Consider the following 239306-nt stretch of genomic DNA (forward strand, 5'->3'; position numbering starts at 1 on the left):
CTCTGCACCATTGTATCACCAACACGGTGTTATTGTCTGTGTCATGTTGCTGTTGTATGTACTGTCTGTTTGTCTATTCTGTTTATACTGAGAGCGAAGAAAGAACTGAGCCCAGCTCTTTGTATGTGTACACGTCCAATAAAGCCAAATCTGATTCTAATCTTAAGGAAATGTTGCGTGACCTTCTTGTTTTCAGACAAACTCAATAACACTGCTGATTCCTTAAAAGCATCACAGATATGTCTGACGTTGTTTGAATGTGCACAAAGGTTGGAATATGGGGGGGAAGATATCTGTGTGAGCTATTATAAACAGGGGTTTATAAACTAAAACAAAGGAATTTATCACTTGTGCCACCTTTAATCAGATTAAAGACAGAGGATAGATGTGTGTAATGTCAGGAAGGATAATTTTAAATGATAAAAGTTACGTTATTTGAAAGCAGCACAGAATGCATCTGAGTCTTGTTGCGTTTTGTTGCATTATATGTTGAACAACTACCAGAAACACCTCCACCAGAAACTGATGCAAAAATGTGTACAAATTAGTGCCACAAAATTCACCAGAATCCAGGAAATAAGGTTTCTGATACTCAAGATTTCCTGAGAGAGGAACCAAACACCCCTTAATGTGTCTACCTATGCACATGCTGGTAGCTAGCTGCCCGAGGAAGTGAAAAAGGCAAAAAAAGGAGAGCCATAGAAACTATTTAAGCTAAAGAACAGCTTAAAAACAACAATAATTTGGCATTAACTCTACTACTTTAGCAAGTAAAAAAAAACTACTCATTGCCAGAATTTAAAATGAAAAAAAAAACCCCAAATCCCCCAAACTGTCTTGTCCCAACTTTAGTTTTTCAAAGTGGGGTGCAGACGAGTGCGATGGGTTTTTATTGCCACATTCTCCCGCATGTTTACATTTGCTTCTGCAGTACATTTTTTTTCCACACTCATCCTGGTTTCCACATAAAAGAGGAGTAACAGAGATAATGAGGAATCAAAGTGTTTAAGCCCAAAGCAAACTCAGAGGCAATAAATCACTTTCAAGGACATGTAAGGGTTGCAGTTTTAAATTTGGCCCTCTTGTGTAGCTTGACATCCTGCAGTGTTGTACAGTACAGAGGCTTTATCTTCTTCTTCGGCTGTGCGGTTAACCAAACTGTAACAAGACCTCTCAGTAACCTCAACAAAGTGTGACCGGCATTTTAATGGATGCCTGAAGAAGCTCATTCAGCCTCCTTTTCTGCTTCTCTTGTGTTCAGGGTACGGTCCTTGCGCAATGACAACAAATCAAGCATTATTATTCAGTGGGATGCACAACCTAACATCCTTGCTTATAGCATTTATTCTGATCGTGGCTCAAGAGTTGGGAGTTCGCCTTGTAATCGGAAGGTTGCCGGTTCAAGCCCCGGCTCCAACAGTCTCGGTCGTTGTGTCCTTGGGCAAGACACTTCACCCGCTGCCTACTGGTGGTGGTCAGAGGGCCTGGTGGCGCCAGTGTCCGGCAGCCTCGCCTCTGTCAGTGCGCCCCAGGGTGGCTGTGGCTACAATGTAGCTTGCCATCACCAGTGTGTGAATGGGTGGATGACTGGATGTGTAAAGCGCTTTGGGGTCCTTAGGGACTAGTAAAGCGCTATATAAATACAGGCCATTTTTACCATTTACCATAGCATTTAAATAGGTGCTCCTTGGCTGTACTACTTAATATTAGTGATTTATGACTAATATAGATTAAGAGCAATGTATATACCTTTAGTTTGTCTCTTGGAAATAAATCAGTAAATGTAAGTTTTTTACTAAAGCTACAAAACTCTTAAAGCATTTTTAAAAGCTAAACAGCACTTTTTTAACCATAATGGGAACAAAAACAGCCCCTCGCTGTTTATGGTTTATCGGCTGTTAAATAAATCAGAAGTGAAATGAGCAAAACATGCCAGGATTAAAAGGTCTACGGGGGTTGAGCTCAGATACACCTCAGATAAGCTCTAAAAATCTCTGCACATCTAAAAACACATCCAAGCTCCAAACTGGAGGATTACTACGCATAACAGGCTGTCAGCGTCTGCTCAGCGGTGAAAAATCACAGCTCGCTGTTTCTGCTCAAGGACGGCTGAAGGGGGGAGGCTGATATCGCAGATCACACCGCACTGTATGACTTGTAAAGCTGTCTCTGCACGGCATGCTAAACATCTTCACACATAGTCTGACACAAACTTTACACGTGGGAAGTCCTTTTGATCAGGCTGGTTTCATGTAAAACTTTTAAAAGGTGCAACATCAGAGGCTTGTTTAAGTAATCAGTCACGTTCGCTACCACTCTTAAATCCTTTTTGGTAGTATAGGGTGAAATTTACAGTATAAGTCTATATTTTTAAATCCCACTACTGTTTAAGTCTGATTTGGTTATTTATTTGATTTGTGTTTCTGTTTTTTGTCTGTAATTCACTGATTACGCTCCTCTTGAAAACAGAGTTTTTAAATATTAGTCTTTTTAGGCAAGGCAGATGTCAATGTGTGTAACTTAAAAAAGAAAAATGTTGCTTTAAATTTTTATTCCTGGTACTTTGTTGGGTGCACATGTTAACACGTCTTTTTTGTGGAGGGTTTTTAAACATATTTTTAAAATGAGTTTAGATTTAAATAAACTAGAAGTCACTAAAAATTAGCCTGAACAGAAACTGAAACATTGCTTCACCCTCAACACTTTATGTTAGGTAAAATATACAACTGTAATACTCAGAAAAACAGACATTTTTCTTCTTTCATACTCCAAAATATTGAATTTTCCTTCCCCCTCAGGATTCAGGGGTGCTGCAGGGCGGTCACAGAGAGTGTGCTGATGTCTGGTCTGTTATTAGAGAGCTAAGCCAGACATTTAGGAGAGGATTTGTTCTGTTGTCAGTCACTGACTCTGGGTGAGTTTCAGACCCAATGGGGTGATTGCAGGGGCACGCAACAGGGTCTTACCCTGCTCCAAACATGTGGATATCACACCTCAGTGGCAAAAGGTCATGTATGAGAGTTAACAGCTCAGAGGTGTAGCGTCTCGCTGCTCCCCGTTCTCCTCCCTCCATCTCATGTCACACATCTCTGTAAGTTAAACACTGCTTTCATATTCAATTCGTGCCCCCTCTCTTGCTTGCCCCTCTGATATACCACCTCCCTTATTCCTCACTGCATTTAGAGGCAGATGAGCAAATGGCCCCTCAAACTTAAAAGAGCAATTCGGGAGCACCAGCCTGATCCCGAATCCTTCAAACGTCAGGAGGCCAAACAGCTCCGTAACTGGATCTGTGTTTGCTTTTTCTCATGGGGTCGCCCCCCTTCCTACGCACACACACAGACACACACACACTTTTTGTTTTATTAGAGGTTGCCAGCTCATCAGCTCGGAAGCTCTCTGTTATTTTGATGTTTCTCACTTCATCCTGTTTATCTGTCTGCCTGTCTGGATGACCAACTGAGAACCTAAACCCTAATTGACTTGGCAGGAATTTGGGGGCCGGAGTTCCACAAGCAGCAGGTAGTAATTACTTCACAGCAAGTTAATACCAACAGCGTGGCGGCCTGGTTTGGAGGGGTTGTCGTCAAGCTAGGGTGAAGGGATGAGGGCACACAGTGGGAGAAGGGGGGGGGGGGGGAGTTTCTTGTGGGGTGAAAGAGGGTGTTATGTTACCGACTTTCTTTCATGCTCCTCAATAGAGATATCGGAGCGCCGCTCTGCGGGCTCCTTGTCTGAATGACTTCTTGACTCCTCTGGCAGTTTTCTGGAGGGAGGTTAGAGGGAGTTTGTAGCCTAGCCACAGGACTGGTAGTCCTTCCTGACCTTTTGCCATTCGGTTACCCCTTCCAACCATCACCAGCCCCCTCCTTTCTTTGTGGAAGAAGCCTCCAGTCCTTTAGCCTTTTGGCCTTGAGGCTTCTGCCGTCCAGATTTTCAATAGCTAACAAATTAAGGAAGGTTCTTTTTTGTTAATGTGTTCCAGACCAGTGAAATTATTCTCAACGTTGCTGACCAGATTCAGGCGGGAAATGAAAAAAGAAAAAGTAGATGAGGGACACAAGGGGTCAGCAGAAATACAAAGGTAATCACTTTGACCCTTAATTATTGCTTCCTTTGCCAAACACAAATGGCCCCCTCGAGCTCTGAGCGTTAGCGCTTTCCTCTCTCTGAGTGGATTGTGTTGTTTTAAAGTCAGCCCGCTCACTCAGGAAAGCCTAGAAGGATATTAACACCATACCTCACACATACCTCACACATCAGCAGTGTATTACATTTATTTCTGTTTCCTCTTGTTAAAGAAGACTATTGGCTTAGATAGACCCCCAAAAATAGCCTACGCTTCAAACACAGCCCTTTTGTAGTTTGTACTCACTGATATGAACTGGTCTTGAATGATATGTGTGCGCTGTTATTACTGGCATTACACTAATACAGTCATAAATGAATCTGTAGTGTTCATTAAACAGAGAAGGTAATGCATGCCAGTGTCATTTTACATTTTTATTGTGTTCCTATATTGTTTTTTTGTTTTCCCACATCTGGTTATTGTGACTGTATGTCTGGGAGTTTGAGGAGAACAGTTCACTTGCAAAAGCTCAGCACAGATATCAAGTACAATCTAATCTATCACAAAATGGTTACTTTACACGATTCTGCTTTTTTAAAACCTAAAAAATGAACCTTGACACACTGAAAAGAATCCACTTAAACAGGCCACACGAGTGACAGACTCATTCAAACAGTCATCAGATAATTACACCAGGAAACACATTTCTTGAAGTTAATCACCCCCTGCAACATGAGACTCATCTACTTACATGACTTGGAAGGGGCAGTTGGGCGTGTGGAGAAACTTGAGCTCTTTGATGGAGCGCTGGGGAACCGTGTTGAGAGTGGATCGACACCAGCAGCGCTCAACCAGACTGATGGGCTTTGCTACAAACAGTGGACAAGGAAGATTACAAATTAGCATGAAGCTTAGAAAATGCAACAAAATCTCAAGAGACCAGGCTGTTAAAAAGCTTAACAAGTACTGACAGTTCCAATTCTGCAACACTGCACTCTTAAGCTCTGGCATTCACACAGCTATATATTTAGGAAGGAGTTAGGAAGAGGAATTTGAAAACTGAAAAATTTGCTTTGGGATCCAAAGATAAATCCACAGACAAAGCTGCACCTGCCTTATTTCAATATGTAAGAGCAAGAAAAGCCTAACAAGCTTTTTGTGAACAAAGGAGAAATCAGCCAACACAGAGACACATTCAGCATTACTTATGTGGAGCTCTGCAGGGCAGTAAAATGTGGCAGACGTTGGACTTTAAAATAAATGATTCCGTTAACTTGCCAAAGAAAACTTATTCAGATCACAGTGGATGAAATGAGCAGCGGTGTCTAATATTTCGTTTCATTGCCCGTTAACAAAAGAAAGGGTCATTTTGGTTCAAGTGAGGATTTAAATACCTACATCAACTCAAATCAAATCCAAGCACAGCAGTTTCTGATTCATTTGGATTGCGATTAAACGTACCTTTCACCTCGTTGGACAAATTAAAGGCATGTTTAATCTACTGTAACAAATCTTAACAAAGCATGGGAATGTATAAGTTTACCTGCTATGTCTGTGAACAACATCCTCATTAAAAAGAGATTAGCCCTTTCTGACCACCCGCTCGTTCACACTCTCACACACACACACATGCAGAAGTTTAGCTTTTCACTCCTGGAGCATTCAGCCAAGCCACTCTAAAGGAGAAGGGTCCTCAACATTCAATTTCCAATATTCACCTCTTTTATGAAAGCACTCTGCAGCTCAGACGGCCTCAGCAGCCTCTATGAGGTACATTCTTAAAATGATTACAATGTGAGTTTGTGTAGGCTTGTCGGTGCCCCCGAGGACTACAGATGCACAGTAATAAGACTAAATGCTTCCTTAAAAGTTTTCAAATGAAAGAAACGATGAGGGTTGTTAAAAAAATGAGGGAAAGGATGAAGGAAAACCTGGCTGGCAATAAAAGTTAAAAAGAAACCAGCCGAATAGCCTTTAATTGCATCATTATAGAGGGCTTTGAATGGGAATAAAATGCATTGAAAACTGAAGCTTAAAGTGTGCTTTAAGAAATTACAAAATTTCACAGAGCTGATTCTGTACATCAGCCATGCCCTGCCTGTACAAATGTAAATGTCCAGATTACTCAAACCATACAATATAAAGCAAATGCTGTTGTGATTTGGCAACATATAATTAAATGTAATTGAAATCTTAAAATCAGGTGCATCAATAATAAAGCTCTCTCTTTTTTTTTTTACAAGGTTCAATGTATTCTTTTTTTTCATAAAGAAACAGCAAATGTCCTGTCACAAATGCCCAAATCCTCAGTAATATCGCTCTAATGATTCGCACCCATTCAGGGTCTTTTCTCATGCAAACTAAGGGATCATTATGCAGCATGCAGCACTGGAGCCAGAAGCATGTGTCCACCACTGATTTATCCCTAATTAGAAACTAATTATAAGGATGCAGTGAGAAAAGGCAAATACACATGTCTAGGTCTAACTCTTGAATATTCAATCTGAGCTCTTAGTGGAGCAGAAACAATACGCTTAGGATAAATCCTGCTAGGAAACTCAACACCCCGTCTTGTTCCTACCAAGGTTAAACGTGGGAGGTAAATGTGGGGTCAATGCGGTGGCAGGAATCCACCTATATAAGATAAGATATTTGCCCAAAATCTGAAACAAATGCTTATAAACATTTTGTTTAAAAAGGCTTTTTCTGTTTTTTAGATTTTGATTAATATCAGTATATTCTCTACTTATTCTCTTCTAGCGCCCCACATAAGAACTTGCAGTGGGGAAATATTTTCATTCAAGTTTAATTTTCTAATTATGTATAAAAATATATGTTTGTTTCCACAAACCCAAATACAAACTGCAAAATAATAATAATTTTAAAAAACTAGCAAAGCAAAACGCAATAATTCGACACCTGTCCGAAAAAACAATAACCGAGAAGCTTCTATTTTGTACTTCATTTACTCTCCATGAGTTTAAGTTATACTGTAGCTATTTAATTAATGTATTTAAAAAAATTCTAATAACATTTCAATCTGTTACCCAATTTTCTGTCTAGAAATTTATCGATGTAGAAGGAAAGCAGGTGATCGAAGAACTGGAATTTCACAGTCTTGTAATAAGGGATTTACCACGACGGCAACCGATCAATCATAAACAATTAAAATTAATGCTGACATAACCTAACAAACATAAACTTAATCCAGAAAAATGCTGTTCTAAATAGCCAATAAGAAAAATATAAATGTCGGAAGCTCCAGAATCTTAAACGTTTAAATTAGCCAAAACCTGTCTAAATGATGTTGTCAGTAATGTTCCTGAAGCGTTTAAATTAAAGGGGCTGCTGTCCCTCTGGACTCACCGTTGGAGGTCGGAACATGTGTGGCCACGGCCAGCAGAGCCAGCAGTGCCATCAGTTTGACGTCCATGGTGGTGGGCTTGCAGGCTGCAGGAGGGCTTGCGCTCTTTCTCTGTTACAATCCAGGGCACGACTGTGGCCGCCAGCTTCGCTCTGCGCTGTGTTAAATCTTCAGACGGGCGAGAGAAAGTGAGCAGGGAGACGGAGTCCCACTTTCTATAGAGGGAGGGGGGGGGGGGGGGGGGGTCCCAGCGTGAGAGGAGAGGGAGGGGAAGCCAGGGCAGGAGAAGGAGGGAGCGGCAGCCAGTCAGTAGAAACTTCCTCGATTGTAAATGCGTTTGGCTGCGAGTCAAGGAGAAAGTCTGAGGGCTATTCTCTTCGCCTCTTCACTAATTTTGCCTATTTTTTTCCGCCTTTCTCGCTTTCATTGCTTCATTGTGTCTATTTAATCTTCTTTGTTGTACTTTTCCTTCCCCCTCTTCCATTTTTCAGTGTATTCTCTTCACCTTTACTTGCCATCTGCCACACACATGCATACAGAGTTCAAGCATTTCTCACCAGTCACTGCATATTATTGCTGGAAGCAGCTCTCTCTGCATTTGGACTAATATTGTTTTATATGTCAGCTGCCTGTTGTGTATTTGTTTGCTGGTATACAGGCTGCACCCTCTCCGCCTTTTTTTTCTCCATGCATCACTTTGGCTGTCGTTCTTTCTCCTTTTCCCTCTTGCTGACTCCCTGTCATCTGGCTGGGCTCCTGTCCATGACGTCTGCTTCATGTCTTTATTGGGACTTTCATTGTTTTCTCCATGAAGAAACCATTAGCTGACTTCATGTTTGTACAGTTGTTAGGACAGAGGAAAACCTGGTTTAAGAAAAATTGTAGATCCATTAAGTGATGAACTTCTGTGAGTCTTTTGCTGTTTTTAATTAAAATGTAGTCAAGGATAGGAAATTCTATTGTAAGTAGATTATCATCATCAACTACAAAAAAACGACCACATATATCGCCAAGAAACAAATGTTCTTTTGGTTGTTTTATTCACTAAATCATTGGGTGATAAATTATGACTGCAGTGTGCACGAGTGGGTCAAGATCTGCTCCTTCTCACCGAGGAGTTTCTTGAACGCTTTCTCAGAATTTACAGATGTTGATCAAAGATTTGGGTTTGATTCTGGGAACGAACTGCAATCAGCATGTTGTTTATGGAAATGCTAAACCAACACAGTCATCAGTAACTGGAATGAGTTTCATCTTACAATAATACAAAGCACTAGATCAATATCATAGATAAGAAGCTTTCAGTAGATTTGAATATTTTTCATTTTTTGATGATCAAAGTTAACCGTGCCAGTTTCTTTCTTCACGTGAATTTTTCTCCTCTTCATTTATTTATTTTTAAACTTTTGGGGTAAAAATATAATCCATATCATTTTTTTCAGAATAGCTTACTTTTTTAATTACATACTCATAGGTGAAACACATTAACAACCCTAGTGGCAGGAATCCTGCAACAAAGTGAGCAAATAAAGCTCAGACACATGTTTCTGAAAAACTTTGATGATCTGATGGAGGGTTTCCAGCTTCATCTGGAGGAAATCGGCTACGAGTGTAGCATGTATGTAGCATGTAATAGGGGTGCAGATGCTATGAAGTTAGTCTGTGCGTTACGTGTGTCTGTATGTGTGTAAACATCCATGTGATTATACATGTTTTTGTCTCCTTTCCTGTATTGAATCCAGGAGCAGGTAAACTGAAACTGGCCTTCATGCCAGAACGTAACACCTTTTCTGTCAGACGAGTTGGACATGGTTCAAAAACTCCCACCCGCCCTCATGTGCAGTCTTCGACCACCATTAGCGGTAATAAAACCATGCACAGCTACAGACTGCCTGTCAATTCATACCCTGAAATCTCTCCCCCGCAGTTTACAGGCCTTTACCACTGCGGCCGGCTGAGAAAGTGCTCGCAGGACTGCGGCCTGCTGGAAGCTATAAACCTGAGAGAGTGTTTACAGAGTCACTCTATACAACTGCCGTTACCAGCAGGGAGATGAAACCGAGCTGTGAAGAGACAAACATATAATTACCTCAGAGGAATTTACTTATCTTTGAAAGCACAAACAACACATTTCTTTTATTGTTTTATGACCCAAGTGACACAAAATTCAGTTACAAGCTTTCAGTCATAGAGAGAGAGATGCCTGTTTTATTATTTATATGGATGCTCTGCCTTAATCACACAATTACTAAAGCTATTTTATAATTAGGCTATAAAAGTTTTTCTAAGATGAATAGTTTTTTATTTTTGTTCCAACAGCATTAAAAACATCCTGATCATTAGCAAAAATCCTTCAGAAACAGTGACACGGTCGCTTATTTTAACTCATTTACAAACCACATAATATTAACAAGTATAATATAATGCATACGAATCTTCCACCTGTTAATCTTGATATGGAACAAAACAGAGCGTTGAGTTGCCTGGTTGGAGTTAACATAGGAGAGTTAGCTCTAACTATGTCTGTTTGGTTTTTGTGCCTTCTTGCTAATAAATAGTTTCTATTCAGGGATAAAGCAGCAGTGGATACGTGGGCTGTTATATATTAAGGAGAAAAATGAGACTTGCTTTTATTATCACATTTTGCAAAAAGGCTGCAAAGTTGTAACGTCTGGGGAAAAACAACTGACCAAGAGCAATGTTGATAGATTTTTTAATGCATTTAGAGAATGTATGATTTTTGTGAGAATAAAACATGAACAAATATAGGAAAATATAGACAAAGAAGAGATTAGTGGCCACTAATACTTTTACATTACATGTGTAAAAACTTGCACAGTGTGAAAAAAAAATTATATGTTTACAAAAACTTATGAGTAACACATTATTTGCTGAATTTGTTTATTTATTTGTTCTGTCTCAACCCAAATCGTTTGATTTGATCAATCTTTGAAGCTCAGTGTTGTTATGTGCTCCACCTCTTTAACTATCTTAAATTTCTAAAACTGCCGATTTGAGGATGCAGTAGCATTTTTTTTGTAGCATAGTATTAAGAATAATAAATATATTATGTTTCTGGCTATCATTAACATTTACAAGTTAGCTTAGTTACACCCCGCCCCCCCACAAACTAAATCCTGTTAATACTTTCATCACAACACAGAGACTTGTATTTAGTGAGTCACAAAAACAAATGACAGAAGTGTTTTAGCCGCTCGAGTGCTAACATGCCACAGGAGTGCTGCTGCAGAGGAGACTGGGAATGCGATTGGCACGTTTACTGCTGACCTGTGGGACAACACTGTCACTTGTATCACACGTGGGATCAAAGGTCAACGTTTCATGTCCCTGTATAGGGTTACAAGAGGTAGAGCTGCAAGGTCTTTGTTCTGATAGACGAGCTTGCCTGAATGGCTGCCACGATGAGGGATGTGACGGGGAGCAGATGAGTATTTGGTCTTGGTGGATGGTCTCCATCAGGCCCACACATGCCATACATGCGAGCCCGTCCTATTTGAACAGGTCCAAATAAAGATTATTAGGTGCAATAAACTTTTCCTTTTGCACTGTAAATGCGATTGTAAAACTCTGCCAGGATGGGAGGATGTGGTTATTTAAGAGCCAATGGGGTTTTTAGCAAGAGCAGAAAAACATCAAAATATCTTTTTGCTCTCTGTCAAAGCTTACTGGTTTCCTGCCGTACTTCCATTTGTGGTTTGTAGTGGATTTGCAGGATAACACAGTCTTAGAAGAAAAAAATAAACAGTAATTAAAATCTTATTAGGAATAAAAGTAGAACCACAGAGAATAATATACATATATCGTCCTATTTTAGCACCAGACTTTAAAGTGGTTCAGAGGGAAAAATTAATCATCTATCATCACCAGGTGTGTCATAGCACTTAAAGCAGACTCATGCAAATATGTTATTAATGTCTTTCATGCCTTTCCATGTAAAAATGAAGCTAAATAAACACAGACTAATCTTTGCACTAATCTCCAGTGTGACGGCAGATCCCGACTTTCCTGTTAGGATCTATGTTAGGAGATTCCTTTGTGGTCGAGAGTTTATTGTGTTTGTCCAGCAGTTTGAGTCTAGTGCTGAGTTTGATTTTATTGTGGCAGCGCAGATGAAAGGTTTTCCTCCAATAGACTTAGATAAACAGTAGATCACAATCACAGCTGCGGCGCTATGAGCGCTCAAAATGTGCCACGTAAACACACATTCATCAACATGGGGAAAGATTCTCAAGAGCATAAATATAATATCAGCTGCTGGATAAAAAGGGAGCGTTGAGTAAAGACTATTTGTAGTTAGCTTACAGTATATTCTGATTTACAGGATCGTGACTTTGGATCAGATTTGTATTTTTTTAAAAACTTTTATGTATACTGGATTTGTACGTGTGTGTCCCGTGTGCGTGTTTATGGTGGTGGCGTGAAACTGTGGGCTCTGTAAACAGGATAAAATGGAGGTTTAAGGTGTTTGGGGGCTAGAGGCGGGAAGGGGGGGGGATGGGTGTGATTTTTTTGGGGAGGGGGTTCTTGGATCAGTTAGCACATTTCTGCCTTGAGCTTCAGCAGCTGGCTCCTTAGGAGGAACAAACACGCACATACACACACAGACACAGGCACACACACACCTCTTGCTGAGGACTGATTAAACAAGATGACGTTTTCATTAATCAGTGATACAAATATTCTTACAAGCGGCTGAAATAATCCTTTAATAAAACAGCGGATTAGCGCACAACATTGCAGACAGCTGAACTATGGGACTTATGACAGCACAGAAATGAAGTGGAACTATGTATATGGGTGGAAAACTACTCAAACCTAAAGCATGTCACTTGCTAGATAAAAGTAAAATTTGTAATAATTTGTATTAAAATAATCTAAACACGTGGAAATAAAAGCATAAATGATAGTGTTAGGGATAGTGATAATGATAGCAAGCCTGGCTGACTGTGTTTATGCATTTTATCACAAAGCTCTTGTCTTTCCATAAAGCAAAAAGATTAAAAGCAATTAGACTATGCAATTTCTGAAGAAACTGTGGCGGGATTATTGTAGGTGTAGCTAAAAGTTGCTAAAAGGTAGAAGGTAAAGAGGTTGGCTGATATAGTTGAAGGGAGATGGCTCAAAAACACACGGGAAGGTATCTTAATAGGCCACAAGTGTACCTGAGATAACAGCTACCTGGTGCAAAATAGAATTGCTCTGAGTGGTTGTAATAATTTCTGTCATACAAATGTTTGGGGACATTCAGAGACATTTACCTTGTTGTTGTAAAGTTGTCCCCTCACTTAGACGACATAAAAATAGAAATTTATTGCACTTAAATGGCTCAGATAGGATTGATTTTGAATTTAAACCAAGATAAAGACTAATAACATCCCTGTCAGCCTCAGATGTACAATATTTTATTAATGATCATGTTTAGTGTTGTATATTGACGAGAGAAATTCATTTATCTAGATAGCAAGGTATTGCTAAGAAACTCAGAAACCATTTACATACATGTACTCTGGGCATCATCAGATGAATCAGGATGGGACAGCGTCCAAAGTTAAACTTTCCCACACATAGTGCAGAACAGGAGCTGGTCAGCTTCAGATGAATTTCATTTCTGGAAATTCCACATTTGGTTACAGAGAAGGAGCTGTATGGTTAGAGTGGGCCAGAGACTGGGAAGAGAAAACGGGTGCTGAGTTAACTGGACAGTTACTTGACATATTCTCACATGTGCACAATCAGACACCACACAGACTTTGTGCAAAGGAAGTCGAAGGGTAAAAAATTGTGTAATGTACAGGTTAAATGCATTGTTACATGCTACGCCATTGGGGAATATATGAAAACATTTCTCGGCTGACGTATATGTATAAAACTTAAGCACAGATTTTGATTTAGAGATTTAAATTTTGGATTTATTATTAAGTACTTGCAAAAAGCAGAGACTAGAACTAAAATCACTCTGAAAACGAAGCACAGTTAAGTTTTTGATCATACGAAACGGTATTTTCTCAGGGATACATAAGAAAAATTAGATATTTGAAATGTAAGTTTGAGTTTTAAGCATTTCAAGGTTATAACATGATTTTCTCATTGTGTAATAGTCACTACTCTTATTTACAAATCAGACAGATTGTTGCAGCTAAGACTGAACAACAGTTTAAAGCAGCATGCTAAAGTAGCGCAGCACTTTCTGCGCTCTCAGACAGCGCAAGTCTAGAAGATCAAGTAAAACAATGATTAAGGACCAAGAAGGACTTGGCTGAACAAAAGATCGAGAAATCTCCCTGTTCACTTCCCCTCTTGACCATTTTAATCCTTCATCTATTCAGATGTACAACATACAGCACATACAGTCAGAAAGCTATGGATGCCTGCAGAGAGTGATGATAAAGGCATTTCCATTTGAATAAACGACTGGTTTTTAGGTAGACACGTCCTGAATGCGTTTGAAGTTTTCAGCTCTCCTTGGTTGTCATTTATGGGAGAAAGCCCTCTCAATGACTAATCCAGTTTACTTTGTGCCCATCTGTGGAGGAGAGAATCTGGCATGACACCAAATGCCACTCAATAGATGCTTTCCCAAACAAAGGCAAAAAATGGCTGCCCCTCCTGTGTCCTCCTCCTTCTCACTCCCCGTTTCCTGCTTGACAAACACATTCAATCCATCTCCTCTTTCATATATTTGTCAAGAGCATGGTTTGTATGTGACCCTGTTGCTATAGTTTCAGCTCCCGTATGGGGCCGGACATGTGTTTACTGTATATATTATGGGATGCAGAGAAAAGAGAGGGCGGGCTGGAGTGCTTGTGCCCTTTGGTGCCACATTCAAGTGTGTGAGACTGTGTGTTTTTTTAACACTATGCAATTGTCTGCTCCTTTTCTCAGAGAAATGCCAAGAGCAGGAGGCCATATAAGGGACGGCCATCACGACTCGTACCCTAATTGGGTGGGATGTGCCGTGAACGCTTGGTGACCACAGACGTGTGGTCAAACCACATAAGTGGAGTTCTGTTCTGAGTGAGTATGCCTTTTGAATGGTCAGACGTCTCCTTGTAGAACAGGATAGAAAAAGAACAAAACACATTTTGAATAAATATCAGTGAATTCATAAAGACACAAAATGATTGTTTAAAAATGTTGTTAAAAAGGTACTTAATACTTAAAAGAGAATGTAAAGTACATCATGTTATGTCAAAGACATGCTTTGGAGAAGTTAGCATGCAAACCAGCTACTGTTGACATGTAAGTTACCCTCACATAATGCTGCTTTGTAGCTCAAGATAGTGAGCTAGAGAGGCTATTTCTTGACTGTGTTACATTTTGTGCAATACGTAAGTGCTGATCTGGTCCTGATCTGACTCTCCTGAGCTTGTCCAGAGTTCATGTGTGAAAATGGCTACCAAAAGAAATAATGAAACCTAGAGTCTTGGCCATCGATCAGGATTAAGGCGAAAGCAGAGGCCTGTGCTTCGAAGCAGGATATGGGCTTATCCACATACCTTCAGCGTTATCGTTGGGCTTTTACTAAGGTGATTCACATCTTACTGAGGTTCAACACCATGGTGGTTTATGCTGGAGACCTAAATTGTTCCAGGGCAGGTTACATTTGAAATTAGAGATCAACAGGTGCAAAATCATCACCTATGGACCTATAAGTTCTCAATAAACTAGTACCAGTGTTCCTGGAAGATCCTTTGGACAGTGGTGCGCACATTTTAATAGCATCCTTTAAATCATCCCTTTAAATGTTTTTCCTGTTGGCTGAAAGCAGTTTTAAAACAATTTAAAACTGCTTGTCCTATACACGTTAACGCTTGATCCTAAAAGAGGAAAGCTATATATGTACTTCTAAGTCTAATATCAATTTTCCAGGCTTGTAGCCTATGGTTGAATTCTGCTATGCTAAAACTATATCATGCACATCCATTATTACTTCATTGTAACCTGTCAGATTCTCCAATAATAACTCTTAGAAATAAGCTTTATTAATATAGTAATACTTTTCAGCAATATTTCCCATACTGTATAAAGTGCACACACATTTATACTGTATTTTGAAAATTTTACTTTAATCTGTCTGTAACAGCTGCAGATCCATTATTAGTTTACTAGCTTTCAGAACATATTATGTATTCAACATCCTCCAATTATGTATAGTGTTTTTTGCTTGTTTTAATCATCATTTGATGATAGCCGTCTTCATGTGACTGCTCAGCGTGAGTGCCGATGTTAGGGTAAGTGAAGGTGGATAAGATATCCTGGGTAGGCTGACTTTGTACAACATAAGGGGTGTACTAAAAAGGAAGTTCAACATAGCCAGGCTATGTTTCTTTGGTGTGAGTTCTAGCAGCTGCACTTCCAGCAGAAAATTTTATGCATTTTCTGCTTCATCAAATGAATACATGCACATTCCTGGGACAATGTGATGAAGGGTTTGTTGTGCTGTAACTTCACAGCCAGGCTAAGCATCCAGAGCAGCCAAGAAACAAAAGTTATTATATTTGTCGATCATATTTGTCATTTAGGACAATTTGGTTTTGGACAAAACAACAGAGAAAGAAAAAAGTTTCAGTTTAAGAAACTTTTGGCGAGTAGTATGAGAAGGCATTGACCTCTGACAAACAGCTCTTCACGAGAAAAACAGTCAGAAAGTCAACAAATGAAGATTTGAATGCCAATGACTTGGCCATTCTCTCTCTTTTTTTTTACTGACCTTTAACTGGTAGTTATGGTGTTTTTATGACATCCCCTCTGAGTCTTGCTCGAAAAAGACTAATAGGAGCAGCTGTTTGTCCGTCCTTTCTCAACAATCCCTTGATGTTTTTTGATTGAGGGGACAGTTTCAGAATGACAAGTTTATTTTCCTTCAGTTTGTCTCAAGCTAATGCTGAAGGAGGCCAAAAGGACTTGGGCAAAATAAGGGGGATAAATTGAAAACATCAGACATGGCAGAGTCTTAAAGAGCATTTTCCTCTGCTGAGCTTTTTAGACTTGGCAAATTAAAGCTGAATTGGCTTGCACATGTCTCCCAGCCCCAGCTTTGATAGTAACAACTCAGCACACAGCAGCATTTTGTTGAGTCTGCTCAATCTGCAGTTTGTTCTTCTCTGAAACATTTCAAATCCAGCACCGTCAAATTGGAAAGGATGCTGTCTTTGTGATGTAAATTACATATGGGCTGCGGAGGCTTAATGGGATGTGTGCCTGGCACGTCAGGAACAAATGTGTTGGCTTTGGCACACACACACACACACAAACACACACACACACTTGAATTTAAATACCCCACACACAGACACTGCACAGACACTTTTTTTAGCGCTGGCTTCTCAGCATCCTTTATTCGTCACACATACGAGCAGAGCAATGATGTGGAACGAGGGCAGAGCCAAGTCCAGGCAGGGATGAGATCTTCGTTGGGACTGGAACAAGGCTGAGGTCATGACCTTAGCAGATTGGTCAGAGCTCCTGGTTTGGCAAGACCTCGCGCTCTCACAGGTGGGAGACAGGCAGTACTCTTTCCTTTTACAATCATTAAAGCTACAATAGCTGACAGTGTTTGTGCTACCACAGCCAAACAAATCCTGTGTTTAACAGAGGGAGCTTGTTTCTGGACAGGTGTTTTATTCCAAACCGCTTGCCAAACAAATGGTTGATATGGTTACATTGCTATGTTTGTTTGACTGGGTAAAATTAGGTTAAGACTGTTGCCATGGGTGAATATTAACAAACCCCCACATGACTTCTGTACACACTAAATCCCATTGACTTTCCTGTGGTCCATGTGGTTGTATTTCACTCATCTGTGTAACATCAGACTATTCCTTGTACTGGCACTTAAAAGATGACCTCTGATTCTGCCTGATGCACTGTATGGACAAAAGTACTGGGCCAACTACAAGTTACACCTGCGGGAACTGGTTTGCCATGGAAACCCATGGCATGAAGGTCCTGGCTAGGGATGGGTATTGATAAGATTTTAACGATTCCGATTCCATTTTCGATTCTGTTTAACGATTCGATTCTTTATCGATTCTCTTATCGATTCTTTTTTTTTTTTTTAAAAAGGAGAACACTAAGGTCGATTAGCTCAGAGCTTTGTTTTATATCTTCTCTTTGAACAAGATAGAAATTTAGGAGTAACATGGCCTTACAAACCCAACAGTGAGATCTTGAGAGATCCAGCCTACGGCTCTTCAATGGGGTGTCACAGGGTCCCCAGGAAAAAAAATTGTAAATGTAAAATAATAAAATAAATATTCTTGTGAGACATATCACATATTGACGGGGTCGGGTTATGTTAAAAAGTATAAATTGTTATACTTTGTTCATTGGTTCAAAGGTACCCCACACTTCTTTTTTTGTTTGCTTGTTTGTTCTGGTGTATTTTTCATTTGAACTGTTACTCTGCCAGAGTACTCATATTTACAAGATGGCATTGAACGCCCCATTGGTGTATCAGGAAAACTATTTTGTACGTATGTTCCTTGAAGGGGATTGAAGTCGTTCTTTTTTCCACCGCAGCGAAGGGCTAGGAGTAGGAGAGGAGCTGCTGTATGTTTTTGTTATCGAATCGATCTGATTGTGAAATAAAGCATATGCAGTGAGAAAGCAACTCCAGGAGTCATCCCTGCCTTAAAGCTGCAACATTCTTCTGTAGCAATAACAAAGTATAACATAAATTGTTCTGTGGCAATTACACAAGAATATCCAGTAATGTCCCTGCCCACAATTAAACACATTCACTTATCAAAAATCGGGGGCATCTGCTGTGGCAAATGGGTGCAAGCCTTTGACCACAAACTTAGACACTGCTCGGTGACATTAGTCTATCCTGGCCTGAAAGGAGACGCTACCGGTAGACTGCAGCGAGAACTACCAGCGAGCGCCAGCCAGACTCTGTCTGTCTCTCTCATCATGGTCACCTACATGTACAGTAATGGCAGGTTTTGGAATAAGGCAGATTGCGCTAACATAATATGCACTGTTAGTTGATTATTTACCTGCCGCATTAACGGGAGAGGACGTGCAAACGTTAGCGCTGCTGCTGGGTTGAGAGTCACGAGTCCGGAGCGGAATTAAAAACGCGTGTCATCGCGTGTTTTGTGAGCAAATGCTTTTGCATATTCGTAGTGTTTCCTCCCTTAAATGAAATATCTACTTTGCAAGTTGCCCTGTTGTCATCGGTTCTCATAAAGTATAATCAAACTTTTGAGCGTTTGAGCCGCTTAGGCGCCGTGTTTCCTGCCAGGTAAATGACGCTCCGCAATGTGGTGACGTCATTCGGGGCGACTGGAATCGATAAGGGAATCGTTTGCAAAAATGGCAAACGATTCCAAGGAATTGAAACAGTGGGAACCGGTTCTCAGCAAGAACCGGTTTTCGATACCCATCCCTAGTCCTGGCTGAAGTCAGGGAGGTCTTTGTGTTCTTTCACAAACATATGTAAAGGCAGTCCACATGGCTCAGTTCTTGATCATATACACCTGTGGCAATGGGACTAAAAACAACTAAACAAACAGGTCTGGAGACCAGTCAGCGACTCCTTGGGACCCTCTGGTCACTCTGTTTAATCCCGACCAGATGTGGATGACTCTCATTAGATAAAACTGGATGCAAAAAGAGTGTTGTGATCACTTTGGTCTCTAGCAGATTGCTGTGGTTGTCTGGACTTTCCATGGAAAACACTTATTTGTATAAAAAATGCCATTTACTGCCTTCAAAGTAAAAGTTGTGCCTTAATGCTGCTATCAATTTGTTTGAACATCTACCAGTGAGCTCGCCAGCGTGCTAGAGATCAAAGTAATCTCAAGATTGTTAGTGCAGGACTGTATACCACTTTGTGGCACATGTGCCAGCAACCTCCAGCTACCAATGACCAACCGGTCATGGAATGCACACTGCAGACTGGTTATTGCCGGCGGTCACTGACTGATCTCTGTGGCTGTGTGAATGGGGGCTTTAGCAATCAGTTTCACAGTAACTACCTGCAACCTCCAGGAACCACTCAAAAGCTCAATTCTCCATCATGTTTGGTTAGAGACCATCTGGCAACCAATCTCCAGGCTTGTGTTACTGAGGCCTATGAGGTCTGGTTCAGTATTCTTGTACACAAAACATAAATAACACATCTAAACAAACATTTTCCCCACCCAGTCAAATACTGGCATGTTTTCAGAAATAATTCCATCTACAGTAACAAGACTGTAAATCCTGGATTGTATACAGAAGACGAACTTAACTATTGTGACATTTGTGTTGTTGCAGTTTAGTTTTTTGTTTCTTTTAAGCAGGACATTACTAACTGAATAAAATTATTTGAACTGAAAAAATGTACAATTTTAAGTATTAGCTTGTTATAAAAACTTGGGTTTTGGGGCATGTGTTAGATTCCATTTAACACATGCTGGTGTTAAATGGATCTTAGGTTTAGATGCAGGAGGAATTACACATTTGTATAAAAGCTGTACAAATGTAAAAGTTAAACGAGGTATAAAAGGTATATGTAAATTGAATAGGCACACCCATACACTTTTATATTTTAATTCAAGCCTGTACCAAACAGGTTTAATGGCAATTTAAGTGACTGATTTAATATGCCAGGGGTATCAGCTGTCGTAAGGTGTGTAAAAACTTTTAGCTGTAATTTGTTTCAAACATCACACTTCCAGATGAAACAGATAATACGACATGAAATATTCTGGGCACCGAGTCATTTGTTCTTATTGTTGCCTGTTTGATCCAAAGCTGTTTCACTTCTCAGTTTTCCTCTTTCCCCCATTTTGGCAATTTTCCTTGTCCGCACTCTCCACCTCTCCATAGCTTCAAGTGTTTTTTGTCACCTTCTTTACCTCTTCTAATGTTACTAGTCATTTTTTCTGTCTGTCTTCAGACCATACAGGCTTGTTTTCAAGGCATTAGAGCTGGTCCTTCACACCAGCATTGAAAAGCCAGACACTGATAGGATCTAAGAGAACTCAGCAGCTGTCCCTTCAACATTTTCAAGAGCGAGAAAGATTAAAGTCAGCACAGTCAGGTCTGCCAAACTGGTTATCCACATACACTTACACACTGAAGGATTCAGAGAAATACCCACAGTGGGTTCAGCACTAAACCAAAAATATTCATGTGACCAAAAATAGGAAGATCATTTATCAGCATTTAAAATAATTCATTATTTTACAACAAATGTCAAGAAGATAATCTGGATACAGTTTAGCCGTAATAATAGCTTCAGACAGAGCATTGAACTAATTATTGGAGATATGGCTTTTAGCTGTATTAGCAACTCCATGAACTACTTTAATGAGTGTTTCTGTAGCTGTATGTTGAACATGATTTGTACCTAACTAATTGCTTTTTGTTGTATTTTGCTCTTATCAGTACAAATTCTTTAACTTCTGCCAAGGGTATAAAAAAACAGGGTTGGGTGTAACTAGTCATTGTTTTAAAATAAAAAATATATTTTTCACACTGATTGGGTGTTTCAAAAATAACACGTTATGTCACTACTGCTTTTGTCTTCATGCACACTTGCACTACAGTCAACTAATTTCAGTTCATATGCTTGGTGGAGTATAACAGTGGAGTGTTTTTCAGTAGAAAAGGAGAAGAGCGTGATGGTGAAATGCAAACTGCATCAAGGACAGATTATACTGCTAACACGAGTCTGGCTCTTTGCAAGCATCTTTACAGACAGCATGCTAACACAAAACTAGCCAAAAATCCTTTACAAAAAGTTTTGATATGGAAATTGAGAAGGAAATCCATAGAGGGAGACGAAGAGAGAAGGAAAAAAAAAAATCATGTTTTTAGTTGCATGTAGGCTGTGTGGAGAACAGAAGCCTTTTCATTAGTTTCAAATTTGAAATAAAAATATTGCTGACTTTTTGGCTTCTTTTTGCTGCTACTGTTAAGTTGTCACCACACCAGAAGATCTTTTTCCACATCATTGTGTTCTCGATCACCCTTTGCATGTCTTTTCTCACCACATCCACAAACTTCTTGTTTGTCCTTCCTTTCTTCTTTCTGCATCTTCAGCATCTTTCTTTCAGAATAGATAATACCGCTCCACCACAAATATCTGAAGCAACTAATTTTCATCCCACTTAATAAGTTGCCAAAGTGTCCAACTAAAGCGGTCTCTCTGAAATGCTCATTGCTAGTCCTGTCAATCCTTGACACTCACAAATCTTAGCATCTTGAACTCGGACCCCTCCAGTAGCTTTATTCCCAACTTAAGTTTAAAGGGCGGACTAAATTTCATGCAATAAATTTTATGCACTTGAGAAGTGTCTACTCCTAATTGGACATCAACCTAATCTCAACACCTAAATCACCAATTTCCTGCTTTATTACCTCATAAAGCATAAATGTATGTGTTGAGCCATTTTACATGCATGCTTTTTTAATTGCATGTGAGCTGTGTAAGAGTGAAATTAGACTGAATACAGTTTTGTAGAACTGAGGAACAAACAAATATTTCCCAGTTCACTGCTCAGTCTAGGAATTGTGTGGGTTTCTTCTATGAGCTGCGTGTCATGGATGTTCCATTTGATTTCCATTATTCCGTTCTATTAACAAGTGAGCTAAAAGAGACGGACAAGCTGCTATCACCATGTAAAGAAAGTAAACAACAAAACTCAGGCATTGGTCAGTAAACTGAAAAATAGTAAAAAAGGATAAGTCACCAAACACACTCCTCTCCAGGAGTAAACAATCACCAACCACACAGCTCACTAGCTGCACACCAACAAGGCTCTCTAACACTAGAGCTCAGCTTTCTCTGGCTTTAAGTAGTCAGCTGTAACAAAAAGATGGCACCTAAGGCAGGAGAGCTGGCAGGCCACACCCACACAACAGCAACTTCAGGAGGAGGCCCTGCTAAGGCCATAACAATGATGGGTTTCTTCTTTTTTGTTTTTTTTGCCATAAAATACAGATACGATGGAATTTCTTTTCAGTAAAATAATCATCTGATGTTTTGACCAGAGGCCACATGTGTTGAATTTGGCATAACTGGTTACATAATAACAGGTTTTAAAATTTAACTTCAAAGTAGCCTTCTGTAATAAAGGCTTCTGACTTTTTATCATTTACATTTTATACTGACATTATATCTGCTACAATAAAGATTTTATTCAATATAGCGCTGAATTTCAGTTGAGACCAAAAGAACACTCTGATCATTTCAGCCACTCAGCTTTTTACTGCAGACCCATTAACTAGTATTATGAGTTCCCTCCTCTCAGTATTGCCAATTTATGACCCGTCTGTGAAGACATGACAGGACTCTCCTCCTCCTCCTTCTTTCTGGACAAAAGGATAACAAGAAGAGTGCTTTACTTGGCCGTTGAAGTCTAAAGAAGATGGTTCCCAGATGGAAGAGAGCTATAAATCCTTACACTAAATGTGACGTGACAGATCAAAGTCCCCACGTCGCTTTTCTCTAAAACCATGGCACAGGTTGGTAAAAGGTTTCATCTTGATCCCTGTGCTACATAAAAGCAATTCCATCCTAACCTCTGGAGCTATAATATGATGCACATTACAATATTTTTTATTATATAGATGTGGACATATTCAAGGGAAATGATGTCCACATATTTAACACAAAGTGACAACTTATGTGCGAGTTTACCATTTTATCAAATTATTCGCTAAAATTCACAGAGCATCCTGTGGAGGTTTAAAATTTAATATCCATCTTTAAGCTGATGCTCCATTCAAGCGTTCCCACACTAATGTGCCAGATAATTTTAATAAAAGTCTGTTATAAATCTTGTTATGCTTTCAGCAGGAATAGTATAATGTAAACTATGTGGATGATTTATCTAATGCATCACAGGACAAATGAATACATGCACTTTAACAAGTAATCAATTCAGAAATCCAGCCGTCATGTCAGTATATTCAGGGCTGCATGAAAAGAAAGGGAGATAATGAGAATCCTAACATTTGTCTGAGACAAAAAAAAACCCATTAAATTTGTATACACTAAAACGGCAGCCACATATAATGTGCTCACTGTGTAGTTGATAGCTTGTGGCTGACATTCCAAGTTGTAACAGAGCTGACTTTGTTGCATCGTATATAAAAGTCTAGTCAGACCATCTCTTACAAAGTGAGAAATATTCATCACATTATTGCAGTGATGGAATTCAATGCATCTGTCTTTCAGGTCATAGGTTTGAATCATCCTTGCCATATATGGAGTGAGTGTACAGCATACATCTTTAATTCATTTTAAAATAAAATCGAATTTATCCATTCCAAAACCTGTTTTGATGTGTGTTTGGGATCACTCTCTTTCCTGAGGACCCAGTTGTGTCTAAAATTCAGCCATCTAGCTGTTGATCTGAGGCGAAGATGAAGAATTTGGAGGTAGTTCTCACATCTTTAATAGTCCATCAACTTTGTACAACATACCAGCCCCAGAGGATGATGCTACCACTACAATGCTTGAGTGCATGTGCTGGGACAGTGCATGTGCTTTTCTTAGTCTAGCACATCTGACAAGCACATCCAGGTGACATTAAGTAAGTAGCATGAGCTAAGGTAAATGTTGCGTCTAAATACATACTGACAGTGATTGCAATTGAAACCTTCATATCAAATTGATTTTTTTAACAATTTTTCAGTCATGATCAGATGGTGGTAAAAAGACGTCAGTTATTTCATGTCAAAGTAAGTGCTGAGTAATCTTTCATAGTTACATCATATCCAGTGTCTAATCTCTAGATGTACTGTATGCCCTTGCAAATTCCCTGCTGTTTTGTCCACAATGGTCACTCAGTGTATCATCAAAAAAGCTCTCCGTAGAGCCAAAAACAAGCAAGACATTCATAAAAACACTGTTGACACCTCCAAATGCAAACCCAATCATTTCAATCATCAATAATCATGAAAGACGTTAAACTTGTAAAACATTGCGAGAACACAAAGAGGAGGGTTTTATTTGTGCGGCGTCACCCAACTCCAAAGTCTTCGGGTCAAATGAAAAGAATGGATCTAGATGCTGGGGGAAACACAGATGTGCATACTAAGTGTGCTACTCGATACCAAATGAGATAAGAAAAAAAATATTTGATTCAGGCTTCTGAAGAAAACTTGACAACATACATCCGACAGCATTTCATGTGCAATGAATATGAGTTTTGAAAAGAATTTCCTGCCTCTCCCTTTGTACTGACAATACAGACACAATTCGGTTGATGTGTCGCAGATGACGCATGTCAAAAGATTTTGTTGTGTTTAGTCTTTAAGACCTTTATCTCTGGTAACGGTACAATTGTCCATTACTGAGCCATGAAAGAATGCACGCATGCACGGATGCACACGTACATGCACACAGAAAATCTTAAGTGTTTTAAGCTGAGCCACCCATAGTGATTTTTCTTCTACAAATCAATGCCAATAAAGACTACAATTACTCGAGGGAGATGAGCAGCTGTGAACAGCCCTAGCGTAGGACTGTTTATATTGATCTGGTGCTCGTCTCTCCTGCGTTTAAGTACTTAATCCTCCTGTGTAAAAAAAAATGTGATCAATAGATATTTGAATAGCCCCACAAAAGCTACAAACTTATATATACTAACTCACATATACGCACAAATCCCAACCTCTTCTCTCACCTTTATGTGCACTTAACACCCATCTTGAAAGATACTGATGGTCTGTTTGAGGTGTAAGGTCACAACAAACTGGGTTTGAAGTGTGTTTGGGGGTTATCCAGCTGGATCATTGTCTACCCACACACATGCACACACTGTGACCTTCGGTGCCGAGCCCATGGTTGAACACCCTACTGAATAGAAGAGCAGATGGTCCAGGGGGGTCTTCAAGGGAAACTGAGAAACTCTGTGTGCCTTTGTGTGTATAAGTGTGTGTGTGTGTGTCTCATTCCAAGTTTTTCTACCTTGGCTGTTTCTGCTTTTATGTGTTTCTGGACCTCAGGCTACCCAGTAGTACTGGTATAACTCAATATCTCTCTGAGTTGTTGTATCCAGAAACAGGCAATTAAATTGTTGCAATGAAATCCAATACTACAGCTATAATGCAGAATGCATGAACTCCCACAGCAACTACTGTTGGCCACACACGCACGTCTGAGCTGAATCTGATTGTGCATTAGTCAGTGAACCCCCAACTGTGAAAGTTTTCCACATTCACATACGGTCAACATTTCTTGTCAGATTCAGGCTTAATGGATTGTCCACCCACAGACCACACTTAAAGCTAGATTACTTATTGATTATCTTCAGCATGCCACAAAAATGTGTTATCCACTTTCATGACAGAAACAACAATCAGTTTCCCCTGTTATATAGTCATTCTCAAACTGAGCTGCCAGTATCCTGTCCAGTAGGCGGATGTGGAAGAGAAGCACATCTTTAACAATTAAGCAAAAAGTGAAGTAATAGTTGAAAAGTTTTCTAAAAATATGACTAACAGTTGAAATTATGTGATAAGAGTAGATAAACAAACAAAAACACCAGATAAACATACTTTATCCACTATGTTTATTTTAGATAGCTATTGTCTTTATCTAGACTAAGTGTCATGGTTCTGGGTCGGTTCGACCCAGCATTTTGAGTTCCTTATGTTTTGGTTTATTTTTGAATGATGGATTGTTCTTTATGTCTCTCTGGTGCTTTGATTTTTATTATTATGAATCTGTGTTTCTGTTATTCTGGTGTGTTTCTGTATTAGGATTAATGTTCGGGTTGTATTTCGTTGTTATTGCAGGTTTAGTTCAGTGTCTTGTCTGTCTCACTCTGTGGAGTCCGTGTCCTTGTAAAGCGTGTCTTGTTTCCTGCTTTACTTTGGAGGTTCATGTTCCTGTCTTATGTCTGTGTGTCTAGCTTTGCTCCCCTTGTCTCGTTAAGTGTAATTTCTCCCGGCTGTGTTCCTACCTGTTCCTCGTTCCCTCTTGTTCCTGCCTCAGTATTTATAGTGCGTGTCCTCCAGTGTTCAGCGGCGCGTCGTTAATGTCTTCTGCCCTCACTCCCTCTGTGTGTTTTGTTTGCCAGCCTGCCAACCTGTCTAGTTATTCGGTACTCCCAGTTTAGTTAGTGTTTTTCTGTTCTGCTTCATCCCAGCAATAAAGCTGTGTATTTTGAATTTCTTCCGCCTCTTTGAGTCCTGCATTTTGGGCCTTCTCTTTCTGCCTGACACTAAGATAAGGAACTAACAGTGAAATCATTAGTTAACAATAAAATGGAGTTGGAAGCCAAGCATGATGGATAGCTGTTAAAAGTACAGCTGAAAGTGACAGCTAAAGACTTTGGGATGGCTGAAATAGAGACTGTGGTAAGCTGAATGCAGTCTAGAGCCAATCTTTAAACGAGTTCAAATAAACACATAAGAATATAAAAGGTGTTGTAGAAAAATGTTTTTTGTTACTCTGACAGGCCTGTGGCGTTATGCCTGATAAAAAAGTGTTGAACCTCCGCAGTAATAGGCAGATAACATATTAGCAGATCGTATGAAAGATCCAAGCAGGCCAAAGGAGATGCATTTTCAAACCCACTGAATCACTCACTAATGTTTCATGTCAAAAAGGACACATGGACCATTCCCTTGCCCCTTCTTAGTTCCTGTACTCAGTATCTTCTATAAACAGATCCACCAAACCAGTTTCCATTAGATCTGGGTCCCTTAAACCCCAGAGTGCATAGCAATGCCTCAGATGATAAATTGTGCCTAAAATAGTGGCCAGCACTGACCTTGAATCCTCCTATTGGTACGCAGTTTCCATGGCTTTGGCAATCCCCAGAGGAAATCTGAGTTCCCAGCTAATTAAGTTAAATGCATGGCTGCAGCGGGTCAGTGTAAACAAATCATAACTGTTTGCCACGTGCTTAATAGCAGCGGCATGAAGACTGAAAAAGGGTGGCTGCAAACTTGAATAATGTGTTGTTTGGTTTCTTTAGTCATATAAAGACAGCAGTACCATTACAAATGTCCAAAGCAACACTCACATTCAGATTGAAACCAAACCAGGCTATGAATGTGAGATCTAAAGAAGGGGAACTGTGGGAGTTGAGGTAGCCGACTTCCAGGTATCTGAGATCTAGTTTATGATGATTTTTTTTTTGTCTCATTACAATTCCCCTTCTGCTGCTCTCTGCAACCTGATATCTACTCCAACATGCAGTGACCTTGTTAGAAATTGAAAACTTGCTTGTGAAACTTGCTAAAGAAAAAAAAACAACAAAATCTAAGACCAGTTCAAGTCTCTTCAAATAACATCAGTGCATTAGTGACATTGATCATATATACAAAATGCATTAAAAAGGATTCAGCTGACCAGATCTGTTTTTTACTGAGAGTCACGACAATAAAAAACAAAACACAAGAAAATCTAAAAATCAGTTATTGTGAGGGGAAAGTAAAGAGAAGGAAAAAAGCACCAAGAGTGATCATCATGAGGATGATGGAAAAAGAACAACATGTTCGTTTTCTATTTGATTGTGTTAGTATTCACCTCAAAAGTCACAAACAACACCAAGTATGCCCCCAACCATCTCTGTCAGCTATTAAGGCTTTGTGGAAACATTTCCCCTCGTAGATTATTACCATTATTTGCAGCATATCTGTTTCTGACAGTGTTTTCCACATCAACAGCTTCTTTCTGTATTTGGTGTTTCTGTATTGGTGTTTTGCAGACTGTTTTCTCTTCCCCTCTTTCTTTCAAGCTGTCCAGAAGACCAAAGCAAGAAACTCAGTCAACTGCACACCCCAATTTTTGACCACAATTCATCAGTCACAACCAGCAACAAAACATCATTTAGCATCACAGATAAACATGCTAGAAATGAATCAAATACATTTTAAATATGGGTTATTTGAGAGAGCACACATGAGCTTTATGACTAAGATGCGCCACAGTAGGCTTTCATGACCTTGTCTCCCCTGTTTTAGATTCATAAGTAGTTTTAGATAAACTTCAAAAGATATTAGACGTGAGAGAATAGAAGAGGAGAGGGGAAACTGGGTTTGTTTTCACATCTTTGACTAAATCAACACTCACCATGTGGGATCGGCCATCTGTTGACAGCTTAAGTCACTATGGAGACTGAGGTTACAGGGGTGAGAGAAGGGAGAAGGGTGAAGGAGCTGATGTATGTGAGTGTGTTAAGGCATCTGTCTGTAGGTTTTATTTTGCTGCCACACAAAGACTCATACTCGAATAATCTAAAAAATAAACATAAATGCAGGTGTGCAATATTTAGAACTTGGAATTAGTGTGTGGGGGCGGGGAGAGTAAGGCAAAGCGAAGATTCAGGTCAGTAACTTAACATTTAAATAAAATTCAAGCACACTGAAGAATGAGTTTCCTTTGTGCAGCCTGAAAAATAAACACACCAGAAAACACTTGACGTGTTTCAACATCACTGCCATGGCTTCCTCCGCCATCAGGAAGCATTCTCAAGCATCGACGAATCTAAACTGTTTACTGTTAGGACAGAGAGCACAGAGTAGTTTGTGCGTTGGCTTTGCTTGTGTGTTTGTGTTAAAGTGCGTGCTCACGTGCGCCTGCGTGTACGCGCAGCCTGTTACGCGGGAGGTGAATCTGGCAGACGTTATCAACACTCACCTCTGCCCACAATCAGGAGGCACTTAACCGTGTGAGACAATCACTGCAGGGTTCACGGGGTCACCGCATCAACCATGCAGAAGCAAACAAAAGCAGAGCATGTCGGAGGTTAACACGGGAGCCAGTAGCCTTGAAGACACCATTTACACAGATGCTGGCTTAATGGAAAAGGAAAATAGCTCCCTGGATTACACGGTCCAGAGGAAAATGCGTTTGAACAGTGGGCGTCAAACTCCTTCTTGTTGTTTTAGCATCCCTAAGTGCACACTATTTGCTTGCCATTTTATTTACACGAGTTAAAACTGACAGCTAAGAATTTCTGCATTTAGCTATCAAATACCATCAGCCCAAGCCACCATCCATTGATTTAGACAATAACTTATCAGGAAAAGCTATGTAAAGGAATCAGCTGGAGTCTTCCACATCTATCTTCCTTTTCATTTTTCAAATTTTGGGGAAACTGCAGTCAGGATTATGACCAGAATGACCTTTTGTTAACAGGGAAAAAGCAGAAGTCCATCATCTTTCCATAAGTTTAACGGAGTCCTTTGAGTTTCCCAAGCATAACCACGAAAGATTAAGTCTTTTAGTAATTACACAATGGTCACTATCACTACTAAATCAATATGCATGCATTATGTTGATAGTGTTAAACCAGTGAACTGCAAGGAGCTGTTCAGGAGCTGGTTCAAACCTCTGGGTTAACTGGACCCTTTCTTTGTGAGTGTTGCATCTTCACCCTCTGCCTGCATGTGTTTCATTAACTGGCTGTTCTAAATTAAGTGTTAGTTCAGGTGTGACTATAAAATGATACTGAATTACTAGAGTGGATTTGTCAGAATGATGAGCAAACAACAAACGAGCCCATATCCTCCATAGTCGGCGCTCCACTGTTGACCCTGTGGACTGACCTCCCTCAGCGGGAGCAAGGAAAATGATTTTTCCATGAGGGATCTATAAAGCAACATCTTTTTATTGATAGTAGGAAAGTGACTGACACTGACAAATGAGAACAACAGAACAATCATGATTTATCTCACTACACTTATTTTTCCTCCTTTAATTGTATTAATTCAACTGGGATGACTTACTGTAAATAAATCTGTTCCCTTCCATTCTAAATAGCCAGGAAAGCAAAAAGAGGCCAAAGTCTCTTTGCCCAGACAACAACTGTAACAAAATATTCCTGTGACTTTCTCCGTGATCACTTAAAGAAGGAAAATGCTTTGAAAAGGTAGCTGAGAAAGAAGATCTGATGAGAGGACTGCAAAGTTGTGTTTTGTTAAGACAAAGCACATGTAGACAGAAAGATATGGGAGAGTGGAGTGCGACTCAGGAAGCTCCAAAATTTCTAACTGAAACATAAATCACTTCAGTATTTATTTTTCAGAACACCTTCTCAGTGAAGGAATGACAAATAGCTAAGATCACAGTGTTGAAGATCTTTGTAGGTATTTCTTGTGTTCAGGCTGAATATGGGTTCCAGTGTTGGTCTCAGTGGTGATATCATGATCCCTACTTCAACCCCCAGTTTATCATAGTCAGAGTTTGTGCTGTATCTGCGCAGATGTTCAGTTTGATAAATGTAGCTCCACACAGATGTTTTTCCTTCAGATGCTCTTCAGACTCTGCAGGAAGATCACATTTTCCTCTGTTGTGGAAATAAGGATGAAAATGTAAACCATTAGACATGTTGTGGATTTGGATTGATCAATGATGCTGTCTTTTGGTGAGAAAAACACGAATTCTCCATTTTCAAAGAAGAGGTGAGATTTAATTAGCAGTGGATAATTGTTCATCTAATACTGAGCAGATAGTTCCAGTCATTGTAGTCCATGCTCTGGGGAGCAGCTCCAAGACAGTCACAGTTTTGGATATTTAACACATTATTATCTAATCAAAACCTATTTCTTGTGTCAATTTAAGCAACTTACCAACAAGACCAATCGGTGCAGTTTTTCTAGTGTGATTGCAAGTCAAGGATAGGAGTTCTATACTCAACATTTTTACAAGTTGTCAAAAAACTTCATTTAAAAAAAAAGAAGTAAAAAGGAAAAAAACTGAGTAGCTAGCAGGCAACTTGTTCTGTTATTGCTAAAGCTAGTTAAAAACAATTTGTAGCCAGTGGGAGAAAAGCTTGTTTTGCCCTTTAGGAGGTTGTTTGTCTTGTGAAGAAACATTGTGAGAAAATAATGAATGCTGGATGACAGGTTAATGTGACAAACCTCTGTACAATACCCCATGCATTTTGTTATCTTGAATTATGTTGGCTGTGAAAATGAAATGAAAGTTGAGTGAAAATGTGATCTTGAGACATTTCTCGTCTGTAAGATAATTTCTTTTAAAATAATTTTACATAAAAAATTTGAGGAACATTATTGAATTTATTAAAATAGACATGGAGTAAAAGATAATTTTTTTTTTTTACTAAATGAAAATCCTCCTCTCTCTCTCACACACACCATTCACGCCCTCTCTCTCTCTCTCTCTCTCTCTCTCTCTCTCTCTCTCTCTCTCCATGCATCATAAACTTTGACTCCGTCCTAACGACCAAAGCCAGAATCACCTCTTAAAAAACCAAATGTCAGAAGGATTTTCCCAAACAAATCCAGAGCATTAGCTTCCAATGGGCTGTTAGACAAGTTTATGCCCCGGGTACAACCTTCAGCTAATTTACTGTTTTTTGTCCAATTCAGGAAAGCCGAGCAGGTTAGAAAGCCAAACAGCAGGACCTGTCGTCCAGGTAAAGAGCTGAATTAATCCGTCCACAACAGTCGGAGCCCAGACTGAATTATGGAAGGAAAGGCAGCTCGGCAGGGCGCCAGGACTCGCTTTACTGTTTATTTACACTCCCGTTTAATGAGCTTTATGATTCATAAGCCAGCGCTAACAGCCTTTATGGAACCAAATATTTATGTAAGTTAGACCTCTGGTCACTTGTGAGGAAACTTACAAACATACACACACGGTGACAGACAGACAGACAGACAGACAGGCACACAGAGACATAGTGGTCTGTTATTCACTGCCTAGGAGCCATTTCTCATTATGAGCACGTGGCTCCAAAACATCTCAAAGCAACAGAGATCTGTGGCTGATTAATTACTAAAACACAAACCTGTATGTTCTGTGTTTGAGCAAGAGTGGTAAAGTGACAAAAGAGAACAAAAAAGTGAGGGCGTGAGGTTTAAACATAACTTTCACAAAGAAAATGTAGAACAAAATAATAACACTGTAAATGCATAATAAGGATAAATAGAGGGGGCAGCAGAGGCCAGCTGAGACTAGATCCAGGTCTCATCCTTCAAGGTAAGGAAAGAGAGTGTGGTGGAGTGATGGAGTGATGCAGTGAGCGATCTGCGGTGCTGCTGTCTTTAGTGGTGGCTCAGGTAGCTCAGGAAGCTCTGGTTCCCATTATCACAGTCCTCTGGACCAGCCTGGTGCACTGGATGATGACGTAGGCAGAGATGGACTTAAGGATTTAGGGGCCCAAGGCGAACCAAGCATGGGCCCTTCAACAATGGCACTTGATTTTTTTTATTAATTTGGCTTTTTATTCATTTATAAGGTAAAATATCCGCATTAGAAAGTTTGTAAATAACAACTTGTTTATCTATGATAATCATAATAATCACATTTTTTATTTCCAAGAGTTCTTTTATTTCAGATAATTAACATAATTATTATTATATTCATGTTAACTATTAGTAACAAATAGAAACCTACAATCCTTTTTTTTAAAACAAAATGTGGAAAAAAAATGTCAGTGAAAAACAATAACAGCATTGTGGGTATTGTGAATAATATGATCATGAACAATATGAACAGTAGTTTTTTTCTGTATTTTCAAATTACGAATGCACATTCTTATTCACAAAATTAAATGTTATTCTTTGCAAGCGATTTTTTTAAAGTAAAAATTAAAAAATTTTCAGCAATTTGCATGTGACTCAATATCTTTTTGGTATGGATCCTCAATCAGGGCAAGCAAGGCAGGCAGTGCTTGCCTGGTAAAATCTCAAAATATACATCATTTAAAATGACGTCAAAGTGAAAAGTATCTCTCTCTCTCCTCGTAGCCTGTTTGAGGCGACTTTATATACACATACAAAACACAATTTCTGGGGTGGAGATAGCTGGGAAAACAAGCAACAGCTAAACTATTCAAATGAAGAAACAACAGGAAGTAAAACTAAAAGCTAAAAAAAACTAAAAAAAGACAAATAACTATCAAAATAAACCAGGAAATGGTGTGATAACTAAACAAAGAACACACACACACACACACACACACACACACACACACACACACACACACACACACACACACACAAGGAACTAAGAACTAGACACTAAATGCACTATAGAAAATACATAGAGGAAGTATTAACATTAAGCATCAGAAACATCTGAAGATATTTAAGAAGAACACCATCTCAGAAACACCAGCTCAAACAACACCATGGGTGCAGTAACACCCATGCAACTGTGTTATTGTTCACTGCATGTCCTTGATTATACACGTGTGATATGCTTGAAAAAAATAGACTGTCTGGATAATATTTGGTGAAAAAAAACAAACAAACTTGGCAATCTCATTACTTCCTGTGTCCACTTCTTCCAGTGCTGAGGTTTTGCTGAGTTGGGAAAAGAAGTTCAGGAGAAGAAAACAACAAATCCCCGTCCTCATAACATCTGATATAATGACCATAAACTAAGCTTCATTGTGGGCATTGTGGATAATCCTTTAGTCTTTGAAGCTAGACTGATAGGAGACTGGCGTGCGAGTCTAGCTACCACTGGCTCTGCTTTCTGTGCAAAGCTGATTTGCACAGTAACAGCGTTAGCAACTAAACAAGCAAATTACTCAGTGATTTAGCATCTCAACTGGTACATTTCTTCCCTATCATCTTGGCAAATGTACCATTTAGGTGAGTTTAAAGCTCTCTGTGCTTGTCTTTCTATACAAGACACTGCTAAACTGGTAGGGTGGAATGCTTGCCAGTGTTGATTTGAATTACAGCGTTTGTTAATATTCTCCAGACTTGTTCTTTATAACCCTTTAGAGCTCTTTATGATCCTTTAATAACCATGGAGCACAGCCCTCTTTATGACCCTAATCATTACCTCTGGGGTCAGTCCACTTAGCACCACTCTCTCCCCCATCACTTCCTCCTTCATCCAAACATCATGAGGGGTTAAAAGATACCTCACGGGGGTTTCCCTGCGTGGTATCTAGTCAAGTTTTCAAGTTTTTTTTCTTATAAATTGCAAAGGCTTTAATCAAGGAAATTTTAAGATAATGTGTTTAAAAATCAAATAAAGGTTTTACAGTAAACACCTGGCTTCTGAAAAATCTAAAATGTTATTGAAATTGATCCAAAACACTGAAAAGCACAAAGAAATGTCAATACACAAATACGCTGTCAGATGTCTGTTTGATTTAGGTCCTTTTACTGATTAATTTCAAGACAAACGTGCCGATTTCCACAGCATGTAGTAGATTCCTTCACTTTTCACTAATGTTTGCTTTAATCAGCAGAGGTGCTCAGTGATTAGCATTCAAATGGTGCTTTGGGATTATTACATTTAAGCACCAGCTGCATTGCAGAAGGATCCAGTATACTGTGAGAGAAATGTATGGCCACTGTGGATTTTCATGTGTCCAGAATGATTTATTTACTCTACTTGCAGTGCCAAAGCCATTTGTCTCTGATTAGCTTTAACTAAAAACACTCAGTTGCCTCTTTAAGGGTTCCAAGTTAGTTTAAGGATCATTTAAACATCAACAAATTCATGTTATTTTAAGCTGTGCTGCAAGAGAAACAAATAATATATGCACAATACAAATACTTACTGGTACCACTTTGGGGCTTAATGAATAAATGCAACCACACTATATCACAACTGAGCATAGCATCACTTTAGGCAAGCCACACAGTCAAGTTCAGGCACATTCTGAATGCCAGTCCACAACAGCTGAAGGCTCATACTCTTTGTCCTTGGCAATAGGCAAACTATATAAGTGGCCCTATTGAAGCTCCTTGGCTTGTCTACAGTAGATTAGCATCTATAAGCTGCTTTGCAATCCATTTCCACCCTTTTTTATCATGCTTTTGATGACTACTACTTAATGAGTTTTCCATGCACTTAAATCACAAATAAACAGTTATGACATGTGCATCACACAGTCATTAAGCTTTTTAATGATCATCAAAAATCAAAAAGCATCAATCATCTTAACCTAATGCATGAACAAAAATCACAGTGATGTCTACGGCTATTCAAAAGTGAACTATATACATTACATGATCATTTTTGCGCAAAAGGACAATCCGGTTGGAAAGTGATGACGTTTGAACCCTGCTTCTGGGTCCAAGTTACTCTGTGTTTATTAAGGTTGTTGTGTTTTTAACATGCTTTAATGCTTTGTATCCTCTATTTAATCTGAACAAGCCCCTTTTTTAGGGGCTTGTTGAGAATTAATTAAATATGACTAACCTCATATTTTGGATGGATTGTATCAGTTGTTCTCCCGACTGACGTTTCGTCCTTTCACAGCATCCTGCCATGCAATTACATTTGTTCCTAACCATCAAAAACCCTTGCATTAACTTTTATTTAGTGGAAAAAAGTTAGTGTTCATCCCTCAGCTTCACTGTGCTAATGTGTTTATATTATGCTAACCATAGCTGTAGCTAGCCACCACGTACCAGCTAGTCCAAATTCAGTAACCCTAAAAAAGTCACCACTGTTTAGTTTTCTGTCTTCATTTATGTCAGAAGTGATAGCAGAGCTGTACATTTTAATTTTTCAGAAATCTCTCAGTCAGAACATGGTATGTCATCTTTAGATAGAAACTAGCGAGCTAACTTCCTGCTAACTTCTAACTCCCGCTAAACTTTGTAAATTCTGTTTTGGTGGATGTCTGGATTTGATTGTAACTTAATTGTTACACCTGGTAGAGCAGTCACATTGATCATTTTATTAAAGATGAAAGAATTTCGACAGCTCCTAACTCTCAGTGATGCCACGGTGTTTGTTTGACTTTGGGACCGGAAGTAGAGTCTGGACCCGGAAATGGCTAATGGCATCAGACTTAAAGACCAGATTCTTAGCTCATAAGACAATGAATATTGTTGTATCTCAGCTGATGTAGTGCAAAACAATAAAACAGGTGAAGAAAGGCATTTCTATATTTATTTTGAATACTAATAAGTACCACAACACTGTTGCAAGGTAAGAAATGTACTTTTTAAGAACTAACATATCCCTGGTGGACAGAAATGGTAGTAGCCGACAGAATAAAAAAAAAAAAAATTTGTATCCATTGTTCAACATTCAGAAATGCCTTTGGTGAAAGGCAAATGAAAGCTTACATTTAAACACATAATTCACAGCGAAGTAAGTAAGCTCCACCCTGACGAAAATCCAAAAACAACCAATCTTAACATCTCAATTACTCTGTCACTGTATTTGAGTTTAGACTCAGCGTGTTGGGAGTCTTGTCATGTCTCCGTGTCTAAGGATTAAGAGGTGGTGGTCTGTGTTTATACAGTCTTCTATACGCTCCTTTTTTCTTTTCTTTTCTTACACCTCAATAAAACCCAGCTTGCCAAGAGCTGAAATCCCAACATCGTGAGCCTCCCCTGCTCTCCAATATCCACTCTTACTGCTTCGATGACAGACGTATTTCCTGACGAGTGAACATAACTGCCAAGAAAAACTGTTAATGTCCTTCCGGTAAAGGTGATTGAAATTTTAGGGAAGAAAAACATTACACAGGTCCATTTGCAAAAGTAATATTTGAAAAAGAAAGTAGAAGATGAAGCTGTGGGAATAGAGGAAAAGAAGCAGACATAGTACAAGACAATGATACGCAGTTCAGATTTCATGAAACGAGCCAAATGGAAACTGGACCAGGATGTTACCCATCACAGAGCTATCACCATCCTCTTGCACTAACAAGTATTAGAATTTTACTCACTAATATCGGCGCACAAACTTCTTCGGATGGGATGAACCGCACAGAAGTGTAAATCTAAATTATTTATAGGGAATTTCTTTGTAATAAGCTGTAAAGCTGTTTAACTGCAAGTTCATGAACATTACTAAATTCACACAGCTTTACTTCACTGATTCTAATGATTCCACCAAAATAAACTACCTTCACAAGGATTTCTTTTATTAGAAGTTGTTGGTGTGAGACCCTTAAACTCCCCTCTTGCTCTCCCTTTTTATTCTTCATTTCATTCTGTCATTACAGGACAACAAAGCAAACGGTTTCACTTCACAGACTTCAGAGACTTTTAATTATTAGAGATTAGGTTTCCTAAATTTGGCCTGCACACAAACATGTGCACAGAATCTAATTGTGTGTGTTAATTCTTCACCACCCAGAGCAACCAACTCGAGCCCAGGTTCAGAACAAATCGACCTCATGGCTTCCAGGGACAAAAACACTGGCTTCCATAGAAACCACACTATAGGATGTTAGTTTTGCGAAGTCTCCAAGCAAATCGCAAACAGGAGCCCTCTTTAACCCTCCTTTTTATCCAACTTTTTCACTTCACACAAGCGGACAGCCATCTTTCAAAACCCATGTCGTTCCAGTGTCCGACCCACAAAGCCTGAGAAGCTGCTGCTAAAGAAGAAAAAATGGCAAAGAAGGAGTTTTCATTCGTCTGAGTCTATGGTCAACCTTTGAGCACCAGCCTCTTAATGAGCCTTTGGTGGTGTTCAGGCTTTTTGTGGATGTAATTAAGAACGTCTTGAGCTTCAGCAAAGTAGAAAGGCCACTGAGGGGCTACCCCTATTCAGTCTTTAAAGATACTTCTTTTAGGTTACCATCACTTGTTTCTGCATTGCAAACCTTGCTCTTTGCGCCTTTGAAATTGAAATTGGAATCAAAGTTTTTCATTTACAGTCCATCCACGTGCATAGCATTGTTTGACGTTGGAGTAAAATTTAAAGAAATGTGACTTCAAAGCACAGATGTCATTTCGTGACGGCTTTCTTATAAAACGGTAAATATGAAAGACTAACGGTGCACTTTGCACTACAGTAAAAAAATCTGCGAAGTGTGGATTATTTTAAAGAAATAAGCTCTGTATCACATCTGCTGTAGCATTTTAGGACATTTTCTCCAACATACCCTTAGAGCCAGGCAAGAACAAGGCAAAGAGCATCTAAGTGAAAACCTCAACAGGGATAAAAACACTGCTAAAGTATTTTACTGAAAGCATTACCCCTTCTAGTTTTTCATTCACTGAGTGGAAAAGAAAAATTGTGTTTGGATGTATTCATACAGATATGAGAAGGCTTTGCACTCCAGGAGCGTTTTGTGTATTCACTGGGAGTACCTGGAGTTTGAAAAAGACCACACATTAAGCGGTTTTCCAGTCATATGAAAGAAAATGTCTTTGGAAAAATTCAGTTGGTACCAGTTATTGTGCAGAGCTTGCAAAAACATTTTTACACGAAAGGTCTGGCACAGATCAAATAATCATAATATAATATAGGTGCTCAGGGGGAGCTTGTGAAGTTTTTTTTAAACATTTTATTACAGTTTCCTTTCTCTAAAAGTTAAGACACTTTGGGACTTTTTAATTTCTGGGCAGACATTATCAGAAAGCAAATTAGTGTGACATGCAAACTATTGGACTATTTCCTGCTTTTTATTTTTATTTTTTTAATGTTTTTTTGTTTTTCTGTAGCCATCTACCAGCATTTACAAATGCAATTAGCGATGCTCATACTTATTTCTATGATATATAATATTTGAGCCTAATATATTCACTTGAGAAAACCACCAGATGTTTAACATAAACATCTATATCAACATTTATTTATTACCCAAATCCTACATTGTGAGTTACAATAATATAGTGAGTCTGAGACTAGACTGTGTTTTGATCTTGAATTAGACTTGCTCCACTTTTTCAAAAAACTGGTCTGCTCGGGACAAAGCTCTGCAATGTAATTCAATTCATTCTCATGTGTAGGCATTTTAAACAAACCGTCACCTCAACTCACCACTTCATGCACCAAAACCATTTGTCTGAAGCAGCGACTGTTTCACAGTCCGTCTTTCAGTATCTTTATTTTCTCTTCCTGAGCTTGTCATCTCTCTCAATCAGCTTTTCACAGGTACAGAGATCAGTCTAACAAGCCTGTCTCATTCAATCAGTGAGTCCTTCTGAGTGCTGCTGTTACACACTGATCTGTGCGTTCACTTTGGAGAAAGGCACTACCTGCCTGCATCTCCGTCCATGTGTCTTCCTAAAAATAACATTGTTCCTGAGGTTGAAATTATGCCAGAAACCACATCTGAACGCAGGTCCATTGCTGTCTGACACATATGAACCCTGCAGCCAATTCCTTTTTGTGCCATTTGAGTTTAATTACAATTGAGTGAAGGTTTAACAAACATTTACAGTTTCTATTCCCCTGTGGCTTCCCTGTTCCTGTCTTCTCTGCTGTTTATTTTTCTGCCTTACTTCTCTCTTTGTCGCTCATCTTGTCACAAATGGACATAATAATAATAATAATAATAATGATAATAACAATAATAATAATAATAATATAGAGTTTTATAGACATGCTCTTGATGGTTTTGGTGGTGGTCGAGAAAAGCAGCTGCATCTTCTGACCTCCTGGAGGCTGTAAAACCACAGCACATGACTTTTACATGAGAGTTATGGTCCACTTAGAAGGAGCAAAGGGTGAGGCTCTAGGAGACTAACAAGTATTTAGAGAAAGTGTTATTATGGGTTTGGCATGTGTTTATCATGGATTTACCAAATGGATGACTGGATTACGTTCTGACAGCTGAGGTGCTGTGGTACAGGCAGTTGTGTTTCCTGGCCTCCGTATGTGGGATGAAGTGTCATTTTCCCCCCATCAACAGAACAGTATGCACTAGTGTATTTTTCTTTACGGAAAAATGTGCATTGTGTTGGATAGTGTATCAGTTATTTCAAACGAGAAATGTGAAAGTGTTGAAACTGCCAGGTGGTTTTAAAGACAGATGTCCTCTTCAGCTTAACCTGCTGTGGTCACAGAGCCAGATGTTTTACTAATTCTCCACTTCTGGAATATAAATTAGAAGCAAGCGAAGTTATTGTAGAAGTTTCAGTCAGATCTTCAGCAGAGATTGAAACAACTTTGAAAAAAATCTGAATTCCTTCAAAAGCAATTTTTCCATATTCTTCTTAGAATTTGTATTAATACACTTTTTAAATGACATATTTCTCATGTGTTTATTTACCCTAAACATTTTATTTTAACCTTTTGAACAAAAAGACTATAACATGCAGACATTCACAGTGTGTTTTCTTTGATAGCTTAACCGTTTGACTACTGTCTTTTACATATTTATCTATGGATTTACTTTGTAGTAGGGGTACATCGTGGTTGCACAGTAGATATGAATGTCTATCAGGTCTTTCTTTAGAGGAAGGGCATGATACTTGAGATATAAAGATGTTTAGATAAAGACAACATCAGGAGGCTCAGCTGTTGCAAACAATTTCACATAAATTCACTTCATCCAGACTTTAATCACCCACAGAGGGACTAATAGGAGGAACATCTTGGAGTCCAGAATGAAACATGAAGGATAATTTTCTTTACTTTGGACTTGGGCATTCATGTGAAACAAATCTATTACACAACATGTGTATTATAAGGCATAAATTTCACCATATGTCTTAAATACACACTAAATTGCATAAATATATGCCTTGTATCAACAGACACGGTTGCATCTTTCCACACGGAAGATCGATCTCACCTCTGTTTCAGAGGGAGAATGAATATTCTTTTAAATGAGCAGTCCCTCAGTGAAGGCCAATACATATTTTTACAGCTGTGCAGAGAGTAAAGGAACATGCATGAGAGCAAGAACTTCATTAAAACATTAAATCACAGCTCTGCTGAAAAACCGGAAGAGGGTCTTTTACCATTTAGAGTCTAGAGAATTAAGTAGTCCTGTAATGCAAAGAAAACAGGTGAAGTGACTTCCTATTTCAACACCAGCTGAAGATCGTTCAATCTTTTCAGGCCTCACACCGAGTCGGTGTACTTGCATTTACAGTATGCATGTTTCTTTTAGCTTGTGAACTGGGCGGTATCACAACATCTGAACCCTGCTTAAAACCCCAGCTGTGTTTTTAACAGACGCATCTGTGGGACTGTTTGTTTGAGTACTACTTTGACTTCAGAAATGGTGTTTAAATAGTGTTTACATTCATATCTGTTCTTCTGTTTCAAGCTCTCCTTTTTTAAATGTCTCCATTCAGAGATTTTTGTTGGTTCTGAAATGCAAAAATGAATTTATTGAAGAACTGCCACACCTCTTTTGCACCTGAAGGCCGGCTGCAAACCAGCCTAAATGGTCCAATATGATTCACTGGTGTAAGGTTTAAATGTTAACATTTAAAACCTAAAATGTTACCAGAAATAATTTTTAATAGCTAAATTTATTTTAGAATTAAAACATCATTCTGCTTTTCATTTTTTAACTTCAGTGTCTACAGATGTGTGGTTAGACAACTGTTTTCTAACACTCACCTTTATTCACAGATAATATGCCTCCTGCTAATAGTTTTTAGAGTAGGTTCAGGGAGTAAAAAAATATCTTTTTAAGTAATAAGTGTAGCAATAAGTCTTTTATATAGCATATAAAACTATTAAACTATATACAAAACTCTTAAACTGTGTATTAAACTATATACAAATTACTGTAGTTTCTTTTATTACTACTAATAGGTTAATATTTCACTATAACCTTTTAATAAACAAATTTATTGTTACTGGGGCTGAGAATTCTTTCTTCAGTTTTTCACAATAAAATGCCTTTACACTAAGAACCAAAACTAAAACAAAAAATATACAAAACTCAATTTAAAAAATAATGAGAATAAATTTTAAAAAAAACTTGTATGTGACTACAAAGCCTGCCTTGATATTTAGAGCATGTTGTTATAGCTGAAACTCCACCATTTGTCAGGAAAACCATAATCAGAGTGAACCCTCTGGGACTGACACCAGCCGCCTATTTTATGGGCAGCCCCGACCACGTGTAGCTGTCCCATCTAAAACTGTCACATCCTATTTGTGGGCGTGCAGGTAAGAAAACAGCAAAGCATGTTCGCGATGAACATGGTGAACATTACGAGCTAGAAGAGGTCAGATGCAATAAAGTTGTCATGTGAAAAGATGCTGTTAGTGAATGTGTATGTGTTTAGAAAAGAAAACAAGCAGGGAAAGGCGAAAATATGAAATCCAGTCAAATTCGTGGATGTTGATGCATTTGATGGATTTTGAGGATTCTAAAACACAAATATACAGATACACATTATTTAGTTAGTATAGAGTAATTGAGCAATAAATAGCTATAGGTTTTTTGGGTTTTACTTTGGGGTTTTGTTGCATTTTTATGTAATTTGCAGAATGTCTGTGTAAGTTCTCAGTGATCTAGGTCATGGTAGTCTGTACATGCAGCTTTCACCAGCTATCTTGGGGTATTCATGCCATATGGTGATCTTTTGCATTTGAGCCTGCTGCACAGTCAGCCTTGACAAGGGAAACATTGGACCTTTACTAGTCTAACTAAGCCTCCTGGCTCAGGCTTCATATTTGCCACACTAACAAAACTCTCCTCATCAAGACAAACATACTGCTTGTCCTATACTGTAAAATCTAAGTTAGGGTTAGATAAGTGTGGGAGATAGTGGTGAGAAAAGAGCGGGGAGTTTATTGGGGTTTCCTCTAATCTTTGGAGACAGGAAGAAAAAACTGGGGGTTTATCTGAAAGCGCGACGATGAGTTAGGGATCTTCTGAATCACAGCAGTGTTTTATTGGTCAACCATAAACCTCTGATGATCCCTGGGCTGACAGGTCGCCTATAAACCGCCATTTAAGAGTGTCCTGGAATTCTCTAAGCTAAAACTGAAGCTAGGTAGGTAAAAGGACACCGTCGGGTCTGACAAGTTTATGAGACCCCCAACCCTCTTTAAAACAGACGGGCTTTTAGCTGTCTCGGAGGACCAAGAAGATTCCTTTCCTGTTGATCTAAACAGGAGATTCCAGGCTTTAGTGAACCAGAACAAGTGGCGATCAGCGCTTCTCCACGTCGAACCAATGAACTGGAGAGGAGAAGGTGAGGTGGGGGTAACTGGATGGAGTCAGGAAGACAGAGGCAAAGATGCTCTGTGTGTTTACCAGCACACATGGCTGCACAACATTGTCAGCTTGTCAGCCACAGTCAAAAGGGGTTAAAACATCCTGCCAATTAGATGCTGTCTGCTTTCCCACAGTGTTTAGTTTCTGAGAAATAAACATGGCTTTATTTATACAACAAAATGATTTTCTTCATTTCTGTGGAAAAGCAGAGCTTAAAATCTCTCTCATATTAATTTGAGATCCATCTGAGTATTTGAGCATTTAGCAAGCAAAAAAGCTGCAATCATGCAGGGTTTACATTTACTAATCACCATGTCTCAGCTTCATTCTGTTTTTCTTCACTTGCTTTTGGGTTGACTCCTCCCAGCTCTCTCATTAGTATAAATGAAAGGAGGACTTCTTGTAATATCAAAGTGGCCTTAATGGATCTGTTATCTAGATGATCCATGTGTGATACCATGTGTGGGAGGTTGGCCATGATGAATGTTTTTTAAACTTTCAACTCAGGGTCATTTGGCAAATTAATCTACATTTATCAATCTCTCACTCAGGCCAGTGACAAACACACAGAGGTCAGAGTTAAGTTTAGAGAGACAACGCTTTGCATGAACTCTAAAATAAAATAAACTAAGTGGTGATTCCTAATCTGATCAGGTTAAAAGCTGAGACTGAAAGTGTGTTATGAAAAAAAAGTTTTCTTAAATAACATTTATTGTTTGAAGTAAAATATAGCAGACCACCTCTGAAGTGAATTTAGGTAAGACAATATTTGCTTGGCTGTAAGCTTAAAGTCATCATAATACAAACACAGTACTTCTACATTATGAGAGTGATTTATTTCCCTGTGCTAAACCTCTCTGCTACTGAAATAAATATGGTCTGTACAGGCAGACGGTATTGTGGGGAAACTCGATATACCTGAATCAAACAATGCTGCTACTTACAGCCACTGCATTCCTGGCTCATCGATAAAAATCAGAGTTTGCTCTTGAAAATGGCCGAGTACAGATGATTACTGAAAAATGCGTTTCCACAATCTTTACTGCATCTTACAAAAATGTCAGAGTTTTTCAGTCAAAGCTCTTTTAAGCAAGGCTAAACAAAGACTTTATTAAAAGCAATCTCAGATCCAGGGGGGAAGAAGCCAGAAGAGTCGCGCTTAAGTTCTTGATATGAGATGACTGAGCAACGTGATAGTTGCTGACCGGGGGGTGATGTGCGTGCCAGGCTCATGCTAGCAAATGCATGCTTCCACATACATCCATATGTACTTAGAAAATGTCATTTATGGGCTCTGTTTGTTTTTTAAAGAATGCAGTCATGTTAATTTAAAACCTGTAATCTATACAAATATACATGTTAATAAAATTGTTTATTTTACATATTATTACTGGAATAATTTCTTTGACTGCTTATTGTGTTAATTTTAAGTTTTTTGACTAAAAGATAATTTAGTTTTTATCATAACTCAGGTGTTAAAATTCACTTAGTTATAGTTGAGTTTTAGATTATGGTAGACTTTGAGAACTATGATGAAAATTATTTGTCAGTGAAATTAACACTGGTCCGCATACTGCCTTCTCATGCAAGCAACACACAAATAATCCAAAGTAAACAATATATAACCAAAAAGTTTTTGCATGCACTTTTAGCATATAAACTTTAAATCAATACATTCAGCAGAAATTTGGCGCCTACAGAAAATCCTCTTTCTTCAACGGCTTATTTCCAGGCACACAGGTAGAACCAGACATCAAAAAATCCCCTAAAGTTTATACTCACTTTCATTTTTTTCTTTATCAGCAAAATATATGTTTTAATTATGCTAAATTAAACAACAGAAACTGAAAAGTTCTCAAACTTATCACTAAATAGGCACAGTGAGGAGGAAGCAGTGAACGTTGAAGCAGCCACTTGCTTTACATTTTCTTCAGGCCTTTCAGGTCCAAGATTTCAAGTTGAGCTTTACCCACTTCCATTAACAATAGAGTAAGTTTAGATTATTTAAGAGGTTGTTGTTCCTAATAGCAATCAAATTATTAGTCATTAAGGGAAATGCATCTCTTCGCCCATCCAGGAGTTACACAAGTGGAGTGAATGGGTCTTATACAGTTGTGGCGCTCGTTATAAACATGAGGCTTTATGCCATGCTAACAATTAAGCTGTCCTCCTGCAAAATAAGTCACAGTTCATGCAAAAGTCGGATGTTTTATCACTTTTTGTGTTGTGTTAATGTTAGATCACGGAGTGTCCTCAATGGTAACTGAGCCGCAGGATGTTTATTGTCCTGTTAAATCCACATGAGAAAGTCAGCAGACACAGGCGGGCAGCAGCTGTGGAAACATAAATCTCAGCCTGCTCGTGGTAACTATTAACAGCTAACAATTACTATTAGCACTAACTCACACATCTGTTATATAAAGTGGTACCAGTGTTTTAGAAGCTGTGGGCAGTCCATGGAAAAGGTACTAAACAAAAAGATTAACCAGCACAGCCTGAGCTCTTTATCTTTAAATAACATCTTGTGCATTGGTATACTTTAAATGTCTTGTGAAGGGTATATCGCTCAAAGTAATGTGGATTGTAAAGTAAAGCACGTTGAGTGGTTAATAAGAGAAAAGCTAGTCCATTTATTATTTGCCATCTTAAACTAAGAAGAAAACTACAGCTGTACGTGCATATTTTAAAATATGAATACTTTTGATGGTGACATGATGAATAGAACATGTGAAACGCCCCGGCGCATCTGGCGGATTTGAACCCAGGACCATAATACTGGAGATAATGAAGATTATTATAGAGTCAACGCTTTTCAAATGCACCAGGCCCCAGAGTTTGAATTATTGCACAACACAGAGAAGAAACAATATCTATGTTTAATAACACATTTCCTCTTTACCTCTGATCTCTGACCTCCCACAGTGTGACCCTCGTGACTATTTACTGACCAAGCTTTTAGCCCCACGGATAGTTGGGCCGACTGGGATATATGTTGTTCCTGTGGGGTCAGAGGTGAAGTTTCGGCCACTTAATGGAAAGCTCTCTCGTGAGCTGCCAATCATAGCTACACATATCTGAGCCAATGATAATGTCCTACTCCCTCTCACGGGAACTCAAATTAATTTCAACCTAAAGTGTGTTTGGGAGAAGCAAATGGAACGAAGCTGCTCTGGATGATGATGTAATGATTGAAGTGCTATCGCTATAGATTGAAGAGGTGCTCATGGGAATGTGTAGGATGTACTAGTAAGTTGTTGTAATAAAGAAATACCACCCAGAGCACTTTGAGGCACATACTCGACACACTAAATTCAATTAAATTATCTTTATGATTTTTATCCCATCCATTTACTATAAACCTCTTTAATTTTGCTCCACAGACCAAGATGGAGGTCTAGCTTGTCGTTACATACCTCGGCTTCTTATACAGAAAACAATAACCTGTGGAACCTCCAACGGGGTTTTCCTTATGAAAAAAAAAAAGGAAGAAAGTAGCTCACACGAGTTCAGTGCCAGCCTGAGGCACAGTATTTAATTTCAATATAGTCAGAAAAAGAGGACACAGTCCAGCATCTGTGTGAATGTGCGTACCTGCATTTCAGGACAAATCTATCATCACTTTAAAGAGGCAGATTTCCTGTCATCCTCTGAGGATACAGATAAGAATGCATTCATTCCTGAGTTGATCAAGAAGGCTGCCAGAATATAATCTAATATGATTCCAGGCCAAGCTTTTCCCCCGTAAGCTACAAGCTGTAGGGTCAAACCTAAAGCGGAACATGATTTAAACGTAGCAGGGTAGCATGCCAAAACCCAGTATTTTGATGATTTAGAAAACATTTCATATAGGAGTAATTCAATCCTAAACGGTTTCCTGGACAGAAATCATTAGATGTTTGACTAATTTTTAATGACATAAGCAACGCAGTGAGAACTCTAATGAGTGAGATGTCAGAGAATCAACAGATGTTAGATTACAGCGTGGCTACGAGCTGATAAATGGGTAATAAATGAAAAGCAGCTATGGCTTATTTAAACAAAGCTGCAGGGAGTTTGATGAAGCGTGGTTGTCCGATGATGAGCGATCCATCCTCCGACAAAATCAAACACGCTGAGCGTGTGTGTGGCTGGATGAACGTGTGTGTATAAGGTTATGGCTGAAGCAGAAGGGTTGAACATTGTGCACCTATTCATGCATGCACTTCACATGTGTCTGAATTGCATACAGTATCTCATATGGAAGCGATTGTCTCAGCCAGGACAGCTTTTCTTTTCTCTTTAGGAGGCAACAATTCCATTTATCATGATTTATGGCCTCTGATGGATGTCAGATAGTGTTTCTGGGGTCTTTTCAAAGCATCCTAGATGGAAAAAAAAAATGTAGAACTGTATAAATTAGGTTTAATGGCTACTAACTCGCCATAATGTTGCCATTAAGTATTCAGAGCTTGGATTATAGCAAATGTTTGAATGTTTGACAACTCTGAAACGCCCTGACACTTGTTTACATTTTAAATCTTTTGTGACGTTTGACCGCACCACAATGTATTAGAGACATTATAAAATACCTAAAATAATAGTGTACATCGCATTCTTTCGAAGGATCTTTGGACGCCAAACACTAAAATGAAACAAAAACCAGTCTGAATGACTCACATGTGGAGATGTGAGGTACAGTTTTATTTTGTTTCCTCAGGTTTTTAACCATTATGTAGTCATGTCATCACTCCTCCAGGAAAAAATGCAACTATAAAGTGTAGTGCACTTCTCTTCTCTCAATTGGGTGCAAGAACGATCATGTGTTATAGATACACAAAATTTATACAGCAAGAGAAGATAACAACAACAGTGAGCCAAGTAATCTAGAGATGTAAAACCTCCTCTAAGGTTCAGATATGTCTATTTATTCTGGATGGATAGAGATCTCCACCTCTCCGACTGCCATCTGTTTTGCTTGATTTATGATTAGATCTCATCATGTCTGCCAAAGTGCCGCATTGTGGCGAAGGTTGTTTCGATCTCCGAGGCTTGTGGCCGGGAGTTTATGGTTCTTTCAGTCAGCTCACTCTCACTGCAGATTTCATTCTTTAATCAAAGATTCGCCACATGTTTTTTTTCAGCAGGTGCAGTCTGAATCCTACGTGTGAGGCTCAGCTTTCTCACACTATATTGTTTACTGATGTGTCTACAACCATCTCCTCCTCCATGGTCATAGTCTCCAAATAGATTTACGACATATTTTGTCATTCACAGTTTATAAACTTTCTCAACAAAGAGGGTTTGGGTTTTTTTCCTCTCCTTTGAACAGAAATAGTTGTTATTTATCGAAATAAATTAGACTTGAATATACAAAGACGTGAAAACGATGACAAAGATTTAAAAAGGCAGAGATTCAGACAAACAAACAATGAGAAAAAAAAGTGAATAAAACGCCACTCAAAATATAATGGAATGAAACAAACGATCAGCAGCACCGGTGCCAATTATTTCTGATCGTACACATTTACATTAGTCTATTTTTCCCTTTTTCTCTTAAAGGTTTTCTCACTGCCCAAGATGTTGTGCTTTTACTAATGTTTCTGTCTTTTAAAATGATGCTAAAATGCTATTTGGTTCAGTAGATGACACTGTTTCACAAAATAAGCCATTTTTAAAAACATTATTATTTCAAAAGTTTTAGCAGCAGCACAAGGCACAATGTTGTTCTTACTTTCAGCACATTTATTCATGTCTAACATAAGTGGTTCTTCAGCAGATGTTTATTAAGAAATTATCTGATGACAAAGATTTATGCCAAGTCTCTTCTTCAGACTGTGAAGGAGCCAAGTTTGATATCAAAAGTATTAGCATTTGGATTTTTTAAAAGTCACTTAAAACTAGATATATACACAGGGCTACACTGCAAACCAGATAGCCAGCTGCTGATGGGTGGTAATCAAGAAGACAGACTGCAGAGAGGTAACCTGCTCCAGACAGTCATTCATCAAAAGGGTAGAAACATCACGACACTGTATCCCATGTTGAAGAGGTGGGCTCTGGTTTATGTTGCACACATAGAAGGACTGGTATTTGAAAGGAGCAACAAAAGAAACTGGAGCCACCTCCAGTTTTAGTCTTTACTCACTTGGATCTGCAACACGGTGTAGTAAATTTACATCACACCCCAAAAAGGAAAAAGACAGAAACCAACTGGCCCTAACAAGCAACTATCCTCCAGTGTGAGGTCCACAGGGTCCTCATTTAGAGCTTAAAAATGTTTATCAACTCAATCAAATTAATATTTTTGGACAACTGTGATTAGGTGGATGTTTTATTTTCTTACTACAGTCATGCAGATTGTTCGGGTGTGTTTGCACGGAATGCACGAGGGTCTATACGTAAGGGTGTTGATTTAAGCGATCCTATCTGAGTCTGCATGTTAGCTTGATTGGATTTGTGTGCGTGCGTGCGTGTTTGTGAATGTGTGTTTAAGTATGTGCTCTCGTGGGGATTGTTTTTAGTAGAATGAGAGAGGTAGGACAAACACTGGGTCTAGTTTATCTAGTATAATTAACGCTGCAGGAAATTTAAGCATGGCAACGAGAGAAGCCCAGTGGCTCATTTCAGTGTCTCCGCTAATTTTCTCACTTTCATTTCAGCATTATTTTCATAATGTGTAATCCTGTGATGTGGATTACAGAAGACTAAATGTGTGAAACTGAAGCCCTATAGATGTTAAATGTAAGTGGATTTAATTAGTATAAATCAGTAAACAAAGAGTAAGAAAAGCTATAGAGAGACAGAATGCAGAGAAAACCTAAATTTCCCCTGGGGTCTTCAGTCTATCAATGCATCTATTGTCTGTCTGTAGCACTGGTATGATGGATTTGACATGCTTATGATCTACAGATAAGTGGAATTTAATCTGCCCTCATGTTCCTGTCCTGCATGTCCAGCCGTTATCTGTCACACCACTATTGCCTCAGATTAAGGTCAGTTCAATGTCAGATTTGTTATGACTGCCAGGGCAGTGACCAGCTTAGGTTTACACTATGGAACAAGTGATGTTAAGTGAGCTATACAAACTTATCTTTTTTTCTGTTTGTCTGTGTTTGGTTTAATTTAGACTTAGTAATGCCTAAATGATGGCATTCTGTGAATCTGGAAAGACTGAGTAGCTCAGTCTGTAGCTCAGCTAGTGAGATGTAGCATGTGAGCACCATGTTACGTCAAACTAAGTTAGCTAGTGAGAACCCCCAAATCCCTGTCCTGCCCAACTTGATTTCACCTGATGACCAACACTAAGAATATCCTGAAAGGTTTTCATTTGCACAGATCGTGCATCCGACTCATTCACCAATAGAAATAATGAGAATGGAGCAAAATATTTTAATCTTGACAGTCAACGAAGACACAAAGACCCACTGGAGAGAGAAAGAAAATTGAAGAGATGTTTGAGGAGGGAGGAAATCCCCTTTGTCCCACCTCATCATTCGAAAATGCACCTGCAAATAATGATAAAATTCTGCCTGGTGCAAAAGAAACAGCTGCAACAGACAGCTTCTGAGTTACCTCTGACCACCTGTGAGTGTCTGTTATAGATGTTACCTAGAATGTGCGATGAGACAGGGCTAATATGTCTTGCAACAGCTACAGCATGAGAGCTCCTGGCATGCCAAACTACTGTCTGATGCGGGACTCAGGGCAGGGGAGATGCTAGCAGTGAGTGGCCACTCACTGAACTCACTGAACATAAAACAGATTTTTTTTCAGCTCTTGCTAAAAAGTTAAGGAGACCATCCATGGAGAACAGAATTTGAAAATGCTTCCAACAACTGTCTGTTGACAGCTATAATTTTATTATAACTGTATAAATAATCTTATTACTGCTAACAAGCAGGTGCACATAGAACTGTAGCGCTTCTCATACCTGAGGCTGTTGTGCTGAACATTAACATGGCCCTGATTATCTTCAGCTTCCTGTCTGCTGCCAATTCAATCACAGATGCTGATTTTCATTACAGGGGCTATTCCTCTTATACTGCAGCTTAAATATAATATTATAAAGTAAACATTCATTTTAAAATCCCTTAAGATGAATATGTTTGGAACAGCTTTGGTGGAAGCAGTATAACAGGAACATTTGGAAACATCACCTCATTCATCCTCCTCAAGAAAGAACCTACAAAAGTAACCGTTAGTACTCTTTAACTTATTCCAGGTTTCAAGGCTGAAGCCATAGTACCACAACCAGCTGTTTTTTAAAAGCCTGTTAACCATCACTAGTGGGCTTGAGCTGAATTTGAAAATACCTCGCAATTTCATCCGGATAAGTGCAGCTTTAATTTGCTTTTATCAAGGCCTCGCCTCGATTAATTGTTTTCTCTGACAGCGTACCGATCACAATTATACCTCTATAATAATCCTGTCCGTTCAGTTTTATTAGCAGTGCCAAAAGGGTTGTGTAAGATTTACAGTACCAACCTTGCCAAAAGTCCAGCTGGTTTTTATTTCTCTGTCATGTCGGTTGTGTTTTGAAACTCAAAATACTGCAGAGAATAGCGAAATCAATACCTTATGGCCAAATACCGTCGTAATTAATGGTCGTGTTGTGTTCCTCCAGTGACAAAAACAAGATGTTAGAGGCAAACTGGGGTCTTGCACTTCTGGAAGACTTCAAGACACATTGGGGGTTACTTTTGGCGTAAGGAGACAGCATGAATCCGCAGCAGCCCATCTATGGTCTCAAATGAGAACTGCTAATAGAATCGCTCCAGCCAACTGTCCCTCTAATGGCATCTTCAATTACTCTGATAAGGAAATAATTAATGAGCCACTTTTCCTCGCCCTGAATTGACCACATGCCTGTATTTAGGTGTGGAACTAGAAATGGGACCCGCTGGAGTACCAGGTTTCACTGTAATTGAGCAGAAACAATAAACCCTCCTCAGGTTTGCAACTCCAGCCAAGATGCGGAGGTGGGTGGTGCTGCTGGTGGAGGGGTAATAGACTCTGCGCTGCATGGGTCTCCGCACTGACAAGCTGATCACGACATTCAGTACAAACGATTAGGGCAGTGCTTTGCACTTCTGAGGCATGCCGTGACCAAACCCTCAAATTACCTGCTACAAGCTTTCTTGTTTTTCTAGCGCTAGCGCACTTTGAGCGATGCGCTTGTGTCTGAAAGATGTGGTGGGAGTTAGGCCCTCAAAGGCCCAGGGTCAGTTCTGTTTTATGTTTGCCCAGAAGTGCTTGTGTAGGCCCCACTGTATTCAGGAGAGGTGAGGATCCATCTGTCTGGCTACTTATCCAGGGTTCATCGTGTTTTATTATCCCTCCCCTTGTAGCTACAGCCATTTGTATTTGTATATCCCGGAGACACATTTTATAGGTGCTTTCCTCTTCTTCTCTGACAATACAGTGACACAGATTCATGACCAATCTTTATTTTCAAAAATGACTTTTGCCCTGTCTGGCTATGAACTCGTGGTGGAATTTTCCTTCTGCAACGCCGTCTTTGACCTCGGCTTTTTAAAATAAACTCTCTTAGTGCAGTTAGTCATTATTTAGGCCTGCAGCAGCTCCGCACTTGTTGTTTCAGGTAAGTGTGAAAGGAGAGCAGTTGAGGCCAAAATATTCTCCTTTCACACAAATGCAACCGAGGTTGCATATTTATGATCATATCAGCCAGATATAAATCTGTTTAATGTGCGTAAGCCATTTAGTAAAAACACCGGGCAGGTGATCTGACACACTGTATACTCAGCATTTCTTCCACTTAAACAGTTTCTGCCATAAAACATTACTGTAACTAAAATAAGTTGGAAAAATAAGGAACGCTGTGTTGCTATAATACATTATTAATGGTTTACTATTATTCAACATTTGTCAGGGGCGTGTCACCAGTGTGCTTCTTTCATCTTTAAGCAAAGAAGACATTAGAGAGCTGAAGAAACCAATTAATGTAGTTTTAAAAGCCAAATCTTTTCCAGTCCTTGTTTTTATTTTGCTTTTCAGCTGTTCAACAGTTGAGGTCATTGTATTTATTTATTTATTTCTGGTTATCTAATCTTTAAATCTTGCAGACAGGCAAGTTGAGCACTTGGACTGTGTTACTACCTGACCCATGCTGGCAGGCCTAATGAAGATGGCAGCATTGTATCCATTTTTCTATGCATGGTGGAGTATTAAGTTGCATTTGTGGATACAGTGGAATGTGTTTGCAAACAATAGCTTCTGAAGTATTTGTGTTCTTCACTACACAATCGTGTCTGAGATTTCATCTAGGGTCATGCACAATAGATGTTGAAATACCCAAAATCTTATATTATAAAACACTGTGTTCAAAATGTTGAAGATTTGCAACTTCTCCTCATCGTCACCCACTTTGTGTCTTTCAGACGATCATTTTACTGATTGAACTAATTTGGAAATGTTTCCAACAGGTGTTTTCTTTAAGCTTACACACAGTTTATATTGTCTTCTTGCACGTATCCCAGTGTTGTTGGATTTAAAATGTTTTCAATTAAAGAAAGGGTTTAAAGAATTTGTAAATTGGGGCAGTACTGCGGTGCGTTAGTTAGTAGACCTCACAGCAAGAAGGTTCTGGCTTCTAATCTGCTGACTAGCTGGAGCTTTGCTGTTGCATGTTGCACATTCTCCCTGTGCCTGTGTTGGTTTTCTCTGGGTACTCTGACTTCCTATCACAGTACTCAGCCATACATGGTTAGCACTCCAACACAAATATGCAGTATTTACCCCACCTCTCGCCATATCACACCTGGAATAGGTTCCAGCCACAGTTCTAAATTGGATGACTGGAAGAAAATGGATGGATGGTAGACTCCCAGCTATCTAAGGAACTATCTAAGAGTTAATCCAAACAGTCACAGACATCAGTAACAGTTATGTTATGAGTTGTAGTAAATTGATCCTATTTGTTAAAGGTTTTCTGTCGATGTGTACTTAAGTACAAAGTCAGTGGCATACCTTTTATACCATTTTTCTAGCTATTGTTAGAGTTAGATTGTACATATAAATACAAGGCCAGTTTGGCAATCATAATGGTTTATTAAAGGTATCTAAAATAGGGATAGGTTGCATGCCTAATATATCTATTACTGCTGTTTTAGTCCACTAAAGCACCAGTAATATATGTGTAATATATGTGTAATACACCAACACTGGCATTAGTTTACCTTTCTTGATTTTTTTTCCCACTGATGTGTCATCCCTGCAGCAAAAAGCATTTACTGGCACTCTGGAAACACAGATTCATGTTTCAGCAGCTGTCATCACAGTGATGATTCATATCAGCGGTAAATTTTCCATGAAGACAAATATGTGTTTGAGCTGCAGCAATTCATCATCACCGATTGTGATCTGATGAAGCACTTATAAAATAGGATGACAACAGTGACTGTGATGTAATGGGAGATTTAAAAGGCTTATCAGAAGTGCCTCGCTAGATCTCTGAGGTATTCTTTTGCTAAAAATGTTGCCCTTTTAAATGACCTTGATGAATTAAATAGTTAATAATAACTATGTGAATGAATGTGCATGGAAGTGATATTCACATCCCATGTGTGTTCTGTTTTTCTACTGAGAAAAATTTCCATAAATCAATAGGAGACATCTTCTCTTTGCTGTTGACAGTCTAATTCGTCATCACTGGCCAGATGTGAGAGTGTGATAATGTCCACCTGGGCCTGGAGAAAGGATAATATAATTTGCTATTCGGACAAGTCAACCATCAAGTTAAATGTGGGTGTTCCCGTGTTAGATATGTTGCAAGCGGACATGAACTATGGCATCTACCACTTATACAAAAGGCGGACAAACATTATACACCTAGAAGCCTAGATCATACCCCTCTGTGGGCATGGACGCAAACAGCCAGAGACCCAGCAGCTGAGAATCTTATCCACTTGAACTTCGCATGACACAAGTCAAAAGAAACACTGGCAGGCAAGTGAACTTCCATACGAACAATCCCACTCACTGGGATGATGGTGAAATTTACATTAATTGGACCCAAGTAATCCCATGTTAATCAAGGCAAATAAAATAATATAATACCACTCAAGACAGCACAAGCTTGGTAACAGCTTATTAAGCAAACTCAGCCAACATTCCCCTAATGGGAAGTCTATTGCTTGTTAATTATAATACTTTTTAAAGATCTACCTCTGCCTTCCCATTTGGATATATTAGTTTTTGTATTCCATGTAAAAACTTTTAATATTTATACATTAAATAGGAAATAATTACAAACACACAAAGTAAAATTTATGTAAATATTCCTGAAAAACAAAAACAATCAAAAGCAATGTGTTCAAAACAGCAAATTCATTATAAATAAATTATAAAATATACTTTGGTTGGTTTTATCTATCTATCTATGTATGTGTGTATATATATATATATATATATATATATATATATATATATATATATATATACAGACAGACAGACAGACAGACAGACAGATAGATAGATAGATAGATAGATAGATAGATAGATAGATAGATAGATAGATAGATAGATAGATAGATAGATAGATAGATAGATAGATAGATAGATAGATAGATAGATAGATAGATAGATAGATAGATAATAGGTGACACAATTATAGTGCAGCATATTGTTACACTTATCTAAGTTCTGTGCTGGTCAAAAGATGGATGTTGTGGCTATTTCAATTTGTGATTGAATTAATTAAATAACTTAATGAACATAGTTAATCATCTCAGCAAAGCCTGATTTGAAAGAGGCCCCCTCAGTTTCTCAGTTAGCAGCCGGATCTCCCGGAGCTGGAGCTGGGGAGCTTCATCACAGATCCCAGTACAGCTGGCAGAGACCTCACAGCCAAAGCGCCTCCAGTGTGTCTGATCTCTGGGGACGAGAACCTAATACCTCCCTCCCTCAGCTCTCTCCACGCTTGGGCGAATGCACATACTGTACCATGAGCCGCAAAGTATGCGATTTCACTGTTTGAGTTGGCTGCCGACACCAAAGCTGTCTGCGCCTTAAGGAGGAACCTGCTGGCCCCTGTTAGAGAAGACAGGCATCACAGAGCAACTATTTTAAAAACCTTGTTTCTTTTGATGGAGCTACACATTGTGTATTCTGGTACAATGGAAGCATAGTTCACAACAATCACTTTTGTGCTGAGGCATTTCATATATGTTATGTCATGTGGTGCCGATGTTTATTTTAAGTTCACAGCTGTATTCAATGAATGCGGCACTGAGGTCAATGTGTAAACAGGGTCATAGACAGTCTTTGTTTATGAGGTGTTAGGCCAAACACTTAAAGCGACATGCTTGTGGTTTTGCATGTTTACTGCACTGTTCAGAGAAAAGTGCAGTAACTACACTCCACTTTGGAGAACTACACTCCAAAGTGATCCAGCGTGTTACGTTCATTTATAATTGAAAGATAGAAATCATGTAAAGGCATGGAGAAAACCCTGTATGTGCTGCTATAACATTTTGTTTTCATCTGTATTTGCACATTTTAGTTTTTGTCAGCTCATGAAAAATAAAACATACTTTACATCTAGTGTTCCACAGTGGCCCCCAAAACTGCAAACTCTAAATAAATGTAATAAACAAACCAATGAATCTATCAATTTGCCTTTTAGCACAATTTCTTTTGTTTTCCTTGATCTCCAACAACATACTCTGCAATGCAACTGCCACATGTCTGAGCCTCCACGATGCTCAGACTTCCAGTGATCAGCTCGTGCAATGCAGAGCTCGCAATTTTACCAATAAATTAAGGTTAAAAAATGTTTTCCTATTATTACGCATTTTATTTACCTTACATCTCTTTTATATTTGATTTTCACAAGAAATCTCAATAAGTCATCTGTGTAGCATGCTTCTTTGCCAAATGTCTGGCTTTGTTATTTGCTGTTATATTTTATATATTCAGAATTTTTGTTCACAATTAACTGCTTCTTTACAAACTGTTTATTTTTATCTCCTAAGGTCAAGAGTCACAATGTAACTGGTGCCCAAAAATCTAAAAAGAAGGCCTGAAAAAAAAATCCAGGATTTCCCAAACTTCGTGTGAATGATAAGCTTGGATGTGCGCTGGATTCTTGCTGTTTTCCCGTGTCCATCCTCCGAAAACAGTTGACAGGGGGAAAGCTAAATTCTTCTGACCGTGTCCATACAAGAGATCTGTATCTATTTTTGGCCACAGCTTCTACATCCCACACATGTATGATTCCCCCCAGAGTGTCTGGTGACATCTTTTTCCCAGCGAACTCTGTATACATGCGTCCTGGGTCATCTTTATTTGTCATGTGGGTACTCCAGGATCAAGCATGTGGTTCCCAGAGAAAAAGTTTGCCAAGGCTTAGCGAGAAAACCAACAGCATAGTGTTTGCCAAAACACAAATCAGTAGGATTTAGCCTAAGACATCATGAATTTCCTTACCAGGATAGTTCACAACAAGAATTATTGAGCAAATTAACAACAAGTCTTAATTGCGGAAATAGCATAAATTCTTGGCCCATTTTAAATTTCCACTGTAGTTCCACATCATGTCATATCGAATCATTTTGATTTGATGCTTGCTCGAAATTGTCTCTAGAGGATAATAGTGGAAAGTTTCCCAGAAAAAAGCCTGGCTCTTCTCTAATAACATCTTTTGTTCTTCTCCAAAAATAATCATGAACTGTCAGGCTGTGTTCGGCGTTGCAAAACACCACAGAAGTGTCAGTAGCGACCACGTTTTATGAGCTGTGTGAGTGCTTTCTATTAACTTTTTGAACAAATCAATATTAGCTTGTGATGTGGGCCAATATAGTAGAAAACAGTATTCTGAGTTTGAACCCGCTTTGTGGAGTTTGTGTATTCATTCAGTCATGTAGGTCATGCTGACTATTAATATAAGAATTAGCTTGGCCTTCATCGGTGTAGTCACTAGTATAGTTTTATTTCAGAGTGGTTCTCTCAGTTTTGTAAGGTCACAATGATTCAGTTGCTTAAAGCATCTGATTCAAATCTCTCTTTATTTGCACCTGAGAAACATTTGTCTTATTCAGCTGCTTGAAATACTTTAAAGCATGTACAAAAACATAAATGCATCATGCTTGGAATAGCTTTCAGAACTGGGTAGCAATACCTCACATTAGCACATCATCTTTGTTCTCCTTAGTCTCTAGTTTGCTACAATGGTGTTTCTGCATAAGATATTTGACTAAATTTTCTTTCTTCATGAGGTATACTCTGGTTTCACAAGATATCCTCAACAGCCAGCATGACCTTTGACTCCTAGAGTTAAAACTGACATTTTGTTTTAGGAGTATTTCATACAGTCACAGATGAAATATCTGATAAAATGCAATGCTTACATTTTAGTTTGGGCTTAGAGCCACCTGCATACGATGATGTGAAGCTCCCCGCTGCACTGAAAAACATCCTTCTGACGTCTTTCATTATGATAGATCGCCTATATTTTTTAGTACTGCTGCCAAAATCTGTTTTCTTGTCTGAATAACAGACGACAACTTAAATTTAAGCACTTGAAGACAAACATGTAGGTTTTTTTTATTCTCTTTTTTTTTTTTATAGATTTACAGATAATGATTGAAACAGAATAAGTGACTGACCCACATAAACAGTTTGAGACTGACCAAACATACTTTCCACTTTTTTCCCATTAAAATATAGCATTTCAAGTTAAAGGTCATGAAAGTTTCTACATTTTCTTCAGCACTCAGTTGACATATCAATACATCATCTGTATAGTTCTGAGGTAGTCAGTGAGGCAGCAATAGATATATCTTGGAATAATCTTGATGAATGGATGTTGAATTTAAGCTGTAGCCAAATGAATCTGACGCCAAGTTGCTCTAAGAAAACCTTTTGTATGAGACGAAAAAAGAAATCACGTGTAGTTTATAAGGAGCAAAAAGATGCCCAGGCATTGATCTATTCATGGTCTTTATAGTGATGAAAGAGGTCAAAATTAATTTATTGTTCTTTAATTGTAAATAGGAATCAACCATAGATTTTTTTTTTTACTGATTATTATTATTAAAGTTAACCTCCTATGGGCAGAGTTGAGGCTTTTATTCAGAAATATCATGCATTACACATTACTTATTCCTTTTTATTAAGAAGTAACGCATTATCTTAATTACTTATTTACCTGGAAAAAGAATTTTGTTACATTACTTGTCTGTTACTCAATAATATGCCCTGAAATGCATCGTAACATAATTATTAACGTTAACAGTCTATCTGTGCAAATGCCAAAGAACTGAGGTTGTGTTAGCGTTATAATGCAGTCGCCTGTGTCCTGGTTACCATCATGCTGTTGGTCTTTCGTGCAATAAAAATAAAAGTTATTTTCATAATATTCATATCTCTACTCCTCAAAGGTTTAAGACCACTCCACCATTTTTATTCTTACTGCACTGGAACTGAAATCATCTGATTGTAACACAAGTGTGGAAAGAAAACGTAGGCTTGATGTTTTTGTTTTTGTTTTTGCGTTACATTACTGCGCTAGTTGGTAGCTGTATAGAAACTGTTTTCAAATGTACGCCTGTATTATTCACACTCAGCTTTAATTCCTTTAAATCATTAAATCTGACTGGGATCGCTTTTAGAGTGTTTGAGTCTTTAGGCCAGACGAGCTGGAGGTCCTGGTCATGAATACACCCACTGGTTGATAACAACAGGTAGAAAAGCTAAGAGACGCCCTTTATCCTGTATCATATTTTGTGTGTAGTTCTTTTTTCTATAAATTAATATGATATTAAATGTATTATTATCTTAATCTCATCTGCTCTGGTGTTTGTCCCTTTCTTTTTAATCTCCCTCTAAAACTTTCCAGTCACGGTTTTGTATGCAGGCATGGTGATATCCACAATTTCAAATTTGACAAACCTAAGATGATGTGACGTTACAATTTAAACATGCTACACATTTTTTCTTTCTTGCAAGCATTCATTGGTTTCCCATTCACGTCCACTTTTCTTTTTCACTACCTCGAGTTGCAATATCCCCATCCAGACAACAAGTTAGAACCTGCATGGGGATTAGTTGGGTCAAGTGGTATTGACCTCTGCTGAGTGTGAAACCTCGCAGAGCTGTCAGTCTTGCTGAACACAAAATAATGACACTGATTTACTCTGTATTTCTAAGGAGACGTCTGTGGCTTTCCAGTCAGGATTTATTTCTTGTCTCTAGCACCTATTGAAGTAATTGCATCCACTGGTGTAAATTCAGCTGCTGTGGAAGGTATTTGAAACACAGAGGCAGTTACAGACATGTAGGGAAGTACATTTGTCATGAATGCTCATTTAATGATTTTGTTCAAAAGTAGGAAAAATAGCAAGCACTAAGTATTGTGGGGGCAGAATTGTACATTTTCCTTCAATCTCAGACAGTAGTGGTTTTAGCTGAAGCCCTTGCCACTGGGTCACCAAACATAGTTTTACATTATGTTCACACACACTGACGGAGGTGGGTGAGATGCTCTTTTAACGCACTAGCGAGACGACTCTGAACATAAGCTATGCTTCAAGTTAAAAATTGGCAGTGTGAAGCCATTCAGAATTAAAGTTGCATATTTGAAAGATGTAACATTCCATCAAATTATATGGATTTTGTAACCATGAAAGTTAAAATGATTAAAATTAGGAATTGTATGTCTATAGTTAGTGGGGATAGGTTCATTGATTAATCTAAATTGCCCATAGGTGTGAATGTGAGAGTGAATGGATGTCTGTCTCTCTATGTGTTAGCCCTGCGGTAGATCCTATAACAATAAATACAAAGAAAACCCCCACAATCATATGACCCCCTATGAGCAAGTACTTTGGTCACAGTGGGAAGGAAAAACTCCCTTTTAACAGGAAGAAACCTCCGGCAGAAACAGGCTCAGGGAGGGGCGGGGCCATCTGCTGCTACCGGTTGGGGTATGAGAAGGAAAACGGGATGAAAGACATGCTGTGGAAGAGAATCAGTAATTAATAACATGTAGCATATTAATAGAAAACTTGGAGGACTGTGGGTTACAATCAAGGTTAAGAAAAGTAACAACTACAAGGCAACCAGTAACATACAACTAATATGCCTGCTCCAACTTTAGTCTAACTCCTCTCACTTTGGTCCATGTTTTATTTAACTTCACATGGTCGTTGTTTCTTTAGACGTTAAACAGGTTGCTGAAAGGTCAGCTGCGAGATTCAGCCGACAGCATATTCTCTCTTGGAGTGCACCGCTCATTCATCTTTCTCCGCATTCATAATAAATGTTTTGTTAACTTAAATGTACGATGTTATTTAGATTGTTACTTCATCGGGTGACAAGAACACCACACATTTTCCAATATGTTTCCAAAAGTTATCTCATCGAGAAATCATTCAGAACAGATAACACCGACATTAGATGTGCCACGCCCAAGAAGATGTTTAAGTCTGAGACAAACATTTTGGGAAACCTCGGAAAAATGTAAAGAGAAATATCACAAGCAGGAAAAAGTAGTATCCTTTGTCACGCTTGCCACATCTCCTTTTGTGAAGTGCTTACATATTACTCTAACATGTTAGAATCTAAAGTTGTTAAATATTTGTCTACTGTTGTTGCCTTCCCATTCTCTGCTCCATGGGATGGGCTCTCTGGCCTCTGCAGCCACTCTAGATCAGGCTGCTTTAGGCCAACAGCGGCTTTGGGAGTAGCAGTTAAACTACACTCCCTCACTGCTTTGTCACACATACAAAGATAAATAGATGTCTGATGGGTTTTTTCAGATAAGAGGATTGACTCAGTGAGACCCTGCAGAGCCTACACACAAGTGAGTGACTGGATGCTCGGATCGCTAATAGACATACCCACATTAAGGATGAAACTACACTGCACACTGGGTAAGCTGTAAAAGACCCCACAAGCACTTTGGTCATCAAGGTAAACTCATTATAATGACAAGTCTTTTGCTTCAAATATGATATTTTATTTAGAGTAGAACTTAGATGTAGGCTGAATAAGGGTTTCCGATACTGATATTTAGCTCATCTGGATCAAATGCAGAACTTCCTCAGCCAACATGGGCAGTAAATGAAATAATACCTTTTTCTAGTTTTAACAAGCCAACTAAACTAAATCATTCACACACAAACTGTAACTGTGGTACATATTCTTCTTCTTCTTTTTTATGTTCACTTTTTTAAAAATGCATTTTCCCCCATTTTTTAAAAAGATTTTGAATAACTTTATATTTGCCACTCAGTTAAAAATGATGATTTAGTAAATGACGAACTCCCCCTCGTCATGTTTTACCTCAGTCTGTTAAACTTGACAGGATATTTATATTGCAAACTCATGTGCAGTTTTGCAATCCCTTTTTTATCCCACTGTGCGATACAGGCAGAGGGAGAACAAGAGTTCATGGGAACTTTTTCCTTTCTCTAAACTTAATATGTGACTAAATTAACACAAATGGCACAATATGGTGGCAGACCATATGACTAAAATATACTAAAAATAAATCCCCGCCCTGCTTTTCAGTTATGATTGATTAGACAGATATTACAGTAAATAGAAACGATGGGTTTGATGGATCTGTGTCACTTATTCTCATGTTACACGAATCAGTAAATCTCTATAATTCAGTTGTGATTTGCTCTTCTACGACCTTGAAACAAACGCCTGCTTTTATTATCTATCCTCTCCTCTTGCCGTACCTCCCAGAAGCAGTGCTTTACAAACATTAGCAGACCTTTCCTTCCCCTTTGTGACAAATACTTAAATTCATTCAATCTTTGAACTAAATTGAAACAAATTTCTTCTCATATTTACACACTAAATTCCATCCTGTTGCTGGATATCCAGGCTTTTTGCTGATCCGTAATAGATCCGTTCAGAGAATTCAAAAAACAACACAAAAAGTGTCTGGCAGTTTCCAAACAGTCTCCAAAGTCCATTTGCCAAACTGTATTTACTCCTGGCAAGCAAATGATTAGCGCTGGATATTCTCAGAGATACAACAGGCTCCTGGTGTCCAGCCAACAGTGTATTGAAGTGGGATGAGACTAAGTAATGAGCCGTGGGAGATGGACTGTCCATCTCAGTAATGCTGAATTATGAGCTTGGCTTGGTGATAGTTCCTGATTTGAGTGATAGAAGTGAAATGCAAATGGTTGTTTGGTGGTACTCCCATTGGATTTTTTTTTTCAAAGACCTCGTATAAAACTACAGAAACTATTCTCAGTTACTTGGTTGCATCAGTCCAATATCTGCGATATCTGATATTAGCCTGATAGAGCCATAAAAAGTTAGACTGGCGTTCATATTGAAACATTGTTGTCAATGTGCCAGCTGACACCAGGAGAAGTAACACAGCATGGAGGAAACTGCATGATGACAGCAGGTTTTCTTTGTATGTTTGCAGAAGTTTTTAGTTCTTATAGTAAAACGTGGTCAAGTGAGTTGATGTAACCAAAAAGCTCTGATGATTATGCATTTTCTGGACTCTCTCTCAATTGCCTGCTGTGAACCTACATGATAAAAACTCACCGTGTTCTAAAGTGTAAATGGACTGATTCTCATATAGCGCTTTTCTACTCTCCCGGAGTACTCAAAGTGCTGTATACAACATGCCTCACTCACCCGTTCATGAAAGCACTTCTAAACAAGTGCAAACTAATCTACATTCACAGTCCGATGAACGCATCGGAGGGCAATTTAGGGTTAGCATCTTGCCCAAGGCAAGATATGACACGCAGACTGGGGAAGCCTAGGATCGAACCACCAACCTTCCGATCAGAAGCTGATCTGCTCTACCACCTGAGCCACAGCCACCCTGTGTGTAGGTCTTCTCCACATATAATCTTACTTTATTTCAGGAGGTGGGTGCACAGAGCAAGGAAGGAGACACTAGCCCAACCTTAAATAGCTGCAAATGGAATAAGTGCAAATGAACAAGGTCACTAATATACAGTTCATACGTCTTTTTATTTTTCATGTTTTTAGGTTGTTTTTTTTAATATTTGTCGTGTGCACATGTATTATTTTAATAACATATGCCAGTTCAGTAAATTTATATTCTTGGATGTTTTAATTTGTTACATTTTGTTTTACAACGTTTAAAAAGCAGTGTTTAAGTGAAGCCTGATGCTGCCTTAAAAATAAAAGAATGTTTCTTAGTGTCTTCCCCACAGTGAGGAAATCAGAATACTAAATCAAAACTGGTACTGGCCTTGCACTTGGACACAGCAGGTACATGAAGCCAAGGTATTAGTATCATAAGTCATAAGTATAAGAATGTTGTAATCCAACAAACAATGCCGAATAAGCAATTTTTGCAAGATGTGTAACATTTTGTAAGAAATCAGACGGCTTACAGTGAGTTGATCGAAGCTTGTTTTCTGAACAAGAGATTAATGAGCGGCTGCTGTGTGCTAATTTTGTATAAAGCTAAAACACATGGTGCGCACAGGTGTTTTCATTTGTCTTCTGGATTACAACACTTTGGACAGAATGGGAAACATATTTTCCCCTCACATTCTTTGCAAATCTGACCACAGGAGTCTTTATTTACTTAAGCCAGCCAACATATCAAGAAACTATTTCTGTACTTTCCCCGAGTTCTCACTCGTTTCTCTTCTCTTTGTCTTGTGTTTCTGAGAAGCAAAACTATGAAGCTGCAGAAATTTACCGTAGAGGAATTTATTTCTCTCTTTTGAAATGGTAAGAATCTGTACCACAAAACCTGCATCTCTACACCTGGCTTATATCTCATTAGACAAAGTAAGTAAAGACACCTGTGTGCACAGGAACACCTTAAGACTCGTATAAAAAACTGTCTTTATAGTCAAATATAAAACCTGTTACAGAAAAACATTAAAAAAAACTTGTATGTAAACTAATTATTTCTTCACTGTTGATTTTGTTTGATTACATTTTGATTGAAAACACACTTTTACATAATGAGAAATGTGCAGACACATATCATTTCTTATCTGGTGACAGGTTCTTTTGCTCATTCTCATGCTCTTGCTGGCACAAGCTGTAGCCTCGCCTGAGTTACTGCGTGATCATCAAACCTTTGACCGCACCAGGAGCCATGCAGACTTGAGAGCAACAGATCCCTGAATTAAAGTGGAGATTTGTGGAGCCCTTGCATGATATTGTTAGATATTAAGAGATTACATACGGTTTTATGGCCAAATCTTGTTTTATATAAAAGAGAAAATAAATGATGGCGAGTAAATCTCTGTTGTAAATCTTGAGGTCTTTAAGCATGGAGATTGTGAAACTTAGAGATTATTAATACTTTCTATTACATATGTTTTTCTTTTTGGTATTCATCATTACAAAAAGCCTGTGCTTCTTATTCTTCAGTCCACTACTGTCTTTGTTAGCTATTTGCAAACAAACGGAACTTTGTTGAACTCAAAGCACATTTCCTGCGCAGTGCAGTAGGGGGTCAAAGGGCAGACAAGGTCAAGGAAATAGTGTGTATGTAGTTTTATGACTCATGCACAATTCATGAGCCTCTCTGTGACACTACTTGGTCACTTTCACAGACATCCACTGAGGGCCACGATATCCTGTATTCAGCTTTAATTGGACAAAACAGTGATGACAGCAGGCATCTTTAAATCACACATTTAAAATTCAGTCTCCAGTCTTTTACATTAGTATGAATCTAACATGTGTTGTAAGATTAGGTTTGATTGGGTCAGGTTGTCTTTATTTTCCTCACAGTCAAAACAGGTTATTGCTTCATGCCCCAAGCGGCTATCACAATAACAAATTTGGGCTCAAATTCAACTTTCAACCCTCTTCACAGAACAGTAAAAACATCTGACAGCATTGCTGTTGTGGGTTTTTTTTTGGGAATTATCAAAAATGAGCGTCAGTATTAGGCAGCAGATTATTTCAGTTCATTCTTTCATCGTAGACACTAAAGTATGACCCAGGACTTCATGGGAAACAGTTCTGATGCTAATTGACTGGATTCATAAATTGTAAATCAAATCGACCTGAACAAAAACAGCTCAGACTGAAATAATAAACACACATACATGTCTTCATTAAAACATCTAAAAAATGTATGCTCTTGTAAAACTTACATTAGGTCAGTATTTAAAGTTATTAACTACTAACCACTGTATCGATCATATTTGACACTAAATCACTTATAATTTTAAGATTTTCCAAAACCGTGTGATTCTTTTTTGGCTGCTTATTCTATAAAACCAAAAGAATTAAATATAAAAATATTAGCTAAAAAATATATACATGAATGAATTATTGCATTTTCAACAGTTTTTGAATTATTGCAGATTCAGCTCTACTTAGATTTCCATCACAGGGACGATTCTTTTCTGCTTGTTAGCGTATAAATAAAGACATTTCATAAACCAATGTATGCTTTTGACGCTATGAGCCATATATTTTTAATGCAATTTTACTGTATGCATATGGTGCACTTTAGCCAAAACTACACGACACAGAACGTTTCCTCTCCTAAATGATGATCCATTTTACAAAGAATTTTAAGCGGTGAGTCTTTCACCATGTACAGAAGTCATCATACACAGTGGCATGACCACTGATTATTATCAGAGATATCAAAACACAACCAGCATACATTATTCAGCCTCTGTGCATTAAAGTGCACCTCCAGAAATTTAACTGACAAGTGTAATAAATCAAGTCAGGACCTTCCCGCTGAACCACATCCAAAAAATGGATCAGGCTAGAACGGTAATTCCCCACCAACCTCTGTATAAATACTGAGGGGGAGGAGGCAGAGGAGCACAGTGGGTGAGCACGGGTGAGGAGGGGTGAGGAGGAGTGAGGCTGGGTGATGAGGGATGATCAGGAATTCACCAAAAAGAGCGGGGAGAGTTTGACAAAGATTATAGGAGAGATGATTGATTGACTTGGATGAATTTAATGAGTCAAAGAAAAATATGAAACTCTGTCCCTCTGTTTAAAATGTTAACCTCAATGGTTCCACAACATAAAAGCATTTTTACAGTCATCCTGGGCCTTAATAACATACGTTCAGCCAAAATATAATATAATTTTTGGCAATCAATAAGTTTAAAAAGGAACTCTCATTCTGGAGCAAACAGAAGATAACCAGTGCACAGGGGGGAGAAAAAGAAATGGAGGAGAGGAAATGAGTAAAGGGAATAAGCAACTTGATGAGGATGTTGGGTACAAGCCAGCGAGCCTAATAACTACAAGACATTCAGCAGGAAGGTCAAAATCTCACCTGCTCCGTCTCTGTAAGCTGCCGGGGTTAGAAATGCCAAAAAGTCAGCTAATGATAAGGGAACTTTAAGCGTGGGGGAGTAAACTTTCTGATGTAGAAACTGAACAGTGTGCTGCAGTGATAAATGAGGTGGTGGTTGTGGATCGACTGTGAACTTGGGAGAAAGCATTAACAGTGACATTACGTTTTTTATCCACTCATCCTTTCAGACATATGCCCTCTATCGCGCTTAATGTCTGTCTAGTCTAAAGGCCATCACTTACCGTTGATCCAGCTGATGTGGCAAAGGCCATGAGTGTCAAGGCAGCATATTAACACGAGTGCCTTATAAAATGAAATGGGTGGAATAATGCATTCAGGAAACACAACTCCGTGCATGCTTGTAAAACAGTTTTTGCTGAATGAGACGTGGGCGTTTATTTGTATCAGAATCTTTTTTTCTTTCTTTCTTTTTTTGCATTTATTTGAATGATTTTAATCACCTTTGCTTTACGTTATATTCATGATTAGGTTACTGTCTTGTGATTCATGTTTAATCAAGCTAACTGTGTTTTTGTTGTGCGTTTTCAAAGGTAATGTCCTAGTTAAAAATGTTATATATAGGCAATATAAAATATTTTTGAGTTGTTTTAAAGAAACATTACATGTAAAGAGTAACTCTGGGATAGAGTTGAGTGCTATTAAGTTTGTCTTTCTCGCTGTCCGTCTGATTATGCAAAAACTTACCAGAGGTGAAGCATGAACGAGGGGAGAACCCATGAAAATTTTATGTAGATCTGGATCACTTTCCTCAAAGTACAAAATAGGGCAGTGGCCTTGACAGAGGATGTACTTTCTGAGTACCCTGTAAGTGATTTTTTTTTTCCCTCACACATCTCTAAGGACAACAAGCCAAGAGTTTAAATGAGACTATTTTAATCGGAAATCAGTTTAATAAAGTGCAAAACAAAACCAGATGATTCACGTCTCTCTTTGTTGACTGAGCATTAATCTTTAATAACTCAGGAGGCTTTTCCAGCACTCCAAGTCAAACCAAGCACACAAACTCATCAGGATCATGCTATCATCAAAGTGCCTGGATTTTGCTCGACTGTGATACACAGATTATTTCATTAGTAATGTTAGCCCTTTTTTGCAAATGCTAACAAAAGATGAATTTGTTGAAACGTCTCCTGTTTATAAGAGCAAGAAAGCATGAAGAAAGTATGAAAGCATCCTTTAACAAATGGAAATGTATTTTTCACATAGCTACCCAAAGGTTAGCAATAGATACATACATACATAAACACACATAACGTTACACAGACATTTGGCGATATCCAATTTCCGAATTTGCTTTAGTTAGTCAAAATTAATGTAATGCATATAAACATTTCTCGTGAAAGGCTTTAAACAACATGAACAGCACCCATTAGATCTAAAAATAAATTATATATTAAGTTTTTGGGGGGTCATACATTGCTACCAAATAGAAATCTACACGTAAGAGGTATATGATATAATTACAAGACAAATACATATCTTTAATACAACCTTAGTACAATGAAAGAAAAGCATTAAAGTTATTTTGGTACCGGTAGTTATTCCTAAGAGTTTCCTCCACAGTGTTAATATGGTTGTTCTGGGTAAAAGTGGGAAATATTTAGTTGGTGTATTCGGGCCTTATTCCCATGATAGTCACCACAAACAGAGTTAGCTGAAAACTGCCTTGCTCAAATAAACCTTACCAACTAAATGCCACCCACATGCCCCTTAAATCAAAACAGTTTAACCCTGGAAAATGAAAAAAATGGATGTGAACATTAAACAGACTTAAAAAGGAGTTTAGGAGGCTAGTAAACACATATTTGAGCCTCTGTGTCATGGCATACTTCCTAATCAGTTAAACGAAGTCTGGCTTTGTTTTTCTTTACTGTGCACTGACTTGGAATATAAAGACCCCAGCTGTCACTCAACCCTCAACTGCCAGGGCCAGTCTCAATAAGTAATGTGACTGCAGGCTGAAGTACAAACAGACAGGCGAGGTCTGACACCTGCTGGAGAAGACGATCACTGCGAGAGTTCGTGTTTAGCCAGTCGTGGAAGCAGTTTTTTGTTTTTTGTTTTTTAAGAACTACCAAACGCTACAAGTGAGATCTCATGCTGCCCTGGACCCTAAAACACAACTATCTAATGAATTTGTTAGGACAGCAGTGTTTTCATGAAGTCCTTATTTGACAGTGCAAGCTATCCACTATTTTTCCAATAATTTCTTGTTTAATTCGATATAGCAAGTTATTATATTTTCTAAGAACTAATATGCATAAAGATTTCTAGAAAGATCATTCAAATTCTCAAAAAGTTCACTTCGTGTGGCAGATCGTCTCATCAAAGAGAAACAAAACCCCTTTTAATTGGATCCTCAGCTAATTGCATGATGTCTCCCATGGCACTGCACGGTGAAGTGAAGCATAAGAAGAAAGAAGAATGCTGTCTTTGTTGCGTTTTTGCTGGCTTTGGCTCTGAAAACACTTTGGAAGCACTCTGCCGTGGATCCTGACAGTTTGTGGAAACTGATTTTAGTCTAATTGGAGTGTTGTGTTGTACTGTACTACCGTCCTCGAAACACGCAAAGCCAGGAGTGAAAATATAACAGACAAAAGGTAAGGAAATCAGTGTCCTGAATTTTGGATTTTGTCTGAAATGTCGCCTAATTTCACTTCTCATTTATGATCCACTTTAGGTCACTCGGGTCCTTTTGCCACTCCTAGTGCTGCTCTGTCATACTCTTTGCTTGACTGCAGGACTGGAGCCCTGAGCCTGATCAAAAGTACCACAGCAGCACAGGATCACAGTCATCAAGCCTCTAAAAATACCCAACTCTGTGCCGACCACCTTTCCAAGCTATATTCACCTCTGTGCTCCCCTCTTTGCAGTTCCACTCCTCCTTTGACCTTCCTCACTCCACTGCATGGGGCATCCTTGACTATTACCATCCCATCGCAGCCTGAGCTTCTCACCCCCATCCGCATTCAGATAAAATACCTATCTAATTTGCCACCTCTTGATTGTCTACTTTTGGGTTAACCATTTCTGTGTAACACTAGAACTCATTAGAGTTTGTACCTATACCTCAGAAGCACTAAATGTTCTTTAACCATTGAATGTGCAACGCTCCTCCGTTTCTGCCCCATGCTTATGGTGCCTGCTTTCAAAAAGCAGACATGGTAACAGGAAAAACACTTGTTTAACTTTTAACAACCAGTGGGTGGCGCCATGCATCTTTTACGTACAGTCTATGATGTGAACATATCTTTACAGATTTAATTAAAAGTAAGATGGAATTTCTAATTTGCTAATTATTGAGAGAGAGCGATAGAGAGAGGAAAAAGTCAGCTATTTCCTCTCTTTATATTAGAAAAAAGGATTATCTTTGACTTTTGAAGGTAAGGAAGGACTCTCAGAACTTTGCCACTATTTCTTTGACTTTTTATGTCTAAATGCTTACAAATTCAAGCTAAATAGATAACAAAATGCAATTTGAAACACTTGCAATTTTATTTAGTAAAAACTGTAAAGCACCTTTTGTATAATAATCATCCTTCCACAAAAGAGCTATATATATATATATATATTCTGCTATAAATGACCATGCTTTCACTGCACTGCACAATAAAAAATTACTTCATTTGCTTAATTGCGTTGCTTCCTCTTTCAGTGGTGGAAGCTTGAATCAAGCTCACTGGTTCTGGGTCATCACCCAGAGCTTATTACAAACAGTATAAAGGGATCAGCATCTCCCTCCCCTCAGTGTCCCCCAGAAACCTGAACAGAATAATGAGCAGTAAACAGGGAGAGTAGCAGAGAGGCAGAAGAGGGGGGTCTCCAGCTCAAGGGCTGACAAAGAAGGGGGGGTCTCCACAAAGACTCACTCAAGCTGTTGCAGTCACATGGGCAGAGTTTTTTTTCAATAAACCAATGAAAAGAGTTTTACAGCCCAGCCTCGAGTCCTTGTTTTGGATGTCAGTGGCAGCAACATGAGTGAATCCGCACAAGACAGAGTGCCGACGGCAGTGAACCTCCACCTGAACGGGACCGCAGCTTTGGAGCAGCAAGACGAGAACATGAGCTCCGGGCTGTTTGGTACGTAATGTTCTTCTGTTAATTTCTCAGAACTCTTATCATAAAGTTTAACCGTTTTTCCCTTTGCTTTCTGCCACCCAGATATCAAAGTGTTTAACTTTGTGATGATCACTTTGGCCTTTTGTATACTTTCCATCACTGGCTTGTACTGCATTACCGTCTGCTACAACCGTTCCAGGTGAGCCTAATGGACTAAAGCATGTTTATAGATATGTGCAACTCCTAGTTTAATTGAGGTAACAGCTGAATGAAATTGTGTATTTGTTTAAATTAAAACTGATAATCTTAAAGAGTGACCAGGTAATCCAAAGTAAAGTTACATGTCAGTGTAATTACTACTGCTTTGTTCAACAGGCAGTCAAAAAGAGCACAATTATACGAGAGCGCAGTGACCCGAGGCGAGCTGGAGGATCCCGTGGCAGTCAAAGCAGTGAAGAGATCGACGAGTTTCATCAACCCTCTCACCTTCTTCAGGAAACCAGAGGCACCAAAGGATAACTCCCGGATCTATTACATCTACAGTAACCCGCTGCCCGTAGGAGGGAAGGATGAAGATGAGGAGGGAGCCAATAAAGCCATTGGCGTACCAGAGGAGCAACAGGTGCTCTCATTGTCTCACTCGTTTCAAGAGTTCGCCAGTGATCCTAAAAGTGGTGTCGTCCTGGACACTCCAATATTTTACATGCAGCTTTAGAGGGTGGGAAACAGTTCTAACAAGATTAGCTAGAGGCACTTGACTCAGTCTGAAAGGTTTGAAGTTTGACACCTCCAGCTATGTGTATGAAAACTTCTCACCAAGATGTGAAGGGCACTAACATCAGTTGTACAACCTAGATTCAGTAGTCTGTGATACACTACTCAGAACTACTACTACTGTAGATTTCTTTTGCTCTAAAAGAGTCTGAATAATGTATTCCATGTTTCATGAACACTCAATATATGCTAATAGTTCATCAGAAGTTATTTCCCCTCACAAAACAGTAAGGATATAAAAGTGCTTCTTGCTTTTGACAGATCTTTAATAAAACTGCTGATGTAATGTGCTTTACAAAAGAAGCTGGGTGCGAGACATGGAGAAACATGAGAAAATACAAACGTTTATCACTGCAGAGCAATCAACAGTAATCCTGGGCAAAATGATCATGGTCCTCAGATGATCAGCTGGGTCTCTCTGATCAGCCACTCTAATGCCTCCTGCCTACCCTGCCTCTCCAACTCTGCTCCAACCACCTCCCGACACTTCCTGTGGTACTCATTCACCCAGTCCCGCTGCAGGAGAGGAGAGCCAAGAGTCAAACCACATATACACGGCATAATGTAATACAGGATTTCAATAACATTGCAAGCTGAGAATGTTCATATTCACTGCACAGAATAAAAAGCTGATAATACTGGATGTGCAGAATTTGAAGTTTTTACCACATATATAACTGTGATAAACTCCAAGTTAGGGCTGTGCGATATGACCAAAATCTCATATCCCGATATTAAGACATCTATCGTCTGATAACGATATAAATCACAAAAATGTAACATTTTCTGTAAATTCTGTGAATCTCGGGCAGCTCGACTTGCGTTAAGTGTTTCCAGCTGGACGTCGTGTATCTGGAGTCGAGTGTTTTAACCGATGCATGAAACGATACATTTTTAGACATAAGTTGTAACAGCCGCCATTTTTTTTTTGTGAGTATTTATTACATGGCGTGCTGCGGGGAAAAGCCTGTTCTAACGCTTGAGTCTAAGGTTTATTTTTTAGCACCTGGCGGCTCTTTTTTGCTTCCCATCAGTAAACACTCTGCATCTTTCACGTGATTCAGTTTATTTTGAAAAGTCTCAACAGGATCTTGAGCTTTATTGTGAAAGGTTTATGTGGAACAAGCGGACACACGGTGGTTTTACCGTCGTTGTTGCTAACGACAACGCATAAAAACAAACGCTTGTCTGTCTGTAGTGTGGTTATATTCAATGTAAGAGAAAGAGTAAACAGTTCATTTTGCGACACCACGAAACAAACGATTGCGTAAAAAATATATCGTTATATCGAACAACCCTACTCCGAGTATACATATACAGATTTTTCTTTTTATCCGAGTACCAAAACCTTACCTCCTTCTGAGTGAGAAGCTCTGTATTCATCATTTTCACTTGGATGGGAACCAGAGTGAGAGGCTCAAATGTCAGACTACCCCTGTTTCTGTAGTTGTACTGCACATACAGACAGAAAAACAAAAACATCATTAATTAATCTCATTATTTTGATACAAATAATTAAAAGTAAAGAACATCTTAATGGTTATAACGACTCATAGATATTTAGAGAATGTGTAAAAAAAGAAAGTCGTATGTTTGATCTACTGCATTTCTGAACATTCATTTGACCCGTTTTAACACGTACTTTGGGCTTAGCTGGTACAACGAGGACCACATTTTCCAGACGAATGCCAAAAGATCCATCTTCATAGTATCCAGGTTCTACAAAGAAATAACACACACAAACACACAAATTATAGCCAGCTGAGCTTTGGTAGCCTTATCCTCCTAGGACGTGGCGTCCACACATGTGGACATCACATTTTGGGTTTTCTAGACTAAAATACTACATTTTGCTCTACAAGTGCCTGATATCCACTTACGAGGACATTAGACTTCCACTAATCTATCAAAAAGTGAATGTCCTGATATGTGGATCCGTTTTTTCTCAGAAACAAAAGTCAGTTTTTTTTTTTAAAAACAAACAAACAAACACGTAATTCTTTGTTTTTACATTCATCCCAATCAGCCCAAATAGCAAAGAGAAAGAAAAAAAATGCATGCCATGAAAGAGTTCGGGTACTTAGGAGGTTAAATTTGGATATTTTTATAAGATTTTCTTTCAATCTCTGGAAAAACTACAGGTTCCTCTTTTGACTTGTACACTACTTGGATAAGCAGATATCTCCAGAGGAGATACAATGATGTAGCAGTTTTTGACTGTATTATATCACAGAAAAAAATAGAAGGTTAATGGAAAAAGTCAATTAATTATTGACTTTGTTTCATTTCCAGTGTACTCACGGTATTTATTGTTTTAGCTCTTTCCTGAATTTGCTGCTGGGGTTTCTCTGAATAACTGGACATTTATTAATCGAACAGCTGCTCTGTAAACACTGCAAATGCAACAGATTCTTCATTTTATGATCCATTATACAGTAGATCATACCATCGCTGACAATCATGCCGGCCTCCAGCGGTTCATCTGCGAAGGTTTTGTAGCTGATGCCGCAAGGCCCCTCGTGAACGTTGAGGAAACAGCCCACCCCGTGACCTGTACCATGGAGGTAGTCCAGCCCAGACTCCCACAGGGCTGCACGGGCAAACGAATCCAAGAGGTGGCCTGGTAAAGGAATAGAGGTTTAGATCAAAATGTCAAAGGTCTTTTACTTCTCTGCTTGTGCATGTTAAAATACTGAGTGTATGATCATAAAATACTGGTGGCAGCCAGTGGTAACTCTTAGCCTACTAGTAGATGCACCTATGGTAATAATTTCAAACTTCCATGTCCCCTGGCAGGGTGACAGCTTCCGGCTTTTTACGCGATATAATCATAACACGATTGTTCTTCCTTTGGCGTAAGACACAGTTCAAGATTGTAAGTAAACAAGCTTGATTGGCCAAAAAGATGCCCGTGTTATGAGCGACAAAATGTTTATCTTGTAGAAATAAAACATTTGTATTCCTGAATAGACAGAACAAGTACTAATCACCGTGAGTCATCTGGAACTTTGTTAGCTATTTTGGTGTAAAATCGTCATTTTTAACATCCGTGTACTGAAAACAACATCAGCATAGTCTTAACGACAGAGCCGAGTGCTGCACCTTTTGTTCCATTGGGGAAAATGGCAGCGCTGACAGCTATGTGTCCCTTCAGTACGTAGGTAAAGCATTCCTATGAGGAAAATAGCACACATATTACAAAGATACATATAATAGTCTTTGTAAATAAACAGTACTGAGTCAACCTAAGTGTAATTCAATTAAATTAACCGGTGGCAGGAAATATTCTGAGCAATCGCACAAACTTACCTTCTCAAAAGCAGATGGTGTCCCGAAGTGCATGGTACGTGTGACGTCTGTTGTTCCATCACTGCAAAAGACGTAAAGAGGTAACTGATTATCCTAAAGACATCTGCTCTGCAGCATTTAAAAACAACCTTACTTACACGTATTGAGCTCCAGAGTCGATGAGATAAACTTCATTTACGGTGAGGGTCCTGTTGGTCTCAGGCAGTGGTCTACAAGCAAAAACATGAAATCACAGATACAAGCTAAAACTATGAATTAACAAAAATGACACAAATACAGTTTTTATTTGCAAACTAACCTGTAATGTATGATCGCTCCATGTGGACCAACACTGGAAATTGTTGGGAAGCTGAGACCCACAAAATCTTTCTGCTGACTGAAAAAAGTGCAAGAAAATGGTAAGCATTAATGACAGCCATAATTATACCATGAGAAATATTTTAAATATTTACATTGGAGAGACCAAACAGCCACTTCACAAGCGCATGGCACAACACAGAAGAGCCACCTCCACAGGACAAGACTCAGCAGTCCATCTGCATCTTAAGGATAAAGGACACTCTTTCGAGGATGCCAGTGTTCACATTTTGGACAGAGAGGACAGATGGTTTGAAAGAGGAGTGAAAGAAGCCATCTATGTCCACTGTGAGCGACCATCTTTGAACAGAGGCGGGGGTTTACGACACCAACTCTCTGCCATCTATAATCCAGTTTTGAGATCCCTCCCCAGACGCCTTAACGCCCACTCACATCCTGGGCCATCTGACCTCAGGAATTCGCATGATAAGGTGGGGCCAGGTTTCACAATGAACACACCCGAAACTCTGGCTGATTGGGACCCACGCCCAGTTTCACACCTTGGCTCAGGTGATTAGAGGATCATCAGGGGGTCCTTTTGTCCCTCTGTGGGGGGATACTCCCACTAGGTTTATATCTGGGACTCTCCACCATTTGACCTTAGAACTGAAGAAGCTTCTCGGATGAGAGGTGAAACGTCTTCAAGCAACTTAAAGAAGTCCAGACGCTTTTCTGTGCAAGCTCCTTTGACTACGATGACCTGGATGACTGAGAACCTTCACAGACATTTTAAATTAAAAAAGAAAACCAATTATTATTTTTTTCTGTTATTTTTCCAAGATGCAACTGTTTCTTGATGACAGCTTTGGTTTCAAAAGGTAGCCACATGCAATAGTTCTTAATTACCAGTTAAGTGGTAACAGACAAATTTCTTCTTTTTAATGTGATTGAGATGATCGGGGTTTGTTGTTATACAGCAAACAGCTATATTTTAATCAATAACAACTTCTCCGCCTGCTTCCAGCACTTCCTGCTAGCACCTGGTGGGAGTTTGTTTCCCATATTTGCACTATTTTTGCTTACTATAGAAAAGGCAAATGTGCCATTTATTAGTTTTTAAAAAAGTATTTTTTTTAAATGACATATGACACTTTCACCTTTTTACCCCAGAGGGATAAAAATATTGCAAAAGCTTAATACCAGGTTAAGATTAATACCAGAACTTCAGCACTTTGTTTTCTTCCTATGTCCAGTAGAGGGAGCTGTGACCATTCTGTGCTCTGCACACTTTTACTCTGCAAGTTTACACAAGGGGCTTCAAACCAAATAGCCTTACATCTGAGTGGGTTTAAAGGAAAAAACAAACCCCCCCCAAAAAAAACTATTATCAAGGTCGCACAGTGACCGAGAGAATTCAAGCACACTGAAACGTAAGTAAATCGTAACAGATAGAAAAAATGCTAAAAAAAAAAAAAAAAAAAAAAAAAGTACACAAAACAACAGAAATAAAAAGCAAAAGAAAAGGCTCACAAAACAAATAAACAAAACCGTCACAGAACACAAGAAACTTAAGTTTTAGGAGACAATAAAGTGACGGACCAGCCATGGAAGTGATGAGCTCACAGTAAACATCTAACAGAAACTCTGCTTCCTGCTTCTTTTCAGCGTGCCACAGTGCACACCTTCACATTTTTGTGTGATTTTGTTTGCACCGTAAGTTTGCATCAGTACAGGTTCACTAACGACATTCAATGAAGGTGCACCTGTTTTGCATCATATATGTATATTTATACACGACTTGTCTTGTTTTGAAAGGGGCTTCGTATTGTGATTATATTTTAGTTTTCCATAAAGAAAAGAGCTTAGAGAAGTGAATGCATTTTAGAAATACAGTTGTAAACGCTTGCTTATAATTAAAACATAATCGGCCCAGTTTCAGACAAGTGACAATAAGTGATCTTAATCCATCCATGTGATGGCAGACAGAGGTTCCCGTTTCTGGTAAAGACGGCTATGTGCTCTATTTTTACCTTACCATTTAATTAAAAACCCTTTCAGTTGCACATGAGGGAGGATGCAGATTGGAACTGCACCAGCATCTTTTAAAGACATCCTTTCCAAGAAGGAAGCTGTTGAAGCTAAACTGGATGAGCTTGATCAACGTTATGTTAAACAAAAAAGCAAAACAAAACACACCTACGTAATTCTTCTGCCTTATCAGCAGCAGATATCTCAGTCACGTTGCCGTTTGGAATCTGTAAAAAAAAACCAACGCATGTGAAACTCAACAAGGAGACAACAAGGAAGACGTTAAAGCTCATGACAAAATGTCATGTGACCATAGCATTCCTACACTCACAGTGAAAAAAAATGAAACGTGTGTTTCCTGGAGTAAGTGAAAATGTGTATAGAGGGTCTTTCCCTTACAGTACAAGGCAACTGTTGTGATTAGGTGCTATATGAACTGAATTCAATTGAATTGAAGCCAGAATTGAAAATTCCAGAGATGCATGCATGAAAATAAGATTAAAAAAACAAAACAAAAAAAATACGATACCTCCTTTTCCAACCAAGCAAAGAGTTCACAAAGTGCCACTGCATCTTTGATCTGTTGGCAAAAGCACAAACACACAGTTTATAAAAATATTAGACACACTAATATGTTTTACACTACATATTTCAGGGGTCAGTGATTCTTACATGTGCCATTTTCATGCCTTGAATCTCTGTGGCATTTTTCACAGCTTTGCCGAGGCAGAGTGGAGTGTAGGGAATTGGAGATCGGTGAGTCTTTACCCCCCCCCCCAAAAAAAAAAAAAAAAAAAAAACATCAGGAGAAAACATTAAACATGCAGCTCTTTTACTATTTTTTTAAATATATTCATACTAAATGAGAAATATTTATTGTATTTTGCTGTATTTTTATAAATGTAATGAACCAGTTTCACATCGGGTAGAGCAGGTTCATGTTACATATTAAGAGTTGTTAGTTTTGCTAAAGTTACAATATATTTTTCAAGTTTTACTTGCTAATGCAGGTGAGAAAATGAGTATTTCTACCAGACACTTAAATGTCTGTAATCTTATAGGTCTCTGTCCTATTTCTGAGAATTTAAAACATAGCATGTTTTAAAAAATCTGACCCTATAATCTGAGAATGTGTCATCTGATAGGTACGAGGAAACAGACAGGCAATATTTTTCTAAACTGTAAAAACTCTCTGACATTTACAAATAACCCCTGAGCCATAAAGTACTCAGGTATGTTTTTACCAACCACTGGTATTTAAAGCAGATACTACTTCTTCATATTTGTGTAAACAGACACGACCTAGATGCAATCCAGCTTGTTTTGGGTTGTTTTTTAATCTTCTTTTGTGAACACCAGAAGCCAACGATGAGCCTCTAAACATGAACTATTTATATCTACAGTGAGGAAACGATCACTGCTGAATTTATGAGACCAAACAGCTTTTAAAGGATGCCAAAGACAAGATTTTAGACCTGCATGAGCCTGGAACTGTTGGTACGATTATTCAGAAGTGGCCAATATACAAAATGACCTTCAATCACCCTTTGTCTGCAGCTCCATGTAAGACCTTGCCTCATGGGTGGTTGGCAAGGATGTCTTACTTCAGTGCTTGGCAACAAGGATTTCTCCACCAAGGACTACGTCATGTTCTGCTTGAGGATTGAATACTTATTTCACTCTCTGATATGAAAATCAGTTTATAACTTTTATGTAACGTGTTTGTTTTGGATTTGCAGTCGATATTCTGTCTCTTCCTGTTCAAATGAAACTACCACATGAATTACAGCACGTTCACGTCTTCATAAGGGAGCAAAATTTAGCAGTGACTCAAGTAATGATTTCCCTCTTGATTAATCATTTCTCTCACCTTAGGGATGACCTGTGTGAGAGCACAACTGGCTTTATCACAAATCCACACTTTGTCCTTTGGGCCAAGTGCAGCACAGATGGCCTGGAGCTCAGTGTAGACCGACTCATACGGAAATGTCTGGATACTGAGCTCAGGTTTGCTAGGGGAGTCCAGCTGCAGATGCTCTCTCATTGCAGGGTCAGAAAGACGCTTGAGGTCCACAAAAAACCTGCAGAGAGGAAAGGGTTGCTGAGTGAAAAAGTGAAATGGTTAACACAGGAGGAAACCCTGTTCCTCTGGCTTTGGGAGGTGTAATCTGGATGTGCCCTTAACTAGCTACTAAATACATACAGTGTATATATCGCAATACATATAGTATACAATCTGGTTGCATACAATTATCTTTCATTAGCACTAACAGATGTGATTGCACTAAACACAATGAAAATGCACTTCAGTTATTCTGACATCTCTCACTGTCTAAGAGATGTCTTAACTACTGTCTAAGTTTTACAGTAAAGCACTGTTTGTCCAAATTCATAATCACTGATGCATTATACTGGACGTCACCTTATTGTATTCATTCCCACAATGGTATATGCAAAGAAAACTGGGTTGTACTCAATGTCTGCCCCGCGAAGGTTGAAAAGCCCTGAGAAAACAAAACGATAAGATGACAGATTAAAAAAATTAAACAAACAAAAGAAAAAAAAGAAATACCCTATTCTTCCTTCTATTATGATGCATCACATAGCAATGAATACTTTAATTCTCATGAAACAATGAGCCAGTATGAAGTGGGTGGTGTAAAATATCAGTGTTATTATTGAACTGTCATTCATCCTTACAGGTTTCATCTCTATAATCTACAACTATAATCTGCTGGTTGAAGCCATCCAGCCCTAAATGTTACCTGCTGACAATCAAAATAAGTCTTCATCTAATAAACAGGACAATCAGAAACAAGAGCAAATAAAGCACGGTGAACGCTGAGATCCTTGAATCTAAAGCAGTGGTTCTTAACCTGGGTTCGATCGAACCCTAGGGGTTCGGTGAGTCGGTCTCAGGGGTTCAGCGGAGCCTCCACCATGACATGTACAGTTCATTTTGTGCACCAATAAAAAAATACATCTATGCCTTGAATTTGAAAAAAAAAAAAAAAAAAAAAAAAAATCACCTTTTATTTTTCACTAAAGAGGGGTTCAGTGAATGCGCATATGAAACTGGTGGGGTTCGGTACCTCCAACAAGGTTAAGAACCACTGATCTAAAGGGACACTCGCACATGTGTCCTCTACTTGTTATCATGTACCGAACAGTAATATTTAAATCATGCACATTGAAGAGCTTAGCTGAACTGCACTCAGGAGCAGGATAGGAAAACTGAACCGTACACGCAATCTCATCCAGTGCTGTTGCAACAAACCAGGTGATCTTCCTCTCTGACATCTTGGCTCGCAGCGTTGTGATCTTGTCTTGCCAGGAAATACCTACACAAAGCATAAATAACACACAAAGACACAAGTTTGTTTCATACAATGCCTATACATCTAGTTACTCAAGACTGGAAACGTAATTAAAAAGGCCATTAAACTGTGTCTAGATTATGTGGATTTCTAAAAGTATTACACAATTTTTTTTAATTTAAAAAAAAACAAAAAAAAAACACCAGACTTAATAAGTTACTATTAAAAATAAAAAGAGGCTACATGTAAAATGGTTTTAATGCTATTTAATTGCACTGACCAGTGAAGTCTAATCCCAGGCTACGGAGTTGTGTGCTGGGTCTTTCTGGTCGGTCCGGCCAGACGGCATCGATAAGGTTATCCTGCACTGCTACCAACGAGTGGCCAGCACTGGACAGAGCCTTGAACATATTCTTCCATTGGTCTGAAACACAATATGAGATTTCTTAACAAGCACAAATACCAAATAAAAAAAAAACCATAGTGTTACTTCATATGGACAACAGAGTCACACTCTGCAGTAATATCAGCCAGCACGCATAGTTTCAAAGTCCAACCAGCTAATCTCATGAAGCTCATGCTGATTAAGTCGTATTAGCCTACTTACAGTTATTGCAAGCTGCATGGCAACCCACATCCACCCAAATTTGTCCTTTCATTCGGTTTTTGACAATTCAGATAACTTTATTTATCTCCATGTGGGTATTAGATGATGTCTTATCTGTTGTCAACCATGTGTGCTCTTCTATACTGTGCTATTGATATAAATTTGAAGTTAAAAAGAAATGGCTATCGATTGTAAACAATATTCTTCTGATTATACAGATCCTAACTGAATTTTTATTTATTTAGGGTGATTTGTGGGTCTGAAGTGGAGACGCTGCAGGCTGCCTCTACTCTACAACAAAATGCAAGTGTATTTGTCTGAGAGCTTACGAATTCCTCCATTTTTTTTGTGCAAGTTAAAATCTAATAAGATGAGCTAGAAATGTTCAAATCATGCACTCTTGTTGCATACTGGAATATTTCCTTTAGCCTCGGTTGCCTCACTGCAGCATGAGTGGTTTTCCAAGTAAAGCTTGCAATGCTAATTCACTGAACTAACATGAATATGATACTGTAGCTTACCAGCAGCAATGATCCAAGGATCTACTCCCACTTTTGAGTTTTCAGGAAGAACACTGATCAGCCAGTCTTCCTGTGAGGGCGTCTCCTTCAGCCCTGTATATGATTATTAAAATCAGTTTATGACACCTTCAAGACATGTGAATGTATAATATAAATGACTCATACCAATGTGGAAGATGGAATACTAAAATGTATGAGTGTCTACACTCGGTGCGGACACAAATAGTGTCTAAACTCAAGTCTGGGACACTTTTTCCAGTCTTAGAATAAATAAACATTCTGACTTATTGTCTAGCTGTGACTCAAGCCTTATTACTCATGCTGTGATAGATCTAAATGTCCATGTTGTGCCTGTGCAGCTGCTCCATTAGAGAGCCTCAAACTTTAAAAGCGCATGTAGTTAAATTTAACTTTTTAAATGAGAAGAAAAAAGATCCGTTGGTGTTTGTACTTTATGTAACAGAGAGAGATTTTTTTCATCACTGAAACACCAAGGTGGACATTACCCATCTTCATCAGGGTCCAGTTGTTGTCCATCTGCTGGTTGGCTTGCAGGAAGTATCGGCCATCAGTCCACATTGCAGCATGCTGCTCTGTAACGATGGCTGTGCCTGAATGGCAAAGTATGGAAGAAATTTTGTTCAGCACTTTCTTTTGGCTACTTGGCTTTATTTGTACAAAAAGCATATCTATTCATTTCTCTGAAGCAACATATAAGGTTTATACCTCTGAAATGACAGCAGTGAACAAGCAGCCTGAGAAAGAGTGAATTCTTCTTGTCTCGTGTAAAACTGTGGTTATGTCAGGGCAAAAGGCCAGATTTCCACAGTGTTTTTTTACGTTTAAAAAAAAAAACAAAAAAAAAAACAAAAAAAAACAACACCTTTCTTGAAAGTTCACAGCCTTTAATGGGAAAGAAAACTACTTTTCAACATGAAACTAGGTGCACTGGTGTTTTTTGTTCTGCTTTACCCTTAACAAACGAGTCTGAACGAGAGATATCAAATATCATTCTGAGTTATCAAATGTTCCAGATTTTTTTGCAGTGAAAATGTTTGATTATACCTACACTTGAGTGTGCAATGGGAATCATGCACAAGCAATACAAACCTGCAGAGCCGTCGAATCCAGAGATGAATTCACGTCTGCAGTCACACGGTGCAATGTATTCACTCTGAAAGTCACAGGGACACGGGAGAAATCAGCTTCATTAACAATCACTGTGAAGTGGCCATCCACCCAACAAACATTTTAATTGCCACCATCGCTGCTAGTCATGTGCATGAAGAAAAGGGCAGGGTTAGGGAAGTGTAATGAGCAAAGGGCTACAATCAGTTGCAAAGGTCAGACAAGACCATGAGAAGTAAATTAAAGTGAATTAAGAAGTGAATTGAGTTCACAGTGAGAAGGGAAATTAGAGAAGGGACAGAAGTAAGAGGAGCAGCTGAGAGATTTTCCATGCGTCTTGCTAACGGGTTGTGTAAAGATATTTATTGTAGTAAATGTGATTTGATTTACCTGATGTGCATCTCCAGATGGGATTATGTAGGCTTGTATAGGCTCAGAGAAGTATTTACAGTTCTTCATTGCCTGACGGAGCTGCCTGAGCAGCTCTCCAGTTATCTTTGGAGACATAGCCTTTTCTGAATGGCAAAGGAGATATGTTTGAAAGAAGTCAAGAAAAACATTAAAATAAAAAAAAAATAAAAAATCTAAACATACATAGTTTAAAAAAAAGCAATCTCAAAATGCATCATAAGATAGGCTCTAGTTTCTTGTCAAAGCACAGATCAGTGTCCAAAAACACTGATACACCAGTACTCAATAGGTAATCAGATAGTCTGGTACAATTCCAAAACACAGATGTGGTTCTTTAGAGATTACCTGACTTTTCGGATGGCATGTTGAATTCAGATGACTGAAACTGAACAGACTGACGACAACCTACCAAACTATTCACGTGGAGCTCAAAGTCACAGGCCACACCTGGACCTTTATTCTGCTGCAGTATGCTGAATAAGCAACTGTTACTGAAGTCAGAGTTAAATATTAAAAGAATAAGCTGACTGGGTTGAGGTGGCATTTGTGTGACCCTTTGTACCACAATAATCACCTACAGCAGTGGATTCCCCCATCACTCTCCACAGTGAGTGTGAGGCTGTGTAAAAAGAATCCACAAACCGACCAATCAGGTAGCAGTATTTTACATCGATGAGGTCTCCTATTGGCTAGAAGCTCAGCGTGCGGTTGTTGTTTACAAGTTGACATGAAATGAATCAGCTGCATTCAGTATCTGAACCACTAGCTAGTTAATTTTCTCAATAAAATCCAATTATTGTATCTGAGTGTGTTTTTAAAAAGTAATAAAACAGACAAACGCAGAGTCTGTAGCCGACTTTTGTTTCCATTAAGGCATCACTTTTTTTCCTTGAAAAGGCCAAACAGAACACACAAATAACTAATTCATTCCGAGTATCGGCGATGGATTTACATGTGGGTGTGGTAACACACCGGTGGAATATTAGGAAAGTTGCTAGCTAATTATCCAGCTTTACAGCTGAAAGGAAGCGCTTTTCTCGCAGCTTTCGTGACAGACAATACTACAGGCGTGGGCGGACTGGTCGTTTTCCTCGTTTTGAAAACAGTCCACAGCCTTCTGTACTCGCGCTGAGTCGCCTTGAAACAAAACGCTAGCATTTCAATCCGCAGCTAGCGACCATAAAACGGTAAAGTAGCCCCCCGCATGCAGCCAGTGAAGTGCTGAATACACACCCGGTGGTTTCGCCTTGAAAATGCGACACTCAGATTTAAAATCGAAGCGCTCTTTTAACCAGCTCGGACCTTGTGTTAATTTACAAAACAGGAGGCTGCCATTTCGTTGTTGACGTTTGTGGTCACGTGACTGTAGCTTCTTCCAGTAGACGTAGCGGGATCCAGACTCGCCTCTTCCTCTGTGAATAATTCATGCGCTCTCTACTGCAAACACATAAACGAAATACCATTTCATTAATATTTAAGACTGTGTCCACGCAGTAGATCTCTGAGAGTGCGAAAAGAATCAAAGTGTGTAAAGTAAGTGAAAGGCTACATGTGAGAGAACTGAATCAAGCACACAAATATACACGATGATCAGCCTGCATCTAATATATCATTAGTTCAATTCCTTTGGTTTTAAGTTGTGGCTTCTAATAATTTGTATTTGTTTATTATTAGTTTTAAAGATTTCTATTTCTTTTATGGATTTAAATGATCGATCTTTATCATTTTTTATATCTTTGTACAAGAAAGTTGAAGAATGGAGTGTGCACAGGGTGGAGTGTTTGGAGATGAATCTCAGGGTGATTTGTGACAGAGAAGCAAGAGTGATGGTAGTGTTTTACAAGGACAGGACTAGAAATGAGTATATCCGAGGGACAGCTCAGGTTGAGTGGTTTGGAGACAAAGTTGTAATTATTTGGGTATGCTAAGGATGGATAGTGGACATACTGGACGAAGGATATTGAATATGGAGCTGACATGCAGGAGGAAAAGAGAGACCTCTGAGAAGATTCATGGATGTAGTGACAGAGAACAGAGATCCTAGGGATAGCGTGAGGTACTGTCACTAAGTAAGACAGATGCCGATGATCAGCTGCTGTGAGCCCTAAAAGAAGTAGCCAATACAAGAAAAAGAAGAAAAATAATTTTTACAGTCTTGTTTGTTACATTTTCTGTTGTCTTTTCACATGGAATAAAATTTTATTTATAAAATTTTGTTTGCTTAGATGTGGCTGGTTGTCTGATACATACTCCTGAATAGATTGCTGATGGGTACAGAACCCTGAAAAAACATAAATAAAGAGTGGGTAAAACTCTCCCCTGAGATGTGTGCAAACCTGCTGACCAACTACAACATATGTTTTATTGTAAATGGACTGGTTCTTATATAGCGCTTTTCTACTCTGAGGACTCAAAGCGCTTTACATAACTTCACATTCACCCATTTAAACAAGCACTTTTTGCTTTGTTTTTCTATGTACCGTAAGTGCTTTCTAACTGTCACACAATATTGCTCTGCATCAGAGAGCAACATGCAGACTAGAGCAACCAACCTGACTAGGAGATGACCTCCTGAGCTACAGCCACCCCACAGCTACTGCTGTGCTTTTTCACAGAGTAATGTTTTGCTTGGGGATCAAATGTTTATTACACTCCATGACAAACCAATTTAAACTTTTGCGTATTGTGTTTTTTTTCTGGATTATTTGATCATTTTACCTCTCTCCCGTAACACTTTAAAACCTAGTGTATCATATTTGATTTGCTCTCCTGATATTTAGACTGTAGTATTGATATTTTAACCTTTGCCTTTCGGGGAGTTTTTTTTGAAACTTTTGAAAAACTTAAATGATACAATTTTAAGAATGATTGAAATACTGTATATTATTTTGGTGCAATCTTTTCAACTTTTTACCCACATAGATGGAAACTTGAGATTGATTGCACGGCCTTTAAACTTATAAAAAAAATATATTTTTAAAGAGTTAAGTGTCAGTTTCTGCTCTTTGTGATCATCATCTTTTAGTTTTAGCAGGAATTCATGTGGTTTTTGAGCCAGACAGTTTGCGTGATGCTCACGTGTTGAAACTAAAACTAATCAAAATGTGGGAAACTGTCTGAATGTGTGGAAAAGAGTGAGGGAATGGGTGGAAAAGTGATATGCACTTTACCTGGACACCATGTTAATGAAAGGAATAACACTGCAGTCTATTTAATCTAATCATTAGACATTTTGCAGCTATTTGGAGGTTTGTTTTGCTGGAATGAATTGAAAAAGTTAAAAAAATCTTATTTTGCAAATCTTAACAGAATTACTGTCCAGCTAAAAACTGCATCTGCAATTTAAACACATTTACTCTGGAAACTGACAAGGCATCCAAACATTACTGTACTTTATTCACAAATTTCAAGATATACACAAAATTTCACATGGATATTTGGAGAGTGCATACATGAAAAACAAAGTTAGGAGGTCAGAAGATACAATAAAACCACCCACCCATTAAAGAAACCAAATGACATAAATAGAAAAAAAATCTAGTTTGCAGAAATTTCTAAACATTAAACTCTTACCTGTTACCTAAGCCTTGTTACCTACCATTATTATTTTGATATTTATATTTTAGATTTTTATAAAAGTAATAAAAAAAGGGAAATTCTTCATTGACTGAAATTTTTTTTCCAATGTAACAGATTGTGTTCATTCGCTTGATGATCACTGTTGCATTTGACAGACATTCTATTCACAATCTTTTTAAGGTCATGTAACCCCACTGACGGTGAAGGTGTGGCTGAGTCTCCGGGCTATAAATAAGTTGCTGAAGGCAGCAGACAGGCGAAGGCGAACATCAAGCCAAGAAGAAAAGTCCATGGCGTGAGGGCTGGACTTGGACTTGGACTTGGACTCGGACTTGGACCTCCTAATAAGAAATTAGAAAGGCATTCACATGTTATTTGAATGACTAACAATGATCACTGAAAACACGAACTGCGACTGCAAATATTAGATTTTTACAGCTGACAGCACAGAGCAAAGATGAAAACTCAATTCAATTTTATTTATGTAGTGCCAAATCACAACAACAGTCCCCTCAAGGCACTTTATATTGTAAGGTAACTAGCACAAAGAGACTTGAACAGGCAGAAACTGTTGTCAGTCATGCCTGACTGCTCATCACTGTTTTTGTTACCTGTTAAAGTTCAGGTTTTCAGGTTATTTGCTGGGCTGGGGTCAGCTTTAGCATCACTCTGGTTCTTGGCTAGCTTAGCATTAGCATGCTAGCAAAGCGCCATGCTATTTTCCTTTTTTAAAAATAAATGTAATGTCCATATCCACACTGTTGACTGGACCACTGTTTTTGGCGAACTGAAATCAGCCGATTGATTGTAAGTGGAAACGTTAAGTGATATCAGACTTATGATTTCCAAGGAACTGAACCACTGGGAACTGATTCTCTACAAGGTTTGGTTCTCAGTTCCAGTCCCAATTAATAGCTCAAATGGCTTCCAAGTTTTTCAAGTGTTATGCATTATTTTATTGTTTGGATTGTAAAAAAGGACATCAAAGTGTCCTTCTAAATGTTGTCTAAATACATTGTTAATTTCATTTTACCAAAAGGCATTTAAAGCATAGTCAAAGCTTTAAGAGCAGTATAAAATGCACTTACTTGTACATATGTCAGACTCTCTGAAGACGCCCATTTTGTCACTGGTTTTGACAGAGCTCAGCAGGCCAGTGCTCACATTCCCTTTAGCATACAGACAAAGTAACAGTGCTTACTTACACATATACCAGTGTACTTAGCATACTTAGAGTTTCACTGTTTTGTTATACTTCACAGAAACTGCTAGTTCAATGGGTTATTATGAAATGTGAATCTTTGTTGTACTGAAAGTTATGTTTCCCTTGATGTCACTTGGCTGACAAAAGAAATGCCCTTTCAATATTTTGGCTTGAATCAGAAAATAATGCCATGAGAGCAATTTCCGTAAGCCAGTTAAAGAACTTAATCGTTTTATTCTAATAAAAATGATCCAGTGGTGGCCTTGTGTGGAATTATTGGAATAGTAAACTCTTCACCTTTTAGGAGACCTGGGATAGTATAAATGCCTGTCATGTGATATAGTGTGTGAAAGCTGTGAAATTCTCCTCAGTTACCCCCTGGGACAAAGGAAGGGACAGAAAATGAGACTCCCGGACTTCAACTCCAGTCTCAAATTACTTTTCATTATTCCAGGTTTGCGGAAGATTTTCAATACCCATTATTGTCCTGACAAAAAGCTTGGCCAGTCTAAAGCAGCTGAACCATTTACTGACATAGATGCTGTAACATTCACGCAAGACTAACATTAATATTGATAATACGAACAAGGGAACACTCGGGGACAAAGGCATATGACTCACACTGCCCCCTCATATAAATAATATATACATATATTATAAAATCATAACATAAATCAAATAATATTCGATTAAAAGTATGAAATAATAAACAAGAATGGAAAAAGTCTAATGTAACAGCCAGGCAACGGGAAATGAATTATATCAAAGGCATTGTTTTAAGTACTTGGTACCTGGGTGGTGCAGTAGTTCTAGATCAGTTCTAGGTGAGGAGTTCTTTGAGGCTATAGTGTGTGCAAATGTTTTGGACTGAATGGTGAAGAAATTGTATTATGTCTCTTAATCAAACAATAACTCAGGTTTGATATGTCAGATATTTACAATAAAATATGATTAAAAATTTACATTTGCAGTCTGAAGTTTGACTGTTTGAAGCACCCAATGTTATTTGGGCCAAAATATCTTCATAAAATTGTCAAAACAATAAACATGACCTGATAATTAGCTGGCCTGTTTGATAGTTGTCCATCAGCTAAATGTCTCTGTGGTCATAATAAAGCAGGGGAAAATGCTTTGGCTTTTCATTCTAAATCATCTCATGAAGCAGAAGATGCATGTGAGTTCCCAGAGTGTGGCTTAGCTTTCCAGGGGAACTCCTTCAAAACGTGATTGCAGGCAGTTCATAACAACCAGGAAATTTTCTGTTGCATTTGCATAAACTGTCATGTTCCGGCTAAGGATCGAGTAACTGCTGGTGTGACACCGAATTCCTTCACGATACACAAGTCGGGTATAAATCAAAAATAAATGCTAGAAGCACATTAGTCCACGACTGACATTTTCAATCTTGGAGAGTCTAACACACATTGACCCAAAGTATTTGAATTCAATTTTCAAAATAATAAAAATCCTCTGGTAGATCACACTTATAGCCTGTTTGAAAACATCAGCTAAAGTTCTCTGTTCATAATAAAATAATCATTATTGCAGTGGGAAAAAGTTTCAGCTTGTCTTTATTTCAAATCATCTGATGAAGCATGTTGAATTCCTAACATACCTTGCCAAAGACACCTGTAAAAGACAACTGTCTGACATTATAGCCTACCAGAGGCTGTAGTGTACTTTGTATTTCTTCAACAAACTTTAAATTGTTAACAATATTCACTCTACCTACTGATAGCTCAGTAGGTAGAGTGGTGGCCCCATGATCGGAAGGTCGGGGGTTCAACTCTACTGAACGGCTACCCTGAGGTACCCCTGAGCAAGGTACCGTCCCTACACACTGCTCCCCGGGCGCTGCATTGGTGGCTGCCCACTGCTTCACTGGGTGAATGGGTTAAATGCAGAGGAACTATTTCCCTATGGGGACTAACACATACACATTATTATTATTGAAATACTTGTATTAATACTGACATTATGACACCTTCTCACATCATCGTGTTGTTCCTTTTTTTGGTTGCCAAATATGGAAGTTTGATTACATTTTTTCTGCCTTACCAGATATCATGAAGTTGACTTGCTGACATGTTCCCCCAGATACAGACTGAGGAGATGTGGGCAAGATAGTAACTCTTGCCAGGTTCATTTGCAGTACGTCAGCGACCCTGTTTCGGAAGTCATACCTGGACATAAAGACACCAACATCCACTTTAACGTCATACAAACACTTGAGCTCTACAACAACAACTATTTAATACAGCACTGATAAAAGGGTTATACAGTGCACTATGTACAGAACAGTTTTATAGAACGTCTACGCAAATGGCCTCCAGCAAGCAATTAAAGTGTCTTGAGTGATTTAGGATTACATGAAAAGTATTCATCATGCAGTATGTTGTAATTACACTCACCGGCTGAATGTAGTCACATTGGGAAACGTCTGCGCTGCTGATGGGGATTCAGGGAGGATGTCGGCACAGGCTGTGATGTTTTCTCCATTCTTCAGCACTAAAGATCTGAAGACCACTAATAACACACACAAAACATAACGAACAATTAGACTTAACAAAGTAAACTCACCTCTTTGGAGATTTTGAAGTTTTGTATTTGCTGTTATCACTGATCACATATGGTGACTCATTTCACCTGTGCTGTCTCCAGAGAGGCGAATAATGCTGTCAGTATAGAACTGTCTCTGTGTCAGGCTAACCATGCCATGTCTTACAGATATCTCCCCCACCACGCAGCTCAGTGGGTTTTCTAAAGAACAGGTGGGTCTCTGCAAGTGGAAGCGAAAGAAAGAAGTGATTTGCACAAGTTAGAGGAAGAGGAAGTGAGAAGTTAGCAATATTCTCCGGTTATTGACCAATTGCATCACTGGTCCCATTAAGTAAAAGAAATGTTCATATTATGTCTTATACATATATTATATGCTTACATGTAAACATTTGAAGAAAAACATGTAGAGATTATTAGATGAGCACATGTCAATCATGTTAGCATTACAATTATTTAGGCAGGTTTAAGTTGATCATGATCCTTTGCAAAATCTTTTTCATATAAAGCCAATAATTTGGTCGTTGAGATTATTTACTTTTGATAATTAGTGCAGTTTTTAGCATCTTTATACTATTATATACATTCATATACCCTTACAAGCATAAAAATGTACTATTATATTTACACTTTAAACTGATCATCTTCAGGGCAGCCTTTGAATCTTAAATTCAGTGAAATTACGAATTTTCAAACTGAGGAACTAAAGAAACTTGTAATTAGACTCAGACTGGCCCCTTATTACAATATGTGTCCCCAAACCGCCAGGAAACAGCAACCCTTCTGGACTTCCTTCAAGTAACTTATGGTCAAACTCTTTTTTTCTTCCACTTTTTTTGCTTTCAATTTCTCATTTCTTAAGCGTGTTGTTTCTGTTTTATTTCGTTTTTGCGTCCTTTTTACGCAGATAAGATTAGGATCTCACCATCGATGTCATGTTGAAGGGATTGAATGTGTCTCCCACACTGTTGCACCCGGTGTCACTGGAGCCAACCCGATTAGTTGTGATGAACAAGGAAGCTGTTGATTTCTTCAGTTTGGGATAAAATACAGGTGTGAGAATGATGTCTTTTAACACATCTATCCCATTAAAGGCTTAAAGAGAGTTTCACACTGATGGGTGGCAGATGAACACTGAGTTTTGTGATGGTGGCCAATATAATTTTTTTGCATGCATGTAGATTATATAAAGCTGTACTTACATTATCCCCCGCAGATGACTTAAGGTTCACCTCCAGAGTAACATCGCTGCTACTCCCATCGAGGAACACCTGCTGTTGCTGGGATGAGGAAAACAAAGTGCTTACATTACAAAGAAGGAATCTCATAGTTCAATCGCAACTAAACACTTGCTTTGCTGAAGCATGAATGCCGTTAAAATGAACCGAGTATAGATTTGTGGATACTGCTGTCCACCTTTAAGTGTAAAGGTATTTCACTATGACATTTCATTTCACTTTTCTTTTGATTCTCAGTCTGTCTGAGTGAAACCACTCTATTTTGTTGCAGAACAACATTGATTACTCAAACTGCCTACTTCTCTTTAATCATATAGGCTGTTTAGAGATACTGCAATCTCTTCTCTCCATTAGTGTAGTGCAGAGCTCAGTATGGGGCCTCTGGAGGGCAGCTGCCAGAGACAGCTGTTCCCTTGGTGAGCTTTTAGTTTGGTGAAACCGCACGTACCATTAGCCAGCGGATAGATGCTAAGCTAATGCTCTCGTCCCCCTCTTCCTTTTGCTTCCTGTTGCAAGCTATCGTAGGCATAATGAATTCTGTCCAGTGCAGCAGAAATACACTGTCATGTTTTTGTGGCAGCTTGGCTCCAAATAAGTTAGCAATGATAAAGAAACAATTGTTCTGCTCTTAGGCTATCAGATATATTATACTACGACTCATTCACTCATCTCATTCAATTATAACTTCTTTTGTTTCTCTGTCAAACTGGTCTCAATACAGTATTTTACACACTGCTAGTAAGATTAGCAACCTTTTACAAGTGGGTAGCAGTTAAATACACCGCTTTAGATGTGGTGTATAAGATAAGAAAAGCTGCTGTCTTTCTAAAAGAAAGAACTCCACATGTTTTTACATTTCAGCCTTCTTTGTTTTTACAGAGAAACTGGCGAAAAAAGTTGAATCCTCTGTGGGAAATCATGCCTGTGATGTTAGCATCAGTGTGAGCTAAATATTAGAAATGTAAAACCTTTTGTTAAAATGTAAAATCCAAAAGAAGGGAGCTCATGAGATTAAAATAGCATATGCCTCACCTGATCTTGAAGCCATTAGTAATGCAAAGGAATGCAGTGTTAAATGAATGTAGTACACACTCCCTAACTTGTCTGATTAGATGGCAATCAAACTGTTTTTTTTTACATTTGTTGCAAGAGATAATTGCATGGCTTTGTTGTTGTTTTTTCCACTTCAGATATGTTCACTTGTTAAACACTTATTCATATACAGTAAGTCATTATCTTTTAAATAGAACCTTTTGTGTTAAGTTGGGGTCGGCTTCATCCTCTGTGGCCCCTCTGCTTTGGGGTGTTCCACAGGGATCTATTCTTGGGCCGTTATTGTTTTCATTGTACCTCTTGCCCCTTGGCGCGATTTTCCGAAAGCATAAAGTGCCATTCCATCTATACGCAAATGACTGCCAGCTCTACTTACCTTTTAGTCATTCTGATAGTCTCCCAACTGGACCTCTGCTTGACTGCCTTACTGATGTCAAAGCATGGATGGCAAACAACTTTTTAAATTTTAATGATCGGAAGACAGAAGCAATTTTATTTGGCCCAAATCGTTCTTCTCATACTCTGGATGTTGATCTTGCAGCTTTGACTTCCCAACTAAAGAGTTCGATCACAAATCTCGGAGTTAAAATTGATTCTGCACTCACCTTTGATGACCATGTAAAAGGGGTGGTAAAATCAGCATTTTATCACCTCAGACGTTTATCAAAGGTTAAGCCCTTTCTTTCCAAGCGTGACTTGGAAAGCGTTATTCATGCCTTTATTACCTCACGTTTAGATTATTGTAATTCTCTTTTAACAGGGGTTGGGCAGGGCACTTTGTCACGCTTGCAATTAGTGCAAAGTGCTGCGGCACGATTTTTAACTGGTAGAAGAAAATTTGATCACATCACTCCGATTTTGGCCTCTTTACACTGGCTTCCAATTGAATTCAGGATCCGTTTTAAAGTCCTTTTATTGGCTTTTAAATCTCTAAATGGTCTGGCACCTGTTTATTTGTCTGATTTGTTGAAGCCCCACGTCCCCACTCGTTCCCTTCGGTCAGCTGAGCAGTTGCTGCTTTCGGTCCCAAAGTCACGGCTGAAACTTAGAGGAGACCGAGCGTTCTCTGTTGCCGCGCCGATGCTTTGGAATAACCTTCCTCTCCACATTAGACAGGCTGCATCAGTGCCCGTTTTTAAGTCTTTATTAAAAACCTATTTTTATTCCCTGGCTTTTAACTCTGTGGGTAACTGACATTTTTATTTTATTTTATTTTATTTTATTTTTTTTTATTTTTTTTTTTATTTTTTTTATTGTTTTTTAACTTTATTGCTATGTCTGGTTTTATTACTATGTGCATATTAGTATTGTACAGCACTTTGGTCTACCAGGTGTGTTTTTAAAGTGCTATATAAATAAATAAATGATGATGATGATGATTATTGTTTTGTGAGGAACCATTTAGTCACAGAAAAATAGAAATTATTGAAATTAATAGACCAAACGAAAGAAAGAAAGTAGATGAGAAACATGAGATGAGCACCAAACACTTTATCTGTAATGATTCTTACCAGTCTAACTGTCCCAGTCACTGTACCATTAAAGACAGCCTTGGCAATAACCCATTCACCATCTGTGAGTCTATCAGCCAAGATGTTGGCACACCTAATTCTGTAAAAAAACAAAAAACAAAACACATAAACTAAGAGAAACACAATTAAGATAAGAAAATCGTATCATGTTCTGACATCTAGGAGGATCTTCAACAAAGTATTTTGCTGAGTAATTCTTTGTCATGGCACAAAACACCAGGAAGTTATGTCCGCAACTGACATTTTACACTGGTGTCCTCGAAAGACTGACACGTTTTTGTTTCTGTGCCAGAAGTCGGTCTCTCAACTTACATATCTGGTTATTCTGCATAAGGACTTGCAACTAACCAGACCTTTCACTTGTTGGAGTTGTCCCAAATGATAAATACTTCCTCTTTTTTGCAACAGATACCAAGTATTTAAAAATAAAAGATTAGCTAATTTTATTTCTAAAAAAAAGACGATGTGGTAACCTGTGTATGACATTGCTTTCTTTTCTTCCCTTTTAATTTTGTGCTGCGTTATGTTCTTTCTTTCTCTCTGCTAAGAACACAAATAGTAAAGTACACATTCTCACCTTGCTCCACTGACATTGTGAACCACCAGCGACCTTCCCACTATGCTGTAGGGTCCAGTCATCGACATGTCAGGGTCCATGTATACAGCTTCAAAGTTGTTTTGATCATTAAGTGTGCCGAACTTCCCGCTGATGTCTCCCATCTCATACTGGTCCACAGTGCCAACTCCAGGAGGGGGGGATTGTGATACGTTCCAGGCTAGTGGGTTGAAGTGGCCCTGGATGTTTGCATTTGAACAGGGCTCTGCACTGCCTGGGTTGAGGGGCAACACGTGGACATGATAACCACTAGCTATGGAGTTCAGGCTCATTAAGGAAACATTTATAGTTGTGGGACCTTGTGGCACAGCCCGGGAGAAACCCACTTGTCCATCAGAAACTCCAGGGCCAAACCATGTACCTAAGCTAGCTTTGGGAACTTGCACCAATGTGACATTGGCACAGGCTATTCTTGGCCCGCCTCTTTCTGCTTGATGGATGACCACAGAGCGGCCAATAATGCCGGGCATGGGCACCCAGGAGGTGACATCAGTGAAGAAGTATTTTGCTGCCACTACCTCTAACGTGGTTCCAAGATCAAGGGTACTGTGTTTGCCGGCGAGGTCTCCAACCTCACAGGATAGGGGACCAGATGGGTTACAGTGGAGGGAATAGCTGGCATCAATGGTGATGTTGAAGGGGTTCCAGTGACCTCCAGTTGTGGTACAGCGGCCTTGATCATCATCCCTCTCTGAGCTGATTGGGTAGACGTGAACATGCCAGTTGTGGTTTTTGGTTGGTGTTGTAGGATTTCCGTATGCCAAATTCAGAAATATGGATACATCAGAGAGGGGGTTGTTCACCAGCTGTGTGAACCAGACCTCACCAACCACAGGGCTTGAAAATATGGCTCTGCCTACAATAACCTCGCCTGGATAGCTGATACTCATGCAAGCAAACCTCGAACCATTTGGTTGGTGAATGACGACTGAGCGACCTACAATGCTGTTCTTTCCAAACAGAGGGAGATTGAAGTCTGTGAATGTCATGTCCACCATATTTTTGCCTGCTATGCTCCCGTGCTTGGCACTGAGGTCACCCACCTCATACATGTCATGTGTTGACCCTGGGACTCTTGGGTAAGTTGGGCTACTTCTGTTCAAACTAAATGGATTCCAGTGGTCACCTATACGATCATTTGAACACCGGTTTGTTAATGACCTAACAGGAAAATCGTGGACATGGTAAAAGGCAACATTGCTCTGTAAATTGGTCAGATTGACACTCAACTCTGTGAGATCAAAAGGGGAAGCCTGACGAAAACTAAAGTATCCTTTGATCCCATTCATGTTCACATCAGCTCTAACCTGTTTCACTGGCACATTATAGATCTGAGCACAACTGAAACTTGACCCCACCCTAAGGAAAAGAAACCCATTTGTGGTTTGGAAGCTACTGAGGTCCAGACGGGATTTCTGGAGCTGCAAAGGGGTCCCAACCTTTACGGAACCCAGAGGAGTCAAAGATGCATTATTTAAGCTTTTAAGTAGAATATCACAGTTTGCAACAGTACTTGTAGCTCTATAGAGCGTGACATTAGTTTGCGAGGCATTAACTTGACCGATCGTCACAAGATCTGCAAGAACCCTGGAGCTGGCGTTATCCATGTTATAACGGATATAAACGTTACCCGCGATGGGCCCATAGAACCTGGCCTGACTAGTTACGAGGGTCCGACCTTGACTTACAACTGTGCATACTTTAGTTCCGTTACACGTTTGCAACGACAGTGAGAAGTCATCAAGGTTTTTTCTTTGCGCAAAGAGTTCGGACACATTGATGTTAGAATTTGAGGCAAGATCAGCAGTAAAAGTGAAGACGCTGGAGCCGATATTTTGTTCAGAACAGGGCTGAGCAAAGTGGCCATACATGACGGGAAACTCGCTGAGGGAAATGTTTACTGAACGACAGGATCCAGCCCCAGACACGTTGACAGTGGCCATCTGAGACATTGAGTTAAACTGCACCAGCCCAATGACTCCTCCCATGTTCAAAGGTGCCAGAAACTGAACACAGGAAATGGAATCTGAAAAAGAAGACAAGGAAAAGCTAATTGCCGCGGCATTACTACAGCTGTCAATGCACAAGCACTGAACAAAAAAACCCCGGCACAAACATCCTTAAAAGCTTAAAAAAGGATTAAAAAAGAAATCCCCTCAAGACATATTACAACCTTGACATGACCAAGAAGTTGAATATTTAATATACTAAGAAGTCAAGTTTCTAATCGGTCTTTTCTGAACTGTACACTGGGCCTCATCTGATTTCCAAAGTAGCAGAAGATTTTTCATCCACGTCTTACAGTAAAAAACCTTGAATAAAAACGAACACAAAATCAGCTGTTGACCATAAACATGTACCTGACCTTTACACCCCCACATTTTGTAATAATATAAAAACACCACACTTTATGTGCATTAGACAGAAATGATGAATATTCCACTTAAGGCCAGATTGTCTGACGAAGGTATGAAAAAACACAGATAACAATTGCTTAGTTGTGTGTGACCAGTCTATTTAAGAAAATATGAGCGCCACACAGGTGGCAGCACAGTAGTTTCTGAGAAAGTCAAAAAAATAGTTACATAATATGATAATGTGTTTATTAAAAAATATGGGTAGATAATTTTGTTGGGAATATAACATTTGTCTCATATGTAGAACAAATTTTATATTCCATTTGTAGAAACACTTTTAAAACATTTTTACCATATAGTAGAGAACTACTTGATAAGTTTGTATGCATAAGGTAGAAACACTGGTTCACATTTGAGTTTCTGTTCCCAATTATCTGTTACCACCAGCTTTCATTTCTTTATGTTATTCAGAGACTAAAATGGGGAAATTCTACTTTTACAATGTGTTGCCCTGGTATAAATACCTTCTAGTAGCCCTATTTTGATTTCCATTTCCATTCTAATTTAAAATGACACTATATTGATTCACAACAAAAGAAAATCACCCTCTTTATTTTCAAAGCTTCTATAGTCAAGTGAGTAGAAAATCTCCCATTATTTAGAGTGAAGTGGTAAAATCTAACATAACTGTCCTATAACTAGTTAGTTTTAAGGTGTAAGTGTTGACATACCAGAGCAACAACAGATTGGGGTCTTTTTGCAAACCCAAAACTAAATATTCATTAAATACCTTACACCATAAGTAGGTACTATTTTTCTCTGGATCACCATCCTGCTCTGACAATCATCTTGTAATAAGCCTGATTTTCTTTTGAAAATAAAGCAAGTGACAGATGGGAATATGGTTGACAAATCAAAAGGCAGCATGTTCAATGCAGTGTATGTAGACCTCTAATGGCAAATTTCTTAACTAGTTTCAAGCAGTCAGAGTTCAACTTTAACATCCCCTGTAAGAGATGCAGCATACTAAGCTTTGATCTTGAGCAGCTCAGATATCTACTGGATGACTGACTTCAAAATACATTAATCATTACAAACAGTTGCTGTTAAATGATAACTATTTGGCAACATACTTCTAACACCTTTCTTTGAAAAACATTCATAAGAAGAAAATGAGCACATGTGAGTTAAAATAAACTAGGTTGCTCAATACATAAATCATTCATAATGTCCATTTGGCCTAACTGGATAAGAAGATTAAAAATTACTCACCAAGCAAAAGAAACAGCAGAGTAGCACTGAGAAGGGACATGTTGTCAGATGTGTCTAAAACACAGAATAAACAGAAAATATTGAAAGTGCAGGTTTGGGGGGGAAAAGTCACAGCAGAAAAAGTTCAGTTATGGCAAATTAATGGACAGACTCTTGGTATGTGTCTCTCTGCTTTCTAAGAGTCTTTCATGTGTGACTCAAAAGCATGCAGCCTCCCTTGCACTTCTGTTTATAAGCTGCAGTCTGTGCTCTCCCAGCCTCTGATTGGTCCTCATGTGGGGAACAGTGTCTCATTCACGTGGGTAGGGGAGGGATGTCTGGCAGGATGGTTAGAGGCGGCTCACTTGATGATGTTCATTTTACGGAAATGTACAGGCTTTGAAAAGAACTTAATGGCCTTACTAATGTATTTTAAAATACAATAGTAAGCTCAAGAACATTTTTGAGACTTAAAATAATAATCTTTCATTGTGGACTGAGTTGAAAGTTTCTTAGTCACAGGATCTATTACACGTTGCTCTTTGTAGCATGCACCATAACATTTTTTAATGTCTCTACCTAAAATCATAAAAAATAAATGCAGCATGAAAGAAAACAAAAAAATGCAGCAGATTAAGCAGTTTTGATTTATTTTTTTAACTGTTTTTTTTTTTCATTGTGATCTGAATAACTTGAGCAACAACAAAGGAAGTTTAAAGTTCCCAATGTTAAACTCACAGAGGAACTTTGAAGTCTACTCTTACACGAGAGCCACAGCTCTTTGAACACGCTAATGCTTCTACATTTCTACTTTAAAATTCCCCTTTTGCACCCTATTTCTACCTCTTCCCTTTTTTCTACTTAAAAAGTATACGAAAACCAAAACTGCTACTCTGACAAAGTTCAAGGGAAAAACTGAATAGCAGAAAATAGCAACTTTATTTAAAAATAGCAGCTTAATGGCCCATCACCGTATACTGTTATACTACGTAACTCTTTAAATATGTATTTAACAGCCTTTGAAGTGGTTTTGGTCAGTCACTTGGCTTGTTTAAATCACTGATTGCATTGGTTGTGTTCCTCTCTCTGCTCACACTGTACACACAGGCTAGTCATTTGCACATGGATTCGCATGCATACAGAGAATAGGCAATCGTAGCTCAATATAGGCAACTGGAAGGGAAGCAGATACATTAAAGTCATGGTATTGTTAGATGCAGTATACGCAGAGTAAGGTGAACTTCCCCACAGAAGTGTGGAAGAAGAAGGATAGTGGAATAACATATTAGAAGAACTTGAATGAATTAAAAAAAAAAAAAGAAATCTGTGTCTTTCCTCTCAGTTAGCTCCATTTACTTCTGTGTGAAGAAGTTGTCTTAACTGCAAAAGACCATGATGGACATGATTAAAACATATGCCACAAATAACTCCCCAGTTATGTGTAAAAGACAAGACGATCATTTTGAAGCAAGCAGAATCATAGCGTTATGGTTTGGTTTAGGTTTCCCACTCAAAACACTTCACATTCTTAAGACGTGCTACAAAACATGGATAAAGCTTAAAGAGCAAATAGGCTCACTTCTGTCACTGACTGATAGAAATAATCTTTTTAAAAAAAAATGACTTTTTGCTTCTAACAACTACTTTACATGAACGTTGCCTAATTTAATCTGTTCTAAACACCTTGTATTTGTACGCACACAGAGACGTTAATTTCCAAAGTAAACACACAGAAGATAACATTTCCAAGAAGAACTCAGATACCTCTAAAAACATGTTTTGTCACATAGATGTACAGGATCTGGCACTAATGTGAAAATGACTTTGCAATTACTCTGAGAGTTCATTGTTATGCTGCATATGACGGCATGAGGAAAAATGTCAACGACACAAAGCATGTCAAGCCTGTTCAGATGTTTTTAAAGCTATCATTGATTAAGCCAACAGTTAAGCAACTGCGCCTACATTATTCACACCTCATTCATAAATTACTCTAGGTGGATGATGATGGTTAACATGAATTTACTGTCATATATCAAACAATGCTTTATATTCGGCCACAGTGTTCATCCACGTCACGTGTTTTCTTGCATCAGATGTTGGAAAAAATCTTTTTCTAAGTCTGATCCGGTGTCCTAATGAATCAAAGTCACTTCAGATCATTTAGCTGGTGGTCATGAAATTACTGGAAGTAGCCATGAAAGTTAGAACCAGGGTACTTTGGTACAGTATTTTTCAAATTGTAAATTGAAACTGCAAAGTTCATAAGAAGTTTGCACACGCAAAAAAGGAAGCACGGATTATATGTAGGAATGTTGTAAATTAAAATTTATAGGTTCTCCACATATAAAATCTCCAACTTGTACCATATATAGTTTTTAAAAAGCCTGTTATTGTAACAATAAACAATTTCAGCTAGAACTATAATTTTAAGCAGGCAAAAACATACAGGTCGAAAGACATTTATGTTGTGTTACATTCACACTTTGTCAGTTTATGGAAGGATGAGGTGCGCAGCAAAGCCTGTATGGTACCCTGATGTGAGAGCCCATGAGCTGTTTCGTGTACTGGAGGGCCTTTGAAGAGGTTCAGGTGTCTCTGGCTTGCTTTGGTCACTGATTGCAGCAAAGACTTGAATGACGACATGGCTGTGTATACACAGGTTTGTCACACTCACACACACATGAGTAAAATAAATAATGACTACTAAATATAGGGAAAACGGAAAGAGGGCAGTCATAGCAGTTACAGTAATAGCAGCACAGGATGGATGAGAGCGCGGTAAAGTTAGAAAAGCCAGAATAAAGAAGGATTTTCAATATCTCTCCTCTCACTTGACTGCAACAACTGTAGTTTTTTGTTGTTGTTTTAAATTATAAAGAACTTTTGAAGAGGATATGAAAAGCTCTGTTCTAGGATGCCCTCTGGACCCAGTGGAGGTGGTGAGCAGTGTTGGTCAAGTTACTTGAAAAAAGTAATCAGTAACTAATCACCAATTACTTCCCCAAAAAGTAATCCCGTTACTTTACTGATTACTTATTTTCAAAAGTAATTAATTACTTAGTTACTTTTTAAAAACACGATTTACAACCTGAAGAGGTGATAAAGCGATAGATCTTTCAGCCCAATTCTACTTTTTCTGCATAATCCATCATACAAAATGTAATCAAATGGAAAAGTCTCTTTTTTAAACTTGTTTTATTAGTTTTAACCTTTTAACTTTATGCATCAAGCAAAAATTTAATTATATGCAACATTCTCTGACTAGAAGAAATTAGTTTAACATTTAAACTTATTTTCTGCACATTCCAGCATATAATTTTTTTTTGTGTGTGTTTACACTCAGTCTTTCAAATAGATGCAAGTAAAACACAGCAGAAAATAAATAACATCAAAGACTAGCGGTCCTGTTGCTCTATTTTCACCTGTAAAGCAGGAGTAGGGTAGGCGGAGGTTTACCCTGGTGCAGGTGTGCCGCAGCGGTCAGTGGAAGAATCCACGAGATTCTCTGTGAATTTCCCATTACGTCATAGCGCACTCGGTGCTTGCTCGGAAGTTTAGGGGTTTTTTCGCTGTAAAAAGAAGTTTTCTTCCCACGCACGACGGACACTAATGTTTTTGTCACTTTTTATGGAATCAAACCCAAACTAAGGCCAGTACTTCCACGCTTTAAACGCTGCACGCTCATACTCTCTCCCGCACTCGATATATGATCCATTGTTGATCTGCACACAGCTGTTGTCACCAACGTCGCACTCACTTATGTCACTGTCATGAGACATTCTCGCAAAAAAAATAAAAAAAAAATCACGGTTTTAGTAATGCAGCGTTCCTACTGGAAAGTAACGGTAATCTAATTACCGTTTTTGCAACAGTAATCCCTTACTTTACTTGTTACCTGAAAAAAGTAATCAGATGTAACGCGTTACTGCCCATCTCTGGTGGTGAGTGACAGGAATGGTGGCTAAGCTGTCATCCCTGTTGGACAACATCTCCCACCCCATGCAGGAGACTGTGACAGCACTGAGCAGCTCCTTCAGTGGTTGCAGCACCCACGATGTGGGACGGAGAGATTTCGCAGGTCTTTCCTCCCCACTGCTGTCAGACTCCACAACAAAGACTTCAACTGATCAAACACACACATCCACACATGTGCAATAACACTAAGTGCAATACTCTTTTCTGGTATCGTTGTATTTTTACTCAGCTGTATGCAGCATTTGTATTCTATTTTTATCCTATTGTACATTTTATTCTATTTTATTCTACTGTATATAGTATTTTATTTTATTCTGTACAGTTGTGTACTGTATTTATTCTTATTATATTCTAATTTTGGTTTCATAACTTTTGCACTGTCCACTTCCTGCTGTGACAAAACAAATTCCCCACGTGTGGGACTAATAAAGGTTATCTTATCTTATGAAGAGTTTTTAGTCCAGAAACAGTCCTTTGACTCTGCGTTAAAGATAAGATACTCACTGACATTTTGTTGTAAGGAATATTAATATTAAAACATCATTCCCCACTCAAAAACGCTCAAATTCTGACACAAAGAGAAATTAATAAAATGGATTATGCTGTTGGGGGAAATTAGATATTTTCTCTCGAGCCTTTTTGTGTCTAACCTGAATTTTCTGAAAACATGAACATTGCCCAGTTGTGTCCATCACATGCCAAAATAAATAAATCAACAAAAACTACTTTAACACCTTAGCAGGTGTTCAAATTACATCAATTCAACTTCAGATGAACTACAAAATATTACATTTATTTATATTAAATAAATATATATAATAATCATAAAATCAGATGTAGCATGTGAAAAAACTCCCCCCTGACACAGTAGCTTGTAGAACTACTTTAGAGAGCAACACGTTTAAGTAACATCCATGTTTTCTAATTGTTTCTTGCATGATTGTGGAGGAATTGTGGCTTCACGTGTCCCTTCTTCACCCTTCTATGCAACAACACTTGCTTCTCCAAGGCCATTCACACTTGAATGCTCCCAACCAGAAAAACCAAAAGTTCTGATTTCATAGATGTGGTCACATTTGCTGATCCTCAGTTAAACTGCTAAATAATAACACAGCGTAATAGGTAAAGTTTTCTAGTTCATTGGTGATGTATTTAACTAATTTTAAGACCTGCCAAAGACCTGATTATTTTTTAAATTATGTCCTGACAAATAAAATATTAGAAGACAAAGAGGCTGTAAATTATTTTTACGATGTCTGTAATGCAAGCTGAAAAATGTTTTGATATGCATAAGGATATTTTTTAGAGCACTACGGTCCCTCTAAAAACAAGCAGTCTAACCAGGGCTCATGTGAAGTGATGCAAATTTTAAAACATTCCCTTTACAATTAACAAAACGATTCTCTTATAATGGAGCCCATTGTTAACATGTTGGTAAGATGCCATCATATTCCAAACAATCTCCCAACTTCCCGTACGACGGGTACTCAAAGTCACTTTCAGTATCACTGTGGTTCTATGATGATTGATTGGTGTGCAGCACTGTATGACAATGACTGGCAACGAATGCCTTTAGATGAGTTAACAGATTTTTTGGGGGTTATACAGTGTACAGCCTCACATGACACTCAATGGCAAAGAACTGGATCATACTACGGGGTGGGGTACACTAGTCTATGGTAGGGCTGACAGCAGGGGTCCTGCAGGTTTTAGATATGTCCTTGATCCAACACCACTGATTTAAATGGCTAAATGACAAGGGACTCTCCACCATTTGACCTTAGAACTGAAGAAGCTTCTTGGATGAGAGGTGAAACGTCTTCAAGCAACTTAAAGAAGTCCAGATGCTTTTCTTTACAAGCTCCTTTGACTACGATGACCTGGATGACTGAGAACCTTCACAGACAAGATTAATTGAAAGCTTTTTATTTGTATCATTAATCCAGGGATTCTGAATGATTTAATAACAGTTACAGTAATCCACATTCTTATGCCATAACAAGAATTATAACTGAAATGTACTTTCTTAAAGCTTTTCTCCAAATATTTAAAAACTGAGCTAGTATTCAAATATCCAAAATGCATTTCCGCAAATCAAAGTAATCTGGAACTGATATTCCAAATTACTAACATTTGTACCCCCAAAACGTTGCATTTTTTCACCATGTCTTTTGAGAAACATTTTTGTCATGAGGTCCATTCTGTACTCTGAATGATGGCATGAAAGAGTGAAACTATATCATATGACTTATTGCTGTATGCACAAGAAAAATGTTTCTGCATTTGAGGAATTGAGAGTAATCTTTAAAGCTTAGATCATTTAAGGTGGAAATAAATATGGAAGTTTCTGAGCAGCAAACAGGTCTGACTGGAGGAGGATGATAGAATACGACATCTTAGTAGAGGTAGTCCATCGTAGAGGAAATAAAGGCTGGATCGTGCATCAGTTTTGCATGTTGCAGCAGCTTGCATGCTTAAAATTTGCTTAGATGCAGCAGATAATGTAAAATTTAATTCTGACATTTGGAAAATGCAGTTTTTGAACATACAAATTGGCACTTAGAACGTTATACTTAGCTCATAAGACTTTACACCAGCGAAACTACGCATGATTCTGATATTTTTTTCCTCTGTTAGTGCTGTTAAGATTTGATTTTTAATTATTTTTCCTCTTTGGGCTTTTTTAAACCTTTATTCTGTAGCAGTGAACAGTAGAAACAGAAGAGAGACAGCATGAAAAGACATGCAGCGAAGGACAAGTCAGACTGGAACCTGTGCCTCATGCCAAAAGTTAATTGAAAAAAAATCTTTTATTCATTCTAGTTATAAATTGCTGTCGTCCACAATTTCCACAATTTCATTCTACTATGTAAAATGACAAAAAAGATCTTTAATCCATTTAATCCTTTTTGCTTTTTGTCTAGAAAGAAATGGAGAGTGGCCTTTGTTGTTTGTATGTGCGTGTATGTGTGTGCATGTGTGTGCATCTGTGCGTGTAGAATTGGGAGCAGTTGTTTTACATTGATTTTACCAGTAGATGGAGTCAGCGTAGCGTGAGTTATGCGTTTTTCTTTCTGCTGAGGTTACTGTTTGCTGAATAAGTTTTCATCCCATACATCTATCCATCTATTAATCTATCTACTACGGGGTGGGGTACACTAGTCTATGGTAGGGCTGACAGCAGGGGTCCTGCAGGTTTTAGATATGTCCTTGATCCAACACCACTGATTTAAATGGCTAAATGACCAACTCCATGTCGAAGTTGAAGTTCTCCAGAGGCCTTGCAACGAACTAATCATTTGATTCCGGTGTGTTAACCCAGGGTGATGTCTAAAACCTGCAGGACACCGGCCCTCGAGGCCTGGAGTTTGTGACCCGTGGCTTACACAGAGAGACACACGTACAGCTAATTTAGAATCACCAGTTAAACTAACTCCAAGCATATCTTTGGACTTTGGGAGGAAGAAAACATGCGAACTCCGGCTGGCGGATACAAACTTAGGATAAACCCAAGTACACATCATCATCAACTATCATGATAATTTAAACAGCTCCACGCAGAGTGCCAAAGGCAAGCTTAACATTACAGAACAGTGCCGTTCAAGTATATCGTACAATAAAGAGCAAATAAGTTAACGCCCACATGTAACAGTATTCCCAAGAGACATATTTAATTTGTTAATGTAGTGTGCATGCAGCATGCGAATAATCTACAGACACTCACAGCATATTTAAAACGTCCAAAATCTATTTTAAAACTAATGTTTATGTGATTAAACCGTGAACCGTGAAACAGAGCTTTTATATTCACCTTCTGGTTGAATCAGGTCAAAATATAAATAATACACGTCAACAACAGCACGCCTGGATCACGTGCGCTCAGTCTCCTGCGAGGGATTTGCAAAAAAATGCACCGCCTACTTCAGCACATTTCACTTCCTGCTATATTGTGAGCTGATGTCGTGTTTCCGCTTCAGCCGGCATATGATCTCCACAGCATGCGTGCTGCCTGCTCTACCCGCTGGGAGCGGGTCAACACCACCTTACTGCCTGAACGTCAGTGAAAGTTACCGGACATCTGCTCGTTTGAGCTGAAGCTGAACGAGTCGGAGACAGAGAAGGTCGGGGACAAGTGCACGCCTGCAGATCTACTGGCTGCTTCTAACGCGAGACCTCCTCATTGCAGGTATTCACATGTTTGGTGTATAATACATGTACCGTGGGTCTACACAGCTTTTCATTTATTCATTCGAACAGTGGAAAACATTCTAGCTTGGGAGTCCTTTTATTGACCTTTTATAATAGGGATTTATAACATTTTCATTTTCAGTGAGTTTTTAAAGTTGAAGGTCAAGTATACTATAGTAGTACCTTCTGCACCTGCACTCAGTGTCCTTTATCAGCTTTACTATTAGTGTTGCACCAGTGTAAAAACAGTGTTTAAATTACAACAACTAACTTATTCATTTATTAATAATTTATTGTTTGTATTCTTTTTAATGTTTGTTTTCTCCCCTTTTATTTATGCCTTTTATCACTTCATCATCCAACATCCAGCCAGCTTGCAGGTGATGCGACATAAAAGCTTTATAAACAAAGAAAGAAGCCATTGTCATCAGTTAATCCAATCATGATCAGCTTATTTCGGTCAACAGAGCCAATGTCTGCCATATGTGGAGCATCCCCAATTTCAACATACAGTATGTGTTTTCAGAGATGGCTAATGCCTGTCTACACATGTCTAGCATTTAGCCGGTTTCTAATACTTAAAAAGTGTACAACAAAATCCTTGTAATCAGGATGTTTTCTTTTCATCTACAGAAAGTTTCAAATTGAGTCTGACATCTCCAAATCCAGAATGTGTAAGAACATTAAAAATGGCCTGTTGTGATGTTTGCTACATCCTTTTTTCTTTTTTCTTTTTTAAATTTATAGCTTAAATCACATGAGTTATTAGCAAATTTTCATCAATCAAGACTTGTGGTTCAGAAGCAAATAAACCCTTTTTTTTTTTTTTTTTTTTGCAAAACTGTTGAACTTTTGCTCTCTGGATGTAAGTGGAAACGACAAGCTTCAGTTTTATCTGGGAGTACCACTTTGCCCACAATAAAGCCTTTTTTGAAGTCTAACTGGGCAGCTCTTTCTCCTGCAGAAGCACCTCTGGTTAGTAAAAATCTTTTCATATCTGGTTTCTTTAAATAAACAGTGAATATCACTCACTGTAGGGGCAGTTCAAAATACCTACCCACAGCCAATAACACCCTATGTCACAATAACTGTGATATGGCAAGGCTTGTTTCGTGAAGGGCAGTTAAATGGTCAGCAGCTGACTTTATAGTCATTCCTCCTTTGTATTTCATTGCTTGCTGTCATTTCCCTAAATTTCCCCCATATTCCCCCCCCCCCCCTTTTTTTTTTTTTTTTTTTTTGGTTATGCTCAGAAGCCTGGAAGAAAGCTTCCTCCATCCCTCTCTCGCTTTCTTTGTGCCTTTATGTCACCCCATCTCATCAGCACCTCTGTGTATGAGATATTTCACAACCTGTAAAGGCTCTGTAAGGATATCCATTTCCATGCCAAAGTCTGGTTGTCCGAACCTAAAACGAACCCAGACAAATATGATAATTGACTCCAAAATGCCTGGACCCTGACATGCTTGATGTTGGGTTTTTGTTTTTTTTGTTTCTGTTTCTTCCCCTCTTTTAATTTTGCTCAGCAGAGCTCTTTGAAAAGCTGTGAATGTTTGCCATATGGACGTGAAATCTAAAACGGTATTCCCCCCTTTCTCTGATTTACTCAGATCGAAGGGGCCCTACTTCAAAATCCTTCAGGGACTTTCTATAACTGAGCTATTTAACCCAGACCAGTGACTCACTGCACGGGGGGAGCATATTCCATATTTATTTTTACTCCACCTCTGCACATCCTCTCTGATGCAAACTCAATTTTCTCTTGTGTTTTTTACTCCAAGTGTTTCGTAAGGTCCCCATGAATATTGCAGTTGCTGGAGACTCAAGGGAGGGGAGATGGTGAGGTTTCTGTCTCTTGGTTCTAATGTTAGTTGACTGAAGAAGAGGAATATTGCAGATTATTGGGCTTTGACAGAGTGGAGGGGGAAAATGACTAACATTTATCAGTTTATCCAGCTTTTGTTGCAGATAATTTATGATAAAGCTTTGCTTTCACACAACTCGGTCATGCTTTCCTGATATGGTTTTGAAGATTTCTGTTTTTCCTCCCAAATTTCCATCTACCAGCACATCTACCTTTATTATCACTATACTGTATGCCCTTCCTTGTACGGTGTCATTGGTGCAACATGCAGGTGATCTAACTGGATTTCCCCACCAATATGACTTTCAGTACTTTATGACTCACCCTCTGTCAAATGATTATTGGTAAAGTGATGTAAACCAGCTCGTGCTAGATAGTGGTGGAAAGCAAATTGGAGCTTGTTAACTAAACTTACATTGCATCTTAATTAAATTCCTATGATGTTTACCTGTATTCTGCACACACAGTTACATTTGCGTAGAACCTTTACGAGCCAAGCAGAAGGGAGTCTTTGGGTTCAACACAACTGCCGTCTTTCTGTCTGAGCTGATCTCTTGTTTGTCTCTTATGAATAGTTTTATAATAGCACAAGACATGACTGAGTTAATCTTCAGATGAATGCTCAGGCACAGGAAGTACAATGTCCATTGTGGTGGGGGACTGGACTGACAGCCTCATAGATTAAGTGACTTAATAACAGAGTGGCTGTGACTGGTTGAGTGGGTGCAGTCTGTAGGGACCGTTAATGAGGCGTGTCTATAGTAAGTCTGGATTGCTTGGTAATGTTTTGTGGAAACGGGAATAGAAAAACAAGGAGGCAGATATTAAGACTGAAGGTAATTGATGAATGTTTTTTTGTTTTGTTTTGTTTTTTTGTTTTTTTTTATGTTAGGAGCTGCTTTAGTGACCACATGTTAGTGCACCTTTATTATTTCCTGGCCTTAATACGTCCTGCACACCTCAATGTTTTATGCAGTCTTTTTATTGCGCAGAACTGCACAAGAAAAACGTATACGTGTTTGTGAGCCCAAAGCTATTTAAAATGCGTACAGCCCAGTGAATTTGAACCTGTCCAGAGGACAGAGATGACTTCATCATTACCTCACCCTGCTCTGCTAGAGGACTTATCAAAAACATGTGGCTCCACTCTCCCTTCTCACTGCAAATTGATTGAGTCTTGGACTCGAGTGTTTTCCTTTTGTTGGGGAATGTGTGCGTTTGTGCACATGCTGGCTTAATTTTATCATCTTAGATTTACTTTTCTCTCTCTGTCATTCATTTGGCATGTTTCGGCAAGTTGCTCTGGGTTTGGTCAGACAGGATGGAGGCCCACAAGGTTGGAGAGGATGAAACGCCATGCTGTTTAAGCATGTGTATGTGTGTCTATTACACCCAATGAGACAAGATGGCAAATGTATTGCGGTGGCATTTTAATTTGGCTGTATTATTACCCAGGTGAACAATATAGCTTTGTAGACTTTAAATCTGAAATTTAAGGCTCATTGTTTGTTTTACAGAAAGCAATGCAAACCACCTAAAATATTTTAAGTTTTTATTATTGTTATCATTTGAGCTACAATGTTATCTGAATGGAAAATTGTTTTGAGTAGGACTGAGTGATATGATCAACCAGCCTCTCAGTCCAAAATCCAGGGATATTTAAAATCCAGTGATATTTAAAATAGATTTGTAATACAAATCTATTTTAATACAAAGAAGCAGCCGACCGGAACGATACCCGAACCTTATATCGCATTGTAAGAGATCTAACTGGGGCTCGTGGTGGCCGCTGTGTCCCAATCCGAGACAAAAATGGATGCGTCCTCCTTACTGCAGCTGAAAAGAGACCAACGCTGTGCCAAACACTTCTGCGATACTCTGAACCAACCCGAGCCACTCCACCTGTTCAAGGCCAAAAACCTTCCATGGGCCTTCTTCCTGTTGATATTGGACAAATCTGCGCCGCCGAAGTCAAGACATTGATTCTACTCCTCAAGAGTGGAAAGGCCGCTGGCCTGCACGAGATCCTCCCCGAAATGCTGAAGCATGGTGGACCCCAGTTGGAAGCTGCCCTTACAAGACTCCTAAACGCCTGCTGGTCAACATCGCATGTTGGACAAAAGGTGTCATCATCAAACTTCCAAAGAAAGGTGATTTGGATGACTGTAACAACTGGTGGGGCATCACGTTGCTGTCGGTACCCGGGAAAGTGCTTTGCCTCGTTCTTTTGAATCAGCTACGACGTGCAGTGGATGAACAATTGTGAGAAGAGCAGGCTGGCTTTCGGAGTGGCCGGTCGTGCGTCGAGCAAATCTTCACCCTCCGCATGATTGTTGAACAAACATGGTAAATGGCCTGCATTTGTATAGCGCTTTTACTCGGTCCCTAAGGACCCCAAAGCGCTTTACACTACATTCAGTCATTCACCCATTCACACACACATTCACACACTGGTGACGGCAAGCTACATTGTAGCCACAGCTGCCCTGGGGCGCACTGACAGAGGCGAGGCTGCCGGACACTGGCGCCACCGGGCCCTCTGACCACCACCAGCACCACCAACATTGGGATACCAAAGGAAGATTTCTATTAATTTCATTGACTTCGAGAAGGTTTTTGATGGCGTCCACCGGCCGACTCTATGGGCTATCCTACGCCACTATAGAGTCCCTCAGCAGTTTGTAGATGCCTTTCATGGTCTCTACTCCAACTCCTGCTGCTGCGTCCGGACGGATGACGGCTGCACAGATTTCTTCAAGATCAATACTGGCGTCCGACAAGGATGCGTGCTATCCCCTTTCCTCTTCCTGTTTGTAACTGACTTCATCATGCAATGATCAGTTGACCAAGCTGGCATCGGTGTCCCCTGGCACGAAGCACGTAATCTCACCGACTTGGACTTCTCGGATGACATTGCTCTGCTGGGCTTCACTCAGGAAGACCTCAAGAGTTGACTGCGCTTCCGCTTTGCCATATTTGACGTCTACCCCGTTATTGTCTGGCCAAGATCACCATTACATGGCTCCCATGCACTGGCAAGAAAAAGCAACCCCGACCAAAGATCAGATGGTGTCGAACGTTTATGAATGATCTGAGAACCGTTGACATTGCCTGGGATGAAGCCAAAGCAGTTGCCGCTGACCGACATCGATGGAGGTCATTAGCTGCCCGATGCGCCGCTCGGCGTAGGAGGAACTAAGTGCTAAGTAAGTGTAGTAGTAGTAGTAGTAGTAGTAGTAGTAGTAGTAATGATAATAATGGATTATATTTATTTTAAATCAATAAGATGAGCTTAGATAACTTTGAAATGATTAGGCCATTAAATACACAACCTTTTAAACCTTTCAACTTGGGATATGTTTGTGTGTTGGGGGGACTTGTGGCTAGCTCAACTAGCGTGGGTAAGCTAGTTTAACTGCAAGGATATTTGTCAGATACAGGAATTTCCACCCTAGTGCTTTGTTCTAGACTATTTGCCATCAGTAATACAGGGCCAAGTTTCCATGGCAGCACATTTACTAGTCATGTAGATGAAAATGTCCCATTGATGTCTGTGTACAAATCTCCACATAGTTTCAATTGCCTGTGGTTCTTTTCAGCAGTTGAAGCTTATACGTTAAACATTTACTGGGTAACCACTTTAGAATACGCACCAATAAAGTAGCAAAGGAAGAAGACTTAATGAAAAAAAAAATTACCATTTTTAAAAAAAAAAGAAAGGGGAAAAAAAAAAAAAGGCCAGCTCTATAATGGAGCAAGAGATTAACATTATCCTCTTCCATTCTCGACTATTTGGCCTACTTTCCTTCAAGGGGTAACGTAAACAAAATAGCTGCTTTTTAGCCAATGACATCAATTTATTATCCAAAAATAATTTGTGTGTAAAAAAAAAAAAAAAAAAAAAAAAAAACTCGACAAACTACATTGTTGTTGCGCTCAATCTCCTGCATCAGTCTTCCATATTTTTTTTATACGTCGATTCCCCTGACTCCGAGGTCTCAGACGGAGCCAAACAGTTCCTTGTTTTATGCCTTTGTGCATCCACTGACGTTGCTGTTTGATGAGATATGCATGTGGGCTGGGTGTTTAGATTACACATTTGTTTGGTTGCCAGAGGTCCCAGCGGGGTGGGGTTAGAATAACCTTATTATACACTTGTGGGCGGATGAATTACTGAAAGCATCTGACCCAGCGTGAAGTAGAAATGACTTCTATCCAGCTTTGGGGAGGTGTGTTTATTAATATGTGCATGTGTGTTGATATTTACAGCATTAGTTTCACTGTATAGTTTCTTTTGTGAGCGTGTGTGTGTGAGGACAGGCCCGACAGAGAGTCAACAATGGGTCTACTCACGCAGTTCGAAGGCGTTTCCATAGATATTAGAGCATAGGAACTATGGCAACGCGGCCAGACAATGACCACTGGTGAAGGAGACTTGGAGCCAAATGAACTTTCGGGGCAGATGATGGCTCCTATGAACCACCCCCTGGTGGTCGCTTTATTAAAAGTCTCTCTACACAGGTCAACAAGTTTCAGATCCCACTGGAAACTGCCAAGAACCAAAATTCAAGATGTTTATTGTCATGTACACCGCAAAACACAAATGGCTCTGCAGAGCAATGACATTCTTACTTTGCAGGTTCCCTTCAAACAACTAAAAAGAAAGTAAAGTAAAGTAAAACAGTGCTTTGTAGCACTTGTAGCTTATGTGTGGGTGTAATCAGAATTTAAAGTGCAAGTAGTTGCAACACTGTCACAGAACCACACTGCTGTTTTCACTGGGTTGAGTGTGTAGGGGGGCATTTTCCCATTACTGTGCATGAATATGGAGATTAGATGAGAAATCTTCCAGGTCACAGAATCTGCTCAATTAACAGAGTGTCATTTCGCATATTTCCTGACAAAGGGAAGAAAATGTCATCTGAATCCATTCCTCACAGCATGTACATGTCAGCCTAATTGGAGCCTAATCCTGTGTGTGCGTGTGTTTCCAGTCATGTGAGTAGCTTCTATGGATGCCTTCATGCCATCATTATGGGTGTTGATCCCCTTGCTGCCGGGGGATCTGGAAAGGATGCACTAGTGCCATTTCTGAGTATGACTAATAGCTGAAATTCTGTTTTCACACACTGTATGGAAATTCTGGGATCCAGCTAATAAACAATGTTTGTGTTTTTCCTGATGCAAAAGGTCCAACAATTATTAACCTAAACAAAAACCTCAGCATTGGCCTGACTGGTACATCCCCATAACTCCTGTTCAAACAGTACAAAAGCACACAGTTCAGGCCTGTATGCAACAATCAGATGATTTATTTATATAGCCAGTATAAATATATGTATACTGTGGCATTTGTTTCCCAGTTACCAGCTTGGTTGTTTCAAAGTCGGTTAGGTAATTTTTTGAAATTCTGGACCCGTTATGAACTTGTCACTTTGGCCACTGTATTTGAATGTGGTATTTTTGTGGGCCATTTGGGTTCTGACAGTTTTTTTGTTTTTTTTTTATAATTTTTTTGTTTATTCTTGGATATCGTTTAACTTGTGACTTCAGTATTTTTTATAAAAAAGAAGTGAAAGTAAGTGTGTGAGAGAGTGAACTCCGGTTGGCCTTGTTTAGGAAACACACTTTATTGCCTCTGTGACCAAACAGCTACATTTACCACATCATCTGCTAGGCACGCCCTTGGCTTGGTTCCTCCTTGTGGAAACGCACAGGGGCACACCATGGTATTGTCACATCACACACTGTGACAAATCTCAGTAGGTGCGCTGAGCCTCGGCTAGCTGCTGAAACCTGGTGTTGGTGTGGGTATGTACTGTACTGTGCTCCTCTGTCCTATCGCTATGTGGGTCAGCTTGTTTACTCAACTCTTGTGCTCGACTAAAATGCAGCATCAGCACTGTCAAGTGTGACCTTGAGTTTGTTTTGGAAACTATTTGTTATCCTTAGTCATGCTTTAGTTTGCTATATTTGCCTGTGTGCTGTGGTAGGGTGTGACAAGATGCGACATGAATCTCAATGTCTTCTTACAAAACAGTGCTGACGTTTATATGGCACACAGTGAGAGTTGTTATTGTTTTGATTTTAATGACACTGAGAACCCCAGACAGTCAGCCATGTGGTTTTCTTGCACCTGTGCTTCCCAGGGATCACTCAGCAATCATTTGATGTTATTTTAAGCACATGTCACAGCTGGCCTTAATGAAATGTTGTATTTGAAGGTAACCGGTACCAGTAAATGGACTTGGACGGTGAGTGTTGGTGACAGAATCATAATGAAGCAAATCCACGCTGTAATTCTTATGCTGAATTACACATGGCCATGCCACCCTTGTATGCATGCTGCATGAATGTTGTAACGTGAATTCAAAAGAGGCCAAAGAAGGCAGACGGATATTTTAAACTGCAGTAAGTTTTCTGTTTGCTGGATCGATGATCGAGTTATGTAGACTTGTACTCCTGAGATCTGACAGTCATATAACTTGGTAGAGTCAGATGTGCAACAACCTTGATCACATTATAGTGGTATGAACTCCAGATAATGTTTCAAGAATCAAGTCAGAAACCACCCAAAAAACACCCAAATTACCTGTAATAAGATGTGATGCAGCGGTATCAGCAGCATGACACGGAGAGAAGCTAAACGAGGCAAAGGAGCGATGTTAGGAGGGGTTGAGTTACCGATGTTCAGGTTTCCCATTTTCTCCAACTTCTGTGCGTTTGACGTGTAACAGTGGGGCAGCATCGCACTATTGCAGAAGCTGTAGAAAGAGTTTCCTATATTCTAGCTATGCTGCCATGTAGCTACAGCCAAGGTGACTGCCACTTCTAAGGTGTGTAACATAGCAACAGCATTATGACATGTAACCACAACAGTTACATGTGTTATTAGTCACCAACGTGACAATGGGGTGGTCAACATAATTTCCAAAATGTTGCTTAGGATGTCTTTTCTTCTTCCAACTCAACTGCTAGCCAAGCCATATATAGTTGGCTCCGTGACATCAGATCCTTGTTGCTGCTTCCACCTTACTCAAATGTGCAGTTGTGTAATTTTACAACACAGCAATCTCCACAATTTAACTCAAAAGCAGCATCTACCTCCATATATTCCATTGTCTGCTTGGATTTGCGTGAACAATGGTTCCATAATGTAGTCGCTGATGACGTCACTATACCGAGCTCTATACTCAGATTTATTTATAGGGTAGGTTGGGCGTGCAGGAGTGACACCCGCTGCACCTGCTTGTTTGCTGTGAATTCTTTGCACAGTTGCCAGTTCTGTTCTCACATGAGTGCAGCTGAACCTCATACACACTTCTTGTTAGGATGCCGGCAGACTGTTTCCTTTTCTAGCACTTTCTACTGTGTTGGACATCTGCGTGCTCACAGGTAAAGTGTCAAAAAAGTTCCCATGTGTCCAAAAGTGTCTTTGAAATTCCCTAAATGCAGAATGCATTGGAACAATGTGTACACGTCAGACAGCTATGAAAGGACTCACTGAAATTTAAGCAACAGCAAATTTTTGAGTGTTTAAACCTTGGTAAAGTGTCCGGGTGTAACTTGATGGTGGAAAAGAAGTTGAAGAGGGAAAAAAACAATTTACATGTACAGAGGCATGTAGCTCATCACCTGCACTCTACCTTAAATCTGACAGTTTCCTGAAAGCGAATACTTGGTCAGCTCAGGCTATCATTAAAACAACTTTTAAGTTTGTCCTCGAGAGCTCCAGTACAAATACAGTATAATATTCCAGAGGGTTTTATGTGTGCTTTGACGTCATTACTAAAGCTGGGACCTTACCTCATTCTGAACTCCCACCTCAGTCTGGTATCGAGGTCAATGTTTCTGCAAGACAAATCGCAATACTGTATGTGCAGGAGCAGTGCGTTTATTACACTGTGCTGTTGCTCTGCCTTAGCTTTGCTGGAGGGCTGCTGCATGTCATTAGTGATGCATTCTGTTCACTAGCCCCGACAGCACGTTTTTAGGGTAGTTTGTGTGTGCGCATGGCTTGTGTTTGTTTGCACATTACACTCTTTTACATGTTTGTGTATTTGAACAGCACATTGATGTGTATACACCTGGGTTCCCTTTAGATTTCATTGAATTTAAGTAAACTGCACATTTTTATGTTCCTGTTCTTGCTGATGGTGCTTCTTACTTTTTAGATGCTAATTTTACATCTTTCATTTTATAATTTGTCCATGGGTTTCTGAAATTGGTTAATACTAACTGAAAATTAAAAGCGCAAACAAATATATGTATCTGTGTTGCAGCACAGAATCTATCTGTTGTAGGTCTTACTGGCTGTGGGATTGTTTGCCCGTAGTCTCTCAGTCATTATAGAGGGAAACCTGCTGAGACGGAACAGAAATAAACAGGCTGTCGTAAGATAACAGATTGCACTCCATCACATCCAGTGTTTGCTATATCTTATGAGTTTAAGTTACTTAAGAAGCAATATTGCATAATATCCTGTGTATTCTGATTGCAACATTGCACTTTTATAAAGAAAAGATCCACCCTAAAGTCATTAAGCAAAGACTGAGGAAACGCTGCATTTGTATTTCAGTCTGTCAAGTCATGTCGATATGTCAGTTTAGATTTGTGAGTTATCTTGTTCTGTTTTTCTTAGCACAAATTTTATTTCTCATCACTAGCTAAGCCAGAATTATTGTGTTGCACCTTCAGTTTTAAGTATAAGTAAAGAAATTAGGATGACCAGGTACTGTTTAGATTGTATAAATGTCTTTCAGTAATAACATACACAATATTAATTTAAGTTTAATCAATGACACTGGTTCAGAAGATGCATAATGATGTTTTACAGGTGGCTTAATCATTATAAATTATTGTTATTTATTTTATCCATTATTTATCCAACATGAGCTACTTTACTTAATGGCTGCCTTATTATGAAGGGGTTTACACAGCTTGTAGCTCAGTTGGTAGATTTTTATGGCAGATGCCCTTTATTGTGCAACCCCAACGTATTTGTGTCTCCTCCCTGGACACAGGACATAGCTGGGAGAAGACACTATATTGTGTGGTATAGATAGTTGGACATTGTTTTATAGTATAACCTTTTTGTAAAGGGTTTGTTTGTTTTTTAAAGGTAATTTTCAGTTCAGCTTTTTACAGACATAAAGACAGACAGACCACATGAGAGGACGCATTTGGTGACAGTGGGAAAGACAAAGTCTCCTTTGACAGGAAGAAACTCTCACAGCACCAGGCTCAGGGACGGGTTGCTGGGGGGTGAGGGAAGGAAGATGGACTGTTAGAGAGCCAGAGATTAACAATAGCTAATGAATAAATGCAAAGTGGTGTATAAATAAACAGTGAGTGAAGAAGACATGCTCGGTGAGGTAGATCAGGGTGACCTGAACAAGTTTTATCAAAGTTGAGCCTAATCTAATCTGCTCTCCTGAATCCAAACTGGGAGCTGTTTCCATAAAAGGGGGGGCCTGAAAGCTGTAGGCTCTGCTTCCCATTCTACTTTGTTCTTGTGGTTCCTAGGAATATTTTTCAAAGTACTCTGTTGGGATGATGTGGTTTTAAATCCGGTTTAGGTTTAACAGGAAGCCAATAAAGAGAAAACAATATGGGGCAAATAGGCTCTTTTTCTAGTTCCCAGCAGTACTCTGAAGTAGTCCATATTAAACTTTGATTAAATCATAAAAATAATTTGAGTCTGTTTTTCCTTTAAGCGTTTTAAACAGATGACAAACAGTTATCAGTTCTCACTCTCAGACACTGTTTCCACTGAGGATGTATCTGTTGCAGTCTAGAGGAGATACCCTATCAGATGTATGTGGTGTTGTGTCACATGTTTGGACTCTTGTCACAGGATGAGAAGTATGGGAATGTTGTATTTCCTCTACCTCAGCAGAGGAAATCTCTGGCAGGGACCATCTTTTGTTCCGTCCTTTCAGGATGGCTACTGATATGTTTTGGGTGTGAGGTTAAACAAACGCAACACGGTCGTGTGATACCTGCAGACTGTCTCTGAGCCCTTGATGGGCCGGTAACACAGTATGGGTTTTCAAGAACAATTGCTTTTAACTTGCACGAGTGTCATTTGTCTTGTGCTCAAAGCAGTGTTGCTACACTTGTCAGTAGTTTGAATCTCAATCTGTTTTATTGTGCCTGAAAAGTGTGTTTCATGGCCTGTGGAACATCACAGTAAGGGGAAATCATGACAAATCGATCTGTGACACATCTGTGTGGGAGTGAGTTTAACTTTTCAAGTCCAAAACATTTCCATCATGGACATAATGAGAGCACCAATAATACAGTGAATGCCAAATACTTGCTGGAAATGAGTTTCGCAAGAATCTATGGGAGGGGGGGGTTTAAAACTCTTTTAATGCAGTTTTAATGTCGTGTGTTTAAAAGGGAAAAACCCATCTCAAACAGTAAACATTTTGCTCAGTTTTTCAGCTGTTCTTTGTTACAATACAAACTTCCATGTTGGCTATTGTGCTTTTAGTGTCTAACTGGGCACTTGAAGTCATAAGCCTTTGAATATTTAGCAAAACAGCTTTATGTTTTATGTATAAATGTGCTTGTAAAATTCCAGATTGTTTGGATATATATGTGGTGACAGGAGAGATCAGTCTTGGTCATTTTAGTGTTGAGTTTTATTGGAAATCTTTTCATTGGCAGAGCTTGAAAATCTTGAAATGAAGTGTGTTAGAGTTAGAAACATCCATCTTACAACCACCTTCAAAATAAAATCAAAAGCACATCTGCACACAGGCTGTAAGTTGAAGCTCAGTTGAACTTATTAGGATAGTTAATGTTATAATGTCTTGGAAAAATGCATTAATCAGCTAACTCGTTCATTGATTTGGGGAGAAATAATCCAATTTTGATGGCGCCAATATGACGCAGATACCTTGACTTTGGGTATCTGCTGATAGAGAGGACTGATCTGGTGCCAGTGTTAAATTGATGAACTATATTCCTCATTCTGACAAAGCGGCTGAAGGTCATTCTTTTATTTTTAAGGGAACATCAGGCTTGAAATTACTTTCCTAACTCTAGAAAATAAATTTGTAACAAATGTATCCAAGAATATAAATTTACCAAAATGGTATTTATTGGCTAAAAATATACTAACAAATATTTGATACCAGTGACAACAGGCCAAAGATGAATTCAGTGGAAAAAATAATGAAAAAATTATTATCGTTATTCACCTCTTGTTAGTGTGAAGCAATTAAGTTTATATCAGATGATATAATGATATTAATTGAATTGACAACAGCACATCATGTCCCATTAAGTGCTTGCTGACGAGGGTTTAAATGGAATATTAGCGAGTGAGAGCGACTAAGAGCCGGCTCTGAAAGCATCATACGGATCGGGTTTTCATTTTGGGTCAGCCAACTTGCAATTTAGCTTAAATAAATAAAAATAAAGGGGAAAAGAATCATTCATACAAAGAAAAGCTGTTGATGTAACAAATATGAAGTATGTCCAAATTGCTGATCCTTTGCAACTTCCTCCATGCTGTCCTAGCTGGTGCACAGCTGCTGATACATGGTGCAGTAAAGACGTAATAGACCCGCCAACTTAAGACTGATATCTGTTCAAAGTGTCAGATCAGTGTTTAACCAGACTGGCGCTCCCATTAAGTACCGCTTAAATGCCCTTGAGCAAGACATCTCTGTGTTTCATTCGATTGCACATCAGCTTCAGCTGATGCACGGCTGAGCCTGACCTCTCGCCTAAACAAAGAGGAGAGTTTATCTTCTGGGATTAACAGTGTATCGCATTTTGGAGTTGTTATTGTTAATAAAATAAACTGTAACAAAAATGAGTGCTTATTGGGGTTGTATCCAGGATGGTGTTTGTCATGTACTTTGCCTGAACCCATCTTTCAACATGACTCTCTTCCTGTTAAAGCAGCTGTCTGATCTGTTCAGATGGGCTTTGTGAGTGTGGCTGACTGCCAACAACGAACACAAGATGAACCTGAGAGAGCAACAGAGGGCTCTGACACTGCATAAGAACAATGGACAATATTTAACAATATTAGTCTTGAAAGTTTATCTTATAAGTTCATGAACATGATAATATCATTGGTCAGTGAGTTTCTTATTGAATAAATGCTGTTGTGGAGTCTTAAAGTGATGAAAAAGATTTATTTTTTTTTAACACTGCATAAGCCGTTATGGGTTTGTGGTGCTAGTGTTTGGAGCTGTTTTGTAGCCCACACAGGATTCATCTGATGCTTAATTAATGAAAACTGGTTTGCCTTGTGTTGACGGAGAACTGTTCCGTTTGGGTGGGGCGTGTTTATTGATGCGAGCATTCACATTGTTCATTTTGACTAGTCAAATTATAAAAAGCATAGGTGTAGTTTAGTATAATTTCACTCTAATATTTAGTTTTTATGTATATATTTATATTTTTGAGGTCATGAGTCAGGGTTGTATTAAACTGAAAGAAACCAAGGGGCAGCTGTGGCTCAGGAGGAAGAGCTAGTAGTTTACTAATCCTAATATTCCTCTAGTCCTCGTGTTAAAGCTTTCATGGGCAAGATACTGAACCTCTGAAAAACACTTTGGGAAGTTTGTGCCTGTTTGATTAAAAAGTGTATGAAATAAAAAGCAATATAAATGAATGTGGGTTGTATTGAAGAAGTGCTTTCAGTGTTCAGCATGAGTGGAAAGGCATTTTTACCTGTACACTTTCTAAGAGTGGACTAAAATATATCCTCAATCTTTTGACTAATGGAGAACATAATATCCAAAAGGAAATAAAACTCTGTTTTGGCATGTCTGATGTCATATTTAGATATTGCTACTTCTGAAACATTTAAAATGGGCTTAAGTGATTTTGAAATTTTGACTGTGGTCAACAGATTGAGGAAGAGTGGGTATCAAAAACAACTTGTACTCTATCATAGGGATACGCATGAAGTAGAATATACTAGAGGCAAGTTCTGTAGTGGGCTGCGGTAATAGAGTTTGGTGGATCGTAGAAATATTTTAGTAAATTCCTGAACTTCAAACTCATAACTCAGAGTGGGAATCAAGATAACGCCCCACAAATTGTTTGCACATCTGATGCTTACATCAGGTCTGACATTGTTGCAAAAAGAAGGTGGAGAAAACTGTTCAGTTCAGGGGTTGTGGTTGTTGTTGTTGTTGGTGGTGGGGGTTGGTTTTTTTTTTTTTTGTTTGTTTGTTTGTTTTCAGCTGAACAGATTGGAAATGAATGACTGGATGTGAAAAACGACTTTATTTTCTTCACTTTTAAATGTTAACACAGTAGTAGCACAGCTGTGGAAGAATTTATCCACACACGTCAGTAACGCACCATCTGACAAACTGCTGTTGGAACTCAAGGAGAACAATTAAGAGTGAAAGTTAAGCAAGCTAAATGTAATATGTCTCTTCTAATTTTATTTCCCTTGATTTAATTTGAGAATACTAGAGGGTAATTCTGTGTACTGTAATTAAATCAGCTGTAGAAACTGAAGAAAAGGTAAAGGCTTGCATGCTTGTAGTCAGTTAACAAAGCTGCACGAGTCCATGTGTGTTTACTTGCATAAATGGGTTTATGTCTTACATCCGAATAACATTTTTAAAAACTGTCATCTGCTGCTGCATCCTACTGAACGGGCACAGTTCTGACAGCCTGCCTTATCAGCCATCTGTTCTGAAACTGATGGTGAAAATAAACAAATCTTAATGCATGCCAGTATTTCCTTTAGGTTGTCCTCAAGATTTGATAGTTTTTTGCTTTGTTGTGTGCCCTGATTTCTGGCTGTCTACTCCCAATGTGGATAAATCTGGTCGATAGCTGTAGAGGGAACACCTGTCCTCTTCTTCATGAGTCTGAATTTAAAGACTGTCAAAATTCCATTGGGGTTTTCACTCATCTCTCTAAGCCCTTTTGACAAAATCAGAGTAATGAGTTGTTGTGTAACTGCTGCAAAACTAACAAGTCTACAAGCAAAGTTCTCTCTCATCTTGTCTATTTTTATTTATTTTTTAAAAGAGGTCTCTATAGTAGCTGATGACATGGAGGTGCTATCACTCCATTAGAAGCTACCTAAAATTGGTTGAAAACTTCATTAGTAACCTCCCTTAATAAGGTTAAAGCAGCAAATGGTTAAAAAGTTGCACTTAATTTGTCTGGACTTTATGTAATAAGGCTAAAGGGGGTCATGCTGCATGGTTGGACAGTCACATCCTCCCAATCAGTAGGGCCACCACAGTGGTCAGCAAAAACGGTTATGTAACTGTCCCTGCATGTCGCCCAAGGAAAAAGTGAGTAGTATGTTAAGTGCAGCGCTGGGCATTGCTAATGACTTGAAGCAGTTCTTTCTGCTAGTTCCATTTCTCTAATGCCAATTATTATTTCTGCTGACGGTGTGAAAGTGTGGAAGCACAATAGCCATGGTTTAGCTAAATCATTGGCTTTGCTGTGCTACTAGAGTTGGGGTAGATGAATACCAAGGTCTGAATAAAGAACCCTGGAGTTCTGTCGGATCACTCAGCCAAAGAACTCTGTGGTCTGCGGACTTCTCTGCTTTTGTTTAAAAAGGAAGTTCACCATCGGAGCTGTAAAAGAGTACAGACCCTCTGTCAATGAGATTCATGCTTCTCACACTTCTCATGTCAGTCCACACCTGAGAAGTGGAGGAAAATTCCTTTCTCCACCTGCACTAACACAAAAACATTTCAACCAGGTGATTTCAATTCCTGTTCAGTCAGCCAACCCGGACAGAGGTGTTTCCATAACTACTGTAAAATCTGGTGCTTTTTTACATTTATACAGCCTCATGCAGTGCTCCAATAATGCATATTTCTAGAACCAGCTGACAATTCCAGTCATTGTGTCCACAGTTAGGTAATCTAGACAGCAGGAACTCCTCTTTTTCGTCTGTCTGATGGGTTTTAGCTGAACAGTAACAGAAATAATCCAAGCAGAGATCTCTAAGGACTGCCCTTTACCATTTTGATGTTTCTGGAGCCAAACATGGCCATATTTAGACTAGAGGATAGAGCTGTGTTTCACAACCTTTTGGATGCACAGCACATATATTTCACATTAGAAAAATCGTACGGCACACAAACAAACAAAAATATCACAAAAAGCATATTCATAATTTTTCCCCGTGCACCGGGTATTGTGGAATTGACTCTGTTTGTCCCCAGTATACCTTTTTTTTGCTTTATTCTGACCAGTATTCATGATAGGTTCTTCATCTGGGTTGGAATTTTCCAGGACCCAGATCAGATCGACTACTTTTTCTTTTCAAATATTTATCTTTTGCAATCACGCGTCGTCACGCATGTCTATTGCGTCATTTTTTTCTTCGTCTTTTTTACTGGCAGTTGGCAACCCATTTAATGATAGCGGGTAGTTGCACTGCCCTCTAGTGGAAGAGGATGTAATTGTTCTGCCCGTTACTCACGATGATCACTTGGAGTACTAATCAGGTGGAACCAGATAATCTTCGCACATTTCGATAGAGTACTAAGTTAGCAGTGCTTTATTATAAATATTACTTGTAAACTTAGCTGGCATATAACACGCAAACGTGGGTACCTGTAAAGTATTACAAAGTAACTAGAAAAAAAAATGTTAGAATTTCATTCATCAAAGTTGAAGAAAGACTTCTTGGATGGCCTGTACCTCATAGAAGACCATACTATTGGGTAGATAATCCTGTAAAATAAAATATAAATATACTCCAAAACGTCTTGATGCATGATCAATCATCCAGGTATGGAAATTGAGGTATTCCTCAAGTTATTCTCAGGCCTACTTAAGTTACAGTTACTTGTTGATCTAAAAAAGCACCGACCAAGCCTAAATGTTCCCAATGTTTTCGCACTACCTTGTTCCATATTTGTTACACTTTTGTAATGTTTTTGATTCCCAGTTACCAATTGTCATTGGAATGGAATTCAGGCGCAGCACTTAGCAAAAACACATTTAACATGCTGTCAGTCTGCACTCGCGTTCTTCTACAGTGACCCATGCTCCCTGGTGTTGACACAGTTGGTGTTTATGCAGATGACATGGATGTCTATCAAAGGCAAACCGTGTCCCTCAGGCCTCCTGCTGCTTGGTGTAGCCGCTATTACAGTACAGAGGCACAGCCTAGTCTCTATGTTGGAAACTGCTGACCGCTGTGACCTAGAACACACACTGAGACCAGTGCAATTGCTCATACATGCACAATAATGAGTTCTAAATGAGCCACATCCAGTGATGGCCAGGGTACTACTGGGAAATGGTAGTAAAGGGATAATTAAAGTACACTCTTAAACGTTTGTAAAAGAAGAGGGGGGGGGGGAACATTTACAATTTCCTTTGTAAGGAAGCTGGTTAGATACAAGGTCAGGGACGTCTCAGTATAAACCCCTAAAAGCATGGAAAGTAAAACAGTCACCACAGCCAGCCATGATATTTGACAGATAATTCAATTAAAAGTACTCTAAAGTTATCAACAGCACAAAAAACAGTGCAGAGGTCCAATTCAGTGACTTGAATTACTGAAGGTGTGGCCTTCTAGATAGCAATTTACACGTGTCAGGTGAAGCAGTCATGCCCCTAACTTTAAGCATCAACTGGATCCAAATTGGTGAATAATACAGAAAGGCACCTCTTCGTGGACTTGAGTAAATTCACTAGAGACCCAAATCAATTTTTGTAACAGACTATAAAAATATTACATTCATGCATGGAGTTGGGTATTTTAATCGAAAATTCTTTGGGGATCAATTGGTTTTTGAGGGCAGCCTCAAGTGGCCGTTTTCAGCTCCTAAGACTGCGTAATCTAGACTCTAGACTCGTCTTGTTCTTCGACCTAGTTTAACACATTGTGACCATTCCTGATGGAAGTCCATGAGACATTTCAGATTTTAGCTTAATTAAATGTCTTCTTTTTTGTTTGGATTTTTGGGAGTATGTTAAATTACTCAGATGGGATAATGAAAAGGCTTGAGGGGGAAAAGTAGACTTCATTACTTTTGTTGTGAGATGCCTCTCTACCTTTGATTTTAGGTTTGTTTCACTCATTCCTGGCTAATTTGCTGTATTTGTATTTCAGGATTACAGACTTCATAAGCGCACAATGCGTAAATGTTTAAACCAGTGGGTGCATCAGCCTCTGTGTCAGATGTCCTCACCACAGACTCGCAATGTGGCTCAGAGTTTTACTGAACTTGGAGGTAGAAAGTAAAAAAAAAAAGTTTTTATTTTGTTTTTGTCCTAGTTGGCGAGACGTCATCACCTCGGCCAGTCCCCAGAGAGGTAAGAAATTTGACATCAGCACGCACCATTTAAGCTTCTGCACAAGCTTTCGCAACACCTGTTCACTGCATAAACACCACAGCGCTGCTTTGAGTATTATTTTACAGCAGAACAGAGGATGGTGAGTAAAGTCTTAAATGTAGTGTTGAGTGAAATGGAAAGTTCTTATTTTCTTCGGTCTGTAGTCCAGATGCCTCCACCCTCCTCTATGGTTTTATCAAGGACAAAGGGAGGTACATGGAGTGTAATACTGAAAGGTTTGTGGAGAGCCTTGACTTAGCTTCGGTCAGTGGTAAACTTGTGGCCAGAGTTTTTATGTGCTCAAAGTCATTCTGTAGAGAAAAAAGCACCAGACCTTTCCCTTCTGCAAAGTAGCTCAAATTTTAATCGCCTTTAATGTGTATTTAGGCTGTTAACACATAGTCTGCTTCCACTTTTGGTGACTGATATTTTTAAGCCTATTTGTCACTCTTGTTTTTCTGCTCCAGTGCAATTTTAAGTCAGTACCAGCTTTATAGTGGAGACCTTGTGTTTATTTTACTTCCATTAGGAGTTTTAAAATCTTACAACTAATAAGGATGATTGCATAGACTACAGTGCAAAAGCTTTTGCACTTTTTATGACGTGGCGCGATTTATTTTAGTTTGTAACCAATATTAATGGATCTTTTATGAATTTTATTTCCCGACAAACACAGTTGGGGTTTTTTTTTCTTTTCTAAACATATACAACTGTCTACATACCTGGACACACAGTAGAAACTTTTCTGGTTTTGTGCAGATTTTCCAGTTCAAAACCTCAAGTATGATTCCTGGTTATAAATAAAGCTCGTGGTTGGTGGTTGCCGTTCTTCTGTTTTCAAATGATAGTCCTAATGTCCTAGAATTTTGTTATCTCGAATAAACTTCCACTGTCCACAGAAGCCCACAGAACCCTTTTCCACTGCAAAATGGGTTTTGGATGTTTGACCATCTTCAGAATTTGAAACTACAAAGCTTTTTTCCAAGTCTTCTGATGGAAGCATCGTGTGCCTGTCCCCTGTAGTTTGAGTTTGTGGGGGCCATATGGCAGTATTGCTTTTAGTTTGAAAGCCAATCCTAGAATTCATTCAATTCTAGGAATTTGACAGTAGTGGATCGGATATCAGTCTGATACTAGCCCAGAAAGCTGGATATTGGTGACATGATCCGATCTATTCATTTGAGTTCTTTATTCTGTATCTGTCATCACCCAAAGCTGACGTAATGTGGAGGAAACTAACAGCAGAGCAGCAGCACTTTGGAGGTATTTCTCCAAATCCTAAAGATATTATTGGATCAGAGCCAGTAAAAGCTGATTCCAGCCATCCATATGTAAGACAAAAATTTTTGTGTTTCTTGTTAATTATATTTAAAACAATTTCTTTTGGCTCAGCACTGCAACACTGTTGATCTGTAGTATGTTTGTGACTCATTGAATTTTAGGGAACTCCCATGAGTTTGATCTCCTAGCCACAGTCTGATTCTTTCCTATCTGATAAATGAAAGGATCTTTTTCTGTGTTTACAGCAGCGGTGTGCTTTGTGCTTTCTGTTTTGGGCCGTTGACGTACGAGCGACACAAGATCTCCCTCCTCTCACTCACTCCTCTTTCACTCTGTATGTCTTTACTTGATCTGTCTCTCGTTATGCACCTCGGTCTTATCTTACCCTGTCGCTCTCCCTCTTTCTCTGTCAGATATTTTTAAAGGATCTCTCTCAGACGTAGTTGCTCAGAGCTTGTAAGGTCAGAAGAAGTCAGCGTAGCTATGATTGCTGGTGTGTCTCAAAGTGTTACATACCAAGTTGTCTGGTTCTTTAATTCCTGTATGAGAACATTTCAGGTCCCAGCAAATTTAACTGCAGACACAAAAGTACTTTAGAGTCTGTGCTTATCTCTGAGCACTGCTGGAGCACTCCTCTTTGATAATATTATCCACTATTATCCTTCTAATGTACATTTTCTTTTACGTTAGTTTTACCAAACCCATATTCAATCTCCAAGCAACATTTGAGCAGCTAAAATTTTGTTTTGCATTAAAATTTGTTAAAAAAAACAAACCCGAGTTGGGATAGCTCTTTTTTTTCATTCCAATAATTCTCTTGTACCAACTGATTTAGTATTGTTCTTGACAAGGATTCAGCTCCAGTGGGAATCCGTTGCTGACAGCTTTGTGATTTGGACATATTTGCCATTTAAAGTGCAAACTGCAGCTAAGCCATCTGGCTAAGCTTCTAATGTTCCATTTATAAATTATACCACAATAGAAAGTGGATTAACGTCTGTCGATGTAATCCTTTAATGAGTTTCGTAGTGCTTTCTGCGATTTTGTTTATCCTGCAGCAGGAATTCAGAAGTAATATACACTATTGAACTGTATTAAGCATCTTTGTAATTGCATTTTCTTGTAATAACGAATCTGTTAATCAAACAAGGCTGAAGTCCTTGGAATACTGGCATGTTCTAACGAGTAAATATGGCAAACGTGTGGCAAAATTACAAAATGTCACTGTTCTGTATGTTCTTGCTGCTGAGAAGACATAAGCGACAATCAGCTTGCCTTTGACGTATTTATCATCAGAGGTTTTTGGGGCCTCCCAGCTTTGAGGGGAAAAATGCAGCTTTTCCATTCTGCTAAGAGAGCAGTGATGTAATAAGGGATGATGAAGATAATTTAAAAAAAATAATAATTCAGCGATGTTACAGCACACCGCAGACGAGCTATGAGAGACACTAGCATCATTTAAATTCTTGCAAACGTTAATAGAGGCTGTTGTGAAATGGGTGCACAACAATGTGGTAAATAAACTTAAGGAAAATGATTTTAATTAATATTTCTTGTTCTTCATTTGACTTGTGTACAGCAACTTTAATGCCTTTTTTTACATCTGTCCTGTCTCTTTGTAAACCAGTATAATATGACTGTTTCTATGAGTGGCTGAAAGTCATAGAAACAGTTGGCATCTCCTAATAGTCGAGGTCTTTGTAACAACAATGACAGAAGTATAAAACCCGAGCTGCCCAATGACAGTGAGAGTGTCAGCACAGAAAGGTTGATAAGCGAAATAGCTCAAAAAATGAAGCACAAGACCCGAGTATTTATAGGAGCAGTAATGCTAAGACTGAAAGTGTGCTGTAAATGGCACTCGTCTCCAGCAACATTTGATCTAAAAACATATTTTTGAAGATTGGCTCCCATTTCTTCCTTTAGATTTCCTTCAGTAAAGTGTGTGCGGTGTTCAGACCTGGCTGTGGTGCCTCACCCTGATCACAACGTGCACAGTGATATGCTAGTCCTAGGTGATGATGACATGCCAGTGCAGTGCTTTGCTTAGTTCTACGTTCTCTTGTTTTGGAAAGCCTTGGTTCACTGTCCAAGGATATTGTTATTACTCACTAAGGTTCAAGAAAGAATATACAGAGATATGGTTTAACAGCCTAACTTAGTTTTTGTATTCCAGTTACTTTGTGAATGAATTTTGTAGTTTTAGTTAATAAAAATTGATCCAAAAACTGGCAAGGCATATACACAGACACTTTTCATTTATATTATTAGAATTTACATTTAAATCCATCTACTTTTAGGGTAGAGTGCTGTAATCATATCTGATATTAAGTCAGCCTAACATTTCTGCAAACTATTGTAGACGTCAATATGAAAATGTATGTATTTTTTTTTTTAAATTTGGAGTAAACAACACTTGCTCTTATTTAAAAACCGTATAGTGATACATTTCCTTAAAGATGGACAAAGTTGACGACACACATCCATCCTACTTCTTCCATTATTTCGGACACTTTCCCAGTCAAAGACAAGTCCAAACACATGCTAAGCTGGGTTCAGTTTAGAGAAAACTCAGTGAATCTTCAGGATAAAGGAGGTTTGAATTATATGATTTTAACAATTCTCACTGCAGAGATGGCCAGCTGTTCTAAACCTGCAAGCATTCAACCCAAGATGGATTTTATAGATGGTGGAAATTAAAAACCCATGCAGTTCTTGAACTTTCAGGGAGAGTCTTTGTTGGAAATCACAAAAGGCTGGGCATATCTGACATGGATAATGATATAATGATGTTCAACCCAGCCCTACAGCATAGCGGGGCAGAGCTTACTACAATCCTCTTCCTTTGGTGGAACTGTGTATTGATTTTTAAGGTGCTTGAATAGGTTTTGAAGTTGAGTGAAAAGACATTGTTGTAGTAGGTAAGAGATGCATTTTTTTTTTTCCTCCCTGTGGTGGCTGCACTGTCTTTCGGCATGGACAGATTTGTGATGACCATGTTTAACAGTATTAATCAAAGTGGTCTTTCCAAGGACTTGACACGCTGATTTATGGCTCTGAGCTGTTTTAATTATAATCAGAATGGGTGTCTCCCTGATGAATAACAGCTGTCTCTTCTGTGACTCATAAGTCCTGACAGCAGCCAGAGGAGTTGGTTGTTTTACTTTGTGTTTGTGCCTGTGCCTGATTGTGCATGTGCTCTATTTGAATTGTTTCACAGCCAAATTTGATATGATTCGATAACCTCTGCTTCTGTTTTTTCTTTCTTTCTTTTTGGCTAGTTTTGCTCAGATGGAAGAACGGGGGTCTGGCCTGGTCTGGTCTGGCAGCTGTAAATGATCAGATTTATGGATGTCTGTTTGTGTGCCATGGTTTTGTGGTGCAGATCTCTGGTTTAGAGCCACATGATGGGTCTTGTAATCATCAGTCACATCCCAATGAAACGCAGGCTGGGAGTATGCGGCCACATCTTGACCGCATGCACAAATGCACATAGGAAATACAAATTGGCTGCCATCAATTTCTTCATTATTTTGCTCGTATAGATACAAAAGCAGATATTTCGCTAAGCATATAATGCATAGTCACAAACTGACACAAGTTCTGCTTTCAGCACTGGTGGCCTGTGGGGCTTTTGTAGTGCAACAAACAACCGCTTTGTGCTTTGCAAGGATGGGAAAGTAGGAGCGCACTGACGCGCACTTAAAAACACAAACACACATTCGTACACGAGCACGCTCGCACACTGTGGAAGTGTCAAAGGCAGGGTGCAGTTCTGTCGTGCACAATAGGCTGTTTCATTACAGCCCCCTCATGACACTAGAGCAGAAAATGGACTTGCAGTAAAGGGCAGATGAGGAGTCGGGAGTGTTACAGCTCAGCGCTCTGAGGTTGACATGACCTGACAGTGGTCAGGTCCATATCGGATAGATGGCTTCACTGACCTGACAGTCGATTGTAAATGGAAAAATGCATCATAAAATACTTTTTTGTGTGTGTGTGTCTTGATTAATAGGTTCGATAAACAGATGCATGAGCACTCCTCTTGACCTTTCTTGACTGGTAGCTTCAATCTTTTGTAAAATCATGTCAATTCCAGTGCTTCTAAATTGGGGGCTCTCAATGTTTTGAAGCCTGTATAGCCACCAGTGTGTTTCAATAGTAAATAGTTTTTTAATCATTAGTTTAGTGGCTGTTGCTTTTCTACTTGTACAGCTGTATTTGTCAGTGTAATTGAGGGTCATTCTGCTGTGATTTCTAGAACAGAAGTAATATAAGAGAATGCTCCCTTGGTCTGCTTCTGTGGTGCTTTTGTGTACCATGAAGCGTGGGTGGATGAAATGTATAGTACTGCATGTGGTCTTTGTTATGCTGCTGGACTTAGAAGATCTAGTACCAGGGGTTTCTATTTCTTTGCCCTAGTTCTGTTTTTGAAGTGGATTTGGTAAACAGTGAGATACTTTACGTCTCTCTCATCTGAAACTTTTTGTTGTATTCTTTGCACTGAACAAAGAGCAAATCACCAAGCTGACTCTTAAATGTTAGAATTTTTTGTTTTTACAGGGTACAAAAGTAGAGAATTACATTACTACAACTGGCCATAAAAGTACATCTTCCAAAGATTGTGTTTTTGTTTGTTTTTTTACAAGCCGGTCTATCCAATAGGCTCAAATTTAGAGGGTAGTGATAGCCACAATTACACATTGTCCACAACAGAGCCATACTCTTAAGTCATCATCAGTGTTGGTCAAGTTACTTGAAAAAAGTAATCAGTAACTAATTACTGATCATACATAAAACATCTGAAAGTGTTCAATCCAGTTTGTTTTTTTGTTTGTTTGTTTGTTTTTTCCAATAGCTCATCCGAAATTAATTTACAATGTGGGACAGATTTTAAAATAAAATAAAATAAGAGGTTGTTTTTATTGAATATTTTTGTTACTGAATCTGGCAGCTGGCAGTGGAAATGTGCCGTGGAGTGGGTGTTGTAAGTAACAATGTTTGGCAGTGATTTGTGTTTGTCTGAATCTCTCCCTTCGTGTCGCCGTTTAAGTCAGACTTTAAGGCTGGGCCTCTCAGTCCTTTCAGTTATGGCTGAGATCTGCTTCATGTCAAAACTGCTCCCTCTGGACCGCACTGGGAGATGGAATTAAATTGTAATATTTTCCAGCATAATTACATTTTGTGGGTGTTTTTGCTATAGCTCACATTTTTTTGACAACATGTTAAATTACTTTAACATGTTGCGTAATTTCTTCGCATGGTAGTAGTATGTGTTTAACCGAGCTGGTCTGTTAACAGCATAGCTTTAGTGCTATTCTAAGAAGTCGATTAAACTGAGGGTCACGCTGTGGAGTTCAAGCCCCCGTCAAAATATATCTTTTGACCGTAATATGCACCTCCTGACCTTGTGCCAGACGCGGACTCATTAGTGAGTCACCATGTGTCACATGATGTTGCAGTCAACCCAGGAAACTAAACGGAGCCCCCCTCCCCCACATAGACCAAGAGTCTCCACACCTCATTCAGGGGGAGAAGGTCGTCTCAGGACACGGTTCATCTGAGTCTGTGAACAAACAAGGAAAAAAATACATCTGGGTGATTAATAAAGCCTGGGGCCTATTTGTCAGGTTTAATTACAACCGTTATAAGACAAAAGTAATATTTTACTAATGAATAATTTATTAAAGGGCTAAATGAGAAGAAACTTCATTGGCTTCTTAGGAGATTATTTTATGTTACGCGATTATGCTGCTGACACTTGTATCAGCCCTTTCTATGCTTCATTTTCTTGCCTGTGAAAACAGTCATAAACGCACATTATTTTCCACTGTAGATGGCAGCTTTCTGCATTAATTACCCGAGTCGTTTGACAACACACGCCTCATATTTTGCTACGACAAACACAATAAATCCCTGTAATAGTCACTGCTTTGCTTTTTCTCAGCCATGCTTTATTTCTAATGTTGGACACAAGCCAGTAGACCACTGCAGACTCTGCAGGTGAATCCTTGCACTTCCTTTGGGTATTTCAAGGGATTTAAGCTTGCGTCAGCACTTGCGTTGCTTTGGTATCCTCTTTGGTTTGCAGGGAGTAGAATGGGTTCATTTACTCAAGTTAAATTCTGGGGAGAGAGGTTCACTTCTTTTTCCTTCTCTCTTTTTCTAGGCGTTTAATCTGATTTATATCCATACTTTGCATTCTTTTCAAATGAGTACATTCTTATTACATTCAAAGAATTTCTTTGTGATGCTTTAGTTATGCCAGTAGTTTGCACAGCCCTTGGCCAAAACTGTGTTGTTTTCGATGAGGAAATGCTGCATGCTAGTCACATGTAGCAGTGGAAAGAACTGCTGATCATATCCAAGAATCATTTATTGTGGCTCAAGATGGAACAAATGGCAAATATGGCATTCCAGTGCAATGTCAGCAGTGTTCTCAAATGCAAAATAGTGGTCCAGATTAGAGAGGATGATAAATCCTGAGAGTAAAAGCTTAAGAATACTGGCGGTGGACCTTTTTGATTTTGATGTTGGCAGGAAAAAATGGTGCCTATTTACTTCGATACCATCAGCAGGTTTGTGACAAAATTGTTAGTAGGAGGAGAGTACTGTCTGTTTCCTCTTTCTCTGCTTATCAAACAGTTGCTGTTAATGAGCTTCACATGTACTGTGACAAAGTGAGCTATACTTTGTTTCTCCCTTTTCCTTTAAATGTAGATGGAGCCCTTGAAATGTGTCTCATCTATGCTCAGTCAGTGAGGACATTCATGTAAACGCGCATAGCTGTCTGGTGGTCGAGTCTGCAGTTCTGAGCTGAGGAATATTATGTGCTAAATCAAGATTAATGGAGTGATACTGACAGCCAAGCAATGTAGCGTAGGTCAGTTTATATGCACAGATGACAGGTGTGCAAACACAGATACACACCAGCCTAGATTTACACCTTTATTGCCATGTTAGAGCCGTTCATGCTCCCGCTGTGTTGTTTATTTTGGTGCGGGTATGTCCAGTGAGAAGGTTGTGGTGATGGATGTGTGGCTTATTGTGAGAAACATGTAGTTTTAACAAATACATGTATGAGGCGTTCATTGCAGAGAAATGAATGCTGAAGATGTTTCTGCCACATGAACCAGTTTAAACACACTACTCCTTAAAAATAGTTTCCAGTGTGGGGATTCACTGCTTTCAGCCACGAGCGATTGATCCGCTCGTCCGAGGCAGTTTGACAAACGTAAAACCACACTCACCGCACAGACCAGCAGAGCAAGCAGGGAATCCCTGCCACAGAGACTGACAGCTGCATATACAGTAGCTTGCTGGGGCTGTTTCTCCCATAAATCCCATACTCTTTGCTCGAATAATTGATTTCAAATTGATTTATAGGCTCAACTGGCTCATTTGCTTCTTGTGCTGGTATGGACTTGTATTTTTGTTTCCTATAATTATTGCCTCCTTGGTTTGCCAGCAATAAGGCCAATGTTTTACCCTCCAAATGGAAGCATTTTCCACAGAAGCACCAATTAAATATTCATTTGGATTTGTTTGTTTCTCTGACAAACCATAAATTAGACACCCCAACAATTTCCTATACATGATGGAAGTTGGAATGTTACACGAGGCCCATTTTAGCATTGCTGTGCAGTCCTTAGAATACGTCTCATGCATGATGCTTTTCCACATCTTAATAATGAAAATCTTGAAAGGGGACCGATTATGCGTTTCCTGATTTTATGTCATATGATCACTTTTAACCATTTAAGTGCAAATAATCCCCATGACCCCAAAACTCAGGTTTTAGACTGCCTTAAGTGCACTTTATGATGTGACTGAGCAGCTTTCACAGATATGGCCAACGTGGCTCGCCAACCGGCCAGTCAAACTTTCTGAGGAGTAACCATTTAAGAGGAAGTTAAATGGATACTATTATACTTCTATTAACTCATTGCTGTAGGCGCGTGACGTCAAACTCTTCTAAAACCATATCATATCCTAAAGTGCACATCCTTAGAAATGTATCTACACGTTGCAGTCATTGCCACCTGCGCAGGTATTAATGTTTTGCAATGGAATCTTCAACTTGTATAGTCTACTTTGTCGACTCTGTATGGATTAACCATAGAAGTACAACTGAAACAATAAAGTGAGGAGATAAATGTTTTTGATAAAGAACAGTTCAGTGTTTTGAACTGTCAATCATGCAAAGCTAAAATAATTGCGATGAAAAGGAGCATAATGGTTCCGTTTTAAAGATCTGTTGTGTGCAGTACACGGGAATGCAAGTGCTCAGTGCAACAGGTTCTTCACAGTCACGGAAGTCAGGATAGTGTGAAGGTTAAGATGAGTCCTCATTTGCATGGATAACTCTGCCAGGGTGAAGTCAGAACATGAGCGGTGCGGGCGCAGTACTTGTTGTTGTTGTTGTTGTTGTTGTTGTTGTTGTTGTTGTTGTTAACATCTCTCTCTGTCTGTGTTCGTCATCATTAAATATTAAGGCTTTTACTTGCTATCCAACTATTCATTTAAAAGCCAAGGACCGATTTGGCGCACATCATTGTATTTCTAAACTAAAAAGCCATTTCTAAATGGCAGCTCCTCCCTCCTTTCTTTATATGATCAAACGCTCCTCCAAACTCTTTTGTGTCAAAGGAGATTCCTCACATGAGGAGGCAGTTGAGCTGCTATCAAGTGCTGAATGTCATCAGGAGGATTAATGATTAATGAGGAGGGAGGGACTGTGTAGTGCAGGAAGGGGGAAGATTTGGCAACACTGGAAGTATAGGAGAGTCATTTGTGAATTAAAAAATAAATACAAATTGGTGTTTTAATAAGTTTCAAGGAAGTTAAATGGGGACTGGGAGGAGGAAAAATAGAAGGAGCGAGCTTAATTTATTGCACAACCATCTAAAGTATCCGTCTTATGCATTACTCACTTTGTTATCAAGTTCCAGTCTATACAAATGTTTGAAAGAAGGAATGGCTAAAAAAAACACCTTTTGGAGGTCTTGGACCTTTTTCACAAAAGATCTCTGAAGCACCCCTGGGGGCGAATGACCCTGTCATCTCACCCCTCCCCCCCTTCCATATTCAACCCCTCCGTCACTATCAGCCTCCTGCTGAATTCACAGAGCCCCCTTCTCTCTTCATGCTGGCCAGTCCTCTGCAGCTCCTGCAGCAGATGCGTCGTATTTTCTGCCAGATGTACCAGAGTGCGTCCTGCTTAAGTAGGGAAGAAGGAGCAACTCCAGGAAGGGGGGGAAAGATGCTGTAGGAGGAGCGTGAAAGAAAGCGGGCAGACGACGCAAAATTTTACACTGCATTCGGCTTCAATGGGAGAGGCGTGTTAGAGAGAGGGAGAGCAGTAGCGGCAGCATACTCGCTGTAGCGCAGGTGGATCGCAGCTGTCTGAAGAGAAAGATTTGGCGGCAGCAGGTTTGTACTGAAGATTCTCCACAACTGTAGTTTTTTATTCCATGTTTTGTGCACATCTTTGTATTTTCTGTGACTGAATGGATGCTGTGTTCCCCTTCGTATCACTGCTGTCCCTTCATGTTTCTGCTCTGCAGTTCTGTCATTCCCTAGAGCTGACCGCAGCAAAGGAAAGTGTGCGCATCAGTGGTAAACTCATGTTTTTGTTTCATTTTTTTCTTTTTAAGGCATGCACTGTCCTTCTTGGTATCTTGTTCACAAAAGTTCATTACACATTAGGAAGTTTACGAGGGATTCAGAGACTTGTCTGGCATGCTAAATGAAATAGCAGAGGCCCGATTCCCTCCTTTCAAACTGGGAGTTCTTTTACTGCGGAGAAGAATAGAGCTGGGAGCTTTGAATGCACCCGAGATGGCTTTCTGTGTGCTTAAGAGAGGTGCCGCCCTCTCAAGTGTCAGCATGCTTATGGGAAGGTGGTAGGGGGTAGGTTCATGTGCTTGTAGTTTGTAGAGGGGGCTGGGATTTTTGCATCTGGGCTGTATTGATAAGGCGTGAGTTATTACCTTGGTCTCTTACATAATATGAAATTTTAGTTTAAGGTTAAGGATTAAAAAAGTTGCTTTATTTTCTTGTGGTTCCTTTTTCCCTTGAGGGGAAGGAGTGATACAGTCAAGTGCTCTCGTGAATCTCTTTTCATAGATATCAGTTTACTGTCGACTGAACGGCGATAAGGAGCCATTAGGAGCAGCTTGTTTCTATTTCGGACTGTTTTTCCGGGTATTCCTATGAAAGGCCCCCTTTCATGGTTGGATAAATGACTGACTGACTGGGAAAACCGGTGGTTTTGTTGCGCTTTGCTCACTTTCTTTTTTTGTCTTTTTTTTTTTTGTCTTCCCTGAAATTTCTGCTTACATTTGCTTCACTTCATTAGATTTATATAGCTTTAGGCATTTTCCATGATCATGGAAAATGCCTTTTATGCCTCGAGGTTATGGATCATTTCTACTTGTTTTCTCTTTCTTCTCAAGAACTGAATCACAGAAATCTGTACACCATTTCAGATCAACAGTCTCTGATTTCAGCACAACAGATTTTTTTTTTAATTTTTTGCTCAAATGCTCTGCAGCTTATCCAAGAGCTCTCACGCTGTTTGTGAAGGAAATTTGGGGCCAAGTTGAGTCATGTTTGTGCTGCAGTTCTTTTTGAGCTATGCTAAGATCTCAAGCTATCCATCAGTGCAACAAAGTGTATGCAAATTTAAACGTAGATGTGCATAGGTTACAAAGCTTAGAACTGACCTGCGTTTTTTTCTGACTTGCTGTCACATTTGTCTTTCAGTGCTGAAGTAATAAAGTCTCTGATTCACATCAGGAACACACCTGCCTCTGTAGTGTTACTGCATACAGCCACTGAGCTCACAGACTGTACGTTTCTTCACTAATCTCTTCCTGTTGTCTTCAGTGTGGTGAGCAAATAGTCCTCACAGGTTTGTCTTTGTTGGCTGCCTCACCTTTATCGTCCAGGCTGAACGAAAAATACTGTAATCCACACTAGGTGCAGTAGTGCGCACTGCACACAACCTCAACAGACTGTTTGTTTTTGAAAATCATACATTTGGGGTTTCAAATGCTCTAATGCTTGATAATGGCCAAGCATGTCAAATCTTGCTTCTGTCTTGGATAAAAAAAATTCTAAATTATTGAAATTGGTATTCATCCTCTCATTGAGCCTTAAACCAACATCAAAATATTTTCAAACTTTGACTTAAAATCTGGTGAGTTCTTGACGAGGAGGCTGAATGTGCACATACAAAGCACTGCTAGCTGCAGCTTTATATGCTGTTACTGTTGCTTTGTGGAGGTTTAACAGGAGCAGAAAAATGTTCTGCTTTGAGATTCAGTTCTGCTGCAGAGGAGATTATTAGGTGTGTACACATTGTACTTGCTGCCATGGCGATGGCCTTGGTGCTCCAATGAATCCTGAAATGTCCAATCAGATATTTGTGCAGAGTTCGTCTGCAGAAAAAGCAATAAAAAAGGACCCTTGCTGCAGGCTTTGTTTGGTCTCCTCTGAGGTTTCTCATTGTTTCTGAAATGACTATGTGTGCTGGGCCCTTGAAGAAAATGTTGGTGCTTCAGGCCAAATGATTTGCGGTCCTTCTGGCCTTGATTTCCTCTCCCGAGGCATTTTTTTTTTTAAACAAATATATATATATATATTTTTTTGTATTCACATGAACTTGACACCACATGCCTGCTCTCAGGTCAAGGTTTTGAGATATAACTTACATCTGACTTATTGTGCTTTGACCATGTAGTTCAACAACGTCCCAGAAAACTATCCAAGAAAATTTATCTCCCAATGCTGAGGCTGAGGGGGTGAACACGTACTGTTAGCGAGTATTTTTCTGGTCTCTCAATCAACCTCAGCGACCTCACTGGCTCTATTCCTTATGCTCTCTGTAGTGTGTGCGTGTGCATGTGCGTGTTAGGTAAATAGCTTGGGTATTATTCCCACAATTATGTCATACAACATGGTTTCCAGCTGTCTATGTCAGCTGAACTTAATTTTGCCTTCAAGAAATTCATCCTCAACCACAGTCCATGTGTTTGTGTTGTTTTTTGTTGGGGGTGATTTTGTGCATGTGTGCCCGGTCTGTGTTTTGTTCATTTTTATTTATTTATTTATTTATTTATTTTTAAATCTTTGCCTTAACTGTTTATATGAAAGTACACACTGAAGGTCTGTGGAGTGTCACCTGTTGGCTTGCTCCATAAAGAAAATCAGATTGTGAGTAATGAAAGCGCTGAAGCTTTTTGGTCTTTTTGGAGATCATGATTAGGGTCTGATTGAATACTGCGTTCCAGCTCTAAATTAAGTGCTTTGGGCTGGGTCCCATAGACGGGCAAACACAGCTGAAAAAATGGCTGCACACATTTCAGCTTGAATGCAGGTGCTCATGTAGTTTTAAAGCAAAATCATCTTTGAACCAGAAAAGTAAATGTGAAATTATTATTTTTTGTTTACAGTGGAGAGCATTTAGGCAGCACTGAGGTCTTTCAAGCATTACATTTACATAAACAAGGCTTCCAAATCCTCAATTTCCCCCCAGGCTTGAATTTTGATCTGTTGGATTTTGTTTTCATGGGACTGACATTTTAGTCATTTCTCTCACATCTTCATTCATGTTGCAAGCTTGTTACTCAATCAGATTGCAATAAACGCTCCCAAAGAGAAAGATTGATGCCGTGTGGTTTGCTGGTTTGCTGCTGCTGTTATTGTTGGAGTCATGCATGAAAGACGTCCACAGCAGAAAACTGCAGCACTCCAGCCTCTGAGTAATCCCTTGGATAATGACATCAGTTAAGTACCATAAATTGGTTGATCTTTGCCCAGCAGTGGCTGGACCCCACTAACCCAGGCTCCCATTTTACCCTGGCCACAGTGAGCTGAGTCTTGTGGGGTGAAACCAATAACGATTTAGGTTCTCCCAACACTTTTTTTTTTTTTTTTTTTTTTTTTTTACAGATTGTGCTAGTGAGGTCAAAGTTCATGGGAAGGGTTTCTGAAATTGTCTTCACCAAGCAGCTGCATCCCTTGGCAGGTTAATATTAGATCTCATAGTTAAGGAGTCATGTGTTACAGGGAACTGGAACTTCTGTAGTTCAGTACTTTATAGTTGAGCCTTTGTTGAATCCTTACGACTTTTAAAAGTTTAATGAGCTACATTATTGTGTTTATATGTTCTGGGTAGTATTTATGTTAGCCAAAGAAATGCGAGGACAGAATGCAAAGCTGTAGCTCTCATGTGCCCGGGTTATACTTTCAGTTCTGAGTCAACCTGTAGAATATCTATTTCACAAACTGACCTATTGAGGACTGGCATCCTATTACAGTACCACACTCAAATTCAGTGAGCTCTTTAGAATGACCCCCTTTTTTTTCAAATGTTTGTAAAAGCAGACTGCATCCCCGTTGCCACAGGTAAATTTGCTCTTCCTCATTTGACTGAACCTCCCACCTGTTTGTGCTTTGATTTCAACCACATTCACTCTGTGCTTGGTGCCAAAGTACCTCACAGATGTACAAAGCAGAGTGCTCCTTGTGTTTCCCTGCACAGCTTGTGTGGCCTAACACTGTATGTTGTCTTTGTCTTGTGAACCTGATCCCAAGTGCAAGTATTGCAGCACCATCCACAGCCGTCTGGACCCACTTAAGCACTGGACAACACAGAAGTTTAGAGGCTATTGAAAGAACATGGAAGAGCATAAAATACATTAAATACTGGAAGACACTGACCTTTTCATCTTTTGGAGATGCTGTGCATCACAACATTTTTCCTTTTTGTGCTCCGTTACCACTTTTGACGTCAGTTGGCTAATTTTGGCTTGTGTCATTAACCTTAAGATATCCCTACTTTTTAAATAATTTTTTTTTTTTTTATGAACGCTACTACCCTTTTGACCTGACATGCCTGATGATTGGTGTTAGTAATGCTGATCTTTAATAAAACAGGAGGCTACCACTTGGTTTAAAACCAAAGCCTTTTTTTCTTCTTTTTTTTTCCTGTGGAAAAAGTCAACTGGTTGAAAGGAACTTCATTAACTTTTTATAGTAATGTTTTATGCCTTACTGACTATCACCATAATTGTTTACAAATGCCAGGTAATAAGTACTCATTTTCCAATACAGAATCCCACCCAGAATAAAATCTCTTTACAAATTTGTCTTTGAAGCTCTGAGAACAAAGTGTGAATTTCACAGGAAAGGAAAGAGTGCTTTTTGACAGGTAATTGGCTTTCTACATGTGGTGTTTGTCCTAGGATTTACAGCTGAGTGTAATGTGATGTGTGGCAGGTTGAGGAATTAGAAAAGATGGAGTGGAGCCCAAGAAGAATGATTTATAGATAAAATGGTAGCAAACAACCAGCACAAATTCATGAATAAATTTGCATCATATCCTAAGGATATGATGTACAGGACCCACTGGACCAATAACTTGGACAGGACTCCAAAGCTCCCCACCATAAAACTGGTGGACTAATTGTTGAATACTGGTTGTTTTTACTCTGAGCATTCAAGGCGCTTTACACAACTTGCCTCATTCACACCCATTCAAACAAGCACTTTTTCTACTTGGGGTTAGTATCTCGCCCAAGGATGCAGACTGAAGCAGCCAGGGATCAAACCGCCAACCTTCCAATTAGCAGATGAACTGCTCTGCCACACACCTCACTAGAGTAGGGGACTGAAGACTTGCACATTAAGTTAATTGGTCATTCTAATGGTGCATACAACATTAAGCTGGGAGTCAGAATTTGAGTTTCCAGTCGGAATTTTCAAATGAAATGCCTCTTCAACATGGGAAGTCAGAGCAACGTTGATGTGTGTGTGCGTGCATGCGCGTTGTCTGTGTTAGATCTGCAACAGATTGGCAGCCTGTCCAAGGTGTACCCCGTCTCTTGTCACATGACAACTGAGTTAGACTTTAGCCTAGCCACGGCGCTAATTTGGATAGGCAGAAGAAAAATAATGGATGGATGAGTTCTCTGTCCTGGTAGATTGGCTCAGGACTCCCAGGTTCCTTATTAAATCCTTTTTCACTCTTTTCTTTCTGACCCTTTTTCCAACTTCTCTGCTTCTTAACTACAGTCTAGAAGTCATTTATAAAGTCAGGATGGGGTTTCTCCTGTCCAAAAGTGGATATATGAGTAGAGCACAGAGGGTAGAGACTAAAGTTTGATGTCCCACGCCTCCCATCAAGGGGATTGCGTCAGAGTGGAGCTAAAGAGCTCCGTGCTGGAACCAGCTGTGGGTTGATGTTTGGCTATAACCAAACTTGGTACACAGTCTCTGCCTTGGTAACGAACATCTGGTTCCAGCACTTTTTAACAGTGCGTGCACCAAAGTAAAATAAGTGATAGTTCAATGATGTTGGTGTACTGACACTACACTTGTTTCCCGTCCTTAGTGAATCCTGTCAGTCTTACCTCAGCTGTTAGTTTCTTTCCTCTTATTCATTTAGTTTGTTGTAAATTAAGATTGGGAGATTACTGTGTTATACTGTCATTGTGCTTATTCATACTCACTTCACCCAAATTATTAGAGGCTCTGCTTCTACGCTTTGTCAGTTCATGTGGGTTGTGGCCCAGGAGCTAGTGTCTGCTGTCAACCAATTGCAAGGTTAGTGGTTTGGTTTTCTGGGAAGGTGCTAAACCTCAGTACATCCATGTGAGTAAGTGAATGTTAGGGTAAAAATCCTTAGGCATATATAATGGCATGTCTTGTAGTAAGAAAGTTGAGTAGAAAAGCACTATGTTTGCCATGTTTTAAAGTTTGCATATGTCGATATTTTTCAAACCAAAAGAAGTCCACTTGTTTCGGGGATATCAGAAAAAGGTTCAAGTGTTTGTGTAGTTATTTGAAACAAATGCAACACTTTTATACATGCTAAACAATAAGGAATCGGCAGTCCTCTTAAAAGTGAAAACATTGAGGCATAAAGGTCCAACATTACAAGCCTGGGGGAGTTTTGTGGGTCCACACCCCAAAGACTACTAGATTTGAAGACTTAAAGTTAGAGAAGTTGGAGAACACATCCCAGATTCCTTGTGCATGAGAGAGGATGGAGTCCTGAGAGGGAAAGGGGGAAAGAAACCAAATGTGCATGTGTGATTTTTCCTGAATTTATGAAAGTATCAATTACATGGGTCAAGGGTTACAAACTTGGAGATGAAACAAGTAGAAGTGCAGATTAAGAAGTGGGGTGGGAAGTTGAACAAGTTAGATGGGCAGGAAAAAAAAGGAACATTTTGGCACGCATAGAGGGAGAAATTAGTGAGTGAGTTGGGAGCGTGGGTAGGTGGGAGGAGATGTTATGAATCTCCCCTTCTATTGTCATTTCCTCTGCAGCTGGTCCCGGGTTGAGAGGGAAAGAAAAATATAACTGAAATCTAAACAGCGGTCCTGCCAGTGGGCTGGGTGTTCCCTGCTGCCGACACATCTGTAATAAAACACATTGTCTGATTTCGTAATGCTGTGTTAATAAAGGTGTAGAACAGGTCTGACAAGCTAAAGATGCACACATGTAACACAAAATCTGAATAATGAATAATCCGTTGTGCAAGGGAGAATAAATCCTTTTTAATAGATTAAAACCTTCCGATTTGAGTTCTTGTGGGAAATGAAATTGATAGTCTAGAGTTTCTTTATTTTGTGGAGTTGTTTCATGTATGTACTCACAATTTTTGTGCTTCTCACTGTTTTAAGTAAGTCTCAAGATTTAGTCTGGGAAGACAATTTGCTCAGATTTATTGCTCAGCCCCAGCCCTTGAAAGAGACCTCCATAGCCCCTTGTCTTCTCTCAGGTCAGGTCTGTGCAGCTCAGCCTGACAGTCTATGGTCGTGGCCCCTTTAAAATATAGCCATTAGGGATTTTATTATCGGTCATTTAGCCTGTGGTGGTCTTTCACAGAAACGGTTCTATACAAATCATAGTTGACTGTCTGTAACAAAGGGATCACAGAGCTGAATGAATGGATCAATTTAAACATGGCATTTGTTGAGAAACGGCTAAATGGCTATGATAACAAATCCTTTCAGTTCTGATTTTATTTGTTTGGTCGAACTTTTTACACATTGCTTGGCCTATTTTTGTTTTTTTGTGCTGGTGTGAAAAATTAAAAACAAGCAGGATTTATATCTCTTCCTCTACAGCTATCCTTTAATTCTTCATACAACAGTTTCTGTCATGTTTTGTGATTACAAGTGTGCTTATCACCATAAAACTTTGAGAAGACACCAACAATAAATGCGTGCCTTTATTTCACTTTGACTTTTTAAAGACTCTCAAAAGAGTCGTCTATTTTGTGCACCAATGTTTGAGGCAGAGGAATGTAGCTGCCAGAAGCTGTTGATCACTGGGAGACACATAGAGGTGCTCTCTGCAATATTCCTGTAAGCCAAATGTTGAGCCAACCATTTTAGCACAGTAACATAATTTCGGGATGCTTATATAAGTAGGACTGCTGCTTGTGCTGCACTAAAAAGTTCTAACACTGAGCAATACACCAGGGCATTTAATATCCCCTTCACCGTTTTGATGCAGTACTTTGTTTATGTTTGTAGGGCATTCGTAAAATGCCACACAAACTCACATTTGCAGCTTTTTTTGTTCGACACTGTATACTTTTAGCTCACGGATTTGTCCTTTACAACATCCCAGACTGGTTTCTTTCAAAGCTTCTTAGTGCTTCAAAGGATACTACTTGGCTCGGCCTCACAAAGCTCGTCATCAGTGCCGCTAAACTAGCTCGTTCAGAGTCCGCCGCTTCCCTCTCACGCTCCATGGAGTTTGGCAGGTAAAATGGCCAGAGTTATGGAAGTCATTAAAATTCCTTGGGAACATGTGGACCCTTGTTTATTTTTCCGTCCAGGCGGGAGGGTGGAGGGCTGCCAAGATGCTGCACTGTCTATCTCTCAACAAGAAAGTGTGTGAGAGAAGAATGACCTGGTGGAAGATGAAGGAGATGAAAGAAGGGTTAAAGAAGAAGAGGAGGAGGAGGAGGACACACAGGTGGTGGGACTGAGGGGAAGGATGGAGAGCAAAAGTTATCTAAAGAGAGAAATGCAGGCGGGACAGTGAGAGAGAGAGAGAGAGAGAGAGAGAGAGAGAGGAGGGGGCACAGTCCGACAGCCTGTACTGGACGCCAAAGAAAAAGTTTAACAAATGAACGCCGAGGTTTCAGTGAGCCGAACAGGATGAGGATTAGAGACGGATGGATTCGCACACAGGCTGCAGGCAGAAAAGCTGAGACAAAGAGGGATGTAGAAATCAAAGTAAAGTTAGAATCTACCAAACAGACACACAGGGGAAAAAATGTGTTTTTCTGTCTCCACTATATATGAATTACGTGTACGACCTTGATAAATCCTTTCATTGAGTGTGTGTGTTATCAGGGTGGGAGGACAACTTGATGAGTAAATATGTACATCAGCACATTATCCACTCTGCTAATTCTTTTACAACCCAAACTAAACTGTTAATGCTCACAAAACTCAGCTCAGTGTAGGAATAACAGGAATAACCAGACGTTGCTCCCTTTTAATGAACCCAAAGTATCATGGGATCAAATGGGAAGCATCATACCTCAAATTACTGTAACTTTTACTATTTGTGTCAATCAAATGTGGTCCAGCTGCGCCCACAAGGCTTTTTTTTTTTTTCATCCATCCATCCATCCATCCATCTTCATCCGCTTTATCCGAGGCCGGGTCGCGGGGGCAGCAGCCTAAGCAAAGATGCCCAGACCTCCCTCTCCCCAGCCACCTGCTCCAGCTTATCTGGGGGAACACAAAGGTGTTCCCAGGCCAGCCGAGAGATATAATCTCTCCAGCATGTCCTGGGTCTGCCCCGGGGCCTCCTCCCGGTGGGACATGCCCGGAACACCTCACCCAGGAGGCGCCCAGGGGGCATCCTTGTCAGATGCCCGAACCACCTCAGCTGGCTCCTCTCGATGTGGAGGAGCAGCGGCTCTACTCTGAGCCCCTCCCGGATGGCCGAACTTCTCACCCTATCTCTAAGGGAGAGGCCAGCCACCCTTCGGAGGAAATCCATTTCTGCCGCTTGTATCCACGATCTCGTTCTTTCGGTCACTACCCACAGCTCGTGGCCATAGGTGAGGGTAGGGATGTAGATTGACCGGTAAATTGAGAGCTTCGCTTTTACACTCAGCTCCCTCTTCACCACGACGGACCGGTGCAGCGTCTGCATTACTGCAGCCGCAGCACCAATCAGTCTGTCGATCTTCGGCTCCCTTCTCCCATCACTCGTGAACAAGACCCCAAGATACTTGAACTCCTCCACTTGGGGCAGGATCTCGTCCCCGACCCGGAGTGGGGACTCCACCCTTTTCCGGCTGAGAACCATGGCCTCAGATTTGGAGGTGCTGATCCTAATTCCCGCTGCTTCACACTCGGCTGCAAACCGTTCCAGTGCGAGCTGGAGGCCTTCACCCGATGAAGCCAACAGAACCACATCATCCGCAAAAAGCAGAGATGAGATTCTGAGGCCACTGAAGTCCTGTCCATTAAAATTATGAACAGAATCGGTGACAAAGGGCAGCCCTGGCGGAGCCCATCACCCACCGGGAACGAGTCCGACTTGTTGCCGGCAATGCGAACCAAGCTCCTGCAACGGTTGTACAGGGATCGAATGGCCCGCAGCAACTTCCTTTTTTTTTTTTTTTTTTTTTTTAAATAAAAATATTCTTATTTATGTTTTAGCTTACCTTCTGTTTTTTATCTATATGTATGTATCTATACCAGGGGTGGGCAATCTCAGTCCACGAGGGCCGGTGTCCCTGCAGGTTTTAGATCTCACCTTGGGTCAACACACCTGAATCACATGATTAGTTCGTTATCAGGCCTCTGGAGAACTTCAGGACATGTTGAGGAGCTAATTTAGCCATTTAAATCAGCTGTGTTGGTTCGAGGACACATCTAAAACCTACAGGGACACCAGCCCTCGTGGACTGAGATTGCCCACCCCTGATCTATACACATACACAGAAATGGTTATAAAAGCTTGTCAAAAGCAGATGACCAGACCATCAGATCATTTCTCCCTTCAAATCCTAGACTTGTCATTCCACACCATTGTCTTCTGTTAAAGCCATAAAACATTGTGGGTTGTTAATAAGAGACCTCTGATGGTGTCTCCTTTTCTGTGACCGGTGAGTTTCTCTGTGTGCAATACCCGGTCAGACTTATATCGCCCACTTACCAGTCATAAATCTTCTCTGCCTTCATTTTAAATGTGGAAAAATCCTTTCATGCTCGTGTTTAAACACCAGATCCGGGAGGGACCTGCTGTGCTGGTGGGTGTTTTCTGTGATTGGTTAAGCAGAGAGGAAAGATTGAAAGGGATCTTGGTGCAAAGTGTTGCTCAAGGGTAACTGGCATTGCGTTGAGATTAAAAGAGAGACGACCCGTCTGTATGTTCCATCAGACACCTTGTAAATGGAGTCAAGTCACTGCCGCATTAGCAATACTTGTCTTTTTCTGGTCCGGAGGTGCTACTTAGATTACTGTCTGGTGTTACAGTGGTTGATTGTTGGGGATATTCCTGTATCCAGTTGTTAATAAACGGTGATGATGTTTAAGGAGTTTGAGGGACACCACATGGGAAGAAGGGTATCTGCTAGTCTCAGGGGATAAAGAAAAAGAAGGGAGTTGTGGAATTTTTCAGTGCATAGCTGTGGTAATACCCTGTGCAGCTGAAAAATGTATCAGTGATTTTTATCACTGCCAATACTCCCCTGATCACAGGCCAGGAGACTGAGAGTGCAGCAGCAGGCAGTCAGTGAGGTCACTCTCCATCTCCAGTTGTCTTTTTTTCCCCACCTAACGCAGGAAAGAAAGTGTCTACCTTCCTGCATTTGTTCATTTTTAACTGGAACTGACACAGCAATGTGGACCCTGGGGGTGATCCATGCATTTACCTGCCTCACCGACAAATTGGTGGCTAATTAAGTCGTAACATGAGAACCTGTACCCCCTTTTTACTTAAATCTCCTTTTCCAGAAAGCACTGGCCTTTGACATAGATCCAGGTCTGGAATTACATGTCTGTAATGCCAGTTTAAATTATTATGTGGCATGTCTGTAAAGCTGACATCACATCTAGACATTGGTTCAGCTGCACTCCGATATAGTAAAGACATGAATTAGATTAAAGTTGACTCCTTTACAATTTACCGAGGTTGCACTGAGCATGGGGATCATTCAGAAAATGTAAATAAATGTAATGATTTGTGGATAAATAATTATCCATACGTGACGATGCTTTAATCATCAGGTATTTCATGAATTCATTCATGTTGAAGTAATGATCTTAGTTATATTTTAATATTGTTTTGTTTTTTTTAAGTCAGTGTCTCTGTGAAGCCTGAGACTTCAAGCTGGGACTTGAACCACTAACCAGTGAGTAACCTTGTCAAGCCATGTCAAGGCTATTCCATTGGGATTTCATTTAGCTATGAAGGGTAGCTATTTGAAACTGGTATTTATGCCTTTCCCAGTGTTTTGAGCTTTTACTATTCTGTAATGCTGTTCACATATGGTTGCTGGTACTTACAGCCTTTCATAAAATTATTTTGTCAAACAAAGTGACTCTTAAAATATTGGTCAGAGTTCTTTCGGGGCAACAGCTAATATCTCTTAGGGAAACTGTTAAGTCTAATTGTTGAATGTTGCCATTGTGTTTCTTAAATTTGTACAGTCTTAGTTCAAGCAGTAGGATCAAAGCCAGAAACTGTGGCGCAAATTTCCAAGACAAGTGAGCTGAGCCGACTGAAGTTGATGCTGATGCACAGTGACACCCTGTAGTTCCTGGTAACCATTAGCCCGCAGCAGTTTTTCGTGAATTAATGTCTCAGTAGTCTTTATCCTAGTAGGGAAATAATCAGACATTTAAGTCTCAAGGTTGAAAAGATAATCCCTCATGTTTTATGATCCACCATCAGTTGTGTAATCCTTCCACCCCCTGCTTTTCTCTTGTTCTGCCATGCACACATCTACAGCGGCTTTAAGACGGCTGTCATTAGGTCCAATGGAATGCTCCCTATCTTTGTCAAGTTGACACTGACACGTGTGGTAGTGTTGCAGGCATGCTGCGAGTTGACAGCATCTAAAAATCCTTATTTCAAGATGTGAAGCAGCCAAAAAAAAGAGGGAGAATTAAAAACACACACACACACTCTTACTATACTAGAAGTATTTTGCCTTCTTGTTGAAATTTCCATCAAAGCTTCCAACTACTACAGCATTGAACTAGTAAGAAGGTCTTAAGTTCAGTTCCACCATCAGGCCGGGTTTTTCTGTGTGGAGTTTGCTTGTTCTCCCCGTGTTTGCATGGGTTCTCTCTGGGTACTCTGGCTTCCTCCCACAGTCCACAGTGACCTGTCTATCTGACCTGTCCTCTCGCTCTAAGACAGCTGGGATGGACCCTCAATTGGATAAGTGGAAGAGAATGGTTGGATATCCCTTATTTCACAGACAAATATCTGTAATATCACCCATAAATGGAGATCTTTATCTTATACCAGGCATTGCTGCAACCCTTCAGTTCATCTAGCATCTGAAACAAGCCATTTTTTGATTGCTTGAGCTGCCTTAGAAAGTTTGAACAGTGTTGATCTTCTGTACTCAAACAGACCTGTGTATCTGGGACAGAGAGACAGCTCATTTTACTTGGTGGTGCTCCATATAGCCCACTTTGATCCCGAGTGCAACAGTTTTAAAGTAACCTTTCTGTCAGTGTAAACACATTTAACTAATCGTGTCATCGCTGAGATATTTTGCTGTTGGAAAAAGTGCAATTTTTCAACAGCATGTCTCTTTTTTTTGCATAACAAAGAATCGCTGCTGTTGTATATGAAAGAAGAGTGTTGGTAGGACTCTAAAGTTAAAAATCCAAAATCTATGCCCTCTGTGACATTCATCATGTTAGTCCAGTGGGCCGGATTGGAGTCTCTGCTGGGCCAATTTTAGCCCCCGGGCCTTATGTTTGACACTCCTCATCTAGAATGACCATATTGGGTATATCTGGTTTATCTGTCTATTCTCTTCAACTTATCAGGGTTGTGGGGGGCTGGAGCCTATCCCAACTACCACAGAGCAAAAGGCAGAATAGACGCTGGATGGGTCTTCAGTTTGTCGCAGGGCTCTCTATATATATCTGTGTAGAGTTCAGAGTAGTCTGAAGCTTACGCTTTATGCTAAAATCTATTACATGTGTGATGGCTTTATTGTGTGAAACTTATGAGCTTCCACCATTATAATACAACGCATTTAATGTTCTGGGCCATTTTAACAGTTCGTGGAACCACAAGGTTTGCATTTGGCAAAGCGGCCACTGCAGTAGAAGCTTAAGTGCTGGGGTTCCTTCAGACCGAACAGTATTTCCCATTACACCCCCTTCACAAAAAAAATCTTCTAAATCAAAAACATTTGTGGAAACTGTGAGAGAACTTGTAGGTTTCCCAAATGTACTTGAAATGGTTTGTTTGAAGTCGGGGTGTGTGTGTGTGTGTGTGTGTGTGTGTGTGTGTGTGTGTGTGTGTGTGTGTGTGTGTGTGTGTGTGTGTGTGTGTGTGTGTGTCTTTCAGCCCTCGCTCTGTTCACGCTTGCTCCAAAGTTTTCCTTCCTGATTGCATCACTAGGTCTCGGTCTCCGTGGTGACTGTGAGTCATGTAGGACACTGGTTGTCCGGAACAATTGGATCCTAAAACAATATAAGGCTTTTCTTTCAGCATCCTTTATGCTCATTCTGACGGGAAAGGATGGTAGCTCGTGTGTGAACTGGTATATAATTGGAAGCGTGAAGGGCGTGTGAGGAAACAGCTGGACCTACTTGTGCAAACACAGAGTAACGCTCATCCACATCCATAAAGCTGAAAATGACTGAGATCGTTACATGTGAGCTCATGTGTTTCTGCAGAAAAAAGTCCCTTGAAATTTCACCAAGTTAAATGAAGAATGTAGCTAAAATTGGATTAATATCCACTTTTTGAAATACAGTTCGTTAACCCTCTCGAGGCAGGCGTTGCCGATTTGCAACAATTAAAAACTAACAACCTGATTACCCCACATACATATTTTATGAGGTTTTTTTACTCAGAAGTACCACTGCAGGACTTGGTTGTGCATTAGCAACAAAAAGTTTAATTTGAGCCTGAGAGGGTTAAGTTACTGCCTTGTTTGCTGTGGTGATGTCTTTCTGCCACATTTTTATGACCTAAAAGTATGTTTGTGCAAATGAAAACATCATATGAAGCTGCTTGGGACATCATGTGATAGTGGGGCTGGAAAGGTTGCAGTGTTTTCTCTATAGCCAGAAACCATCTGCTGCTTGGTTTTAAGCAAAGTCTAATTTCATAGTGCGTATTAATCACAATATTAAAGTCCTTGGTGTGTCATGGAAATCGTCCTCCTCCTTGCTCTTATTTATTTTTTCTAGGAATTACTTTTTCATTAAAAAAAAAAAATAAATAGTTTGGAACGTCACAAGTTGTACACTGTTTGCTGTTTGTGCAGATAAGAACATGAACAACAGCAAGAAATAGAATACACAGTTTGAGATAAGTGAACATTGTTGGAATGATGGTGACTGTGAGGAAGAGAGGGCATCTTTGAGGCCCAAGCTGTGGACTATTTTTCTTCCGCCTTGGTGGTCTAATTATGCGGACTCCCTATAGACCAGTGAAGCCCTTTGCTATGATTGAGTTGCAGGATAGGCGCTGATAATGTTCATTTTCATGTATGTTTGAAGTTGTCTCAGTGAAGCTTGTATGAATGAAGGCTGTGCTACAGTACGAGCCTGAAATCTCTTTCATTTTGGAGAATTTCCTACGATCAGCGACATAGCTGCAGTGAAACGAAGTATGCTCAGTGGTCAGAGCAATTAAGATGCGCACAATTGCACATGAATGCGTGCACTAGAACGAGACGCCCGCACACACAAACCATGCCACACTTGGTCTCAGCAGAAAGTTATGACTTCTGGCCGTGTGTCGCTGTCCCTCCGCAGGACCCCACATCCTGACAGGAAGTTTGTCCTTCCTTCACACTCATGCACGCACACACAAACTGTATGTGTGATACCAAGACGGGGAAAGAGGGCAACACACTGTATCACTGCAGGCTACTCATATGGGCAACCGGAAAGTGGCAGCGATAAGGGAACGGAGATAAAAGGATGAATAGATTTAATTACACACCACAAAAGTGGGAAATTACAGATTGAGTAAAGATAATGGCTTCTTAGAATTTCAAACCCACATGAACTCAAGTTGATTTTAGCGAAACTGTACAAACCAGAAATACTTTTTTCTATTTTAAACTTGTTTTGTTTGTAATCTGCTTTCACAACTTTTCTTTTTTGACCAAATCCAAGTGGAACTGATATTGTAATATTGTACAGGATAGCTAGCAGGTTATTCCCAAGTCCAGCAAAACAGTCACTGCTGGAATACCATTAAAGATCATGATTTTTTTTTTTTTTTAAAAGAAGTGCCCGTTTCTTTAGTTGCTTTTTAGCACACACACACACACACATTTTTTCTTGTGACAGCTACTCCAAATGAAAAAACTAAAACCCCTAAAAGACCTTTTAATCCTCTACAAAGATAAACTTGTTTTATCTTCTTCCATGTTTTTGGGCTCCATTGCATTTACTCTCAGTAGATTTTGTTGACAACACTAGGAAAGGATCCCAGGGGCCCGTGCAGCAAGATGCCCGACCGTCTGGATGTCATCAGCACCCTTTGCTCCTGCTTTACTTTTCATGATGGATGCTTTGTATGACTTTGTGTCACAACCCCTGAGGCTCGAGCCTGACAGGCCCGGAAACACTGAGGGACTCATGAACAAATAGACACCCCAGAGGCTCTCTCTTTTTCCTCTGACAACATGTTATTGAATCGTTTGATATGATAAAACGGTTCACAAAACGGTGACAGCGGCTCACACTGAGAAGAGCTGCTTGTTTGCTTTCCTGCAGCTGGTTTCATGTGATACTTTAGTCTCTAGAGTGAGACCTTATCTTTATGTTTATCTTCTATATAGAATACCCTAGGCACGTACAGGTTTGGTGAAATGTCACCCTTAACCTCCTAACCTTTTATCAGAGTCAAATGTTCTGTGATGGCAGGATGGACTTTGCAAAACATGGGAAAATGCCAAAAGTGGTCAAACTTTTTCTTTTGTCTTTTTTTTTTTTTCTTTTCCAACCAGCAAAACATCTACATGTAAGGATTCTTTTAATCTGCGGATGTGGGTGTTTTCAACCTTGACTGACCTTGGAAGTTGCTAAGCCTCAATAAGTGGCCTTGACTTGAACACAAAGCTGCGTGTCTATTGTTGGTGTGTTCTCTTTCGTTTTTCTGGAGTTAAATGAAAATGCCTTTTGGGAGGCTGGTTGATGTGCGGTCTCTGTGTGCTCTGTCTTCGACCTGTGTGGTAGGATAGCATAAGAGGCTTGTGGGATACTGGTGGGACGAGGCTGTTTCACAATTCCTCAGCCTTTTTGTGAAACTTTCCAAATGACTTAACAAGAGAATCTGGTTTTAGATGTGGAGCTCTTAAGTTCTGAGAGTAGATTTAGCATTATGAGAATATGGTAAATATAATTTAAGAGCTTTTATGTATATATTCGGTGCAGATGCTCCTATGAATGACACTTGGGATCTAGAAAGTAAAGCATATGTGACTGGATGTTTCATCTCACTTTCTATCTTACTTTTACTTCTGTTTTTGCTTCTCAGTCTTGGTTTCTCCCTTTTTCTTTCTGTTGGGGTTGGGTCACCACATGCACCGACTGTTTGTTTGGAGTTGCCATAGAAACCCATGCGAGTGTGCGCCTGTTTGTGTGCTCATGCTCGACTGCATGTGTGTTTGTGCTGGTGAGATGGGCCTGCAGTTCTGCTCCGTGCATAATGACCTCATCCAGACACAGACTCTGACATATCGAATCTGTCTGCTTCCTTGGATTGTGTAATGGATAGTCCCCCCAGAAATGCGCGCACACACGCACAGCAGCTCTGTGGTCGACGCCCACTCAGTGTTTTGCCCCGTTGCTTGACCACAGAGGAGTCATGTGGCTCTCAGCAACAATGTCGCAACTCCCTTTGACAACAGGAACAGTGCATAATTGCTTGATAATTCAATGCTGCATCAGTACATAATGAGCTTTATTTGAATAGACTTCAGTATCACATCTCTTTAGAAAAGGAGAAAGTTCACGAACTCGCAATGAACTCCCGAACTCTACTTCTTCTGATATATAATTGTACATGCTGAATATTAGTGTTTTAAACTGTTTCTACTCCCACCTTATCACACGGGGTCAAGCTCCTGACGTTCCACAGCTGCTCGTCTCTGACGGTGCGAAAATATGGAACCCAGCCCCAGTGTTGATGTGCATTTATTATAGCTGGGAGTTAAGTCACTGGTAAGAAATCTTTTTCCGTGTGGAAAAGAATGCTCCTCTCTGTGAGCGGAAAAGCTCTGCTTCATTTCACAAAGATTTCTGGAAGATGTATTTTCCCCTGAAGCATAAACGTACGCGCTTATTAAAGGCCTACTTACCGATTTGCCATGTGACTGTGGCCTTCCATGAAAATCCTGTATTCACTGTTAAAAAGAGCTCATTCAGTAGCACTGCCGGGGTGCATTCTCTATGTCATGGATATTTGCTTTTATGTTGCATGCTTAGTTTTTCATCAATTTTTGACTTTCGCCGTTCCTGTTTCTAATAAAGCACGCAAAAATAAATCAGCCACAGTTTGACACACACGATCACGAGTAAGATTTAAAATGTTCAGCTTTTCATATGGGGGGAAAAATAGCTCGAGTTCTTCTCTGACAAGCCTGTGAAAGATTGCCAGGGAATACACCTCGTATGCATCAACTGTCCATGCAGCACAGAAATCCCCCCCAAACTTGCTTTTTGCTTGGTGGATAAAATCCCTGCTTGTTTCCATATGTTTATTCAAGCAAAGTGTGTTTAGTCACCTGGTGCAGACTAGGGATGGGTATCGTTTAGGTTTTATCCGATACCAGTACCAAACCGGTACTTTTGAAACTGTGCCGGTGCTTAAACGGTGCTCGAACCGGTGCTTAAAGAATGGAGAACACAAAATTGGTCCAAAAACCTCTCATGTTCAGCTGTTTTATTGTAAAAAGATAACAATGTTAGCTTTTTCTGCAGCTATAGGGGATATATGGCATCACTCTTTGGCTGGAAGCAGTGCTTAATCAATGGAAAAAACAAACTTTGTCCAAAAACCTCTCATGTTTAGCTGTTTTCCACTTTTTCTTTGGTCATTTTAGCCTTTTTGGCCAGGGTGAAGGGAGTATCTGCCATCAAACAAAAAGACAGCTGCATGTACAGTAACTACGACAGTGTTTGCTAGTTCACCTTACGTGCATTAATGTAATAACGTGGTTAGCCTACTCAACGTAAATTACACACGAACAACATTAAGCCACTCACGCAGAGAAGAACGGCTGCTGCTGCTGCCATCATCATCCTCATCATTTCTGCTACACTGGCAGGGCTAGGGGCCAGGACTCTCCTCTTCGGGTTTTTTGGGGGATGTTGCTAACTCCGGGTCCGATAACAGGCAACCCACGCACAGATGTGCTCGGTGTGAGGTCTCGCAGCAAGCTATCAAATACGGCGCATTTCTCGGCTTTTAAAAACATGCTATTCGTCGCCAGGTGTTTCATCAGATTCGAGGTGTTACCTCCTTTGCACAGTATCGGCTTAAAGCACTTGTTGCAGGCTGCTGAGTTTGCATCTTTTGCTGTGAAGAAAACCCGACTTTGACCGCTTCGCTTTGGGCATTTTTAATCTGTAGCTCTGTTCTAAAAGAACGTACGTACCTGGGCCCGCCTACTATCCTCGGAAACGTAAAATGATTGGCTGGAATCCAAAATGTATGACATCTCAGAAAAAAAAAAAAGCACCGAAGTAAAACACCAAAATGTGCGCTGCATTTCGGTCTGGTTACTACCGTTTATGTCAGAACTGGTGCCATAATGGCACCGGATACTGGTACCCATCCAGACAAAGGTTCAGTCTGGTGTGAAGTGATTGACTTAGAAAAGATTTGCATTGAAATGAACTGCTTAATTTAATGGCTAGAGCACATTGGTCCACTTTATTATAAAACACATTCAATTGATTTATCTTTATCATGGTCTTATGTAATGACTGCTGCCACTGTTACTGTGATAGCGAAACATTCCTGCTCAGTGCTCCGCTCTGTTTCCCCTAAGACTGCCACTTCAAAAAAAGCTTCATTATCCGACTGAAATCCAGGACACGAGTATATTCTTGTCTTCTGCAACGAAATCTATGTAAGCTACTGCAGTGCGGAAAAAAATCTATTCGGCTGCTGTAAATATTAAAGGGGTGAAAGAGGATACAAGATGTTTTTTACATCCAAGTTTTGGTTTTATTGCTGTTTTCCATTTTTAAATAATAGGATATTTTATAGAAAGCATCAGTTTTTTTTTTTTTTTCATGATACTGAAGCTATTTTCATGCTTTTGACCTAATCCTGCAGGCTTTTATGTGAGAACTTGAATATGTGATGTAGTCGCACTGACCATTAAACACACTGTATCTGCCAGTTCTGTAGAACCAAGTCTGTGTTATAGCAGATTATTGGAATGTGTACGCGACAAGGTGGTGCAAAGGTTAGGGATGTTGCCTCATAGGAAAAAGCCGCGTTGCCTCGTTTATATTATGAGTGTCGTCCCAAATTATTGGGGAAATCTGCAACATAGCATACTACGGATATGTGGAGGAGCCAAACAATGTATCCCCGTATGAGCTTAACCGTGTGCTTCATCAGAGACTGGACAGTCACCCCCTAACCCTGAATTAGATAAGTTCCTCCAACACTGTCTGAACAATTGTATGTCCAAACAGCTTTATGAATAGTATAACTAAGCCTGTTTACAGCTTTGGTTTTAGAACTGTTTGTCAGACCCAAATTTCTGAACCTGAGTTTTTTTGTCTTCCATTACCAATTTTTGTAACCTTACAAAACTAGAAATGCAACATTCACACACATGTAGTAGTTGACTGTGAGCATAACCCAAGTGTAAGGTTACAAAATGGAACGCTTGCTTATAAGGTATATTGGATTTGTCAGCTGTGTTCAGTGAGTTGGGGAAAAAGGGCCACATGAGAAATTTTAACATGTAGTACGAAAAGGCAGCTGCATCCTTGAGTTAATCATTTAAATGAAATGTGAACCCTGTTCATAAGTGGCCATAGTGCGCTGATGGAGCTGAACCTGTGTACCGAGACTCGGTGAGTGCTGTGATTTGAATCCTAAGCAGGGGCCATTTATTTAAAAAAGGAAAAAAACAAAACAAAAAACTTTCTAAAGTGAATTTTGTTTTGAAGGCAGCAGAATCGGACAGTCCAAACAGTTTTGCCAGTCCCACTCAATCAGGCATTGATGCCAGCGAAAGCTTTGAGAAAATGTCAAGTAATTCACACCAAAACTAATTCAGTGCACAGCTTGTGTTGTGTAGCCATGGAGCAATTCAGAGCGCTCTGCTGTTTAGCCTGTGCCCAACTATAAAGGCAGTGTCTGGCGGTGAGGACATACGGTAACGGTTAGCAGCTGAGACGCCCGGCCTTGGATTGTGATTGTTTGTGTGGGTGAAGCAACAGGGGCCCGTTAAAGTGTGTCTGTAACTCTGTCATTACCAGCTATAATTACAGGGTGATTAGCAGTCGTGTGTGTGTGTGTGCCTGTGTGTGTCTTGTGTTATGGATTACCTTAATTTGGCATGTGATCTGTTTTTCAGAGGAATCGTACAACAGGATCCAGATTGGGATTCATTTATTTAATGAAATAAACTTTCTTTTACACAGGAACCAGTAAAATTTGTGACTGGTTGCAACACTATTAGGATGATGCTCATCAAATGCATTATGCACCATGCATCTTATTTTTATTGTATTTCTTGTTTTGTAAATATAAGACTGTGTAGATGAAAGAGAAAAATGAAAAGCGGACCAGTGTCCTGAAAGAAGCAGCAGAAATATGATTCAACAGTTCTGATCACAACAAGAAGAATTAATGACGTTAATATAGATGAAAATATTGAAAGTCAAAATAGAAAATGTAGTCATCTCTGAAATGATATTGAAAGCAGGATTGAGTGATTTGTGCTCCGAGTCCTAGCCTTGAATTAATGTGACGGGCTTTGTATCCAGGGAGCTATTTTACTGCTACTTGTATGAGCATAAACTAAGTGAGTGGAGAGAAGAATGAAGCTTGAAGCTTTGAATGTCTTTGTCTACTTCCATGTGACATGCACCACTGCTTTCTGTGCCAAAGGTAAAAGTAGGTGAGCTTCTTTTACCGTTTTCATTCAGAGGAACTGTCTTGTGGGATGTAATACTACAAAGCACCTTTGTGTCCCTTTAAAAGTTTGTTTAAGGAGCAGGATGTTGACTTCGACGTTTTAGTTCACTGACAGTCTTTGAATAGTCATGCTACTGTGTTTGAAATAAATAAATACAGTAACTGATAAAGTGTCTGCTGAAATTCAGAAAAAAGTACCAGAAACACAACTATTAATCTATGAATTCAATTTCATTTTATTGGTCCCCCAAAAAAGTGGATTGCTCTAAAGTAGGGATTTTAACCTTGTGTTACATGGTGGGCCACATGCAGCCCCCTTTGATCCTGAGTGGGCTAGACCGGTGAAACTCCCCTTTCTGTCAGCATGAAGAGGTTTAACTAAGATCTCTTTAAAATAAGAAAAAGATGAAATTTCAGAAGTATATGTTGGTTTTTCTACATGAAGTTCTGCTGTTACAAATGAAAGAAGTGTGTCAGCATGATTTAAACTAAGAATTTAAAGACGGTTTCTGTTAATTCACAGAAAAACACTCATTTCTATAGTAGATTGTGGGGAAAAACAGGAATTGTCGTGCTACTTAATTACTGTGCTACAGGTGGGACATCCAGGAAGTGGGTAAGCTGTTTATCAGGAGGAAAAGCTGTAAGATTTAAAATAAAATCAAAAGTCCAAAATATATGCCGCCCTCCTAATTTTCCAGGCTGATTATCACCCCAGGCCCTTATGTCTAAATAATTCACAGATTTTACATGATACATAGAAGTCAACATCCTACATTGACATAATTTCCCTAGGGATTAATAAAGTATTCTGGTTCTGATTCTGAGTTTGAGTGCGGTACTGCAGTTGGATGCCACTGTTGAAAGATCTCAGTTTGTAGAATTTATTCCAAGATATTTTACAAGGAAGTGTTATTATTGAAAATTGGAGACCTTGAATTCCGCAACCTGAGGTGACAAAGTGGGGAAATGAATGCTGAGGCAACCGGTGTGTAAAAGTCGCCAACGCTGTGCTGACTCAATCACTGCAGAGTTTCAAACCTACTCTCGCATTAACATCAGCATAAAAACTGTGGGCCGAGAGCCTCATGTCATAAACTTTTATGGCTTAACGGCTCCTGTAATGCATATGCAGGTCAGTACTTTTATCCATATAGTGTACGTGGAAGCTCAGACTACATTCCATCCATTCATTCTCTTCCACTTATTCTTATCAGCGTCATGGGAACCTGGAGCCCATCCTAGCTACCATAGGGCCAGACTACACCCTGGACAAGGAGGTGACTATATTAATATTTTTTTTTTTCTCCTGCAGTGTGGATTCGAGGTGTGCATGGCATTTTGTTGTCAACAAGGAAGGGAAGATTTTCATGTGTGTGGATTTGAGGTAATCTGATATTCTGTGACTGTTAAGAGTGACGACAGTACACGGGAATGATTATTACAAGCGTAGAAACCCCAGAAATATTAAAGAGAGATAAAGACTGCATGCAAAGATATTACAATGCAGCTGGGAACTTATCACCTGTGCTTGTCACAGGTGTTACCAACATTGTTAAACACTGTAAATCTCGGCTAAATTCAAACTCAAAAGTAGTTAAAGACTCTTTTAGATTTCAATGCAGATGCCAGAAATGCTGAGACATAGAAATATGATGCGGCGTTGTTTACCAAGGTTAACTGAAGTATTTCCAGTGAAACAAGAGTCACTTTAAATTTAAACATGAGCTTTGGTTAGAAATAAGGACAGCTGAGCATTATAAAGTAAAGGAGGAAATTACCTCCTTGTTCACAGTAGCTAAAGTGGCCATAACAACGTTTTTGTTTTTACGGTCAATTCATTGTGCAAGTCGCTGATATGATACGATCTTTTTCAGTTAAAGTCAAATGTTTTGCAGATGACTCACGCAGTTCATCTTGACTGATCGCCTGTGAGCCGAGATGTTATCTTATCTGTGTGTTTAAATTTCCTCCAAACACTGAAGCTCCTAAGCACTCGTGCTGTTCTGCCGTCGACCTGAAATAGCACATTTGACAGAGGGTGATGCCTGGGCGGTGACTTCCCATTGTTGCTTCTAGGCCACGTTTTATCTCTGTCAATGGAGGAAACAAACTCCTTAAAATACACACACAGGCCCGCTGCTTCCTTGCTCACCCTCTCTGCCTCCACAGAAGTTTATTGTCTCTACCTGAACCTTGAGGGAGAAGCAGGCTTCCCTGTTCACGCTCGAGTAGGTTCATGCATTGGTCTGTGTGCGTGTATTTCTTCTCTGTGCTAAATAACACAGCTGCTCAGACAGGCACAGCTTTGTTACCAGCGAGGGCTCCAGGAAGTGAATCTGAATGTGTCTCTTTATTTTAAACATTAGCTCTGCTCTTAATGCCTATTTACCCTTCAAACAGGGATTAGTGACTACTTATTATGACTCCTATACAAGTGTAAAACTAGACTAGAGTCGCGTAAACATGTGTGTGAGCGATAACTTTATGGGATTGTGTGTGTGTGTTTGGACACTGGTGACATAGTTTTGTCAAAAGTCTGTGATTCCGGTTTTAATTGGTTGTGGTTGCTTTGAATAAGTGAAGACGTGAGATTAATGACCGGAATTTGCAGTTTGTGTCATCCTGCTGTTTGGACTTGTTTGTCAAAATGTTTCCCTTCAAGAGGAGTATCTGATGTTGCATAGGAGCTGGCAACTGTGAAGCAGTTTTGATGTTGTCCTGTGAATTTATACTTCCTTTAAGGAATAAACTTGAACTTCCTGACATGTGGGCAAATGGCATTTGAAGTAAGGTCAGGGGTTTTTCCTTATAACCATTAACTGTCTTATTATGTTAAGAAATCCACATCCATCCTTTTCCCTTTGAGGAGTCTCCACATTAGTCTGTTTCTATTTTATTGTGTGTGCGTGTGGTGTCCTTTTTTTTCCTTTTCCCCTGGTCATGAGTTCAAATGTTTATATATTCCCTGGTAGTTAACATCAGTGAAAGTGCCCTATTGCTCCTCTCCTCTTACTGCTCGCCGTTTGGTGGGAAATGCTGACAGAACGCTGATAGCAGGGCTTTGGCTGTAAATGGATACCAGCAAGCATTCAGCCCAGCAAACTGTCGGGCCCTCTCCTCTGTTGTGCTCCGTTTTTGTCCACGGCTTATCGCAGGATTCAAGGAGTGGATGACTTCAACAAAAAATGTAGGATTACTTGAGTACTGTAGTGTGCAAAGGACTCATTAATCTTTAAAGTTAATAACAGTTGTGTGGAGTGTGTTAGAGCACTAAGCGTTCTTTTAGATGTATAGGATTAGTGCAGCTTTGTTTGTCATGTCTCACATGACTGAACCAGGGGAAATAACAGTAATTTTGGTGTCCACACAGCCATAATTAGCTGTTGTTCAGAGACTAGCCTGCTCTCATCACCCAGTGAGATATGTTGTTGATTGGGCAGCATCTTGAGACGGTCCCACCTGGATGGTGCTCTCATTTGTACTCAGTGAAATGGCAAAACAAAAGCTGTTTTCACACATGCACTGCAGCCCTGAACTTTGTTACCGGGTGGAACTGCATGTAAGAACACAAACGTCCAAACTGTATAAAACTGTCTTTAAGATGCCAGTTCCATGGTACAAAGTCTGTGTGATATCCAGACTCTCCTTTAGAGCATTATCCAGGCAGCACCATGATCTAAATAAGAGATTTCTAAAAGTGAGTCTCCTCCTCACGTGAGCAAAAGCAACTTGAAATTTCCCAACCCGGCTCTCCCAAAAATGTCCAGAGATCCATTCAGACCTTTGACACGCCTTTCTGTAATTTACTGTAAATTCAGAAATCTGGCTAGACTTGGTGCGCAAATCTGAACTGTATGGATACAAATGATTAGATACCCATGCACGCCTGTCTGCTAATGACCAAGAAAGCATCGACAGACTGACTACCCAGCATTCTGTCTGAATGACAGAAAGCTGATAACAGATTGTTGGAGTCAGTAGTCACGTCTGAAAAGTTTATCTTATGGTTTTGTAGTTAATCTTTAATAGTTTTATATTGTGTTAAAACTCTTTCAGATACTCTCAGTTTTACTATTAAAATAACTTAAACTGCTCAAAACGTAAGCGTGTCTCTATCTGTACTACACTGTTATCTTTATACAGTTAACTGTTTGGGGTTTTGTGTGAAAGTGGCTTTATTCAACAATGTGCACAGAGCTTTTTTTCACAGAGTCAGCTGTCTGCGTGCGTCCGTGTGTGTGGAGTTTGTAAAAGTGCTGAGTGATGCACCGACTTCCAGAAGGAGGGGTTGAGAGGGATCAGTCTCCTTTCTGTGCCAGTCTATACTTGGCATATTTACCGCACTGCAGAAGAGAATGCTGTCTAGACACAGGTCTTGGTAGTGTGAATATAACTAATATTTTACCAACTGGAGCTGTTAGTATAGAGTAACACCATACAGGATAGAGTGCAAGGAAATCAACTGATTGTAGTGTGATCCTTCATAAGTTATTATGATCTTTAGTTGATCTTTAAGTGGTTTCTTCAGATGTGATTTGCGAAAAGCAGGTTTTTTGTCCGTTGCATATTCTTCTAGCGAAAGTGCTGCAGTGTGACAAAAATCTTGCTTGTATAGAATTATGCCTATAACAGATTATAAATGGATAATACACTTGTATTAAAGGATTTACAGCTGTGTACAGAGATGCCCAAGCTGATTTTGCTGCACTATTGTTGCAGTGTTACTTTCTCTTGACTCGGATTGCTATATAGGTGTTTATTACTCTTAAGCACTTTCTTTTAGATGAGCCGTGAAGGATTATCCTCAATCTCAAATAAAAGGTCCCCTCCAGCTGCTGCATACCAATAAAGGTATTTTCTGTAAGCATTCTTCATGTTTTCTCACAGATCAGCATTGCAAAAATGTCCCCAGAGTGCATTGTTGTTCTTCTTTCTGTAGAAGACAGTTTGTTCGGGAAAAGAAATTGTTAGTCGTGTGATGGCTGCTTGTTTGTTGGTGTAGGCCAGCTGCAGCCAGTTGAGCAAACACTCCAGGGATTTCTTCCACATGTATTTGATGCCATTTAAGGGAATCTGCCTATTATTACATGGCCAGTGGCAACCAGACTGTGTGAGGAATATGTATCAAAGGGGTGGGCAATTAATTTTCCCATGGGATCACATGAGAAACTGGGATTGTTGTGAACTGTCAAGCAGAATTGAGTTCAATAAACTGGATTCATTTTTGGTCAGTTTTAATTTTATCCCTGTATAAACTGCTCCTGGCAAGAGTAGATGCCAGGTTTTAACAATTTGAATAAGTGTGTTCGGTTTAAGTCTGGTTTAAATCTGAGGTGGAAATTCAAAGGAGAGCAGACAGGTAATCCTCGCTGAAAGGTAATCTCTATATGGATTTGTTAAACTTCGTCACTGAGACAATGTTTGTTCACATATGAAGGTAGATTTGAGAGTGAGAATGAGAGAGGAAAAAACAAAAAAATAACCTTTGTAGAGGTGTAGAGTTGGATCACGTTAACAATCCATTAAAATTTGGCTTGCATCCACCAAGATCCAGAGTCATCTTAATCATTTGTTGACCGAAATTTGACAAAAGGCCTTGAGAAAACCCTCTGGTGTGTATTGTTAACAAATGCTAAATGTATAAAGATTTAAAATATAATTTCCCATTTGACCTCTGACCTTTCCTTCAAGGGCACTGGATTGACCTGAAAAGTCAAAGTGATGATAATGCTATATAAAGGTATTTAAAAAAACATGTTAGTCACTGCTATTGTTTGAATTGACAATACAGACATATAAGCCACTTTTCCATAAGTACCAACTCGGATTGATTGGTTTTCTATTATCATCCAGTACTACCTAATGTGTGAAGTTGTTGTTATAGCAACACGTCCAGCGACGTAATTAATATGCGACATGAACGTTATAACAAAGGGTTTTTGTTTTGTTTTTTTCCCCTAGCCATTTCTGTCATTGCCGGGTTTTTAAAAAAAAAAAGAAAAAAAAGAAAGTTGTTTGTTTTCGTTTATGTTGCTAGGCAGTTCCTGTTGCCTAGCCACCGCAACAGTAGCGGCTACAGTTGTAATGTTCGAAGGAAATGCATAAAATCTTAATTTTATGTTTGACTTTTATCTGAGTAAATTGTATTTTTTCATCTGCATGTGATGTATCTGGGACAGCCAACACCACAGCCATGTGCTTAGTCCTTTTAGCCACCAACGATGCTAACTTTAGCTAATAAACAAGCTCGTGTGACTCGTCTCATTTTATTTTGAAGGTACAACTATGACAGAATTTACATTTACATACACTTTATATACTCAGTGGAAGAATTTAACTCTGGTGTCTCAAATATTCCATGTCAGTTAAAATCATATCGTTTGTACCTGTGAGTGTCTCACAGACAAATAATAATTGATGCGACCACCGTCTGAAAGCTTTAGTTACTGCATATTTAAGCTTTTATGTTTCAGATAAAATGCAAGGCAAACTGATGTAGCAAATATTCTTTAATTGGATGACAAATTGTACAATATAATTTTCTTAAAATGTTAAAAATAACAGATCATTAAAGAGGCTGATCTTTTTGGGTCAAATAGGAAAGGGATGATACAGAAACATGACAGCCTTATAAAATACTTACTCTTTATGAATGTATAACTTGTATTGAATGACAAGAAAAGGATTTGTCTTCTTCTAATGGAAAAGGGGCTGTGGGGAATGAAACATGGGGATTCCTTCATAAAATGTCTTCTCGTTAAAACTGTCCATAAAATTCAACTTTCTTTTGTAAATGTTGTCAATACAAACAAATGATACTGATATATGGGTATTCTAAATATCACAATATAGTTTGCATTCAAATATCATGTCACATTTGACCTCTGACGCTCTCATTCAAGTTAACCCCAAAATGCATTATATCTTTAAAGAAAACTCCTCCTTGCTTTCACAGTGTTGCTTGCATAACATGTACTTATTAGGATTTTTGTTTAAATCCTATTTTCCCATGGACCTTATGGTCTGGTACAATCAATGCGCCGGATGTTGCTCACAGGCCATACCATGCCCAGGTCTGACCTATCTCATACTCTCCACTGTTGTTGAAAAGATGGAATGAACGATAAGCTGTTGACTCCATTTATGCTTGTGCTGGTGCAATTAGTGTTCATTATTATGTGGTGTTTTCCCACTGTTTTATATGCAGTGCCAGCCAATGGAAACAAAACACTGGGACTTGTTTCCTTCATGGATCCCCACTTTTTTGTGGTCAGGTTCTTTCTTTCTTTTTTTTCTTTTTTTTTTTTTTTATTCTTCCTCTTTTTCTTTTTTCTGAAGAAAAAGAAAAAAACTTATTTTTCTACTTCTTTGTTCATTCCTTTGTGACCTAAAGTAGTCGGAAATACGCAGGAAGAATCAAGGGTCCTGAACAGGCCAATCACAGTTGTTGCGGGCTACGTCAGCACGGTGTGTACTTGCATTTCTAGGGTGGTGCAAATCAAGTTACGGTGTAGGATTTCAGACAGGTGTGCGACTATGACGTACGTATGATGGTAGATTTCCCGGTAAAGGGTAATTCCCCAGTGAAAATAACAAATAGCACATGTCACCTTTGGTTTTAAATTCAACAATAACTTGAGATGCTTGGAATGTATTACAGTCTTACACACAAGTACTATTAACTTGTATACATTTAGCACATTAAAATTCTTGCCTGGGTTCTTTATTAAGCACATTTATTTGTTGTGCGACCTGAACAAGCATCACATTTTCACCACTTTGTGTTGTAGGCAAAAATTGAGCTTTAAAATGAAGTCGGATGTAAACTCAGGAGGAAATTCTGATGTCACAAAATAATGCAGGGCTTTGATAAAGTTATCTTGTGGCAATTTTCCAGCTGTGAGATATCAAATGGGTGTGGCTTGGCGTCTGTTGCAGCAGTGTTATCACCGTTACTCTTGCAGGAACCTAAACAAAAACTCCATATCATCTAAGCCATCAGGCGATCACAACAAATGTGTACTATAGCCCTTTGTTATCTAGGGCTCTCATGAAGGAAATTTCATGACATTTTGCGTAATGTGTGAGTTTTGTTATGATAGTGACACACTTTTGCAGGACTCAACTGGTACTTGACGTGCCATTACTGTACCTTGCAACTTGTGCTGCTTTGTTGAAAGTTGAATGAAAATGGTTATGATGCTTAACAAATTAATGTTATCATTTGTTTATATTAATTGGATAACAACATGTTAAGTGTAGTGACTTGTAGATTAAGACTGTCTCAGTGTTTCCACGTGTAATCCCTGAATGATGATGTGAAGATCAGGGCTCTGTGGGGGCCATGCCATCTGTTGCAGGTCTTGTTCTTATCTTGAGGATGTCCTTATGACCCTGTTGTGTGCTTTGGGTCACTGTTGTGCTTCTGAATGACAACTTCCTGAAAGTGTTGTTGAAAGATCACAGTCTAAATACCTAAAGTGCCTAGAAATAGTTTCTTTATATTATTCATATTTTAGGACTTTAGCTTCAAATGCATGTCTTCATTTAACTATACCTGATGCTGAGTCTCTCAGCTTATCTGCATCATCACTATGTACATTCTTACAAGGTTAAATCCAGAGTATGTGTAAAGCATCCATATGTAAATTTGCATTTGATGTGAAGCGTTGATCTTTTAAAAGCAAACATTAGAATGAATGACCTGGCTGACAAGTTGTTGACATCTTGGTTGCCTGGATTGTTTGTTTGTCTTCTGCATGGATAGCTTGTGAATTGGACTGTATTCAACTATTGCAAGGGGAAATGTGTGCCATGTGTTTCTCTGGTGGTTAAGTCATCTGTGGCTTAGCTTATTCCCCACTGGGGGGTTGAGTTTGTGGTCTGTCTTTTGCAGTTGTAGAGACTTAGTCTATTTCCTGCTTTGATTGCTCAATAGGTACAGAGCCGGAAGATGCTCCTTCAGCTGGAGACTGTGCTAATGTTCCCACTGTATAGCCTGTTAACGTGTACCGAAAGGCAACATTCGCCTGTTTTCTTTTCCCTTTAAGACACTTCTGTTTATCATTCTGCTAATCACTTTACGTCCAAATGCTTAGCAGTTGTTTTAAGGCCAGATTTTATATTTTGTTCAAGTTCATAATCTGTATTGGTTTGCCATTTTGTTAATTGTACCTTTTGTGGCCAACCATCATATCAGTGTCTTCAATGGACAATACAGGCAACCCTGACAGTCTGATAGCGACCAAACAAATCACAAAAATGTTAGTTTTTTTCGGTTTTAGGGTTTTTTTTGGGTGGACCACCATATACCTCTTTGTGACCAGTTTCATGTAACGACAGCAGTTAACTTTCAGCAACCACCCACCAACTCATTCAGTCTCCAACTGGTCTCTAGGCTTGTGTGATTGGAGTCTGTTAAAGAGTCTGCAAGATGTCTGACAGTGTTAATATGAGAATAATGTAGGGAAGAGTTGATGAATTCGTAAAAAGTGTATGGGTGTATTGTGAACTTCCTTTTGCATTCTTAGTGCACACAGCACCCACTTTTTAAAACTCAAAACACACTATCTGATGTAGTGTACAACCTTTCACAGCGTCCTAACCTGATTTTCGTCACATTGTTTGGAGTTCATGCATGAAAAACAGCTTTGGTGATAAAGAGAGACGGAAAACCAGAGGACACATTTTTCATATTCCTCACCAGCATAGAGTGAAGAAAGAGAAAATGCTTTGAGTGCTTTTGAGCAAGTTTAGGGAGTGTAGAAATACAAGATGTCGTCATGGCTTCAAAAATGGCTTTAGAGATACAATGAACAGCAACAAGTATGAGAAAAATGTATAGGCGAAGTGAGTAGGGCCACAGACTTGCAGAGAGCTGTCATGTGACAGATGTATTGACAGACGGGTGACTGAATTATGGCATTAAATGATACTTTTTAACAATGTTCTTTTGTAAGGCTGTTGGTATTTGATTTTATCAGAGAGCCAGATAGCATTGATTCAATGGGGCAGAAGTGACAGTGAAAGCCGAGCAGTTTCTGCTGCAGCAGGTTGTGCGGCTGCAGTTATGCTGCTTCCAGCCAAACTAATAAACACTGACCTTTAGTACAGTCGCCCAGCGAGGGGGGAAGGACAGCAGTGGGTGTGAATGAGAGACATAAAAAGAAAGCGAGCGAGAGCGGCTAGTGGAATGTGAGGGATGTGAATGGATCAAAGAAAAAAAGAGAGGAAGAAAAAGGCTAGACTAGATGGAGAGAGAGAGAGGGAGAGAGAAGGCAGTGGAGGAGGGGAGGTGTGATTAGTGTGTGAGCCTGAGCTCTGATTGGTCAAAAAGCCTGTATGTATGCCTTTGCCTGATTTTGTGTGTGTGTGTGTGTGTGTGTGTGTGTGTGTGTGTTTTTTAGCCAGTGGGCGGGGGATTAAGCTTGCATCACGTGGTCGCTTTAGCTTCTTTTCCACACAAACACACGCCCCCATTCACTGAGGGCACGCACATACACAGATCCTCTCACATACACACTCACAGCTGTTGATACTTCTCTATCTGATGAACGCTGGAGCAGCCAAGACGGGGAGACTGTAAGAATCTGGGAGAATCTGCTGTCTGCTGGCAGCTTCACCGAGGAGCATTTATATGGAAAATCTGCAGGGACGCGTGGACAGACTGGTTTTCTGATCGCCGCCTGGTTATTCGTATCCCGCTCTTTCTCTCGTCTCTCCCGGCTTCTTTCTGGGACTCACTGGTGGAATTTGTGCACGGGCACCAAGCAGCAGTGAAAAACAGAGACATGTGTTTTGCCTCAGCTGCCTACTACTACTCCCCATTCTCTCCCATTCACTGACCACGTAGGAAATAAACACAAGGTTGGTTGTGCTTGCATTATATTTGTGTGTCGGCTGCTTGTGTCAGTACACCTGTTTGCATATTTTGTATGTATTCCCTCTGTTGTATGGACGGATGTTTTTGTTTCATTCATCCGACTTGGGATCTGTTTTCTGCTCCCACTAGAACCCGGGGCATGACTCCAAAGGTTACTATCCAAAAAAACGATTGGCAATTTTAGGGGAATTCCATGTCAGTGTGGCTGCCAGGGCGCTCAGGCATATAGACCTCTGCACTGTAAACACGTCTGGCAATAATAGTGCACTGAGTGTGAGCACCAGAGAAGATTAGCTCTGTGAAGGAAGATAGCAGGGAGTGTTTTAGAATCCTTACAGATGAAGTATAGAGAGAAACATATTAGACTGAATATATTTGCAAGTTAAAATGCATTCACAGTCACTAGTCGTTGCTCTAAATCAAGATTTCATAAGAAACCATCAGCTTAAACTGATAGCCAGGCATTACCCTGTGTCATGGGTAACGCTTGCTGCTGGCACAGTGATGGATTCAAGAGGAGCTTTCCTCATCTCATAGCAAAGCCGCTGGAGGATCATGTAAGCTGCTGAGCTTTTGGCTCAAACATTGTCCTTCAGTTTCACTGCTAGAGCTCTCACGCAGGCGTGTTTGGACAGGGAACGCACCTACTTGTCTCTGTGTGTTTGGGTGTGTGCATTAGCAAAGTTTACGCTACAGGTCACTGTGTGCATGTGTGTTCGCGCTGCTTTTTGCAGCACTCGGGGATATAATTAGCGGCGCACAGATTCTTTCCTGGTATTGTTGTTATTAGGGTTGTAACACAGCCCAAAAGGCAGTTTGTCTATTTTTAGAGGTGGCAGAGATGTAGGCAGGCTTGCTTTTGAAGTCCATCTGCCCCAGCACGATAAAGACAGTAGCTGCATGCATGTGTGTGAGTGGAGAGCCCGGGCAGTGTCACTCGGCATTTTAGGGAGTTTTTGTGACTACATATGTTTACTCATGGCTTCTTGCTTTACTCCTGCCTTTCTAGCAAGTTTGCGTATTGTATACGACGAAACATCAGAGTGAGATGGATAAAAGTGAAACAGAGCAGAGTTAAAGGACTGGAGAGAGGTCTGTGTAGGCTTCTAGATTAGCCAGCTGTCATCAGATGAAGATGGAGAGTTATGCCTTGTCTCAGGCACTTGCTCTCCATTTTCAAATGTCAGAAGTATTAGTGTGTAATGGATGAGTCCTCTGTCTTAGAGATAAACATCGAGTTCCAGTAATGGAGGCTGTCCACAGAACCAATTCAAATACAAGGAAGTGGTCAGTTGAACTGCAGCGAAAAGTCACAAACATGTACGCATCCTTAATTGTCCTTTTTTCTCGTCTATCTCTTCTCTGCAGCAAATATTTTCATACTACACATAAATAAGATTTTACATTAGGATGTAACGAACTGTAAAGAGTTGCTTTGATGTATTTTGGCCGAATAAGATATTTCAAGTCATTCTTTTAGCACTTTAAGTTACTTTCTGTCATTTTATACATGAAATAACTTATTAAATACAGTTGTATTGTACAGTTGGTTTTTATGCCTGACCTCTTATTCTTACCTGATAGTTAAGGCCAAGCTCAATTTTAACTCGCTGCATTTGTTATCTAACTAACTAAAGTCACATTGAGCATTCTGTGGTTCGTAGCAGTGATTCGTGGCACTGTTTTATAAATGGGAACTTTTTCATGGACAGCTTACCCTCAGATGAAAACATGTTGTCTGTTGGTGCTTCTAAACGTGCAGATGGGAGGAAAAGGAGGAAAAAGAGGAAGGGTCACTAAAGGTCTTGAGGTTGTGCTGACCTCGGGTGCTGCAGTCACAGTCTAGTGCACATCAGTAAACACAGCCCACCTCATTTATCAGCCATAGAATTGTGAAGTTTACATCGACTGCAATAATAGCGTTATCACGCAATGCCACACTTTAATGGCCATTGCCTTTGTAAATTCCAGTCTTTCACTGAACAAAGCTCAGTATAAACTGGCATCTTCAGTGGGCTGCATTCAAAAAGTGTAAGCATCTGTCATCGAGCATGAAATTAAGATTATAAATGTTGCTGGTGTAATGTGAGGATCGGGTTTCATTCTTACTCGGATTAATTGTGCATTCTCTCAAATGCGCACACACACACACACACACACACACAACCACCCCCACTGCTCCAAAAACGTCGATTCCTCTGGATCTGAACAGACTGAGATGATTCGAGATGAGGACAATGATCTATTGACAGAGACTGGGGGAGGTGGGGGTGGGGTGGTGGAAGTTCATGCTGGGGACTGCTGAAGTTGTGACAGAGCAGGGATGGGGTGGTGTATTCATGCATGTGAGTGTGAGTGGGGGGTTGGGGGAGTCGTTTTATTTTGGTGAAACTACAGCTGTTGCATTCAGCCATGCAGAGATTCCAGTCAGCAAACTTTATGCGTGAGCTTCTACTGTCAATCACACCGTCCTTAAATGCATTTCTTATTTACACGTCTGTCAAGTTTCTCCCACGTGGTATTCCTCAGAATACCTGCAGTCGAAGATATAGGAAAAGCTGTGGATATAAAGCACGAAACAGGACAGCACAGCAAATGCATCTTTATACAAGTCTTTATATCAAAGTCCTGCTCTCAAAACCTTTTGTCTTGGGCTTTTGTTGATCAGGCCTGTGTAAAGTTGTTCAGCAAGCAAAACAGTGCGGGCAGGAGGATGAATTCAATATCATGTTACATAACTCTGTGCTGCCCAGCTGCCTTCAGTTAAAGAGGATTTTACTTTTTGGGAGGCTTTTATTTGTTTTTATAGTATAAATCAGAGCTATGGCAGGGAGATCAGGCAGACAAAGAGTGGTTTCCTGAGTCCTGGATTCTTAGAGGTAAAGACATATAGGAAATACTGATGTTTAATGGATATTTGAGTAAACACACAAATGGAGTGTTTTTTATTTCAGCCTCGGGGTTCAGGCTTCTTCCTGAAGAGAGAGAGAAAAACCATAAATCAGTCACACGCCAATGTGAGTGATGAGTAAGGAAAATATTGGTTAATTTGTCATCCATGTGTGAGGAGTTCGTTAAACTTTGTTTTGTGTGTGACTCTCGTCTAATCTCAACCACAGTTTTAATTGGCGTTTGACCTGAATGAGTGGCTTAGTGGCATGTGTCAATCTAAATCACCGCTCAAACCCTGCTGTTTCTTATAGTGTTAAGCTAAGATGACAACGCTGAATTGAAATACAGGAGGACTCTGTGCTGGCACAGGAACCTATACATTTTAATTCTGGTGCTGTCAGATGACTACTGCATTTTAAAAAAAAAAAAAAGAAAAAAAAACTTTCTATTTCCTTGAACTTTTTTTTTTTGCTGTCATTCCTCTGTTGTCCAAGCCAAGACACCATCTGGTAGCCATCCCATAAGCTCCGCCTCTTCATGATACACCAGCATCTTACTATTTGGCACTGTAACTGCAGCTGCGTATGCTAACAAGGGCTCCTGGAAGATGCAGTGTTTATTTATTTTAAATCTCTGCTTGCATTTTGTTTTTTAATCTTTTGTATTAGTATTTTTGTTTTGACTTTATTGGCTTTGACTCTTGGCCTGAAAGCAAAGCGCTGAAGTCATTTTCTATTGTTGCATTTACCAATTCCTGCATCCTGCAAAATGCTTGTCATGCCAGTTGACCTGAGAATGAACAGTGGGAGTAAACCACCTCAGCAGTCAAGGTCTTGGATGTCAAAACAAAATTCCTCCCGCCCCCATTTGTATGCTTTGTTAGTTGATCTGTCAGTGTGACCTAACCAAGACCTACATGTAGTCGTGACTCAGCAAGCGAATGACATGAACTGCAGGATAGAACTTTTATTTCCATCAAACCGAAGAGTAGCACCTCTATGGTATAGAGATAACAGGGACTTCCTTTTCCTGTTTATGATACACCTCCGTGTGTTTTCATCTGATAAAAGAGCGGTGGTAGGCATGCCATTTTCTTACTCATCATTGGTCTCGTTTATGCTACGTGCCTTTAGCTAATTTTAAACATGACTGTTTGTTGGCATTCAACTAACTTTCATTGAAAAATATTCATGTTTAAGAGCGACAAAAGTATAAATCCTGTGATCGATACATGGCACATTTCAGCTTTTGCATTTTTCCTTACAGGCTAATCTGACTTAGATCTTGATGCCCTTTTTATTTGCATGCTACACCTTTTCCTGGTATATTACCACCCTTCATTTTACGTGCATAAAAACCACAAACACCCTGAACAAATATTCTTTTAATTTAAATGTTAAACTCTCCTTGCTTGCCTTTTTTTTTAAAAAATTGCTTCATATGTGTCATGTAACATGTCAACCTTTCTGCTTTTCAGGTGACAGTCAGAGTGGCAGCTGTAGAGCAAGCAAGTGAGGTGAAACAGGCATGAGTGCGGACAGCCATCAGGGGGTGGTGACCACCCCTCCTCCGCCTGGTGGAGGTACTAAGGAGCGCTACTTCGACCGTGTCGACGTGAATGATCCGGAGTACATCAGGGCCAGGAACATGTCTCCCGACCTCCGACAGGACTTCAACGTTTTGGAGCAGAAGAAACGTGTCACACAGATACTACAGAGCCCCGTAAGTTAAGAGAAAAACACATCATTTTGTTTCTTTTTAAACACGTAAATGTCAATGTTAGTGACCCCTTGGTGCAAATTTAGAGACTGAGCAAACAATTTTTAACACGTTGAGGTTTTAAAGACATCACTAGTGTACATTTGCCTACTGGGGGATACTGCCTAAAGGGGAGCAACCTCTAGATGGATAGACAGAGCTTATTAATCCCACTCCGAGGAAGTGTATATGTTAAAACACAAAAGATATGTCACAGAGTTTTTTTGTATGTACAAAAAGTGCAGTGTGACTAATAATAGATACACTGAATATTTTCTTTTATTAGGTATTTATCTTATATAGGGTATTGTAGTGTGCAGCCTCCACTGTCTCATACAGGTGATAGGTGGTGTTGTCCGTGAAGGTTATTAGCTCGGGTAACATCCTTGTCTCACAAATAACCTCTGTGGAGTCGAGGAAACAGAGCCGGCCTTATTCACCAGTTTATTGAGTCGTTTCTGGTCCTGCTTCATGTTGCCACCTACTTGGCAGACAACTAGATAAAAGACTGCAGAAGCCATAGCTGTGTCGTAAAGGACCTGCACACCCCAGAAGACCTCAGCCTGCACAGAAGATGGAGCCAACATTGGCCCTTCTTGTACAGAGCTTGAGTGTTTTCCAAGCAGTTCAACTGTATCAACCAACACCTTAAGTGGCTGAATCCTCCTTTTACACAGTGCAGGGCAAATGTGGTAAGCAGCCCATTGACGGATATTTTTGAAACGGATAATACATTTCGGGTTGCTAACTTGCTGATGGGCCTGATTATGGAGCATCATGGTTACAAACAATGTTTGTAGTCGAGGAAGCTTTAAGCTGCAGGATTGGAGAATCTACCGACTGGCAAAAAAGCCTATCTTTGTGGGATTTATATGCCCTGCTCATATCTGCATTGTTCTTTATATTCCACGTTTTCAGATTTCTTGAATGCATTGGCTATTAGTCTCCAACTATAAACATGAAAGTAGATGTCAGCCTATTCATATTTCTGTGCCCCCTGATAAATGAGCTGTCTGTTTTACCTGTTTGGTGCTTGCTGGAACTTCCTCTTGCCTCCCACAACTGTGAACAAGATAAACAGATGTATTAAATGTCTAATACTTTGCCAAAAAAGAGTAATGTTTTTTTTCCTCCAATTTAATGGAGAACTTGTTTAAGCAAAGCAAAGGTTTCACCTCACTGACTAAATGTTTGTGTAATCGGTTCCCTTTTTTCTCCTTTGTGTCAGTTATTATTCCCTAATCAAGGGGTTTCAAAATAAGTTACAGCAGTGAATGCATCACATGTGCTTGTGCGTTCATGCTTCCCTTGGTATTATGACACCGACTAAAGAATCACAGCAGTCAGCAGCTGGCTTTGCTCAAGCTTTAATATAACCACAAGCTGCCACACCCTCTTTCAAACTTACCGTTGAATCTCTTCAAGTGCCCTCCCACTAAGAGCACTCATGTTAGGTCAGGTTTTTTAAAGTAAACAACTCCTTGACAAAAATCTTAGCAAAGACAACTAATGTTATCCGATTTCCTTTCCTTGGAGGTCTGAATTCTTAAGAGTTACTGTTTTATGGTGCAGTTAGATGTTTGAGCCTCCTGGCAATCGCACACTCGATTTTTATTTTTATTTTATTATTTAAAATAATCGTTCATTGTTCTGGAAAGGTAAAGCACCGTGATATCTTATCTGTGCTGCATTTTATTGTTGGCGCCAACTTCAAAATGTAGGGTGAAGATTGTGCAACACAAGGAAACATTCAAAAAGTTCAGAATCACAGAAAGAAGTCGTCTTTTTTTAGCTCTATTTTGCACGCATATATTATTTTGTGGATTTTTGAGCATAAAATTTGTTTGCAAAAATATCCCAACCGTCCTTATTGAGAAAACGCAAGTTCTTGTAAAGACAACACACTGTTGTCCTATCTTGCTATTTGTATTGTGCCCTTTGAACAGTTGCATCACTCTGTGTGGAGATTTTACAACAGGGCCTTTCAGCCTGCACACTGGCGTTATTTACTTTGCGATATTGACTCAAGGCTGGTCTTTAGCTGAAATGTTTCACACTGTTTACGAGGGGACGCAGGTGCAAGGTGTGTACATGTGTCAGTATGCATTTGTACTTGGGATTACTTTAAAGTAACAAATACACTTATTAAAGAGTATGCACAGCAGCAGGCTGTGACAAATCAGCAGGCACAGACAAATGATAAGGCTGGGGACAGGATAAAGTTCGACGTTACACATGCAATGAATGATGCAGATGCAAAACAACCTTCTAGAGAAGGAGAGTGATTGTGTACAATCCAGGAAGTGTCTATGTGCGTGATCAACTCTGGGTAGTAACAGCTTGGTGGTTTGACCCGTACTTTTTTTTTTTTTTTTAAACTTTAAATTTGATCTACATTCTGCACATGCTCAGAGTGGTTTTCTTGGCGTGCCGTATTTTGTGCCAGATGTCTGGAAGGGCAGTATCGCTGCTCCTGATCCAGGTTTCCACTTGATCCTCTGCTGGTATCATGTGTGTGTCAGAGAGAGAGCGGGAGTACCGCAAGTAAGCTGTAGGAGAGAAAATGACTGTCTACTTAAAACAGGGCCCTTAAATGCAGACAGTTTGCTGCAGGGCGTTCTTGATCCAGAGCTGAATGGCTCAGGCCTTTTTGTGCTATGTCTCTAACTTCACTGCTGATACAGACGCACTGATTTAGATTACTGAATTAATGGCAGAGGAGGTCGGTGAGAGAGCTGCCTGACATTATAACACCAGTGCAAGCAAAACTAAACTTTCCAAACTAAAGGAATCTACCACGTTGACATGTATTTTCAACATGTCTATAAATGCTTAATTATAATTTTCAGCTATTTTTCTCATGTGGACATTTTTACACCAAATACTTTTTAGTATCAATCTTGAAAAGACATATTTTTTCCACTTGTAATAATTTTTATTATTTAACATCTGAACATCGCAGGTTACCCTTCACTATTATTTGCAACTGCATCTAACTGTGTGTGTATGTACTTGTAGCTTTGCCTGTGTGCTACAGTGGTATGTCTGTATGGTATTCCTGCTTTATGTGGTTTTGAATTTGAGCCAAATAGCTTTCAGTCAGCAGTGACAGGTGGTTCCCTTTGGCTTATATAGTGTTTGCAGCCCGTACACGAAGACAGTTAGTCTCAGTGCTTCTTTATTCATATTCAGCCGTAACAACAATAAGAAGTGTGTGTGTGTGTGTGTGGCACCAGCTGGACACAGGCTTATCTCCATTTCTGTCTTCCTTCTTTCTCAGTTTGCACTTTTTCATTCAACTACAGCAACCAGCTGTATATACTTTTTTTTCTTTTTTTGCTTTCCTCATTTCTCTCTCCATTTTTCTTTCTCTATTTGTTTTCATTCCAGTGTTATGGGTCTAGTGGCGGCTCCAGATTACATGTTTGTATTGCTCCAATGGCAGGTTGTATTTAAAGCTGGACGAATATAGACTAGGCAGGTCTGAATCAACTCAGCTGACTTGATCCACTTGCCTCATTCATTCAGCTGTGTTTACATTTAAAGTCTAAAGTCAAACCTTGAGCTGTTCAACATATCCAGCTATCTACTGTAGAGCTACAACTGTGATTTTTGCTTGTGTGCAACAATGACGGGCATACCAGCAGTGTGACAAAACGGAGATGGCTGAAAAATAATGACTCGTCCTGTTGATGTGATGACGTTATATTTAAAGCACTTAAAGAGAGACACGGCCAGGTTTCGCCAGTAGCCTTAAGATAAACAGTAGAACATGTTTTTCCGCTATAGAACTTCTTGTTATTGTGTGTGTCAATCGTCTGAAGAGGGAATTGAAAAGGAAGATCTTTCTACTTTCTACTGTTTTTTGATGATTTTTGATGAGTGTTTTCTGTGACATGCAATGATTAGAATTTTGTCGAGGTGGCCTTTGAGCCTTGGGGTGGTTTTTCTGTTATGTATGTTTGCAAGGAGGATTTTGGCTAAAAATCCACGCTTCATTTTGTCATGGCAGTAAAGCCTCTGTGTTTCCCTCTAACTGCTGAGAACTAGGTTGACGGGACTTGATTTGCCACTGTTGGTCCAAAAGGTTAAAATGCCATCAGAATGAGATTAAATCAGACCAAATTGAATTGGAGTTGTGCCTTCACACGCTGCTTCCGTTTTCATCGTCATTGCCCGTCTTGTTTTCTCTTGTGTTAATACCCCCCCCCCCCCCCTTCATCTTCCCCCCACTTCTCCACTTCTCTCCATCTTGTGGCACAGACTGTTCATCACCTGCAGAAATGATTTACTGATGCCAAGCGGTAAATTTACTCAGCCGTATTTGCACTTGTCCTGTGGTTTGCAGAGGAAGTACAATCCCCCTGCATGCACTTTCCAGAAAACACAAGTGGATAATTTATGGTGCTTTAGGTTCTGCTGAGAACCCCCTCGTGTGAAGCAAATGTCATGCCTGCTCTCATTTACGTTTTTTTTCCCCTTTTCTTGTTGTAGTCCTGAAGGTCTCATTTGATAGAACATTAGTGGCTGAACTCACTCCAGAGACTCTTTTAAAAACCACCGCCTTTCCTCTCAGAGCCAGATCTTGGCGGCTGTGTTTCAGTTTGGCATTTCACAGGATCTTTTAGGTCTTGAACTTCCAGCCGTGAAGCAGCGCCCTCAGGATAACAGAGCAACACGCTGAAGTGTTACATCCACTTTGTGTAACCTCAAAAAGAGAGAAAAAAATCCACTGGGTATAATCAAGTTTCTCCATATGGCAGCTTAAATCAATATATATATTTTTTCATTTAGAATCAGAGATAGAAATGCTCTAGTCAACATCCAAATTACCATGAAATAGCTGCATGATACTATTTAAAACTAGAGATGCACCACTAATAGTGACCTTATGACGCTAAATAAAAGTCGACATATATTAAAAGATTCCACTTCTATAGTTATATTCTTCAGCTAGAGTAGCTTTGCATGATTCAACTCTTAGTCCATCCCCTGTCTAAAACGAACTGTTTTGGCTCCATTCTCTTTAAGGGCACCTTCTTTTTAACCCAGCTGGCTTCTGATTGGCTGCCCCTTGTAAACATAGGATTGGACTGCTGTGTTCAGAGCCAGAGACTATGCAAAATCTGTTTGCTCTAAATGCTCGGTTCCAAACTGAAGACCGAGCTTTGGTTTTCAAATAAATTTGTGAAAATATGGTTGTATGGCCCTTTAAATAAAGTTTCTTGGAATAAAGTTGGTCTAGAACACAGGTGTCGAACTCCAGGCCTCGAGGGCCGGTGTCCTGCAGGTTTTAGATGTGTCCTTGATCCAACACAGCTGATTAAAATGGCTAAATGACCTCCCCAACATGTCTTGAAGTTCTCCAGAGGCCTGGTAATGAACTAATCATTTAATTCAGGTGTGTTGACCCAGGGTAATATCTAAAACCTGCAGGATACCGGCCCTCGAGGCCTGGAGTTCGACACCCCTGGTCTAGAACGTCTTTATGTGAACATTACTGCAAGGGGTTCGATATTGTGTGGCGTTGTACTTTCAGGTGAGTGATGATGTGCTCCAGGATATGTTCTGAGATGGCAGTTTATGTATTATGAAAGAAGCTGGATTGGGTACAAAAATTGTTATCAGCAGATCTTTTTAATGCACAAAAAGACACTCAAACACTATTGATGGTTGTTTTCATACATCGATAAACCACCTTGTTAGATTGCAGTCACTAGAATGCATTTCCTCTTCCCAATGTTTATTTCGCTGTCTGTAAAGTGTATCATCCTAGAAGACAGTAAGGGGTTTATGTCGAGTACGTGAGAGAGATGTTGCTGCCGTTGCTGTTGGGGACAAATTCTACTGGTGCAGGCTCAGAGGTTAGATGAGGAGGAATCAATAGCATTGGTGAGCTTGCAGGCAGGCAGCTGTATGCTTTGTAACACTGTCACGTTGGTGGCTTGAAGGAAAAGTATTGTGCTGACATAACTGTAGAGGCTATGTCTGAAATTACAGGCCTCACCTGGCCTGTGCTTTTCTTTTCTTTTTCTTTTTTTTAGATAGATGCAGTTTATTACCAGCAACCCTGAAATTGCAGGTCATTGTGTTCCTTCAGTTTGGCTGTAATGCAAGGCTTTTTATTTTTTCAAGGTGAACGTAAACCTAACCTGTGACGGTAAATGATCCCAAGATAGTTTGTAGAAGACACTACATTACTTGAAACTTAATGTTCATCTTTTAAAGTTTAAAGCAGTAACCTGTTTCATATTGCACTCAGTTAAACTGTGTTGCAATGACTCATAGAAAACTGTAATTTTACATGAAGACATGAGCTGTGTGTGTGTGTGTGTGTGTGTGTGTGTGTGTGTGTGTGTGTGTGTGTGTGTGTGTGTGTGTGTGTGGGAATGGTGAAACTATCGGGAGCAACACAGATTTCTTTGATGAGCACAAGCACAGACGTGCAAGGTCGACTTTGCTCCAACACTCTCATTAAAAAGTCCCGTCTGTCTTTTCCACAGGATGACATCAACGGTTTAAACGTCACCTGCATCTGCAACACCAGTTTTAACAGAAACGGTGGAATAGCACCAAAAATATCTTTCTCTACTGGTCTAATCACACAAGACCACACAAGAACATGGTTCAGTCAATCAGCTCAAATATGTGCATGAAAAAGCTCGATATCAGCCAACTGTAATATAAAATAAATGCTAAATTAACATAACATAGACTGGATTCTAAAGATCTGAAACTCCATTTGTGTTTTCCTACAGATACTCAGTTTGATTTTTCGTTGTTTTTTTGTTGTTTTTTTTAATATTCACCACCCTCAGGCTTTTACCCTTCCACTGAGAAACTGGCCAAGCTCCAGCCCTCATGTCGACTTAACATTCTCAGCAGCGCTGCAGTTCAATTTTGAAAGATTGGCTGTTGGCATTTTGGAGCAGCCATGAAAACACCTCCTCATTTCTCTGATTGGATCGTTTTGTTTTGTTTTTCCTCCAGTAAGTGGAGAGACTTGATTAGCCTGGTTGTCTGTTGGTGAGTTTGGTTCACCAAACTCACCTGACACCCATCCCCCACATGTCAAGGTTGTCAAGGTGGAAACTGTATTTAAACGATGAGCAGGTAGAGCACTGTGGCTAAAAGGGAAACTTGACATGTGACGGTCATTTAGTTGTTGTGGAGATGTGGAGGTTTTGCTGAATATTAATGATACGATCCACTTTTTGGTCCCTGGATTATTCTGTGGGAACCTAATCCCTGCTGTCATAATCTTCTTGGGAATGGCGAAACATAAATTGTAGAGCAGATGCCTGTGTGTGTGCGCGCGCGTGTGTGTGTGTTGCTATGCCCATGTGTTTTCTGCCACTTGATTGGCACAAATGTTTGCCATTTGAATCCATGTACTGAACAGGTAATTGTGCTTGTGTTGTAAATCTAAAGCAACACAAGAACCATGACTGAACCATGTTCTTTTGGGATGACATTTTTCTTTTAACAATGAATAGCGTGTGGTTCTGTGGTTTCTTTGTGGTTCCAGTAAGCTCTATGAAGCTATTCAGCTTGTTATTTTGTTTTCTGGGTCTGCAACTCTCTCACATCTCTCTTGTTTCATCTTGCTCATTGCCTTGGTCTACATTGCTGAACATGGTGGCGCATTCAGCTACTGAAGAGTCACACGGAAACTGGTTGACAAATTAAAGGAAAAACCAAAGTCCTTAACTCCTACAGTGTGTTGATCTAGCAGCTCTGTCATGAGAGGCATTTTGCTGGAATGTTTTGTGTCTGCCAGTCCCTGTAGAGAAAAATCATGTTCCTGGAAATCATTGCAGTGTTGGAATGATCAACTTTACTCTTTGAAAGAACTGTATCCTGTTAGAAGTGGTCTCAAGGGACATGGATGGATTTGATGATCAAGAAATGATGCCAATCGTATTCTCTGCCTTTAAGCTGTGTTCGCAGTGAAATGTTGACCAGGGATCAGAGAACGTGAATTATATTCTGTAACTTTAAGTGACTACAGGAGAAATGACCCAAAGTGGGCTGGAGATGAGATAAACTTTACTCAACTTCCAGGCAAGCGATGGAAGCAACTATCAATGAGAGCGCAGGAAACAGCTGATTAATAAATGACCTGGTAATAAATATGTTAGTGTTACCTAGGCAACTGGAGACAAGTGACTGCAAAATGGAATGAGTGAATTCCAAGGTGGAAGAATATTTATAGTCAATAGAGTTAAACGCTGTAGCTTTTTTGATTGCACTTGATACTACTTTCCCTTTCATTTGTTATGCATCTTGTATCCCTCAGCACTTAATGAGAAAAGGTCAGAAATGCAGTATACTGGACTTATTATCAGCGTAGTGTCCAGGCCCACAACTCTGGTGGGTATGTGCTAAGTGTTTAAATAGCTAAATGTTAGCCACTTCTAAGGAACGGTAGAATGTCAATGTCAAAGGTTTAACTGTACCAAATGATGGGATTTCTGCTCATGTTATGTCATCAGTTTCACAAGAACAACTAGTGACAAGCTCGCAGTTTGAGATTAGAGAGAACTTTTAGGCACAGACTGAACTTTGTAGTTGAGTCGGGAACACGGATTCTGCCGCAGTGATACGTTTCTGAGTCACGGCTCTAATTTACTGTAGGTTTAGTACAGTGACTTTAATGTCAGTCTGATTGCACAACAGTCTCCGAAACACTGACACCCAGAACAACAGCAACTTAAAACAAAGAAGACCCACCACTGTCAGACATCCGCAGCAGACCAGTTGCTCCAGCAACCTCACCACCAGGGATGGAGGAATGTCTGGCTGTAGTTCAGAACCAGCAGTGTCCTGACGCAGGGGGTTGATCCACATTTAACGACAAAACATTCGCATAACACTAATGGACTCATCCCAGTGTGGTGACTGAAGGGCAAAAGAGGAAGTTAAGTGTCAGTGATGTTTTTGTGCACTAATGCAGCTCCACTGGGAGTGTGTGGACTGTTGCATAAGTACTGAAATAAAGGTATCAATATTGGATGTTTTCCTACTGGAGGCTTCATTGCTCGGAAAAAGGGTTTGTGGATTCATTCAGCTTTCTTGCGGTGCTCTTTTCTTTCCAGAAGTTTCCATCACTGGTGTTAAGTTTCAATCAGGACTTTAAAGAGGCTTCATAGTGTTTTTGTTATTGTCAGTGATGATGGCAAGTTCAATTGGAGACAAAACTAAAGATTTTAATGATTTACCTGATAGACGGAAATGTAAAGGTGTATGAGATGAATAGATGATGAAAACAACTAATTGATCTGGACAGATGTGTTTAGAAGAGACTCTGTGTTAAATGGCACATAAACACTAAGAAGGAATAGAAGTCAGTAAAGATGTGTCAAACACTTATGATCTTTTGGTTTTAAAATAAGTTACACAAGTTATTTAAACCTTAAGTCATACATGCTAACAGTATCTGTGATTTGATAATCACTTAGCTTTAGCTTGATGGTATATCAGTAACAACTTACCTTTTATTTGCAATTACCTACCTACAACACCTCATTGATGAGGCTATTTGGATGACCAAGGTCTGCTAGGAAAAGGTAGAAACAAAAGTTGAAACCAAAACAAACGATAACACAAAATAAACTCTTGCTGATCAAATCAAATATCTCAAACTCAGACTGTCGGACTTTACCTGTCGTCGGCATGTGCTGTATAAGAACATCACATGTGTGATTAAATGCCGAAACCCGCACGTACTGGTTACAGCTTTAGTAAAGTCAGCTGGTAGAGAGGTGAGAAAGCCCCCGGGGGAGGTTAAAACCTTACAAAGGTTATCTGGAGATACAGATGGGTTTATTACTTCATTTGCTGTTATCTATACAGCCTAGCTGAATATTACCTGCAGTTTTAAACACCATCATATTTCAAACGCTAACATCTACAATAGGATTTATGACTCGACTTGATTTATGAGCACTGTGAGAAAGATGCTTTACCCAGTACTCTGTATTATGTCACTCAATCAGCTGTGCGTTTATGGGGTCTGCATAAGAGCTTGTTAGCATATACTGTATCGTGTCTGTGGACTCAGCAGATGACTGGACAAGAGGATTAGCTACAAACTAACTTTCTCCCAGTTACACCAAGCAGCCAATCAAAGCACAAGCAGCGAGCTAACCAGACGAGCAACCTTTCCGGAGCTTGTTGTGTATCTAGCCAATCTGGGCCCAGCTTCGTAGAGCGCTCTTAGGATGATTCAGATTGACACCCAAATAGGATGTCTAATCTGTGATTAGCACGTCTCCCACGATCTTCCTGTCTTTACTCGCATTCTTCCTGTCTCTTTGAATGTTCCCACATCTTTTTGCTCTTTTATCTCTCTGTCACTACTAATCTACTCCTTTCTCCTCCCTCCTATCTTCATCTGTCTCGCCATAGTCTTAGTTTTCTTTGTGATATTGCCTCACTTTGAGATTAATACACCTGGATGTCCAGTTTCAGTGAAATGTTTTCATTTTGTGTGTGTGTGTGGGTGTGTGTGTCTCCCAGTTAAGCTGCATAACACCTGATTAAAGCCCCCTGTGTTGAACGTAAAGGCTCATTTTTATATATGGAATAAAAATGTTTTTTTTTTTTTGTTTTTTTTAAACGAGGCTTGATAATGTGCTAAAAGTCACAATGTGAAGATTAACCGGTAAATCCTTTTTACTGTTGCTTTTCTTAATTTGAGGGTTAGATTTGTAGTTCTTGACACATTACGTTCTCAGTTGGCTCGTGTCCCCTCTCAACCTTTTGTCTTTCCCTATCTTTCTCAGGCTTTCAAGGAGGAATTGGAGAGCCTGATCCAAGAGCAGCAACGGAAGGGGAACAACCCCACTGGCCTGCTTGCCCTCAGGCAGATCGCAGACTTCTTTATGGCCAGCACAGTTGCCGGTTTCAACACTTCCCCCCTCAGTAAGTGGTCACTGTGCTCGTTACCCCAGACAACCAGACACTAACACATGCCATCCGCGCCCTGGGTGCAATAACTTTGAACTGCACTGAAAAACAAAAGCACAGCCTCAATATTGGAATATAGGAGATCTATACACAAACATGAGCTTTGTGTGCTTAAGGGCATAAATACTCTTAGACATCCCAGCCCCAGACTCCGGAAAAGCCGTGCATATTTCCATGGGTTTTGATCCTTTGCAATTTCTGTCCAAGAGTCCCATATGTGAAGTCAAAGCCTTGGAATGCACAACTAATGCTAAATTAGACGTCAGAAACTGTGTAGCCTTTTGGTTTAGCTAATTTTTTAAATATTGTAATTAAAGACAACAAAAGGCATTAAAGGACTGAGTGCTGCTCGCATCACCCCACTGTGTAAATTAGGATTCTCATGTAGAGTCAGATACACCATTAGATACAAATCCAGATGCTAGCTACAGATGTCTGGTCCTGAATGGTTGTCACTGATATTAATACCACCTGATCCGCAATCTGCATTTTTAACATTCCTGCTCCCCCTCCTCTCATCGTCCATGATCATTTAGGCCTGGGGATGGTCACTCCCATCAACGACTTGTACGGAGTGGAATCCACCACGATGGTGAAAGGCGAGAAGCTGACACGTTGTAAACTGGCCAGCCTCTACAGACTGGTGGACCTGTTCAGCTGGGCACACTTCGCCAACTCCTACATCACAGTAAGACACTACTCCAAAAGCACAGATGTACTGGAAATTCCCTATTATCTATCTAGTTCATAAATTTTACCGTCTCCTGTATTATTTCCGGGTACAAACATTGAGGGTCTGTTTGCAGAGAAAGCTTTTATTGTCATTTCAAGGGTGTTTCAGTCTAACAGTAATTGTCTCGAGGTTACAAAAACATCTTTAATATCACAACTTAAATACCTGGCTTGTCATTCACAACAAAGATTATTGTAACCTTTGACTTTCTACAGAAAACTGATACTACAGTTCAAAAACTGTCCACACAGACTTTCAGAATGTCCTCTACTATTCTATGCCTTTGTTTAAATGCTATATATTGCACTATTCTTTTTTTTTTATTTAAGTGCCGTGCAAAATTCCCAAGAAAGTCTAGTAGTGATGACTTTACAATGCCTCAATGCATTTTGCAATAATTTCTTTGTGACCACATCAGCTGATGGCTCAGCTGATACACTTCTACACATACAAATGGCTGTCTCATATAAGGCACGCTATCTGAGCCACTTTAGACTCCCCATAGTGGTTGGACCACGGCAAACCACTCTGCAGTCCACTTCCACCCAAGTTCCTCCATTTCATGCTGTATCTGACTCCCTGTTGCCCACAGAAATGTACAGAGAGGTTGCTGGCAAGCATGTTTTAATTGCAGATCTGACTGTTTAGTCCATATTTCAACTCTTTCTTAATGCTTTGTTATTCTAATGCAGTCCCAACTTGGGTCTGGTTAATTTTATTTCTAACTAAAAGTAACCTTTAGTCCTCAATCTGTGTTTTCTCCTAGGGCCGAGTCAGTAAAGAACAAGACCACATCCTGATCATCCCCAGAGGACTCTCATTTGCTGAGGCATCTGCTTCAAACCTGGTAAGAAACACGAGCCACTGTGGTCTCATCCAAAGACAGTTTTTTAACTACAAGCTCTGCCTGTTAATTTAATTTCTTGCTACAAATGAAATGCATCGTAAATGTCTGCGTCAGCATCCTTCTCTGTGTAACTGTGCCAGCATTACATTGGACTGTAATGGCTTTGCATTTGCTTTACTCAACTAGCGCTCTCCCATTACCAGATGAACTTTTTTCCAGTGCTTTTTGGTCTTCTCTGTGCACAAGATCCCACCGTCTCTCTCTGACTGTCCCTTTTGTGTACGTGTTTATCATGTTCTGTGTCACCGGCACCTCTCATGTTGACATTAGCCGCTCTGTTTCTCTGTCAGCAAACACTGTAGGTGGTTCAGTCTGTCCGTCTCCCCAGTTTCAGCTGTGCTCGACATACCACGGCGCTAAATGTGCAATAATGTGTTTAAGAGTTCGTTGGCAACCTCGTTACCTCCCTCTGTACGTTTCAGCTCCCTCTAATTCACTTTCTATTTCGGTTTGTCTCCGTTTTGTTTTTCTCTTTCTGTTGCTCTTGTCTCATCAACATGTCTCATCCTGATTGTCGGACTTCTGTTTATTTCTGCTTTTTCCATTTGACAATTTAAAAAACAGAACCAGGGTTCGCCTCTGTGTAGTAGCTTTGTTGTACTCTCCTACTTTGTCTTCGACACCTGCGCAAACAGATAAAATCCGGGATAATATGCTGCAGGTGTGCTTCTGCAGCCAGATTGTGAAATCTGTCAGCACCTCGCTGACAAGCTGATTTCACTTTTTGACCTGCGAGAGTGGTTAGAAGGTAGTGATATAAACCTCTGCGCCTAACTTGCTACTTCCTGATAGTAAAGCCTCGTGGGTGGCTGAGTGGTTTGAACATGTCCTTGTTGAACTCAGTCATTTTTGAGTCTGTTTTTAATTTACCGTAATAGGGGTTTGTTTGTCTTTTTTGCTTTAGTTCAGCACAGACACTGTAAACTTGCCCTGAAAATCTGCTTTATTTCCTTAAAAGGGAATAAAGTGCCAAATTGCTGATAATAATTTCAGACAATAAATTCTCTTTGCAGTGCAGACACAAAACAAGCGTACCTACCTGAAACCGCCAGAACAGACTCTCTTCACTAGGGTAACTTTGCTGCCTCAAAAACCTGTTGCTGCAATAGTTAACTAGTTAGACATGGACGTTGACATGTCTTTGATTAGCACACAGAAATAATAGTTCAGTACTGCAACAAAATAATCAGGATAAAACTTGATATTTATTTATTTACCAATAGCAGTAATGCCAGCAGTATTTGGTTCATATTTATTTTGGTTCATTGGTTCATGCCATATATTCATTGTCAAATGTCAGCTCAAGGCTGATAAGTCCAATCAGGCTTCTTGGTTGTTCATCCTCCCAAGTATACTTTTCTGTTATTCTATTAGCAAAAAGAAAACTTTTACCTTTGACGATGTTGTGTTAGTCTTAGTTTTAGCTCTGTTGCTGCACAAAGTAACAGATGATGCTCTTACCTTCTGTCTCTGGCTCAAATCATTGTAAAGTGTAATTAATCATGTCCATGATTGCAAACTCAATCAAACTTACTCGCTATAACTTTTACTAGAAGCCACAGAATCCTTAAAAGCAGTATATGGCAAACTTATTCAGCTGTGAGTATTTTTAGTTTGTTTGTCTGGACCACATCCATCTATCCTGTGGTCGGGCAGTAAAGTTGACCACAGCACTGCATACGCTGAAAGACAGAACAAATTCGTGTAACCTGGCACTTCCAGATTTTCCTTAGTGTTTGTGTTTTGATGCCAGTCCGGCACTGCTTTGTTTATATCCATCTGTTTAATCTCTCTCTCCACTTTCAGCCGGCTTTGTCTTAGTAAGCTCAATAGTTACATGATTAAGTTCAAGAGTTTAGGAAGGCAAAGAAATTGATTAGGAGGAAGTCATCCAGAATAAAGCGTGTCAAAGGTTGTGTTGGGGTCAGCTGTGGTGCAGTTGGCTTTGGTTAGTTTGCATCTGTCTCTCCCTGTCAGTATTACTCTTTGAGCTTTGAGGTGATTCTGAGGTCAGTTTGAGTTTGGAGTTGAAAAGAAAAAATGTTTGGTCCATCTGGTTGTTTTAGTTTAGTCTGAAGTCACAGCAAAGTTTCCCATTTCATGTCTCTAAACTTCTCATTGAAATTACTGTTGACTACACATCAGAGTCAAAAGGTGAGAGAATTACTCTCTTTACTCTTTGATTTGCTTGAATCAGGCAACCTTGAACCCTTGAAGGAATTCAGAGATTTCCTTTTCAGTTTCAACTGCCTGCTTCTGGCCCCACTCTCCTTATCAGCTTCTAATCCCCTCCCTACCATGCAGCTGCATCACATTTCAGATTCTTTGACACGTCCTTTGACTTATTTTTAAGATTAGAGGTGCTACACCGGCCATAAGGGCCTCTCAGTTTGAAGGGCTGAAGTTTGAAGGGCGTGACGGGGGTGATCCAATAATGGACCGGCCATGTGACATAACGGTGTTCGATCACACGGCAGCTGGCTATGGCTGTCAGGAGAGGGTGTGTGGAGACATAGATGGGGTTAGTTACTCACGCTTAGCTAGTGCCATTCACTTTCCTCTGCTGGAAAGATCAATAAATTCATCTGCCCAAACACCCATATGCCTTTTAAAAGTCTGAACACCACTCAGAATGCGTCTGAGGATTTTCAGCCTCATTTGACCCAAAGATCGGAAACAATCTGTGGACTCTCTTCAGGAAAGAGACGTATTAACCAGTCGAGCTGGTAATTGCTCAGGCGCTGTATTGGCCCCGTGCCAACACAATATGGTTAATTTTCAACAATATTTTTAGTCGTATGCAGTTTTCTGAGGTTAAATGTCTTACTGAATTTCCTTGTTTTACTAAAGAATGAATAAGTAGTGACTAGATATAAAAAGGATGTAAAAGGAAATACACTCTAAACTATCCAAGTAGTTATAAACCTCAAACCAAGTAAAGCAAGATTATTTATTCAGAAGTTTGAGTAGTGGCAAGTTTCCCATGGTAACACTTTGGTCTTACTTTTAAAAAATCTGTTATATTCTCAGTGATCAATACTCGAGTGTCAAGTTTTCTGCGAGGTGAAAACTTAAAGCCACACCTCCAGTAGGTTTGTGCAGTTTTTGTTATTGAATCGTTTTTTATTCCTAAAATAAAAATGATCTGTTGCTACCAAAGCTAATGAGTAGAGGCACAGCTCTGAAGAAGCCCTGGATGGGAAGGGTGGGTTTTTAGTTTGAGTAATATGATGATGAGAGATTAAAAACAGAGTTTGAAGGGGTTTAAAAAAAAAATGTAATTCCTTTAATTTTGGAAGGAAATAGTTTCCTGCTCCACGCACACTTTAAGTACCAAACCCCACACTTTTGAGCTGGCTCAGTTTGAACTGGGTTTGTTTCATGAGCCTCTGACTGGATGATGGATGCCGTGTTCCTGGTGTGATAACACACTCTTGGACCTTGTTGGGGGGGGGGTCAGAAATGTGAGCAGGCTGCTTCTGGCTTGTATCACAGAACAACATGTGCTTAGTGATGCCAATTGTGCACAAGGTCTGCAGGCAAAGTTGTGTTTTCGGTTTGTTATTAGGTTTTACTGTGAGGACTGACATCTGCACTTGCTCTTCCTCCAGGTTTTATATCACAGTCTCTGTGTCCAGTTATCAGTCTCTCTCCCCCCCCCCGGTATTGTACTCTCTGTCCCTCCAGGTCCTCTATATATCTTTTGACTCGAATGCTTTTCTCTCCGGTCATGTAATCGAATAACTGTTAACTGCTTGGTAATGAAGTTGTCACAGTGAGTCCACTCCGTTCCACTATTATGTTTCCTGGTAAAGCGTAAATTCATTTCCCAGAGATGAGCATACAGAAAGGAGGAATTGTTGTAATGTGATTTCTGTGCCATCATACTCACAGATGTTGGCTTATCTTTAGGCCTGCTTGGTTAACACTGCAGGGTTATAACCTGCTTGTGAGCTAGTTTTGTATCGGCATATTTGATTTCACTGATGTTGTGATGGTTTACAGTACATCGTCTCTCTGTGGCCTCTAAAGCCGTGCCGTACTCTTGCCGCTTATTGCTTGGGTTAAAGTGTTTTTAACCACTCAAAGCAGATATCCTCAAAGCACCCTATCCTTGCCTCCCCAGGTGAAAGTCAACATCATCGGGGATGTGATCGACCAGGGCTCCACCAACCTGAGGATCGACCCCGCAGGTTTCAGCCCCCATGCTGCCATCTACTCCATGCGTCCAGACATCCGCTGCATCATACACGTGCACACTCCTGCCACAGCAGCTGTAAGTTCACATTACCACACGTTATATTATACCCAACCTTGCAAACCTCTCTGTGATGATTTTCCCTGCAGATTGGTGCTTGATGCTTATTTTTTTTTTAAGAGGGGTGCGATTTCAATTTGAGAAGAGGTATTTCAGGCTGGATGAATTTGAATAGTGAAGTGATATCCCGTAAAATTACCTTGACACCTCGACCAAAAGGGAATATCTTTAAACGACTCGACAGCGCAGAAATGAAAGTTTTGCAACAACAAAGAGGCTCATCACCGCAGTCATCAGAGAGCGCCAGAGTTTCCAAGCTTTCTTCCCACAGGAGCACCAACGAGAAACATCTGCTGCCGAACGTTAAAGAATAATGCAGCTATACAGCTGTAATCCACCGGTCAACGTTTCTCATTGCTGGCATGTCTCTGCTGTCTCCTTCTCACCTTTCTCCTGCTTCAGGTGTCATCTATGAAGTGTGGTATCCTGCCCATTTCCCAAGAGGCGCTGATCTTGGGTGATATTGCCTACTACAACTACCAGGGCAGTCTGGATGAGCAGGATGAGCGCATAGAGCTACAGAAGGCCCTGGGGCCAACAACAAAGGTAGGCGAAGCGAGGAGACTAAACATTGTGCAACATCTTCCATCACTTTTGCATAATTGGTTTGCGATTTGAAGAATCCACACGGTAAATAAAAAGTGCAAACAATAAACTTAGCTTTGTGCAGATGTATTAAAAAGCTTTCTACCAGTATCTCTAGCTTCAGACTGGAGTGTGTATGTCCCAGAGGTTTGCTGATAAAAAAGAGCCAAAATGTGTCTTTGAGTCGCGTTTCTGCAGTCTTTCAGACAGCAGACCAAAACTTTTAGAGGCTTGGAGCAATTTAGGCCCATATGTTGGGGTAGTTCAAAATAATCAAGCCTGTTTTAGATCTCATCCCTTTAACCTAAGACAGGAAAACGATTGAAATATCAGGGTGTTTATTTCGAACAAGGAGCAATAGTAGGGCAGTCAGGCACCCTTATTTTGGGTTTTCTATTTGCCTTCCATGTGTATGTCTTGCTTTCTGGCGTCTTTAAAAAAATAAAAATAAAATCACCGGTTGATGGAATTTAAACTGGAAAACATTCTGGGAATTCAAGGGAGTTTCCGCTGCTTGTCTGTTGCCAGGTTCTGATGTCATCGCCCAGTGGCCAAGCCCTTGTTGATACATAAAATCATAATGATTTCAACCTTCAAACTCTTGAAGCTCTTCTGTCCCCTGGGCCAACATTTTTTAAGAACTAGAGAAAACAGAGCTTCTGGATACAAATCAGCATGAGCACGCACATTCTCCATCAGTACTTCCATTGACTTGGTTACTTGCTGAATAAATAAAATAAACACCATCTAACGGTCTCATTTAATACAAGTTAGAGAAATGGACCTGTAGTGCCTCTCTGTGATCGGACTCTTCTGATGCTTACAATGACTTTTTCTGTGTGCGCGTTCCAGGTTTTGGTGCTGAGGAATCACGGCGTGGTTGCTCTCGGGGAGACCATCGAAGAGGCCTTTCACTACATCTACAGCGCTCAGTATGCCTGTGAAATCCAGGTACACATTGCAGAGCCAAGTGCTGCTGGTACCCAGTACATTCCTGCCCGACACACACACACGCTCACACTCACACTCTCTCTCTTCGGCTTCCAAACACACGCATTAGTCCAGGAGGGCGGTAGCTTTCCTGCTAAATCTAATCTCCACAGCTGCTTTCACATTTCTCCCTCTCTATTTTAAGAACACTCTAACTCATAATCTCTCCCCATGTGGAAAATGTTGGCCAAACACAGCTTTATAATAAGGCTATTAGGAGTCTGATGAAGGGAGCAACAATCTGATGTGTTATTGTTGACGCTGGTCCAAAGCAGCATTAAGAGAAGGATGGTGTTCTCCGTGTTTTGTTTTTAATTAGTAAAGCTGAACAGAAGGTGATACATAAGATTTCAAGGGGTGAGAATTGGGCAGCATGAATGAATGTTTATTGACTGCATGTTCATTTTGAGGTTATCTTAAGTGTATATTCATATTTCATGTAATGTGTCGGTCTGCGTAATCTTTTCCGATAAGATGGCGATAAGCCCGGAGAGCGGTGGTGTGTTTGTCAGGGATTGTGGATTAGCTCAACTTAGCTGCAGCAGTATTTGAAATGGAACATAAGAAATAATATTTTTTTTTAAAATCTCAGTGGCCATTCAGACACTTCTCACTGCCGTGTATTTATAAGGGTTTGGATCTGTTTGTTGTGCACCTGTTAACATATTGCCAGACGTCCTCTTTAAGTGACCTTTGGTGTCCAGCAGTGGATTCTTTGGGTCCTGTGGGCTGCAGGATGGTGGATCTTTTACTGGTGTGTGTTGTAGTGCACTGCTGGTGGAGGTTATTAGTGAGTGTCATTGACTTTGGGGTGTGTGCTTGGTTTGCAGCATCGATTAGGTGGATGCTGCATGTCAAAATAACATCCACGTGAATTACCCAGAATATCAAACTGTAACAAGCTGATAAACGCTGCCCACTTTGCTCGGTGGTAGTTTGGTTGGTGCAGCTGACTGCTGTGCAGCTGTTTCCATTTTGAAGGGGCAGTTGTAGCAATAAGTGAAAATACAGCTGTGTTGGATTTCTGTTGTCTTGCTTTTTGTTCTTGCGTGTCTTCCTGTTCATTGGTGAATATGGTGGATTTTAGAGATGAACGGCTGTGCCCCCCCGCTCCACTGTAACAGCAAACCAAATCTCCTGATTGACTCTCCCTGGTCAAGCAAAAGAAAACATTAATCCATCCCGCAAAGCCCAGCCCAGCTTAATTTCTCGAAATAAATCCCCTCAGGCATGTTTGCATGTCATCTACTGTAAATTCAATGCCGTGGTAGCCGGAGGGGTCTCTCATTTTGGTTTTGCTAAATGACACTTTTAGTCTGCAGGGGAAATGGTCAGGAAATTTGTTCCTGCTTATGCTCCTTTTAGATAGATGATCCAATGCCGCACATGTATTATGAGAAGGGGGGGGGGTGTTGTTTATTTTTGTGTTGCGTAAGCCACCAGCCACCAGTAGAAGCTCACGTCTGTCTCCCTCTGTCCTCAGGTTAATGCCATTTCTTGTGCTGGAGGTGTGGACAACCTTATAGTGCTGGACCAGGAGAAGTACAAATCACGAGTGTTCGCCGTCGCCTCGGCGGGTGCTATCAACATGGCTGGGCAATACAAGTGGAAAATCGGTGAGCTGGAGTTTGAGTCTCTGATGAGGATGCTGGATAATCTGGTAAGTGTATAAAGAAAAACCTAAACATCAAAAGTGAAAGTTTTGTCAGTTTACCACACAAACCCCCCCGAAAAAGACACAAAAAAGACCTAAATAAACACTTGCATAGTTTTAAAAAAGATATATATGACACAAAAAATGCATAATAATCATAAAATAAATCATTTTAATCTTTACTTGTTTTGGCTTTGTGAAATCAGGAGTGTAATCATTTGTTTTAGCAAAGTAACCCATCTTGGTTTCACTTAACATGAGTAAGATCCCTGCTTCAAAACCAGGAGTAGACACAAATCCCTGGTATCCAAGGGTATCCAGTGTGAAAGCACTCAGTTACTGATTTATAAAACGATAATAACAGGCCTATATGGATTTCATAAAAGTGTCACATCTGGTGTTTAACCACTATGGCACACATTTGGTCTGAGGTTCGTTTTAGTTCACCTTTCTGTTTGTTTCAGTCTTATTTCTCTTGCACTAATGATGGAGAACTATTCAGCTACTAGCTGTGGTGGCTAGTGTGGGTGAACAATACTGGAAAAGGGCGCCACCTACAGTAAACTAAACTTTTAACTTGCAATGCAAAGAAGCAGTGCTGATTCCAAAGCTCATCTTTGGAAAGAACAGCAAATGAAACTTAAAGGAAATGGAGGAGCGTTTTGTTAGTACAGTGATAACTTTAAAAATCTGGAGTGGTTCAGTCCCTGGAGATTTGCTGAATGTTCTTCCTTGTCTCAGATTCTCATGCCTTTTGTCCTCCTTGCATCTCTATCCGCGTGTGCTTCGCTCGCCTGCTTCACCCGACACTTTTCACCTTTCTCCATGCTTCCCTCCCACCTTTCTCTCCTCTTTTCCCCCTCTGCTTTCTCAATGAATCACTGCCTCCCAGACTGTTGCAACTTTGAATAGTTCATCTTTGTCTCCCTTGCTTTCCTACTCTCCCCCTTTACACACTTCATAAACGGCATTTGTGTCAGATAAATTCTTGGATTCAGGACAGGACCAAGGCACATTTGTAACAAAAAGGGAGAAAGTGGGAGAAAAATCGAGTAGTTATACTGTGTCTCGGCAAGCTGCCAGCTGTGAATATTTAGAAATGTCTGAATATAAAGCAGAATTTTGCAGGAGGAGATCACGCCAGCTCAGTTAGGTTGAAATGTCAGTATCGACTGAGATGTGGGGGCTGAGATGAAAAGGAAAGGGGGAAAGACAAAAGAACGGAACCTCGCTGTCAAGCCTGGTGTGGAAAACTGTCTGAAAACCAACTGGACTAAAAGAGTGCACTGAGGGACGAGCGATGGGAATGTGAGAGAAAAAGATGGTTGGGAATAAAGTGGAGAGAGAGAGAGAGAGGAAAGGAAGGGGATGGAGGGAAAAGGGTGAGAGAAAAAGGGGGTCAGACAGGAAATGACTATCTAACGCTGTCCTCTGTGTTGCCAGAAAGCCTGCAGTCAAAGCACAGTCTTTCTTTTCCATGTGACTAACTATGAAACTGGCAGGCCAACCAGCATTACAGGAATCAATGCTTATTTCTGTCGTTCATGTACTAAAAACGAAACCGATTGAATGTTTATTATTTATAATGTCAGCTGTGAAATCAATGTCATGATACAAAACTTATTCTGGAGCAGTAGTCATGGATGATGTGGGGAGACTACTGTGACATATGACAAGGCCTATGTAAATGTATGGATCAGCACAAACCAGATAAAAGAAAGCAAACCCTACATGTGATCCTCTGCGACGCCTTTTAGGGCTACAGGACAGGCTATGCATACCGGCACCCCATCATCCGGGAGAAGCCGAGGCACAAGAGCGACGTCGAGATCCCCGCCACGGTTACAGCGTTCATGTTCGAAGAGGACGCGGATAGTGGTGCAACACGGCTGCCCTTCAAGTTTCTCCAGCAGCGGCAACAGAGGGAGAAGACACGCTGGCTCAATTCACCCAACAGCTACACCAAGGTCAGCGTAGAAGGTGGAGAGGAGCGCTACAACAGCCGGACAACCACGGTGAGCAGTGTGGCTGGGAAAGTTGGTGTGTACATACCCACAGCTACTGTGGACTGCTGTGTTTTGGCTGGACTTGCATCCCAGTGCTAAGAACAAATGGTACTAGATCACCATCTAGTGGCTAAATTGTGAACTACAGGGGTTCAGCTGCATCATCATTATTATTTTTAATATTATTAATATTATTATTATATTTTTTGAAACAAAGTTTTCACTGGTCTTCTGTTAACAGTGGATGAAGGCAGATGACCCAGGAACCCCAATTCGTATCGAGGATCCCAATCAGTTTGTCCCTCTCAACACAGATCCCACTGAAGTGCTGGCGAAGAGGAACAAAGTAAGTAAAACTACCATTTTCGTAGCAGACGCTTGATGCTACGAACGTGACGAAAATCTAAAGATGGAGTGACAGAAATTGTAGGATACACTTTACTATTTTGTGCTGGGTTCTGTTTAAAAGTGTGAGGATATTAACACTTAATTAATAATTAAATAAATCTCTATCATAGCCTCATATGTTTAAGGAGGGCATAACAGCCACAATGCTACTTTGAAGTATCAGGTTTTTTTGTTTTACTATTCTGAAAGCCAAATATGAGCATATCTACACCAGGGGGTAGCTAACTAGAGCCATGCTAAATAGTAATAGTATTAATTTTACTATAAAGGTAATAATGTTTCAATAAAGATTATCTAGAAATCACCAAACAAAGCAGAAAACAGTCGAAATCAATCATTCAGATTAACAGAGGTGAGGATTTACAGCAGCCAGTCCCCTAAATTTAACATTTATAGTATCAAAGTAGATTAGTTATAAAAATAATTTTAAAGAGTCGCCTACTGTACAGTTGTTGTCAAGAGTGTCTCTTTCTACCATACTTTTATGTGTATAGTCTGGTCCCCATGTAATCATACTACTGTATAATTTGTAGTCAGTGCTTGTGAAGACGGCTACATTTGAACTGTCACTGCACTGGTTTTAGAGCATCTTACAAAATCAGTACAAATCTAGGCACTGAAACATCTGACTGTATCAGGCATGTTGTCCTGATTCCTGACAGAATGTTTGTGTTCACTTGTTTGGGTTATTAGAGTAAGTCACCGTGTGTTTCGTCCCGTTACAGATCAGAGAGCAGAACCGGCTTGATGTGATGTCATCAGGGCCGCGGTCTCAGCACCTCGCAGGCATCCCTGTCGATGAACCGCGAAAGGTGAGAATTTCCTCTTTCTCGCCTCTAAACCTCGTGTTCTGTGGAAACCGTCGTTTTTAGAGAGCAGAGCTTCAAAGAAGAAAGTATCTGGTGGTAAACTGTAGATGTGTAACATCTAATATCTGTTTTAACAAGACAGGTTTTCACAAAAAATGCATAAAGTTTAAGCAGTTAGATGCTGTGACTTAACAATAAATACTTTTAATTCCTCTTAAAGGGCACACCGGGGTACATGACAAACAGTTTTTGCAGGATATTCTTCAATTAACAGAAAGTCCTTACAGATATTTGAAGAAAATCCAGAATAGCTGGTGTTGATAATGCTATAAAAACAGTTGAGGTTTGCAGGACATCTTTATCTAACTTTAAGGAGAAACTTATAGGTGGGCTTAGTTGTTCTGGCTGATTAGAGATTTGCTTTTTTGTGATTATGATAGAGCTTTTCTGCATATTACAGGAGTTTCCTAATCTTAATGACTTAGTGAGAACATTAGAGGAGGAGGACTCTCCAAAACTATTAAAAAAAAAAACTTTATCCAAAATTGTTCAGACTGCCAGTTTAAGCCACTTTAATGACATCTCTTGAACACTAGGGGGAGACAAGTAAACACATTTATAACGGATGAAATGAAGCTCTTGACAGTTGCACTTTACTAGCAAGGATAGAATTGAATGTATAAATTAATGGAACAAGTGAAGTAAAAATGTCTCAACTAGAAGTTGTGGTGCTGATGGTTTCGTGGTTTAATGTTTTGTCTTGAAGGATCTGGTGCAGATAAACGTTCTGGTAAATACCAACGTACGTTTTCCTGTCTGTGGTTGTTTTTAGTTTTTTACTTTTTTTTTTTGTTCGTTTTATGATTTTTAACACTTCATCACTCGTTCTGATCAAAAACCACTGCATGTGTTGTAGTAGAGTTTTGCTTTAAAATTGACAACTGTTTTCAATGTATTACTTGTTTGCTTTAAACGAAACTGCACTTATTCGTGAGAGTTGTTGAAGTGTGATGATTTGTTGGAGCACGAGTCTTTTTCTGACATTTTTAGGCAGAAAGCTTAGCAGAGATTTAAGCTCAAGTGCGTTGTGTGTGTGTGCACGAGTGTGAGTAATAAAAACATCTTGCGTGGAGTTGATTAGATGTGGACTCTGTGATGTGGTTTTATCTTTACACGAGCTGCCTTAGTCATCCTCTAATGAATGATTGTCATCCTCAGACACAGTGGGTGTTTGTGCCATTTTTAAAAAACGTATTTTTCTTTTAAGTCGGTCAGTGCAGTCATGACTAAAGAGGCGGTGTTGTTTTCTCTGTGTGTGTGTGTGTGTGTGTGCATGTTTTTTTTTTGGTACGTGTACCTTTGGTGTGTGCTTGTGTGTTAGTACATGGTTTGTTTTTTAAATTTCAGAGTGTGTGCCAGTGCCTCCTGATTATTTCTCTCTGTGTACGTGTGTCCCATCCTCACCCCTCTGCCTGTCTCCTCCCCAGCCATACGTGCCCACAGAGGAAGAGCAGATGGCTCCCCTGCCTCCCAACCCTTTCAGTGAGTTGTCAGAGAAGGCGCTGGAAGAGTATCGCAAGAACGTGGAGAGAAGGCAACTGGGCCTCAGCGGTACGGCACATACGCTCACGAATACACTTCTGTTAACAACCATCAAAGCTCACGCACACATGGCGAGATGAACTCGAACCCAGAGTTTTCTTTCCTGCTGCCAGCTGCAGACGACCTTACCAATCGGTGAAGGTTCATTAAACAACAAAATATTGAGCCGGGGCTTGAAACAAATTGGATCAATAATCAATATGCAAGATACAATTTGAGCGCGCACATCGGGAGATTAGTTTGAGCCAGCAAGAGGAATTGTCATCTGCTTAGCTGGGTGCTGGCGTCAGTTTACTCCGGTGCAGGAAACTGGTCCTTTTCTTTTAATTTATCACTTTATATCATGGTTTTGATACATTTATTTAAAGTAAATCTTCTTTTTTTTTTAAAATGCTGGTCTATTAACCATCACAATCATCTTTAATAACCCTGAAGGAAAAACTAAGACCTCAAGAAATCTTGAATATGAATTTATCCGGTTCCGCTTGTATCTCTTGAGAGCTGAGTGAAATCAGTTTGTGTTGCCCCTGGATTAAAAGCTCATCGGCACCTAAAACTACTGTTGGTGTTTGAGTCATTAAAGGGGTTTTTTGCACGTTTTAAAAGACTTTAAACTGTGGAAAAAATAAGACACTAAGAGCCAGATATTCAAAAGTCCTTAAAATAAACAGCTGGAGCAGATTTCAACTTGAGCTTAAAACTAATCAGGATTTCTTAAAATTGGTTCTGCAATTACAAAGCCGTCCCCTTGGAGACTGATTAGTAAACAGCTCAACTTTCCTTTGTGCCCTCTCAGCAGTCTGGTGGTAACAAAAGATTTAAATGATCTCGGTCAACGCGTGCACAGACGCACATCTATATACCTATACGTCTATATCTATATGCAAGGTCTATGGCTGCTTTAAACTGTGTTAACCTTGTCAACACACACACACAAATACACACACAAGTCAAGGCTAATCATATTAGCCTTCTGTCCTATTATCTTTCAGAGAGGCAGAGGAAAAATCAATAGCGAATCAATATCTGGGGGGCCTTCTGTCACACTGGAGCACAGTGAATGTGTATTTGTGTGTTGTGTATATTTGGGTAAGGCCATGTGTATGGATGGCTGCAAATGTTCTTCTGTGCATATGAAACATGGTGCGACTGTATGTGTGTAAGGGGCCAGTGTGACTAAGATGGCAGAGTGAACAGACAGCAGGTCTTCACACCCGCCACATGATCAGAGCCCGTTGCTATGACACTTTTGCCCCCATAGCCCCATGAATCCCCGGTGACCAATCTGGAGACAAGCTGGAGACCGTCTGGAAAGGCCTGATACACGCACACACACGTTTATAGGCTTAGCCTGCGATTAGTTGTGACATGCAGATTGTATATATTGATCATTTTTTTAAAAACAGATTGATTATAATGCGCATTATATAAGAGAACTGATCAAATTGAGCTATATGTGACATAGATATGTATGAACACATGTACAGATGCGTATTATGTGCTATATGTTTCACATGAGGTGACAAAGCTCATGCAAATGACTACACACACTGAGATCATCTCATCTGAGGCTCGCACGCATTTTTATCTGTGTATATACAGAACACCGAGTACTATCACTGCACAGATCAGGCTGTTATGCAAACACGTCCTATACGCTGTGCTTGTAGGAGTTGTGAATGATTGTGACGACTGCCAGCTCGATGTGTAAGCCCGAACGTACTAATGAATGTGTTAAAGTGATCAGGGAACGTCTTTCATTCAGACTAATTGGTGTTTAAAATAAAATTAAGCTACCGTAGCTAAGCTGCGTGGCAACACTATGTGCTCCTTATGGTTGGATAGAATTGTTTAAGAATCTAAAGTTCAAAGGGGACTCATTATGCTTGTTTCTTTATCTATTTTAAAGAAGAATATAAACTTTTCTCATAATCTCCTTATTCTATATAAGAGTGACTGAGATTTCTTTTCTTTCTTGCCCTAAACTAAATTTTTCTGTATTTAAATGTCTCACAATACAAATACTTCAGTCTATGTAAATGAGACATCTCATAAAGAAAGTTTAAACTTTGGTGGTCTAGCTAGCAGTGGACCACAAGTCACCATCACGAGCGTTGTCTGTGTTAAGGTTTAGCAAAATGTTACAGTGTGTGCTCAGCCACCCACGCCCGGGGGCGGGTGGATTGATGGCACTCTGATAGCTGGGTGATCAGCAGACAAGGATTTTGTAAATTTTGTTGGAAAACAGCTGTGCATGGCCTGATTCTAACATGTGTGTGTGTTACCACTAATCTGTCAACCTCCCCACCCCACTCCCTCCGGACCCTTCATCCCAATTCCCTCCAACCTCTCATCCCACTCACCCCTGCTGTCTTCCCTCTACTTCCACCCCCTACACCCTGCCACAATCCTCTCATCCAACCCTCACAACCTCCCCCCACCTGGCCCCGTCCCTACCCTCCCTGCAGATGGCGAGCACGAGCTAACCTCTGACGATGGCTCCACTCTCTCTCAGTCTCTGTCTGTCACCCAGTCCCCGCAAAGCACTTCAGCTAAAGAAGGTATCACTCACTCACAGACTGAATTGTTTTTCAGAATGAGCTTCACTGTCTTGCTTTTTGACTTTAATGTCCGACGTGTGTTTGTGGACGAGCATGAGAGCGTAAATTTAACTGCAATAGACTAAATGCTTATTATACAGTGCCTGAACTAGGTCATGCTGTACTAACTAGTCTTTCATGTTAAAACGTGGTCATCTAATTCAATGAAACTGCAACAGTTTCACTACATTTAATACCTCTCGGGCTTTTTTTTTTTTTTTTTGGACAACTCAAATTTATATTGGGTTATGAAAATGTAGCATTGCCTGAAAGGTATGAATTCATATTTTATACACTTATTATTTTGCCATTGAGGGTCCAAAGGTTTGTTTGTTTTTTAGAGCAATGGGAGAAGCAATTTTTAAAGACTTGAAGTCTTGTAAACTTATCAAGCATTCAGGGATTTCTGTGATTTTGCAATTGGTTGCCAGAGAGTAGCTGCTTCAAGAAATGGCATCAATTTGTGGTTATATCAGCCCAGCACTTTTCTCTCATTTTATTGCTAAGATAAACGAACTCCCTCCTGATGAAAACTCATACTTCCATTTTCTGCTAGTTATCTGGGTCTGCTACGGTGTGAGTAGTGATGCCCAGACCCCCCTCTCACCAGACAGTCTTGGGGGGGTAAGCTGTCTACCATGTCCTGCCCAGAGGTCTCCTCCTTGTTGAACATGCCTGAAACACCTTGCCTAGAAGGCGTCCTGATCAGATGCCTGAGTCGCCTTTCCTTTTGATGTAGAGGAGCAGCATCTCTCCTCTGAGCTGCTCACCCCTATCTCTAATAGAGAGCCCAGACATTCAAAGAAGGCTCATTTTGCCAACAGTTAAATATTCGTTTGGTCACTACCTACAGCTTGTGGCCATAGATGAGAGTAGGAACATGGATCAGCCAATAAATTGAGAGCTTTGCCGTCATGCTCTGCATCACTTCCTAATGAAAGATACAAGACGGTATTGATTTTCTTATTTGGCTCATTCAGTGTTTTTATCTAAACTTGAGGTTTTGTCGCAGTCTTACACGCATCATTATAAAGACTTATCAAGAGTGAATGTTCATTTGGTGTTAACATCACAGATCTGAGGGATTGGTAATGGGAAGTTTCACATCACTGGGTTTCTTGCCTGTTGCCGCCCTTTGAATGTATTTCGTCTGTTAACACGCAAGATTGACATTTGAAGCCATTTGGTGTGCCGCCAAGAAATGGCAGGATCATAGAGGTCTCTCTACAAGTTGTAAATAATGGCACTATGGGATTGGCTTCCTGTCCACTTCCTTCCAGGGCAAACACGCAAAACCACACAATAACAATTAACCAATAACGGCGCGTTCACTCAGGGGACCTATATTTTCTGACAATGTCACCATGAGGTCAGCCGTGGTGTACAGCAAGCCTTTTAGTCCAACCATCTGGTTTTTATGCAATGATGAAAATAACCTGAGAGGACACGTTTGGTGCGTAATATGAAAGCAGCGCCCTGGATTGGTTAACCTGCATTTGCAGCACAGAGAACGGAGATGTGACGCTTCCCGGCATGTTACGTGAACACCGATTAAGGCAGTGTGTGCAGTGTGCTGTTCAAAGCTCCCATTTTGTTGGGTTGAAAGGAGGGCAGACTCTCTGGGCTATCAGGTCACTGGGGTTTTTACGCAGGGATATTACGAAATATGTAGAGCACGGGGACACTGTGTGATTAGTACATCCGACAACAGAGCCTCGCATTTGGCACAAGAGGACACAATGAGACACAATAAGAGATGAGACATATTCAGTGTGAGGAAAATATATTGATTTAATCAGTCATTCCTCCAATATGATAACATGAACATGCACCTCAGTGATGCTCCACCAGTAATAGTTATGAGTTTGTTCTTGGTGGACATCCACAAGCTGAAGATTCCTATTGGTGGAAAACGACTAGAAAAGAGCCAGTTTTAATGAACTCTGTTTAACTACCAGATAATAGCTTGTATGCCAAAATGCTAAACATGATCATGATGTAAAAAGCCAAAGACTATTTTATTTGAAAAGAGAATGCCTTGCAGCTCATAGATTTACCCTACATGTATCCCTTCCAAAGAACACTTAAATCCAGGGAGCTCTTCTTTGTCGTGGGAGAATTTATCCCATCTTGCAGATGTTGTGCCCGATGTTTTCACCTCTAACTTGTGTCTGGCTAATTTCCCTTCCCGCAGAGAACCACACAGGACTGATGAACGGTAAAAACGACCACGGGGACGTGGACGAGGAGCTGTCAAAGCGCGTGAGCCAGCTGACCACCAGCGTCGAGAGCGTGGAGATCACCGTGCGCTCCGGGGAGAAAATCGAAGAGGCCCTGTCCCCCGAGAGCTCGCCCTCCAAGTCGCCCAACACCAAGAAGAAGAAGAAGTTCCGCACCCCATCCTTCCTGAAGAAAAACAAAAAGAAAGAGAAGACGGAGGCTTGAGAGCGAGCAGGCAGCAGGGGGCGAGGCAGACGGGGAGATCATCTGCATAGAAGAATGAGGGGCAAGCAAACCCCCGTTTTCTGTTTTAATAATGTCTGTTTTTATTTTGTTTTAAATGTCCTTTTATGTTTTTAATTTTATTTGTTTTTTAACAAAAGGTTTTATGTGCAAAAGGCAGAGGAAACGAATTAACAAAAATCTGTTTGTAATAAAAAAAGAGACGTTTTCTCCTTCTGCAAAAAGACAAGAAAGCTTAGGGGTTTGGGGCGGGCAAGTGAGGCCACAGATTAAAACTGCAACAGATGTGGGGTGGCTAGGGCTGGTAGTGGGGTGTCTGCACACCTGACCTCCTGTGCAGGGCTTTAACGGGGCTCCTTGAAAGTGTCATTGAAGGCCGGTTTAGATCCTGAGTTTTTGGCTACTCCTGTGATTATTCCCGGGTTGAAAAATGGAACGTGAAACCACGTTGTTTTTTTTCTTGCTTCAAATAATTGGAATGCAGCCCGAGTGTTGTAAAACTGCACACGTTTAAAAGAAACGCTTTTTTTCCTCCCCTTCTAAGACCTTCCAGCCCTTTTACCTCCTCCTCCTTCTTCTTCTTTTTTTTTTTTTTTTTTTATATCCCGGTCACCTGACTCTGCATACGGAACAGCGAGACCACATAAAATTTCAAGTCACACTGGAAAACTGGTCTCAGAGGGAAAAAGAAAACAGCCACAGGGTTTGTGTTGATTTATTTACTGTGAGAGAGGCTCTCTCACGCTCTTCAGGCTACTGTAGGCACAGGCTTCTGACAAAAACCTTCTTTTCAGCTTGTTGTGGTTGAACTACAGATGAGTTTTAAGAGTAGAGACAGTGAGGCTGACAGTCTATCACAACTTTTATCTGAGAGAGAATATTTATGTAGCATTTTTTTTTCATCTTGTCCTTTTCATCTCAGTGTTTGTTGGTTTTTTGCCAAATTAATGGGAGGAAAAAACAATCTCATCTTAAGCAAGCATCTCTATTTCTAGTTTGTCATCTCATTTTTACTGAACACAAATTTGGTATTAGTTGACTGTTTTGTACTCATTTCTAAGCTTCTACAGAGAATACAGATGTTATGCATGATTTCTCTTTTTTTCCTGTTTTCTTTTTTTTGCAGCAACTGAATTTATTTGGCTGTCTTCTGTAGTGATGCCTGATTTTTTTTTTTTTTTTTTTTCAAATTATATTCTAACCTTCAGAGTACACAAAGTTACTATATAACACAGATATATGAAAACTGGATATGTTGGCTATAGATTTATTTTCTCGTTAGCTATATATTTTTTATTTCATGGTGCAGCACTTTTTGTGGTATATAACACATTTTAGTTGCAAGTGGTTTCACCAGTGAGGAGGATCGTGAAGTAATTTGGTAAAAGTCGTGCAAGTAGAAAGCGAGGCATGGTGTCGGGGAGCGGTCAGGACCCAGAAAGTGAGTTGAATGAAGACGGACAGAATAATCTTTCATTGGTGTCACACGTGAGAAAATATTACTGTGCTCAAGCAGCGTTTCTGCTAAACGCAGTCCCCAGCTGCGATGGGAAGCATGGGTCATGGAGAGTAGAGCGGTGACGTCTTTTTGTTTGGTGTGTTTGTGCGTGCGTGCGTGTGTTTTTAAGCCATATTGTAATTTTTTTCCTCCATTATTTTAATAAGACAAGGGTTGTGATTCTTATCTGCCTGCTCAGGCGTCATAGACCCTAATAAGAACTCTGTTAAATCACCCCAGTGACTGCATCGACACCCCTCAGGCACCTCAAAACTTTATTATTTTATTTTATATTTTTGCAGTGGCTACACTCACAGCAGCTACGCCTCCTTGCTTAATTTGCTGTTTTATTTCCTCCAAGAACTGGAACATCATTAGGAGGTCATAGGACATTTTATTTTTTTATGATTCCTTTCCGGGCCCGGTCATTATTTCAGCTTCTAAAGCCTCCCCTCCTGTAATTTCTCTTCTAAACACGATCCTGTTGTAACTGGCGGATGACCCACAGTTGAACTCAGCAAAGCCAAAGTGTGATGGGTTGCTGCATATCCTCCCCCCTGCAGTTTAACCAGATGTACCAATATCCCAGCTAGCAATGTGAAGTATTGGATTTGGAGGGAGTGCGGGAGGGTTTAGGGGCACATCTTTAGCCGTGTTAAACGATAGCTTTTGGCTCCGGGCGAAGAACTGAGGTCACACAACTGAAAGATGGAGAAAGAGAGGAAATGGAAGTGCTTATCTGTGTGTAGTAGACAGGAGCAGGGGAAAAGGACAACCTGATACTAACACACCATATTTTCACCACTCAGATGTTGTTTTTTTGGTTTTCTTTGATACATCGCTCCTCCAGGAAATCTTTTTTCATCCTCCATTTGTATCGCAGTACGGTTTTTTTTTTCGTTTTTTTTTTCTTTTTTTAAGTTTGCAGAACGCATTAGGTGGTTTTTTTTTTTTTTTTTTATTAACCCCTTTTTTTCTTTTTTAGCAAAATTGCTTCCAGATGAACTGAATTTGCATCACATCCTTTTTATTTTCTCATCTGTTTTTGACTGTTTGCACCTTGCTTTGCTAATGTCTCACCCTCTTTTTTTTCTTTTCTTTTTTTTCTGTTCAACACAAAAAAACAAACCAAAAAAAAGTAAACAAACAAAAAGAACGAGTTTTGCTTTGGCATGCCAGAATGAGCCAAGCTACTTTGTGACCTGTGAAAATCCTATATAAATGGTTATCTAATGGAGTTGCTTTTAGATGTATTGCTAATCTGTGTAAATTCACAAATAAAACTGTATTTTAAGAACCCGATGCTCATTTTTTTTCATGTTTGTGCTTCACAGTCCATATCATTCTTCAGCTTTAGTTTGACATAATCCATACACAATCATTTTACTTTAACATTTCCATGAACGGAGTAGTTTTATAAGCTTAATGCTGCATTTTCATGAGGTTTCAGTATTGTAGAACAGCCTCATGGAAGAGAAAGACCTGTGCTGACATACAGGACGCTTTGTTGAGTGAGCATGGGTGGGGTGGTGGTGGGTGGGGGGACTCTGGTGCCTTTATCTTTAATCAAGGAGTGAATTAATATGAATGTATACGTATGTGTGTTTATAGTTCAAACTGAAAAATATGGCACTGATTAAATGTGAAAATCATCAACAGACCCAAGAACTCTGGAAGGACAGAAGTCATGATGAGAGTAAACATATGCATTGAGTCATGATCCCATGGCTATATAAAGCAGCACTTTGTAAGGTTTGTGTATAAGGAAATCTTTCCGTGACAAGTTATTGTTGTGCTATGAATAATCCTTGTCATTATTTTCACACGTGAAGTCTTATTACAGCGGATTTTTAAGGCCGTTGTTCCCAACCTAAGGGCGAGGTGATCTGTAAGTCACATGAGTGACGACAAGTCATTTTATTTGAACTGTTGTAATATTTTCCTCAAACTGGTCAATAACCATAACTATGCATCCTTATAAATGCATCACACTGTCCAAATGCTTTTCCCTATAAAGACGTTATTTGATGACCCGCTCTGTGGCCTTAATGAGTTTTGACCTTTTAGAATAAAAATGTTGTCTTTAGTCTGCCATTAAAATAGTTTCCAGATTTTTCCAAAGGTAGCAGCAAAGGCAGAGACCACCCTCACTAACTTCTGATGCAAACCCAATCACCAGAAACTGCTTAGTTCAGAAAAGGATTTGAAGGGCTTACTCCTAGCAGGCTTTCAAGGGGTAAAGAGTTAAAAATAGCTTTATTATTCCAAACACTCCTTCCCTTTGAAATAAAAAAAAATGAAGTACCTACAATTCAAGTCAATACTGGTCGAGGCTTTAGTGCAGCCCTAGCCCTTCTCAATGTAAAAAACTGTAGTAATCACAACCCTACCACACAAATCCAGTAGTAGTAGTATACTCTGAGTCTGAATAATAAAGCCATTTTAAACCTGGATTCTGACTCATAGCCAGCAGTGGGCGAGTGCTTGCAGAAAGAAATCCACTTGCATAGAAGAAGATGCAAGTAGACTTCTCACTTAATATCTCAGTAACTCTCCCCTTTTATTGTCTGTTATTTAATAAAGTATAGTGTTCATATTGTAAACTACTTTTAGAATAAAATAAACAATGAAATAGGGTCTAATTTGGTGAAGGCCTACACTGTGATTAACAAGCCCTCAGACCCTCAGTAAGATTGGTCATGATGTGTAGGAGTGGGTGATGTAATGTGGCTACAGCCATCCTTTATATACAGGCTATAGCCTTTTTTTACATGTGACCTCAGTTTGGGAGATTTACTAGAGTTTTTCTTTCATATGTATCACGCAGCATGAGATAATTTGTATCAGCTGCATTATCACTTCTGGGCATGCTCAGTTTGGGTGACAGAGTTGCCCAAGTAGTGTGTGTGTGGGAGGGAGGCACAGGGCACGTTTCCAAACAAATTCCCTTCCCTATTCTAATAATTGTGCAGTTTTAGATTTGAACTGGCATGTTTAAAAAAAGAAAATGATTTAATGTCTGATCCTGCTGTTTGTAACTTGTGTGTCGTCATACACATCTTTAGATATTATCTACAACAGTTCAGAGCTGCTCTAAATTTTTTGGCACTGGCTTATGATTGGGAGTAATATATGACATCATGGATATATCTCCATAGTGTAGTGGTTTGGACTAACAAAGTCAAAGGTTGCTGGTTCAGTTCCACTCAGAGACACTAATTCGCATCTGATGCTGTTGCAAAAATCTCACCCTTGTCCTATATCCTATAAACTGACTTAAACGTCTTTAAATGTGTTCCTCTTCATGAAGTTAAAAAGGTTGGGAACCACAGCTTTAAAACGTGTTCTGTGTTGTATCACTTCAAGTGTATGTATCTTTATGAGTTTTTCTTTTGTTTAGGATGATTTGTTTTGTCTTGCAAAACCTCATTTTACTGTCTGAAAGTTTTCCTGACACTTAAAGCCCAACTGGACCGTACCACGGCAAAAAGCCCGTCTCGCGTCGGAGCTAATCAGTCACTGCACGGCATGGACTGTCAAAACCAATTTGAAGGTGTGTGCACATGAGCAGCCACTGTGCCTTGATTGCATTTATATTTCAAGATGCAAACCAAAATATGCAAAACTAGCATCACAATAGTGTGTGCTAACTTCCCCGAAGGATGTCTCTCGCAGATTTTTTAGAGTCTGCACATCTTTACGTAGACTTGGCAGCACTTTTTCCTCTTCACCCCCAAAATGTCCTTACTGCTTTTTTTTAAATGTCTTATTTACATTTACTTTCCTGCAACCTCAGATGTTTTCCCCAAATTGAGGGAAATGTATAATTTTGATGCTAAGCTGCTATAGATTGTCCACCCTGGGCTGCCCCTCACTTATTATGATGTCTACAACTATTCTGCTTTTCAGCACTTTGCTGGGTTTATATCAGCAACGTGAACTTCTCTGGGGAAAACATTACTTAAAAAAATATACACTTGTGATCAGTGCTGGTTTACAGTTGTATGTTTGAGCCAGGTCGTTCAGTTTGGCACTTTAATGAATGTTTGAATGTTTCAAAAGAAAATCAGTTTAATGTGAATTTAGTGATGGAGAACTTTGAATGAAAATTGTTGTGTTATTCCAAGCAGGCTAACTCCAAAACTAAGACTCATCGTGAACTGAATCTTTGCATCCAGAGAAACCCGACAAAAGACACCAGTACGGGAGTGAGTTTGGTGTATGACGAGAGTGAGACGAGGGAAACCGGATGAGCCGTAATTTCTTTTATCTCACGTCTTCTGTCTGTTATCATTTATATTTTACATGTTGCTGGCTTCCATAGAGAGCATTTAAAACCAGTGTAACCCTGTCTTGGCGTCAGTGAATGTGAAACCAGTATACAGCACTTTATCTGGCAACGTTCCTGTTGTGAACAATAAATCTGTACGAGCGATCTCGTGACACTGCGTGTTTTTGTGTGTCTCGTGGTGAAGATGACACCATCTAGTTGCTCCAGAGTGAGGTAATTGTTTGTTCTTTACTTCTACTGAAAACCAGTGTGAGTGATAAAACCATTGAAATTTTTTCCAGAAAAATAGTCATGCATCTAATTTAACTCGTGACGCTAAGTAGAACATGTATGCCTTTTCCCTGTAATGGAGAATATATTCTCTGAATTTCATTGAATATTGACTTTTCTTTCAACACAACATTATAAATGGTGTTTGTTAAGAAAATGGGGTAAAACTGATTACAGTGATGTAGAAAATTGACTATGATGTGTTATTCTAGGAGACTCTGCGCCGGCACAGCGTGAGCTCAGAGGAGAGGAGGTGTTTAACGGTTTATTTTTTCTTAAAGGAATTTCCACTGACACGGCTGAGTTTAAAGCCAAAATGAAAACAATCTATAAATATGACTCCTCTAATAAATCAAATAAAGGCCCTATCAACAACTTACTCAAATAACAGGAAAGGACAGGGGAACATAAACATAAACACCCTGCAACAAACAAAGGAAAAGGACTGAACAAGTCTGATCCAGGCTCTTTTTTTAGTTTGTCATCTGAATGAGAAGAGCCTCGTTCCCTCTGCCTCACTTCCCACTGCTGTAGTTTCAATAATTAAATGTTTTAATTCAATTTCAAATAATCAGTTATCCTTTTAAATTTGTAAACCAGCACACACTCATACATTATACACAGACCCATCCTGCTACATCATGTTCAACACTGTTAAAGAGGTGAAGAGGGCTTCCCCTCTCCTCTCCAGACTGCATCCTGCTGTGAGTGTCAAAACAATGAGACTACTTGCGTCCAGATGGATGCTCTGCTAGGGGAGTGTGGTAACCATGATAGGCCTTTTTTTGGGAGCACAGCCCATCCCATATGCACTGACAAACACACATGCACACACAAGCACCCACCCCACCACAATATACCTAGCTAGACACCCTACCACTCCAAGCTTCACAGTGACGACAGACTGCAGTAGTACCCAGATGCCACTGGGATGAATTAGTGACTGATAAACAACATAAGGGGTCAGTTAGGGCTGAGTGCAAATGCACACCCCTTGGGACCACCCACCCACACAGAGCCACACAGCTTTTGCAAACTGGTGTTAGATTTTCTCATGCAAGATACCTCTTGTATGCAACAAATTGTGACGATTTTAACTTTCTGACAAACCATTAAAAAAATCACAATTTCTTATTTTGCAGTTTTTTCTTAATACGAATGCTCCATATGTGCATTAAATGACTGTCTTTAGCAGGGTGGCCCAAATTGGAATTAAATGACACGTTTTTTTGGAAACACAGTAAGAAGAAAAGACCAATTTCTCACTCTTCGGTATAATGATTTCATTATATTTACTTGTAGTTATCATAGATGACTAGTTGGTCTTGCTGAATTCTTCCTCATCTTCTTGGAGGATACATAATGAAATCTGGTTCTTTTTTAGTATGTAAGCAGGTGAAGTCTGTTCTCTCACATTAAATGTCATTGTTATAGTTTTATATCCATAATTATGACTCTACTTGAGTGAAGGTGAGACAAATGTTGTCACGTTTGTGATACTTTGCATGCATCCTCCAAGGAGAGGTCTTGAAAACAGTACAATAACAACAGCAGGTGCGGCCGTCCCCATCCTAGTCTTCAAGTAAATCTGGCCCAATTCCAGTCTAGCCCCCACCCCCCTCTTTTTTTGCTTGTGGAGGCCACACGAGAATGCTGAGAACTTCACATGAAATGCAGACCATTTAACCTTAACTGCAAGTGTGTTATAAAGTCCTCTAACACTAGGTCTTTGCCAGTAAAGCCTCACTAATCACAGTTTGTAAGGGTGTAGTAACTGTTTCATGTTGAAACCTCTTGTCCTTCCAGACACGAGGTTTGCGTGTCAAACAGTTTTGCTTTGGAAATAAACACTGTGTAATGGCTTTCAGGAACTTGAAAGAACAAGAAAGAAACAAAGAAACAAGTAGAATATCTCATGAAACAGTTTCTGTTTTGTCAGTGACTGGAATTGGAACTTCCTCCTTCTGTTCATGTAAGTAGAAAGAGGCCATCCCAAAACTTATTATTAAATTTATACCCTAAGCCAGAGCTTCCCAAAGTGTGGGGGGTCATTGCAGGGGGGCCCGGTATGAAAAGGGAAAAACTGCTAGCACGGGGCTCCCGCACAAACGCAAAGCAGGAGATGAAGCATAGCTGAATATGTTTCCAAACCAACTTCATTCTAAGCCAAAGACTCGAAAATATGGTGAAGCATATCTTCCCTTTGGCTTCACCTGCACAAGTGCCGAGGTAGGTCTCCCTGACAGAATTGGTTTTCCCTGCGTCGTGAGCAGCGCTGGGCTCTCCAAATCACGGACAAACAGTATCCCCCATTCTTGATTTTTAGTTCAGTTCAGTTAATTTTTTATTTCAAACATTTCAAACATGTGCCTTCACAATCATTACAAAATATCATTCCATTATTTGTTTGAAAAGGAGTAGGCAGAAGTATATACTATATACTTATTTGTCCCTACCCCCTCAAGTTTAACACTTCTTGTAATGACTAACTACTCCTGACATGTTGGAGATGTTAGCTCTTTATACAGTAAAGTTACAGCGGGATACAAATAACATCAGGCTGATCCTGCCACAATTTGTTCCCCCTGTCTAAATCACAGACAAACAGTATCCCACAGCAGTTTATGTTTTTAAACCCATTTTGCACAGAGAGGCGTTTTTCTTGTAAAACAAAGGGGCCCTAGCAAAAAAAAGTTTGGGAACCAATGCCCTAAGCCTTAACTCAAAGACCCGTCGTTAACACCGAGTGTGTGCACAGCCTCTCAGTGAGTGGGATTGTTAGGGGACATATATTCCACGCCCAGACGTATATCTTGGCTGTTTGCTGGGATCACAAAATTTATCTCACTCAGATGCAAGGGATCCATAGCATACTCACAGATATAAAAAGTACAACACTCGCTCTAAATTATAGCTTGCAGTTGCTAAACTTAACTCAACTCAAATGACAATACTCCAGGAAATCACTACAAATGTTTGAGATATAGTCTGGGACACAACCTCCACCCAAAACCACAAATTGGTGTGTTTACATTTGGTCTTCTTGAACAAACAAGATATAATGTGTTCATAGTGAGATAAAGAAAGCCGGTAGGCTGAGTTTGTTTTCCTCTCTTTCCAGACTTTTTCCCCCCCCAAGATAAGCTAAGAAGCTACTGGCTACACTTTCATATTGATGAATGTGGTGGTGGTGACAACATTACCATCAATCTCTGTGTAGAAATTTAACAAAAAAAGCCCCCAAACTGAAACAGTTTCTGTTCAGTTCTGCTCAGTTTCTATGAATACTTGTATCATTGAGGTGCAGAGAGGGACTCAGCTATCAGCACTCTGGGTGACGACTGAGTGAAGAGCTTCAGAACAGAGCCAGAGTTTTGGCACTGCAGTCACAGTCACAGCTTTGAGTCACCCACACGTCACAGTTACGTTCTATTCCTGATAACATTTCTCTCTTTCATTACTTTAAATGAAAGCTCCAACTATCACAAATCCCACAACTAAAGTAACGCGTCCTTTTTTGTGGCATTAAATTGTGTGCCGGAAACAAAGTTTTGTGCTATGAAAGGGAAAGTCCAACAAATAAATATGCAATAAGCCCGGCTGCAAAAATAAGTGTGTCCACACCTTTCAGTCATGAAGATGATGCTGTACATCTTTATTAAATCCTGTAGCTTTTTGAAGTGAAAGAAGAATTTGCTGTGGAGCAGAGCTTTAAGAAATCTGGCCCGTGGAAACCACAAATCTCTTTCATGTATCTTTGTAATATAGAATATTGAAACATCTGTCAAAATGCTAGAATTAATCAATTAATGGGATTCAGAAAGATTGGGAGTGTCTTAGATTAGGGTCTGTATGTTACAGCATGTAGCGGTGACTTTAATAAATACAAATAGAGAGCATTATCTGGCAAACAGGAAAAAATAATGATGAAAACTACATTTATGGCGTTGACAGAGTTAGAGTCTAACTAGAGTCAGACGGGTCAGATCTGAAAGTAATGCTCTGTGTTCTCCTGCACGCCTTTTAGGTCAGCTGTAAAATTCATCCCAGGTTTAAGTGATGGAATAGTTTGTAATGAAGCATCTCTAACTCTGATGTTAACCCTGTGAAAAGTGGTGGAATTCAAAATTTACCAAAGAGTAAGTGAGGGGGTGAGATGGCTTCAAAGTTAGAGAGAGAGAGAGGCAATTATCGCACAAGAAAGGCTGAAAAGGAAAGAGAAGCACATGCAGGGCTCGAGATGTTCGTAAATTCAGTCTGGCATTTGATCGCTTTAGCGCAGTTTTATCTTAATAATGTATGCAAACTTGTGGTGAAATCGCCTTAGAAACAAATAACTCAAAAGTGTGTGTGCAAGTTTGTGCGCATGAAACCGATACTACTAAAGCAAATGGCCCAACATCTCTGATTAAGATGCCTGTGACCTTTAATGAACTCCTTCTGCAAGCACAGATTCACTGTGATGGCCTCTTATCGACAGAAGAAATAAAATCTATTTTTCTCTACTGAACTGAGGTAGCTAACTAATCAGAGCTCCAGCAAAAGCACCCAGTGAGCATCTACTAGATATCTCAATGAATTATACTGTAATTATATTGCGCCTGTGTTATTTAGCTTTTGGATTGAGTGCGTCCTCTAATGGTCCCTCTATAAAACTGACTTCCATCAGTGAGTAGGTTAAAATTGCAAATCAGTGTGTGTGTGTGTGTGTGTGTGTGTGAAGTCACCGTTATTGATCAGGTTCTCTGTCAAACTCTTGAAGATGTATTATGTTCATTTTGCGCTATGAAGCAGTAAGGATCTCACTTATTGCCCCCTAATCTTCAATTCAGTGGAGCCTTTGGAAGGAGATTATAAATGTTGTTTGTGGAAACCAAGAAAAGGAACTCTGCTGAGGAGTATTATCTTGGTGTTTTATTATTGCTCATCCAACAGGAAACCCAGTGCCATTTTTATTATCAACATCCAAGAGTACAACGACATAATGTCGAGTCCTTGACAATGGCTTGATAGTTAGACACGCAGGCTCCTGTGGTGGTTGATATGCTAATGATCTGAATTACTTGAACTGGCTATGATAGTAAGGTTCTCCTTCCAGAATGAGCAACAAAGCAATAAAGATGAATGACAAAATCTAGGAGAAAGTGTTGTGGACCAGAACACGTCCCCAGAAGCTTCAATGCACCTTACACCCTCCCACAGACGTTCAGCTGGGCTCATGTATAGTAACTATGAAGGCCATAGCATATGAATCACATTATTTTAATATTCAAACCATTCGCTGATCCTTTGCGCCATAATGGATGGAAGAACTCATCTTGGAAGTGACCACTGCCGTGTGAATAGAAGTGTTTCAGCAGATTGCTGCTCACTCACAACAATATTGTATTGATTCACAGCAACCCTTCTCTCATGCTTGCTACTGGATCCCTTCACTGTAGGGGTCAAAAGTTCACATTTTTCCTTTAACTTGTCATTTGTCCATTTCAGACTCATTAGCTGTCAAATGCTCTCATTTTTTACACTAGCTGGTGATCAGTTGTGCTGAGGACACAGGGCTCAAAGGTTGTATAGCTTTTTATCTATAAATGAGAAGCTGATTGGACTGATGCGAGCCAATTAGATTACTATTTTTGGCTGAATCCTAGCAATGCTAAGAGAGACAATCTTCCTGAAACGTAATAAAGAACAGGACTAAAATCTATAGTTTTAAAATCTATGACTTTTTTGCCCCCAGATGAATAAATTCAAGAGCTTGGTCATACATATGTTACAAATACAATTTTAAAATCAATTATGAATTTCAGTGAAAGCCAACGAAGGGAGGAAAGAATAAGGGTGATGTGGGACCATTAGATAGTTATTGTTAACAGCCTATCTGCTAAAGAAAAATTGAATAAAAGGGTAAGTGGATACTCTCTTATATGCTCCTCCCATTTTGCCCCTACTGCAAATCTAATCCTCCATCGATGATCAATAGCATCTTTTTCCTCTTTGTTTGTTAAAGGTTTAAAGGAATAGTAACATGGGCTGGACTTCTGATCAGTATGTTTTAAAAGTCAACTTTTATTCAGTGCCAAAAACGAACATTATGTGTTACTTTAAAGAGCATATAGTGTTTCTATTAATTTGACCATGTGCTGACCTCTGAGTACATTGATCAGCGGCAGTGCTATGCACTCAGCTATCCGTTAATATTGCGATAAACATCGATGTACTTTTACAAATGGGATGAGAGGAGGGAATGTTTGTGCATCCTCAGCAAAAAATGAAAGGAAGGCGTAGGGCTACTCATTTTGATCTATACTCCCTTGTCAACTACATACACCCATTACATAACATCCTTATCACAAGAAACCAGGGACACGGGAAGGAAGAGAAATGTGCTGATCTCGACTTGGCTCGGTACAGTGTTGCCTCGCCATATAAGTTAAGATGAGGAGATCGAAAATGTCCCAAACTTAACTGGGCTGCACTGCTGGGTTGGACAGAAGTGGGAAAAGGTCCAATCATACTGACAGTCTGACAGTCAAACTGACCCTGAGGGGGCGCTGGACTGGAGTAAATGCTGCTTAACTGGGCTGGACAGGACTACTGCCCTGGGAATGAAAAGCTTACTGTTAGTTTATTGAATTATTACTTATTTATTTTAAAGCTACCTGTTAATTGTATTATCCATACCTGTATCTTTTTAACCAGCTATGTTAATATTCTTAATACACTTAATATTCTAATTCATTTGACTCTTTTTTCACTATGTGACTGTTTGTCTGTGAAAAGCACTTAATAACTACATTTTACTTACTTATTACACCAAGAGGGACAGCCTTTCAATGATGCTATGATCACAGCTACAATGTTTAAGATTCTCTTTAAATCACACGATCAGCATCTTTTAAAAATGCCTTTTTATTTGATGACTCAAGATTTTTTTTTTGTATAATTATGCACTTTCTCCCACAATAAGTAACTGCCAAATCTAGAAAATTGTTTCTAAATAAAAGGAAAGATTTTTTTAACATGTTTTTTTATTACATGTTCTCTAAAATCTAAAGCATTTTCCAAAGTAGCACTTTAAAGAAATAGTGCAGAAGCTGTTAAGAGCTTCTTAAAGCTGGCTCTCTGTGGGGTGTACGAATAAATTCTTTACAAATCCTACCATGTGAATTCATGGATTTTTTTTTCACATTCTGTCTCTCACAGTTGAAGTGTACCTCTGGTGCAAATTACTGACCTCTGTCATCATTTTAAGTGGGGGAACTTGCACAATCGGTGGCTGACTAAATACTTTTTTGCCCCACTGTATGTTTGAAACATAAACAACAAATTATGTGTAAACAGCACAAATGATTGTTAATAATCGTTCCAAGAAATTAGTGTAAGAAAGTACATTTTAAACCTAGATTTAAACATATTCCAGATGTAGTTTGATAATATGTTTTGGACATAAAGTCTCCTTAAACTAGAAGTTTCTGAGCTTCTGATGTAACTTCAAGGAAAGTTTTCCCTGCAAGAACTTTGAGGAATATCTTCTAATGATCTGTGTGGACTAAGATTTACTAGATTTTACTTTTACATTCTGTTTCAACCCTTTCTCTCCTTTCATACCCAGATATTCTAGAAATTAGACTGCTCCTCCTAGATAATTTGAACATGTGCAGCGTACATGTTGTTCGTCGACAGGGATATATCACCTCTGTGCTAAACAACAGGGTTAAAAGGCATCCTGGAAAGACAGTGATATACATGTTTCTGACAATGCCTTAATGGAGACACTGCATCATTTTCTTTTTTTCCTCCTTTTTCTCCCATCTTTCCTTTCTTCTTTCTCTATGTGCCACAGCCCAGTCGAGAGAAAGCTCTGGGGGAGGAGAACAAGAGTGCTCTACAAAAGGGATGCATCTTCCATGCAGAGGGTCAATATGGTGCAACCAGGCTACTGTGAGTTGTGTCTTGTGGCCTGATCCTCCTCCTTTGTGTCAGCTACTATCTTCACAATGGAGCACTAATGGGAGGCTTGGATTTCCCTAAGTGACACTGATTAATGGCTGAGAAAGCAGGCACAGATCCTTCTCCCCCTTATCAGTATGAGCCCATACTTATCTAGCCTTGAAGTATGAAGTGAAGTAAATCTGGAGGAATGTTTTGGGTTTTTAGAAGCTGAGTAAAAAAAAAACAAACAAACCAAAGAAGAGGAAACTAGCTGTAAAAGGTTATAAAACTGTCACTGTTAAGTTTTTAGTGATCCTGAGAGCAAACATCTGCACATTTACACACGTAACAGTGATAAAGCAGCATTAGCATTCGTTTGACGTTCAGCTTCTGGCCACCTGGTGAATGTTGTTTCAGTAGTTGTTCACATTTTAGGACAGTTAGGTATAGTTTTGCATTCAGCTCCTGAGGATAATATCTGCAATCTGTCACCTACAATTTCTGCAAAATGCTTCATCTTTTTTCACCGGCTTGTTTCTAACTATGGTTGGCCAGGTTTCTAAACTTTATCAGGAATCAGAGCTGTCTGCTGGCCTTCAGCAGGTTGATGACAGGAATCAGAGCGATCTAAACCAATAAAGTCTTGGACTATAAAGCAGAAACAATGGGCTGAACAATGGTGAAACCCTCCATAGAGATGAGGAGCACTCGACTCAAGTGATGTGACTTTGTAAGTCAAAAGACACACCTGACATTACACCGAGTCATCCAACCGATCGGTGCAGCTTATCTTTACATTTCAGGGCTGAGGAACGGCTCATTTGTCTCACTGGAACTTTGTGAAAGGAGCTTTGTAAGAGTAAAAAGCTTGTTCGTGTTATTCATCTCAGTGAATATCAATGGTGGCATTACTGAGAAACAGAAACTGTGATGGTTTCATAATGCTATTCATTTCCAGCACTTGAGATGTGTGTACACACAGACACGATATCATCCCCCTGGGAGCCGCCAATCGTTTTGTCTGGCCTGGATCCCTCTATTGTGTCTCTCTCTACACTCACGCACTCGTACCCTCTCCCACCCCCTTGGTCCCAAAACCTGATATTAAAAAAGGATTACCGAAAAACAACATGGGCAATTTCCTGCCGTCCTGAGAACTATCCCCCTGTTGAGAAGACTCAACTCTCCTCCCTCCTGCCTCCTACCTCCCCTCTCTATCTCTATGTGTCTGTAGCTTGCCAGCAGAGATTTGGAGGGGTGACAACAACAGTAGTGGGGGATGACGAGGTGAGTTTAGTGGAGAGGTACAAGTCTATTTCTTTCTATCTGCCTCACTCATCCCATCCGTAGTCTGCCAGCAGAGATTTGGAGGGCAACAACAGCAACAGTGGGTGATATCGAAGGGAGGAGGGACAGAAGTGTGACTCCCCAGCGAACCACTCTCTGCCAAGAAGGAAGAAGGGAAAAAAAAGGAGGGTGAGGATGAAGGGCAGAGGGGAGGAAATGGTGTTGCAGACAGAGGGAAGATATGAGAGGTGGAGAGAGGTGAAAGACTGCAGACAGAGGAGACTGTGAATCAAGATAAACCTTCTGTCCAGTTGTATCTTCACGCTAGAACGGAGTTTGAAGTTTTGCTTGAAATAGGGGAAGGGCATAAAAGTCTGGCTCTTAAAAATTAAAAACGCAATATCGTACTTGGTACATTTGCATATAAATCACTCTAAAGGTCAGCTGCTGTAAAAAAAGAACTGTTTGTGATTTCTGTATTTATTGTGTCAATTTTAATATTTGTATGTCTCACAATATGATTTCCTTGTGAGTAGCCGCTTTCATATTTTATCACATAAGTTTAAATTTTGAATTAAACACCAATAGTCTAATTCTTAATTTATGTGTACATATAGATTTACAATTTAAAATCTATTTTTATTGATTCTTTTTTCACGTGGGAAGACTTTACGCTAAAATAAAAAGCCACCATACGATAAAAGGTTAATCACCATCATCCAGATGTTAGATTAATATGTGCGACGTTCATTGTCTATTGTATTGAATAGAAAAAGAAATTATGGTAATCACATTTGCTGGCAGAATTTTCCCAATTTCACGCTTCCCACAAGGGAAATTATTTTCATTTGCCGATGAGACTAGAACCTCTCCACACAAAAACCACTGTGTTTGATGTGGGCTCATGCGCAAGCTTTCAACTCACATCTGACCTATCGTCCGCTCTGTTCACTCCGAGCGGTTTATGACACACATTAAACTCAGCGTGGAGCACAGTCACAGGTCACTTTAGATGTTGACCCTCATACCAACACCCTCGTCACTGCTGTGACCTAAAAGTGGAGTCAGAGTCTGCATGTTTACTTTTACATTGTTTTAACCAGACTTTAAGATGTGTAATTGCTGGTATATCATGCTGTTGTGCAGTGCTTACAATGCACTACAGTTATTGCAACTGTTCATCGTCACATCACTTAACTGCAAAAAAAACAATTAGTCTGATTTACATTCACGAAGCAACAAACACACATGTAGCTGCTGCAGCTGGTTACAGAACACTACTCCTCTACTGTTGGTGTTGTGTTGCTGTAAGTTGTCAAAAAGTAAAAAGCGTGAGGGAAAAAATGTTTCTGTCATGTTTTCCTCTCTGCGCACTGCTACTCGGGTCACACTGGCCTCCATTCACTGGCTACTAACGAGGGCTCTGCGACTTCTCGCTGTCAGGCTACACTCGGCGACTCTACACACACTACACGACTATAACGTAAAACCTTGTCTCGTGCATTTCTTGTCCTTTGTCCCATTATACACACAATGTCTTCATGCGTACAGACTGAAAAACAATCCACCCTTTATCTCTCTCACTCTGCAATGCGCACATTCATGTGCACAAATGCATACCGAATCGACACAAACTGGATAGCACATACTCAGAAATCTGGTTAAGTATGCATAAATGTTTAATCTAAAAGGGCACGTCTTACTCTTGTCTCAGTAGCTGATTTAAAGGACTATCAGAAAGGCATGCATGCACTTAGGCATACTCTAGTATTTTTATACTTTTGAGGATAATTGTTAACATACTGTATCCTAAACCTCAATGCCTGTTCTAACCCTAATCTAAAAATCATTCTAATCTGAAACTAAGAACTAAGTCTAAACTCTCAAACATCCCTTTTAAATATGGCTTAAAATATCTTAAACCACACACTCACAGGCAGACATTTACACAACATGGTTCATCCTTTGACCAATAAACAATTTCTTGACTTGCCAACAATCTTATCTCCCTCCCTTCTTCTTCCATTAACACTCACATATCTACTATACTTTGTGTACAGTGTATGGGACAGCTGCCATAGCCCCTGCATACACCCCACTATCCATTATAATGCACACATTGTGGTGAAATCCCCCTGGATCAGGAGTGGGCTGACAAGCGCCACTCTGTGCCTGAGGTCTCTCCAGTTAAGCCATTGTAAGCCTTTCAGTATCACAATATAGGCTCCCCCTTAACAAGGCAGGATATGGGTCATTGGGTCAAAGGGACTAAGTGCTGTGTATTACATAGGAATTATGAATTTGCCTCCCACTCCTCGTTCCTATCTACCACAGATAATCACCTGCAGATTATCTCTCACCGAATCCTGCCCTTAATCAAACCCCTCTTAGGGAAAGTAGACAATATATGTTGACATGTTTTTGTGTAGCCTAAACATGAGTGGGAAGATTGAGAGCTCTGTGAACCGAACAAGATGTCTGAGGTGGATTAAATGAACAAAACAAGGCAGCCTACTTTGGGTCAAGTTAATGTGGGTGACTGTGACATGAATAAACATGAAAACAACCTCCTTCAAAAGATAAAACAAGTATGTGAGATAAGAGTGAGGGAATGATAACTTTGGCTTAAATAGTCCCCCTTTTTCTTTCTCTATCGCTTCATCTCTGTCTTTGTCACTATCTGTGTTTAGCTAACCGTGTAGCTCTTGATTTTTGTGATACGTTATCTCTTCTGGAGGTTGGCGTCAGTTTTTAAAGAAATAGGTCAACATTTTGATTATTATTCTGATTTGCTGTCTTGTGAGGGTTAGATGAAAAGATGCTTACCACATGCTTACCACATGCATCACGTCGACTCTAAAACCAGCTTAGCTTAGCTGTGGAATGGAAAACTAGCAACGCAGCAAGCATGCCTTGGCCCAAAACTGACTAAGTAAGATGTAGCAAAAAGTCTTCCCATCTATCCCATTCATCCATTCACGATCACCTCTTCCAGGTCTTCCAGTGACACAACAGCGGCATTTCCAAACCAGGTGAGAGCCCGAAAGATGTATTCTGATGTGTCCCGGGTAAACACCGGGGGCATTCTCCCAGCTGGATATGCAAAATAGCTCACAGCACACTAGCAGTGGTAGCTCTATTTGGAACACCGACACCTTTTCATGTCGGAGGGGTTTATGTGATCCCAGGAGCAATTTCCCCTGGTGTGGTCTCCCAAGGCAAACTGGTCCTGGGTGAGTAGCTTGATAAAGTGCAATTCACAACACCTCTATGAAGGAAACACCAATGGATTGTGTTACCTCACCTGGTTTGGTGTGACCAGCACTCCATCTTGGAGCCAGTCCTGGGAGAGACCTGCACATGGAAGAGTTTAAAAAACCCAGCTGCCCAACAGTTACAGTTACTTGCATGCATAAATTTTTTATTAAAGGGGAAAATGAACTATAGAGATCTTTTAAAACATGCATTACATTACAGAGTGCTTCACAGTTGAATAAATTGCATGTTAAGGATAAGAATACATGTTCAAGCATTTAGACAAACAGTCAAACATGTGGTCAGTTAAGAAAATGCTAACCTTTAAAAAATGAGTTTTCAGCTTGTGGTCATTTAAAACAAGCCACAGATTCAGCTGAGATGATAGACTAGGCATTAGAATCTCAAAAACAGGATTTGAGACTGATTTTAAAATTGAGAGTGTGGAACAGTTAAGAGACCCTGATCACATCAGGTGTCAGCAGAAGCCTGGTCATTAGGCATTTATTTGTTATTAACAACATTTTTAAAAAAGATCTGGAAGCTAGTGAACAGGTGAACTGCTAGCACAAGCTAGTTTTTGTTAGCAGCCTAGCTGCTATGTTGCAGACCCACTGAAGATGGGTTACGGATGACTGAGACAAGCCCTGGAGCCCTTTTTTGAGTACATGCAAAATGAGTTATAAATTAAGGTGGAATTAAAATTAAAATGTGTACTAAAAGTTCCAAATAGTAGATGTCAGAAAATAATAATTCCAGGGGTTCTTAGCAGATGATTTGATACTGATGAGGGTGAGAGGGTCAATGTCATGACTGACATCTTTGGAGAAGCTTCTCGTGGCCAAACACAAGAGCCCTTTTAATATCGAAATATGGCTTTTAGAAGCCAGCTTCAAGTGGCCACTCTAGGAACAGCAGTTATCTTCACTTCCAAGTCAGCTTCCTTTTTAAAGCCATGGAGGTTGCTGCTTTGTAAAATTGCACGCCCAGATGTCTCCCCATCTTCCTGAAGATAAGGACAGTGGATATGCTATACTCATTTTGTCCATTTTTTCCCTTTACATTACAGTGCAAAATTAAGATAGCTAATCTCTGTTAAACCAAACTGAGCACAGTCTGATCTCTTTAACTTAAACCGCCCTTTTTTGGGTATGGCCAGGTTGGCTCAGTCTGGTCCTATCCCCCCTCTGTGCTTTGGCATTCCTCCCACCTTCCTATGTGACATATTGAGTGGTAAGGCTAGTGGGCCAGTGGTGAGTGGGCATTGGGATGCTGAAGAGGAGGTGAGGTCAGGATCTCTAAAACCTTCTTGTTATAGGCAACCCCCCCGCCCCCGTCTGCTGTCTCTTTCAGTGGGGAACTGAAATGAACTCCATGGGAGGGCATGGAGCTCCATTGCGGGCGTCTGCTTGCACCACCCCACCCCAAAGCTGAGAAGGGCCAGCCATCTGCGCCTTTGTCTAAGAAGGGGGGATAGCTACCCATTTCTTCTCTGCACACCCCTTCACACACACGTATACAACCACAATTAGAACAGCCCGCAAAAGAGGGGCCGAATTAAAGATTTTCTTCAAGGTGGAGGCAATTCGACCCCTTTCTGTTTATCAGTAAATTCTACTCATCCTTTGCCATCTTACAGAAAGAAAGAAAGAAAGAAAGAAAGAAAGAAAGAAAGAAAGAAAGAAAGAAAGAAAGAAAGAAAGAAAGAAAGAAAGAATTAGAAACAGTCATTTCTTTTCCTCTGCAGTTGGCTCTGTTCAGCTCTGTCCCTCCTCTCAGTTACACAGTATGGCATATCAACTTTTCCCTCTTCTTTCTTCTCCGCAGTTTCTCCCATCACACTGGCACACAATGGCAGGCTGTGTTTGCCTGGGAGTTGCCGATTGACTTGCCGAAATTGTTCACATAGCTCAGTGTCTCTGCCCAGACTTTTGAGAGAAAAAGACCAGACACCCCTCCTCAAAGATAATGTTTGAATTAATCAGTGGAGCAATAACTTTCCATTAAAGTCAATTTTCACCAAAAAGTGAATCAAGACTCACAAATTTAAACATCAAACGTAAAGGCAAAACGAAGAAAGTAAACTAAAACTTCCATATAGTGACAGCTGCACCTTAACCCATAATTCATTTTAATATCCAGCGAGAGGCAGAATGGGCAAAACAGAGGAAAAAACGTGACATCTGACATGTAATCAGCAATGGAAATGGGATACTAAAGGGCCCATTCAACTTTTTTTAAAACCTCTTTGGGAGTAAAATATCACAGAGCATGGTTCATGACCAGAGAGCTGAACAATACACATCAAATCACCATTCAGAAGCTATAAGAGTGGGAGAAGAATAGAGGCGAGCCGTTTGCTTTTGGTAAGGCGCAGATGTCCAATGGGGAGACATATTTAGACTGCTGAGGAGCCACAATGGGACTGCTAATCTATAAGGCCTCTTTCTGTCTGTGCTCTCTGTTTTGCTTATGTAGATGGGTTTGTCATTTAAAAATAAGCACAGCACATAAACACACACACCTAAATATGCTTGCCTGGCACCAACAAGCTAAACATGGCCCTAAAGTTCTGACTCACTTCTCCCTCACCCCCATACGTCCCCATTGTCTGTGGACAACAGCTCAGTGAATGGAAGACCTAGTTTTGGCTGTAGAGGTTGGAGGACCCCCTCCACTGCTCTTTCCCTTTGGCTCCTATTGTTTGGCTGGGCCTCTGCCTTGCTTGAGGCCCATCCTGGACCTACTTACCCAGAAACAACCAACTGCTAAGGTCACCCTATTTCCATTGCTGGTCAAAGGGAGAAAGGGGACTATTTTAGTGTCAGATTTCAGTTTTCCAATGAGTTATTGAGATAGTTCTGGGGGTTTACCCAAGTTTTGTGAAGAACTTGGCGAGATCATAGAAGTTCAATGCTAGTACAGAAGCTTTAACATTAGCAGACTTAAAAAACAATGTGTGATTTGCCAAACTAGAATGTGGAAGAACATATGTCATAGGCAGCACGAAGGATGGCTGAAGGTACTGATTTGTCTTGGGAAGTGAGGTCTCAAGATGAGCATTTTCACAGCCTCTTCTCTGTAGATCTGATTTGTAAACCGTTGGCTGATGACTTGGAAATCACAAGTAGCCAATGAGCATATTGGCTCATAATAATTTCCTCCTTTTTATATAATATAATCCTCCTTTTTCACATGTAGACCAAAATTGTATAAATGGACTTAATGTTTTGCACGGTATTGATACCACAAACTCAGTAGCAAAGTGTTTACACAGGACACAGGAAAGAGGAAGCATTCCCATAGACTTCTGTAGGACAGAAAGTCTTTCTGCAACCACATCTATTGCACCCCGATGGCCTTGTTGACACTATATTTCGCAAACATATGCATTTGAAAACCACAATGCTCAATACTGAGTCATTAGCAGCAGCACAGCAAAGTGAAGTTTTGCTTAGTGGGTGTAGTTGGAACAAACCTGCAACCTAAGAATGACGTATCTCCTCATGGCGCACTTGCCAAAATACACTGCTTAATTTACACCTGGCATTAAAATGCAATCTGTATCTGCATATGTTATCTGCTTAAGGAAAAACCTTGTTTGTGTCATGTGGAAATTACACTGGGAATGTGAAAAAGCGATCACCTCAGAATGATAATGTTTAGAGGTGCTTTGCATTTTGGCTGAATCTCAGTCAGGTGTGAATATAATACAGTCTGGCACTGCAGGACAAATGTGAAAATGTGAATTAGCCTTTAACTTCTCAGTTCAACCAATCAGTACAATCAAACATGTAAAGCAGTGCCGAGTACTGCAAAAAATGTAAACAGACAACAGCATGTAAGTTGGCATTTGTCCTTAATGTAGCTTTCCCTGCTAATTTGAAGGCCTATCAGTATACAGGTACCTATGAGATAACAAAACATCTGTTGCTACCAAGTGAAAAAGCAAAGACTATAGATGTTGTCACCCAGCTAAAAGTTTTCAAACATTTTTTCTGAGACATTAAACCAAAACAGGGACCAAAAAGACTCTAAAATACACTCTAAACATGAGTGGTTCCAACTTTTTGAAGGCAAGGTTTTTTTGTTTGTTTTTTTTGTTTTAATCAAATTTAGCCGTTTTTCTAGTGATACTCAGACTGAGGAGCAAGCAATGATACATAGGACACTTTCATTTCTGAGTTTAAATTCTAAGTATAAAATTAAAATGTGTCAGTATATTAATCAAATGATTTGGAACATCTATAAAAGCTTTTTGATGTCAGGTCTTGCTGGGCAAAATTAAGTATCAGTTAAACATATTACCTAACCCTACGGGAATGAAAAAAAAACCTCATGCATTACTCCTCTTTCATCAGCTTGTTTTCAAGTCCATGCAATCGTAAGTTTTCTAAGGCTGGAGTAGCACAGCAATAATGGTAAATACATCTCTGATAACCTGCGTGATCCAGGTTTCGTTTAACACCAATTTTATGGCAAGAAGGTCATGCATTTTACTTAGAGTGACACTGAAATGTTAGACTTATTTTAGAATTTGGAAGCTGCAGTCATGCGTTCAAGGGTCTGTTTGTGCCAAAGGCCATTACAACTGATCTAACCAAGACTTGCAACATTTTATCTAGCTGTAAAGTCCCAGTGATCCTGTTTTGAGATTAGTGCATTGTGTGACCAGATTTTGTAAGATTATACAAACTACTTGAAGAATAATTCGTTTTTTTTGCACATCAAGCTAAAAAACTGTAAGAGCCACAGACTGTAATCAGTTGTTTCTAGACGCTTGGTAACAACTGTTAAATAATCCCAATAGGATTTGTGAAGTCAGCGTTTTAATTTACAATGTAGTAAGAAATCTTATGTATCAGCAGATCCAACTCACCACACCCCTTTGAAACCTGTGCAGTACTATGGAGTACAGTTATTCATTTCTACATTAAGTAGACTTTACAGTTAGGTTCATAAGTATTTGGACACCAAGATTTTGTAACTGCTGTGAAACCCCAAAGTTTCTTACGGCAAAGAAATGGGTCCATGGTCAAGTCAGTCATCCTATTTCAACCCAGTAGAGCATGTCTTCACTTAGAAAAGACAAAAATAATGCAGAAAGAGCCGTAAACTTGCAACAATGGGACGTGACTCCAGTAAAGGCCAGGCAGAGCATGGGCATGTAAAAATGGCTGTCTACTGTTGTAATGTTCTGTGAAAAAAACTGCAAATCTTGTGTCATTGTCCAAATGTTTGCAGACCTAGCTGTATGTTATTCAAACATGCACACTGTTTCTGAAACTAATTGGACAATAAGGCACATGATCAACTGGATTTCTACCATTAATTATATTTAGAAACTAAAAATTAATGATCAAAGCAATAGAATAAAGCAGTTTCAGTCCAGATACAGTGCTACTGTATATAATATGGATTGATCATTATCAGAGGCCTTTTACTGATGTAGCAAGTTAACTGCAGCCATTGACCCCTAAAAAATAATCGTTGTAGAAGTGGAGTAGTACTGGAGAGTTTTGGGGGGACTCCTCCTGACTGTAGGCATCTGAGACATGGCAGGAAAATCATAGCCCTCACCTTTTGGTGTTACTCCAGGTGAAAGTTCACTGTGTTCATTGCGTTAGCCTTACACTTGGTCACATGTATTCAGACCATTCTTTAAGCCATATAAGTATGTGTGTTGTTTTCTGTCATCTTATGGTTCTTAAGGGCCTCATTTAGACTTAGAGATAGAGATGGAAGCACTGCTTCTTACAGAGATTGTAGCCAAGTGTCTGCAGTTTTCACAGAAGTATTAAAAACACTGAGCTACCCCTCAGCTACTGCGCCAGCCAGGAGTAATTCAGTCATCCGCTAAAGAAAAAGCAAAACAAAAAGTATTGCTTTGCACTGAAGAGAAAACTCTGATTAGTGTTTCTTTAGGCATCATATTGAACAGACTGAGAGTTTTATCTAATCATTGGACGAAAACCCCTGTTGTCCCCCTCCAGTTCATGCCCAGATGATTGATGGATTTGTAAAACAAGTCTGAAATATGAACGGCTTAGTAAAAAGGCAAGGGAACAAAAGAGATGGCTGAACATTTCAGCAGTATTTTGCTTCCTTGTTCTTCCATTCCATTTAAATGCACAATAATAGTAGGAAGTGCAATCTATAGGATTCCAGTAACACATTTTTTGAATGTGCAAGTCTGTGTATCTCTGTGATTTACATAAGAATGCAGCGTGACAAAATCACTGGAGTTGTACAAGCTCTCACTCTCACTTGGTACCTTCATGTGTCATCTTTCAAAATCAAATACTGGATTTTATTGAGAGATGTTCCAGCAACTAAAATGTTTTGGCTCTGTATCCCTGTATCGGACTTCTGCATAGAATTGTTTTACAGATTTGTTTACATACAAATAAGTCACGTGCAGAGAAAACACAAAATTAAATCTGATGAATTTATGTATGTCGTACGTATATTAGGGCACAAAAAGTAATTTTTGTCCAACCCCCCCACCCTCACCCTCACCTTCACTACAGAGTCCTCTCCCCACTCTCCTGCCTCCCTCGCTTCCCCCCCTTCCTGACACCATGACACCCCCCTCCTCCAATCCCTCTCTCAGCAGCAAGACATCTCCCCCCCTCCCCTCCTCCCAAACATCTCCCAGTGTCACAGTGGATCAGGTCAGGAGGCAACTGAGGAAGCTTCGCCCCAGAAAGGCAGCAGGCCCAGACAAGGTGTGTCCTAGGATGCTTAAGGCGTGTGCTGCTGAACTTGGGGAGCCGCTACAACGAGTCTTCAACTTCAGTCTGCGACTGGGGAGAGTGCCCGCCCTATGGAAGACATCCTGCATCGCCCCGGTCCCCAAAAAGAACCGGCCCAATGAGCTGAATGACTTCCGACCGGTGGCACTGACGTCACATCTTATGAAGACTCTAGAGCGGCTCTTCCTCAACCTCCTCCGACCACAGGTACAACATGCCCAGGACCCACTACAGTTTGCGTACAAGGCGGGTGTCGGAGTGGAGGATGCCATCCTGTACCTCCTACACAGAGCCCACTCACACCTGGATGGGGGAAAAGGCACGGTCAGGATACTGTTTCTTGACTTTTCCAGTGCCTTTAATACCATCCGGCCCTGTATGCTTCAGGAAAAACTGAACAGGATGGAGGTGGACCCCTGCCTGGTGGCTTGGATCTCCGACTACCTCACCGACAGACCACAGTACGTCAGGCTGAAGGACATCACGTCTGACACTGTGGTCAGCAGCACAGGAGCACCACAGGGAACTGTGCTGTCCCCTCTTCTCTTCACCCTGTACACCTCTGACTTCTGCTACAACTCTGAATTATGCCATATTCAGAAGTTTGCAGATGACACAGCCATCATGGGGTGTATCTGGGATGATCAGGAAGAGGAGTACAGAAGTCTGGTGAGGAACTTTGTCGCATGGAGTCACACAAACCACCTGCAACTCAACACCTCAAAGACTAAGGAACTGGTTGTGGACTTCGGGAGGTCCAGAGAAGGTCCACTGCCGGTTCAGATAGAGGGGGAGGAGGTGGAGGTGGTCAACAAGTACAAATACCTCGGGCTGTGGGTGGACAATAAACTGGACTGGTCATGCAACACAGAGCACCTGTATAAAAAAGCCCAAAGCCGACTGTACTTCCTCAGGAGGCTGAGGTCTTTTAACATCTGCAGGAAGCTCCTGAGGATGTTTTACCAGTCGGTGGTTGCTGGAGTACTTTTCTATGCTGTGGTGTGCTGGGGGAGCAGCACAGCAAAGAAGGACTCATCCAGGCTGGAGAAACTGATCAGGAGGGCTAGCTCTGTGGTCGGCATGAAGCTGGACACTCTGGTGACAGTGGCAGAGAAAAGGACATTAAAGAAACTGCTGGACATTATGGACAATGCCAGACATCCTCTGCACACGGCCATTAACAACCAGAAGAGTCTGTTCAGTGACAGGTTGCTTCTCCCCAAGACAAGAACTAACAGACTTAAAAACTCCTTTGTCCCACACGCCATCAAACTGTTTAACTCCTCTCTGGAGGGGAGAGGGAGGGGAAACAGGAGGACAAAGGAGGGGGGAACAACTAAGCTGTAGTGCCTCTTCACCTCACTGTACAATACCTTGTGCAATACTTCTTGTAAATAGTCAACAGTGCAATAGACTCAATACTTGAAATGTGCAATTCACTTGTATTTTTATTTTTTATTCCTATTTATTCTATTTATCCCCTTTGTATATTTTATTTATATTTGTCTCTGTATTTATATATGTGTGTGTGTGTGTGTGTGTGTGTGTGTGTGTGTGTGTGTGTATATATATATATATATATATATATATATAACAATTCTGTAACTGTAACTTCGGTCGTTGCTGTGCTTTTTTTTGGAAGTCGAATTTCCCAGAGGAACCCACCCGAGGGATTAATAAAGTTCTATCTTATCTTATCTCTTATCTTAAAAAAGGCATAGTGAACAGACTGAAAAAAATATAATAAATAAATGAAATTTAAAAACTATATATATAATTAGCTATTACCATGAAATGACAGAACATAGAATGATGATTAAGAGCTTGATATAGTATATGCAGATATATATAAATATAGGTGTATTTTTATGATTATTTCATGTGAACAGAATTCAATGATAGCATCATCCCAACAGAGGGCTCTGCTTACAGGCTGACTTGTGGTTCTTTTAGAGTGTGTAAAAGCGGAGTAGGAGGCAGAGCCTTTGTCTATCAGGTCCCTCTCCTGTCTGGATATAGACCAATAAGGAAAAAGGTCCCAGCAATTTTTTTTTCTGTCAGCTGGTACTGCATATAAAACACTGGCACAGGATGACATGGTAATTAATACGTAATAAACCAGAAAAGCATAAATGTCATCACAGGTTACATTATAGGCTCTACGAAGATCTACAAAGAATTCTAAATCAGGCCTCAGTTTACACTGCAATAGACTAATAAGCACTTCTTTTCCACTCACCTCTTCATTCCCCAGCTCAGGCGTTTATACGGCATTACTGCAATTCAGTGAATTGCATCTTTTCTTAACTATAGCCTGTACTTTGTCCTATCTCCCTTTGCTCTCCTTTTTTCTCTTTTCTTTCTCCGCGCAGCAGATGATTCTGGTGGAATTTTCTTCCTGTTAATGGGGAGTTTCTCCTTCCCACTGTCACCAAGTGCTTGGTCATAGCAAATCATCTGGTTGCTCTCTGATATTATAGGATTTTTACCTTACAATATAAAGCACCTTGAGGCAACTGTTGCTTTTAATTAATTCATATAGAACTGCATAGCAAATTCATGCAAACTGTCTGCATCACTTTTATAGTTCCAGCCTTACTTGGCCAGTTCAGTTTGAAAACATCATTTAACTGTTTGTGAGCTGACAGTATAACAAAATGACAGTAAATATAGTGATGCTCATTTATGTCAACTCACTGAAAATTGCCTGCTAACTTTGGGCTTCACCATGTCTGACTGAACTCAGTAATTCAAATCCTAAGTTATTACATATTTGTGTAGCTAATTTGAAAGAATAACAAAAGCAGTTTATCTTTTATACGAAGGAACTGAACTGACAAATTTCAAAACTAAAACATTTACCATTTTAAACCCCTGGCAATTTGGCTAAATACAGCCATGCTTAAGTGCTGTGTTTTATCCTGTGGGACACGCACAACACACACACACACACACACACAGACTGACACCCCCAGGCAGCGTGCCCTCTCCTGCTGGGCTCCGTCTTATCCTAATGGGATTGCCATGGTGGAAGTCTCCCAATAATGAAAATAATGAAATCAGCAAAGACCCAAAGTAAGGTTGCTGCTCCTCTCGCAGGCAGCACACCCAGCCAGACGGCACCCCCTCCCCACCCTCCAACAGCCTCAAAAAACAGACGAGAGGGGAGGGAGTGGAGGAGATTCACAGACAGACCCCGGGGGGAGGAAGGTGGAGAAGTACGAAGAAAAGAAAGGAAAACACAAAAAATGAAAAATAAGGGTAAGTATGTGAAGAGAAGAGATGCTGTGCTGATGCTATCAGACCAGTCACTTGTTCAAGCATGGACAGCTCATCTGATCAGTAAACGTGAGATGGATTTTATAAACAGAAAGGTCAGATTTAGCATACACATGTAATAATCAATGTCAACCCTTTTCCCTTTTTCTTTTCACCCCTACATTGGATATGCTTATATCTCTTCAGCTTCCCTGTTGGAAATGCGCTCAATAAATGAAGCTGGCTCGTCTGACACAGAACCTGAGAATGCCAGATATGAATTTAGACGAAACTACCACAGGTATTAAACCCAAAAGAAAGATGCATTTAGCAGACCAGGAAGGGAAATAAACACAACCGAAGATGAGAATTGTGGGTGTGCAAGAAGAGGAATCGAGGATTTCCTCTGGGACAGGACACAAGAGCAGTGACAACAGGAAATCAGTGTGAAAATGACAGAAAGAGGATTCCCACAGCATGCCTTCACCTGCCTCCTTCACTGTTTTCTTCTCTCCTCTGGCTCCTTTTCTCACCTCTCCTTTAGCATCTTTGAGTGCGCGCCATCGTCTGGTTTCTCCAGGGATGTGAGGTCACTCATCTACAGCTGCAGGAAAGATGAGAGCAATGGTGTTAACTTCTCCTCCCGTTTTGGAGGGATTAGACAATGTGTGTGGCGTTCGTAGTGTTTTAATATATAAACTAATGACTTAAAACAACAACCGGAATAAAGGTTTCTGCTTGACATAATCTGCAGGCAACATTTTAGATAATCAACGACGCTAGAACGTTTTTCGTGGATGATAATTTACTTGCCATATGCAACAAAAACGCTTTTTCAATTACACATTGATAAAGAAACGGTAACAAAAAACACGTCATAATACATGACCCAATTACAGATCAGGGAGCGTTGAGTAAAACATCCCCCCTGAGCCAACAGGTGGATCTCAGAAGGAGACATAAGAACATTTTGGAGCTTAAATAAATCGCCAAAGTTGGAGGATCACTGGAAAGGAAAATTCTGTATTTAAAGGATAATGTGGGTGAGAAGTCACTGGTTACCACTGTGACAAAGAATCTGTAATCAACCTACTGTTTGAGTAACACATAAAGAAACTAATAAACCAATACACAAAGAGTGGGCTTTGCATCGTCAGTAAAAGTATAATTATCAATTTAAACACTGTTAGGTTCATTTCTGGAATAAACTGAATTTTTATGATTGTTTAAATTTGAACAAAAGTGGAAGAAAAAAATCCTTTTTTCTGTGTTAACTTTATATAACCCATAAGAAACAGAATGTACTTGGCAGTCCCTAGAAACCCACGGATGTTTTCTAGGAAGTGACCAGGAGGGAGTCATCACTACTACGATTCCAGTAGCACCTGCTGGAGAGCACAAATGAATGCTATTTTGCCATTTACTAGTATAATCAGGCTAAACAAGGAACATAGGATGAGGTCATGTCTCTTCCTGTTTCTCGTCCTGTTTTTCCATCGACTTGTTTTGCTCGAGTCCCATTATGTCCCCCCTCCTATGCAAGTCATTAGCTCTTTGATTCCGCAGTCTCTTTCTCATTCTCTCTCTGTCCCGCGCACACCCTCTTTTTCTGATCTTCCTTAGCTGTCTCTACTCTCTAATTTGCAGAGGAGACACACTGCCCCAAGGTCCCCCTGGATAATTTGGCAACATCCCACATCAGAGAAGCACTGTAAAGGCGGGTGGCTATAGGGAAGGTTGTTTTAATATCTTCAGGGGCGTACGATGCTGCACCTCCAGTGGAGTCGCAGAGACAGCAGTCTGAGGCCCCTGTGGATAAATGACAGCTTAGCATGTGAAGTATTTTCTCACTGGTCTTCATTCCTGTTCTCACTGACAGCAGAGAATGAACATGTTGGAAGTGTGTCTTTCCCCCCTATCTGCCTCTTTGTCTATCTTTCTACTTAACTGGGTAAAAAGATCTGTGAGCATGTGTATGTACTCTCTGTGCAGGTTTTATGTGATTCCCTTAAACTCTTAATGAGCATTTACCATCAGACTTCTCTCTGCTATACTTTATAGGGCGTTGCACGGGACGGTTTGTAACAGTGTCTATGCCATTCTGTGTACCTCACCCCTCCCATCGCTTGAATTCATGTCTGTGCCGTGTTTTTCGTTGCTTCCTCATCTTTGCGTGTTTTTGCACACAACTCCGATTTTGCCCTTTGTTTCAGTTCTTTGTGCAGCCGAGTTTGTTTGTTTCACTCTGTTGTTATGCTGCCTGTAAAATGTGCAACAATGCATCTTTGGATGTATGCGTAAACATGTTTTCTTGTATGCATTTTCTCACGTGGGCACTTGCTTTCCACTTTCCTGACTTTCCTGCTGTGGCTATTGTCACCGGTTGTCAGTGCCTGGGAACGGAGGCGAACAATGGTCATCGGGAGGTAAAGGGCAACTGCCCCTGGGAGGGGAGACACTAGTCTGTCGCCTGTTAGGTTTACGTTCTAGTTGTCAGTTCATCAGCATATTTGTGAGGGAACAGGTGCTGTTAATGCTGCAGGTGTGTTCTAGGAGTGGCATTTTAAGATGTGGTGAAAATGTGCCCAGGGAAGAGTGTTGAGACAGGAAGTGAGAATTGAGACTGAGAGGTGTAGTAGTAGCTGCATCAGCATTGCTGATTTGAGGAAGAGGTTAGGGTGGGGCTGTATAATGTGTTGTTTTGATACTGTATCACAAGGAAAGGCTGAAAATATCCTGAAATGGAGATTATACCCAGGAAGCTTTCCCCCAGTGGCCGTATGGTTTGAGCAAAACAAAGGAAAGGCCTGACTGCAATCTTGATGGAAGACTATAGTATCTTGGCTAGAAATCCCTGACAAAGCAGAGAACCCCACAGCTTGTGGCCCTTTGGTAAATAAGCTCGCTGACAGTAGCATAGCCTGCAGTGTCAACATGAGGTCAGTAGAAGAAGTTCCTGAAAAAAAAAAAAGCTTTGTCACCCACACCCAATCATTTTCCTTGAACAAGCACTTGCTCTATCTGATGGACGATGTTTTGTGCAGGCAGCAATTATAAACGGACACCTGTGCTAGCTGGCTTTCTGTTTGCACAGTGAGTTTTGTAAATAGATGTAACTGAAGCACAGAGATAGCTATTTGTTATGTAACTACGACAATTCAGCCCGGGATTTGCTGACTTGTGTGTGCGCGCACGTTATTGTAAAGATCCACCATAGCTGTTTCACGTGGAGCCCATAAATTACAGTAATTGATCTCTGAAGGGGGAAAAGACAGCAAGGCACGACATGTATTTAGTGTTTGTGTGATCAGGCTTGACCTCCCATGGAGAACAAACATGGGTGATGAGGAGGAGACACAAAGGTTAAGAATGAGGGGCTCTGTCAGAGGTCTTGTTAACCACAGCAACAGGCCAAAACGACAGAAAAAAGACTGATTTAGATTAGTGTTACACTTCCGCTCACACTCACGTTGTCGCCTACCACTCTCAGAAAATACCATGTTTTTTTATTGTTAGTATTTCATATGTATCTTTACATTAGACATTCCTACAGGACTCTGCATTTTAGCCATGCACGAGTACTGTGTGTCTTCTGAGAACCTTCACAGACACGTCTTCTAAAGCAGTTCTCTTTTGCTTTACACTTTTACTCGTGTGGAAACAGCATAGGTTGAGGTCAAATGGCTTCCCTTTGGTGAATGGGAAGCAAAGGGGTGCTTCTGGTGTTTTGGAAAACTAACCAGACAAGAACACAAAGCTGTAAAAAGGTCAGCAGTATGAATAGCCACTCTTTAAATCTCTCAGCCTCAACGCTAGAACAAAAGTGTCACTCAGGAGGGCTGTGCATGTTCATTGTGAGGAGCTTCGTTTATATTCTCTCCACTCTCACATTGTCATTTTAACAATTTTCTTCCTCCTTAATATTACTCTATGTTGGGTTTTTTTCCCTCTTCTCCACCAACTCTTCCCTCCTGAGTGCGGAGGTGCACATAGTGGATGTTGTATAATTACCCATGAACACCACTAGCAGAAGTGGTCCTCCGAGAATGATGTAAATTGGTGACATTTATGAAAATGTCAGTGAGTTTTCATGGGAGCAATAAGGGGTGAGAGAGACCATTATGGTGCATCTTTATTGTGGCAATCCATTTAGCTTCCTTGTGTTGTGCGTTTGAAAGATTTGAGAGTTTCATTCGGTCGTGTTCTAATATCACTTCAGTCCACCGAGACTCGGCGGATGACGTTGATTCGAAGATGATGCATAATGACTGCTGCAAAATCAAACTCTGAAATTTGCCCCAAGGCGAAACAGGATTACGTCAGTGTTCAATATGCCTCAAAGTGTTTTCACATCCTCTGAAAACGTAGTTACTTGTCATAAATTTTAATCATGGATTGTCATCATTGCCTTTACTTTATCATCATCATCATATCACTGTAGCTCCTCTACATTTAAATTCAGAATGCTAGTCCTGAATCATTCAACTAACTAAAGTCAGCAGTTCACACTTCATAAGTAATTTCTCAGGTAAAACTTAGCTAGCAGCTCTTTGAGGCTCACAGTGGCACTTTAAGCTTTTAATGCTAACGTCAGCATGCTAACATGCTCCCTGAATTTGCCATCTTAAGGCCTTTTAAGACCTCGAATGTGTAATATTGCTGGCTTCATCAATCTGTTAAAGTGATAGCTTTCTGTCATTGAAGCAAAGGTCGGGATACCGCACTATCTCATGCAGCTGTCTCATCAGTGTATGCCAATGGTGGGATAGGGAAAGAAAAAACCAAAGGAGACACTGAAGAAGTTGTTTTGATCCTTGGGCACATTGCCAGAATGCTCTCTTCCTGTCTCAGCCTTTTAAAATGTGTTATTTTGTCATTCTGTGAAAGATGAAAAAAAATAATGAATAATTGTTCCAGTATTGAGTTGTCTAACTTAGTATATTTCAGTCAATTTGCATTCCTACACTAGCAGAAGTTTTAAACTAGGCGATGGAGCAGAGCTATCTTCTAAAGGTTACAGATTTAACAGCATTTTCGCACCTGGTAAACAAGCTGTGCACCGTAGAGTCATTTCAGAGCATTTTCCTGTTCTGAGGAGGAAGATACTATTGAATGTCTCGTACTGAAAGACGTTCTTGTACACCGACATGCCCACCCACCTGCTCTGGCCGGTCGCAGGCCACGGCAGACTCATGTTGCTTGGAGAAATGCACTCTTGACTGGCAGAGGCAGTTCACATTCAAGTGGAAAGCAACAAAATGAGTATTTTATTCAATAAGCCTTTTACCATGCAGAATATAATGGCATCTTATCATTTTGTAATCACTAACATTTTGACAATTCTGCTTTTTCCATTTAACTTTGTTTATTATATATATATATATATATATATATATCTTTATCTTGTAAGATAACGACCCTAAAATAGGAGAAAGACAATACCAATGATGAGATAATGCCCTATCTTTAAATGCTCTCTCGGGGGGGTCTCTATGTAAGTAAGTAACTGTAATTTAATTACATATTTTTTCTTAGCAACTTTATCTCCATTATATGAAACTAGTAACTTCCTATCACAGTCCCTTGCCTCTCCTAATGCCCCTAATTTATGAGCTGTGGTTTGTTCCTTAGGCTCGTAAAAATGAGCGTGTCTCCTTGAAAATGCCTGACCTCTGTTCCTGTCTCCTCTCTTGATGTTTATAGTTCACTACGTCTTGTTTGGTCATAGGTTTTACCTTTAAAGTAAAGATCACGGGGTAGCCTTTAATCAGAATAATAGCCAGAAGATGAGTGGTTTGAGTGTCTGTGTGTGGGGAG

General features: G+C 39.9%; 4 protein-coding genes across 16 annotated transcripts in view; 1 reads left to right on the plus strand and 3 right to left on the minus strand.

Annotated features, from left to right (window-relative positions):
* The window catches only part of cxcl12b (chemokine (C-X-C motif) ligand 12b (stromal cell-derived factor 1)), an 11508-nt gene extending 3902 nt beyond the window's left edge, over positions 1 to 7606 (minus strand). Inside the window, exons 1-2 of the mRNA XM_026170313.1 lie at positions 7436 to 7606; positions 4821 to 4938 (exon numbers count right to left, since the gene is read on the minus strand). Coding sequence (XP_026026098.1) covers positions 4821 to 4938; positions 7436 to 7502 — 185 coding nt within the window. The 5' untranslated portion in view covers positions 7503 to 7606. The remainder of the gene's footprint in view (positions 1 to 4820; positions 4939 to 7435) is intronic.
* A 64992-nt stretch (positions 7607 to 72598) lies between these two features.
* xpnpep1 (X-prolyl aminopeptidase (aminopeptidase P) 1, soluble) lies at positions 72599 to 85360 on the minus strand. Of its 3 annotated transcripts, none has more exons than XM_026170316.1 (20): positions 85202 to 85360; positions 83948 to 84072; positions 83540 to 83603; positions 82936 to 83040; positions 82430 to 82522; positions 81582 to 81725; positions 81230 to 81325; positions 80407 to 80488; positions 79855 to 80065; positions 78657 to 78746; positions 78514 to 78564; positions 78153 to 78211; positions 75958 to 76035; positions 75797 to 75868; positions 75660 to 75720; positions 75453 to 75522; positions 74797 to 74970; positions 73993 to 74069; positions 73704 to 73802; positions 72599 to 72866 (listed from the first exon to the last, which is right to left on the minus strand). In XM_026170316.1, the coding sequence occupies exons 2-20, from the start codon at positions 84062 to 84064 to the stop codon at positions 72747 to 72749; spliced, it is 1863 nt and encodes a 620-aa protein (XP_026026101.1). In that variant the 5' UTR covers positions 84065 to 84072; positions 85202 to 85360; the 3' UTR covers positions 72599 to 72746. The 3 variants fall into 3 exon arrangements, with proteins under 3 accessions (XP_026026101.1, XP_026026099.1, XP_026026100.1); XM_026170314.1 differs by lacking the exon at positions 85202 to 85360 and adding an exon at positions 84314 to 84902; XM_026170315.1 differs by lacking the exons at positions 78657 to 78746; positions 85202 to 85360 and adding an exon at positions 84314 to 84904.
* Positions 85361 to 87343: 1983 nt separating this feature from the next.
* Positions 87344 to 107226, minus strand: cusr (Copper-only SOD repeat protein). 2 transcript variants are annotated; one of them, XM_026170319.1, is made up of 11 exons: positions 107144 to 107226; positions 99376 to 99429; positions 95708 to 97772; positions 95110 to 95209; positions 92510 to 92587; positions 92233 to 92337; positions 91398 to 91530; positions 91163 to 91277; positions 90810 to 90934; positions 88636 to 88716; positions 87344 to 87888 (listed from the first exon to the last, which is right to left on the minus strand). In XM_026170319.1, the coding sequence occupies exons 2-11, from the start codon at positions 99413 to 99415 to the stop codon at positions 87773 to 87775; spliced, it is 2958 nt and encodes a 985-aa protein (XP_026026104.1). In that variant the 5' UTR covers positions 99416 to 99429; positions 107144 to 107226; the 3' UTR covers positions 87344 to 87772. The 2 variants fall into 2 exon arrangements, with proteins under 2 accessions (XP_026026104.1, XP_026026103.1); XM_026170318.1 differs by lacking the exon at positions 107144 to 107226 and having other exon boundaries at positions 99376 to 99564.
* Positions 107227 to 107295: 69 nt separating this feature from the next.
* add3a (adducin 3 (gamma) a) lies at positions 107296 to 205053 on the plus strand. 10 transcript variants are annotated; one of them, XM_026170322.1, is made up of 17 exons: positions 107296 to 107518; positions 126639 to 126676; positions 174617 to 174861; positions 185685 to 185823; positions 186405 to 186556; positions 187368 to 187448; positions 191635 to 191784; positions 192229 to 192372; positions 193264 to 193362; positions 194885 to 195061; positions 196813 to 197070; positions 197303 to 197407; positions 198195 to 198281; positions 199045 to 199080; positions 199766 to 199889; positions 202349 to 202441; positions 204675 to 205053. In XM_026170322.1, exons 3-17 carry the CDS (start codon positions 174667 to 174669, stop codon positions 204923 to 204925), a joined length of 2091 nt encoding a protein of 696 aa, XP_026026107.1. In that variant the 5' UTR covers positions 107296 to 107518; positions 126639 to 126676; positions 174617 to 174666; the 3' UTR covers positions 204926 to 205053. The 10 variants fall into 10 exon arrangements, with proteins under 10 accessions (XP_026026107.1, XP_026026108.1, XP_026026110.1 ...); XM_026170325.1 differs by lacking the exons at positions 107296 to 107518; positions 126639 to 126676 and adding exons at positions 136944 to 137410; positions 137545 to 137596; XM_026170324.1 differs by lacking the exons at positions 107296 to 107518; positions 126639 to 126676 and adding exons at positions 169822 to 170231; positions 173202 to 173264.
* Positions 205054 to 239306: the final 34253 nt, after the last annotated feature.

Source organism: Astatotilapia calliptera, chromosome 6 (assembly GCF_900246225.1).
Source record: "Astatotilapia calliptera chromosome 6, fAstCal1.2, whole genome shotgun sequence".
NCBI classification, from domain to species: domain Eukaryota; kingdom Metazoa; phylum Chordata; class Actinopteri; order Cichliformes; family Cichlidae; genus Astatotilapia; species Astatotilapia calliptera.

Excerpts from the sequence above, each read along its gene's own strand:
- xpnpep1 (XM_026170314.1), bottom strand. The coding sequence starts at position 84,512 with ATGCCACCTCAACCCAGTCAGCTTATTCTTTTAATATTTAACTCTGAC. Across the intron at positions 81,326-81,581 it reads CCTGGGATTAGACTTCACTG|GTATTTCCTGGCAAGACAAG; the intron begins GTCAGTGCAATT and ends TGCTTTGTGTAG. Across the intron at positions 72,867-73,703 it reads AGCTTCTCACTCAGAAGGAG|CGGGACTGGGTGAATGAGTA; the intron begins GTAAGGTTTTGG and ends CCTCTCCTGCAG.
- cusr (XM_026170319.1), bottom strand. The coding sequence starts at position 99,415 with ATGTCCCTTCTCAGTGCTACTCTGCTGTTTCTTTTGCTTG. Across the intron at positions 97,773-99,375 it reads TCTGCTGTTTCTTTTGCTTG|ATTCCATTTCCTGTGTTCAG; the intron begins GTGAGTAATTTT and ends CTTCTTTTTCAG. Across the intron at positions 95,210-95,707 it reads CACAATGTCAGTGGAGCAAG|AATTAGGTGTGCCAACATCT; the intron begins GTGAGAATGTGT and ends GTTTTTTTACAG.
- add3a (XM_026170322.1), top strand. The coding sequence starts at position 174,667 with ATGAGTGCGGACAGCCATCAGGGGGTGGTGACCACCCCTCCTCCGCCT. Across the intron at positions 187,449-191,634 it reads AGGCATCTGCTTCAAACCTG|GTGAAAGTCAACATCATCGG; the intron begins GTAAGAAACACG and ends TTGCCTCCCCAG. Across the intron at positions 199,081-199,765 it reads ACGTTCTGGTAAATACCAAC|CCATACGTGCCCACAGAGGA; the intron begins GTACGTTTTCCT and ends TCTCCTCCCCAG.